At 38.2% G+C, this 212,500-nt stretch overlaps 6 protein-coding genes and 1 pseudogene across 17 annotated transcripts in view; 2 read left to right on the top strand and 5 right to left on the bottom strand.

Moving 5' to 3' along the window:
* Positions 1-20,390: 20,390 nt before the first annotated feature.
* ryr2b (ryanodine receptor 2b (cardiac)) lies at positions 20,391-108,842 on the bottom strand. Its single transcript, XM_066671888.1, has 103 exons — positions 108,747-108,842; positions 105,303-105,419; positions 104,974-105,078; positions 104,407-104,481; positions 104,230-104,308; positions 101,334-101,446; positions 100,930-101,047; positions 100,156-100,252; positions 99,793-99,867; positions 99,491-99,647; positions 96,086-96,256; positions 95,657-95,778; positions 95,135-95,309; positions 94,046-94,181; positions 91,873-91,968; positions 91,349-91,467; positions 91,128-91,261; positions 90,645-90,886; positions 89,279-89,471; positions 88,664-88,883; positions 88,090-88,194; positions 86,783-86,886; positions 86,587-86,670; positions 86,077-86,236; positions 85,350-85,497; positions 84,628-84,836; positions 84,358-84,532; positions 83,146-83,354; positions 82,121-82,449; positions 81,692-81,806; positions 80,621-80,781; positions 80,352-80,511; positions 79,491-79,577; positions 79,085-79,311; positions 77,865-78,660; positions 76,490-76,690; positions 76,047-76,152; positions 75,791-75,934; positions 75,383-75,659; positions 74,754-74,868; positions 74,479-74,611; positions 74,199-74,302; positions 73,715-73,850; positions 72,925-73,111; positions 72,734-72,842; positions 72,313-72,433; positions 71,696-71,865; positions 71,191-71,414; positions 70,184-70,274; positions 69,957-70,097; positions 69,649-69,812; positions 69,346-69,424; positions 68,993-69,082; positions 68,706-68,843; positions 68,216-68,293; positions 67,958-68,033; positions 64,119-64,242; positions 63,032-63,147; positions 62,439-62,515; positions 61,810-61,931; positions 61,612-61,661; positions 61,228-61,288; positions 60,058-60,296; positions 57,121-57,202; positions 56,486-56,589; positions 55,671-55,964; positions 53,496-53,736; positions 52,604-52,691; positions 52,276-52,368; positions 51,758-51,925; positions 51,016-51,066; positions 50,834-50,914; positions 49,313-49,425; positions 48,967-49,063; positions 48,298-48,419; positions 47,831-47,882; positions 47,616-47,669; positions 46,833-46,932; positions 43,734-43,813; positions 43,073-43,149; positions 42,630-42,703; positions 40,991-41,071; positions 40,495-40,583; positions 39,891-40,019; positions 39,608-39,712; positions 39,027-39,108; positions 38,051-38,580; positions 37,039-37,809; positions 35,845-35,906; positions 34,901-35,045; positions 34,513-34,599; positions 33,366-33,551; positions 32,646-32,776; positions 32,508-32,550; positions 31,840-31,976; positions 30,979-31,039; positions 30,121-30,267; positions 28,829-28,963; positions 26,708-26,864; positions 24,415-24,479; positions 23,315-23,415; positions 21,439-21,490; positions 20,391-20,768 (listed from the first exon to the last, which is right to left on the bottom strand). The coding sequence occupies exons 1-103, from the start codon at positions 108,786-108,788 to the stop codon at positions 20,646-20,648; spliced, it is 14,718 nt and encodes a 4,905-aa protein (XP_066527985.1). The 5' UTR covers positions 108,789-108,842; the 3' UTR covers positions 20,391-20,645.
* A 3,155-nt stretch (positions 108,843-111,997) lies between these two features.
* On the bottom strand, positions 111,998-135,471 carry actn2b (actinin, alpha 2b). 5 transcript variants are annotated; one of them, XM_066671811.1, is made up of 21 exons: positions 135,315-135,471; positions 128,149-128,263; positions 127,789-127,908; positions 127,545-127,631; positions 126,412-126,499; positions 126,159-126,237; positions 124,396-124,477; positions 123,150-123,235; positions 122,917-123,009; positions 122,197-122,427; positions 121,931-122,078; positions 121,668-121,851; positions 118,716-118,824; positions 118,398-118,538; positions 117,776-117,958; positions 116,874-117,008; positions 115,030-115,209; positions 114,789-114,935; positions 114,530-114,595; positions 114,236-114,394; positions 111,998-113,644 (listed from the first exon to the last, which is right to left on the bottom strand). In XM_066671811.1, the coding sequence occupies exons 1-21, from the start codon at positions 135,438-135,440 to the stop codon at positions 113,486-113,488; spliced, it is 2,718 nt and encodes a 905-aa protein (XP_066527908.1). In that variant the 5' UTR covers positions 135,441-135,471; the 3' UTR covers positions 111,998-113,485. The 5 variants fall into 5 exon arrangements, with proteins under 5 accessions (XP_066527908.1, XP_066527916.1, XP_066527926.1 ...); XM_066671819.1 differs by having other exon boundaries at positions 121,668-121,818; XM_066671829.1 differs by lacking the exon at positions 114,530-114,595 and having other exon boundaries at positions 121,668-121,818.
* LOC136702271 (uncharacterized) lies at positions 129,648-131,062 on the bottom strand (annotated as a pseudogene).
* A 1,038-nt stretch (positions 135,472-136,509) lies between the features above and the next one.
* Positions 136,510-151,466, bottom strand: p4ha1b (prolyl 4-hydroxylase, alpha polypeptide I b). Of its 3 annotated transcripts, XM_066671875.1 has the most exons (16): positions 151,360-151,466; positions 147,967-148,042; positions 147,534-147,630; positions 146,787-146,938; positions 146,001-146,138; positions 145,633-145,872; positions 145,135-145,349; positions 144,033-144,209; positions 143,078-143,148; positions 142,080-142,145; positions 139,062-139,161; positions 138,886-138,939; positions 138,516-138,581; positions 138,106-138,174; positions 137,895-137,991; positions 136,510-137,565 (listed from the first exon to the last, which is right to left on the bottom strand). In XM_066671875.1, the coding sequence occupies exons 2-16, from the start codon at positions 148,040-148,042 to the stop codon at positions 137,495-137,497; spliced, it is 1,689 nt and encodes a 562-aa protein (XP_066527972.1). In that variant the 5' UTR covers positions 151,360-151,466; the 3' UTR covers positions 136,510-137,494. The 3 variants fall into 3 exon arrangements, with proteins under 3 accessions (XP_066527972.1, XP_066527954.1, XP_066527963.1); XM_066671857.1 differs by lacking the exon at positions 142,080-142,145; XM_066671866.1 differs by lacking the exon at positions 143,078-143,148 and having other exon boundaries at positions 142,080-142,150.
* Positions 151,467-176,753: 25,287 nt separating this feature from the next.
* Positions 176,754-187,885, bottom strand: ecd (ecdysoneless homolog (Drosophila)). 2 transcript variants are annotated; one of them, XM_066671776.1, is made up of 13 exons: positions 187,783-187,885; positions 186,757-186,970; positions 186,098-186,303; positions 184,468-184,646; positions 184,103-184,295; positions 183,412-183,540; positions 182,722-182,844; positions 182,408-182,493; positions 181,709-181,815; positions 181,372-181,573; positions 181,075-181,142; positions 180,652-180,845; positions 176,754-177,741 (listed from the first exon to the last, which is right to left on the bottom strand). In XM_066671776.1, exons 2-13 carry the CDS (start codon positions 186,950-186,952, stop codon positions 177,550-177,552), a joined length of 1,875 nt encoding a protein of 624 aa, XP_066527873.1. In that variant the 5' UTR covers positions 186,953-186,970; positions 187,783-187,885; the 3' UTR covers positions 176,754-177,549. The 2 variants fall into 2 exon arrangements, with proteins under 2 accessions (XP_066527873.1, XP_066527883.1); XM_066671786.1 differs by lacking the exon at positions 187,783-187,885 and adding an exon at positions 187,670-187,775.
* Positions 187,886-188,429: 544 nt separating this feature from the next.
* thumpd2 (THUMP domain containing 2) lies at positions 188,430-195,551 on the top strand. Its single transcript, XM_066682263.1, has 10 exons — positions 188,430-188,682; positions 189,141-189,273; positions 189,515-189,786; positions 190,104-190,181; positions 190,301-190,353; positions 190,725-190,812; positions 190,994-191,065; positions 191,803-191,917; positions 193,974-194,094; positions 194,989-195,551. The coding sequence occupies exons 1-10, from the start codon at positions 188,581-188,583 to the stop codon at positions 195,308-195,310; spliced, it is 1,356 nt and encodes a 451-aa protein (XP_066538360.1). The 5' UTR covers positions 188,430-188,580; the 3' UTR covers positions 195,311-195,551.
* A 1,976-nt stretch (positions 195,552-197,527) lies between these two features.
* map4k3b (mitogen-activated protein kinase kinase kinase kinase 3b) overlaps positions 197,528-212,500 on the top strand; it is a 34,727-nt gene continuing 19,754 nt past the window's right edge. For all 5 annotated transcript variants that reach the window (XM_066671733.1, XM_066671725.1, XM_066671716.1 and 2 more), the window contains exons 1-13: positions 197,528-197,707; positions 206,908-206,965; positions 207,627-207,717; positions 209,220-209,284; positions 209,380-209,435; positions 209,517-209,564; positions 209,675-209,717; positions 209,831-209,903; positions 210,175-210,306; positions 210,521-210,583; positions 210,766-210,847; positions 210,951-211,067; positions 211,698-211,776. In XM_066671733.1, coding sequence (XP_066527830.1) covers positions 197,612-197,707; positions 206,908-206,965; positions 207,627-207,717; positions 209,220-209,284; positions 209,380-209,435; positions 209,517-209,564; positions 209,675-209,717; positions 209,831-209,903; positions 210,175-210,306; positions 210,521-210,583; positions 210,766-210,847; positions 210,951-211,067; positions 211,698-211,776 — 1,003 coding nt within the window. In that variant the 5' untranslated portion in view covers positions 197,528-197,611. The remainder of the gene's footprint in view (positions 197,708-206,907; positions 206,966-207,626; positions 207,718-209,219; positions 209,285-209,379; positions 209,436-209,516; positions 209,565-209,674; positions 209,718-209,830; positions 209,904-210,174; positions 210,307-210,520; positions 210,584-210,765; positions 210,848-210,950; positions 211,068-211,697; positions 211,777-212,500) is intronic.

The raw sequence follows: 212,500 nt of genomic DNA, 5'->3' as shown, positions 1-212,500 counted from the left end.
GTCTTTAGAAAATAAAAAAAAACATATTGAATATGGCTATGTCACATAATCACTCTTTAAATGGGGTTAACAATGGAAATCAGTGATGTTGGAGAAAGCTTTTCTGCGTTGGTCCCATAGAAGAGAGACTATACATTTGAATGACAATAATAATTGCAAAAGATGATTCTACAACCAGAATAACAGTCTATGGAAATTCCATAAACACTACATTGCCTGTTAATAACTTGGTAAAGAATTCATATCCTAAATTAAAAGGCTTTAGGGTGGGTTTTATACTTCTCTATCTGACACTGAGCTTAAACTCATGTCCCATTTTATGCTTTTCTGTGTAGTTCACTTATTATATTCTTTATTTTAATTATACTAATTGTGAGGTGTCCACCAATGCTTGGACCTATGTTTCACAAGAGCTTCAAACAAGGCTGTAATCTGATTTAGTGCCAGTTTTAAGTACATCTAGTGCCAGATGTTGGATAAATAATGGTGTATTTGAAGGGAAACACTGTTATCTACAACTGTTATCTTCCTTAGTTCTCTCACTCTCTCTTTTCCCAGAGCAGAAGCAAGGGCTTATCCCTGTGACATATGAGATACCATCATTCTCCATCGATCCACATTCGATTCCCTAATCCCTCTGATCTACTGACATCCCTCCTGTCATCTTGTCCAGAACCCATGTCTCTGCCATTATACGTGTCATTACTCCAGTGTGATCAGAGGATTTGAAGACCTTTTAATCCTTTCCATCAACTTATTTCAGGAACTCAAATCCTCCATTTCTCTTTCCTCATCTACACAAGTTCTGGGTGTACTCTTTTCAGAGGAATATCAGAGCACTCAGTAAATACAAGGACCTCTGAGTGAGAATATTGATGTACAGACAGGCGTCACTACCTTTTCATAGAGCTTCATTTATGTTCACTCTATTTCCCTTTTGAACAATTCCATTTACACTTCGGTTCTATTCATTATACTGAAATATAGTTACATTCCAACTGTGTTTAAAATACATAAACTTTGCCCTTACAGCAAAAAACCATATGATATTTTTGTAAAAACCTATTACACTTTAAATCACATTGCTTTATTTTATACAAAGAAGATCAAACAATCACCAAAGCGTTTCTTCTATGCATTGAACCGTATGTTCTTTTTTTCTTTCATTTAAACATATGCTCATACTGAAAAGTCTGGACAAGCTAACAGTGCTATGAAGAAGTGGAAATGGCTTTTATATATGTTATAATGGTGTTCACACTAAACTGTCTTTACTGTTCTTTTTTTCTTTGTATTTTAATTGTATTCTCTGTTTCAGATATCTTTAGTTCACATTCATTGTAATTGAACGGCATTCACTACACATCACTCTACTAAAGTATTCACTGCATTTCAATCATATTTACTGTACAAACAATTGCATTCTCTATATTTCTGAGGTATTAGCTCTATTTTGCCTCTACACAGTAAGTGTTAAATCAACATTGTTAGTGTTGATGAGAGTTACATTTTTGCACTCTCAGTGTTAATTTAACATTAATCGTGTTGATTTAACACTGGTGAATTTGATTTGTGTGCATATGCATAGTACTACTCATATTCACAGCATTTTAACAGTAGTTACAGTATTTATATTTTATTTACTGAGTTGTGCTTTGACTGTAGACATTATATATGACCTGCTTTCTTCACTATGTTTCAGGTGTATTAACTGCATTTCACTTGAATGTTCCACAATATGGAACAAATGCAAAACAGGTGTTTGCCACTGGCATCAGAAACACACATCAGTGTGTGGACAGTGAAGTGTATAGTTCTCATCTAATGATCCTTGCAATTGTGAAGAGGTTTTGAGAGGGAAGTACAGGCCCTGCCCCTATTACCTGCAGAAAAAATTTGTTTGAGGTACAGCAAATACAGATAAGACCTTAAAACAGGCCTCTGCATGTGTGTGTGTGTGTGTGTGCGCGCGCTTGCAGGCATCACCTTATGGTCTATTCCTGACATTCTGACTTAACAGGACTGACTTTGTAATCTAAATGTAAATACAAGAATTGATCTTGTTTTCTAGAAAATAAAAATCACACACACACACACACACAAAGAGAGAGAGAGAGGACTTTCCCCTGGTTACAATATGTTTTACAGAAATATTTTTTATAAGAATTTCTATATGAACAAACTCATATTTGAAAAAGAAGTCACTGTTAAGGAGATGATTGTGTATATACTCAGTGATGCCTATATACTCATGCCTATTGGACAAAGTTCCTCCAATTCAATACGATTCAATTTGAATTGATTCTGTTTGATTAAAGTCAATGCAACTCTGACCTTTTATTGAGTGTAATCATGGATGTATTGGTATTGAATGAGAAAAACAAATAAACACTGTTTGTAGACCTGTTAGAATTTGTAATTTTGATACCCCCACTCCCTCTCATTCATAATTTTTTATCTACAATTTTATTAATTCTCTTACTCAGTTTTCCCATTCCCATTCATTCATGCATTATTTCATTTACTCATTTTCATATTTAGTCATCCATTCATTCTCTCTCTTATATTCATTTACACAATATTCACACATTAGTCTCTTTACATTTCCATCCAGCTCTCATTTCTTTCTGCCATGATTCTCTGTCTCTACTCTCTCTTGCTCTCGCTCAACCTGTGTGTGTGTGTGTGTGTGTGTGTGTGTGTGTGTGTGTATAATCTAAATGGTAATAATGGCCTCTTGTTCACTCTTTTACAGAAGTGAAGGACTATTAACTGGACACTTCACAAATTTCTCTCATTTCAAAACTTGTGTGTGTTTCTGTCTGTGTGTGTGTCTGTGTGTACCTTTTTTCTCTTCCTCTGTTTCTAAAGTTTCAAAGAACAAAGTTATAATATTAGAAAAGGGACACTATCAACATTTCATTCACATTTACTAAAACAAAAAAGAGTATTTACCATTCTTAATAATAATAATAATAATAATAATAATAATAATAATAATTATGATGATGATGATGATGATGATAAGAAATAGAAAAAGAAACAGACGAAGAAGAAAAATCCCTGCTTGGACAGTGGAATGCTGTTAATGAATGATTTGTAATTCTATACCAAACCACATAAAATGATTTCATTTCCTGAATCTGATAACTGACGGGTGATTAGTGCCTGGTCACGGCTGTGCAATGAGTTTTAAATGGCTTCTTATTACTGCTTGATAGATCTGAACATTTTTCCCCCATCTCCACGAGTTTAACACAGTTTATCGAGTTTAAGACCAGTGCTGCCTTAATTTAGGCATTTACATTGCCTACTTGTTGTATGCTAATGTCTACTGCTGGCTGTTAAGGCTGACGCCAACTTTCATTGTCTGTAAATGTTTATTCAGTTCAGCATCGCAGTGGGTCCATAGCCAGTCCAGCTACCAATGTGTGTTTTTGGAGGAACAATCAGGGAAAACTGGAGAATGTAGAGGAAACCTATGCAGATAGTGGAGAAATTCCTCACAGACAGTCACCTGGAGCGGGACTTGAACCCACAACCTCCAGATCCCTTAAGCTGTGTGACAGCAACATACCTGTGTAGTATGTAGTATGTGAGGTCACATACTAACGTGGAATGATCTTGGCATTAAAATGTATCCCAAAGTTATTAGATGCTCCTTCTCTCCAGAGAATTCAGTTCAGTTCAATTTAGTTCAATCCACAGCTCAGGATTGGGGGCTATGCATTTTCTACGTATTGCACGGCTTTAGGCACTCTGACTTTGGGCCCATTCTATTGATCAATGCTTCTCTATGAAGATTATACAAGCAGTATAAGTGTACATTGGTTCACCCATGTCAGCAATGGCTGCCCCTTAAAGCAGCTGAATTTACTAATAATATGGGCCTTCTACAAGCTGTGATCAGAATCTGATCTTAGATGAAGGGCAAGAGTATGTGCATCAGCAAATTAACTAGAAATCAGCAAGAGGGGGTTTCCAATAAAGTGAAAATGCTTTGGGTTTTTTTTTTTGGGCAAAATTCCCTTGGGACTATAAAAAGAAATTCCATTAATTCTCCATCTCCACTGTTTACTTCCACCTCTCTGCACTTCCACCCTTCCAGAATGTGGCTAGCATCACTTCATTCCTGATGTGCTGCCCGGCAAGGGTGTTTTAGCGCCAATTTCACGCTCTAAACTCACCAGTCTGGAGCCAACTGCTCCTTTAGGAAGAGCCCCTTCAATCACACCTCTCTTCTTTTTTCGGTATCTGCTTTCTGGAATTTGTTCCATACAAGGTTGTCTGCTAAATGTGTTGATCTCAGTGTAAAGATTACAGCTCTACAGAAGACTCGGGTTATTAATGCCCGTTAATTTCACCTGCTCATCATCCAAAGCAAGAGCAGTAAAGCATGTTAAAGAGCAAAAAAGCATGAAAATTCAATTCTGCAGCGAATAAAACTGGAAGGGGTGTTTATACGCACACACAGGCCTGAGGTGGGGTACTGGCCGACACCAAATTGTGTGCTATTAACAATCTCCACTGCAGATAAAGCCTAACAAAAAAAATGCAGCATTAATGTCTGAGCATATTTAATGATACAATTTGGATTCGGTCACTGTTACAACTGGGATCTTTAACTGAAAATCTAGCTCAAAGTAAACTCAACATGAAATGTCATGGACTATTATTTATTCATTAAATATAGCCCTTTTATTATCTTCATTTTTTATCCTTGAGGTAAATATGACCCAATCGATTTAAAATACACTTTAAGTAAAACAGGTGAGAGCCCTATCTGATCCGCCTTCAGCTTTGAAAAATATTGCAAAATTTTCCTCTGGTTTTACTCAGTCTCGTACCGATATTTTAGAAGGATGCAGAGGCTTTGTATGTTTGGTAGAAACTTTATGTCTGTTCATTTGCTCATGTCCATGGTTAGAGTATACTGTGTTTGTCTGCTGTTGTCATCATTTGCAACCTGAGTAGTGGAGACTGTACATGGAATTGAGCAGTGGGTGGGATAAAATACCAAAACACATTGTTCTGCTCCAGAACAGACATATCTCAAAGTAGGACATACTGGCAGTAGCACTGCTGTTAAAGATGGATCCAATTTTAACATTTCCTTCATCTCTGATGACACACCCTGATTGTGTTATGATTTAGTAAATATATTACAAATCACTCCTTTACACTTTGAACTGACCTCAAAGATAATATGAATGTTAAGATGACAGCATAAAGTCTCTTTAATTTTATAAAAGAAACTGGCACAGTTAAAAGTGAGTGTAAATCCATGCTAAAACATGTACAAAAGCAACATTAACACGTTTACTTGACTCTTTGCAAAATTGTTGTTACTCATTGTTTTATGAGCTATGTCCACCAAAAATAGATATTATAGTGATATTAATATACGGGCGCTGATCATAAGATTAGAATGTCATAAAAAACATGACACTTGTATATTATACTCATTCATTACACACAGACTGATATATTTCAAGTGTTTATTTCTTTTAATCTGATGATTCCAGTATCTCAGAAAATTTGAATATTTCTTAATATTGTACTTAATAATGCTGGCCAACTGAAAAGTATGAACATGAAAAGTATGAGCACGGCACTCATTAACATTGCTGGGGCTCCTTTTGCCTGAATTACTGCAGCAATGTGGCGTGGCATGGAGTCGATCAGTAGGTGGCACTGCTCAGGTGTTATGAGAGCCCAGGTTGCTCTGATAGTGGCTTTCAGCTCTTCTGCATTGTTGGGTCTGGCGTATTGCATCTTCCACTTCACAATACCCAATAGATCTATGGGGTTAAGGTCAGGCGAGTTTGCTGGCCAAATAAGAACAGCGAGACCATGGTCCTTAAACCAGGTACTGGTAGCTTTGTCACTGTGTGCAGGTGCCAAGTCCTGTTGGAAAATGAAATCTTCATCTCCATAAAGTTAGTCAGCAGCAGGAAGCATGACGTGCTCTAAAACTTCCTGGTAAATGGCTGCTTTGACCTTGGACCTCAGAAAACACAGTGGATCAACACCAGCAGATGACATGGCACCCCAAACCATCACTGACTGTGGAAACTAAATCCAAAGAAATATATTTGCTGAATAAATCTAGGCTTTATACCTATGTGAGATCCAACCTCGAGAAGAGCAGTCACAGGTTTACCTCACTGCTGACTTGTGGAGTCTTTTTTTTTTCCTCTTTTCATATCCTGAAGTGTAGTTTCACTTCATTTTCTGATGATACACAAACACTCCCTAATTGAGACGAGGGGACCTTTGTTAATTTGCAGGGCCCAACGCAATGTGTGTAGTGAGCATATTGGGCAGTCCGGCTCTGAGCCTAGGCTTCTCATCTCTCGGTTCTGTTTGACTGCAGCACACACATTTTCAAACGTATACACACATACAGTAATATCTAGACCACTGCAAATCAGGGGGGGGGGGTCCCGTCCTTCAATATCTCTGATTGGTTTAGACCATGACATGAGCCTAATGCGTTGTTGAAACACAGGGCACTTTCAGAGTCACTGAGACTTTTTCTTTTTTCCCTCGAACGGCTGGTCGCACCGGTGCCCTGTGGGAGGACTCCCCCAGCCTTTACTACCTAGACACAACAGCAAAGACAGAATAACATCCCAGGAGCTGCATGTTATTTTTGAAGGCCCTATAAGAACCTGCAAATGTTAATAGCAGATCTCAGTGATGACTGAGGTGTGCAGGTGTGATTTTCTACCAACTCTAACTTTACTCTCTCAGACCTTTCTATATCTCTCCTCTGTCTTACTCTAACCTGTCCTTGTCCCTGCTCTCTCTTTTATCCACTCTCTATAAGCATGCCCTTCAGGTCTGCTGATTTAGCCATTTGGTCAAAAGACTTCTTGTCAATGTGGTGCCGAATGTGTCACAGCTATCCCCAGTGGTCAGCTCCACGGTCTGATGAAGATGTCCTCCTGAGATTGCAAAGAAATCCTGAGAAAAAATAAAATAATAATAATATAAAAAAAACCTTGAGAACTTGAGAGAAAGAGCCAGGAGGAGTGAACCCAAAAGAACAGCCTGGGGTAAAGGACTTTGTTCAAAAGAGAAAGGACATCACAATCTGGAGTCATCCATTTCTTTTTTTTCTTCAGTTGGCAGAAAGCAGGTAAAAAAACTGAACATGCTTAGACTGCTGTTTTTTTGTCCAGTGTGCAACTATTTTTGTAGCTCCAGTGCTAAAACCAACACTAAAAAAAATATTGGCTGATTGAGTATGTTCTGAATAAGGAGGATGCGGGTGGTGGTGGGGACTATAGTCATTTGACTGTACTTCTGCAAATGTGTTATATAAGTGTTGGGCAAATAATCCAAATTGACATTCAGAACTTTTAATCGACATAGTCTTGTCTATATCGATTATTTTTATTATGTCCCCACTGTGTGTTCATGTACTGTCCCTTTAAATCTACACTACCAAGTTGTAATCAAGTGATTGTGCCCCATCTGCCACATGAAAGCAACCTAAATGCAGAGGCCGACCAAGTAACTTGAGCAGCTAGTACCAAAGAAAATAAGAAAATCTGTCTGTGCGTCTGTGGAGCCGCATTCATTCCCACTTAATATTTTCTCGCTTAAAGTTACCGCTACCGTTGTTTTAGTTTCCAAGCCTTTGCTTCTTGGTTAAGATGGTGTTTTGCGACATAATCGGCTACATTTTGGAGCTGGGGGGCTTTATTGGGTGAAAGCCAACCAGGAACCACAAAGGTAGAGCAGAGTCCAGTAGAGCAGATGCAGTGCAGGGGCAAAGTGCATATTGTGACACAGAATTGTTTGATTATTTTTTGTTAACTTCAAAAACAAATTTGAATATTTATATCATCGACTACAATAAACCTTGTTCCTGTGTTCTCTAATGTGTGTATTGTTGCTGTCCAATGAAAACCATGTATCTCCAAAACAGTAACTTTACAGTAGAAGGAATGAAAACCTTCATAACTTTCAATGGAAGTCAGTGTAAAAAAATGTATTCCATGTATTTTTTCGTTTTAAGCTTTTGTAATGGTCCATTCATCATGATGTTTTACACAATGTAATAGAGATCTGCTGTGTTGAAATGAGGTGGTAAACTAAAAGACTGACAAAAACGGAAATGCATGTTTTTCACTGGATAGTGTCAGGACTGGGCGGACTGACGGAGGCGGACGCACACACTATAATACAGCAGACTTTGTTTAAAACAAAAGATAACAAAAACAGAGACAGACTTGGATGACTTGAACAGGAAACTTAAAAAGGTAAAGAAAGACCTATATAGAGAGACTTGGACAGGACGACCTGGACAGAGAGAGAAGCAGACTAAACCTAGACAGAGGGAACTAAACAGACAGAGAGAGCGAACTAACCTTGACAAAGAGAGCTAAACAGAGAAACCTAAACTAGAGAGACAGATACAGACCTAAACTAGAACACAGAACTAAACAGAGTAAACCTGGACATGGAGAGCTAAACAGAGTAAACATAAATGGAGTAAAGACACAGACAGACATTAGACGAGAGATACAAAGACTGACCTCAAGGGAATGAGTAACAGACGAGACGAGACAAACAGACCAGAGACGGCGAACGAATGTGGAATGTCAACAAACAGGCACAGACACAAAGGGACTTAAATGCACACTACAGAAAAGGAACACCTGGAACAGATAATGAGAGGGCAGGATTACAAATGAGACACAGATGAGGAGGTGGAGCTAAAGCGGGACTAGGGCGGAGACAGGAACAATAACAAACAGAACCATGTGCAAGAACACATAGCGGGGAAAAACATACACAGGACAGGACCAAGTCGTGACGGATAGTGACGATATATTGCCCCACACATATATTTTTACAGGTTTACCAGTGCTTGATCGTTGTTAATCCCAAACATCTCAACCTGAATTCTCCACCCTGAAATAAACACCACACTCTGACCGATCACAAGCACAGACAGCTCCGCTCCTGAAAACCTTGCGTGAGTTTCTCCCTAAATGCTACATCTTGAGAGCAGGAGGGAGTTTCTCACACACTAGGGCCAGGTCCTAAACTAAAAGCAGCAGATAATGTTGTGTTTTCTCTGCCTCACATGGACGGCATTTTGAAATGAAGATGTTTTTAACAGAGTAACGTTATGGTATACTATATTTCAGCACATTATCAGGGCACATGTACACTTACGTTCCCAGAACAATTACAACTTTAGAGCAAAAACAGGTAGCTTTTTAAATAAGCTTTGAAAACAGACACAACTGTGCACCTTCCTCCCTCAGTAAACTGCCTCAGTAATAGCATTCCGGTGTTTCAGACACAGCCTGGTGGATTGTGGTGAAATAATGCCAGCTTACTGGTTTATCATCTTACAGGCATGACGTTAACTTTCCATTTCACACCAGAGAAATTCGTTTTTTGCATGATTTAACTTTAGTTAATTAAAGGGCACTTGAGTTAAATAACACTACCCTCCTAGTTTCCATCACTCAGCCAGTACTGGTAACTGTTAGCTAACGTAACAGACCCTGGGGGTTACTGTTTAACTGTGAGTAAACCCCCAAGTTTATCTCAGCCACAGATGCTCAGCCCACAAGTTGATGGAGAATACTTTTAATGCACAAATCTGGCCTCATTGTCAGGATCCTGCCATTTGCATTCTGACTGGCTCTCTGTACATCACACAAATACTCACTAAGATCGTTTTTCCTGTCTTCTTTATCTTAAAACCTAACAATAAATGGGAATAATGAACTGTGGTATAATCGCAATAATACACTCGAGGTTCATGCTACAATAATGGTTTACTGATCTACAGGACACTGCCAGTGGACCAGTGACAATATTTTATGTTATAGCACAAACCGCAAGTGTATTTTTGCTTAAATAATGCACTTTTAAATGCAGATAAACACAGGGGCAAGCGCTTGCACTTGAAAGCACTTGAAGGCACATGACAGGCTTTTATGCCCAGAAAGTATTTATTTTTCAAAGAAGGCATATTTGCTTACACTGGACTGCGGTTTTACACACAGAATGAGCATTTAGACACAGAATCCGCCTCCATGCACAGAACGGGCGTTTACGCACGGAATACGCTTTTAGGCACAGACTGCACATTTAAGCACTGTTGTCTTTTACTTTTTTTTCCTACTTTCGTTGCTGGAAGCTGTTGGTTCCTGCTGGCAAGATGTTTCCTGAAAATAGGAGAGGAGACTCAAAAAAGGAGATATGGTTTTTATTGGGTGTGCATGTCTCTTGCTAAACAAGTCTAAAAACTCTCTGGACAAACCCTTTTAGGAATAACACAGATATCGTCCCACCCTTAGCCACACCTCTTCAATTACCATAGAAATTAGGCTGTCCAATCTCCAAGCAGACCCTAAAATGATATCATCCAAAGATACTTGATGGTATCAATGGTATCATCCATTGCATACTGAGAGTTGGTTAACTTGGAAGGCAATTAACCCTATGAATATCAGCATACAAATGTTAACATTACAAGGGATATTGGTGTGTTGGGGACAACCAGTCTGTCTTCAGCTTGCCCCAAATAGTTGGAACAAGGTAATTACATGGTAATTGCATTATACAAACGCTATTACATTATACAAAGGCTTTTACATGGTAATTACATTATACAAAGGCTATCTGGCTTCAGTGTTGTTAATGCAATGCACTCTGGGACCTGCAGTTTTTTTTTTTTTACCTATGTCCACCAGCAATATCCAATCTTGTGCTTCGCTCCCTCTTACAATATGAATAGCCTATGCACACTCTCAAATACGTTCACCTTCACACACAAACCTAATCACTTTATTACTACAACCACTCATTAATGCATTTACCTCTAAGTTTCTCTTCACTGGTCTCTCCAGTACTGTACGAAACATTTCTTCTTCCATCCAAAAATTGCAGATCAGAAACATTTTCTGGCCACTGTAAACGCCCATCGCCATAACTTGGCCCCTGATTGGTAGCATCTTACGATTGGGTGACAGTGGCACAAGCAAGGGGCATCGACATCTTACATACAAGCGGCGATATGGCAAAAATACGTTATCACAATTTTTTTTTTTTTTTGCAGGAACACGATCTCGAAAACTACTCTGACAAACTAATCTCATGCTCCTCTCCAAATGGCTTTTTTACCCTCATCAAACAGGAAAAACATTCTGACTTACCTCGATTTATTCTGATATTTAGTCTTGATTTTCCGCTGTAGACTGAGGCCACCTCCCTCACTCCCCTCCTGTGTTTAAATGGTCTCAGTAGGGAAAGGGCACACTGTAAAAAATGTCTGTGAATTTTACGGTGGAAAACTGTAAAACCATGACAGTAAATGACTGTAAACTCTAAAAAGGTTTTACATATTTTTACTGTAAAAAATACATTATTTCACTGTTAAACCCACAAACCATTGGGGACGGTACAACTGTCCAAGGACTGGGAGGAGCTGAGACTCATTAGGGAGCTCCCAGCATGCTTTGCTTCTCCATATTTTCTGTGATTTTCAGAGTTTCTTTGTTTTCTTCTGTCTTTGAGACTTATTGATTTTGGTGTGTGTGTTTGTGTTTCTGTGCATGTTATGACAAGATGTGTGTTGGTCAGGAAAGTTCACCATCAGCCTGTGTTCCGTGTGTGGCACCCAGATACCAAACATTTCTTTAGTCCTTTCAGCAATATCTCCTTTTAAGGGCTGAATACAGGATGCATTTTGGCTATATCTAAATATGGCTATATCTCAGTCTCCTTTCTCTAATTTGTCACACAATTTACACGTTAATTTTACTTTAATTTACTTTGTTATTTTTAGGTAAATACCATGTTTTTACAGTGTATATCTGTTGTTTTAACAGAAATATAGTGTAAACAAAACAGTCCGTAAAATTTATGATTGCCAAAAATGTGACCGTATATTTTACGGTGAAATTTTGGCAACCACAGCTGCCAGTATTTTACCGTAAATTTTACGGATTTCTTTTTACAGTGCAGACAGTAAAGGGATCTAAGCTTTGAATACTTATTTATTGTTTTAATTGTTGTTTATTTTGATTGCTGTAGCCATATGAAACTGTCTGCATCGTCTCTTGTGGTGCACGTCCGTTAGGTGCCATGTTTGCTTCTCTGCCTCCTTGGATGAGCAGTGCCCCTGATTGGTCTACAGACTTGATGGACGTGTCGTTAAAGCTGAGAGCCCAAGCTACACGGCCATAGCAGAGATACAAGGGGAACATATTTAAACTATTTTTTTATTTGTTGTACTTTATTTTGAACTTTTGCTTTTTATTCTTTTTGCAAGTCATCTTTACACATACATGATGATTACTAATGAGTGGATTGACTCAAATTTGGTCTTGCTTTTTATGTAGGAATGACCTACGTAAACACTGGTATCCTTTGTTTGTGTTTATGGGTTCTTCAGGATTCATGGCACCACTTATCTGTCCTGACAGTCGGCCCATTCGACTGATGTGTAATATCAATATGGTACGTGATCAACTTATAAAAACTGCAGCGGCTTGAATGTGCATTAGCACAATCCAACAATCTCCCTGTGATGGTGTATTGTGGACAAATTCTTATCGTTCACGATCTAATATAGTCATATTGCACACCCCTACTGTAGGTTCACACACTCCCAAACCTATGCTCATATGATAACCTATCAGTTTTAAGACAGTGCTCAGGATGTTACGAGAGGTCAAATTGTATCAGACCCTGTTTTCTGTTCTAGTAGATAATGATTAACAAGATTGCAAAATGGGGTATAAATGTGTGTTCCTCAGACCACACTAGACCATATTCTATGGAGTGAATTTTGTGTCAAAAGTTTTACAAAAGCAAAAATAAATCTGCAAGCAAATATTGTGAATGCAAAAGAGAAAAAATATATCAAAACTATATATTTTTAAATATATACTTGGTAACCTTTTCACCTTTTGATATTGATTTTTGTTTTCATTATGCCAGTCTTTGCTTTCATTGTTTCTGTTTTTTTCTTTTTTCTTTTGGTCAGGTCTTTTGCTTTTGGAATCTCTCTTTGTTTCTGCAAACATCATAAAATAACTGCTAATTTGATCTTTAGATTGGTAAGACTTCTTTATTTGGTGCTGATATAGGTAAATTAATGTATTGCTCAGGGACTTTTTTTTCGTAACAAGTAGTGCCCTGATTACAGTATGAAGTTACTGAAGCTGATAAGATGTATATTTCTTTGAAACGATAGACTGTATTTAAAACAAATCAAACCTAAAAGTGCAACTAGCGCACCTGTGTGTGTGTGTATATATACCTTTAATTAGTAATTCATCACTTCCTGTTTCTCTGGGGTTTAAATATGACGCTACACAGAGGCTTATTTCTCTTACTCACTCTTAAACATGGGAAAGACAAGAGAACACACTATTCAAGTAAGGCAGATGTGTGTCAATCTTCATAAATCAGGCAATGGCTACAAGAAAATAGTCACTCACCTGCAGATGCCCTTATCTACTGTCAGAGCAATCATCAGAAAGTTCAAAACATCTGGAACTGTGACAAACAAGCCTGGAAGAGGATGTAAGTGTATCTTGCACCACACACAGTGAGAAGGATGGTAAGAGAAGTAAAAAGTATTCCAAAGCTCACTGTAAGAGAATTGAATCAAATGGTAGCATCTTGGGGTTACGAGGTTCTCCCAAACAACCATCAGGTGCTACCTACATGACAAAAAGCTGTTCGGGGGCATGCACGGAGAAAGCCTTTTCTGAGTTATTCTCATGAGCGTAAACAGGTGGAATTTGCCAAGCGGTACTGGGATTTTAACTGGGACCACTTTTCTTTGGTCAGATGAGACCAAGATAGAGCTTTTTGGCAACAAATATTCTAAGTGCGTCTGGTAACACCAAGGATGAGTACGCAGAAAAACACCTCATGCCCACTGTTAAGTATGGGGGAGGATCAGTGATGCTGTGAGCCTGTTTCTACTCCAAAGGACCTGGGAACCTTGTAAGGACATGGGATCATGAACTGTTTGAAATATCAGGACATTTTGAATCAGAATCTGGTGACCTCTGCCCGAAAGCTGAAGATCACTGGGTCGTCACTGGGACTTTCAGCAAGATAATGACCCTAAACATGTGGCCAAATCTACTCAAAAATGGTTCACGATGCACAAAATCAAGCTACTCTCATGGCCATCCCAGTCCCCAGACCTCAACCAAACAGAAAACCTGTGGGGTGAGCTGAAGAGTAGAGTGCATAGGAGAAGACCCAGGACTCTGGAAGGAATGGTTGAATATCACACTTTCTGTATTCTCCATCTTGTGAAGAGTTATAGGAGAAGATTAAGTGCTGTCTTGTTTGCAAAAGGAGGCTGTACAATGTACTAACACCAGGGGCGCCAATAATTGTGGCACACATGATTTCATTCAAAAGATTTATTTCTCACAATGTGAGACTTTTTTCCCACCAAATAAAGGCACTTGAATTAAAGCTTAGATTTTTCTCTTTTTGGGCGGCACGGTGGCGCAGCAGGTAGTGTCGCAGTCACACAGCTCCAGGGGCTTGGAGGTTGTGGGTTCGATTCCAGCTCCGGGTGACTGTCTGTGAGGAGTTGGTGTGTTCTCCCCGTGTCCGCGTGGGTTTCCTCCAGGTGCTCCGGTTTCCTCCCACAGTCCAAAAACACACGTTGCAGGTGGATTGGCAACTCGAAAGTGTCCGTGAATGTGTGTGTGTCTGTGTTGCCCTGTGAAGGACTGGCGTCCCCTCCAGGGTGTATTCCCGCCTTGCGCCCGATGATTCCAGGTAGGCTCTGGAACCCCCGCAACCCTAAATTGGATAAGCGGTTACAGATAATGGATTTTTCACTTTTTTTGCATTGTTGTCCTATATTATTTTTTAAAAAACAGAATTTATTAGAAGCCAAAGAACACTTCTTAACCAGGAGTGCCAATAATTAGGGAGGGAACTGTATATAGTGTTTTTAAAAGCTCCAATCTACCTTCAGTGAGGTCATATCTATGCAAAGGTCTTTTACAGTAATATAGAATCCTAGTCAGCTGAAACAAACCGGTTAACTGGAACCTTATTAAAGTTGCAGAACCACACATCTCCCTGCTCTCAAATTCTAATAACCATCTTCGTTAATTCATATTTCGACCCGAGGAGTCCTCCACTCTCGCAATGCCACAGATTAATGGACGGGAAGTGAACGTTTATTTCAGATATATTTATTTATTTTATTTTTTTGCATAATATCTGTACTCATACAAAGGATCACATTCCTTTCTTTTCCCAATTCCCAACTATACACAGTTTGCTTTTTTCCGCATCCCATTGAGACAAAGACCACATTTTACTCATTTCACTGCAGTGGAATGAAAATGTGGAGTGACAGCTACAGTTATTAATTACAGTGTATTACATTGCAGATTAGGGGGCTGAATGTTGAGTCCTAATTATAATTCCCATTCATGCAAATAAACATATTCTTTGGACATGTGAGTGGCAGGATGAAACATTTACATACTTCCTGGCTGTCTGACTAGAGGGACTGATGTATATAATACTGCATGAATGGATAGATTGATGGAGAGATGCACTGCTAAATCACCCAGGTCAAAAGAACACCTACAGTGCTAAAAGCCCACCCCTGTGGAGTTAGCTTTACCCCGGTTTAACTCTGTGGGATTTTCACTCAGTGCCAGACACAAGCTGAGGTTTAGTGATTTGAAAGCTCCATGCAACCAGAGACCCCCTGCACACAGCCTAAAAACCTTGCCTGCTAACACAGTGCTGTTAGCCGTACACTTTGTGATGAATGAAGCAGCAGGCCAGCGGTGATAATAACCTCACACATTCAGGCTCGTCTTTGTGGGACTTTCAGCTGGACTGAGTGCATTGCATTGAACCATGAAACGATGAAATGAATACAGAATTATTAGCATTTATTGTTAACACGTGCAGTACTGTGCACTTTTGCTTCATTTCATGTCAAAATATCTGTCAAGTACTGCATGCTTTGTTCTATGGGTGAATTCAATGTAGCTTAATGCTATATGTCCCTTTGCTTCATAGCAAGCGTAACACAACGCTAGTACTTTTTTTTTTTTTTTTGATGTCTCTGAATTTCCAGTTTTACTTTAAATGGCTAAGCAATTACATTATAGCGTCTATGGCTTCTGCAGCATTTAAGTTGGATGGTGGAAATTACAAACTAAAACACGCAGAATAACTAGCTGATTTCACCTTCAGCTCACAGAGAGTTAGGAGTGAGTGATAATATATGATTGCGGAAGGCCTGTGGTCCTAAATTTGGCTACTTTAAAATTCAAACAGTCAGCAGAGTGCCACTGAAGCCTTGCAGTTTTGTGTTCTGATAAAGCACCAGGCTCTTGAAGGGTCATCCCATTTCGTAGGGGAAGCTTTTAAATGTTACAGCTTATAACACTTGAAAACTAGGGGTAGGGGTAAAAATTAAGAAATGAGATTTGCTTTTGCTTTTTTCTATAGGCTTAGAATTTGGCTGCAGCTCCCAATCCAATCAAAATACTCCCAAAAACCTTTCGTGATTCTGAAGTCTGGGCTTTGGGTTGGCCAGTCCGTTATGAGAACCACAGCAGCTTTATTTTTGATTTGCGAATTATCTTTTTTTCAGTAAAAGCTTCTTGACAGCTTCCTTCCCTTTTAGAGCTGTGTTGTCAAGTGCCATTCTAGTCAGATGATTGAGCTTCTTACTCTAACCCTCTCACTTATGCTCAATGGTTTTCAACTGTAAGATTGGTGTAAGCAGCAGCTGCCTCTCAAAAAACATATATGATGCTTAGCAGCACATCAATTTTGTATATGTGCTATTTTAAACCCATTATTTAGTATGTGGATTGTGACACATACTACAGGCCAAGCCATTCTGCTTTATGCTGGGCATTGAGAAAGAACATTAAGTGAACCCATTATTTCACTGTAACAGATGCTTTCAAAAAAGCAATTAAATATGCATCTTAATTTATTTATACATCATTCAGAAAACAGAAGTCACAGGGACAGGCTCCAGGACAGGGATCAAGACTGGTTCTGGACCACACAGCATTTTGAGTTCCATGTTGAAAAGGAAATATTGTCTGGAGTGGGATACACCCACGCCCTGGACACCAGCCCACAGTGAATAAACAATAGGTTGTTTTCTCAGGGGCAGAGCAAATAGTAGACACATGGTCTGTCTGATTTTCATGCAGCTAAAAGCTGCCAACCCTAGGCTACACTCAGGCCAGCAGGGTCAATACAAACCACAAACTGACTGCATTACCCAGCCTGCCACATTCCTGCCATCGATCACAGACCACTCTATTCTCTTCCACATACAGGTGGTCATTATTGCTCTAGAAGTGGTCACAGGAGATATCATCATCCTCCCAGACCCTCATTCATCTTACACTGGCCACAGAAACCACAGATAATACAAACAAAGAATTGTCAAAAATTGTGGAAAGGTCATATGTTCTAGACTGGGGTTTGGTTTTAAAGCAACTGTTATTGTAGTCATTAAAAATAAATCATAAACCATTTTTTTCTTACTATCACCATCCATATTCCTTTACTGGCTTTGAAATAGTCTCTAGGAGAATTCCACTATATTCACTATGGTTATGTTTACTTGCAGCCATTTTCAGCATCATCTGAACAATTGTCAGCCAGAATAGAAAACATTAATGTAGACATTCATGTATATACCTTGCTAGGAATAAACTGATTCAATGAATTTGATTCAAATTCAATCAAAATTAAATACCTATTTAATCAAAAACAGTGGATAATCATTTCAGTATTACTTTAGTCAGATTAATAAAAAAGACAAATACCCAGTGGAATTTGCCTACCGCCTAAGTAGTGCATTATGTCATTTATAAAATAATGGCTTATACACAGATTAACCATAGCATTATGACAACCTCGTTTCTACACTCACTATCCATTCTCTCAGCTCAACTGACCAACGCTGTTTAAAAACTCCAGCAGCACTTTTATGACTGAGAATGATCATACCTGTTCTGTGGGGGTTCTTTTGGGGTTCCTGACCTTTGAAGAGCAAGGTGAAAGTGAGCAAACTGAGTATACAGAGCATACTTCCATATTTCTCATTTGGAAATATTTACAGCCTGCTTATCCTTGATAATTTGAATGTGGTATTTGTAATGAACATTTAACCAGAAATTTTATCAGACCAGAATTGTACCAATTCTGGCTGGTACAAGTCTTTGAATGTAAACATAGACCATTCCCTCAAGTGGCAAATAAAAATGAGTAATTTATTCTACATGACCAAAATATGACCCGCCTCCCTGTCTATTACTGCTGCTCTCACTGTGAGGTTCCAGTTAATCTGCTCTGTCTCTGTACTTTGTTTTGTTGATAATGAATTTTATATCAGCAGAACACACTCTTGTCACACACACAGAGACCGAATGCTCCAGTGGTTTAGTCACTAACGCTGGACCCAAGAGGCTGCACATGACGTGGGTCTGCCTTTAATTTCACGGTCAGAATGCCTGAAGCACAGAGAGATAGAGAGAGAAAGGAGGAGAGAAGTATTGGAAGAAGTGGTGAAAAATGCTGGAATGTGGAAAAACTGAAAGCTGCAAAAAAAAGGCAGATTTGCCAAAAGGTGGCCACATCTGAAAACAAATGTTAGATCATATAATCTAGAATATGCTGAAGTCTTAAAACCTTTTTCATCTACATTCTATGGAAACAAATCTCTTTTGAATCATTAATGTTTGAAATGTCACAAACATGACATTTTTTGTATGACCACCCCTTCAGTTCACAGCAGTTTAGCTTTTCATTCCTTTCACCCCAATCTCACACACGTTGAAATGGAGAGTTGTTTCTGTAGCCTGTTGCAGAATAACTCGAGTGAACAAATGTTGAGACGACAATTAAATGATGCAGTCTTTCAAAGGTTCATACAAATGCTACATTATGTGGCCAATTTTTTTTTTTTCACAATGGATGCACCTGATATAGCTGAATTCTCTAATAGGAAGTGCTTACAAATGTTTGGACATATTCAACACTAAAACCCAGGGTAGGACAAGATCTTGGAGAAAGTGGAAAGGCAGGAGGGGCAGCCAGAAAAAAAATGAGAAGGTTGAGACAGAGAAACCCTTAAACAGACAAACCCTTTTCATTTTGAATACAAAAGGACCATCTCTCTATCTGCCTCTAAGAAAAGAACAGTCTAACACAGAGATACGTTTCATATGAGCATTCAACTGGAGCAGACTTCATTTCAGCCGGAGGTGGAAAAAGTCAACTGTGATCCGTTTTATTCCCTCTACCTGTACCGACGTTGAAAAAAGAGCCAGATATCAAAGTCTCGGGAATATAAAATAACTCTGTTTTTGCCAACCTCAACTTGCTGTCAACTTCACCCAAAATGGTGAAAGGATTACACACTGAGGGTGATTTAGCTGGATGTTCTGTAAATGAGGGTAGTTCATTTAGTAGAATGGCTAAAAAAAGGTTTGGAGACTTCGGTTCATCCATCGTTTCTGCTGTTACTAAGTGTATTAAAAAGTCATTATATAGGGCTTTATAACCTTTTGCCTTTGGAAATGGTGACCTGAATCTTATATATATATTCTGCTTTCCTGTGCAAATGGCATGCAATTTGAAATGAAGTAATTATAGGTATAAGTACTCTGCATATGTATGTAGTTAAACAAATATTGATTTTTAATTTAAAAATTATATTATGTAATCACACTTGGCCAGCCAACTCGCCGGACCTAAAGCCCTTTGGTGTTGGGTCTGGTGGCCCCTTATTTTCCTCTTGAGAATACCCCAAAGAAGAGCTGACAGCAAGCATCAAGGAAATCTGGGCTTCCATAACTCCCAGGCAATGCCACAGGCTGATTGCCTCAATGCCACATCGCATTGAGGCAGTGATTAAAGCAAAGGGATTCCCAACCAAGTACTGAAGATTGACAAATCGTTTTGAAAGTACCATATTTTAATTGATTTGATGTGATCCTAATTTATTTTTTTTCTGCCAAAACTGAGAAGTAGTTTGGGCTGATTTCTCCACAGTATTGAAATTTTTTGAAATCCAAATAGCAACTGCAACAATATTAATGATCAAAATGAGCTGATGATTTCCTTATAAATCTTCACAAAGTGTCATACTAAATGCCCCTCATAGTGAATCGCTGAGGGGCTTAACTGTGTATATCTCATTTGCAACTGATATTTAGCATAAATGAAAAATATAATTCAGATTTTTAAATTAGAACATAGATGGTAGAAGCCACTAGAACAAAGACCGGAACTCACAAACGAACGCATGCATTATAATCTTCATTTTCACCATAAAGATACGAAGAATAAAATGTTTGGTATTTTTCATATTCATTCGTTCAAAGTACAAAAGAGAACAATGTAAAAGCAAAACAAAACTCAGAGTGCATTTTACTAGTGAATCAACATAAGTAAACGATAAAATATACAGTAGTTTGGTTGGATGAAATACAGCATGCAAAAAATCCCAACTGAAGAAGTCTAGGGAGAGCTTTTCCAACTGTTCTATACAGTGTAAGATAATAAAAGGCGATGAAGGGTGTAGAATCAATCCAGAGTGCTAACATAAGGATACTCCTTCATTTTTGAATATTTATAGTAATGTCCTTACTGAGCTGATCCTCATACTGTTTACGGAAGCAGTCTCCAACAGGAAAAAATTCCCAGCAGCGCTCCTGGTACATCTTCCATACATAAGATTCCTGTTTGAGGAAAATAAAGAGCTATATCAATGTCATGTACAAAACCAGCTTAAATACAGTTTGTACCATTTGACATATAATCAGTGTACATTAAAACAAGCAAAACGTGCTTCATGTATTCATCTGAAAAGCTGAAGGTTTGAGCAAAATGGTTGGAGTTATTACATGTGATTACATTCTTCTTGATTTAAAGTCGGAGCACACTGGGGCAGTCATATTTGGGTCTAATGTACTCAGCCTTTTAAATCCAGTTGTAAATTGGTATTGATATATGTTAGGGGGGGGGGGGCTGTAAATGTTTACAATGAAAAAGTTAGTAAAACACATTTTATACAGAAAATATATGTACATTTATAAAGAAAGTGCCCCTCCCCCTCCCCAACTGTGCAACTGTTCTGCTCAGCCAGCTCGTTAAGCTGTGCCGGAAGTAAATGGCAGATCCAAAAAGGGGATCATCGCTAAATACTTAGATAAATATTTATTTGACACAAAGATCAATAGCCCTATTGTGTTTAGCAATAACAGAGGGGTTTCTCATAAACACACACTGATTGGCAGACCTCATTTGAGGCATTATTATTTGTTGTACGATTCATGGTGCAGTAGCTGAGAGGATTTCTCATGTGAAGTTTACACGCCTGGGAGGAATGGCTGAGAGCTGTGGATGTACCTGTCCCGTGTGCTCTGTCACATCTTTATTGATGAGGTACATCACAAAGAACCTGCAGGCAAGAAATCACAGGAAATGCAGACAAACTTACAAGGCACATTCATTAACTTACAAGTCCAAAACATTGCTGGGGGCTGTTTAATTTATTTATTTATTTTTTGGGGTGGAGTGTAATAATTTTCCTGGATAGTTTAATGATAGGTTTTTTCTTTTGTAATATTTTCACTTCTTGAATACACTCAAACACACTGTTTGTATTCTTTCTTCAACTACACACCTCATTCATTAATTCATTCATTCATTAATTCATTGTCTGAAACCGCTTATCCAGCTCAGGGTCGCGGTGGGTCCGGAGCCTACCCAGAAACACTGGGCGCAAGATGGGAACACACTCTGGAGGGGTGCCAGTCCTTCAACTACACACCTCAGCATGGCTTTAAGAATCAAGGATGAATTTGAAGTGTTACACGGGGGCATAATTTAAGGCATTTGGGGGGATATGCCCCTGCAGAGTTGGCTATTTCACCTCTCAGTATAAAAATATTAGATACAAAGAAAAAAAAATCTTTTTAAGATCTTAAGAAAGCAGTCTCTAACAAGTGCAATTATCTACATTAGAATTACCAAGTTCTAACCTTTATTTGAGCAACTGTTGTCCTGTTATCTATGGCAAACTGTGTCAGAAGTCTTGACCAACAACCGGTCTCACACCTACTCGTGATATAGTCACATATATACACGAGACTGCAATTCGTGACATAGTCGCATATTTTCTACATTTTTTGTGACATTATCACAATTATAAGTATATGGGAAATTCCCATACAAACACTCGTATCAGTGCTCCGTGTTATGCGACAGTAACACGAAAAATCTTCCTCATTTCAGGCGTCATTACCATTACAGAAAATATAACCTTACTAATTCATTATTTGCTAAAATATCAAAACAAATAATCACTACAGAAATGCCCTTTTCAGTATTAACCTTCTGAAAATTAGTCACAATAACGTTAAGTGAAAGAAATGTTCTTGTTAGAGTTAAAGCTAAAGTAGGACACCAATAATAAGCACTGTTTAGGAGAAATAGTATAATAAAACACTTTATGCCTTTGTTGGAATAACAACCTATGATATGTAATTCGCATTATGCCTTTTTCTATGTTATTTGAGTAATGACGAGAGTAATGAGGAAGAGTTTTCGTGTTACTGTCACATAGTGTTTGTATGGTAATTACCCATATACTAATGATTGTGGTATTGTCGCATAAAATGTTGAAAATATGTGACTATGTTACAAATTGCAGTCTCCTATATATGTGACAATACCATGAGTAAGTGTGAGACTGGGTTTTGGCCAAAGACTTATACTGGGGTGGTGCTCCTATCCAAGCCAACAATCAAACCCCGATGTGGAAGGCAGTGGTGTTACTCACTATGTTTGAACAGTTTGTCTTCACTGTTGTGTTTTGACATTCAAGTATAAACTTTAAGACATGCAGACACAGTTTAGTGTGTTATTTACCAATCTGGGTAAAGGCCAATCAGCAAGCAACATTACAATTTTTAAGTGGTATATTAGTACCTGCAGCTATCACTGTATTCAAGTGATCACATTGTAAATATTTCGTAAACATTAGGTAGCTAGGTCACTAATGCTAACACCACCAACAAGCATGCTAGCAGTGACCCAGAGTGATGTATGGTATGATGTAGTGGGTAACACAGCTTTCCCTGGCTTGTAAACAGAAGTCTGATTCTCTGCCTGGGAAAGCACGCCACACTTCACCCTTAAGAGTCCTTGTGCAAGATGTCTAACCCTAAATCTGTGGCTAAAACTGTAGTTAAATTAAAACAGAGTCTAAAGCTGTACTCACAGGTAGTTGGCCAGGTTGTGTTCTTGTTGAGTGTGAGACTCAAAGCCATGAGGCACCGAGTCAAAGTATTCACTCCCAATGCCACAGATAAAGCACTTTGTCTGCAGAGGTAAAAGATGAAGCTACTTCAGCAAACCGAGGAAATCCACTACCAGTTTCCCTAGCACAGATTAAGCCTAAAATAAAGTTTTCAGTGGAGGATAACCCCCTGGGCAGTGTTAATAAGACCAGGCTTAATCTATATCCAGATAACAAGACTTGTAGTGGGGAGAACGAGCAGAAATGAGACTGCCACGTGTCACAGAGAAATCCACTTAACCCTGAAAAGAGGTCACAAACAATAAAGACACTGAGTAAATGGGTGGTGGCAGCAGTGTGATGGCAGTCCCAGTGCTGGGAGCAGGCAGTAATTACTGCTGACATTGAAACAAGTAATCACAAGAGCAAGAAGCAATCTGAGTAAAAAATGTAGATACCTCTAATCATAAAAGTGGTTTTCCATATAATAATAATTATAATAATAATAATAATAATACATATTACACATTAAAATAACAAATACTTGATCTCCAAAAAAATAACTGTACAGGTGAGAAATAATCATTCTCGATGGTATAGAAGTCACACGCCAAGTGATATGTAGACATTTTAATTGTTCAATTTTCACACAATATAAAAGGCAGCTGACATTTTCAAAGCATGAACAGCTGACTGCAACAATATACAGAATATTGTAGACCTTATATAAAAAGTCATAAGAATCAGGATGCTATAATCAGTCTGGTTCAATTTTCCAACTCTATGTTACTCTGGGCAAGTGTGCTCACTGCCCCCTAGTGTTCACTAGTGTGTATGTAAATGTGTGTTTCACTGCATGGATTGGAGAATAAATTCCTCAGTGTGCAAGCACACTGGCCAATAAATTTATTCTAATTCTTATGTTAATGTGATTGTTGTGAGATTCTCTGAAAATAACATGTGATCTCATGGACATATTGGCATTATCAGAGTTTGCAATGAAAATGAGACTTCTGCATCTGATTGGAGGGTGATTTCTTGATGGTTTTTTAGGACATCCATGGTAAATGTCAGAATCTTACCTCCATGTCTTCTTTCACCTGCTCCTGTTGATCTCTCAGCTCCCCGAAGGCATCAATGATCAAACCTACCAATACACGTCAGTGAACACACGCACACGAGGAAAAAGATAAACATCCCATCATCAGGGAGGTGTATATATTTCTGACTGTAATATGGGCAAAAGGGAAAAGTCTCAAAGCCCTTAAATAATTCTTAAATATTGCACATTATTACCCATTTTAGAAAGGTGACCTTTCTGTTCGTCAGTAATGCATTCACAGTTAAATCTAATATTCTATATTTGAAGAAGGTAGTCTGAGGTAGTCAGTATTCTAATTCTAATTTGGTCTGCTTCCATGGTCAAGTGGGAAAACCACGCCCACATCTAAGTACATCTGTTAATGTGTTTATATAAATGGACGAAGGCAGGGTTAAACAGTGTAAAATGCACAATGAGAGATAAACAGATTGGAGCATTCACAGCAAAAAAAAATGAGAGTGTTGAAGGACGAGAGATGTCCAAAAATGAAATGAAATCACAGAATGAATATTTGTCATTGTAAAACGTACTATAAAATGTGTCATTTTCTGTGCCGTGCAACAACATTTGACTGATACCAGCATGCAGCCATGATAACAGCATTGCTGGAATAGCTAAAGCGTACATGCAGAATGTAAGGACATCTTATTTTTAATGCTTGTATTTTGTGACTGGACACTTAAACAGTAAACATTCAAGGCTATTCTTGATATTGACAAAAACGTTCTGGCCAGTGACTTACATGTAATATTTGTGTTGCCTTCATACGTCTACAGTTATAATATAAAGCAGCATTAGAGAGAATGGTTTTTATCCATTTTGAAGCATAGATGTTATCGCTTAGGGCTTTTCTTTTTTGGTCCAGTGATTTACACATCACTGTGAAAGAGGCCATGGCGATCTTGGTGACATCATCAAGCATTTGGGCTAATACATGATGCCAAGATGGATACATCAGAGTTCATATACATCAACAGGCAGGGGAATCCATAAAAAAAAATTCTCTGTGTATTTTTTCTGTCTAGATCCATATTTTAGTTTCAATTTGCTCTCAGTACTGGTTTTATGAAAGTGTTGTAGAATGTAATGTGTTATTTATGCATAGCCCCACATGCCTCCTTTGTACCCTGTCATGTTTTGCTTGTTTGTTATTTTATGAAAATGTCTATAAAGCAATGAAACATGGCATATTACAGTACCTTCATGAGCTTTTTAATATCTCCTTAATATTATGGAATAATGGTAGTTATCTAGTGTGCACTCATCCTGCTTTTCTTCTACATCTTCAAAGATATTTCATGGACCCTCAACACCTCACATCTGGTTAAGAAGGTGCAGCAGCATCTTCAGTTTCTGGGGAGACTAAAGGAGGATCATCTTTTTCCTCAGATCCTCACAAACCTGTATCAATACACCATCAAGAGCGTACTGACCAACTGTGACAGTGTGGTACAATAGTTCCACTGTGGCTGACAGGAGGGTTCTCCAAATATGAGGAATCATAGGCATTTCCTAAACAATGGAATCCATATTTGCTTACACGTATAACAATAGACTACAAACTTTACAGTATATTTTGTGTTCATTCATTCATTATCTGTATCCAGTTCAGGGTCATGCTGGGTCCGGAGCCTACCCGGGAATCATTGGGTGCAAGGCAAGTGCTGCCCACATGCCTTGTGTTTATATTATATATTGTCTATATGCCTATTATTTAACATTTCTAAGTGCATTTCATTGCTTTGTGCTTGGATTGACTAATGACAAAGTTGAATCTATCTATTTTTGATACTGATTTGGTTCTGGAATAAAATCTGTTTCTGCTATGAAATTTAGTTACAAAATAGTTTATAGTAGAAGCTATTGAAACAGACATTACTGAAATTTGTGATCCGGATGTTTCAGAGATGCAATACTAAGCCTTTAAACATGCAGCCCCCATATGGGGGACCCTCTGTATAGAGTATAAACATGTTTAAGCTAAGACTTTAACTGCATTTTATAGAAGAAAATACAAACATAATAAATCATTTTCATAAATGTTTCCTAATTTTTGGTGGCTAAAATAAATGGCTGATTGAACTTCAAAGGCAAACTGATAAACAGAATCTAAGTAGAAAATGATGAACCCCTGTATTTGCTGAAAGGGGCCATATCTAAATTTGCTCATTTATCTTGATTATGATTTGATCAGGGGTGTCCAAACCTTTGCACATGACACTATATCTTTACTGCGACACTACTAAAGTAGTGGCACCCTTCATTAGCCTCACCCTGAATGATGGCCAGGAGGATAACAATGACGAAGAAGAAGAAGGTGATGTCAAAAACCACTCGATAGAACTCAAACTCATCTCCAGCTGGGTCCTCGATTTCATCACCGATCCCTCCTCCAGCTCTCACTCCAACATACATGTGGAACATATAACACTGAACACACAAAACACACACTGTAAGCACCAGACCTGTTATTGAGTTCATCAGATAACTAAGCCCATGCCCTTTTCTTTGGCATTTGGCAGGATTTGAAAGTGTTTAACATGCACTTTATTAGCCAATCAATATGTACACGTGTATTATCCACCTGTCAACAGATGACCTGCAGACCATAGCTTGGGTCGTAGAGAGAATCCTTTAAGGAAAAATTCAACAAAAACAGATTTCCAACAAAATTCTGTCTAAAATTCTGTTTATTTCTTCAGTTTTGAACTGGTAGACATGTTAATATTACTTTACAAAATTAAGTAAAAACCCTTCTTTTGGGAAAGAAAATGGAATATTTTGCTTTAAATAAATAAATAAATAAAAGTAAATTAAAAAGATTAATTGTAAAACCTACAAAAAAATTTCAAGGTTTTTACTGACCAACTTGATTGTATTAAAAAAAAAAAATGGGGCAAAATAAGAGTGTAAAAAATATAGAACATTCATATTTTTCCATTTTTAAACAATCCACAATCCACAAATAAGCATGATATTATAAAATAAACACCAAACCAAAGGCTCAGTCACTGCAGCAAAGATGGTTCATGGCTCATTGCAAACAATTTAGGTCTTTCACCATCTACCCATAGAAATCTCAGTCTATAAAGTGCAAAACAACACTCCAAACTTGACTGACCTTCAACCTGTCAGACTAAATAAAATAAATATATACATATGGGCTGAGGAGTTTGAAAAACCCTTTCACTTAACAGTCTGTTGTTGCATAAGTAAATTCAGCCTGAATTTTAAGTATGCAAGGGCAAAGCCATCCATCGATTCTACGCAGAAGCACTGCTGTTTTGAGCACATGCTGGAAACGTGCTGTGGTCAGATAAGTCCAAGCTGACAAGCTTGTTTTCACGGAAAAAAATGTACATTTTGTGAAATTTTATATCTGTCACAGAATCAGGGATTTATTAGTGCTCGCAGCATGAGCTATCTGCATATTTGTAAAGACACCATTGAGGTGGAGGCATATATTTGGGTTTAAGAGAGATATATGCTGCCATTAAGGTGATGTTTTGTCTTTGGAAAACTATGGTTATTTCAGCATGATGATAGCAAGTTTAACTCTACATGCATGGCTTAAAAACATAATGCATGTGCTAGCACTGTTATTTTTAATGGTGTATTGTGAAGAGGGGATTCAGGCAGCAGAATATTTATTCTCAGTACCTAAAAGAGTTCCCAAAAGAGGAAAAAGGAAATGTGACTTAAGGATAAAAATACCTCTGTCCTAGAGTGCTGCAGGCATTAAAATTCTAAATTAGTTTTTATATACAAAATACTGAACCTTTTACTTTTTACTGTTGTCAATTAAATGTTAAAGGTTCAAGAGATTTAACCAATCAAACTTCAAACTTCCAAACTTTTCCAGAAACGGGGTCTGTAGTTTCCATGGTAACATAACTTATCCTTAAATTAGTATAAATAATTTAAAACTTTATATTATATTATATTTAAAGCATTTTTGTCCCTTTGTCAGTTAAATAATGCTCGTGTGAATTAACCAAGTACAGATTTCAGTTTTTGTGCCAATTTAGAATGTGTCACAGCTTTTCTGGAAATGGAGTTTGTGTAACAGTATAAACAATATTATCCTAAATATCCTTACAACTGCCAAGAGTCATTATGACCTCGATATTTATCCCCCTGTATAGAGAATATGACTTAAAATTTAATGTCATGTTCTTACTGGAAATTCAAATAATAGTAAAGATGCAGTGAGGCAGCTTTCACTGACAACTACTTCCTATCTGTGGATAGAGTTCAGAGCCAATTAGAAGTGCTCTCTGTTGGTTTACACTGAAAAAGAGAGAAACAGAGTAAGCGAGTGAGTGAGAGAGATAGAGAGAGAGAGAGAGAGAGAGAGAGAGAGAGAGAGAGAGAGAAGAGAAGAGAGATACTACCGTCAGCATGTCATCACACTTCATGTCCACAGATGCTGCATCCTCACTCTTGATGTAAAACTTGCGGAAGAAGTTGAAGGCCACTACAGTGTAGAGATACACCACCACGGCCAGGAGTCCCAGAGTCAACACCAACTAAAACACAACACCAAAAGCAACAAAGTTATACAACGCATATGCGTGTGCACACACATTATATATACATATTGGACAATGAAACTGAAACACCTGTCATTTTAGACTACAATAATTTATTAGTATGGTGTAGGGCCTCCTTTTGCGGCCAATACAGTGTCAATTCGTCTTGGGAATGACATATACAAGTCCTGCACAGTGGTCAGAGGGATTTTAAGCCATTCTTCATGCAGGATAGTGGCCAGGTCACTACATGATGCTGGTGGAGGAAAACATTTCCTGACAAAACACCCCAAAGTGACTCAATAATATTTAGATCTGGTGACTGTGCAGGCCATGGGAGATGTTCAACTTCACTGTCATGTTCATCAAACCAATCTTTCACCAGTCTTGCTGTGTGTATTGGTGCATTGTCATCCTGATACATGACACTGCTTTCAGGATACAATGTTTGAACCATTGGATGCACATGGTCTTTCTGGTGGAATGTGCAATTAATGAAGATTGGCCACCAGGCTGCTCCAATTTAGCCATGAAACCTCCCACACTAAAATGACAGGTTTCAGTTTCATTGTCCAACCCCTGTATATTGTCACTTTCCAAGTAAAAACATATCTGTAAACAGTAACTTTAGAAAAGGAGAAAAAATACATTCTGTCTTCATGTGAAGGACAATTTCTGTGTTCAAATGATATAATAAACCAAAAATTGACAAAAAGGAGATACACATTTTTCCAAATGGTCACTGTAACTTGTGTATGTTGTTTTAGAAATATAGGAGGTTTTGTCGTTCATGCTGTGGATATCACCACAAGTGTGGTAAAAAAAAAAAGCTGTGTGAATATGATGGCTGGTGTTTATTTGTTCTAGTGTGTACCAACTTCAGCATTCACAAGGCCAACTGGGTTTCAATGCCCTTTTCAGCGAGGAACACCATACTACAATGAGTACCCCTGACCAAGACTACGTCATCTGTGCTGTATTAAACTGTTCATCATTTTGCCAAATGCTATAAATGTGAATATAGACACAACATAGTGTGAAGGAGATGAACAGTGACCTGAACTGAATTGATTTGGGTTTGAAACACATTGATGAACAGTGATTGTGCACACACCAACACACACACAGTTAAAATAATACTTGAGGTAATGTACCTGTTTGCCATTGTGAGTGACAGATGACAGGATGGTGCGCAATGTTTTGAAGCCCATGGCAATGTCCAGCAGATGTGCAGCGAAGAAGAAATTATTATAATGGCCCAGGACTGACAGCAACATGTACCAGGCAAGGTACAGGAATGACTGAGAGAAGACAGAGTGAGACCAGAAGAGAGAGAGAAAGACAGAAAAAGAAACAATGACCAAAGTGAAAGGAACTATTTGACAACTATTATAAGCCATAAACCATCTTGCTAGTGCTGGGCAATATGACTGCAAATCAATATCGGTAAAAATTGAACATATTACTATCTGTCATGTTTAAAAAATGATTGTTTTTTTGCCTCATATTTCAATGACGAAGCTTGTACTGTAAATATTCTGAAGTATTAAAGCTGGGATTATTGCTTTTTTATGTTGTTGGGAGCTTGTCAGTCTCTTTGTTTGAGCCAGGTACTGTTGTGATGTGATTGTGCTTCAAGTGTTGAAACAGACTGCTGGTACTATTTTTGGTCGCTAAAAAGTCTTTATGTCTTTATGTTCACTGTCATCTTCACTTAAGTCTAAACGCACCTCCAAATGACAGACATTTTTCACTGGTACAAGCTGCTCAAGTTGCTCAGTAGGCCTCTGTGTTTAGGTTCTCCTCCATGTTACTTCCATGTGGCAAATTGAATTGGGAAAAAAATCCCAATTAAAAAATTGTATGGTTTTAAAGAGACAGCACATAAACACAGTGGGAGGCATATTAACAGATTTAACCAAAAAGGAACTATTAATGATTATGATTTCCATTAATTGCCCAGCCTTCAGTCTTACTATTATAAAAATTTCACGAGTAAACAAACAACTTACACTGTCAGTGAATACTACTCCTAGTTTCCATATCTGATATTTCACATCAATGGCACTCAACCTGAAATTACAAAAAAAAAAAATCATCATAGATGCACACTAAGCACTGATGCAAAAATGTATGGCATATTTATGAATGCTTCTTAGATTCTGGAAATTTTGCAATATTTTCCTCTTATGTTCCTTTGCACAATTCAGGTTTTATCTGGCCTTAAAAAAAGTCACAAAATGTTCCACAAATGGCGTTTTTGTCATTTATACGGTTTCCATCTTTTAAATCGCTCTGATTTCAGTAGTGATTCCAGATTACACGGAGTAAAAAAAATTTATTTGGTTCTTTTTACATATATGTCAATTTAAATAATGCAAATGTACATGAATATTTAAGTGAAATGCCTGCACTTGCATTGTAACAAAAAAAAAAAAAAGAAATTTTAATGGCCCTCTCCAGGGTGTATTCCTGCCTTGTGCCCAATGATTCCAGGTAGGCTTTGGACCCGCCGTGACCCTGAACTGGATAAGGGTTACAGATAATGAATGAATGAATGAATTAATTAATTAATTTTTAAAGATCAATTTAAAAAAACCCTGTTTCAAATTCCAGTTGCTCTTCACTTTAAAATTATATTTTAGGGAAATGTCTAAAAATATTCAAAAATTATCTGGATTAAATTAGATGAGTTAAGAACATTCACCATTCCTTGTTTATGCTTTGAATGATATTTTTGTACAATGTACAGCAGAATGACAATAAAAGCTCTAGATTACAATATTGTAACAAAATATTAAATTGTATTTTGTAAAAAAAAAAAAAAAAAAACATAGGATGGTTATCTTAATTAGTAAATTGCAGTAACTCACTTAGCGGGAATCAGACTCTCTGGGGCTGATCTCCTCTTGGTTTGACCCTCAGTGCTGAAGTCGAGCGACGTTTTGTCCAAACCCAGCAGCTCACTGACCTTTGCTGACCCGTACAACTCACTGTACTTAGCCATTACCTGACACATTAAAAAAAGCACACACAGACACACACACAATGTACAAAATCTATACTCAGTTAAAAGTATTGTGCACTTTTACTGACCACAGTAAAAGTCAAATTTCTTTCCCACAAAAAGAAACACTTGTAGAATCTGTTCTTGTGTTTGTTGATACCTTTAAGAAAAATGTAAACAATATCAATTTAATGAAAAAAAAAACATTTAAAATACATAAACATTTCAATAGTATCACAATTATTCAGAATTAATCCATAATATCAGAATATAGTATGCTATAACATACTGCATGCCGTATTCAAGAGGAACACCACCAATTATTTTCAAATTCTCACCACAATGCAATCATTGAGATGCAAAATCAGTCAGAACGTCCCTTAGCCCTTACTGAGTAAAAGATATTGAAACATAATAGTATCTGCAAATTAAAGAAATAGTAACTTTCACAGTGATCATATTCTAGTTGGCTCATGCAGGGTTAATTCAGTGTGACCATTTTAGTATAACACACAAATCAGCTTAAATCTGTACCTTCCTCTTCACAAATTTATCCCAGTAATTACTTGGATATGATCTGAGAATGGAAAAAACAGAGCAGGTTTATTTCTGCTGTTAGAAGATAAACAACAACACCTGTTACAGGTTTATAACAGAGTAACAGGTTCTTACGGAGTGTTAATGACCAGTCTGTCCCACTGGCCTTTGATATCCTCCTCAGAGGGCTGCTTTACAACATAGAGGCCATCAAACTCCAGCTTACGTGCCAGTTCCTTCTCCCTCTTAAAAATCGCTAATGGAACCTGTCAGAAATAACCAACAAAAAGACCACACTATGACTTCTTGTCAAAATTATTAATAAGTGCAATTGTGTAAACATTCCAGATTATTTGAGATATATTATTTTTTGCCTTCTTAAAGAACAAAAAAAAATTGGTACAGTGCCAAATACGGTAAGAAATGATGTACCTCACATGTTTTATAATGTTTAGTTATTTAATTAAATATGAATGAATATAAGTTTATAAATGGCTTTAAAAGAAGTTTTAGTTACAATGGAAACCATAGTAATGGTTACCATTCAGCAAAGTGAGTCATGATTCCAGGGAATAACAAAATTATGCAGTTATTTTTTTTTTTTTACAAATCCTCCACACCAGAGCTATTTAAGTAATTAGTGCTCAAGGACTGTCCCATTATTCTCTACACATGTCACACTCCAGCTCCAAACACCTGAGCTGGGTAATCAAGCTCTGTATAATACTGGATAACCTGCACAGGTGTGCTGGAACTACAGAAGCAAGCCTATTACAGGAAAGCTGCAATGAAAACAATTGTTTCATTTATTAGTAGACATGTGCAGCATGTGTGTATCTGCACAACCATACTTGCCTTCAGACAGTAGTAGCCGATGATAGAGCAGAAAGCAATAAGTGTGTGTAAGACTGCTAGAGAGCGGAGAACAGGCTCCATGTATCCTTTCTCCCCCAGGACAAAATATACACTCTCTGAATCTCTGTTTTCTTCGCTTAGATGAGTTACAGCATCCTCACTTCCATCTTTAGCTTCAGAGGAGACCTTAAACAAGTTATAAAAAGCCAGTTTATTAGAAACTTATGTCCACAGAAAATATATGAAAGCTCCAAAGCAGCTGAACATGAAACAGAAATGTAACGATGTATCGCATCGGCGTAGAGTATGACGACTACATAAGTAGTCTGACCGAAGAAGCATGAATTCCTCTCCTCCACACACAGACACCGCAGACAGCAGCAAATTCATAGCAAGAGATTTCCTCAGACATGGTATGGACATCAGGGATGAAAAAAATGTAAAAAAATAACTAAAAGTGAAGTGGAACTACGTGTGAAATACATGCTTTGTATTAATTTCTTAGAGCACCTCATGTAAACTCTGCTCTGTCCCAAACATTGACCAACTCCTTAAACAGTGCACTTTAAAGATCTATAAAACTAATACAACTACACCGCTGGGGTGGCGCAGCAGGTAGTGCCGCAGTCACACAGCTCCAGGGATCTGGAGGTTGTGGGTTCGATTCCTGCTCCGGGTGACTGTCTGTGAGGAGTTTGGTGTGTTCTCCCCGTGTCCGCGTGGGTTTCCTCCGGGTGCTCTGGTTTCCTCCCACAGTCCAAAACACACGTTGGTAGGTGGATCGGTGACTCAAAAGTGTCCATAGGTGTGAGTGAATGTGCGAGTGTGTATTGCCCTGTGAAGGACTGGCGCCCCCTCCAGGGTGTATTCCCACCTTGCGCCCAATGATTCCAGGTAGGCCCTGGACCCACCATGACCCTGAACTGGATAAGTGCTTACAGATAATGAATAAATAAATACTACACTGTGTACTACATAGTGTAGAGGAAGATGTTTTAGATTCAGCTCTAGTGGTGTGGCAGTGGAATTGAAGAGCATCATCAATCACTACAAAATCATTCTTGCTGTGTAATTAAAGTATAAAATGGAAATCTATATCCATGTTTATACAGTGTAATCAATGAGTCAATACAAATTGATGTTTCACCTTGTAGAAGAGAAGGATGAAATTGATGATGAAAGCCACACAGAGCGCAAGAACTCTCATGTTGTAGAAATTCCTGGCAAAACAATTCTGTGGAAAGCAGATGGAGATATTATTATTTATTCTATATTTACACATGTTAATCTAAAACTGCTTTTAGAGCATGAAACAAATGAAACACTGAAATGAATAGAATAGAAATGTCAGAGCAGATACATACAGTATACAGTATCTGTGTAAAGCACAGACTTGCTAGCAAGACCTTCATTTTCAGCAGCTTTACTCTTGTGTTTTTGATTATTGAGCAAGATATAATGCAGGTTTATAAGGATATAAGAGAAATAAAAATGGAAAAATAGAGGGGAAAAGTAGATAAAATGTACAGATTTACAAGCAGTTTAGTTTTCTGAGAGCAAATCGTTTTCCAAGCAGCTGATTCCTGAACATCTGTCTCTGCTGCTTTTTGTAATATAGATTTCCTGATTCTTCTTTTGGGTTTCAGCTCCTTCTTGTCTTTTTTTTCATTTTCCTCTCTTCTGTAAAAAAACAAATCTGATATTTAAAAGGAGCAACCAAGTAACCCCCCCCCCCCAAAAAAAAGGAAAAATGTTTAAAAGTTTCTACATTTTTACAACTCAGATAAAGAATGACATTGGTTGGTAATTCAGTGATTGAGCCAGTTCATGCTCGGTCCCTGAGTCGGTCCCTGACACTAGGTGGCCATGTTTAAAATAGGTTTACTACAGAGTCTGATAAACATCAACTTCACATTAAGAATAACTGTTAGAGGATATGCCTGATTGCTTCTTTAAAAGGGATGCAACTACTCTTTTACCATAAGTTAACAGCTCAATGGACAAAACACAACAAAGATCAAACAGCACAGCAGCATTCTTCCTGTCTAAACAGCCCTGTTTAGAATGACCAGTTCCAGCACCTGTTAGAATGAATCACAGCTCAGTTCAGCATGAGAGCCCAGGAGTGAGGAAAACCAGCTCTGGTTTTTAGCCATTTTCAGTTGGTTATCTTTCTTCTTCATTCTTGTTTTCTCCACATTTAATCAGTGCTCTTTTTTTCCATTGCATTATGTTATAATCCCATATTTTCTGATTTCAGCGAAAAAAAAAAAAAAGACTGGGTGGTCTTGTTTCAAAGTCTGGGGTTTGGTAGAATCCACTTCCCTAAGTTAATGTGAACATGAACCAAAAAGTAATTTTCATATCATCTCCCCTTTAATACTGAACTCCAGCCTAGACTCATTCTGATTTCACTTTCTGAATAACAATTGGTTGAGGCTACTTATCTTTTAAATATATATCTGTCAATTTCACTTACTCAGCTTTTTCAGTCTCTGACTGCTCCTCCTGAGCCTCCAGATCTTCCACCGACAGCATTCCCTATTGCCACACATCACAGAAAATAGCTGTAAAACTCACTTGAATTATTCAGCATGTTTCAAAAGTTTGTGAATACCTCTTACAATGACTAAATTCCCTTGAAGGTACACCTATTGTGGAGACATTCAATTATGGACACAGAGCTTATATATTCTTCATAGAAAATTCAGTGGGATGCAAAGAAGCCCAAGGTCAGCATCCTCAAGGCCAAATGGGGGCAAGATGAATATAATGTATTGTGATGCTAATAGGACAGATATATTAATTGAATTCATATTAAAACTGCAGTTTGAATGAGTGTAATTTTCAAACCACAAGAGCTGCAATTTTAATTATAGACTACATTATCAAGAACAGTGTCTCCAGCTTTAAATGAAGACATGTCACTTATGTAATACAGCTAGACCTGGGGTCCTGGACGAATCCAGAAATGTTACAACATCTAGTGTAAATTTCTTAAAAAGTAGATGGAGAGAAGCCCTTGTAAATACCCTACATTTTAGAGGGAATGTTGTAAGTGAGTGTAGGTGTCCATAAAAATTTGAGATTGTAAAACTTCTGTGGTTTGACAACTGCTGTTTTAACAAGATGTTGCTGTATGGTAGGGGTGGGAATCACAGGCCATCTCATGATACGGTATTATCACGTTATATTTCCCACGATAAAGATGATACCATGATACTGTGATTCTGCGATACTCAACATATTGCAAGACATCACACCATCTGTGTAAACGAAGAGGATAAAATACAAGCCAATCCCTGTACATCTTTACAAATAAGTGTATGTGTTTAAAGTACATACACTGTGTATGTTCAGGATGATGAAGAACAAGGTGGCTATGTCTGTGCCTGTGGTTGCCTATGCACTTCATTTAACAAGACAGTTCTTGCAACTAATCATTTGTTAAGTGCCACCACATGGAGTAATCAAGCAATGACTTTAGTAAGTCAAACAGGAGTTTAGGGCACCTAGGTTTCAATAAAATATCAATATTTGACAGCACTTGTCAATAAATATTGCAAACGGAAACGATACGATATATTATCACGTATCAATATTTTGTCCCATCCCTACAATATGGAGACTAGCATGCAACAGAACTATTGAGGTGGATTTTAGGGAAACAGACCAGGTCACTGAGGCTAGCGTCTGAGTCTCTGGTCAGCAGCGTATATTGTCCTCCTCGTTTTCTCAGCTGGAGGCCAAATATGTCCGTAAGAAGGTGAGGATTTCTGGACACGGCTGAGAGATCAAGGCTCACTGCCCTTAGGACATCCTGAGATGTGAGCATGTGTGTTTGACCTCTGACCTCACTGACCCCATCAAAGACCCCTGTGACCTCATCTAGTGTGGGGTCCCGTAAGTCACTGAAGAGTTCGGAGAGTTTCATATCTTTGGCCATTTCAATAATCCATCCATTTATGAAGATGAGATAGAGAAGATGGAGGAAGAAACGAATGGTGCCAAAAATTATATGAACAACACCTTGTAGAACAGACCGGAAAAAGAGGAAGAAGGCCAGAAGTATGCCCTTCACACTCATCTTTTTCATCCCCTTTTTCAAGTTCCTTATAGAGAGCAGAGAAATGATGATCAACAGGCAGTATAGAGGGACGAGGAGGAGGTGTTTCATCTTTGAGGAAAAAGATGAAATGAAACCTTTCGGCTCTTTCACATTACTATTCTCCGTGCAAATGTTTTCATCCCTCTGTCTTTTCTGCCCTCTTCCGTCCACCTCTTTCCCTCGGGCCTCCTCCCTGCAGCCAGAGCCAGAGATCTGAGCAGCCAGCTGCATCTCAAAGATAGTGTCTTCGCAGAAGTTGACGAACATCTCCATCTTTTCTTTCTCTCCTCCTTCGTTCACCATGTCAAAGATGAACTGACGCTTGCTCTCCTTCACCTGGGATATTAGAAATGTAAAAAAAAATAAAACAACAACACATTATTAAAAATGGTATAATGTATATTTATATTCGTACATGCAATTGTACTTTTAAAGTCTTTTTAAATTTAAGAAACACTATAAACGATGTAGTGATCACATTTAAGACAGGATTATACAGAATTTATGATATGTCTAGGGAACTAACTAGCTGTCAGTGTAATGTTGGTTTCATATTAAAAAAAAGGAATTTCTTTACCTGTGGTTTTTCCCACTGCGTGCGGCTCGACTCGCTGATCTCAAAGTACACCCTTTCAACACACTTCCCACTGCCCATTATCTCAATCCTCCCCAAGTGAGGCTGAAAATACCTTAGTACACTCTCAGCCAGCTCCAGAAAGTTCTGGAGTCGTGTGTCATGCGGCATGTGCTCAGATAAGTTGGTCAGCAGGACTGCCACGTTAAATCCAATGTCTTTGGCTGGTTCATGAAACCGGGAAACAAAGGCATCGTAATCCAGAAGCTTGCTCTCATTTGTTTCCATGCAGGAAAGAAGAAAATGAATCTCTGAGAGTGTGAAGCGCTTATAACCCTCCATAGCTCTCTGGAAGTCCTTCTTAGAGATGAGCCCCTGTCCATCTAGGTCATATTCTTTAAAGGTGTCAGAAGATACAAGGTCCTTCAGCTTCAAAAACATGTCAAAAAACTTGAGGATCATCGCCACATTGCCGGTTGACTCTACCAGCATGTCCACCATCTGCTTACCAATTGTCCCATTCACCACATTTCCTGGAAGAATTAAAATACAGTGCTCAAAGATGTATTTGAGATGATCTGTATTTCATTCAGAACACTACAATTTAAAAGTTTGTGCAAGCCCCTCACTTGATAGAAAAAATAAATATATATAATATGTTTTGATCAAATACTTGTAAAATATATATAATATTTTATGTAGACTTCCACTGAAGTTTATCAAGGTTTTTACATTCTCCTAAAGGATGACTATTTTGGAGATACAATCAATCAATTCAGTTTATACAAAGGGGGTATGGGAGCTAAAGATCGCCAGATGGGTTAAATTAAGGTCTGCAACTTTGTACCAAAGTGCAGTGATGATTAAATCCCATGTCAGCTGTAAAAAAACTGAACATAAGATTTGCTTTAACATTAATTGTGCATTAAAAAAGCAGAACTATTTAGAATTGACAATGTGTTAATAAAAGCATTTTCACCTTCCAGCAAAGACAGCAACATCACCACCATGTCTTTAAGAAGATCCATCAGTTCCTTCAGCAGCTCAATCTGACTGGAATTCTGCAAATACTTCACTTTTATTAAAACAATTTTTAAATTATATTCTCAGACATATGCTGTGTAGGGTGTAATATATATCACAGAACAACAAACCACACATCTTTAGTGCTTGAATCAAATGTATAAATTTGATTTGTAATTAGGTCTAAATGCTCTTTATTGTCCAAATGTTTGAAGATTGCCTTTCAAATTTTATTCATTAATTCATTCATTGTCTGTAACACCTTCAAAGATTTTATAATGCCTTAAAATGAATTAATAAATAAAATAAAAACCTTAGACCAACAGATTGTAGCAGATGCACATGAGCCTAATATCACCATGACATAAGGGAAATGCCATCTAGAGGGCTATAAATTCTCTACTAATGCCTTTATTTTCAGATGAGTTTTAAGTTGGTTCAGCAGGTGTCTACAAAGTTTAGGTCAAATCATGGATATTAAATCTTGTAATAATTATTTCAACTAAGGTTTTTTTGCAGGTTCTTCACTTGACAGACCTGAGACAGTTTCATCTGCATGTAGGCAAAGACATGAAGGAAGCCCACCACTGCGTCCCACAGACGACTATGTGCCAGACTCTGCTGGTTCCCAGTGCATGGACCCTGAAGAAAAAAAAAAACGTGAAGATTACTCAAAAATATTTAATATTTGTATTAGCATTCCTAGAGGTGAAGAATCTATGAGTTTGATGCAAGTGCAACTTTGCTTCATAAAAAATGCTTTCCAAAGAATTCAGTATAATTCCAAAGTATGTCTAAAAATATCCCAAAGTTTCCTCACCTGAATGTACTCTGTGAGGGTGTTGAATACTTGCTTGGCCACTCTAATGGCCTTAGAGAAGTTGCGTTGCCCCTGGTCATCAATCACATCTTTCCCAGAGTAATACCAGTAGAAGTCACTGATGGACTCCTAAATATGATCAAGTTTTATTGTCAGGCATTTTCTCAATACTCAATATTAATAAACAGTTAATCGACTTGTATCTGACCACATGCAGCATGTGCAATCTCAATAGAAATACAAAAACCTGGAGTGACTGGGAGTAGCTGCGTGTGATTGTATGGTCATCATGCTCATAGCCAAGCCTTAGCTATAGAGGCATAAACTCCCTAGCATCTGGTGGTGGAGTGGAGGAGTAATTGAATTTGCATGTGGTGGAATGCTATTAAATCTTCACAGAAATGTTCTACCATCTACTGTAAAAACATTTTGGAAGAGTAGAAGCTGTTAATGCTGCAAAAGGGGGCAAACACCCTACTAAAACCCTACTAAAAATAATGCATGAGTAGGTAAATATGACCAAAGCATCTGTCCATATAGTGTATTTAATAATTAACTTAATAAGCTTTATGGTTAAATTAACAGTCTGAAGGCACTAATATACCTGCACTCTGAGCAAATAATCCACAGTGGATATGACGATATTGACTGTAGTGTTGTTTCCTGTCTGAGTCCTCAAATAATTCTGGAATTCTGTGCCAAGAAAATAAGCAAAAATAAGCACATTTTTTATGTTTCATTTGATTGAAAAAGAGCCGCACCGGCACATTTACAAAGAAAGAAATGCTTTAAATAAGCTCAAAAAGAGTAGATAAGGCATAATGAAGGATTTAGTGTTCAGAAAAATTGAATCAAACAAGTAAAGCTGAAAAGTAAAGGGAAAGAAAACTAATCAGAGTAAATAAAAGAATGAAGGGGAAATTGAATGAGTGTGCAAAGTGTAATTGGACATAGTGTATTCACTGTAATAGTAAACAAGCATTGGACCAAAGCCAAATACTCATTAGAGTTTTATAAAAAGCACAGACAAATAATTAAGACAAGAAACAATACAGTAATCAGTAATAGGTAATTCTTCAGGTTTCTTGTGATTGCAACACCTGAATTGTGTCCTTCACAAAGTAGCTGCAGAAAACGGAAGAGGTCACAGGTCAGTTGCTCATTTGCCATAACCTTATCACCTGAGAGAGAGAGAAAGAGAGAGAGAGAGAGAGAGAGGGAGAGAGAGAGAGAGAGAGGAGAAACTATAGAAAGGATTTACACTCACCTGATGTGCATTGCTCTGCATACTACGTTAGCCCCCTTTCACCCTGTTCTTCAAATGTTCAGGAACAACACAAGACCACCACAGAACATATAGGGTTTGGGAAGTGGCACTGCAGTGACAATGGTGTTGTGGTTTAGTGCTAGTGTTTGTTGTGCTGGTATGAGTGCTTCAGACACCTCAGTGTTGCTGAAGTTTTTAAAATTCTCACGTCGGTGGACACATCTAGTTTGTTAGTCCACATTGTAGATGTAAAGTAAGAGACAGTAGTTTATCTGTTGCTGCATAATTTGGTCGTCCTCTAGTCCTTCATCTGTGGTCATAGTACACTACCTGTAGGACGCTGTTGCCTGGATGTTTTCTCAGTAGACTATACTATACAATACAGCTGTGACAGTGAACAGTTCAAAAATTTCAGCAGCACAGCTTTGTCTCATCCACTCATATCGGCATCAAACGCTAACATATCTCCAAGTTACTATCACTGCAGCGTAGAGAATGATACTCCCCAAAATCATCCCTACCCTGTGTTGCAAGAGCAGGGAGACAGGGGGCTAACAAACTATGCAGAGCAACAACACTAAAGTCTATAGAACAAAGCACACCTAATATGGAATGAGTGGAGAAAAACTGGTGGTTTTAATTTCATGGATTGAACAGTTTAGAGTTTAAAATTTAGAATAACTTGGGTTGTCAGTCAACAAAAAATAAACTAACGAATTTTCTGAGATAATCACATTGTCCATTCTTAAGACTGAATTACATTTTAATAATATATAATAAAAATATATTACAATAAGATAAGATATATACAATAAAAATGAATGTAATATCAATACATTCATTCATTCATTCATTCATTCATTCATTATCTGTAACCGCTTATCCAGTTCAGGGTCGCGGTGTGTCCAGAGCCTACCTGGAATCACTGGGCACAAGGCAGGAACACACCCTTGAAGGGGTGCCAGTCAAGATCAATACAGTGGAATTATATTTTATTATAGTGTCTACTGATGAAAGAAATGTAATCAAAACAATAAAATTAAATCTTCTGTGTATTTTTGGGAGGGAGATAAATGAAGGGAGTGTGAAAAACAGGTTAGAGTAAACTGTTCTTTTTTACTTTGTAATATCTCAGTGTGTTGTTTTTTTTTTTATTAAAATTTACAGAACTGAAGTTTAAGGAAGAGCTTAAGCATTGGATACTGGTGTTTTAATGGAGAAAATGAACGCTACAGTACAGCTGCATTAAATCATGTTTGAGACACATCAGGAGCGCTGTGTGAGAGAGTGTGAGAGTAAGTGTGTGTGTGTAGGAGGTACTGATGGCAATGTAGACAGTTCAACGGTAAAGATAAAAGAGAGTAAAGATCACTGAAGGCTTTTCTACTTTTTTTCAGTGGCTGTGTTTCACATTACATTTCAAAGCCTCGCTTCCAGAGTTTAGCAAATTGCTACTGATGTGTGAGATGTACCTGCATGGTCTTCAGCTGTCACTCCTAAACCCTCTGCTTTGATCTGCCTCTCAAAAGCATTCAGATCCAACACACTGCAGCAGACACATGTAATACACAGCAATGAAAACACACTACAGCACAGGGGAGCACTCAAGGCACCTCGACATACAAAGAAAACATATAATACAAATACAGATATCAAGTAAAAAACCTGCATCACATAAAAAACAAGGGCACATGGTGTCACTGATGCCAAGTATTGAATAGCACCCACTGTGGAGCACTTTGTTAAATGAGTGAGTGAGTAAAAATGAGCATACAAGCCAGTTACACGGAGTGCATACCTAACAAAACAGTGCCTCAAATTTTGAAACTATCAAAACTATCAATGTTTGTAAGACATATGACAGTTATAAAATAAAAATGGTTTCACATATTGTGCAGGACTGCATCAATGTCACCTGCAGGACTGCATTAGGCCAGCAAGGCTGTGAAAGAACCCCACATCTCTCTTCTCTCTCAGATAGGCCAGCATTTTCTGTCAGATATCAGAGAGACAAAAATCCAGAGAGATGAAAATAAACAGGTATATTTTAACTGCACATAATAAAAATATGTTTCTCATGTCTTTTTTAGGTTGATAAAAAAAACTAGAAATGAAAGATAGCAAATTAAATGCCAAAAATATCAAAGTTTTTAACTTGTAAATTATGTATAATACACTCACTGTCCAAACATGTTATATCTCACACTATATCAGCTGTCTAATGATCGACTGAGTTTCTATAGATGAGTAAAACTGAAGCTGCTCTGTTTACCACTGTTCAATGTACAAGCATAAGGCCAGATATTGGTGAAGTGGACCATTCTAAACACAGCAGGGACAGGGGAGTGAGTATTAAGACTGTATCAGACAGAGCAATTTTGCTGGGGTTTTACACACATCAGTGTCACTGCTAAGAGTGGTGCACCACCCACAGTACCAAGACAAGAGCAAGAAAGACTGTGGTTGGAGAACTATCAATAACAATCACAATCAATCAATCAGCAGAGGTTACTAAAAATGTAGCCTGCGTGTGTCTATATCTTGCGGTTATATTGAGACTTATTCCTCACACATACCTGCTGTACAGCAGTGTTTCCTCCATTCAGGACAGCTATACCAAGCTTAAGAGTTGAAGCCACCACTGGCCCCACCAAACCTGTGAACAAAAAATGAAAAGGGACATAAAATATGAGTCTGCATATAGTGACCTCTTTAACAGTCTACATTTATATTTAATATATGCAAACCAAAGCTTCATAACCCATCAATGATTAAAAGTATGGGCTTTCTAAGCCTTATGGCATTTGCTCTTGTGGACATTGAATTTTTCAAGGCTGGGTTACTTAAAAATATATTGCAGTATGGATTAACTGTTTTGTAAATGTCATTTGCTACCTAAAGGAGCTTGATTACTTTCCATTCCATTTGGACAGTTTTTTGTCTTTTCAAAATCTAATATTTAAATAAAGATAAGAGGAAAATTTTATATTGATGATTTTCTAAAACAAGGTAAACCAAACACAGTAACTGTATCGGTGATGTATCATTGTATGCAAGATCTATTTTAATGTGTTGGTCTCATCCAAGTATGTAAGTAAACAATAATAATAAAAAAAAAAAATAATAATATTAGTAATAATAATAATAAAAAAATAACTAATTAATTAATTGTCTGTAACCACTTATCCAGGGGCAACACACACACATTCACTCACACACTGACTTCTACAGACACTTTTGAATCACCAATCCACCTACCAACGTGTGTTTTTGGACCGTGGGAGGAAACCCATGCAGACACAGGGAGAACAGACCAAACTCCTCACGGACAGTCACCTGAAGCGGGATTTAAACCCACAACCTCCAGGTCCCTGGAGCTGTGTGACTGAGACACTACCTACTGCGCCATCATGCCTCCCTTAATAATAATAATAATAATAATAATAATAATAATAATAATAATAATTATTATTATTATTATTATTATCTATCCATCCATTATCTGTAACCGCTTATCCAATTTTAGGGTCGCGGGGGGTCCAGAGCCTACCTGGAATCATTGGGCGCAAGGCGGGAATACACCCTGGAGGGGGCGCCAGTCCTTCACAGGGCAACACAGACACACACACATTCACTCCTACGGACACTTTCGAGTCGCCAATCCACCTGCAATGTGTGTTTTTGGACTGTGGGAGGAAACCGGAGCACCCGGAGGAAACCCACGCGGACACGGGGAGAACACACCAACTCCTCACAGACAGTCACCCGGAGCGGAAATCGAACCCACAACCTCCAGGCCATTATTATTATTATTATTATTATTATGGCGGCATGGTGACACAGCAGGTAGTGTCACAGACACACAGCTCCAGGAACCTGGAGGTTGTGGGTTCGATTCCCGCTCTGGGTGACTGTCTGTGAGGAGTTGGTGTGTGATCCCCGTGTCCGCGTGGGTTTCCTCCGGGTGCTCTGGTTTCTTCCCACAGTCCAAAAACACACATTGGTAGGTGGATTGGCAACTCAAAATTGTCCGTAGGTGTGAATGTGTGTGTGTGTCTGTGTTGCCCTGTGAAGGACTGGCGCTCCCTCCAGGGTGTATTCCCGCCTTGCGCCCAATGATTCCAGGTAGGCTCTGGACCCACCGCGACCCTAAATTGGATAAGCGGTTACAGATAATGAATGAATGAATGCATTATTATTATTATTATTATTATTATTATTATTATTATTATTCATTCGTTCATCTGTAAGTGCTTATCCAGTTCAGGGTCACAGAGGGTCCAGAGCCTACCTGGAATCATTCGGCACAAGGTGGGAATACACCCTGGAATCGAACCCACAACCTCCAGGTCCCTGGAGCTGTTTGACTGCGACACTACCTGCTGCGCTAACCCTAACCCATATAATAATAATAATAATAATAATTATTATTATTATTATTATTATTATTATTATTATTATTATTATTATTATTCCTGGGTGGTGAAACTGTCCATGTGCTGAGACTCTCATTGGAAGATTGCCTTCCATGTGATTGTTCCAATAATTGCTGGTGATAACATAATCATGCATCTTTCCCTGGGTCTACAGGTAGGTATCCCATCCTCCCCCACCTCACTGCTTAAAGTGATTGTTAGGTGACTGTCTTAACTACTGCAACAGAATTGGTAGCTAGTGCTTCCCTCCAAGCGTGTTGAGCTGCCCAGTAATAATGTTATAGAAGCAGTTTGAAAATATCAGGTGGAAATTCACTTGACACAAAATGTTGTTTAGGGAAATTAAGGCATATATGGAATTTTTCAGTGTAGTGTAAGTATTACGTCACTCTTTAAAAACTGTAAGGCAACCCAAACTTTTTATATGTCCATATTCAAAGTAATAAGAGAAAAAAAAATTATCTAAATGCTTCAGAGCTCACAGAGGGAAGCTCATTTTTTATGGGCTGAACGTTAGCTTTTTTCCAGAACAAAATGCTAATTTATATTCTACTCCACTCTTCTCAGGTCTGACTGTGTATTTGCGTTGCATCACTTATCTCAGCAGATTGTTTTTTTTTGTTTTGATGAGAGGGTGTGTGTGACAGAGAGTGATAAGTATTCAGGAATAATGCATCTCTTCCCAGAATTTCCTGGAAATCAAACATCTTTAGTGCACCTGTCACTGTGTTCTGTTCTTTCACCTTGAGGAACAGTGTCATCAAAAGAAAGTGAAAGCTACATTCAGTGTCAGTTTAAAATACTCAGTATACACACAAAAACACACAAACTTATATACTATGTATCTATGTGTTACAGTGATTTAATCCCAATTAAAACACATTGTGTTAAAACCACATGAGAACAGGCTCCTTTGGCTTATTACCCTAGACTAAATCACTGATCAAATAAAACACATAAAAGCCCCAGTGTGGCTTTCAGATTTAAGTGGATAGCAACAATAATTGGGAAAAAATGTCAAATTCTGGGTAGTAATTTGAAGATTTTTTTCCTCCCATGTCATTTTCTGCTTGGTCTAGACCAAGAAAAAAAAACTACAAGTATAAACACAGCCCTAATAGAGCAAAGTGATCAAACTGAAGAAGAAAAGTGAATGAGGAACGAGACAGATCAGAACGTGAACAGCTTTCAGTTCAAAGTGACTGAAGTCAGAAGGGTGCGAAGAATGATAGTCTTAACCTCCGCTGCCACTGAGTCTCTGTAGGATCATCTCTGCTGCTCCCCGATCGTGCAGTCGGGCCTGCTGATACAACAGCCTCTGCTTCTCTAGCTCTTTCTCCTGCAATCATTCAATTAATCAATGTCATTTTATAGAATAAATTAGTAATTATAGCACACACAATATACACAATGTTTAGTAAATTTAGAAACCATAAGCTAACCGAAAATAGAAAAGGATACAGTGGAGCAGTAGTAAATAAGATTTCCATGCCACAAATTTACCATGCTCAATGCCAAGCATTAGTTAGAGGTGTATATAGCCCTTCAGAACTAGGCTTGGAGCAGTGGGACTGTGTTCTATGGAGTGATGGAGCACCCATCTGATAAGTTTGAGATTAATTGAAATGCTTTTTGTGATCCATAACTAATAATCTAACATCAGTACCTGACCTCATTTATTATTCATGCTCCCATATCTATTGCCAAGCTTTCCTAGAAGAGTAGAAGCTGTTAATGCAGCAAATGTAGACAGACTCTACATTGTTTGTGGATAGTAAATAAAATGTTTTGAAGACATCACAACACCTGATTCCTATCGCCACGACTGTAAAGATATCTTTCTGTAATCAGTGTCCTCGCAACAAACTCACAGCACTCTGAATGAAATAGGGTAATATATGGGTGAATATTAAGTAAATGTTGTATATGCTGTATATTTTCCAACTTAGTAATGTTTATCAAGAGTGAAGAAGAAAAACTGGATTCATTACAGGAATTATCTGAATACTCTTCGTGGCTCACCTCAAAGGATTTCATCTCTTCATTATCATCATCATCGCCATCAGTCTGGCAACTCTGTGATGCAATCAGTAAACAAGGCACTTTGGTTATAAGGGTCATATAAGGATGGGTCTAAGTTATAGTAACAGAGCAGAGACCCTATTACAACAAAACTTCCTGAAGAAATAGGAATAGGAAAATTATACAATTATATAATTCACTGTGGTAAGTCCTACTTTGGCCATGATGTCGGCATAGGTCACATAAAGAGAATCCTCCTCCAGTTTACTGCAGATAGAGAAAGAGTGGAAATATAAGAAAAAGGCTTTGTGCCCAATTCTGTTAGGTGAATTTCAGAAGAAGTTTGGTGAATGATCAGATTTAACATTTTTCTAAAAATCTTTAATTTTGCACTGAATCCAATAGAGCCATAAACTTATCGAGTCCTTACCACAAAGAACCAAATGTGTGTATTTTTTGTAAACACCTCCTAATACTGAACAGACACTCTTTGGTTCTTTCTATTTAAAATAATACAGTCAGCTTAGCACTTACCTTGAAGTTTATCTTCACTGCTAAGACTGGACAAGCAAGAAGTGCTTCTGGGAATTAGAAATGGCTGATATTTGGTGCTTTATTGCAAAGGCTCAGCCATGCATCACCAAATTGTACAAATATCAGACTGCTCCATATATATTCTCACCGTCTCTCTGTCAGGGCACTCTGACGGAACAAAGTGATGAGCTGATGAAGAGCGTCAATCTTTTCTTTCTTCATTGTTCCTGCTCTATTTCCTTCCTCCAGACTCCCTCCATCTGTTGCTTTCTGAAGCAAATCACAACTTTTAGTTTTAAAAGTTTAGCAAATGTATCTGTCCAGTGAATTAAACAAGAACAATTTAAATATCTCAACACAATATAATACGTTTTTTTCTCTAATCAACTGAAAATTCTGTTTCAATGACTACTACTGTCTCAGAATTATTCAACCCTTCATGACATTGTCTTTAATACTTAGTAGAGCACCTTTTGCGCTATGCCATGCTGTAAACATTATGCAAAGGCAGACAACAACTTCCTGTTCCTGAAGAATTTTAGGCCTCTTCTTCCTTTTTTTGTTATATTAGTTGTGTTGGGCTATTTAAAATGTTCATGTTTGATTGGTTTATTGCAAATGGTTGAACATTTATAAATTTCACTAATAAACCTAATTTGCAATGGGTGTGGAATAATAGTGATTGCAAATTTATGTACATTATGTTTTTGAAGAGATAAGTAGGAATTTAATTAAGGCAAAAAATTAGTGCAGTCTAATCCAGTTTCTAACAAAGAGCTGAATACAAACAAACACATGCAATATGATTTCAACTCACAGCCAAGTCTTCAATTAGTTTGTTCTCGTAGGAGTCCTCCTCTGCCTCTACCCAAATCTTTCTGTAAGCTTGCACAAACAAATTCACTGCTCTGTGCCTGTAAACATTTAAAATAAGCCCCTGTTAACCTTTTAACATAAATCATGACCAGATCAAACAAACAAAAAAAAACATTCAATTATTATAATCCAACATTTTGACCATTTTAACAAATATCAGTTAGTTATTATATTAACATTCATCAAATTTCACACACAGTTTTTAAAAGACATATACATTCATTATAAATATTTGTGGACCTTTATGTTTAGTCAGCAGTAGTGTAAATACTGTAGCAGTAAAGTACCTGGGAAGATTATAGAGGGGGGCCATCCTGAAACATGCCACTACTGCGCGCTTCCTCTGCTTTGACAGCAGCTTCTGCCACACAGCTCTTTTACTCCTCTGAGGATGCTCCACCTCAAAACACATACAGTCATGCAGAATGACTTAATGCCTTCATATGGAAATGATGTGTGTGTACAACTGAATGCCTATTTACAAACTGAGTGCACCTTAAAAAGAGGAATATGTAATAAACAAAATCATGACCAGGTTGTGTGATCAGAGGAAAAATGCTAGGTTGAAGCATCGGTATCTGTGACAGCAGTGCTACAGCCAGTATATTGTTCTTTGAGAAGTGTCTGTTCTGGAGCAGACCTCTATTGGTGTTTTAGCCTGTGATCCACATGCTGCCCAAACCCCAGTGTCATTTCTACACCCAGGTTGCCAGGTATGAAACACAATAGCAGACTAACACGGTGCAGCCATGGAAGTGAGCGAGTGAATAGAGATAATGTTAGGTCTTTCCAGACCTAAAATAGCATCTGCATTCTACTAAAATCTCCATGACTAGAAATGGAGTAAACGAGAGGAAATATATTTGAAAAGTTGAGACAACAGGACCAAGGTGGATACGGAGTTAGCTAATTTTCTCTTGAACAGATGAGCACGCCATTCCTGAAAAACTATATAAGTACATTCATTCGTTCATTCATTGTCTGTTACCGCTTATTCAGTTCAGGGTCACAGTGGGTCCAGAGCCTACCTGGAATCATTGGGCGCAAGGCAGGAATACACCCTGGAGGGGGCGGCAGACACACACACACATATTCACTCACACCTACAGACACTTTTGAGTCACCAATCCACCTACCAACGTGTGTTTTTGGACTGTGGGAGGAACCGGAGCACCCGGAGGAAACCCACGCGGACACAGGGAGAACACACCAACTCCTCACAGACAGTCACCCGGAGCGGGACTAGAACCCATAACCTCCAGGTCCCTGGAGCTGTGTGACTGTGACACTACCTACTGCTATATAAGTACAGACACATTCATTCATTCATTCATTCATTCATTCATTATCTGTAACCGCTTATTCAGTTCAGGGTCGCGGTGGGTCCAGAGCCTACCTGGAATCATTGGATGCAAGGCAGGAATACACCCTGGAGGGGGCGCCAGTCCTTCACAGGGCAACGCAGACATGCACACGCACATTCACTCACACCTACAGACACTTTTGAGTCGCCAATCCACCTACCAACGTGTGTTTTTGGACTGTGGGAGGAAACCGGAGCACCCGGAGGAAACCCACGCGGACACGGGGAGAACACACCAACTCCTCACAGACAGTCACCCGGAGCGGGAATCGAACATTTAAAGCAGTGGAATTCACTAATTATAATGCGTGTCTACAAATATTTGTGGGTTTTCAATCACCGTTTTTGGTTAAATGTTAAAAGAGGAAAAATATTAAAGAGAAAAATGTATTTATTATTTTTAAAAAACAGAAGTGCAGAAACAAACACGCAAAGCAAGCCTCACCTGATCGAGATAGAAAAGGACACGAGCAATGGTCAGGATCCTCTCAACACGCAGAGAATCCACAGACCCCTCAGAAACGTCCTTAGCAGAAATAGTGAAAGGATTTTACATTTACCAAACTAGCATTTTCTTTAATTAATACTATTTTTATTTATTAATCAAGAACAATGTACCGCATTTACCTCTTTGAGGCTGCTGTGTATGCAGGCTCTGACCTCATCCTCTGTGTCTTTCTACAGGAGACACACCACAGAGAAAAAAATAGAAACATTTATATAGTACATTTAAACGATAGCAAGTGTTTTCCAAATCAAAGAAAAGAAAGCTTGAAATAGTAAACAAGTCTTATGAATGTATGACATGGGACCGAAGGCGCAATTGGGCCCAGAAAGGGCGAAACGTCACGTGTGGCATCATACTTAAGCAGCAGATAACAGCGATTTTGCCAACCACCCTCAGCTTGTGGGGAACGTACATTACTTTTCCTGATGTTTTAGGTTTTTGCGATGGTATTGTTTCAGTATCGGTGTTGAGATATTTAGGCAGGTATTGTATTGAAAGTCATAATTTTGGTATCATGACAACACTGCAGGGGTGACAGCTTGGCGGCAAAATATAGCGAGTTTCAATAAGGACGAAAAGAAATGAAAGCATGAATGACAGTTTTCATGTCTTTTGTAGACAAAATGTGTATGAATAAATTACAGATACCAGAGAGGGGAAAATACCCTGTAAAATGCTATTAATTTACTTGTCAAATATAAGAGACAAATCAAAATAAATGCCAAGATGTTTTGGTGTGGGTATATACATTTGAGGAGGTTTTGTACATACAGCGATTTTTCTCTCATTTTTCTCTGCAGAAGTGTTATCTTTGCTTTGTTATAGTTTTAATTAGGACCTGATACAGCAGTGGACACCTACCTCTGAAAAATGGTCCTTTGCCACAGTTACCTGACTTCGATCACCATGGCAACATTGGTTCAGCCCAATGGAGAGGAGCTTCTTGAGGGTAGCCATGATCAGCGAGGTATGTGTGGAGTATCGCTCTTTACTCCCCTTCCTCCTCCTCTCACTATCACAAGCTCTGCCCTGTTTCATATGAATTCAGCTCAATACTTTATTCACCTGCTGGGATGCACTGACAACTGGAACAACTGGAAATGTTTTTCAAACAAATATGTTCTGTAGTAAAATAAACATTTTAATTGTAACAAGATTTTTTAGGATAAAATTATATTAACAATATTCCACTCTAAAATTCTATAAACACACAGCACTCTTTAAATCACAAGTATCATTAGCATAATAAAAGTTCAAGAGCAATTAATATGATTCAAGCACAGTAAAATGACTAGTCTTTTTTTATAACCAATAAACACTTCATAAAAAAACACTTGTCAAAATTAATTAATTTAAAAAAAACAGCCCTGTGAACATACCTTTGTCATTTGTCTGTAGCCTCTCCCTTCCAGAAAACTCATGTTATTAATATTATTCTGGACCACAAAGCTCTGCTCTTCCCATTTAAAGTTCTGAAACATTACATTAAACACAGCCTTTAAGTATGTTTATATAATGCACCGCCAACCAAAATATAGGTACATAGCAACGTATTGTGAATTCTGATAATCTGGGATAGTGTAATTACTGGAAGCATAAGTATTGGATCTAAAGAAAGGTGAAGCCATTTCAGTTAAACAACTGTAAGTAAAGAGTGCTGTAAGTGAAACCGACATGGAATGAAAAACGTGCATGAGAGCAACCCACGTGAGATTTAGCCCAGAAAATGAAAACCTCTGCCACCAGGAAGAAGAGTCTCTCGGCTTCTTCATTCATTTCCTTCAGCCATCTCATTCTGATAAGAGAAACACTGTTTATTATCTGCTGAGCTTGAAAAATCATGTTTATTACAGATCATTTTTTATTTATAAAATTTAATCTGATGTATATTCACAGGCCACTTTATTAGAAACTCCTGTTTTGTAGCTCCATCTTGTTGATGCAAGGTTTTAATTTGCCATCCTCTAGCTCTTTGTGGTCACTTTTGTCTGGTGAAGCACTTTCCGCCTAACAGAGGCACTGAAATATGTAAATCCCCATTGTCATATATTTTTAACATGCAATCCAGTACCAGAGCTTCTGCTGTACTGAGACTGGTCCACCACACATTAACATCTGGACAGCAGGAGTGAATACTCTGCAATTATATAACTATACTGTTGTATGCAAATATTTGGACAAATCTGGTTTGTCCAAACATGGCTTTCTAACTGAAAAAAAAAATCTTCAATTTTAAATTTCAATTAGAAAATATAAAATTCAAAAAGAAAGGTTAAATTTTTTGAACAGGCCATATTTAATTTTTATCCCCAAAATGTTCAATTAAAAAAACATATTGAAATGGAGCATTAAACCACACATAACTCTGTTTTCTATACAGCACGTGTTGACTTATTTTCACTTAGAAAATCAGGTTAACATTGTTTGCAAATTTGCATTGTTTCCAAACAATTGCATATATCTATGCAGAACTGGCATACAAGAGCACTGTGGGATAACTTAGGATTTTGCCAGTACATGTGTATAAACTTACACACAAGAGATACCTAATGGTTTATATAAGGAGTGAATGTGTGAATTTCAGTCAGTTGCAGCTTACCTGTGGCGGTCAACATAAGGGATGAGCAGGGGATAAAAAGCATAAAGATCCTGCACAATTACTGTAAATTTCCTCTGGAGAGCAAGCTCCGCCTCCGCCAAATCACCACACCCCTCTGTATTCATACTCTCCTCCTCCTGCATAACTGACTCCACCCTCTTCTTTAGTTTTCTCATCAGAGGCAGGAAGTGACTCTTCAGGAGGCAGGGCTCTGCTTTGTCAACAAGTGGCTGAACAAACACTGAAAATGGCCATGAATAGAAATATAGTTTTCAGAGTGTAGATTTCAACTTTCTAAAAAATGATTTTCTTCTGTAGGCAAAGCAGATTTTAGGTAGATTATCTGAACAATAGTTTACTGACACAAACTCATCTGACATTTCTTCATAAATACAGGCCATTAAAAAGGGAGTTTGTTCCCCTTTTTTGCCCCAAATAAACCATGTTCTAATCACTGAGTGCATTTACATGCACTTAATAATAACTCAATGCACTTCATCATATTCCTGCAGTTATCTGATTAGTTGGGTAGTTATGTAAACAGCATTCTCTGCATTCTGAGATTGAAATAATGTCTGGAAATTAGGGGTGGGCGATATGGCCCTACAATAATATCACTACGTTTGGCGATAATATTTCTGGTGATATGACAAAACACTGAAAAATAAACACTATTGCTACAAAATAAATGTTACAATTTTAATTCTATGAATAGTATTAAATATTTTTATTTATTAAAACTTGCATTTTACTACAAATGTAACAGTTTACAACATTCAGAAGAAGTGACAAAACATCAGTAAACATTTTCTAAGTTTTTAAACAGTAACAAAGATTCTGATATTGTTTAAAACAAACATGTACAATATAAATCTACCACAGAATCAACCACGGTTGTGTGTGCATATAAACCAAAGCACAAATTCAGTGTGTGCATATAAACAGCAAAGGTAAACAATTACTCAAAAAAAGTAACTTTAAAGCTTCACAGTAAAAAATAAAACAAATACAGAATAGTTTCTGTGCTGAGTCAGTGTAGTTTATCCAGTCACTGGCTGTTGAACTCTTACCAAGATTTTTGATTTTCCTCGTCCTCAACCAGGTGCTTCTGCTTGAGGTGGTGAAACACATTAGTTGGGTCTCCCCCTTCTGTTGTTACAGGCTTCTTTCATTTCTTATATAATACCATGGTTTATTATACATCTGATTTCTACCGTACCTCACTGAGCATAAATGACCCATGTAATGAACATATGCCATATTATGGGTAATAGCATGACGTCAATCAGTATCAGAATCATGATAATCATGATACTGATTATTTTTACCGTTTTAAAAGCCAACGATATTATTCTAAATGCACATGATACGATATGCACAGCCCTACTAGAAATCAGATTAGAAAATCTGTTATAGAGCTGGATTTTAGCTCTGTAATCTGATTTCACAGTGTATGTATACTCATACCCAAATTTCATTTGGGATAGTCTGTCTGTATGTGCACACATATATAACCAGACAGAGTGCATTGCTGCCTCCAACACAATGACTTTTCAGACACAGAAGGGTGAGAAACTTCAAAAAGCCACTCGATTCCACCAGTCCCTACCATGAACATGCATTCAGCAGCTTCGGTCTCTGTCTGTAACAGAGGGACAAACACTGTATCCAAGAACAAATGTTTGTTTAGAAAAGCTTGTCCTCATCTGAGCCACATTATAGAGAAACCTGTGAGAAGTGCTGACTGCGTAATATTATAAACCAAAAAATAGAGCCATGTTTTCAGGTAAAATGGGTTCATGTATACAAAAAGCCACAGCAGGAAATTTATGTCTCGCTATGATATGATTTGGGAGTTGCAAAGCAGAAATCAGATTATTGTCAGACTCATGTAGTTTTTCCATTCTTTCATTTCCCAAGTGCATGTAAACTAGCTGATCAGTTAATGATTATTAAGTGCATTTAAACTTACTCATTGTTGTCATTATTTTGTCTTTGACACAAATAATTTATTTCACCCTCTTATTGAACACATAGCAGTCAGATTCCTTTTGTACACACTGATAACATTAAGTAATATTAATATTTTGTTTATATTTCAAGATGAAATCCACAAATGTTAATGAATAAAAAATAACAGTTAATATTTAATAATAAGTAAATATTTCCACTTACTTGCAATCCGTCGCATCCAGTTGCAGTCCGGAGTGCCCAGATGTGCATGGATGATGGACAGGGCATGTCCCAGAACTACATTGGTGTCCCGTATTGTAATAGATGAGCAGAGTCCCTCCTGTAGGTGATCAGCGGCATCACTCCACCTGCACACGTAGCTGGACAACAAAGGTAGATTGACCTCCATGACCCTGGACAGAAGGGCATGTCGAGCAGCTGACCCTGTCTCTGCAAGGTCCTCAACTTCTGAGAAAATGTCCTGCAGGCAAGGGAGGAGTGGACACAGCTCCTCAGCTGTTTTGGCACAAAGAAAATAATTTAGTATCCAACTGAAGGAAAAAAGGTAATTTCTCCTGTAATGTAACATTTTTGTATATACAACATTTTGTATCAGCAATTACATGTTCACATACGCATGTGTGTAGGATTGTGTGTGGGTGTTGTGTTACACCTCTAAAGTCCTAAAGTATCAGCCAATAATGGAGACTCTTAATGTGAGTGGCCATTCATGTAAAGTAGTTGTCTGGTGTTTGGAAGTTTAGGGCATGTGCACAGCCTGTGTCTGCGTGGCCTACAGATTGTAGGACTGGGAAAGAGGAAGGCTAAGCACATAGTGAAGTACTGCTGTTTCTGCAGTTATAGGGAGTCTGTTTATCTGGAGAAGACGCTGTCATCTGTACCCATGAGAAATGCATACTGTGAATTTAATCATGAACTGTGTGATGACTCTGAACCATTATGTGGGTTTTATATGATATATTTTATATGTTAAATCCAAATAAAAGTATTATGTGTGTGTCTGTCTATGCATGTACCTTCTCTCTGTTCATTGCCTGCATGATTAAGTGATAGCTCAAGGAAACACACAGGAAAGGCAGCTGATAAAACAGAAAGGCATTCCCCCAATAACGGTCTTTGCCTGTGGAGAAAAATAAACAGCTAAGACATAGTCAGAACAACCTCATGGCTACTGACCCAATATCATAACCTAAGGGAAAATGAATACTAATACAGGTCTTATGCTGAATTTACATTTTGCAGCTAAAACAAATTTAAATATCCATGACAAACAGCAGAACAACAGCAGAACCTGATCTATGGCGCCATGCAGCCATATCCGAGAAATAGAAAACTGCCTAGAGATGCACTTACAGTGAGCAAATTATATCAAGTTTTATTGTTTATGACAAAACTGATTAATGTTTGTTACCCGTATTTAACATATGATTTATTCCAAAGCTGAAGATGTGCCTATAGCTTGACAAATTAAACCTGTCACAGCGTTTTTTTACTGACACTTTCTTTGTCATTAGCAAAGAAATAGAAAATAAATTTAGTTGCAAATCAATTGTAAGGCAAGGAATATTTGGTTTGTCATCATACCCAATTAAATACAATCTCAAAAATCTATTTACATGTAAGGTTATGATATTTAAAACCAGAGCAATACCTTTCCATAAAAGTGTTATTACAGGTGCCAAGAATGTACAGACTACAAAGCATGCGGTAACAGCAGGCCTTCACTTCATCCACTGAAAAACATGAGGTAAAGATTAGAAAGGAAATGTCAATATATTGCTCAAATCTATCATGTAGATAGTATTCAAATTCTGCAACGGGTTGACTGCATGTCTTGCACCTAAAACAAGTTCAATGAAGAGCAGATGTTTACATCCTAATTGATTTTTTTGCTCAATACTAGAGTTCAATACTATTTTTCAAGCAAAAGTACAAAAGGAAGAGCTTTTAAGTGTTCACTGACCAAGCTCATTGTATTATGCAAATAAGAATATTTCTTTAATATTGGATGCCTGCTACACACTCCAAAAAATGTCTGTCTGAGTCTGCTGTGGCACTTATGACTGCATATGTCACACTAAAACACCACATCTGTGCTACCACAAATATTCTAGCCACTCATACCATGACAGATGTTATCTTTTGCTCTTTTCACTGATAGCAGTCTGAATGGTTTCTTTGTCTTTGGCTCAGAGAATGGTTGTTTCTCATGCAGTGCTGTCTGAGGGCTCAAAGGTCACAAACTGAACAGCAGTTTCTAGTACTGCCTGACAAGGACTGCAAATTCTCCTTTTCATAACAATAAGTACAGCAGATAAGGTTCATTTATGCTCCCATTGCGTATGGAAATGTATGCATGCACTTCAAACAATATACCCGTCACTGCCCACATACTTCCTTGCATCAGCTCCATTTATATGGTTGCTGAGCAACACATCCAGTAGAGGGCAGCTCAGAGTAAATAACAAACATGGTGATGGCGAAGGAAATTGTAGTTCTATATTTAATTTCAAAATGTCGAGAATAGCAGCGTTCTACACAGTGGTGATTTGTGAGGCCATTAAGTACAACACTACATTTGGACGGAGAATTTTATTGACTTGTCTTACCAATGAGGGACACATAGACACATCAGACATGAGAACTTACATAAGGCGCCTTATGGAAGTGGTTGCATCTTGGACTGTCCCCACTGTCTCCAGTGGTATTGCTCTGTCCCGTCCGCATCCATAAGCAAAAATTCAAAATTATAATGAAATGAACGCAGATTATGGACAGAAGGCTCTGTCCATATTCATATCCGTATTTAACATTGTGCATAAATGAGCCTATAAACTAAATTATTTGCCAATCGCGTTGAGAAATGTGCTACAATGGTGGATTGTTGCTCATCACTTTGTGTCAAATTTATTTGAAAATTATCCAAGGCCTACTTTTTAGTCATTCCTGATTTAATTCACCTGTTTATAGTGGAATTTGTAAAACCGCTAACATTCATTCATTCAATGTCTGTAACCGCTTATCAAATTCAGGGTCGCGGTGGGTCCTGAGCCTACCTGGAATCACTGAGCACAACATGGAAACACACCCTAGAGGTGGCAAAAACCCTAACTTGATTTTCTACAAAAATTTCTCTCTTACTTCGTCCATGTCCCAGTTTTTGACTGTGTTGTAGGCATCAAATTCATAATTTGTTTATATTTACAAAACACAATCAGGCTGAATGAACAAATCATAGAAAAATGGGATTAGATTCACAAAAATGGCACAGTGTTTTTTCCTCCGTGAGCTGTGTTTATGAACTGGACAGTGCTTGGTGCAGTTTTAAGTGGCAATTGTAAGTGACATTCAAAATGAAGAAACACAAATGCATAATTTTCATATTCAACTCTCAAAATGAGAGCCTAAATGGTTTTTAAAACATGTAAACCAATATTATAAAATGTAATGTCATCTGCATTAAATATTAATGTTAAATAAGTATATATAAGCTGTAATGGTATAAATTGCTGAATGTAGGCAATACAAAACAAAGGCAATAGAAATTAAAATAGAGATGCAGTAGTAAGAACTATTGCATCATGGCAGCTTATCAAATCAAACAAAATCAAGAGATAAAGATTTCCACCTTGACCAAAATCACGTTCAATGTAGTACCATTTCCCTTTTGTACTCTCTGCTTTTGTAATGTTTCAGGGTACATTCATTCTAGAAATAATAATTGAATAAAATTGAACGAAGCCCATTCCACCCTCATCATGTCTGAGCGCATGATAAAAACTGAAATGGCAAATGAATACATTCTGACAGGATCCAGGGGAAATCTCTGAGCTTTATGCAGACTGTATTGGTGAAGAGCGCCTCAGTCCAGGAAAAAAGTGAGATTTATTCAGAGTCTGTGTGTTTGTGAATGAGATGGTAATGAGTGTGTACAGGAGGAGAAGGCAGGAAAAGAGATGAATGATTCAAAGGGGATGGGGTTTACAGCAGAGATGGGGCTTATCTCAATGAGGCCAGACACATTCTGGTTGTGTGACTCAAACAGATTTCCGATGCGATTTGCCCTGGGCTCTCGTGAGTCTGATTTTCAGAGACAAAGGGGTCACAATCAAGGAATGTGGAGGCTCCACACTGGAGGCTGTGAAACGTCTGAGATAGAATCTCTTCTGGCAAAGGACGATTGACAAATTTTCAGGATAAAACCCAGTTATTATTAAGGCATTTCCATTTGCTGCTCTTCTGAACATGTGGAGATTGTCCCTAACCAAGATTTAACAGGTCAAATATCGTAGGACAGGATTATTTTCACCAGCTGTCAATCTTTCCAGCCAGCAGTGATACTACCTATCATTTCCTTTGCCCTTCGAACAATCTACCTTCCCATTCTTTTATCTTAACCTCCATCAATCTACTCACAATCCATCCACCCTAACACATCCATACCTCCAACCCCCATTGAACAGAATAATAAATAATCGATAATAAATTGATTGGGTGGAGGAGGGTAAAGTTTAATCGAGTTATATATATGTATATACACTACAATTTATCACTTTTGGACATAAAATATAAAATGTGTATGGCTTACCGATCACTTCCTCTGAGCCTTGGCACTGGTTAATGTGCTGGAATAAAGCAGTCAGTACTGGAATGAGTGCAGTTGTAGCATAGGTCAGCAGTTCTCCATCTCCTCTGGTCTGGACCCTGCCTTGACCATACTGCCCTGCATTTATACACTCCACGGTCAACTTCAGATCCATCGCAGCATCCTCAAAGAATGAACAAAGGGCTGTTCGTACACACTCCCCCACCCTTTTCATCACACTCCTACACAATGAAAAAATACTTAGATATTAGTGCTTTCAAAACTAATGTCTTAACTTTCTTTTAATGGCAATTAAAATTTTACCAAATTTTACCACAACTTTCTGCTGTAATTCACTCTTTTTTACAGGGTCTAGTGAGGTATTAGCGGGTTTATCTAGTGATATAAATGCAGCATCGCTACCGTTGACTTCAGAATGTAGATTAGATTGTATTTATGCTGAAAAACTAATTAACTCTTATATGCCTTCCTCCTTTCTTCCTCTCACATACACAAACACATACACAAACACACACACACACAATAACAGATCTCCCGTTTCGTCTGCTACGAATAAATCAAGATAAGAAAGCAAATACTTAAATAAACTAAGAAGGATTTTAGCTAAGCCAAAGTTCAGGACTGTCCAATAGAAATGGCCCTCTGCTCTTTGTTTAATATAAATTTTTGACCATTGGCAGTATTTATGCTTAATTTACACAAATCATTTATGTAAAGCAAAAAATATAAATAAACATCCAACTTACATCAAAAAGAGAAATGTATTATTTTATTTTTGTGATATATCTAGCAAGTTGGAACAGGGAAATCAATACAATCCTTTCTCTCCAATGCATCATCTTCATATTATGAAAAAGCAAATGGTCTAGTTTCTGTACTAAGTCATTATCACACCTATATAATATATAATTACTAAAAAACAGTTTGCTATTTTTGTTGATATAAATTACATTTGGCTCATGTAAATATAGAGCTCTTAAGTACATTATTTGAGGAACCATGGATTGGAATTTTCTTAAAAAAAATTAAAAAATAAACAATTAACATGTCATTCCTCAAGGCCCTGTGTCTTCTTAAAGCATTGTGAGTTCAATCAAACCCTCACTAACCTCATGAGCATTATAAGATCATCATCATTTTCGTATCACCTACCTGGTGTCCAGAGATTGTGCCAGAATCTGTAGACAGCTCACAACAGACTGAGCATCTTCACCTGAATACATTATAAAGTGCATTGTAAGATTAAACAATGCAGGTATCTTAAAGCTGGCAAAAGAAACTCTAAGGCAAAGATTTCCTCATTTAAGCTCTTTGAACTTTACCACAAGAGGAAATGAGCAGGACATTATGGGAATGTACCAATAAAGCCAGTATTGTTTGTGAGAAATTATTTAACATCAATTGAAAATGGGTCCAAAAAATAAATATTGAGATATACTGTGTACTGTGAAAACATGTATGTTTATACGGTAAATGTAATATTTTTAATAAATGCCATATCTCCATTTTGTAATTGTCATTCAAATGAGCCCTTACCAAATAGAGAAATCCTACGTCTGGCTAGTGCTCCCAGTTTACAGAACAAGCTGGGGATTAAGAATGAAGAGAGAAACAGAAAGATATGAATGCAGTGTATGTTTTGCAAATGTAAAGAACAGTGAAGGTGGATGATTTCAATAGCCACAACTATTTAATTCAACTCATAAACAAATGAAGCATCTCAAAAATCATTACCTTGTAACCATCTCTTTCTCTTTACTAGAGGCATGTCCACTGTTACTAAGTGGGCACAGAAATCTGGACAAGAAGTAGACGTGATGATTTTTAAAATACTGATCAATCAGAGGCAATACCACCTGAGAGAGAGAGAGAGAGAGAGAGAGAGAGAGAGAGAGAGAGAGATGTGTGTATTGTAGAGCACCGGAAACAGATAATTAATAATTCATAATTCATAATTTTAATTAATTTAATAATTTAAATTAATAATTTGGCCAAATAATTCTGGCCAATAAGTTTGACAAATCAGATCAAATTCTTATATAAAAAACACACAGCTTATCAATAAGGATTGTGTATACAGTACATATAGACATTTTCTTCAGTGATACTTGTGTGATACCTGGCCACACAGATGTATCAGTGATTCTTACTAAAGCCATTTTAAAAAGGCTGCCCCTCTGTTAGGCCAATGGATCATTCTGGTTAATCTAAACATCAGTTTGATTCTCTATTATATTCTGCTGCACTTAATAGAAAATTTGAAAAAATAGTAAATAATCACTGTAATAAATATTGTTACCTTTTTATTATTGCTAAAAAGGACTGCTTGATTCTTGATCTTAAATATTAAAGCTTAAACTAACCTTGATAAAAAAATAGATATGCTGTTCATGAGGCACTCTCTCCGTCCTTCCCATTTGCCCTCGAGCATGCACAAGCTCTGAAGGAAATACAAAGTCAAAACGCACACATGAAACACACAGAGTGACACACAATTCAGAAAGCTACTGATTTTTAATTTGTCCAGTTTTTATCTATCACTGGCTATACTGCTGAATTGTCATGAATTTAAACTATCACACAAAATAATATGTCATAAAAATGACAGACAACGTGAGAATTCTGTACAGTAACTTCATATTCATCTTTATATACACTATATTGCCAAGTTTGTGGACACCATCTCATCTAGCATTTTCTTCCTTTGCTGCGTTATCAATCTCAGCTCTTTAATGCTCCACAGCCTAATGTTAAGGAGCTGCATATATCCCACTAGCCCAAACTTGGCAATGAGCATGGTGCCCTCCTCCTGAGTTTCCTATTTCATTTCATGTGAATATATGGAGATTATACAAGGTTTCTGTGCAAAACTGAGCATATGCGTGCACAATGAGCTCAACTAAAAATACTAATGGGGATTGTGAGTGGAAACTGTAGAGTGGTGGTGATTTCATACCCAGCTCCAGCATCTGCTCCTGAGTTTGTTCAGTGAAGGTAAGAGTTTTCTGCAGCAGACAGTAAGAAAAACGACTAGCAATGGAAGGAGAGTCCACATCTGCAGGGGTCCGCTCCCTTAATAATAACACAATCAGAGGTTCAAACATAGTACAAACTCACTTCCTGCAATATACAAATTCTCAAAGCTTCCTAGTAAGAATTGATTTACACCTTTTGACTTTCCAGTTAAATAATATATATATATATATATATATTTAGGCTTTGGTAATAAGTGGTAAAACTCCTTGGTCTCATTACCTTCAAAATTTTTGGTGTGGAGGTGTTTTCTTTTTATGGTTGTACATAAATTATTTTAGGTTGAAAGTAATTTGAATACTTAATGAGTGTGGAGGGAGTGGTATTATTCTAGAAGAGAACTTTAATCAGTTGGTACTCCAGTTTTACACTTTTTGTTAACAAATATGACCTAACAAATAAATATATCGTTACTTACCCATTAAAAACATGTATCGCCAATTTAATCAATGTTTTGTTTACTACAGCAGCTTTCTTTCACATCGTGTGAAAATTTCATGATGAATAAATCAATAAAAATGCTTGGGAATAATTACTTGGAATAAAATATTTTTACATTGACTACAATTGAAAGTTAAGAAGTTTGTTTTCTTTTCCTGCGACATTACTATTCTGAGATACATGTTAATGTCATGGATTTAATATTGATATGTATCCCCATGTAGCAAGGTGGTAGGGTGTTTTCCTGCTTAGCACAAATGATTCTGGGAAGACTCTGGACTCACCAAGACCCTGACCAAGATGGAGTGATTATGGAAAATAAACAAGCGAATGCATTGACCCCCTGACTTTTTCTACAACTCCAAAGCTGCACTCAAAACCTTCAGCATTAAGACAAATGTAAGTTCATAAGGAGTACTGAAGGCCTAAAATAGGTGCATTAAGAGAAAACAGAAATAAAACAAAGTTACACAATTGTGTTCAAAAATATCTAAAGCTTTCCATGAGAGTGGAATGCACACTGAATGTGAACTCCACTGCAGGCTTACCATTAGCTTCATGACCCTCACCTCCACACTGTGTATCCATTGATGTGGAAGAACTTCAGCACATCCTGCGCTCTTTCTCTGACTCTGTTTTTTTCTCTGCCACTCAGAGCATCATATGGAATGAGAAGAGGGTGACTGCCTCCTCCTGGACACAGACATTTAAAGCATTTCGGCTTACTGACCAGCTTTTGAGGTCCTTATGCAGTGAATATTTACTTACCTCCTGATACACACATATACATATCAAACTAATCTCGTAAGCATTTTTCAAACTGTTCATATAATTAACCCTGTAACATTTTCTTTAAATACAAATGTGGTTTGTTTAGTGTCTTACACATCATACACATGTACAAATAGTATTTGTGAAAATTTTGTAAATGAAAATCAGTTAATTTGCATAAACCATACACTGGTCTGGTATTCTTTTCAATCCCAAATTCGGATAAGCTGCATTAACCATTATTATTAGTAACATTAATAGTGTAATAGTCACATTACTCATATTAAAAAAACGGACTCTTAAAAAATGTAATTTAAAAATGTAATGCAGTGATGTGCAAATCATTTAAACCCTATATTTGAAAAGAGTACAAAATCATACATCAAATATTTAAACTGAAAATGTTAGTTCACGTTTTAAAATGAATGGCAGGTCTGGACCAGTTTAGCCTGCTGTCTTTTTCAGGGTAGGCATTATGACAGTGCCAAATCACATGCTGTGGCTCCATGCTGAAAGAGTCTTTGTCTAGATGACATCATGTTGCTCCTAAACTTATATACAGGTGCATATCAATAAATTATAATATTATCAAGAAGTTAATTTATTTCAGTAGTTCAATTCAAAAACTGAAACTCATATGTATTCATTACAAACAGAGTGATCTATTTCAAGCATTCCATTATCTTAGAAAACTAGAATATTATAGAAGATTTTCAATACAGAAATGTTGGCCTAATTAAAATTAGGTACAGTATATGTAACCAATATATGGTTGGGGCTCCTTTTGCATGAATTACTGCAACAATGCAGTGTGGCATGGAGGCGATCAGCCTGTGGCACTGCTGTGGTGTTATGGAAGCCCAGGTTGTTTTGATAGCAGCCTTAAGCTCATCTGCATTGTTGGGTCTGGTGTCTCTCATCTTCTTCTTGACAAAATCCCATCCATTGCTGGCCAATCAAGAACAGTGTTACTGTGGTTATTAAACCAGGTATTGGTAACTTTGGCAGTGTGGACAGGTACCAAGTCCTGCTGGAAAATGAAATCTGCATCTCCATAAAGTCAGCAGAGGGAAGCATGAAGTGCTCTAAAATTTCCTGGTAGAAGGCAAAATTACCTGGTAGATAACATGGCTCCCCAAACCATCACTGATTGTGGGAACTTAACACTAGACTCAAGCAGCTTGGACTCTGTCTCTCCACTTTTCCTCCAGACTCTGGGACCTTGATTTCCAAATTAAATGCAAAATTTACTTTCCTCTGAAAACAACACTTTGGACACTGAGCAACAGTCCAGTCCTTTTTCTCCTTGTCCCAGGTAAGACCCTCCTGCCGTTGTCTCTGTGTAATGAGGGGATTGACACAAGGAATGCGACAGTTGTGGCCCATGTCCTGGATACGTCTGTGTGTGGTGGCTCTTGAACCACTGACTCCAGCAACAGTCCACCTGTGAATCTCCTTTCAAGGCTTCAGCTATCCCTGTTGCTTGTGCACCTTTTTCTACCACACTTTCCTTCCATCTAAATTTCCATTAATATGCTTGGATACAGCAGGAGGGTGTCAATGACTGCTTTCTGGACATCTGTCAAGTAAGCACTCTTCCCTGTGATTGTGTAGCGGAACCAGACTAAGAGATCATTTTAAATGATTAGGAAACCTTTGTAGGTAATGACTATTGGGTTTTCATTATCAACATTAAAAAGATAGTAACAGTGTTTGAAAAAAATATAGTATCAAATGTTTGGACACACTCACTCAGGGAGGGTTTACATTGTTTTGGGACATTTTCCACATGTATTGAATGTACAGTACAAAGTCAATGTTTGAACATCTCATTCAATGGTTTTTCTTTGTTTTGTTTTTTTTTATTATTTTCTACATTGTAAATGAATATGGAAGACATTAAAACTATGAAGGAACACATATGGAATTATGTAGTTAAAAAAAGTGTAAAACAAACCAGAAAGTTTTATAATTTAGATTCTTCAAAGTAGCCACCTTTTGCTTTGATGAAAGCTTTACACACTGTCTGCGTTCTCGCAATCAGCTTCATGAGGCCGTCACCTGGATTGGTTTTCAGTGAACAGCTGTGGCCTTGTCAAAAGTTAAATTGTGGAACTGCTCACCTTCTTAATGTGTCTGAGACCATAACTTGTGTTGTGCAGAGGTAGGACTGGTACACAATTCTAAACAGTGAATAGCCCTATTCCACCAATGACCAATGAGATGATGTGTCCAAACCTTTGACTGGTACTGTAAACGATTGAAATAGATCACTCTGTTTGTAACGAATAAATATAATATATGAGTTTCACATTTTGAATTGAATTACTAATATAAACAAACCTTTTCATGATATTTTAATTCAAGGGTTTTCAACTGCCCCAGGGTCCACCATTTAGACTAAGCAGTAGTCTGCAGCCCATTGTGTGTCTGTGTGTGTGTGTGCATGCACTGGGGCAGGGGGATGTGTGTATAGTTATCTGCTTTTGCTAGCTAGTTAACTTGTGTGCAAGAGACTGTTTTATATGACGTTACTAACACTGCATTGGCAAAGTACAGTTGATCAACCTGATTAGTCCAAGGATAAGGTTCTCCCATCATGTTTTTTCAATATGCATTAAATTCATTATTCATTCGGATCCCCAAATCAAATGAAAATGTTCTGAAAAAAAAATAAGATGAAATAATTTTCAAAAAGTATTTTCAGTATTTTAACTGGATAGCATGTCACGGACTACCAGGGGGCTTCGGAACACTAGTTGAAAACCCCTGTTCTAATTTATTGAGATGCACCTGTATATTTCAGCATTAACAGTGCGCTGTCACAGATGTGCACTAATGCCCCACCAAAACGTCACAGATGATGGCTTTTCAACTGTGAGTAGATATTAGCTGGACAATCCCTCTTGTTTTTTTAGTCTAGAAGAAAAGGCATCCATGATTAACAAAAGAGATTTTATCAGGTCACAGCCTGTGTTCCTGGATCTACTTTATATTTTTTAGTGCATGATTCACTTTTAACTTGCATTTGTTGGTGCAACAATGTGCTCTGTGCTCACAATGTTTTTTTGGAAGAGCCCATGCAGTAATTTCCACTACAGAATTGTTTTTAATGCAGGAATGCAGGGCTGCCTGGGGGCCCGAAGGTCATGGCTATCCAATAATAGTTTTCTAACAGCTTCTCTCTTGCACTGATATTTAATGATATGATGTTTTTTGCTATTGTTCCCTTGAATTGTTGCAGTATGTGTCCCTTTAGTCTTTTACAAAATGGTGACAAATTCCCATCTTACTGAGCTGCTGACAGGTAACTTAATTAGCTGCGAGACATTCCACCAGAGATTTCTTTTGTCATTACACCATTTTTTGTCATTATTTTTGGCCATATTTTTTCAGTTTCTACAATTGATATAAAATCTTTGGACTATTTAAATTTAGTATGTAGTTTAATTGATTTGCATATCATTGCATTTTATTTACATTGTGCACAGCATCCCAACCACAGCATGGTTAAGTATTCTTAATGTTTTTGATTAAAAAAAAATAGAAACTATGGTAGTTTTAGCATGTGCCAGTCTTAATAATCTAAACCTCTGTGTCCCATAGTCTAGCGACTGTCACTGTTAGTAATAGAAACCTTTAGCTTGCAGCTCCTGTTGTTTCTTCTTGGCCCAGATGTTGTGGTAATTCTCTGCCAGCTGTTCTGCCATTGCCTGACATAGTAGCACACAACAAGGGTGAATAAGGGAATAAGGGTGAAGGGAGATAAACACATATTGCTTCATATTATAACATTTTTCAAAATTGCTGGATAGTATAAAGTCGTTATGATATAATAAACTATAAAGTTCAGCTTGCAATGATTGTGCTGCATTTACGTGGTGAATAGACTTACATACTGATCCCAGGCCAGCGTGATGCTGCTTGTATCTGCAGGTTTGGGGCTGAATGTGGAGGTTCCTTCAAATGACAGCTACAAGAAAGACACATTAGGTTTGTGTTAACAGTAGTTAGGAAGATTATGAGCTGTAAATCTACTTCTTATATGAAGCAATTGCTCCTCAAGAGTGGGTTAACAAAGGATTCTTCGGTAAGTGGGATAATATCACCTTAAGTTATTTTAAATTTATAAGAGCTCCATCATAAAAAAGAGAATCCAGTTCCACTGTTAACCAGCCTAGTATTAAAGGGCATTAAGCTTGGAGGCCTCAGGCTCATTTGCAGCTGCTTCAGATCATCTAGTTTTATCTAATTATTAAACCTAACTGTAAAATTTAACCCGAACCTAAAAACCCAGTCCTAAATCTAACACTAACTATGTTTAACAATGTCTCATTAAGAATTTCCATATTCAGTTGTTGGGGCAGTTATGGTTAGTGTGTTACCTGCCCAGATTGTGAAATTCTCCTGGCTGGGTTATGAAGACCCCTTGCCTCTCCGTCTTTTGTCCTCTCGATGTGCCAACCTAAGAGCAGCATGATCTTTACTGTCTCTTTAATGGCTGATCTGTAGCTTTCTTTATCCTAAAACAGATCCCAAGCAGGAGGAAAATCGCAAGAATCAAATACAGAACAGAAATTAAAAAGGCTTTCTAAGCATTAGTAAATCCATAAGTAAACTTGGTGTTTATTGTCTTTTAAGTTTTTATTTTTTATTTTAAATATGCACATACTCTCTCAGATAATGCTCTGTAGGGCTTCAGCAGTGGGTGGACCTTAGAACTTTCACACATCTGCTCCCCATGGACCCAACCATTAGCAAACTAGAAGCAAACATACAACATTCAACAACCTTGCTTCATTCAACACATACAACTGTCAAACTAAACATATAATAAAAAAAATGTGTCCAGCACACGCAACTAGCCAATAACAATGAATATATTCCAAAGGCAATTTTAAATAACAAGTATTAAATATATTAAAGTGGAAATGTATCATAAAAGGCACTTCTATAAAAGAAACAATACAAATGACATTGCCAGTCCTTGAAGCTTTAAGGCACCTGATAACCTTTGATTCATACCTTCTCCAATGACCACCTCTCATGAGTGTGTTGTGCATATTTATTCACCACATAATCCAGACTCTCTGGCACAGTGACACTGGAAAAGTTCAGGAAAGTCACATACTTCTTAATACAAAAAATTAATATTTACGTTATGTAATCCAGATATATTGGTAACTGTAATAGCCGCTAAATAAACATTTTAAGAAACAACTTAAGAATGTTTGTAAATATTTGTAAGAACATTTTTAGTGTTTTAGTGGACATTAGATTCCTTTAAACAATTATGTAACTGTAAATATAGACTTTAAATGTTCTCACTTGGAGGTGTCTAAGGGTTGAGGGCAGAATTGTCCACCTGAATCCAGTGAGGAGTGTCCCTCCAGTCCACCACTGCATCTGGAGTCAGTGTGGTCAGGCGGGATGGCTCCAGCCACAGCACTGAGGCAACTTAGACTCAGCTCAAAGAGCTCAGCTTCATAAGGCTAGAGAACAAAATAAAAGCAAATCATGATTGATGCATTGGGCATCCCAAAGATAGAGGTATACTAACAAACACAGTGAATTGACAAAGGGTTGCAATATCAGAAGGAAGGAAATCTTCACTGCTATGCTTCACTTGAACCCACCTTTTTGGATAGAGCCTGGAATATGCCCCAGAAGAGCTTCCTGCTTAGCAGAAGCTCCTCTTTTGATGCTGAACCAATGCCACCCTGAGCACCAATCATGCAGTAATACATCCAGCTCTGCTCATAATGATTGGTCAGTAGCTGCAAGTCAAAATGAGAGAATGTTTGCTGGATCAAACTATTAAAATTAATCTAAAACTTAGGAGGGAAAAATTTAAAAGAAAGACCTTAAGGGGCATCTTGGTATTTTCAGTCAGCTGGGGAACATCGAGTACAAGACTCCTTAGTAGAGGCTGTAACAGGGAAGGCTTCAGTTTCCTGTGGCATAAAGATCAGAGCCTGAAGAGTCCAATTATACATTATTTAATTTTCTTTGAAAAAATATGCCTCACAGCGATTTGATTTTTCTCATTCTCTGTAAAATAATAAGATGCAATAAGCACAACTCTTCTCCACATAATGAAATTTCTCTGACACCTCATAGACAGACAGCATCAGTATTCCTGAACTGAACATTTCTTAAACATAGCCAACCCCCCCCCCCCATGTGGGGGACCGAGTCTATGGAGCAGAAGTTGGTTTACACATAGACCACAAGGTAACTTTTTTTTTCATCTCATATAAGTTTGGGTTCAAGTCCTGCCTCGGGTGACTTGTCTGTGAGAAGTTTAGTGTGTTCTCCTTGTGTCCACGTGAGTTTTCTCCAGATGTGCCAGATTCCTCCCACAGTCCAAAAGGCATTGGTAGGTGGATTGATGACTCAAAATTGTCCTTAAGTGTGAGTGTGTGAGTGAATGTGTGTGTGTGTGTGTTGCGTTGCGAAGGCCTGGTGCCCCCACAGGGTGTGCTTATGTCTTGTGCCAAGTGATTCTAGGTGGGTTCCAGACCCACCGTGACTCTGAACTGGATAAATGGTTACAGATTTTGAATGAATAAATTAATTTTTGGTGTGAATTTTTGGCCTTAACAGATTGCTGGTTTATGGTGATAAAAGAGGACAGTGCTATAGCTTTTCTGATCATTTTCACCAAGGCTGCTGAGAATAACATTATTTACTATTTGGTTGCACAGCAAGATAATATAAGACAACTAGGACCTCTGAAGGTTTAGAGGCCAACGAAGGAGAAAAGCCCTAGATGCTGATGTCACAGATTGCACACACTCACAGAAATAAGTGGAGACTGACTTCCATCAGTTAGATGGTTAGTTATTGGATTCTCAGAATGATTCTCACCCGCACACAGAAAGTAAACAGTCCTGGATGGAGTCTCTCTGGGCCTTGGTGAGGCTGCTTGCCTTCGAGAGACTGTACAGAGACTGCAGGAGAGTATCCATTGCAGCAAAATGGACAGGAGAAGAGTCGCACAACAAAGATGAATATTTACTCAGCATTGGAAGAACAGACACACACATGTAACGATTCAGAGCCAGAGCCATGTCTGTGTCCCCCACACCAGTCTATACAGAGAGAGAGAGAGAGAGACAGAGAGAGGGGGGTCTAGATTATAATTTATAAGGTTAGTTTATAAAGCATTAATAATCTTTTACTCCATGAGTAATCATGAGCTGACTATTTAGAGCTATTATTGATTAAGTAATATATAATAAATAATGTAATATATAGGAGCTACCAGTGGAGATCAAATACAGACATCTCTATCAATTTGCTTAGCATATGAAGTTTTAAAAAACTATTTAAAAACAGATCTGTAGTCAGATGAAAATGATGAGACTCTCACAGTATCCATGGTAACAGCAGCCTGCAGGTCAGGGAGGAAGCCATTCTTGAGTAATGAAAGGAGGAATTGTTGGTCCTGGACCCCATAGACCCTGTCTAGAAACAACACCATGGCTGCCTTATGATCAGGACAGAAAATCTTGGACATGTCTGGCTCCATCACTGAACCCTCTGAAACAGAAATAAAAGATTTAATACTATATATACAATTTCACACTGCCAAAACTTTGTTGACACCTATGAAGTCAATATTTCTTCTGAAATAAAAGGAGTTAACACATAATGTGTCCCCTCTCTGCTGAAGTAACAGTCTCTACACTTCAGTCTCAGCCCAATAAAATACATGTATCTCCCAAAACAGATGGAAAGGAGAGCTGCTGTGTTCAAATGATGTAGTAAACAAATAATTAATACAAATGGAGATACATGTTTTTAATTGAACATAATCATAATAAAATTAATGCTACAAATGAATGGTCTGGTGTAGAAAAAGAATATTGAAATGTTTATTTCAATAATTATGGCTTCAGTTGTAGTTATTGGTATAATTTATTCAAAAGTTCCATAAATGTTTTTTCAGCTATTGACCAGAAATAATAACATATGAGTTGATTATACCTGTGTCCAGAAATGGGAGAGAAAAGGGGATGCTAATGACCCCTTCCAGGTCCTTCAGAGGAATCAAAGACTTCAAGATTTCTCTGATACGAACAGCTTCACCCTTACCAGCTTCTATAAGCTGAGCACAGCAAAACCACAAGCACATTGTCAATATTTTTCTCAAAAGTTATAAAATGGTGATCACTGATTTAAAAATGAGAGAAATTGAACCAGGATTTCATCAGAAGTATTTCCATGTGATTCCACCAATATCTTTGTGTGATCATGTGATATGTCACTACCCAATCAGACCCTTTTTCTGATGAACTGGAAATGAGCAAATATAACTAAGAAACAGATGCTAGTTGTGGGGTCCTATAACTATAGAAAATTATCAGGATGTCAGATTGGAAATGAGTTAATAAATCCCGATACTTACATGCATTTCTGGGGCACAACGGCCCAGCAGGTCAATAAGAGCTGAATAGAATGTCATTATGGCATGACCCATGTGGATGATGTCATCATCCTCATCATCGAGTGTGTTCCTGTGTGCGATAGAGACAAGATGATGTAGACCAAGTAAAATAACTTTCAGAAAAACAGAAGGAAAAGGGTTTATTAACTAACAGTGTGCTACTAGAGTGGTACACTCTGAAAGAACCATCTCCGTTCTGGTCCTCAGAGATCCTGGTGGCTTCTTCTATGGTTGCTAAGAGACCATTCCCACCATCCCCTCGCAAGGCGGGTCCAAAGCACTCAGGCCGACGAATTAGGAGCCTCAACACCACGTAAGCGTTCTCCTCTACGCTTTCACCTGCACAGTGAAAACACGCTAAATAGCTATCAGCAATATACTGTGAATATCTTTAATTGTCTTAAATGTTTATTTTTATTCATTATCTGTAACCGCTTATCCAGTTCAGGGTCACGGTGGGTCCAGAGCCTACCTGGAATCATTGGGCGCAAGGCGGGAAGACACCCTGGAGGGGGCGCCAGTCCTTCACAGGGCAACACAGACACACACACATTCACTCACACCTACGGACACTTTTGAGTCGCCAATACACCTACCAGTGTGTGTTTTTGGACTGTGGGAGGAAACCGGAGCACCCGGAGGAAACCCACGCAGACACGGGGAGAACACACCAACTCCTCACAGACAGCCACCCGGAGCAGGAATCGAACCCACAACCTCCAGGCCCTTGGAGCTGTGTGACTGCGACACTACCTGCTGCGCCACCATGCCGCCCATGTTTATTTTTAACTGTTTAAAATACATTTCCTTAAATATATTTCTTTCAATTTCCATACATGTTGGACAACAGTGCATGGTATGCATTGGATATTACATTTACATTCTCTAATCTCTAATTTTAGATTTAAAGCTTCCATTGGACTTTATTTTTTCAGTTCATACCATTACAAAAAACAGCAAAGCGTAGGAAGTCCAGGTATCTCTCTCCCTCCACAGGATTCCAGCCAATATCAGGGTATCCTTTAGAGACCAACAGAGAACAACTACGCAAACCACAACCTGCCAAATACTGCACCACCTGCAGTAATACAGAGAGACAGAGTTTAACCTGTCAAATATTGAGCCACCTGCAGAAATACAAAGAAAGAGTTTAACCTGCCAAATACTGCAATGCCTGCAGCAACGCGGAGTTTCACCTGCCAAGTACTAAAGAACCTGCAGCAGCAAACCAAGCTAAAGTGTATAAACTGTGAAATACTGCACCACTTGTAGTAATACAGAGAGATAAACAGTTTAACCTGCCAAATACTGCATTTCCTACAGCAATGTAAAGAGTTTGGCCTGCCAAAATATATGATTCACAGTAACTCAATGACAGAAATAGACAACAAATAGACAGCCTTCTCAAGATGGTAGCAGTTCTTACCTTCTCCAAGTCTGGTTCTGTAAGAATCAGGGCAAGTTCATTGTTGTCCATCAGAGAAGCTGCAGCTACGTCCAGAGGAGTACAGCCTCGCATAGACGGAGATGCTGAGGAGACACATGCTGGCCTTTATCAATCAAAGATTTTTGTGATGACACTACTTATTGCTTATCTGACTGTTAATTTGTAGGTTTTAACATAATAGGAAGAGGGAATTTAACAAAATGTGGAATGTTCCAGAACAGATTGACAGATTGAACTAGTTTAATAAAATGTGACACACCAAGTCCAACACTGCAGTGGTCCAGGAGATAACTGAGGTGATCAAACATGGCCTTCTGGTTGTGTCGGCTGATTCGACAGAAATAACACAGGAAGCGGCAGCAGTGGGCCACCACCTTTGGAAACATGATATCCTCACAAAGAAAAGAAGGACTTTTATTTTTCTTATAATCCAAGACCAGCATAAGTAAAATTAAAATGTTTTGTGAGAAAAATGTAACATTGACCAAACTAACAGCTGTAAATGTGTTTAATAAACAAAGAAAATTCAGTTACTTTAGACTCTCTAGCCCCAAGGACATTGACCATAACCTCCATGACAGTCTCATGCATGCCCAATGTCCTCATAAGGTTTGGGTGCTGGTAGAACACTTTATTTTTCATGATGTCACTGCAAAAGACACAAAACATTTTTTAAATCTGAGGGTGAGCAGATTTGAAGGTCCACAGCCATTTCAATATTAAGTTAGACAAAATCAGGGGCAGTACAAGACTTAGCTTCAAAGGGTTGTTTAAAATAATAAATAAAATTAAATAATATATTCCTTTCTACTATGGATGTTTATAGCACTAGAGCTAGAGTGAAATCCCGATCTCAATGCTGATGTTTGCTCAGTGTATAACATACAATCTGAGAAAAATTCAAATAACTCCATCTTAAATTTCCATTACAAAGCAATGTTTGGGGTATGTATGTATTCATTTATTTATATGAGATAATATGTTGAGGTCAAAATATAATAAATTGAGGCCTCAATATAACATATATTTAATATATTATATTGTGGTCACACAATTGTGTGTATATTGTGGCCTAAATAAATTATTCTACAACAATATATTACACCAACTTTGGGGCTCCATACATACAAATTAGGTTTTGGTGGATAAACTTCTCTTATTACCCAAGTCCTCTTATCATGAGTTCCTCTTCTTCTGTGCCCATCCTGGCCCTGAGCAGTGAGCGGATACGTCCCAGTGCCCCCTGCAGGCATATAGTGTCCTCCACTGAGCTCTGGCTGATGCAGTATGTTTTAAAGAGTGGGGCGGACATTTGGCTAGACAGTCCAGCGTACTGACACTGCAGCAGGGCAAAAGCAGCCCTGGCTAGGGCAGGATAATCTGACAGCCCTTCCTGAGTCCACTGCATCATGGTGTATGAGATCAGCTGCCGCAGAGAGACTACAGAGATCCAGAGTGAAAATCAGGATAGACGTGAGAAGAATAGAGGCAAACATTCCTGCATTTGGAAAACCTTTGGCAGAATTTGAAGAATCAGTAATGGTATCACAAAAATACATTGCATTTCATACCTGATTTAGGCACAAGGCTTTCTGGGGTTATTCCAGACATTCTCCTCTTTAGATAGGTCATTGTGTCCAGCAGACTTTTTAACTGACGCCTGATTGGCCTGTCCTGCTCATCTTCATTAACTAAGACTTTATCTATCTCAACTCCTGTAAAGATATAAAGATTTAAAAATGAGATAAAGATTTAAAATGCTCCTCAATGTTTCTGTATGTGATGAGACTGGCTGTAAAACTCTTTGGCCTATAATCGGTCATTTACCACAATGGCTCCTCAGGTCCAGGTGAAAGCCCCAGAGCAGATCTCTTATCTCCTCAGGACATGGACACTTCTTTTGCTCGTCTTGAAAACTCAGCAACATGTTCATCTGTTAGTGAAGGACAGGTCTCTTCAATATTGTACATATATAATACTGTTATTTTAGTACAATATTGGCACATTTACCAAACAAGGCTTGATGTATTAGAATTTGATCTAAACTAGCTAGGAAAATGCTGCACTGTTGTAATTAGGAATAAATGAGAAATATGCCATGTTTTTGCTGATATTTAAAGCTGCCATCTGACACTTGTCACTTTCCATTACTGTATACTATAAATGAGAATTAAGGTTAAAATGAAAATAAATGTCATTTTTATTCATGGTCGCACTTGGTGAAACCCTCTATTATCATTGACCTTGGGCCCTTGTTCAAGACTTCTGACCTGTTCTTGCGGTGGGGAACGGAACTCCTTGGTCTTGCGGGCAGTCAGAGCTGCTGACATGTTGAGTGCCTCCATGACCTCACTGTATCTGAAGCGCTGGTTGTCCTGGAGTTGACCCACAAAGTCATCGGAGAATGCCACTATGGCCTCAACTCTGTGACGCACCTGATAGTTGCACAGGAGCTGAAGCAGGTGGCATAGCTGAGCGAGAGCAAGAGCGACAGACAGAGGGAGACCATGTGAAATTATTTGAATAAAATGAAATTATTAAAATGGTTTAAAACTGTTCTGAGTGTGGTTTTATCTTATCCCCTTGTACACATTTATGTACATATGAAAAAACTGACTGAACACTAGGAAAGATTTGGTATTTTTCTTCCTTGTTTCCCATTGCAGTTTGCAGAGTGTAATTCACTTTTACAACACTGTCCTGAAATCAAGGGAGTGGGTTGTTTCCAATGTGCCTCCAAAACTTTTCATTCATTCATTCATTATCTGTAACCGCTTATCCAATTCAGGGTTGCGGGGGTCCAGAGCCTACCTGGAATCATTGGGCACAAGGCGGGAATACACCCTGGAGGGGGTGCCAGTCCTTCACAAGGCAACAAAGACACTCACACACAGTCACACCTACGGACACTTTGGAGTCACCAATCCACCTACCAATGTGTGTTTTTGGACTGTGGGAGGAAACCGGAGCACCTGGAGGAAACCCACGCGGACACGGGGAGAACAAACCAACTCCTCACAGACAGTCACCCGGAGCGGGAATTGAACCCATAACCTCCAGGTCCCTGGAGCTGTGTGACACTACCTGCTGCGCCACCGTGCCACCCCCTCCAAAACTTATGTAGTGATATTTCTGCAGACCAGAGTAGCAGGTCAGTGAACCATCACAATGAATATAAATCTGCAGTTTAACATAAAAAATACTACCTAATATTCCTTTAATTTTATGTGAATTACAATTTACAATGAATCAAGGAGGGTAATAAATAGCACAAGCTTGCTTTGAGCCACACCTGGAGAAGAACACTAATATATCGAAGATATATATCGCAATATAAAATGTTTCAACAACGATTTGATTTTTAAACACATTTTCAATATTTCAATAAACATTAGTTACATCATCTGTCACTGATTGATGTTTATTACAGGGCGCTGCCATCAGTTCAATATTTTTTAAACAAACCTTAAAATGTATATTGTCAATGTTTGATGGTGATGTCATCCCGGTAGGTTTTCTGTGGTTTTTATATTGTTCACATTGATATCGGAACTATATCGTACAGACCGAATTTAAGAAACATATCGTGATATAAATTTTGACTACATCGCCCAACCCTAATTAGGCTAAAGAAAAAAAACTTACCTGTAATTTAACTGTATCTGGAAGTTTTGTCTGTAACTCCAACAGAGGAACACTGAGCATTCTAACTCTGTCTTCATCTTCTCTACCTTCAAGAAGCTCTTCATCCCCACCCCCCAGTCTTCCTGTGCAGATTTCTCTCATGTAGACAGAAGGCAAGATTAAAGAAAGGACACGCCTCAGGCCTGAGCCCTGAAACACACCCAGGAGCAGCAGTGTGTGGAGCAATTGGAGGAGAGGAAACAGCAGGACCTCTAAACTGCCCCCTACAGGATCCCTCACACCCTGCCCCACTGCGTAAACTGCCTCCTCCAGCATAGCTGCGATAAGGGTCTTCAGTACATCCATGGGGAAATCTGAACTCTGGTGGGAACAGCTGTGCTGGACACTGTTGTTAATGGTGACAAAACATGGTGAAGCATATTGTGTTCTGGGCCTCAACGAGGTGCTAATGTCACTTCCTGGGAGGCTGTGGCGTTTGCTATCACTTTCAAAAAGTGTAATGGCCTGCGTGGCATCAGTCATGGGCACAATGAACTCATGGGTTGTCTCCTGAATAGCACTGGCATGGGCACTGAGATGGATACTGGTTAAAAGGGCATAGAAACCCATTCGCAAGGGCCCAGGCATTTGAGGACACTTCAAAGCAAAGAGGAGTTGTGGCTGGTCCACATGGCTGCACAGAGCTTGGCTAACACGAGCGTTTCCATGGACAGAAAGGGAGGAATAGAGACGGAGGGTGTGCTCATGGAAACTGAGCAGGTGCTCCATTTCTGAGAGTTCTAGTATGTCTATGCACCTGAGAGAGACAGACAGAGAGTGAGAGAAAGAGCAAGAATGAAATACTGAAAATGAATTAATTATACACTTTTATTTATATAATGCTAGTGCTACACACAACATCTAAAAAATAAATTTTAAAATGTATTTAAATGTCATGATCATTTAAAGCTTATCCTAAATCTGAAATCTGCTAAATCATTTTAAACAAATTGTTTAGAAACTCTCTGAACTTGACCACAGAGTTCTTAAAACATGTGATGCAGTAGTCAGGAGTAGCACAACCCTCAACCATTCAAACTCAAACTACTACATAGTTTGGCCTAAAAGATGCTGTTTTGCCTCAAAATGATTTCAATCAGGAAATTTACAATGTTCATCTTACACATTTACAAATCACGAGCAAACACTGTACACAGTTAAATGACCTCTGGTCCTCTGACCTGTCCTCCTCAGGGATGTGCAGAACCATGGCCTGTAGGCTCTCTGTCAACTGTGCTCTCCAACCGTGTCTTTCCTCCAGATGAGTCAGCTCCACCTGGGGACTGTGGTCAGGTAACCGTGTCCACCTTGCTCTGTTCAGGCACTGAATGCTCAGTCTTGGCGGACAATCAGGCTCTGAGTTATTCCTCTTGCTCCGAAAAGCACCAGCAGAAAATGGTAACACACCCTGAGGACAGAAAAATGAAGAAGAAGAATTCCACCTGATGCTGGAGAGGAGTTTTATACTTGTCAATACCAATAAAAATGCCTTTTTTCCACAAATAACAACTAATTTCAAAGTTTACACTTTATCCATTTTATATGGCATTTAAATTTTTCTTGAGGATTGACTCTTAATGTGTTCACCTTGATTCGTCCAAGCTCAAACTGGAAAATCTCAGGATTTGTGGCTTTGGCAAAAACAGCTGGGAACAGTTTAGTGCTAGGCTCCACCTAGATGAATAAAAAACATAATCCATATGAGAGAAAGCACAAACTCTGAAATTTTGAAAAACTACTGCTACAAAACTGCTTAACTGCCCTACATATACACCAGATCAAGAGTAACCTAGGGGAAAATCTCTCCAAATCTCTCGCAGTCACACAGCTCCAGGGATCTGGAGGTTGTGGGTTCGAGTCCCGCTCCGGGTGACTGTCTGTGAGGAGTTGGTGTGTTCTCCCCGTGTCCACGTGGGTTTCCTCCGGGTGCTTCGGTTTCCTCCCACAGTCCAAAAACACACGTTGGTAGGTGGATTGGCGACTCAAAAGTGTCTGTAGGTGTGAGTGAATGTGTGAGTGTTGCCCTGTGAAGGACTGGCGCCCCCTCCAGGTGTATTCCTGCCTTGCGCACAATGATTTCAGGTTGGCTCTGGACCCACTGCGACCCTGAACTGGATAAGCGCTTACAGATAATGAATGAATGAATAATAATAAAAATCTATTCTGCTACTTCACAGCCGAGTGCCTAGTGACTCTGTAGAGCTCTAGCCAACACTTGGCATTGAGTTTGGTTATGTTAGCCTCATGTGCTGTTGCTCCAGAGCATCCCATATCATATGCATTTTAAAGCTTGATATAAAAAGTGTGCGCACAACTGAGCATTTGTTTTCGGAGTGGGTGTCCAGTGAAAGCAGCTGAATCCAAGTCAAAGTGCTGAAGCTAATGAAAAAGGTTGCAAGATTGAGTTCGCTTGGTATACTCTCTCTGGAACGCTGTTCTTGTGGTTACCTGGTAGTAGGTTCCCATCTCTTTTCCATTAACTGTGAAGGTGAGCAATCCAGTAGCTGTGTCCACTAGACATCCGATCTCCAGCCCACTGCTACTGCGGCTGTGAGAGAGACTACTGCTCTCTGCTGCACAAACCATGTAACAGCAGCTGCGCTTCACACTGCATGGTACACGCACACATTAAAACAACCCAAAACATTGTCATACAGTTATACATAAAACCATCTTTGGAACCATAACACTATCAGAAGCCCAGTGATGTCACTAACCTCTCCAGAACTTTACCCCACTCATCTCCGAGTGTTACCGTTACAGTTTTTATTTTCTCCAGGTCAAAGATCTGCTCAGGACAGTGGAAATTTGTGGTCACCCACCCCACCCAAACGCAAGAAGGATCTTGACCATGTGGGATCTTCACGGAATAGTAGTACTGTAAAATGGTGAGATACATAGAGGAAAAAAAGAGAAGAGTGTAACAGAAAGAGAAGATATACAATATATGCCCAAAATTGTATAAACATCTTTTGTAATTAATGAACAGTCAGCAAGTTGAGATGTAAATGAGACTTGAGCCATATCCAGACGGGATGTATTTCCATGAGGTCCTGGGGCAATTCTCTCTTCATCCCCAGCCCATCCCGCCCCACCCCCTCGGAGAATATTACAGGCTGAATTACCCACTGTTTTTCACTGAACTAGCCAGTTGTCTGATAATTATAACCCTGTCTAGATGCAAATATCTGCATTTTAACCAGCAGATCTCAACTTGCTTTGGATAAAATACAAGACTGGGTACTGAGCAGGTGTTTCCATAGATACTCCCCCCGAAATCATTTTGAGAGCAGCGAAACAATATGGAAATGGAAGTTACTGAACTAGTTACTCGGTGTAGGTGTTAAATGTTCTCCAGACTTCACCTGGCAGGACTTCTGTTCTTCAAAAGAAGAAAATAAATACATAAATAAAATCAATGAGAAAGAGGTTTTTAAATTCCTTATTTCAGACGTCCCCCTGAAAAATGAATTAAATCCAAATGGGGCTTAAATGATGGGCTAGAGGGCTATTAAGCTTCCAAGTATCCCAACAGCAATATAAGGCAGTGGAACCGATCTCTGGAGTGTGATGTCTCAGGGCTGAACGCATTACTAAACTTCAAAAATTATGTATTATGTAAAGGACTTTGGTGCAACTTTGGCTGTTTTAAATGTGCTATAGAAAATAAATGTACTTACTGAACGTCTTACATGTTTAATTAAATGTTCCAACATCTAGTGTAAGTCATTATTTATAACATCAACTCTAAACAAATAAACTACTAACTACTGTCTTAAATCTCTCACCTTACTGCAATCAGCAAGATGGTTACAGTCATCTCTTTCGATTGCCAAGACCTCCTCCAGAAGCCGGGCTGAAGACCCACTTGTGTTCATCTCTGGCTTCTTCTTCAGAAGAAACCTAGATTAAAGTAGTTAAATAGCAGAACCAAGTCTCAAACAAAATCACATTGTTTATCTTTGAAAGGCCTGGTTTTAATTGGGTTTGAAATCTATGTTGATTTGAATGAATGTCTTTGATATATCAACTGTTTATTTCTTAGGGACCTCTAGCAAGTAACTGAAGCAGAAAAATGAACCATTTCTAGAAACATTTGGCTGGAAAACACCAGTGTTTCATGACGCTTGAACTAACCACTGCTAACATGCAGCTCTTCCATGGGCAAGTCTAGGGGCTACCTGCTTATACTCATGCATGTATCAGCATCAACTGACCGTTGTTTAAGTTTGGAAGGCTTCTCTTGGGTGTGGTCCTTGTGGTTGCTCAGTTCATCTCTGCTTCCCATGTGCCTGTGGGCTGACTTCATCAGCATTTCAAAATCAGAGTCTACTTCCCCATCTTCTGGCTCTCTGATGTGGCAGACAACACTGCTGCTGGGAGGAAGAGCACCCTCCGCAGGTTTACAGAACACTTGCACACACTCTATGGGCAGACTCAGACGAAAGAACTCAACACCGGTGCTGCTGCTGCTCGCTGCCCCCACTGACCTTTGCATCACTTTCAGACCTGGAGGGCGGTCCGCTGTTCCACCAATACGAGTGACCTGTGAATAGAAGGGCTTTTTAAATCACATGGTTTTCAGTACAATTTCAAATGTATGTAGGTTGAGAATGGTGCTGTGGCGTTTGATTCTTGAGGGATTTTTTTTTTGAGGGAAGCTGTTTCAGACTTCCCTGTCTCCTATAAGTCTCTGTATGATTACAAACGTGTATTAAAACATGCCTGGAATTGTTTGTACTGCTTGTGGGGGCTATTAACTCTAATTTAAAGTTTTTAATGAAGCAGGAAGTGCTAACATTGTTTTTATCTTTTAATTTAATCAATATCTATGTATGAAGTCACTGCGAAACAACATTTATTTATACCTCTGACCTATTGTGATTTATTCAAAACTATCCAATGAGGAATTGTTAGACTCAGCCCAAAATTCTTATAATAGTTTTGCTTCCTGAAAGTCAGGAAGAGCACAAAGGGATTTCCTCAGAACTTCCACTTCAGTTACCGTCAGACAACATTGTTAATTCAATTCAAACCGTTTGGAATAGTGTGCCTTAGGCAGACTGGAAGACCTTAACTTAATGTGCTCATGGCTGTGATGTCTAAAACATGATGAACTGAAAATGGGCTGCTTTTACAGTTTATTTTCCATATAAGAACTCTACGGACTACAGAGTGATTTTTCAGATTAAATAATTAGATTATTATTATAAGATCACAGTGATAAAAGTGTAGGTCTTACTTGTAGGTGGAGGTGGTCCTCCAGTATAGGAATAAACAGAGGTTCTTTCCAGCTCATCCACAAAGGCAGATCTCTGCTCATGTTAAAGCCAAAAGGCTGGTATCCTTCCTGGAGCCCACACACACCGAAATATCTCAGAGAGTCAACCTGTCGCCCTAAATTGAGCCGTCCCACCTGGTTCACCCCCAGACTACATACAGGCAAAAAACCTGGGGACAAAATATCAAATAAGGTCATGTTTAACCCACAGCATAATTTCAGCATTAAGCATGTTATTACTTAGTGACAGTAATTCATCTCTGCTTTTAGTCAGTTAATTAGCAGTTTATTACCCTTTGCTGCAGTAACAGTTTCTACTCCTCAAAGAAGGCTTTACGTGACATTTTGAAACACTTGAGAATCTGATTGCATTCAGACACTAGAAAATTAGTGAGGTCTGGAACTGTTGTTCTTATTCAGAAACACTACTCCAGTGTGTCTCATGTCAATTTGTCCCTTTAAATTTTATGTTTATTTGTGTACAAGACTGTATGTCTGTGTCCACAATAGGTACACCTTAAAATAGCAAAAAATCCAAGAGTAATGAACATATTTTGCACATAATGTGTATAGGACATTAGCCATAACATTAAACTGAATTACTTATTTCTAATTTGGTTGTTCATATTTTTTGTTTCACTTTACAGATTGCAGTCCCTCTGTTGCTCTACATACATTATTAGCCCCCTAGCATGTGTTATTTGGATGGTATATTAGCGAACAGTGTCTTAAGGGGAGCACCCTGTGACCACACACAAAGAATTAATACAATATTTCTCCGACTCTATATCTACAAGGTGAGTAATGTATGGGCTTTTCTAAAACATTGGCCAGTATAAAAACTCCAGTAGCACTACTGTGTCTGATCCACTTGTACCAGCGCAACTAACCCTAACCAGTAACTCACCACCAACATGTCAGCGTAACTGTAACACAGAAAATGATCAACCGGCCAAAAAAATACTTGCTCTGGCCCTGTTTGGGTCCTGACCACTGAAGAACAAGTAGAAAGGAGTCAAACAAAGTATTTAGAGTTACAGATTATTAAAGTTTTCAAACGGTAGGACATACTGTATATGGTAAGTGGAGTCAGTCAGTGTAGAAATATTTGAATATTATGGCTAATCCATGTAGAGTCCCAGCCCTCATGTTTCATTACTAACACATACTCACCTCCAGATACACTGAAATCTTTGGCAGCAATTTCATAGCCGCAGCTGTTCAGCTGTAGCTCTCCATTTAAACTGACCATTATGGTCTTCTTGGACAAGTCCAAAAAACATCCAATAACATCCCCCTTCTGCCAACAATGGCCTAATCGTGTGGCGCTGCCTTGCCACCACTGGCCCTAAAGAGAAAAAAGAGGAATAGGAGTAAAGAATAACATAATGATATTTTCATGCTAAAAATTAGCAAAAAATGACAATGTGTCAAAAAAGATACCTTAGAGCCATCAAAAACAAAGGCCTGGTCATCTGACCCCAGCTTCACATCTGGCTTAACTCCAGGGCGTGCCCAGCCCACTCTCATGTTCCCGTCAGTGACCACCTCAAACTCAAAGTACCATTTCCCATCACACACTGCAAAAGTCTGTTCCACACGGAAGATTTGAAACATCTCACTTGTAGCGCTCACTTCAGGGCCTTCAAGTGCTACAGTCAGATAATATCCATTAGTAACACTACAGAGTTGTACCTGTTTTAAAGATTTTAATGTGCTTTTGAGGTTGTAGTTCCAACATTCTGAGATTATACAGGGAGGATATAGGAGGTGAAGTCAAAGATATGCTATTTTATTACAACAAAGTGTAAAACAAACAATCATTGGGAATCATTTTTGGGGTTCCTTATAAAAAATAATAGAGTTATTAGAGGTGTTATCAGTCACTTTCAGTTATATATGTTCATGAAATAATATGCCTAAAACAAACTTTAAACCTTAACCTATTGAACAGCAGGGGCATTTATACAGTAGGATGGGGTGATCCCAGAGGAATCACCTGCCAATCCAAAGAAAACACCAAAAAAGTTCAATTACTCCCTTGTTTACATAAACTAATTAGAAAAAGCAACATTATTGTTGCCCATGCAAATAATTGAGATCCCCACCCACAGAGGACATCCTAGCAATGCCCCTGCTGAGCAATTTACTACGTCTAGACTCACAATGATGCTGTTCTGATGGTTCTATAGTGTATCCGAGACCAAGAAGAGTTCCCAAGGCATCCCTTGCAGCCACTAAATTGCAGCGCCTGTTTCTCTCCTCTAGCAGAGAAAATGGCACAAGCTGGGGACTCCTCTTACTCTTAATGTCCTGAAATACAAACACAGAGGGACGCCATGTTGTCATTCATGTGGAAAACATGACAGCGCGACCAATGATAAGTTAAACCTCTTGCTTTTCTTAAAGAAAAGTGGCTTAGTTTGTGTATTACCATGACGGTGCATAAATAGACTTTTGTAGGTTATACATAACAATATCCACATTGGAATAGAACCTCATATCTCCAGTGATTTCTCAACAAAATTAATGTATGTATGTGTTATTTTTGACAAGGGAAGGAGCCAACCTGATGACCTCTGTGAAGAGGTAGTGATGCAGTGGGTGGTTTGAGTACACATTGGCTGAGCCCAATGAGTCACTCTAGCTGTTAGATGTAGATGAATGCTAATTGGATCATTAATGGCTACAGCAATATGAGTGGTCAGGTGTAGGATACGTAAATGTTCAACGAACACAGAAAACAGGAAAAGCGGCGGATGCTGGTAGGAAGAGAGTGGTCTGGGCCCTAGCTAAAGCTCTAATGGACTGGCAAAACATTTTTGCACCTTATCCATTAAGTTCACCATGAAAAATTCAAGAAATTTATTACTTGTGTGGTTTTAACTCTACCTGCTGTGTGGCATAGGTCCAGCCCTGTTTGATGCGTTCTCTGGCCCAGATGTTGTGCTCGTTTTTAGCCAGCGCCTCGACCAGATGTTCCAGATCAGATGTCAGAGAGACACTGGACTGATCCACTGGAGCAGGTCTGTAACCATTACACAGCTCATATCTACAGAGGCAAGACCATTAAAAAAAGATTTATTTGAGACCTGTTGAGCACTGAATATATCACCTAAAGCAAGGTGTTTAAACCCTAAAGGAGCTTTAACCTTTTCTCCTTATGAAAGTCATTATTCACTTTTGTGGCCTTCTGAGATTCTGCAGTTAAACGATTTAAACATGGTCACCACATTTCAACAGAGCATAACTGGTTTAATCAGGCACTAGCCTTGACAGTGGGTGTGTGGTTATTGTAATAAATTCCTGCAGTGATTATCTTTAAAGAGAGAAAATACAAAAAATAAAAATAAACAAACAAACAAAACAAAAACAAAGGATATTTTCTTAAAAGACACATACTTGTTTGAAAGTTGAACATATTTGATATTCTTCTCAGCATAACCATCAGACAGTCTGATTGATGCACCTAGAGCCAGCAGGTTCCTTCAGGTGTGTGGCATATCGGAGAAATAACTATTAGTCCATAAGCTGAGCAGATGTCATATGACTAAAGAAAAAAAAAAATGTGCTTGAAAAAAGTTGAGATGAGTAGCACCTTATTGTGTTTTCAGCAGCTTGTAGATTGTTGTTTCTCTCCTGTTCCGGAAGTTTGGAAAACTCGACCAGTCCAGGGTGAACTCTTTTACTGTCCTCTCTCACCTGAAGACATTCACATTGTTTTCATATGGTCCAATCATTACAACTAAAAACAAGTGGACATGTATTCCATACAAAGTTTGCAATACATGATTGTTGCAGCTTTAGACTGTTTCAAATATTGGATTTTATTAAACTATCTGTTAATATTGTGATTATTTATTCTTAATATCAATGTCAGTACTGAATGCAGGAACAGCCACTTTAAATATCTGACAGATGACAGTCTCATTCATCTCAATAACCCTTCATTATCAAAACAACAGTTTCCAATACTTACTTATAGCTCTCTAAAACACAGGGTTTCTAAATTTCCATTTGAAATATATATATATATATATATATATATATATAGAAGGCATGCAGGTGAAGCATTTTTCATTATTTAAATATCTTTCTGTATTTGCTGCCATTAAAAATAATTATTAAAAAAGAAAACAAACTTAAAAATGAATTTTTCATGGTTACAGCTTTCAAAAAGTAATAAGAATTGTAAAGGCAATCACTGACATTATGGAGATGAGTTAGTGTGTGTTGTGCTTGTAGGAGTGGATCAGACACAGCAAGGCTGCTAGATGTTTTAAAGCCTGTAGTGTCACTATTGGACTGAGAATTGCCCAGCCCCCCAAAATATACAGCCTTCCTGTGTCCACTGATGAAGGACTAGAAGACGACCAACATAAAATGTGCAGCAACAGATGAGCTACTGTATTTGACTTTACATCTACAAGGTGGACAAATGAAGTAAGTGTGTCTAATAGAGTAGGCAGTGAGTGTAGACAATGTTAAATAAACTCATGCTGCACTGCTGTGTCTGATTTATTGGTACCAGCACAACACACACTTACACACCACCACCACGTCAGTGGCACTGCGGATGATCCACCACCCAAACCAAACCTGCTCTGTGTTGGTCATTGAAGAACAGGGTGAAATGGGGATAAGAATGTATGCAGAGAAACAGGTAGACTACAGTATGCAATTGCTACGAAGTGCTGCTGTATAGTAGGTGAGGCTGATAAAATGGACAATGAGTGTAGATTCAAGGTAGGTGTTCCTAACCCACTGATCATTCAGTGTATATATGATAAGTCTTGTAAGATAAAAACACAGAGATAAATACTAAACTGTGAGTTTCCAGAACTGCACCTGCCTTGGTCAGAGCTAAAGTATCTGAAAACTACTTGCTTATGTTGTTTAACTCACAGCTCCATGGTTCCACCCCTGCTCAATCCTATCAAGGAGCCAGAGCTCATGGAGGTTTTCAGCTAGCCTCTCTCTGATGAGCTCCAGCTGAGGAGGCATTTCCACCTGAGAGAGAAAGACAGAAAATGAGCAGGTAGTTAATGCTTTAGTTAATACGCAGAAGAAATTCCATCTCATAAACATCTATAAAAAAAAATTATAATATTTGTCATTTGAAAATCTCACATCAGATATATTGAGATATTTTTGATGACAATTACATGCATTTTTAATTTCTATAATATGGAATGTTTTTAATTAAATTATTCATTCATTCATTATCTGTAACCGCTTATCCAGTTCAGGGTCGCGGTGGGTCCAGAGCCTATATGGAATCATTGGGCGCAAGGCAGGAATACACCCTGGGGGGGGTGCCAGTCCTTCACAGTGCAACACACACACTCACACACTCACACCTACTGACACTTTTGAGTCACCAATCCACCTAATATCAACTTTAAAATGTAAAAAACTATTTAAGTTTCAGTCATCCCTGATCACCAGCACTAAAAATGATAACAAAGGCTTATTTTACTTGGCTGGTATCCACCGGTGTAGGGGTAAATATCACTGGACCAGTGGGTGCAGCAGGACCTAGTAGACAACACCGGCCACTGCCTTGACCCCTAGAGAACTCCTTACAAAGCTCCAACCTGCAGCGCACACTGGGGAGCAAGGCCTCATTTAAGGGGGAGAATCCAGCAGGGGGCAGAAACCTAAACTCCCCCTGACTGCCTCCCAACAGCACACATACCCTGTGAGGAAAAGAGGTGTCAGTTAAGAAACTTTGCAAAAATTGCAAAGTTTTAAGGTTAAAATATTTTTCCAATGTTCTCCCCAATTTTAATAATTCTCAGTTCCACTTGATAGTTAGGACTCTCACAAGATGCTGCCAAGCTGGGAGGGTTAATGCTCCCACTGAGACATGTGATTCCAGCCACCAATTCTTTGCAAAGTGCTGCTTACAAATTCTCACTGAGCAGTTCAAAACACTTGAGAAAAACACTAACTGCCCAGTTCTGTTAAATTAGCTAAAGGAATCCCATATTGGCTAGCCTCAGGAAGAGTGATGTTTGAGAGTGAGTGCCATCTTAACTATCAAGATCAAGAGGGTAAGGATTCCCAGCCTCAGAGTCTGACAATCTGGCACCTGACGCCTGCTGAGAAGCTGACCACAGGAAACAGCAGCCCATCAGCAGTGAAGTTTTCCAGCATTCCCTGAACTGGCTGCCCATTGACTCTGAAGGAAATACATGGAGCGCTGAGGTCAAGGCAACAGCTGATGACATCATCCTCTCTCAAAAGACGCTGACTGGGTGAGCTGACCCTTCGCCCAGTGCCTCCTGGGGACGGTAAAACAGATAAGAATCCAGCCATTGATTAATATCTATAGCTTTAAGACTATTTAAAACAAGACCAGGCAAACCTAATTTTGCCTGCATAGCATTTGTCATACAGGTGTCTTCTGGCATTTAATCTATGGGAAAGTAGTAAACAAAACACACCCTCCTTATTAGAGGACCTTAAGAGGATTTGGTGTTTCAAATTCTATATCTTTATTTACATATGGTTTTTATTCTGAGATACTGTGGTAAAGGAAAATGTAGAGCAGACATAATAAATGAAAAAATGAGGAAATAAAATGTAGCGTATGTGATTATTTTAATGTATGTAAAATTGGTAAGGCAATTCATTTAAAGGACAATGTGTAGTAATAACACCACCATAATGTGTAGTATCAATTGTGTCTTTGTTCATGTTATGTAAAACTTAAATCTAGATGTTTCTAGGTTTGAGAAGGCAGATTTAAAGGATCACAATTATTTATTCAATGTAGCAGCATAAAAACAAAATTGAGTTTGACATATATAGCTAAAGGGGTTATGTTTTAGTTGGACAAACAAACTCATGCCACTGTATATCTTCACACTACTTTTATTTTAAATAATATTTGAAGCAGAAAAAAGCCTACACAACACAACAATGACTTCAGCCAAACAGAGGTTTATCTTAGCTCTCCTGTCTGCAGCTATGGCACAAGAGCCAGGGCTTGTGATTGTGTGTTTCAAGAACATTCCATTTTTAATCTGTAAATCAGTAAGTGAAGGCAGTAATTTGTGTAATTTATGTGGTGCACCCTATGGTGTGATTCAATATATGAAAGGTTGTATACACTAAAAAATAAAAAAAAATGTAATACATTTTTTTACCATGAGGAAACAGGAATATTTCCAAATATAAAGCTAGGTTTGTAATATTATAAGAACATAAAACATATTTCCCTGCCTATCTAAGAGAACCATACCAGTTGTCGAGGGAAAACCCCATTCCCAATCAGTGATTTAAACCCTCAACATTCCAGTTGCTTTTTGATTATTGTACCACAACTTAAAAGCAAATATTTTGGCTTCTGTATACCATATATTCAGCTTTTAGATGTGAGTTAATATTAGCCATAGATAATTATGTAATCATTTTAGATTTGCATAAAAATCAGCATTTTAAGGTTGGCTCACCTGTCCATAGGTGCAATCCATCAAACCCATATGAGCAGAGGTCATCCCCTACTCCGTTAGAGCCCCAGCCGTGACCTCCTGTCAGAGAGGGGCAGTACCCATTGGTACAGGCCCAACCCACCCTCAGGTGAGTTGGCTCAGCTGTCACAAAAGGCTTCAATCTCTCTACCAACACCTCATAATACCACTTCCTGTACTGAGCAGAGTCATCACCCATGCAAAGGTAGATGTTTGGACGAACACTGAAAAAGGACGAATTTGAAAAAGAAATGCTACAATTTTTAAAATTGGTTTCAAAATATTATAAAAAATACAATCTTTTGTCATTTTTATAGATGACAGTATGTCATACATGTCAGAAATTAGGTATTAAGCTTCTATTACTTATCTACATTAACCTTGTAACTGCAGTGCAAGTAAAGATTAAAATTTATTTAAGCATCTAATCTAACTTTGGATTAAAGGGAACATTAAAGTGGTTACCTGGTGACCTGATTGACCAATCTTGTCTGTAGCAGTAAATCTCTCTCCGGGAGCAATGTCTCACTGATAAGTTGCTGGTTAGAGCGGACAGCAATTCCATGGCACACACAAAGAGAAGAAAGCACATCCAAGATCTGGAACACACAAAGCAATTAAACATTCAAATAGAGACTTCACTGTTAGAATTTTAATAAACCTAAACAAACACAGTCTCCCAGTACCTTATGATTGCGGCCATGTCTGTCTAACAGAGAGATAATAGATCTAATATGATCTTCTTTAATGAAATTCAAGGCCTCCGGGCTCTCTGTTAGGACACAGTGCAGTACTTCCAGGATTCCTGAAGAAAAATTAAAGTAAAAAAAATAAAAAATACTATGCATGTTAAGCAGTGCAAATCTGTGTTTATTCTATTGGAAAAGACCAGGTATGGTTTCACAGGTGTGGAGAATACACAAAAGCAAAAATACTTAATAATTATACTTATAATTATCTCTCTCTATCAATCAGTCTACATTACACAAGTTTAACAGCATTTTATCTCCCCAAATGAGCACATGCTTCACTGTATATAATTACAACATTCCAAAACATATAGAACTCAATCACCATCTTCATGTCAAAGATTGAATGCAATTTTACACCCCCAATTACCACACATCTATTCACTGTCATGAAGTCTAACAACAAAGTCAATAAAATTATTAAATTAAAGACCTAATCTTTCATATTCTAGAAGACTCACCAGTGGAGGCCTCCAATCTCTCCAGTCTGCTGACCAGCCAGTCCAGTGATGTGGAAAACTGGGAGCAGTTATTCCGATTGCCCCGAATGAGGGCAGCTGGAAAAGTGAGAAAGTTATAAAATAATTAATAATTTAAAAAAAAAAACAAGAAAAGCAAAGCAAGCAAAAAAAACTAGGCAGGCCTTTTTTTGGCAGATGTCGTTGGCCGTATAGTTTTTTTTTTTCCATAAATGTGTCTTTGGCATCTCAAAAGTAAAGGTTCAGCCCTAAATACATTTTTTACTTGTTAGATGTCATTGAGAAACCTTGGTGCTTTATATGTGTGTTTCTTTTTAGATGTGGTTATTGTGTTATATTGTGAAAATAACTTATAGCAGAGCTATTAAATGTAGAAATGAAAAAGAGGATCAGAAATTTGTATTTATAAGTGTTTTTGTTTGTTTGAGTGTTTGTGAAATTGGTAAAACAATTAATTGTATGTGTTTAGCAGGATTTGGACAGTTTGTCATCATGTCCTTCCTTTATTTTGCTTTAATTCTAGACATTTTTAAAGCCAAGAAACTTGTTGATTTAAACATAATTATTTACTTAGACTATTCAATGTAACAGCTTTTAAAAAACCAAATAGAGAACCACAGACAGAAATAGAAAATTCAAATATAGCTGTGAAAACAGTGAAACAACAGAGAGCAAAAATGGCAGCCTAGTAAAATTATTCTGTGAAGATGTAACAATAAATAAAGTTTTTGTTTTCTGGTTAAAACAGCATAATTAAATGCTATTGGACTCTAAAATTTAAGGTTTCCATAATGTAACTGCAGAGCCAATAAAGGTAGTACAGGGGTGTCCAAACATTTTTCAAACGGGGCCGAACTGGATCATATAAAAATCTCTCTTTCCAAATATATTAGTCATAAATTATTTATAACAATGTATTCAAAATATGAAAAACACAAAACACAACAGTTTGTATTTATTAAATGAATTTCATTTTAGAGCATTAACTGACGCTGATATAAAAAAAAAAGTGTCAAATCCAACATTTTACTGCAGATACTTCCCTTTCTCTTGAAATTGTTGGTTCTTACTGTCAACTGCATTTTTGTTTTGCTGCAGCCATCACCAAATGTCATTCTATGAATTACTTGGCTGGCCCAGAGAAACTTTAGCTTAGTTCATTAACTCAGGTGACCCATTGTCATTGATGTATTTTTAAAAGTGATGCTGCAGGCCAATTAAAATGTTACACCAGGCCACATTTGGCCCGGGGGCTGGACTTTGGACACCCCTGCACTAACAATACAAACGTTCAGCTTCATGCTCTTTTCCAAAAATAATTTTCAATTCAGGCCGTCAAATTCAATTTCTAGGTATCCGCACTGGCCTTCATTCTGGCAGCGTCTGAGCTTAGGGGGAGTTTATACTCAAAGGACACACATTCTGTCTGAACACTAAGCACTTTTGTGAAACACTTTGGATAAGATCATCTGCTCTTTCATTCATTCACTCATTCTCTGTAACCGCTTATTCAGTTCAGGGTCGCAGTGGGTCCGGAGCCTATGTAGAATCATTGGGCACAAGGCAGGAAAACACCCTGGAGGGGGCGCCAGTCCTTAACAGGGCAACACATACACACACACACATTCACTATGGACACTTTTGAGGTGCAAATCCACCTACCAACATGTGTTTTTAGACCATGAGAGGAAACCGGAGCACCCAGAGGAAACCCACGCGGACACAGAGAGAACACATACAGTAAATTCACCAGTGTTATATCAACACTATTAGTGTTAGATTAAAACGGTTAGTGTAATAATTTAACACTCTCAGTGTTAACACTAATAGTGTTGATTCAACACTGGTGAATTTACTGTACACCAATTCCTCACAGACGTTCACAAGGAGCGAGACTTGAACCCAGAGCCTCCAGGTCACTGGAGCTGTGTGACTGCGACACTACCTGCAGCAAAATCCGTGCCGCCCACTTTAACAGTAATACTTCAAGTAAAACACAAACCCACATGAGACAACACAACTTTAACCTATATAGTGTTACCTCTTGTTTTTGAAGATTTGTGGAAATCTTTACTCATGTGCATTTCAACAAAGCTTTTCATTCGGTGAGTAAGCCAAATGTTTATTCTAAAAACATCTAAAAATTTGTTTATACCAAGAAGTTCATAGAGGGAGTTCAGGATGGCCTCCCATGCACCTCCTGCCTCTTTCCCAGCAACCTTAGCAAAACTGGACGCACTGCTGTACAGTTGCAGGTGGTCAATGCAGTCAAGAATCAAGGTAATGATTCCCTGAGAAGAAGAAATAGAGGGAAAAAAGAGAGACAACTGAGTCCATTTCAAGTACACAAATTAAAAGAAATGATGGAGCCTAAATCATTACGTTATAAAAACATATAAAAATTAATATCAGAAAAAAAACAACAAAAAAAGTCTGCCCATTTGCAGAAAAGCTGAGATTTTAAAATGCAATAAAATATATTTTACTGGTTAAAGTAAAAGTAACACCAGCAAAATTTATGTCCATGCGAGAAGTTTGGTTAAAGTCACATGTACTGGGTCTTTGAGGCATAGCTAGAAATTGAAAACAGCAGTAAAACAGGATTTAAAGGCAACGTTCATAATTGTAATCAAAAAACACTTTCAAAAAAAATTCAGATGTTTCCTCACCATTTGCTAGCTGTACAGTCTGTTTGTGTGCTCAAAACAGGTCCAATATGTTTATGAAGCTGTAAATGATTAAAAAAAAAAAAAAAACAAAAAAAAAAAAAACGGTAGGATTTCTTTTACTCTCTCTGCTCATGGCAGAGGTATCTGGAGTTGTTTTAAACAACAGAGAGATCTGTAAACGCTGCAAAGCATGAACTGAAATAAAGATATTGTTGTATTGTTGACATTGTTCTATAGGTGGGTAATATTAATTTATTTTTGCTGTGTCAGATCACTTAAGGTGGATATGTCTCCAAACTGGGGAGATGGCTGCATTTCTGAAAGTGCTACAAAACTAAACAACTCAAGTTACAAATGAGTTTCTGTGGTAATTCAAACAGTGAATAAAACCCTACAGACAAGTCCAACTCAAAACTTGACAGCCTTTATTAATTTGAATAATTTTTTCTGTCAGTGAAGACCTATGGTTGAGTGAAAAATTCAACTGCAAATTAACATCAGAATTTGTGTAGCAAAGCTTGCATCACATTCTCTGTGGCATAGACAAAATTTAATAATATTGCTGCTGACATTACCTCCTCCTGAAACAAATGTTGTCTCTCCCGCAGTGCTCTGATGCTGCTCTGCTTTGCCTCGTGTCCCTGACTATCCATGGGTGAGCAAAAATAACCGATTAGATCTTTGAGCGTCTGATGCAGCATCCCTATTGGGAGATCTGAGGCAGAAATATTGGCTCTCTCATCCAGTCCCCTGGTCAAGCAAAACATTAGAGACATTCATTATATCAAAGATTGAGCATAGATTCTTAAAAGAGCAACCACTCTCAAATCATTATTTGCTTTATGAAACAGAGTTCATACTAACAAATATGATATATCAGGAATTTTGTATTAAACATATGTTAACATGGCTGCATCCAGTGGGGGTCCTGCTTTAAGGAGCATATCATGCTTCATTTAGTGACTCCAAAGCAATTTGATTTAATTCCATTTGAATTTTAGAGGGGAAAATTCATATTAATAAATACTGTTATGTTTCTTTCGCTCTAGAGCAAATTGTCAGTAGTAATGGCTGAATCTGAGATTTTCCAGAGTTACCTTATAAAGCATGAAAAGAGAAGTGTAGAGCTACGTATGAGACCAGCAGCTTGAGACTCCTCTTTCTGAGAGCGAGAGAGGGTGAGGCCATCATCCATGTGACCCTCCGAGTGGAGAATGGCCTAGAAAAATAAGTGTAGTTCTAACTCATACAAAGATTGAAGCATGAAAATTAAGCAACTGTGTAAATGTCATAAATATACATTGCTGCAAAATGTCTTCACTGCTACAATGTGTATTGAAAAATGTAAGTTGTTTAACTATGAAGTATACACCACTATTGGGCAGCAATTCGATACCACGTGGACCTATGAAACGAGCAGCCCTTGAATAGAAGCAAAATCTCCAAGGTTTCTAGTAAAGTGTTCCTGTGAGTGTAGATTTAGAGCATTCAGAGTTAGTTTCTCAGGCTTAAAGTATAATCTTTACCTGCTTATGAACTCCCTTCTCTTTCCTCCCTTTCAAGTCACTGGCCTGGTAAGTGAGCCACAAACCCGTGTCCACGTGCTGGATGAAACAAACAGAGTCTCCATATTTTACCTCCGGTGTCCCCATCCCCTCTTTCTTTTGAGTGATATCCATACACTCTTTGTCAGCATCCTAGATATTCAAGATCCAAGAATTTGTTATTGCACAAATACAACAAAGTAAAATAAAACAGAATCGTGATAAGTAACATGAAAGTTCAGCAACATTGTGTAGAGATTTATCACTGGAATGCCAAAAGCACTAGAGTGAGTTTGTATTATGTGTTTCAGCACACAGAAAATCCACTACGAGGGATACGGCAAGAACACTTCCAATGATTGTGCAAAAAAAAAAAAAAAAAAAAAAAAACATCAAAGTGATTATTCACACAGTGGGGAACTGTGAAAATGAATTAATAATACAAAAATAGTTATTAAAAACACAAAAAGAGTATAGTTCTGACTGACATTCCCATCAATGTTAAACAGTTAATTCACTAAAAAGCAACTTTAGTCTAGGGATTAGACCCACAATACAGATATGAACACCTCATACAACCCCAGGCACAGTCCTTTAAAATTCTCATGCTCTTTCCCTAATTAGCTTGGAATTGGAAGACTCAGGTGCAATGTGGGTGACACATGGGTGTTAAATGCAAGTGAGGATGGCAGCAAAAAAAGAAGAAAGTGGACATAAGAACCTACAGGTGCTGGTCATAAAATTAGAATATCATGAAAAAGTTGATTTATTTCAGTAATTCCATTCAAAAAATGAAACTTGTATATTATACTCATTCATTACACAAATACTGATATATTTCATGTGTTTATTTCTTTTAATTTGGTGATTATAACTGGCAACTATTGAAAACCCCAAATTCAGTATCTCAGAAAATTAGAATATTGTGAAAAGGTTCAATATTGAAGACACCTGGTGCCACACTGTAATCAGCTAATTAATTCAAAACACCTGCAAAGGCCTTTAAATGGTCTCTCAGTCTAGTTCTGTAGGCTACACAATCATGGGGAAGACTGCTAACTTGACAGTTGTCCAAAAGACGACCATTGACACCTTACACAAGCAGAGCAAGACACAAAAGGTCATTGATAAAGAGGCTGACTGTTCACAGAGCTCTGTGTCCAAGCTCATTAATAGAGAGGCGAAGGAAAGGAAAAGATGTGGTAGAAAACAGTGTACAACCAATAGGGATAACTGCACCCTGGAGAGGATTGTGAAACAAAACCCATTCAAAAATGTGGGGGAGATTCACAAAGACTGAACTGCAGCTGGAGTCAGTGCTTCAAGAACCACCACGCACAAACGTATGCAAGACATAGGTTTCAGCGTCGCATTCCTTGTGTCAAGCCACTCTTGAACAAGATACAGTGTCAGAAGCATCTCGCTTCCAAAAAGGACTGGACTGCTGCTGAGTGGTACAAAGTTATATTCTCTGATGAAAGTAAATTTTGCATTTCCTTTGGAAATCAAGGTCCCAGAGTCTAGAGGAAGAGAGGAGAGGCACAGAGTCCACATTTGCTTGAGGTCCAGTGTAAAGTTTCCACAGTCAGTGATGGTTTGGGGTGCCATGTCATCTGCTGGTGTTAGTCCACTGTGTTTTCTGAGGTCCAAGGTCAAAGCAGTTGTCTACCAGGAAGTTTTAGAGCACTTCACGCATTCTGCTGCTGACCAACTTCATGGAGATGCAGATTTAATTATCCAACAGGACTTGGCACCTGCACACAGTGCCAAAGTTACCAGTACCTGGTTTAAGGACCATGATCTCCCTGTTCTTAATTGGCCAGCAAACTCACCTGACCTTAACCCCATAGTGAATATGGGGTATTGTGAACAGGAAGATGCAATACGCCAGACTCAACAATGCAGAAGAGCTGAAGGCCACTATCAGAGCAACCTGTGCTCTCATAACACCTGAGCAGTGCCACCTACTGATCGACTCCATGCCACGCCACACTGCTGCAGTAATTCAGGCAAAAGGAGCCCCAACTAAGTATTGAGTGCTGTACGTTCTCATACTTTTCATGTTCATACTTTTCAGTTGGCCAGCATTTCTAAAAATCTCTAAAGCATTTTGAATGGAATTACTGAAATAAATCAACTTTTTCATGATATTCTAATTTTATAACCAGCACCTATATTTTTCAAAGAAACGTGTAAGTCACTTAAAGTTAAGTTCGCTAATTGAGTCCATCATAATAACTTTAATGGCAGTGCTAGGCTTTGGCGCACAGCATACAGCAGGCTAAAATTGCCTGTAGCTATAAATAACATGGTTTGGAAATTAACTGCACAACAAACTGCAGTTCTCTCAGTTCTCATACAGTCTCCCAGAGTAGCATGTCTAACTTCGGTTGAAACTTCAACCGAAACTGTCAGAGGAAACTGCAGCCTTTTGCAAGGATCTGGATGAAAATATTTTTTGTACTTTCATTCATTGACACAATGAGAGATATTTTTTCTGTGATTCTTACTTTGTTGGCTTTGTGGAGATTATTATTATTATTATTGCTGATGTATCATTTGCACTATGGCTTAAGTCTAAACTACTTATTTGTCAGTCATTATTTTAACATTAATTTAACATTATATAATTCATTGATTAAATTATGAATTGTTATTCATAATAGTTTCAAGGCATGTAGAATTGCACAGTATTGCATAGTATATCAGTCGTTTATTGTTTTACCGCAGAGCAAAGAGAGCAAAAAAAAAAAGGCAATGTGTTCATAGGTCCCCACTAATATCAATGTAACATGCTGTTTTGTGTTCTGTTCTGTTTTTGTTTCTTGTTTGTGCTCCCCTTGTCATGTAACTGTCCCCCTGTCTTGCGTCTGCTTCCTGCTTGTTCCCTGGTCATGTGATTCCCTTCCCTTGTGTTTCTAGTGTCATGTGTCTTAATTAGTACCCAGGTGTTTCTTGTCTTTATATAGTCCTTGTCAGTGGTTCCTGTTTGTGGGTCATTGTATGTATGTTTGGTTGTTGTTCATGGTCCTTAGCCTTGTTCAATGTTTAATGACCTGTATTTAGCCTTGCTTTGTGTTTTGGCGTTGTTTTATGTTTCGATTCCTTGTTTAATGCTTAGCTATGTTTAGTGTTTAGCTTTGTTTAATGGTTAGTGTTTAGCTGTGTTTAGCATTTAGCCCCTTATTTCTGTATAGTCCTTGTTTAGTGTTTAGCCCTTGTGTTTAGTGTCCCTCTATCTAGTTTCCTTTAAGTTATATTAATAAAGCCTCCTGCATCTACCTCCATCCTTGATCACTCCTATATGCACGCACCCACCCCCATAATTACAGTCAAGAGAAAATCTATGCCCTTGTTTTAAATGTACATGTAAATTACACAGTATACCTTTGCTGTGTGGAGACTGAAGGCAGTTGATTTGATGTCAGCCTGCTCTCTATCCACCAGCTGTAGTCGTCCTTCCTGAGATAATCCTAAATATCTCCCTGTGGTAACATGGCACAAACGGAAGGCCTGCCCCCAATGAGTGTAGCTTCCACTCCAGCTGTGGAAGAATGAACAAACACACACACTTGGTAATGTGTAGCACAAACAAGAAACTGTAAATTGTCTTAAAAACACAAATATGCCTGAATTATTGCCTTAAATTGCATTACCCCAGCAGCTTAATTTAGCTTGTTTGAACTTACGAGACACACAACAACTCAATCCTCCAAACAGAACGAGCTTGAGATGATACAAGACCACCTTCAAAATGAACAGATCTGAAAGCAGAGAAAGGAGATGTGTCAGAGCATATAAGAAATATAGCTAGGTAAACACAGGAATTTGTATTCATTAATTTATTTTATTTTAATTTATGGATTCTAAAAATACTGACACGTTTTTTCATAGTACTAGATCCATGCTGTCTAATCCAGAAATCTGTTTCTTCAGATGTGAATAAGTTTTTTGAGGCAATGAACTTTTGCCACTCTCATGTTTATCTTGCTCCTTAGAAGCTAGGACACAGATATCTGTAAAGCCAGAAAATAAAAGCCACTGTTACTGACCTGCGCTCCTCCTCTCCATGTCCAGCTGGTGGTATGGTCAGACACTCATTAGTGTGACCATGCAGCAATCGTAGTGTGTCCCCTCCTCTCAGGTGGCCTATAAGTTAAATATAGAGGTGTACCTCACTTCAACTATACAGATGTACCTATTAAAATAGATGTCTACTATTGTGGGGAAATGCAACTCTCTCTCTCTGGGCTGTTTATGTTCAGAATCTCTGCATCTTTTAAGGTGGAACAGTGTGTTTAGGAAGAAAAAAGACTCTTGTTTAAACATGACTAAAGTTGAACTTGCCTGTGAGATTTGTAGGTCAGTGTTTAAATTACCACAGAAAGATATTTGTAAATCGAGTTGTTTAGTTTTGTAGCACTTTCAGTAATGCAGTTAGCTGCCTCTCAAATTGGGAGAAATTTCCACATTAAGTAATCAGAAACATAAAAGAACAATATGCTCATCTTGGTTCATGATTTTGAATGTTTGGAGTTCTCTCCATTGTTTAAAAAAACAACAGATCCCTTTTCTCTCCCATGAGCAGAGAGAGAAAGCATACCAGAGCTAGACTTTTTTTTTTTTTACTAATTTACAGACACTGGGGCTACATAAACCACATTATACCAGTTTCCAGCACACAAACAGACTGGAGAGCTAGCAAATGGTGAGGAAACATTTTATAAAAAGTGTTTTTTATTACAATCGTGAACATCGCCTTTAAGCTTTCCAACTGGTGACTGCTCTGTCCTCATTTTCATGTGTGCTTTTTTACTATGAGGTACCCTGAGCTTCAGCAGTGCCCGAGGAGACTGGTGCTACACTCCACAGATTCTGCTGAAATGCTGCATCCACAGTAAAATGAACCCCAGGATCAGCACCACCTGCACTCCATGAGATGTGCTAAAAGAAAGAGGAAGATGTATGTTACTCTAAACAAGAGTGATAGCATGTTATATAGCAAACATTGCTTTGTTATTTAATCGGTGTGAACAAATTACAGGCAACTGATACTAGATATTAGAGTGATATTATTATATATAATATATTATTAGAACTGATATTAGAGAAGGCTCTGGACCCACCACGACCCTAAACTGGATATGCGGTTACTGATAATGAATGAATGAATGAATGAATGAATGGATGAATGATATTAGAGATAATAAGAAAGAGGGACACAACTCACAAGGAATCTTTCAGAAGAGACACTGACCAAAATTAGGTCATCACCCACTCTGACCTTCTCACCTTCAGACCTCTGCTTGGAGGCAGGGTGGACTGTCCACCAACATGCCTCACCTGAGACCAAACACACAGGGGCAGAAAGAACTTAATTCACTGACATAAATATAAAACAATCTATCTAATAACTGCTTTTTCTTCTGACAAGTGAAATTTAGATTTGATACTCTGCATTCTGTGCCATCACCATGAAATATCTAAAATCTAAAATTGATCAAGTTTCTGTCTTAAAATGATCTTCAGCAAATGAAAACAGTGAAAGAATAACTTAATAGAATCTTAACAAGAGCAAAAAGAAACTAGGCAAGCCTAGTTTTGCCGGACATCCATTAGCCATATAGCCATTTTCACAGAGGTGATTCTGGTATTTCAAAAACAAGAAAGCCCAAAATACATTGGAAGGTCTGGAGAAGCATCAGTGCTTCATATCAATGTTTTTGTTTACAACAATAACAAGTAAAAACAAACTATAAACATAGTTTATCTTGTTAGTTGCTGACAGTGTGTGTAGGATCATGGAAAGCCTGTTATTTTCTTTTCATACAAAGCTAGAAGACTGAAGCACCATGTTGAGATGATATTAAAGCCACTTATTTATCAGAAAACTAGAAGATTTTAACCTTCAGGTTTTTGAACAGGGCATCGCTGGGAACTTGATATTTATTACTGACTACATTTCTATAAGGGTCCGACTGATAAAACTGGGCTGTAACTCATTCACAGTCTGGTTTATTTTGAGTGACACCTCGCTCTGATCTTCTGACTTTAATGATCTGGAGATACTGCCTGTTTTCGTGTGAAGTTAAAAAAAAAAAACCTGTGCAGATGTAATGTACTCATCAGAAAGTCAGTAACAGTGAGATGTGTCCGTGTATCATGTCGTTATAGGGACACACAAGATGACTTTCTGTTTGTTAAATCAGCCAACACATTTCTGTTCGAGGCTCCAGCACTGAAGCGGTGTGAGTGTGTCCCAATTCAGCTCTCAACTCTCTGACACCTTGAACACTTCAACCCTCGCGACTTCAGCTTACCTTTCAACAGTGTCATTAAAGTGAACATTTTAATGAAGGATTTAGGGCTTATGGCAAGAAATGGGACAGGGGAAAGCCAGCAGGCAGAAGAATCCTGGAGATTTTTAGCAATATAGAAATCCCAGCTGGACACATTTTTTAGGTCCAAAAAAAAGAGCACTTGTCTAGGGAAAAGAGGTCATTTGTTCACCACCGAATGGTTCCGCTCCACAATTTAGTTCACGAACTTGAATGTGAAATATGGCTGAACTAACAACAGGTGGTGTAGTGGCACCTCCTTAAGTTTTCTCGGTGAAATATGGCTGAATTAACAGTTCTTACTTGCACATGCACGTTTCAACATTAGGTGTCAGTCAGTCAGTCACTCACTCAGTAAGGGCAAATGCCTCTTCTAGACTGACCCAGCAGGCGGTCAAAAAAAGTCAATAATCGTAAGCTGAATGCATTACATTTTCCTATGGGTTTCTTGCAAACATGAGCTCTTCAAAAAGAAGACATCAGAGTAAATATGCTTTTCATATTTCAGGTGATCCACAATTAAACAGCCTTCATATAGACATGAAAAAAATAAAAACAGTAAAGCAATACAGATAAGCTAATTTCATATATTTTTTATGCTTAATGTAAATTTTAAAAGTTTTCCTTTTCATAAATGAGTGACATCAAAGCAAATTAAGAAAGCTGAGAAGAAAGAAAAAAATGCTTTGATTTAAAAGATGATAAAATACATGGACCACTCATCATTTTTCTCTTATTCTATCACAGGCTAAGTGGTTACATGTTTGTGCTATGAATTCCATCAAGGCAAGTGGGCAACTTCCAGGGGTAATGTACTAAATTGCTTTTATGAACTATGTGATGAGGTTAGAACATTTTTAATGGAGAAAAGTAGAGAAATTTTCTGATGATAAATGGCTGACATGGCTCATCTCTCTTCTCCCTTTTCTTACAAAATTGAGGCTTGGATCAGAAAACTGCTTGTGGAAATCTCATCTTGAGATTTCCTGGTCCGGAGGAGCTTTTAAACAGCAGCATTGTTTCTAAGGCTGACGTGTGTTGTGCTTATTCGAACTCATCTTGAAGGAATGACAACACAGTTTCGAGAGAATTTTCCAGAAAACAGTGCAGTGTCTGCAAGAGATCAATGGATACAGGATCCTGTCTCTTAACATAGAAGAGTCATTGATTGTTCTGACCTGAAACAGGCGTTCACAGAATGCACTCTGCCAGAATTTTGGATTTCATTGCCAGCTGAGTTTTCAGCATTGAGTTAAAAAAAAGCTTATCCCTTTTGCATCACCATTTCTTTGTGAATCAGGATTTTCATCACCTGCATATCTGAAAAACAAATACAGAGCCCATCTCATAGTAGATGGTTTGCAACTGTTCTTGCAGCCCTACTAAGCCACGCATGGAATGTCTTTGTGCCTCAGTGCAGGCCCAGCCATCACATCAATGAGTAAACGTAATCATATAATTATTATTCGAAAGCAGTACCTTTTAGTCATGTGTGTGTTGGAGAGCAGGGGGTTGAATGGGCTGTGGGTCGTGAAATATTTTTAACCCTAAAAAGGGGTTGCACTGTAAAAAAGGTTGAGCTACTACTCTAGATACTTGTCCTCAAAATTAACTCAATTTGCATGTTATGATTTTCACTTCCTTGGGTCCTTTCAGACCATCGTCCAAAGCCACCTGCCTGCTATTTTGGTTTGTACCCATCTAAAAAAAAGTGTGAATTCCCAGAACAACCAAGGTAGCACCCTCAGTCACATTTAGGATTTGTGAAATGCTTAGGGACGAATTTACCTGCTGCATCTTCCTGAAGACCGACATCAAATGCAAGCTTATCAGCAGAGAGTCCAGAGGAGGACAAGCAGCTCAAATACTAGAATAGTGGAAGATATCAGCAGCTTCATAACTGTGCCAGTCACTATGCAATAACCATTCAAAAGGAAGGAAAGCCATTGGGGCGTTAAACCTCACCATGTCACTGTAGGCATGTCTCAGCAGCAGTGCCTGACCATAGAGAAGAGTGCGGCAGCCAGCAGCTTCTGAAGGCTGAAGCAAAAGCACAGTACATAAGATGACTGACCTTAAAGGTGTCTACTGTTGTGGAGAAACTATCGTCTTATAAGGTGTTAAGTCTTCACATCAAATACATCTATTTTTTTTTCAATTCCTTGCCTGGTACTTTAGTTGTAATATAATGCCAGCCATATGTTTAGATTTGTGATGGTGTACTCTTGGTATAACTTTAGCTCATTTCCTAATGCCCCACTTTGTTATCCATCTGCCTTTGTCAGTATTATTTATTAACATCGATTCACCCATTTTCAAAATATTTGTTAACAGCAGCCCTAGGGTCAGAAATCAATAAAAATGACATAAATCTTTATGACAGATGAGCTATGGTCCGTAACTGTACACCTATATAGTGGATTTATAAAGCAGGTGGACATAAAAAATTGGCCCCTGTGTGGAAGAGCATGAAAGGTAAATAAGTGGATGGTTAGTGAAAAAATAGATAATAAGAAATGCTCTCGTTTTCACCCCAGTTTGTAGATCCTCATGGTTGGCAAGCATTTCCTGCAGAGCTCGGACTGATACACACCGATCCAGCACAAAGACACACAGTGATAGGTCTGCTGGAACATTCTTAAAAATAACACAAATTATAATATACCTGGAGTTTCCTCTCAGCATAGATATGTATTGTGTAAATCAGGAACATAGACACCTTAAATATGCTTTGTGTTAGTATGGAACTATGCATCTCTATCCCAGTCTTGTAAACTGTTGCATGTGTGTTAATTATACAGCTTTAGTAAGACTCCATTGTGCAGTCATTTTCAGGCCTGGTTCAGGTGTGAATCTCTCACCTTTGAGTTGGAGGTGGACTCCAAGTAACAGAGGCGGCAACCAAACCCATCAGCTGCCAAACACAGCTTTTGCTGAACTGGAACAGCCAAGCAGCATCGCAACACCAGCTTATCTGACTGCACACATGCACATACACATGCACAAACACACACAGCAGAGTTACATCTAGTGACTTGGATAAAATAAATTTTGTTTTCCATACCACATGTACATCAATGACATGTTTTGTTTCAGAAGTTTTTGAAATGTGCTTTTTCTCATCACTGCAAAATATCACAGTTCAAATCTGTACATGTTTTTAGACAAGCTTGATGAGTATCTATAGGTTTTAGGCAAAATTTATTTGTAATCACATACTATATGACATAAATATTTAAACATTAAGTGTGTACTTTAAATTAAACATAAAAAAATACATGTTTTTCAGAGTTTGCTCGCTACTGGCCATGATCTTAAGTTAACTAGTTAAAGTGACAGTAATTGATGGTTGCATCTAAATCAATGGTAAATTCACACATACACAAATAACCATTTTTTTCGTCAGTTACATAAAGTTTGAAGAGTTAACAACTCATAGATTCTTGCTTTCCATGTGCCGTTGGGCCAATGATATGCTGACCTTTCCTTGTCCTATTGCAGTGAATGCTTTTCAATTTGGCACTAATTCCTCTACCTAGATTAGTGTAATATTAAGCTTAAGTGATTTAGTAATAAATGAAGGATATGGTGAAACTCTAGTTGCACTGCTGACTGGCAAAAAATGCCATTCCAAAGGCCAGTCCAAATTACAACCGGATTCCAAAAAAGTTGGGACACTAAACAAATTATGAATAAAAACTGAATGCAATAATGTGGAGATGGAAAATGTCAATATTTTATTCAGAATAGAACATAGATGACAGATCAAAAGTTTAATCTGAGTAAATGTTACATTTTAAAGAAAAAAATGTTGTTTCAAAATTTCACAGTGTCAACAAATCCCAAAAAATTTGGGACAAGTAGCAATAAGTGACTGGAAAAAGGAAATTGAGCATATAACGAACAGCTGGAAGACCAATTAACACTAATTAGGTCAATTGACAACATGATTGGGTATAAAAAGAACTTCTCAGAGTGTCAGTGTCTCTCTGAAGCCAAGATGGGAAGAGGATCACCAATTCCACCATTGTTGCGCAGAAAGATGCAGCAATACCAGAATGGTGATACCCAGCGTAAAATGTCATCCAGACCAGAGAGGACAAGGATAACCCAAGTTGTTATCAACGCTCCGTTCAGAAGCCTGAATCACTGATGGTATGGGGTCGCATGAGTGCTTGTGGCATGGGTAGCTTGCATGTCTGGAAAGGCACCATTAATGCAGAGAACTATGTTCAGGTTCTAGAACAACATATACTCCCATCTAGACGTCATCTCTTTCAGGGAAGACCCTGCATTTTTCAACAAGATAATGCCAGACCACATTCTGCAGCAATCACAACATCATGGCTACGTAGGAGAAGGATCCGGGTACTGAAATGTCCAGCCTGCATTCCAGATCTTTCACCTATAGAGAACATTTGGCGCATCATAAAGAGGAAGGTGCGACAAAGAAGGCCCAAGACGATTGAACAGTTAGAGGCCTGTATTAAACATGAATGGGAGAGCATTCCTATTTCTAAACTTGAGAAACTGGTCTCCTCTGTCCTCAGACGTCTGTTGAGTGTTGAAAGAAGGGGGGATGCCACACAGTGGTAAAAAATGGCCTTGTCCCAACTTTTTTGGAATTTGTTGACGCCATGAAATTTTGAATCAACACATTTTTCCTTTAAAATGTTACATTTACTCAGATTAAACTTTTGATCTGTCATCTATGTTCTATTCTGAAAAAATATTGACATTTGCCATCTCCACATCATTGCATTCAGTTTTTATTCACAATTTGTTTGGTGTCCCAACTTTTTTGGAATCCAGTTTGTACAAGCAGTTCACAGATGTTAACATAAATGTTAGTCAGTTGTGAGCTTGCTAAAATAATACATGAAAACATGATCTATGATTTATTGTGCCATATTCATTGACATTTAAATTGGACTGAAACAAAATGCTGACTTTGAATATTCAGATGTACACAGATACGTTTTGAACCAATTTTAACAAAAAAAAATTCAGCTTGACAACGTTTAGCAGACAATTTTAGAAAATGTCACTTCCGATGAAACCAGTTGGTCTAAAAGTGTCTTATTATACTTTAACCTCTATGGACATATATGGGATGGGATGAAAGCTAGGATATTATTAGACCGTCAAACAAGGAGAATTCCAACACCTCTCCTTTGTCACTTGTTGCCTTACGCTGGTCATTACTGGAGGATTACTGATAAACGCGCACACACACATTCAAATGCATTAGCCACTTGACGGTTAAAACAGCATCATTAGGGACATTCTTCCTATCTCCATTTATCAAATGCGCTTCCTTATCTCAGACGGAACCCAATTTCCAAACCAATTCATTCATAGTTTTTGGAAAACAACAGTCAATTACCAGAAATACTGAATCACAGGTGCTGATGAAAATGTAGCAAAAAATGTGCATATATAAATTTTACTACTGAAACCTGCAACCTGCATTAAGCATAGAAAAAAAAACCAAAGCTTGTCTTTGCTGCTGAGGCTAAGGTTAGGTTTGGGTCAGTTGTATGTGGACGACTAACACACATTTTTCCCTCTCCTGATAAGACAGATTAAAATAGACAGCCATCAGGGCCATGCTGTAGCTTGTAATGCAACACTGTACTTCACTAGATAAGGAACATCTGTGTAGACCACAGTCTTTGGCTGCAAGCCAGGACAGTTTTTTCAACAAGGACATTTTTAACAAGCAGAAAACAAAGAATTTTCTAAAAGTATTAACTAAATAATTAATTTTCCTCTGTTCCAGTTCAACACTCATCTAGCACCTACATGTATGCTGGGTTTAATGTTATTCTGTTCTGCTTTAATTTAAATAAATTCAATTCCACTTTGGTGCCATATGTTTACCAGTGTTACAGTATAATGGAACATTTTCTGGCTACTTCTTTTTGTACAAATACATAGAGACAAATACATGAGTGCAATAAACTATACACAATAAACCAACAATAGACAATAAGTACCAAAAAAAAGAAAACAAAAAAATGTGAAGATGTGTATAACGGTGCATTGAAGTGAGTATACGTGTGTGCAAAATGTGCAAAACCTGAAACGGTCTTAGAGGTAGTTTCCATGGCTCATAACTCTGTTTTTGTAGTTTTTGTACTGAAATGTGGCTTAGATCATAGACTAAAAAACATAGGTTTGTTAATAGATGCTGGATATGCAACAAAGTGTCTCTGCAGGTTAATAATTTAGATGAGCAACAAATAAATATTTTAGGCTATTCTGATTTTGGCAGCTTTGAATCAGCCCTGATTAATACTCACTGTGCGGAGGAACTGGAAATCTTCTTCTACTTCTGTCCTCATGATATCTCATTAATTAACAAGGTTTAGAGAATCTAATGAAGAATGGCATTCAAGCAGCATGGGAGAGAGTGATGGAGGACCCTCAGTGTGTCCCACAAGAATACAAATCACACCCACTATGAGACACACCCACAACAAGATAAGGTCTCTACACAAGCTGACAAGGGCACTAGAAAAGTCCATCCACCATGCTCCTCTTCTTAAAGCCACTTGAGACATGTACAGTATAACATTCTATTGACCTGGGACTAAAGCCGTTGATGTTTTAGGCCAATGGTTCTCAAACTTTAAGGCCAAATACCACCTATTATCCAATCAAAAACCTCCAAGTACCATCTAACAGTCCTATCAATTACTTTTTTGTTATTTGCATGCATTACACTAATCTGAGGTCATTTGAGGTCATCTGGTTTATCACCACTTGCTGCTTCTCGTACCACAGTTAGACACCACTGTTTTAGGCTAATGTTTGTACAGACAGTGGCGCTAATTTTATATACATTGTTTTCTGACTGTTTGTATTTCCTTCTTTTAGACCCTCTGCCATGTTTCAACATAGTTTTCTTTAAAGGAAGGTGTGTGTGTGTCCCTCTTTATTTTTTAAAAACATTTTCCCTTACTAACAATTTACAGGCATTAGGCAGCATTCATTTAAGGACAATAGCATGTTTACATGTATTTTAACAAGAATTAAGCAACTTTTTATTTGAATAATTTTATTTGAAAGTGTTTATGTAATATTTAAAGGAGTTGTATATGATTCTGGAGCCATAATGTCCTATAGCCCCACATATGATGCCATGCTCTCCAGCCATCCTTGTCCTGAGCCATTTGTTCCAGCTGTGCCCAAGTGTGGCCTGTTCTTTTCATGTCTGCCTCCAGGTCACAGCAGCATGTACTTCCTTTTCCCCTGTGGGTTCCAGGTGTGGGCTTGCTTTGTGTTGCTGCATGAAACCTTGCTGATCTCTCTCCAGCATCTTTGGAAGCTCTTTTTCTTCCTGTTGATGTATTGTTTGCTGTCACGATTGTTCATTACAAATTGGCTTGCAAATTGGGAGCAAATTTGAAGAATTCTTCTGAGGCATGTGTTAATATTGGTCTTAGTTCTCTTCATGATAATGGTCCTCTAGGTCTCTGCTCCATAAAATAAGGCCAGGTTCATAATGCTATTGGAAATCCTGATTTTGATGTTGATTGTCAAGTGTGTGAATCCCCAGATATTTCTAATATCTGCATCTGTGCCACCTGATTATCAGCGATGCTGCCCATGTAGGTGAAGCGATCTGTCTTCTAGTTCCTCATCCTCCACACCTGTGTGCAAAATCACTACTCAAAATGGTACTGAAGGCATCTCTGCTTTAGTGGAAGATGGAATGTTATTGGTTACCAGCCAACAAGCGGGGATGAACGTGATTGTCCCACACTGATCAGGTGGGGTCACTTTAGGAGGTGCTGAATATAGAAGGGTGATGTTCTTCAGCATGTTTGGAAGGAGTTGTTAACAAATATAGGCTGCTGATCTCCACTTAGACTCAAATACCTTGTGGACAGAGCATGGTCCTGTTGTAAAACCCCTGGTTTTGTCCTGTTTTGAGGATCTACAGTGGAAACAGTAAGAATGTTCATTCATTCATTCATTGTCTGTAACCGCTTATCCAGTTCAGGGTCGCAGTGGGTCCAGAGCCTACCTGGAATCATTGGGCACAAGGCGGGAACACACCCTGGAGGAGGCACAGCAGGAATGTGACTTTTTTAATTGACATCACAAAGCTAATCAAATTAAGTTTCACTGCCTAAAGAGAGAGATTTTCCTGATGTAGAAAAGCAGATAGGCTGGTTGGTTAAATGCTGAATCTTTTCAAATGCCATTATGTATTAGCGGCCTTGAAAAGATCGGGAATATGTGTGTGTGTGTGTGTGTTAGTGAAAACTTTCCCAAACTGCAGTCACTACCCGTTATCCAGGGCTGCATACTGTGCAAAGACTTCTGTCACTCTGTTGACTCTCACAAGAATGGTCTCATGGCAGGTCTGAAAACAGCTCATTTATCAGGTCTGTTTCATAGTTTTCATATAGTTACTGAAAACATCAACAAACACTCTGAAACACTGTACTGCAGTTTTATATACATATGAACACTATATTGCTAAAAGTAGCCTATTTGCTTGTCTGCGTTCACACACATATGAACTTGAGCAATATCCCATTCTTAATCCATAAGGTCTAATATGATGTCAGCCCAGACTTTGCAGCTGTAACATCTTCAACTCTTCTGGGAAGGTTTTCCACAAGGTTTAGGTGTGTTTATGGGAATTTTTTACCTTTTTTTTCCAGAAGGGCATTTGGGAGATCAGACACTGATGTTGGATGAAAAGGCCTGGCTTAGAGTTTTCACTCTAATTCATCCCAATGGTGTTTGCTTTTGGGATGAGGTATGTTCTTCCACAACAAACTTAATCATCCATGTTTTGGGTTGTGCACTATATATATATATATATATATATATATATATATATATATACATATATATATCGATCGTAATTATATTATAAATATTTGATGTGTTAAGAAATTTACTATTTCAATGTGTTTTCAATGTGTTCACTTTCCCATTTTCATTTCATTTTTCTGGTGGAGAAATAGTATTACTACATTTCTCATGCATTCAGCAGTGGTTCTCTTCTCCTGGTCCTGTGCCTGTCCTGCATGTTGTATTTTTTCCTCATTCCATCACACACATGTCAACATAGAGATTCCTCAACATACCAGTTTCAACTAATGAGCTGATTAACAACCCCTTCCTAAGGACTGCATGAAGTTCAATATCACATCTCACCACCGATAGCAAACATGTGCAAAATACACTACTATTTATTGAACTATTTATTTATTTGAAGGAGAGGCCCTCTAGGTCACAAACTGCAAAATATGAAAAACTGAATGCTATGTAAATTAATTGGAAGATGTTTATAACTGATGGTATCTTTCAGAGGCAGTGTCTTAAAAACCAGGAGGTGGTATTTGTGCTCTTCTTCATTTTGTTCACTGGGATTCTCCAGTCCACCTGTGATATCCAGCTCTAATGAAGTCATCAGCAGGGCTCCAACAGAGCAGAGTCAGACAATAAAAACGTATGCAGCATCAGCTCAGAGCAAACTGTTTATTTGATGACAAAAGCTGTTTTTTATTTCAAATATCACTGACCTGGCCTACAGTATTTCTGCAAAACATGTATGCATATGGTAAAGCTGTGCTAGTGGAGTCACTGAGGAAAACAAAAAGAATGTTTATTGACTTATTTTGTAAAGGTAGCATTTTTAAAGATAGGTTTTAATCCAAAACTGATGTAAATAAAATTACCTATGTGCACACTGATGCCAAAGAAAATCTTGTCATTCAAGAAACAAAAGCTCTGTTGATTCTCTTTATTTAATTTTGATATGCTTGTTGATATTTGATATGCTAGTTTATAAGCACTTAAAAACAACTTTCATTTGTCTCGTTTCTTTTTCTAAGGTTCTGATTTTCTTGTAGACAAAGATATTTTCCAGTGCAATTTCACTGAAATAAGAATGGAGTAGGTTTCTGTAAAACTGACAATAAAATAAAATCATATCTAGGTGAATTTATGGACTTCTGAACACGACTGTAGTCTTTCATGTTTTATTTCACACTGTCAAATGGTGTCCAGCTGTAAATGTTTTCCATATACACCACAGTGAACTAGTGAAACTAACAGCTGCCTAAATAATGTATTTTATTGAGTTATTATAAACAAAATCATGATCAAATTCTCTTTCAAAAATTCATGAGATTTGTTTTTGTCAGCACATGTAAACCATGTATGAGTTTGGGCTGAGTGGGAAAGCAAACCTTAATCTTAAAACAGATGGAAAACTGGACAGTATGGAAAATGAAAAATTCATTCGTTCATATATTGTCTGTATTCACTTATCCAGCTCAGGGTCGCGGTGGGTCCAGAATCACTGAGCGCACAGAAGGAACACACCCTGGAGGGGGCGCCAGTCCTTCACAGAGCAACACACACTCACACTTATGAACACATTTGAGTAGCCAATCCACCTACCAACGTGTGGGAGGAAACCCACGCGGACACGGGGAGAACACGAAATGACATTTTTTTAAAATATATTTCACACTCTACATACTGTCATTAGAATTTATGCATTCTGGAATTTAGAATTGACATTCAATGTTAATAATCATGGATCTCTGTTTTCATTATTTCACATACTGTCCCAACATTTTTTTTACAAGCATACACACACACATTCTGCTCTGGTATCTATGTGAATCTACTAAAACTGTTGAAATATAGTAATCCGTATGTGGAAATTGAGCAGTATATTTTTCATTGACTCATGTTAAATTTGCTGTGGTACTAAGTAAATTAATTTTTGGTGTCTATCTGTTGAAAACACCTAATCTAACCTCATCTATTAGAATTAATTCAGTGTCTCTATGTGTGACATCTTTGGACATTTTATTCCAAATGTATCTGAAGATAAATCCTCCTTAAACCCTTACAGTTTCATTTCTTCAATTCAATAAGCTACGATGACGTTTTGCAATCTGCAAAATATATTTTTTATAATTTTTTTACATGATTTAATTTCTTGTGTGCATTAGATGCTTTTGTAGTGTCATTCATGTGTCAGTTTCAAGCAGTGGACATTTTAAAGGTCACTCTCTCCATAGAGGGCAGTGGAGAAGGCAGTGTAGTCCAGGGCCCCTGGGACAGATCCTGGGCCACTGTACGGAGGCATTCTGGAGATACAGTACTCAGCCTGGTCACGAGGCAACTCTCTCCTCAGTTCATCAATCAAGATATATGGCTGGAGAAAGGAAGAAAAAAACAATCAGTCAGAAATTCAAACTTCAACCTTTTAAATTTCAGCCAAGATCTACAGATCTGACTGCAGTACATGACTCAGTCATGCTTTTTACATGCAGTATAGTGTCAAGACCTACAGAGACCTCCCTGATGTTATAGATCTAAATATGATTTCATATTAATTTTAAACATTTAATGTTTTACTTTATTTCTCCAATAATTCTAGTTTAACAGTTGCAGTTTTTCAGTTCAGTTCTCTATTGCTGTGATATATCCATCCCATGTCTATAAGAGTGGTGGCGTGGCTATTATTTTGTCATTCAGACATATCAATGTCTAATGTTTTGCTAATTTAATTAAAAGACATGTGTCCAGTTATCTGAAAATCTTAAATCACTAATGGTGATTTGTCTCTGGCTAAAATTGTTGAGCTGTGGTTGTACAATATCGCTTCACTCAGCTGGGCCCTAAATTGGCATATGATTTTGGAGTCCTGCTGTATTAAAAATTATTATTTATAAAATAGATTCCAACTTTTTGAGAGTTTGTGTACATGGAAGTAAGTAATTTCAGCAATTTTAATGACACGCACCTTGTCTGCAGCAAGAATCCTGAAGGAAGCAATGACCTGCTCAGCTGTGTCTGTGTCTGCAGTTTCTCTAGTCATGAAGTCAATGAAAGACTGGAAGGTTACAACTCCTGATCCATTCGGGTCAACCAGCAGCATGATCCGGGCAAACTCCACCTCACCCTGACACACACAAAATTATTTCCCGTTAAGGCTACCTCAAAGAACTCCATTAACTAATGCATATAAGATAAAGGCCGACTTGAATTATACAGACATAGAAGGGTTTTGTGCTGAGACAAATTGTTAACGCCTTACCAGGTCGTAGCCCATAGAAATAAGACAGGCTCTAAAATCATCAGTGTCCATTGCTCCGTTCTTCTTCTGCAACATCCAGGTCAAAAGGCAAAAGGGTGGAGGGAATCCAGAAATGGGTAAAGACACAACAACACATGCAGCCAAACAGGGGAAACAAAAAAGAAATGAATTATTAAACATCTACATAAACATAAGGCTAGCCTGATAACAGTTATTTCAGGTTATATGCAATGCCTAAAGTCTGATCTGAGACCAGTACCCGATCAAAGTGGTTGAAAGAGGAGCGGAACTCATTCATTTGCTGCTGACTGATGCCTTTAGCGTCGCGGGTAAGAATTTGAGTCTCAATGTCGTTTATGGTGCGAGCGATGGTCGTAAGGAGCAACTCCCAACCAACACGGATGTGCTGGAAAGATGTAGGGATGAAAGAGAGAGGAACAAGTTATAATATAATATAATTTGAATGTGTGATGAATGTGTAAGTGTCTAGCTGTGTCTACCTCCATGGTGTAGTTTGTGTGTTTGTTGTCAAATATGAGAGACTCCTGAATGAGCTGGTGGTCTCCCTCCAGCTTGTCAATATTGGGTTTGTAACTGACAATCACATGCTCATACTGCTTCAGCTGGGTCATCTGATCCTCTAAAGTCCCACCAATCTCCAGAGAGCAGCGCCCAATCTCCTGTCACATCAAACAAACACCAGTCATTGTCCATTATACTTTTTTTAATCTCAAACCTATTTTACAATTTTTCTGCCTGTTATCACAGGATTGTTGTGTTCTGGTGTATTTTGTAGCATATTTGTCAGGAAAGGGCAGCTTCTATCAGAAAACTTTAATGGCAGAAAACTTAATAACACACCAACAGGAAATGCATTTGAAAATACATATTATGCAATATGTCAACATTCTTCAAATAACTGAATTGGCATATTTAAAGCCACTTTAAGGCCATGTGATTCGGTGAACTTTACAGAAATTCTTCAGCCCGATGGTTATTTCTCACTCATGAATCGACTTGTGTGATAAGGAATATCCAATTGTCTTTGCAGGATCTTGCACTGTCACAGTATCCATCCATCCATCCATCCATTATCTGTAACCGCTTATCCAATTTAGGGTCGCGGGGGTCCAGAGCCTACCTGGAATCATCTGGCGCAAGGCGGGAATACACCCTGGAGGGGGCGCCAGTCCTTCACAGGGCAACACAGACACACACACATTCACTCACACACTCACACCTACGGACACTTTTCGAGTCGCCAATCCACCTGCAACGTGTGTTTTTGGACTGTGGGAGGAAACCGGAGCACCCGGAGGAAACCCACGCGGACACGGGGAGAACATCACAGTATCCAGTGATGACTCAATATTATCTTATCGTATGTTTAGAGCATGTTCCCACCTGTCACCCACTGATTCTGGATAGGCTCCTGACCCACCACAACACTGAATTGGATAAGCAATTGCAGACAATTAATAAATGAATGTTCAGAACATGTTTTGGGAATCTTAGCTTCGACTTGTGTGTTCTCAGTGTTGTATTGTACCGGTTCACTAACTGGTCTGTTTGGGTGGGTGCAAGGAACCAAGCTCACTCTCACACGCACTGTATATATGGTCTTGTGTGTGTGTGTGTGTGTGTGTGTGTGTGTGTGTGTGTGTGTGTGTGTAAGTAACACTGGATAACCGGTATGAATTTCCAGGCCACAGAAACTTTACTCTAGCTTAATCTACATGCATTTTCATGTTTTTTCTCCCATTAAAATTAATAAATACACACCAACTGTAGTATTTCAAAAACATTAAAATGACTAAAGGAGGTCTGAGTTGTTTATGAACCAGAGGAAATGCAACAGCATTTTGTAGGTTTTTTTTGTGTTATTTTCTTTTTAAATCTGTTCTCAGCAATTATTCATTCATTCATTGTCTGTAACCGCTTATCTAGTTCAGGGTCACAGAGCCTACACGGAATCACTGGAGGGGGCGCCAGTCCTTCGCAGGGTGACACACACTCACACTCACACCTAAGGACACTTTTGAGTAGCCGATCCTACCAACGTGTGTTTTTGGACTGTGGGAGGAAACCAGAGTACCTGGAGGTAACCCACGCGGACACAAGGAGAACAAAACAATCTCCTCACTCTCAGCAAATAAATAATATTAAATTAATTTAATAATAAATTGTTATCAGGATTATATTATTGTTTTATAAATACTCTCAGAAAGCTTTTCACAACATGCAACACGTATAGCACATCAGCAACAATTTCAGAGGGTTCATATTGAAATATTCAGAAAGGAGGTAAATCCCACACCCACCCCACCCACCACTCCCTGCACACCTCCATTCTGGTCTGGATCCAGGGTCCAATGATATTTGCCTGAGCAGCAAATTGTCGCCGCAGCCTCTCATTACCATGCTGCCGAGCTAACTCCTCCTGCAGTGCGCTATCTCTCTGAGGGACCAGTTTCTTCACCTTAACACACACAGATAATCAAAACAATATTTAGAAATGACCTAATGAAATAAAGCTATATTAAATAAATAAATATAGTAATGAGGAAAACACTATATTATAGTATTATCAATCTATCTCTTTCAACTGAATTTATAAAGTCTAATGGTTTGAATTTATATCGACAAAAAAACATTATATGCACTGTTCACTGGGTGGCCATTTTGCAACCCCTACAGGCAGTTAATAACAGACACAAGACAAGGCTGCTCTATCTTTGAATTGACAAAGAGCAAAACTGGAGGCCATCATTTAAATTTCTTATAAAATGTGACAAAAGTTTGAAAAGTCTTTAGCTTTTGGCTCAACAATGCACACAAAACATCATTTTTTTCTTTGCAGATCACAACATCGAGGGGGCCTTTACCCACTGGCACTTCAAACCCCTTAGCTCATCAAGGCATGACCAGCAAACTGATTTTCTCTTTTTGTTGAAGGGCATAATTTTATCCATACCAAGGATCCATGCCATTTTGAGTGTTATGAAAGGTCCCATTTATATTTCAACCAGTGACCAATCTCCCTATTTATAATGTCTCTGGTACAGATAAATATTGTACAGTTTTTTTTATATATGTATTAAAATATGATAAAATACTTATAATTCAGTAATAAATCAGAGTCAGAGACCATGACTTATGACAAAGCTGTTATATGATATTACATCCCGGAAGAATCTCTACTTTTCTAGCATGAACTGTGTGATTATAACAGTGTGTTTATCCCACCTTGTCCCACTTGTTTAGAATCTCCTCCGTGCTGATGGTGCTGTAGGGGTTGGTAAGGTTGCCATGGATACCATAACTATGGAAGATTTTTTGCACTTCCTGCTGGATGCCCAGAATGGCCTGCCTTTCTGCATCCGCCTCTGGCAGAGTAGACTTAAACTGCTCATGAGCTGCCATCAGACTCTATTCACAGAGTGAGACAAAGAAGAGAAGAGAAACAAACTTATAATCACTTGTAATATAAGTAACATTTAAAAATTCCTCATACGTTTTGGGGAATAAAAAAGGGCCACATTTATCTACTGTTCCCAAAAACAAATTTCTTCTTAAAACTCACAGTGTTCACAAGGATTCTGACAATAGCCAATTTTATCTTAGCTCAGATTTGTCCTTAGGTATGAAGAGAACCCTGGCAAATACAATTACACATATTTCTGGCATAGAAAATAAATAAATGTGTTTTCTTCTTTCTTCAGTTAATATTACTGTATTTATATTACACAAATATATTACATTTAATATTATATAATTCAAATTACAACAATTATTGCATAATTTATCATTTTGACTATGTGCTTATATGTGTGTGTGTGTGTGTGTGTGTGACTGTGTGCATGCATACCTGGACCTCCTCAATGGTGTGTACTATGAACATGTCCTGCAGGTCCTCCATGGCTCCCTCCAGCCAGCTGTTGAAGGGAGCTGATCTCTTGGCATATTCCAGGAAAAGCTGTTCCACTGTCTCCAGTAACTTTTCTGTCCTCTAGCAACACACACACAAACTTCCATTTTAGTGGGTGAGGATAACACAACAGATTCACCCGACACATTCGTGTTGAATTTAAAAGTAGTGTTTCAGTCTGTTAATCAGACCTCAGGCAAAAAAAGAAATAAAAAAAATAAGGTTTTAGTTTGATATATATCACGCACACAAACATACCTCCAGTGTCTCTCTGCGTTTCTGGGTGAGTGTGCCGAGCTGATCCCAAACATCACAGATACTCTGACATCTCTGATTCACTGCTGCCACATCATGATAATCTAACTCACTGGCAAACAAACACATACATAAAACATTCCAAATAAAACCCACAATTTTCACTCAACTTTTCTTCTACAAACAATTATATTAACTCATAGTTTGTCCTTTTCTTATACACTTCAGCTTATACTTTTAGGTGAAAGCTTTACAGTAGATGTTGAAACATGTCTGTCGAGACATTAAGCCACATTTGACATCAAATTCAACACATCCTGTAGATAAGGTTTGGTGCTCCGTCAATAAAGAGAATAGACCTCCTGCTCAAGGCAAAATAGCTAGATGCCTAAATACTGCTGTAGACAATAGTAGGTGTTGGACATAATGACCTCATTTGCAGGTGCTCCATTTTTTCTTTTGTTCCATTTGTCCTACTGCATGAATGTGTCACCCGCATTAAAAAATTTAGGTGACACTGAGTGCAAAACAGATAAGACAGAGCACAGGAAAGACAACAGATAAGAAACTCACTAGACTTTTAATCAAATTATAAATTAAGTCTATACATTTACTTAATTTGGATACTTGTTTGACCAATACACTAGCCAAGAGATGAGTGAAATGCTTTGAAAACATAATTTGGAATAATTTAATCTTCTCATTATATTTAAAGCATTAAGAAAAATCTAATTACAATTTTGTGAGTAGAGGTCACTCTCTGGCCTGGTGTGCCTAGTCAAATTGTGGGTGTGTCTACAGAAGTCATGTGATACTGCTGAGAGTTTTAGGGCGGCACGGTGGCGCAGCAGGTGTGTCGGAGTCACACAGGTCCAGGGACCTGGAGGTTGTGGGTTCGATTCCCGCTCCGGGTGACTGTCTGTGAGGAGTTGGTGTGTTCTCCCCGTGTCCACATGGGTTTCCTCCGGGTGCTCCGGTTTCCTCCCACAGTCCAAAAACACACGTTGGTAGGTGGATTGGCAACTCAAAAGTGTGAAAAAAAGTAGGTGTGAATGAATGTGTGTGTGTGCTGCCCTGTGAAGGACTGGCGCCCCCTCCAGGGTGTATTCCCGCCTTGCACTCAATGATTCCAGGTAGGCTCTGGACCCACCGCAACCCTGAATTGAATAAGCGGTTACAGATAATGAATGAATTAATGAATTCTGAGAGTATGGTTGGATGACATGGCTATTACTTTTCAGTCTGTCTCAGTCATACAATACTTCAGCATCAAGCTCCACTGAGAACTGCTCTAAAGATCTGTTGCTCCACATACTTTGTTTGTCCCATTTCACCTTGTTCTTTAATGGTCAAGGCTCCCACAGAGCAGGTATAACTTGAGTGGTGGATCATTCTCAGTACTGCAGTGACACTGACATAGTGGTGGTGTTATTGTGTGTTGTGCTGGTACAAGTGGATCAGGCACATTAGTGCAGCTGGGGTGTTTAAACAGTGTTCACTCACTCTCCACTCTGTTAGACACCAACCTCATAGGTCCACCTTTTAGATGTAAAGTCAGAGAGAGTAGCTCATCTGTTGCTGCATATTTTGTGTTAACCGTCCTCTAGTCCATTATGAGTGGTCACTGGACGATGTTCACAGGAAGCTGCTGGCTGGATATTTTTGGTTGGTGGACTACCCTAAGTCCAGAAGTGACACTAAAACTCCAGTGGCACTGCTGGGTCTAATCCACCAGCACAAAACACATTAACAGGCCACCATCACATCAGTGTCATTGCAGCGCTGAGAATAATCCACTACTCGAATCATACCAGCTCTGTGGAGGACCTGACCGCTGTAGGACAAAATGAAAGGAGGCAAACAAAGTATGCAGAGGAACAGATGGACTACAGTCTGTAATTATAAAACAACAAAGTGCTTCTGTATGGTCAGTGGATTATCATTTTACATAATGTATATATTTTTATATCTCATTGACGATGGTCCTCTGTTTTCTATGTTGCCCTGCACAATCTCAGCTTTTCATTTGGCTTGAGCAGTGAGAGAGATTAGCCTCTGACTGAGAGATAGGACAAGTGCTGAACCCTGCAGCAACGGAATGGAGAGTCAGAAAGGTTACAGCTTATCTTTCACTTATGTGTCTATCACTCACTCCAAAACACACACATACATACACAGACACACTCATGCTCACCCATTTATAACCCCACTGCCAAATACACATACATACACAGGCTTACAGGAGATAATGTTAGTTAAAATAGAATACTGGTGACACAGACCACTGAGAATGCATGTAAGCACAGTGTGTGTGTGTGTGTGTGTTAGAGAGGGAAATATGAAATTATTAAGCAAGTTAAGCAGAAGGGCAGAGAATTAGATACAAATCTACAATACATATGCACAAAGTCTTTTTTTGTTATGGCTAACAATGTCAGTCCAGGACAGGTGTTGGGACTTTTTTCCTGGCAAAATATTGAGTCAGTAGTTGCTGTGTTGTAAGCAGAAAACGTTTCATTTCAAATGTAAACAGAGTCTGCCTTCCACCTTAAGTCGTCTGATTTGAAATATGAGATGGCTGTTTGGTCTTTTTTGACCAGCATTCGCTAAGATCATACAGGCCACAAGATCCCTTGTGCAGGAGTAGTTAAAATGTTTTAATTCTGTCTGTATTAAGGCAATATAATACATATTTGTGGCATAACATGATTAACAGCCACGCTACAGAATTTTAAATAGCATGGTAACTCTAAGCTAAATTTTGTGTATATGGATTTTGATTTTGACTTAACACAATTATTTAAAGTTTGTAAAAGACATCCTATACATTGTAACACAAGTTTACAGCAGAAAACGACTTTTATTTGACCTAGTATTTTGTGATGCTTTCAATAAAACAACAAACTCTGAAGAAACTCTTGGTCAGCAGATGAAATATAGAAATAAATGTCATACTTAAGTTCCTGTGCGATGGCGGCAATTTGCTCTACTCTGTCCTGATGAGCTGACAGGTCACTCTCAAACGCTTCATGTTTCCGCAGCAATGCTCGGACCTCCATCAGTGAGGCTGATTCATAGTCTTTTCGGATCAAAATCTCCTCTTTACCTATTACCACATACACATGGGAATGCATGACCACTGAAGCATCGTCCCCAAAAATTGTATGAACACCTATGCACATACAAACAAGAACACCAGGAGGAAGTGTTTTACACACCTGAGGCCCAAGTGTCATGGCTGGTGGCTTTTTGGCGGAATTTTTCAGCAAGATGGTCAAGTCTCTGAAGCCTGCGGATCTCTGTCAGAAGCCACTCCTCAAAACCCTTCTCAGCCTGCTCCAGACCCTGCCATGCACTAGCTATATCCTACACAAACACACACACAAACACACTTCATCCCCTGTACACTTTTGTATACTGCAACTGTAGTTTGCTTACACACTTTGTGTGTTTGTGTGTGTGTGTGTGTGTGTGTGTGTCTCACCGAGACCATCTTCCCTTCAGAGGGCATGAATGCAGGCCTGTTGCTGATGCGGAGTTTGGTTTGCAAAGTGTTGAAGTTAATCTCCAGCTGACATTTCTCCTGCACCTTTGGAGGTTTGTGCATACGACGGTACTCGCGAAAGTCCTCCAGCTTACGCTGCATCTGTGCCATGGTCTTCTCTGACACACGGTTCTCTAGCCATGGGGTAGTACGCCGGATCCACTCCAACAGCTGGAGAAGAAAAGAATATAGAAGAAGTATGTCATGATTGTTAAGTTACTGATGGATCATTAAGCAGTTTTTCCTCACTAGGGAAGGGAGACTAAATCAAGTCATTCACCAGTAGCAGCACTGACCTGCAGGACGGTTAGCTATATATATCAATACTATTTTTAGTGTCTGGAGTAAAAACAGCACTGAATTTGGGGAAAACCTTTTAAAACAAGGGAAGATTTGGTGAAAAAACAAGTTTGGCAGTTTTGTTCAGCTTCCTGTTTCAGCTCATTCAACAGAGATCTGTCAAAATACATAAATGTATATATGTTTTTCCTCATTATTTGAAATAATATTTAAACAACACCGAGAAAAACATTTAATATTAAGTGATAAGCCATAACTAATGATATGGAAAGATATGTGGATAGAAGTCATATCATGAAATGTGCATTGGGAATGTAATCATAAAATGGCTAGATAAAAATGAAGTAGTAAAAATTGTACCTCACTGGCTAGTCTCTCATACTCCTCCATTAGTTTTTCATTCTCTTGATTTACCCCCAAAACTTTAGAGATCCTGTTGGCAGCTGTCTCAGCCTGGTGGGTGAGAGAGAGAGAGAGAGAGAGAGAGAGAGAGAGAGAGAGAATGAGAGAGAGAGATATCACTGCACAAGAAGGTTTTGGCTGTATATACTATACACACACTTTGTACACACTGTTCACACACTGTATTATACCTGCTCTGCTCCAGCAAAAGCATGATAGAAGCAAGACACATAGGTCATTATGGCTCTTTCATCAGGTTTAGGAGTGTTTATAATGTCTTAAAAAGAGAAGAGACATGAGATCAGTTCAATGTTTAACAAAGTAAAATTATTTCATAAAAGAAATACTACATAATATTTTTAATTTAAAATTACAGCTTCAAAATCACTGTGAGGTTTCACACATCTGTAATAGGGAGAACAGAGCCTCTGTCATTGCTACTGTGGGCTGAACACAGCAGAAACTGCACTAATGTTATCTAACGTACCCTCCTAAATTTCACTACATATATAAACTTCACTGCTGTAAAATTTAATTACACTAGGGAGAGCCCCAGAAGCAGATAACAAATCTTCCCTAGTGTTCCTTTAAAGGAGTGAGTATCTTACCCTACATTATTAGGAATGAGCAAGGCTATTAAAAATACATATATATTAATTGCTTTAAGATTTGTTTTGATTGTTCAAATATTTGTAAATATTTGTGATCCTGCCTCAAGTGGAGGAGTTCAAGTATCACGGGATCTTGTTCACGAGTAAGGGAAAGATGGAGCGGGAGATTGACAGGCGGATTGGTGTGGTGTCTGCAGTAATGCGGACTCTGGTCCGTTGTGGTGAAGTGGTGAACTCAATATACAGTTCAATCTACATCCCAACCTTAGCTATGGTCATGGGCTTTGGGTAGTGACCTAAAGAATGAGATTCCGAGAACAAGGGGCTAAGATATTTCCTCCACAGTGTCTGGACTCTCCCTTAGAGATAGAGTTAGGAGTGCGGACATCCAGGAGAGTCTTGGAGTGGAGCCGCTGCTCCTCCACGTCCATAGGAACCAGTTGAGGTGGTTCGGGCATCTGGTTCGGATGCCTGCACCACTTCTTGGTGAGGTGTTTTGGGAATGTCCAATGGGGAGGAGGCCCCGGGGAAGACCCAGAACACGCTAGAGAGATTATATGTCTCAACTGGACTGGGAATTCCCTCCAGAAGAAAGAAGTGGCTAAGGAGAGGGAGGTCTCGGTTTCTTTACTCGGAATGCTTACCCCGTGACCCAGACCTGGATAAGTGGTGGACAATGGATAGATGGATTGAAAATATATAAATATGAAAAAACTAAGAACGTGGGGATACGATCACCTTGTCCTTGCTTTTACCTGTAGCAAATAAGAAACATTAATTAAATGTACAATGGTGATATTTGATTTTAGATGTAGTCAAATCTCACCTTCTGCATCCAGCATTTTCGGGATGTCGAGATGCTTTTCAGCAATGTCAAATGCCAGATTCAGATTACCAAGAGCATCATCCTGCAGGGTAAAAAAAAATCAAATACAAATACAAAATATATTGTTTTTTGATTTTCCTTGATGTTTTTTATTTAGTTGTTCCACTTACTAGCTAGGCCTTGTTCCTATATTGAGTGACTGCACCTGTGTCCATGTTGATGAGTGAGAGGGCACTGGGGTCAGTATGTATTGTTCTCTGTGTGACAGTAAATAGCAAAGCGGGAAGTGGTCAGCTGTAGCAGATCCAGAGTGCCCAGGGGCTTCCTGATCCCAAGAGCACCAAGCCAGAACTAAAGAATGCAGGATTACCCTATTCCAGCTTTACCTGGAGCCAAGAACAACAGCTGCCTAGGGATAAGGGATCTGTGTGTGTGTGTGTTTGTGTGTGTACATGGCACGCCATGCCATTCCGTCCACTCCTATAAACCGACTGACCCGGTCATTCTAAATAAACTTTAAACAGTCTAATTAAATCCCTAACCAATGTCCACACTTTCACTTACATCCAGTCTGAATTCACCACAATTCACACTCTGTTCTTCAGTGGTCAGGACCCCCACAGGATCACCACAGAGCAGGCATTATCTGGTTGGTGGAACATTCTCAGCAATGCAGTGACACAGACGTGGTGGTGGCCAGTTCTTTACTGTGTGCTGTGCTGATAAGTGACGATCAGACACAGCAGTGCTGCTGGAGTATTTAAACGCCTCAGTGAGACCCCTCAGTGTAATTGTTGGGCTAAGAATAGACTATGCCAGCAGCCAAACAACCAAAAATATCCAGCCAACTGCGTCCTGTGGGCAGTGTCCTGTGACCACTGATCAAAGAATAGAGGGTGATTAGCACAACTGTGCAACAAAAGATGAGATCTCTGAGTTTACATCTTCAAAGTGGACCAATAAAGTGGGTCTAGTAGATTGGACAGTAAGTTGGAACAGTGTTTAAAAAGTTCAGCAGTACATCTATATCATATGAAAGGGGGCAGAGTACGCAGAGAAAAAAATGGACTACAGTCTAATTGTCAAACTACAAAGTCCACCAATATGGCTTTAATTTTATGGCTGATGTAGCTCTGCTACTAGGAAATATATTACATTAACTAACTGTAACTGTACTACACTAACTGAGTATGTATAGCCATTGCTATAGATCAGTCAATGTTAATAATGACCTTAAAATATTAGGGATTAATAGTCATTCCCAATATGAGAGTGCATATGCCCCACTTTTTACATAAAACCTGTTGGGCAATCCAGTGCATTTAAAATTGCCATGGAACTTGCCATCATGTAACCCCAAATAATCTATATCTATATACACATACACACATACATATGTAGGTGGTGTCTTCTAAAATTTTGTAAACCCTGCTAAAAGTGCAACAGGATTGCCCATCCTCACAGCTGTCTTCAGAACACAAATGACTAACACCAGCAAATGCTTGCAAAGAAAACAAAGGGTGAGCACAAACATACAGATTAGAGTTCATTAAATTCAGCATAACGTACTGTTACATAGGCTAGGTAGAAGTGATAGGTGAATGAGCATCAGTGGTTAGTGTATATAAACTTAAAACAGGAAGAATGTATGACACAACAAGCCACGTTAACCTCTTACTACAAAGGTTGTGAGGTGATGATGCAATACTACAAATTATGAAATTTTTCAGTGATGTTAATAAAATGGGAGTCACACGAGAGACCTTGTTGAGCTTGGCGTAGTCGATGAGGTCAGGCCTGTGTCTGTGTATGAGGGCGCAGAACGCTAGGCCATCCTTCCAGCTTCACCACACAAGGAACATTAAGTTCATGGTCAAATTCAAATGAAGTAATAAAGTACCAAAATGGTAGAGATATCTTCTAATCTATTTTTTTATGCAGGAGTAATATATTAGCTACAGCTTTAAAATTATCAAGATATATTACAGGTGAAAACATTTGCTAAATTAGCCTCACCTGACATGGAAGTTTTGTACATTGACGTTCCTGTATGGGGCGGTCTTTCTCTGGCACCACAACAGAAGGCCTTCTTTAGCCGAGGTTTCTAAAATCATATAAGTTCATAAAATCATACAAATTGCATTTTTCCTCTAGATATTAGATACAAAACACCTCAATGGCCTTTGGTCTTGTAACTCATCTTTGTTTCCTATTAATTCCCTTTACGAATATTCTGATCACTAATATTTACTTCAGATTGACTGGCTTTGTGGCCATAAAGGTTAATACATATTTCTATATCTGTCTACCACTGTGACCAGGTACCAAACATTACAGAGGTTAAAGAAAAGATTTTCCTATTTGCTATATGCAGGCTCACATATACAATTACAGATACAGATACAATTACAATTACAAATACAGATGAACACTAATCCAAGAATCAGTTTAGAAAATCTTTTTTATTAATTCCAAGTTAAAGAGCCAAAGAAATGCTCTCTTTTCCAAGATAATTCCTTATAAATCCTCTCACCCCAACAAGCCTCGCACACACATTCATTAAATGGCTGAACAACATTAGACAGACAACAATGTAGCATATGCATTTTCATTAGTGTAAAATACATCCGCCTAAAATCACCTCGCTAATGAAGTGCACTGATGTGGTTTCACAAGTTGAACAACATTACATATGAAGATTACATTCTTACCTCTGGCACCACCAAACTCTGTGAGTCAGGTCACACTTCAAGACAGCTTTAAGTTAATCTAGTTTTTTATTTTTTCCCCCACAGGAGAGCAAAATTCTTTACTGTAATTCTGCTAAATTTATGTAAGAGACAATACTTAACAAACTAACATTTATTGCAGTATTTCAATAAAATTTATGGAATAAGGCTTTTATTAGTTAATTAATGAAAAATTATAAACATAAAATACAAAATGGTGCATGGACATATATTTCTTAACACTTTCTGTTTAAAACAACAAAAAAAATTGTAAATGTAAAATGTTTAATGATGCGTGATATGTCATAGAAACGTAAGCAAAATTAAGCAATATGCCTCACACTACCGCTCTCGGTCTGTAGAATAATAGATCATCATATAGGATAATTATCACTGGTTTACATATTATTAGTTTTGTACCTTCCACAGAGATGTCTTGAATTGCAAATCGGAGGATGATAGTCCAGATCATTCCAAGAGTCATCTTAACATTCCCATCCACAATTTCTACAGATAAGACAAAGGCAAATAAAATACCTGAATGATTCCAACACTCAAAATAATATTATAATAATAAATAAATAAATAATCTGTTCTTCTTTGACATATATATTTCTTTTTTTCTTTTTTTTTACAAAAAACCAGTGATAATCTGAACTCATACCTTCAGCTCCAATGGAAACTAACTTAACTCCTTTGCTGGTGATAAAGTCAAGAGCTTTGTTGACGTTGGCTATTTTGTGGAATCGCATTTTACCTCTGTCTGGCTTAGGTAACCTCTCTCCTGTTTGAGAGGAAAAAAAATCAGAAAGAAAATAATAATTCAGAAAAAAATATGGCAACCACAAATTTCAGTGAAAACACCTAAACACTTGAGCCCTATCCAGAAATAACTGTTGAAACTGAAAGGGAAAAACTGTTGCAGGGTGAATGGGCTGTATTTTCCACAAATCCCGATGATGTAAAACACATGGTTAGTCATCATTCAGAACATGTCAGGTCTAAGGTTTGTGTGTTTCTGTACCTGAGATAACCTCGAGCAATAGCATGAGTTTGAGGCCATTTCTGAAGTCATCCTCGATGTTCTCAATCTGAGTGCCAGCTTTTCGCAGATGGGAGTTACACCAAGCAGTAAACGTCTGGGAAGTGGGAGAAAAGGTCATTTAAAAACCCACAGTTATGGAAACATTAGTGAGATCACAGAATGACGTTGTTTGATTGGCTTTGCATCAAAAATGCCACTTGAACTTATTCCAAATGTATTTTATGGTGCTCGATTCCTCAAGAGAACACAGTGAGACTGTTCTACAGTCCAGAGTTGTTGGGCTTTATGCTCTTCTATGTATAATTATTTAGCAGAGGGGACATGTTAATGCCTTTCTTTTGTAGTTGACAGATAGTGTTAGCTGTTTGAAATGTATGAGGGTATGGAAACCTCTCAAACCATCCAGCCGCTGATGTCATTTCTCCACAGCAAATCCTAGTCCTGGTCATACTCTAATAAAAACATAAAGGTAAGAGGAGATCGCACTGGCTGTCAATCACTAGTAGTCTCTTTTGACTGATGACTAAGATATTGTTGACAAAATCTAGGAACATGCAAGTTTACATTGTCTGTTAGCCAGCAATTATTTACTTTATTTAGGCTTACATTATATAATTTTAAAGGTTTTTAAAAATTGAATATGTAGATTAACTGTATTATAATAAATAGATGTTTTGTTGTTGTTTTTTGCAGGGCTGTTGTGGAAAAAAAATCTTTATAATCAAGGAAAACCTGAAAAATAATGAAAATCTCTTGGCTAGTACATTACTACTAGCGTTAACATTTCTCATTGCAAAACTGCAAGAAAATGGAATGATGTTCTGAGTGGTGTTAGACATGTGGACATATTGGAGCCTGTTCTTAAAACCACTGAAGCAGTTCTGGACCCAGTGAAGTCATTGCTGGATGAATCAAATCACCATGCTCCAATCCCGAGTGCATTCCTTTGGAGGTAAGGGGGTAAATTTAGCCCACTCCACTGGATCTGCTTGATAAGAAAACCGGGGAATGAAAGCTTCAGGTGGTGGGGGTTGGAGGGATATGTAAAAGTTAGCTGTGGCTGATCTGATGGGAAAGAATTTCTTTCATGCCTGGAGAGTGTGCTGGTTTAGAGATGTGGGGGTAGTTTGGCTGCTGTTAGTTGACAGGCAACTAGAGGGATATACTGAGATAAGGACAGAAGAGCTGGCAAAAATAGCTTAAGCCTAACAGCATGCCATGTACAAAATGTTCTATGTAAAAACAGTTATCATAAAATACTATAAAAATGTTCATAATGACTTATTTCACAGTTGGTGTGTGAAGAAGGTATGGACTGCACTGGATCTTCGATTATAATATAATTATAAATTAAGCAAATTATTTGTTTATCTAAACTTCTGCAATTTGAAATTTCCAAACCCACACAAGCAAAATTTAAAGAAATCACGTCTCAACTGAGAATTTGTTCTCTAAAGAGCTCAGTTTTTAGGAGTTTCTTAAAAATGGCAAGGGACTCTGGTGGAGGTAGGCAGCTTGTTCCACCATCTGGGAACTATGGAAGAGAACAGTCTGGATTGCTTAGTGTGGATGTTGGGTAAAGCAAGGCGATGTTCAGTGAAAGAGCGCAGTGGCCGAGGTGGGATATAGGCCTTTAGGAGCAAATGCAGGTAGTAGGGTGCCTGCTCTGTCATCACCTTGTAAGCGATTGTGCAGGCTTTATATTTGATGAGAGCAGCAACCGGAAGCCAGTGGAGCTCAATGAGCAGTGGGGTGACATGTGCCCTTTTTGGATTGTTGAAGACCAAAAGTGCTGATGCATTCTGGATCATCTTTAATGGTTTTATAGCACAGGCTGGAAGGCCCGTTAGCACTGCATTGCAGTAGTCAAGACGCGAGATGACCACAGCCTGCACCAGGAGTTGAGTGGCATGTTGCGTTAGAAACGGTCTAATTTGTCTGATGTAAAGCGCAAAAGCGACAGGAGCGGGCAACAGAGGCCACTTGATGTGTAAATGATAGCTGGTCAACGAACATAACTCCCAGTTTCCTAGCAACCCTCGCCAGAAAAAGTGTGAGCGAGTCGATTGTTAAGGTGAAGTTATGTTGAACCGACTGTTTTGCGGGAACCACCAGTAGTTCAGTCTTAGAAAGATTAAGTTGAAGATGGTCATCCATTTGGATATATCTGAGAGGCAATGAGATATCCGTGCTGAGATCGAAGAGTCATCCGGCGGGAATGACAGGTAGAGCTGAGCATCATCTGCAAAGCAATAGTAGGAGAAACCATGAGAACAAATAACTGGGCCCAAAAAGGTGGTATAGATGAAAAAAAGGAGGGGTCCTAGTTCACTATACTTTGATATTTTGCAAGTACGGACCACGCCTGTAGAGGCTGAAACAGGGAGGTGAAATCAGAAGTCTTTGGGGAGGAGTTCAGGGTGGCTTATGAATGTGTATGAAGCCGGACCCCCAGTGGATAAAGGAATATGAGAAAAGGGTGGAGACGGGGTGAAGGTGGGAGCAAGTTTTAAAACAGGAGGCTCAGTGGGTTGGATAATGGCCGAAAACGGCTCTGAATATGGGGATCAGCAGGAATGACCCAGCACGGAGGGGCGAGCTGACGTAGTGAAGCAGTCGAGTCGAGATCCGTCTGAACTAAATGAAGCAAGTTTGTTCGACAAGGAAATGACGTGAATTTGCGGGGTAAATATAGAGCTGAGAGGAGGAGTTTGGGCATTATGTTATTACATAACTTCAATTCTTAGTTACCTATTATATACCTAACAGGAAGATAAAATGTGTGTCAAATAAACGCCACCGTTCTGCTGTGGTTTCGCAAAAGTTACTTAGATTTATGTTATGCTATACTTAGAGCTATGTTAGATTTAGAACACCCTCTCCGGACACCCATGTCCCCAATGTGCATAGAAATCTCAGCATATCTTGCCCAATTCTTGCCCAGTATTTTTTAATCAAATCACGATATGGGTCAAGTATGCTCATCTTTAATCTACCAGCTGATTAGTTCCTCCGTTTCAAAATATATGGCACTATTAGTATTAAAAACATCCAGTTCTGGTTAAATCTGCAGCCCATTCTATATCTAGTCACAAGCAGGAATGAAAAAAACCTTTTTTTAATTTATATTTGTTCATATTCATTTTTCGTATTTTGTTGTATTTAGTTTCATTATGTTGTAGAACAACTCTTGTTTTCCTTAAATCAATGGGATTTATTTTGAAATTGGAATTTAATAGGGAAATGGGTCATTCTCTGTTTTTCTATTGCAGGATTAGAAATGGAAAACCAATTAACGAAAGGTACACAGACCCAAATGTGCAGAAGTTGACTTCATACTTTAAAATTAAATTGAACATTGTACTCTACCTGTTAGCCTGACGTAAACAAAATCTTCACACTTCTGCCACATACCACCACAAAATATCTCAAATGAACTTGCCACTGTACGAACATAATTTAGTCCTAGATACTCAATAAGCTTAGACCTAAGTGAATTTTTTGTATGATATGAAAGGGTTCTGGCTGAATCGTGATCGGAATGCCCCACTGCTGGTGGTGATGGTCTGCTCTTAACTAATCTTAAATTCTTAGCAGGCATGTTAGCATGAGTAAGGAGTCAGATCCGAATGCCAAGAATAGTCCTCCCTCAATTGAGTTGCACCCTACTCAAATGAGTCCTTTCAAGCCGTCTGAAATACTGATATTTATAAACACTTCTAAACCTTTAGACCTTTAAATATAAAGTCGTTTTTGGACCTAAAACAATTAGACCAGCCCAGGTACTTAGAAGTTAAATGATAATAAATTAGCAACATGTCACTTCCTAACTATGGAACAGCTTGTCTATGCGATAATTAAATGTATATGAAATTATTTCTGCTAATGGTTATTACCACTGTACATCTAAAGAAGCCTTTTAAAATATGGCTCCTGACTGATTGGTCACCGTAATCTGGCAAAAGCCAAAAAGTTTTATGGAGAGCCTAAATTTGTGTTTTCAGGCAAGAAATGGGGTGCGGAGTGATTAATATCAAAACAGATAATCAGAATGAAGCCACTTCTATACATTTCTCAGACAGGCTTGAGTTTTCTGGCTGGAATTGTGTAATTATGAGACGTGTGTAGTATACAATGGAGTTTTAGTGCCATGGCATTGAAAAACAAAAATAAGAACCAGAGAATAAAGTCAGAATTCTGAGAAAAATCTTGAAATAATTCTGAGAAAAAACTCAGTATAATCTCTGAATAATTCTGAGAATAATCTTGGAATAATTCGCTGCACGTATAATGGGGCAGACACACCGTGTAATTGCGGAATGCAGTGTGTTGCTTAAGTCACACTATGGTGTAGATTTCAGGAATAAGCATTTCTCTTCCACATCAGGACTAGATTGTGATTAGTTTTTAAACCCTGAATCATGCAAGTACCAGTTTATTCAGAAGATGACATGTAGCTTCACAGGATACAATTAATGATCACGAAAATGATGGATCCAGAGCGAGTGGAACTCTGGCGTGTCCACGAGGCTCCATCGCATTATGGCTCGGACTGCACTGACGGGGGTTAGTCCTCATGCTGTGTGGATGCATTTAATAAATAAATCTGTTCACTTCTCTTACTCCTTCTTTCACAACTCACTCACAGCTCACAGACTGTGAGTCTGTCTGTCTTCATATTATAATAAATAATAACCCACACAGTGTTTCTCTAAATATTCTGACTACATTCTCAGAATTATACAGACTTGTTTTACTCAGTTATTCCGAGATTTTTCTCAGACTTTATTCTCAGAAACTTTTTATTTGTTTTTTTTTTTCAATGCCGTGGCCCTAAAACTCGTGGTCATATTAGTATGATACAAATTTAGCTTATTAAAAATATGATTTGGATTTCTGCAAGAAAAATTACATTATTCAAGGTCAGTGTGCAAATAGGAGAGTGCTTTTGGCATGAGCATTCCTGAAAAATAAAACTATGCTTTTCCATACAAGCAAGGATGAAGGATTTTTTTTAATAATACAGTGAATACCACAGCACTAATTAAATAGCCTTTACTTTCTATAAATTAAGTTCCTGGCTTCTTTTATACAAAAAGGATATATGTATGTAGAGTGGCAGAATGGCATTTAATTGTGAATGTTGTTATGTAGATAGTACAGGGTTTTGCTGTCTCTGATTGGTCTAAATCTGTTATAGTGAATATCATTTTTCCCAATTTAATACTTGTCAAAGGTAACGTTAAAAGGAACTGCATTTCTCTTTGGTCTGATTACGTTCAGCAGCTCCTTGTCTTTTAAGGTGGAACAGTGTGTTTGAGGAGAAAAATGTTTGTTGTTTGTATATGACTCAAGTTTGACTTGTCTAAGTTTTTATTCACTGTTTGGATTAGTACTGAAACTTTTGTAACTCAAGATTTTTACAATTAAACAATCTGAAAAAGCAAACATAAGTCAATATTACCCAACTCTAGTGCAAAAATAAAGCAATATCTTCATCTCTTGTCATGATTTTTAATGTTGGGATGTCTTTTTTTATGTCTTTTTTCATACTGAGAGCTGAGAAAGAGAGAGTAAGCCTAGCCTTTCTGATCAAGCAACTTTGTTTTTCACTTGTTTACTGACATTAGACTGTTTTCCAGCACAAAAACAAATAGTGAGGAAACATCTTCTGAATTTTATAAAATGTGATTTTTCATTACAATTGTGCATTTTTTTTTTCAATTACATTTGAATTATCGCTTAGCAATACAAATATATATATATAACCTTGTATTATTATTCATATGTCTGTGAAAGAGAACACACAGACATTACAATATTATATAATCATAGATATCAATTTGATGTTAAAAATAGCAATGCCTATTTATTGTAATTTTGTAATTTCAAAAGTAAATTTCCAACATACTCCAGCTTGAGGCTATTGAGGGTTTACTCTGCAATTCACAACTGCAATTTCATGACACTTTTAGCTTCTTTCTTTTTCAGCAAACAAAAGAATTCCTCACCAAGGACGTAGGATTAACCCACCAATATGCTTTTGGTCTGTGCAGTTAAAATTAGCTGCAGCATCCATTCTAATCCCAAGACTGTCGTCATGCGTTAGCAGCATCTGTTGACAGTCCCGCATTCCAGACGTATCAGTCTCACAGAGCCATCAGGCTATTGTTAGCCTTTAGCCTCAAATCCAGACACTCCTATGTTAACTAACTGAGAATAAAAGTTCTGATATTTCTCCTCAGGCTAAATTCATGTTACCAAAATCTCAGTAGTATTCTGTAACTGAGTTAACCAAATGAAAAAGTGTGTTTTGTTACTCTGTTTACGTTCCGAACATAAAATATTATATATATATATATATATATATATATATATATATATTCACACACATACAAGGAATTTGGTTTAGCCTACAGTAGCTCACAGTCCACATAGATTGACAAAATTTCACAGCAGTACAAAAAAAAAAAAAGAAAAAATTAAAAATGCTATCACATACACACACACACCTACACTCACTCAAACAGTCATACCTGTAAACTTTCCATCGTGCATGTTTTTTATTAAAGTGCTGTGTGCAGCCTTTATGTAGTGGCAAAGTGACAAGGGCAGGTGAGAGAAGATCCTGAAGACGCATTAGTTGGAGAGTTTAAGTTATAGAGGATGGAGTAGTTTGTGTTTTAAAACACACCAAGAGTTTTAAAGTGCAGAAAAAAGACAGAAGAGACCAGATTATATAAGAAATTAATGGAGATACACAAGTTAAAGGTGTTGGAAAAACTTAATGAATGGGACAAGTTTGAATGTGAAAGTTGGAGAATCAAAATTTTAAAGGAAGAATATAAACTTTTTAAAATGTTGGAGAACCTAGAAGAGTGAGAGAAGCAGAGAATCGACATTGTTGGAGTTGAAGTTAAATATATTGGAGAATGTGGAGAAGTTTGAAGGCGTAGAGATTTTGTAGAATTTGAGTACATGAAACAAACACACAGGAAAGAATAGGAATGTAAGGGGATTTATATTTAGTTATATTATATAGCTATTTGGAGGAAATTATCAGGGCCACTCTGCGCAGCGGCTAAGTTTAAGACTCCAGTGTCTCCGTGTGTAGAATAATATTCATGGCTTGGTGCAGTTGTTACCTTGCGTTGTTGTTTTTCCCACGCCGGGTCCAGCAGCAGGTCTCTGTCCCACTCATCCTCCTGCATCATATACTCATCCTCCTCATAACCGTTACCGTACACCGCCATCTTTTCCAGCTCGCTCATCACCGCTCACTCTCACTGAACTGTACGGCTCCAATGTACAACTTTAACTCCGCTCTCAGAGCACTGCGGACTGCAGGACCTACACTTTCACCCGGGAATACTACTCTCAGTCCTCCTGTCTGTCTTTATTTTCTTTCTTTCTCTTTTTCTTTCTTTTTCTTTCTTTTTTCTTTCTCTAACTCTCCACCGCTACCGCAGCGAGGTAAACGCGCGCTGTCAATTTGTACCTGTGGGTCACGTGATGAACCCAGGCAAACACCGCCCCTCTCTGTCTCTCCGCCTTGCATGTCTCCCTCTCTGCCAGTCTCTCCCTCTTTCTTTATACCTGTCTCTCACCCTTTCTCTCTTTAACTCTCTTCTCTTTCTCTTTCCCTTTCCCTGCCTGTTTCTCACCCTCACTCTGTCTCTCCGTCCAACAGCCCCCCCCCTTTCTGCTGGTCTCACTATCTTTCTACCTCTCCCCCTTTCTCTACCTGCTTGTTTCTTACAACCTCTCTGCCTGTCTCTCCCCCTCTCCCTGCTTGTCTCTCACTGTCTTCCTGTGTCACTACCACTCTATGCCTGTCTTTCACTTTTTCTGCAGGTTTTACCCCTCTTTCTTTCTCCAGCTGTCTGCCTTTCACCCAGTTTTCTGCCTGTTTTTCACACTAAATTTGTCTCACCCTCTTTTCCTCATCACAATTCTTTGCCGGTCTGTCACTTTGTCTGCCTCCCTCTATCACTCTCCATTTTTGTCCCTGTCTTCTTCTCTCTTCCTGCCTTTCTCTTCCCCTCCTTCTATTTTTGTCTCTCTCTTTGTATCTCTCACCTGCTGTCTCTCTCCTCTCTGTCTCTCTCTTCCTAGTGTTGATCATTAGAGGTTTTTTCAACCCCTTATTAAATATGAATTTCACTAATTATTCAATAGTTCTGCACTAACTGTCCGAAATATCACAAACGCGAAGAATGGTTCTCCTCACATTATAATTTAGGCTTTCTCTGCCTCCATAGAATGTGAACCTTTAAAAAATAATAATAATAAAAAACGTCAGAATAAGGACTAGGAAAAAGATAAAGACTGAATGGCACATTATTTTTATTTCCGTAGAAAACATCACACACTCAAAAACATAATTCCATACACACAAAAGCACAAAAACGTTTTTTTGACCTCGGTTGATAAATAAAAAAATGTGTTGCATTTGTTCCAAAGCTCATAACAATATTCCTTGGGTGAGAGTTACTTTATGCAGAATGATTCCTTTGGTCAGACGAATGGTAACAGTAAAGACTTTATTCTCTTCTCTCATGCCTCTTGCTCATGTTTCTCTCTCTTTCTCTCCTCCATTATGCTTAATATGGAGTGTCGGGGTGTTTCAGTGGTTATATTATACTTGAATAGATTTAAACTAAAAGGTTCAGGCATTTTTTGGCATGTAGACATGTGTTTGTATGTGTTGCTCAACACTGAACATTGTGCTTAGGACCGACTGATGGCAACTTCCTTGTTGTAAAGCCCACAGTGGATCTGAAATCACCTGAAATTACTTAAAGCGATTCTTCAGCTAAAAATCAAATGTATATTATTTCCATTAACAGCCAGCAGAGATTTGGTGAAGGGAGTGTATTTCTCTCATTTGTACAAGAATTCCTAGGTTAATGTAGATACAAATAATCGAGGTTTATATCTACCAAAAAACAAAAATAATAAAAGCACATTGGAGGCTTAAACCGCTTAAGTAATCTCAGTTTCAATTGATTATGTCTGACATAAATTTATCTATTAAAAAAAGACAAAAGTACAGACAAAATCCAGGCCTTAGCATAGCTGCTACACACTTTTATCCATTTGAATTTTTTTTTAAACTATCACTTTTAAGTCAGTTGACTGGATTGCCACATATCCATGATCAGTCTCAGAACAGTGAGAGAGCCCAGACTTCACGTCCAGCAGAGACACAGAATGTGGGGGAGATGGTCAACGGCAAGTGTCCAGCTAAGCGGCACCCAAAGGGGCTTTGAAGGAAAAGGGATGAAGGAAGAGGGACAGAGGACGAGGGAGTGATTTCCGTTCATCATTCCTTCTCGCTGAGGCCGCAAGGTCGTCTGAACTCCTGACCCCTCTCATGGACCCATTTATTTGATACTGAAAGGAGAGGCAGAGAAACATTATGAATTAAAGAAAACAGTTGCAAACCCAAGTTCCTCTCGATAGAAAGGTTTAATTAGATCACATTTGATTAATTAGTTTACATTGTGTCCTATTTAAGGCTAAAGAGTGATATGCACCACTTTTATGATAAACAGAATCAGTCCAGCTTAATTGCATGTTTTGCAGTGTAATAAAATTGTAGGGTTAGATTCATGATTTAAAATGTGGAACTACTGGTGTCCATTTGTATGTTTTTAATTTGTGATCTTTTCATTGTTATAGGTAACATAGGTATGTCCTATACAGTCAGAAACCATGCTCACCCCATTTGTTGCCCACGAGTACCGGACAGGCCGCGTGTCTCGTGCTGTAGTCACCCTCTCCACTAGCAAACATATTGTACCAGAATACTGCTGTTCCCTGCAAAATAACACAAACACACACATACAATATTATGTCCGAAAGAAATCTTACATTATCTTGGCCTTATAGCTACGTCCAGATTTATGGATGTCTTCCAAAGTTGACTCTTACCTTTTTGGGCCACACTGCCGCTCCAACATCTGTGAACACTGTAGCGCCCCCTGCTGCTACGTCACTCATCTGCAGTGCAGATATTGTTCAGTTAAATTTAGATCATGTGGTTTATAACAAACAAAAACGTATTTTACTCAAGAACGCCATTATCTCAGTTGGTATACACCAGCTTCGTTTCTGGTGAAGTTCACATTTACATTGTGCATAAATTTAAAGACCACTTCAGACGTAATATTCAAATACATAGGCCAAATCTGTTAAAGTATAAAGATAAAATGTCCCCTGAGAAAAATGACCATGCCATGTAACCAAAAGCTGGCCCATAATCACACACTTCACATGAGATGAGAGATGGAATAAAAGAATAAAGATGGACAGATAGGGAACAGACGTGTGAAATAACTCACATAGAAGAGCCAGGTGGCAATTCTGTTTCCTGTGCCCAACTCTTTAAAAGCATCCGGCTCATCTTTCTACAGACAGGAGCAATCAATCACACACAGAGACAAATAAATAAACACATATCCCACACAGACACACAAAGAACTATATAAACACTTTATAATTTCTAATAATAAACTACAGAGTAATTTAGTGTAATGTATTCTCATTTGTTTTTACTGAAAACTAAACATTTTATTCACTATTATCATTGTACACAGCTGGGGGGGTTTCATATTATTATTTTTAGATTTTTAAAAGGTTATCTTTTATAAATGGTCAAAATGAGCGAACATGAGATTCTCCGTATACATAAACAAGCAGATGTGCACTCACCCTTCCAAAATCAAAATGAGGCTCATATTGTCCTCCAACGCCATAATTTGCGACCTTAAAAGAAACAAATGCACCTTTTCAGCAATTTTTCATACCTACATTAAGCAAGAAACTCTTAACACCCCTATCCTTAAATTATGCCATATCCAACTGTGTGCATCAGCTCTGCCCCTCACCTGCAGCTCCTCTGCTGTGTCCATCTCCAAGCCTGTGACATCCTCGATCCTCTGATTTATCCGAGCAACCACTGGGTCTTCATAAGCCGTCAGCCAAGCACTAAGAGAAAGAGAGAGGGGTCAAGTCAGGACTTAAAACAAAGCATGCAGTAAAATGAAAATATACTCGATTTAGAAATGCTATTATGCTACTATTAGACTGTAATAAGTTCCATCATGTTGTTAGTCACTCTGGAATATTTCAGTGTAATATTCACAGTGTTATAAATCACACCACATGCAAGAGATCTTGTTTCAGACCTTTACACCTTGATTCCTAAATCTCCCGACTTGATTTCAAAGAAGAATTTCAAAGTCATTACTACAGTTTCTGTAAATTTTCATATATTTCTTTTATAGATTTAAATAATAAGAATATTGTCTGGTGTTGGTGCTACAAACAATCAGTAATAGCCAGGGAGGTGAGAAAGTGTTTTAATTTGGGAGTAGCTGATGTTTTAATCATCAGTATATAGACACACCACTGACACACACGTAATTATTACTAATGAACTAAAGAGCAACCAATCAGATCATTGAGATTTGCCACTGTAACTGACTGAGCCACACATATATCCAAGTTATATCTTGGATTCAGTAGCAAGCAGACAATATAAATGTTAGACACATTATCCTGTGCAAAATCTAGAAGCATAATAGTTTAATAGTAAAAAAATAAACAAACAAATTGACTCACTGTAATAACAATTCAGTCTGACTTAAACAATGTTTGCCACTGTTTTATCACACGTATGTTTTTGATACACTCTATTTTTAATTCAAGGCTAACTAAGAAGAATTTTAAAAGGTGAATCATATTGCCCATCTTTACTATGGGAGATTTACTGCAAACCAAGGTGATAAAAGCCGGACTGTGGAAAAGTGTGAGAATGCATCTAAAGAGAGGAGTTAAAAGAAGAAAGGACAGAAAGAATCGAAGAAAAAGAGAAGAAAGTACATGTAGTTAGCTCTGTCTTTTCCCTTTAATTTTCTCTCTAATGTGCTCAACAGAGACAGACTTATTTTATGAAAAGGGGGTAATTTGAGTACACAAAAGGTCATGTTGTAAGAAACAAAACATGCGTCTCAAGCTTAAATATGAAATGAATGTTAATATCTGAAAACTGTAGTAAGACATTTTGGGAGAGTGTCTGGCAAAAAAAATCCATTTGCCACTTTATCATTCATAGAAATGAAAAAACTCGTCTAGTAAATGTCAATAGTACATACAGCCAGTTTTTTGGCGCATAACACTCAAACGCAGCAGTAAACACTCAAGCCTCTGCTATATAAAGGCTGCTTATGATGCTGGAATGTCAGCTATGCTGGAGTCGAGAGGCCAGATCTGCCCTGATGAAGCACAAGTTTTTATTGGATGTGTTCCCGAATTCATATCTCTGGCCGACCAATCAGATCCCTTCATCTGTACTATCCCCACAAACTTCATGATCTGAACCTTCTGTTATTTCTCTGTCTGTATCTGCACTCTGTCCTGTGTCATTCACTCCCTAAAATTTCTCTCTTATTCACTCTATCTTCACTGCTTCTCTCCACACTCTTCATTTTCTCCATGCAGGCCATGTGTAAACATTTGGGCACCCACCCCTCAAATAACATTGTTTCATTGTTTTCAAACTTGAGTCAAAGTAAGGGGTCGTTTTGAACAACATGTAATAATTAACGTGTGCCTTAATTTTGGAAGGCCTACATTTTATATTTGATTATTCTCTCAATGTGTAACACTCATCATGTGTAACACTGTTTTTTACACAGGGGTGCCCAGTACTTTACCAGCGATTAGAATTTAAGTGTTGGACCTAAATCATTGTTTTTTACATGTGCGGGTGCTCACATATTCCGTATGAAAAAAAATAATTAAACAAGTATAAAACCTTACAAAAAAAAAAAACCACATGAAAGAATGCCACAATGGTAGAATACATGGCTAAAATGACCCCACCCAGTTTTCCAATTTCCACACACAAACACACACACACACACAAGTAATGACCATGGTGAGTTAAACCACTCTAGCGTGGGCGGCAGTATGACTGGGCCTTCTATGTATATTTTCATTAAAGGATATTTTGGTGTGTAGACAGAGACAGCATTTGGACAATTTCGACAATGTGATTTATTGTCCTTGGGGACATTACTGTAGGCTGAGACCAAATCTTAGGATTCATGTATTTACTGTTCAATTATAAACAACTATTTCCCAAAAAATTAACTTTACAGGAGAAGGAAATAAACCTACTTAAATTTTAATGGAAGTTAATTGTAAAAAATTATAATCCCAAGTAAATTTGGAGCATTTCTATTGGTTCATTGATTATTTTCACACAACGTGAAGGACAGCTGCTTTGTTCCATAAAAATAGAAGTGCATGTTTTCAACTGGACAGTGACAATGTATGAGTCAGAGGGAAATAATTGGAAAAAAACAGAACGGCAAAGAGTAGCCAGGAAGAATTTTCCCCCCTGACAAACCTATCAGAGAGTGTTAACATCTGGTGTAAATCTACGATAGTGGTGATTCGTACAGTGCAACTAAAGGGCTTGGTTTTTAATACCATATAGAATGTGATATTTCAGCACATTAACCTGGACTTCACAAACCATGCTGAATCTGGATGAACTTTCAAAATATATGTTAAAAAAATCCCCGTAGGTTTCCTTAACTATATCACACTAATATTTTGTGAAAATAAGAACAATTAGTTGATCCATAACAAACAAACAAACAAACAATAAATAATTGTTGACCCACAAAACATCCAGCATAAATATAAAATGTCCACATAGGAACTTAAAACATTTTCAGGCAGTTTGATACATCCAGCTATAAAAATAAAAAGATCTTGACTACAGTTGCGAATGGTTTGAACATTTACAACTTAAAACCACCTTGTGGAACCTATTCTCAATCCTCTGTGGATCCTCTGATGTATCTAAGCTCTGACAGTGTTTGACCCCTTACCTCTTGGAGACTCTGTATTGAGCAGTGGTGAGTTTTCCTGTAATGGGGTCATGCACTGTGGCGCGCCTTAGCTATACCCAGAGAGAGAAAAACAAGGAGAGAGAGACAGAGAGAGAAAGAGAGAGAGACAGAGAGACAGGGAGACAGAGAGAAAGAAAGAGGATGACATGAGAAGAAAAACAGTAGAGACACACATACAAAGAGGGACAGGGGAAGAAGAGAAAGAGACAGACAGAGAAAGAGAAGGTCAGTAAAAGTTATAATGCTAAATGGTGACTAGTAGTTAAACAGGGACACAGATTTTGAATGTAATTTCATTCAGATATTTAAGCATTTCCTTAACTTAAAGGGCCCATATTATGTACATTCAGTAGATTCACCTATATCAGTTTAGCCTCAATCAATACATTTATTAACGTATTAAACATGCTTCTGGAAACAGAGTTGACTTATTTATTTCAGTCTCAAAAAATAAAAAGGTTTTGGAAGTTAGCCACGTGAAATTTCTGCTATGTAATTAGCACCATTTTGGTTTCTGGAGCCACAGAAAAATATATAAAAATATAATATATGGGCCTTTTAATGCAGTCTAGAGCATTTGCTAAGCGTAATCTGACCATTTGCCCGCTGCTCCCTGTAAAGCCACAGTCAAAGCTAAAACTGCTGAAGAAGAAAGTAAAGAACACCATGTTCTTTCATTTTTCCTTCAATTCTTATCCACCACTGTCGGATAAAACTTCCAAGCTGCCAAGCCAGGGCCCATTACTCCTCAGCAATATCACATTTTCTTAGCAATGTTTTTCACTATTTAAAGACGTTTGGAATATGGCATCTTCGAGGATGCTGTACTCTCATGTTCCATTTATTTATTATTATTATCTTAGGCCACTTTATTAGAAAGTGCTGTGATATGTGTTTATGCTGTGGAGTTTAGTAGCTCCTGTATGGGTTTAAGGCTCTATGGCTCCTCTGCAGCTGCTCTGGCTCTGAGTTCTTACCTCTTGCTGATCCTGTAGGAGGCTGTCTCCAACACACCTGTGATGGGGTTAGAGATGGTGGCCCTCCGCAGCTACGGAGCCAGAAAGGAGTTAACACTCTACACTGTGTGCCACTCACAGATAACTCAGTGATGTGTGACTACTGTTAAATAAATCTAAATTGTTTTACACAACATTTTTTCTTTTGTTTTTTTGTGGTGTGACAGATACTTTATATCTGAGTGTTTGGAAGTTGTTTTTGAAAAAAAAATTAAATTAAATTAAATTAAAAATAAATCTTACAAGCCGTATCAGGTTTTTATTGTATTATTTTTGCATCTGGGTCAAATATGTTTTAAAAACCATGAAAGCAATGATGGAGTAAATGCTCTTCAGCTCTAACCACACTTCAGAACAGAGTTTAGCTTTGATTCCTGATTCAGCTTTGCTAATAATAAAATCCCCTTTTTAAAGTGGCACTCCAGCTATTAATGACATCAAACACATTCTGTGAAGAAGGCTGTCGGTGATTGTTAACCAGTTACATTTTTATCTCAACAAACAGAGTAAACTGGACTCCTAACTATGTCTTAAAGTAATTATATGCATTGTATTCTGTTCCTGAAGTTCTAATTGTGGTAGCAGAAAATCCCTAATATGACACCTGAAAATTACTGACTAGCAGGAAAGTTAATCCAAATATTATAGGTCTTGCATTGCAGATGAGGTAATCTGGAAATCAGAGCTCTGGTTACATTTAGCGATGGGAGCATGTTTCAGACAGGTTTACTTACACAAATGAAATGAAAATAGATATGTGACCAGTCAGGTATTTCCCACAATAAGGTTGTCCCAAAACAAAAGCTATAAAAATGAAATTATATTGAAAACACCAAAACACACCCACACTAAATCCCCAATGAGCCAAAAAAAGCATCATGTTACAACCAGAGACCAAATACAGAGCAGCACTCACCCTGGGCTTAGCGAGCTCTTTCACTTTGCTAATCTCGAGGTCAGAGATGATGTCGTGGTAACGGACAATACGGGGGCGGTCCCACTCGTCCTCCTCCTTTATAGGAGCCAATAACAAGCGAGGGTTGCTCCTGTTGTTATGATAACGGCAGAACAGACGACTCTGTCTGCGACGGGTCTACAGGCGAAGGCAGAGAAAAGACAAAATGCCAGGAGTGAGGCAATATTTCAAGTGATAAAAGATAAAATAAAAAAAAACAGTAAAAGAGAATAATAGAAAAGAATTACAGATGGCCACCGCTATTCAAAATATTATTTATAATATATACAGTACTGTGCAGAAGTCTCAGGCACCTAAGATAATGATATATATTTAAACTAATGCATTCTCAGTCAGTGTGGTGCTTGTATAAAGTTCTATATTATCACAGTAAATGCAAAAAAATATTATATAAAACAAATAAGAAAAATAAGATAATTTTTTTTCTATAAAGTAGTGGGTGTGAGTGAGTTTGAAGAGCAATGTTTTGTTCAGATTCTCCTTGATCGCATGAATTTGTTAAATCAACAGCACACATTATTTAAAATCATTATTTTAAAACTAAATAACTAAAACTAGGTATTGGATGATAACTTCAAATAATACGGACTCGACGAGGAAAGATTTGGAAAAAACTTAAACCAACACATTCACACACAGAGTATCACACTCGCTGGAATAATGTTATTTGGTTTTATTCAAATGTTGGGTGTTATTTGTTGTTTGTTTTTTAGCAAATAAACATTTACTGCTCAGATAAAAAGCTTTTTAAGTCTCATAATCTCTGGTGCCTAAAACGTTTGCACAGTACTATGTGAGAGAGTTTTATTTTTTAATGAACCAGTTTGATTCTGCTCGAGGACAGATACTTTCACGTCAATAATTTTCTCATTCTGTAACTAAACGTAAAGTAATTTTTAAGACGCTCTGGTTAAGAGCATCTGCTAAATGCCATAAATGTTCAAATTCAAACAGCAAAATTGGCTACCATGACCCAAGAGATGTCCCAGAATGAGAGAATGACCAAGAGAAACACAGACGCAGAGACAGCGTGCTTCCTCACCATTTTGATTCCCTCTCCACGGCACAGCTGCTCATATCTCTTCCTCTCAGGCAGTGGGTCTTTAGAACGCTTCATCTGTACATCTCGTTTGTCCACCTTTTTCTTCTCTCCCTCTTTCCCTTCCTCCTTTCCTGCTTCTTCCTCTGCTTTTCTCTGCTTCTCCAGTTGGAACTCAAAATACTTCAGGTTGCTGTTGGCCCGCTGATGAGTAGGATCTGAAAAGCACACAATAACAATCACAGTACAATTCCGTGTGCAGGTTGGAATAATGAAAACAATCTCAGTACATGGTTAAATGCGTTTCTTTACTCACTAAACTCTTTGAACTTCCGCTCACTAATAAGTCCACTATAGGTTTATGAACACAGACGGTAACCAGATGCTCCCTCTACCCAAATCTGTTGTCCAGATATTATTAAGTAGTGTACAAGTAACACTGGCATTTAGGTGAATGTTAAGAGTCAACTGGTTCATCTAAGAAATAAGCAGTTCTCTTACCCAGTTTCAGCATCCTCTTTGTGAGTTCCAGGGCTCGGTCAATCTCTCCCTGCTGGTAGATGGCATAACTGAGGTAGTCCATAACGGTAACTTTGTCTGTGGAGGATTCCTCTCCATCATCCAGCTGTTTCAGAGCCTGTGTCATCCAGAGTTCTGTGTGGTAATAATCCGCTTCAGAGTAGGCTATTTTCCCCAACTCAAAACAGTCTTCCACCGTCATGGGGCTCTTATGGACAACACCTGAGCAAGGTCACACACAGAGTGATATTTCACAACCAACGTTTAAACACAGCACTGCGTATTCAAAGTTTTGATTTGAATATGTCTTAAAATACTGCTTACTGTCCTTAACTGTACAATACACTCACCAGGAAGATCTCCTACAGAGATTGTGTTAGTTGCCAGATTGTATGTGTCCTGAAGTCTGAGCAGAGCTTTAGCTGCTCCAGTCTGATCCTCCTCTGTGGGGAAGAACTGCCTCTGCACTGTCAGATTAGAGATAAATCCTGTGCAGAGATAAAGATAGCGATAAAGTTCCTGTTTTCATTAAACATTGTGAACATAACTTACAAACCAAATTTAGAACTAAATGACTGCAAGAAACTCAAAAATGTTGAGACAAATGTTGAGACTGTGTTACAGTACCCTTTACCTTTTAATTATACTTTTTAAGCATCTGGGAAATGAGGATACAAATTGTTGCAGTTTTGCAAGTGGATTTTTTGCCCTTTCTTTCTTGATACAAGATTTTGCTGCTCAGCATTTTGCGTTCTCTGTTGTCTGATTCTCATTGTCACTATGTGCAATAGGAGACAGGTCTGGACTGTGTGTTTATTTTTCTGGCACACCTAACTTGCCTTCTATTGTTCTCAAAAACAATGCAGAAAAGAGGAAGCATCTGACAACACCACTACCTATTGGGCTCAAAGAACACGGTACAGAGGTTCTGCATAAAACCGACATATTGATTTCTCTGCAATAAAGCGTCAGGTTGCATGAATTGATGCAGTGATGAACCATGTTAACAACAGTCTTTAAAATATTCCCAAGCCCAAGACATTTAGAAGATGTCCCAATATTTGTAAGTGTTTTTGGTAAAATTAAAAGAAGCAACACATGCACACACATACACACACACACACACACACACTTACCATCAGTGGTATCTTTGAGCACCAGATTCTCAAGGTCTGCCCACTCTGTGTTGAGTCTCTTCATCAGTTTGAAGGCATTGACCGGGTGCCCCAGGAAGCCCTCAGGATCCTGCACTGCTGTTGAGGTCAAAGAATCCAACTTCTCTGCCCATCTTACAAACACACACACACACACACACACACAGTGTAAGATACAATACAAGAAAATAAAATGTAGCAATTAATATTTTTATTTGAATAAAACACTTGTAAGTGCATCGATATTTATTCTGCCTGTATCTGATTTGGCAAATCATTTAAAGTGCAGACAGTGTACAGAAAGAATAAGAGAGCACAATATTTGGATGTATGACTGTGAAAGAAAAACAGAGATGTATGGGGCCTGGAGGTTGTGGGTTCGATTCCCACTCCGGGTGACTGTCTGTGAGGAGTTGGTGTGTTCTCCCCGTGTCTGCGTGGGTTTCCTCCGGGTGCTCCGGTTTCCTCCCACAGTCCAAAAACACACGTTGCAGGTGGATTGGCGACTCGAAAGTGTCCGTAGGTGTGAGTGAATGTGTGTGTGTGTGTGTGTGTTGCCCTGTGAAGGACTGGCGTCCCCTCCAGGGTGTATTCCCGCCTTGCGCCCAATGATTCCAGGTAGGCTCTGGACCCCCCGCGACCCTACAATTGGATAAGCGGTTACAGATAATGGATGGATGGATATATATATATATATGTGTGTGTGTGTGTGTGTGTGTCTATACATACTGTTTAACCTGCTGCAGTTTGTTCTCTTCTGCTCTGATGTAATCTTTCAAAGATGTCACCAGGTCTTTCTCAGTGTACAGCAGGTCAGTCATTTGGCCTAAAGGGTTATAGAGGTCAGAGGTCAAATAACAGTCCAATTACACCATCTTCTCCCTCCAGTAACAAGTTAAATAGAGTTTTGTGATTAAAAAACACAAATTAAACAAAAGAATGCATTCATTTTTCCACAGTGCTTAAAGAAATTTCAAATAATCAAGTAAAAATTGTCATAGTGTGGAAGGGAAAAATGTGTTGTGTTTTAAATATTCATGTTGACATTAAGTAAAAATCAAAGACTAAAAACTACATTGTCGTGTAACACACTGAGTGTAATACATAGTTTCCAATATTATACAATGGGGAAAAAAACTTAAAACAATAAAGAGAGACTCACCAATAGAAGTGAAGAAATCAACATGTGCATAAAGAGTTTGGACAAACAAACTCAACACCAACCAACCCAGCGCCATCTTGAGAGTGAAAGAAAGAGAGAGAAAAGAGAGAAAAAGAGAGAAAAAATTTGAGAGAAAGATGAGTGAGACATTGTCAAATTTGCCAATCCAGAAAATTTCAGTCGTTTGCAAAAAGTACAGAACTGTATTATAAAGTTTTAGTGAATTCCTCCAAATTATACAGATTCAAATAGAAACAGTCTCTCTCTCACACACACACAAACAAAGACGCATCAATGGAGCAAAGCCATGTCTAAATTGTATGTGTGTGTGGTGTGTGTGTGTGTGTGTGTGTGTGTGTTTGACTAGTATAATGAATATCCGAGTATTTATGCAAAAGTGTGTGAATTTGCCTGGAAACGAGATTTCAATATGTGTGGGAGAACAAACACAGTGTTTGTGTGTGTGTGAAAGAGAGGGGGACAGAGAGAGAGAGAGAGAGAGAGAGAGAGAGAGAAGCCTGACTGTATAAACACAACACCTATAAAACCCCTCAGGCAGAGTGGGGGCAGGAAAGAAAGAATGCTTTAGCAAATGTCTTAATACACACACACACACACACAGAGGTACTAGAGGGGTCACACCAGATGTATTCACCATCTGTGTTTTCATTATTAGGTGTTTTGAACATTTGTAGGGAACAAATGTTAAATTTAGTTTTATATTTTAATTTTGCAGCTTTACAACTTATTACATCTTGGTCACAACAAGAATAATAACATCCACACTCAGTTGACCGCTGCAGTCCCTGGACAGCCATGGTGAACATGCAGCCAGTTAGCTGGACGTAAATGTCTTTGTGAGTGTGTCCAGCTCACAGATATGAAACCCTACTTTTATGAAGTTCCTAAATTTACTAATATCAAAAGTCAAATGGCACCCCCTGGTGGAGAATCTTCAGACTATGTAACATGACTGGGTGAGTAGGTAATTCATAAATCAGGTTCATAGAAGTCTACAGGTCTAATATATCCAGGATATACAAATAGCATCTGTAATGTCACATTTAAAAATAACTCAAAAATTATGAGTACTGTTATTGGACATTCCGTATTGCACTAAAAAGCCAAACATCATTGACTTGCCAGTGTTCACCCATAACCAAATTCCTACCCTCTTTCAAAAACTGAATAGTTCAGTTTCTGCAGTGCTGTGCCCAGACATTTTCCTATTACAGATCAGTGGAGCATCAGAAAATTATTTTAAAGCTGTACTTTTAAGGCAAGGGAAGCACGATGGTGCAGCAGGTAGTGTCCCTTTCACACAGCTCCAGGTTTGAATCCCACTCCAGGTGACTGCCAGTGTGTGTCACCCTGCGAAAGATTGGCGCCCCCTCTAGGGTATGTTCCCGCCTTGCGCCCAGTGATTTCGGGTAGGCTCCGGACACACCATGACCATGAACTGGATAAGCGGTTACTGACAATGAATGATTGTAAGGCAAAAATAGTACCTATTGTTCCTTTAACACCAAAATACATATCATATTTCAAACAAAAATACACTTCTCTCAAACACTCAACCTCTGCACATTTTGTTGTTGTATTTAAAGGAATAACTTTTACGGTGTTTACTTTAGAACTGGAGCTAGAACTGGAGCTGAAGGCTAATGTCCCTTACATGAACGTTTTGCCTAACCTTGCCTCTTCAGCCAGTCTGCTACTGCTGTTTTTAGCTAGGCAAATATTTTTGTTTCTACCACTTGCTAGGTTTAGTTCTGTAGCTCAATTAAACATGTAAAGAAAACAAATTTGTTACTAAACATCTACTACACTTGAGATAATGGCTAAAAATGTACACATTTCACTTTTTTGCCAAACAATTCCTTCCATTAGCTACGTACTGAGTACTCAGAACCCTGACGTCAGCAGGTATGTGTTTGGTGGGTAGCAACAGCAAAACTTCAGATAAACATTTCTTTAGTAACAGCCTTAATAACTCACAGACTTAACACTTTACTATATTCACAATAATTCAGAAACTAAATCATTTGCAATGTTTACTGAATATACCTCAGTGAAACTGAATAATGGTCCTGAATTTAAGTCAAAAAGAGTTAAAATATGTTAGAGTTTTTTTATTCATTTTTTATTCCATTTTTTACACCTTAGGCTACGTGTTACACTGCACCGCGTACATTTTTATAAAGTCATTTCTTATTTTTTAAATACTTTTCTTATTGGTGTTCTTATCATTCTAAAGCAATTAGCTTTTCATAGAATATATCTTTTATTTATATTATTTGTACATTATCAGTAGCATTATTATCATTCCTTCTTCAGAGGTTACTCCAACATTCTGCCAGAATCTTGGACTTCTAGATTTTTTCTTGTGAAAATTGCCAGACTTCCTATGTGGGACGTGAGGGGCTGCATCTGGCCAGCTGTGCGCTCGTGAGGATGTGAAGCTGGAGCATGGAGGCAGAGGACGTGAAGAGGAGGAGCAGAGGAGCACTGCCACGTGTTCGAACACCCCCCCACACCCTCCTCACACTCACACACACACACACACACACACACACATACACACCATGCATAGTTTACACGTTAAAGCACCAATGCAGAATTCCCATTTCCAATTACTCCATATTCCTAAGGGGAACGCTAATGGCATTAAAATTTCTTAATAAGTTCATACTTTAATATTATTACATCTTTGTTATTAAAGCTCCTAATCTGAGAGACACTGGATGTACATTCAGATGAAACTGTACTGCTATAGAAACAGTACTTAGTTATAGGAGGCACTGGACTTTTCTAGAGTTACTTTGATGTAACAATATTTTATTACAATTCATCATTCATAACAGTTACTATTTATATCACAGTAGGTACTAGATCATCTATAATAGATACACAATGTTTAATAGTAATTACTAAAAAAATTACATATACGTAACTGAACACGTGATAATAGTTCTACTGAGGTACTACTCTTTACATACAGAAGCAGAATAAGCCACTCTCACTGTTCTATGAGGTGTTCAGCACTAGAGAAAAATAAACGGTAGGTGCTAACATAGAGATTCAAACAGCAGAATATTTCTGGAGGAGTTTTCTTCCAGCAATGAATACTGACAACAGTCTTCAACAATGTGTCCAACAACAATTATCCTCACTTACGGCTTCTGTAAAAACCGTTATTTTCAAGCAAACATAAGAAAAAAACAATTCTTTGCGTGCTTCATTGATGTTCCTTATTTGATATGTCAACAGCGGCAGTTGCATTCTGGAAAAATCGGCGGAGAGGAAACCCACTGGGATTCAGGATGCCGCACCAATGCAGCGGGACCCCCGTGTGTCTGAAACATTGTTTCTGTTTGATGAATAAATGCTCACCTTTTGTAGACAGTTTTGTTCCCAGTGTCTTCTGAGAGTCTGTGTCCAGCTGATGTTCCTCCTGCTGAGCTTTCTGGTGAACTGATGCGTGGCTTGTTTGGCTTGTGTCTGAGTTTGCAGCCTTTATCTGCCTCAGGAACTTCTTCGGCTCCCACAACTCTGCGATGGTTGCCAGATTGCACGGATTAAATCCGCCAAAACTCTCTTGAAGGGGAATTTCCACACATTTGTGTCGTTTAAAACGCTAAGATGTCAACAAAGTCATTCAGAAAGTCTTGATATGTAAATGTTGTAATTCATATTGGTTTACAGTGCTGCCACAATGTTTATAATAATGGCACAATGCATTTTCCAAGAACGTTGAGGCTGTGCACAATGTAAATAAAAAACATAATGCAACTATGCGCAAATTATGTAAACTCTGTATTTACTGACTGAAATCAACATATTAAATGTTAAAACTGAAAATTTGTTTTCAAAACATATTTGCCTTTTTTTAATTTGTTCCCAGCAACATGTATCACACAAACTGGGAAAGGGCATGTTTACTATGCCTCATTACCTTTTCTTTTAACAATACTGTAAGAGTTTGAGAACTGAGGACACCAACTATTTAGTTTTGAAAGTTAAATGTTTTCCTTATCTTGCTTGATTTGGATTTCAGGTGCTCAATAATTCAATGTCTCTTTTGTCAATTTTTTTATTAAATAATACCTCAAATGTTTTCAATGGATGGCAGGTTTGGATATCAGGGCCTGACATGTATGGCCAAGCAGTACTAGTTTTGACCTTAAACCTTAAATACTGATATTCCTCAAGATAATCTGTAACATTTCATGATATTATGTTCCGTAAAGTATGAGTTCTTTTGTACACTGAAAAAATGGAGAAGTCCTGAGAAGTCTATGGTTATTTCAGCAAAACAATGCTAGGCCTCATTCTGTAGGTGTTGCAAAAACATGGCAGTCGAAATTGTCTTAGTATTTTTCATTTCCTAAAATTTAGATTCCTGTCATCACCATTTTAACAACACATAGAGACGCATTTGGATTCTCATATAAAACGTATTTAAGAAATGATCTAAATTTATATAGATTTACTTTAAAAGCATTTATGAAGATACATTTCATATCTTATCTTCAAGATTATTGGCGCTAATGCATGTTAATTAAACATCCCACCTTGGCAAAATGCATTTTTCTAAACAAAAGTAAATATAATTTGCCAGAATGACGCTTTTCCTAACAAAAGACTGAAATAAAGTATGGAGGTACCCAAACTGGCAACCCAGACCCGGCCTTAATACGTGCCTAGGCTCACACACTCTGAAGCTGGGGCTTTAATACATAGCCGGGCAGCTCACACAGCGCATGCGTCATATTCACACAATTTTCTGCTGCAATTCACTAGCGGTCTTTCATACTTAGCAGGAAAACTGTAAGAGCTATGGGGGAAAAAATAATAATAATGCAGAACTATGTAGCGAAGCAGTATGTGGTAAAACCCTGGAGCTAGACGTAAATAAATAACTTAGACACTGGGTGGCTGCAAAACCTAAAGATGTTAACTAAATGGATCTGCTTGTTCTAAATGATCTCAATCAGTTTCAGAGCAGTTTGCTTTTTTGTGGCAATAATTATGCAGGACTTTTCATCCTGAGGAAAGCCTAAACGCTGGCTCATGAGTTTCTTTGTATAGAATACACCTCAGACCCACTGTTTCATTTACAAAAACACGTTAAAAGTACTAAAGTGTGTTGGGGGGGGGGATGTGCTATTCACACTTTTGTAAATGGCTTCAATAAACTTTTCGTATATTTTATTGCGTTTGGTCTGTGTTGTGTTTCAATAGTGATTTAGAATGACATCAGGTTTCACAGGTCATTTTATTTTAAAAATGTACAGGCTAAAAAGATATTGCAGTTATGTGCATTGGCTCAATTTGTGGATCATTTGGCAAAGTGGTCAGGATCAGAAAAGAAAACCAGTGGCATGCTGCAGCTTGCGTCAAGCTGTGAAAGATTTCTCTCTGGCATGTCTATCAAGGATGAACTCTTCTGATATGTATGTAGTGTTCATGCAGCTTTCTCAGTTCCAGAGAATTTTCTCACTCCTCGCGATGGCCATCTCTCTCTATCTCTCTTTTTCACTGAGGGAATATTGGCTGGATTTAACTGATAGTTTCTTCCCTCAGTAGCTTGTCTGTAATTAAGTAACTAAATCTCTGAAGCAGAGCTGGTTTCAGATCACGTTTACTTTCATCCTTGAAGAGCCCAGACAAGCCCACTCAGCCAAGGGGGGGGGGGGGTGTCAGTGAGGAGGCTGAGGAATTTACGAATGGGTGTTTGTTTGTAAGTTAAATGCTCTTCACAGATTGAATTTGGAGCAGATGCTTTAAACAATAGGGGGACAGGGGGAAAAGAAAATGAACACAAAAAGTGCCTGTTCTAACCTAGAGTTGATTTAAAAATAAAAATTCTAGATCATTATAATTATTATATTAATTAGTTACCTTTAGTTTATCATTGTGAGAACGGGATATAATGTTTAGAAAGTGTATTCATTGTTGCTTCAACATCAAATATTATATTTAATCATTTGTATCATTGCCTGATAGCACGAATCTAGATGGAATTAACATAACAGATTTCATAGTTACACTGTAAACCACAACTTTTGCTGCATTGAGAAATATACTGAAACAAAACACCACTGTATTTTATTGACGCAAACCCTTACACCCATGCAGCAGTAGTTTTTCATTGTCTCAAACCTGAAATGTATACATGTACATTCCTTGGGCCTTTTTCATTATCTTTCCTCTTTGATGTTTGTTACTGAGCAATATATATATAATATATACAACCTACAAACAAACACCAACCTATATTTTTGTTTTTTTGTTTTTTTCTCTGTGCAAAATTCAACAGTTTTAAGTTTAGGTGGAGATTTCTGAACAGCTAAATAAACCAAAGAGCTCTTTGCAGACTCCATGTTATTTGCTGCTGTCATTTAGCAAGTGGTCTAGGTACATAGTATATACTATAAGTAAACATGGGTGCAGTATAGTTTGAGAATGATAACAGCAACTATAACAACATTTGATTTTTGTAGGATGTTCCAGGCCATTAACCATGGCCCCCACTCCCTCTCCTTCTATCTCTCCCTCGTCATCTCCCTCTTTGGACATTAGCACACTAGCAAAGTATGGACAGAAATGACACTGCTTTATTTTCTCAACCTCAGACTCCTTTGGCGTGGTTCACAGTGGCTTTGTGCACTCACTTGCCCTTTTTAAAGATAGACTGTGCAAATAAGAAAAACAACAACTGCCACTAAGAAACGACAATAAACAAGGCAACGGAGAAAAGAGGATGAAGAAGGGGAAAAGAACAAGACAATGCTTAAGAAAAGAAAAGAAAAGAAAAGAAAAGCTATATCATTGATTTTACATTGGATCACCAAATGATTTCTCTGGATGGGGAATGCCTACCCCAGCCTACACAGACATTTATTCAGAGAGACTGAAAAAACAAACAAAACAAAACAAATAAGTAAACAAAGGCCCTGAACAAAACCAAATAACAGTAATCAAATACTAGAAGGTGAAAACAGGTCACAAACACTTTTTAAAAAAATGTAGCAGGAAAGAACATCCACGATGATAATGAAATCTATCCAGACATATTTCCAAATCTTTTTCTTTCACAAAAAATAAATAAATAAATAAATACAATATTTCCAGCAGTACAAAATTAGTCTTTAAAATGTGATTTGTGCTTGATCTATTAAGGCTAAAGCTTTGGTAGGCAAGATTTAGATCAAAATTGGTCATATATTGAGAGACCACTACTCTTGTCATTTGAAGACATGTCCAGATTTGCTCTACCTTACCCAATATTAGAATCTGATGTAAGTAAGTCTGAAGATGTTTATTACAAGGAGGAGATACAGCACAGTAACTGACATTGGATCTATCTTCTGAAGTAAGCTAGCTCTCAGGAATGATTATTATAGCTGTTGACCACAGTAATAACAAATGTTTAAAAGTGATGTGAACACATTTATTTATTAATTCATACATACATAAATACATACATACATATATACATACCAGTGGCGGATGCTGGTCTTTCAAAGAGGGGAAGCTCAATATATATACCTACATCATAAAATGTGTCGGTTTATTTATACGTAAATTCTACCCTCCGTTCCTTTTCAAGAAAATGATCTGTGACCCTGTCGTACCAACAAGGCGTCTTTTCCAGGGACTTGACTAGTGTCCTCTCAATGGCCTGCAGAGCTAGGCTGCTTAAACGGCCTTGGCCCATGTGAAGTGTCCGCCTGTGAGTGCTTTGTGACGGTGGAGGGGCTCAGCAGCACCCGCTGGACAGAAACTGCGATAGAAGTCAGAAAGAGTGATAGAAGTCAGTCTCCAAACACAAGCAGCTACAAAAAACCCACCAGAAATAAATGCTCGATTTGTCACTAGTCGTTTTTAACAAAGAAAATGCCGCTAAGAGGTTTAAGAAAGTCTGGTTCAACTCAGAACAGAATGAAAAATGTAATGCTCCCACGGATCTTTACACCAAAGGATCGCTGATTCGCTCATTTCGCTGTCAATCAAAAAGGGATTCAGCCTCAGACAGATCATCCAATCATCATGCAGAAGCTGAGCGTCCGGGCCAGCCGAGGCCAGCCCACTGCCCCATAGACCCCCAGAGACGCTAAGCGTCCGATGGGCGGGACAAAAGCCAGCATTTATCCAATGACTCGTCTCGTTTCGCCGCCCTTCCCCGCTTCTCCATTGAACTCTGTGGACGCTCAGCGTCCGCACTGTTTAAATCACTGTGAATCTGCGCGAATGATTGAGAGGAAAGCCGCGTGATAAGAAGCTGATTCTGAACAAAGGTTGAGCGCGTTGTAGTGCACATTTATTCAATGACATGTACACACAACAGTATATATTTGATCACTTATTTTTTGACATTTTAGGGGAAGCTGGAGAGGCAGTATTAACATGGAAAGGCATCGGCATCTTACGTTCGCGTGACGCTGGCACATGCCAGTAACATCGGCACCTTACGTACGGGTGACAGTGGCATCTATTTTTTTTTTTTTTTTTTTGTGACAGTGGCATATGCCTCTGTTTTGCGCAAATGCCGATGACATTGACATCCGTTTTATGACACTGGCATATACTCCACTTCATTGTTGAACATCTGCCAGTAAGTTTAGCTAGCATTTGGATGTTTAAACTAGCTATATATTTAACTACTCAGTAAACAAGGAACGTCCCTGGACGTTCAAAATAGGTTTAAAAGTAGTCTGTCCGTCAAACACATATTTTAAACGTCAATGGACGTCCAAAATCCATCTTAATAAGTTAGTTAAGTGGTGACCAATCGATAACGTCAGTGGACGTCCAAAACGCGTTTTATACAAGTAATTTATTTCGGGACCAATTAATAACGTCAATGGACGTCCAAAATACATCTAATAGTCGTCTTTTCAATGTCTGTGTTTGGTCGTCTTTTCAACGTTCATTTTCAACCTTAAGAGAACGTTGATGGCAGTCATTACTTTATTTCAACGTCGAATCAACGGCTAATTGTTTACTGGGTAGCACACGTATGCTACTAGCATGTAAACGGACCAAACAAGTGACATGCTACAAACATAGTCATGTCACTGTGTTCATGGACAAGTGAACTACAAGTTCTTCCCAGTAAGGGGTATACGACACTCCTCAAACTCACCACTTTCAAGATGTCCACATACCACAATGCTGCCAAGCAACATTACTACTGGACTACTAGATTAATTAAAATGTCTTTATGGCACGTGAAGCTCTAATAGCCTTGTACAACACTGCATGTCAGATTCTTGAAAGCTGACGTTTCAACCAAGACAATGTATGACTTTCTGATGAAGGCTCATAATATGTGCTGACATCCAATTCTACTGACATATAATCCAGATTTCCCCTAAATTTCTCCTTTACAATAAAGCCCATTTGTTTATTTAATGACTTCTTTTTAAGTCTTTAACTTGTGCACAAAAACATGGCACTGAGAAAAGATCTGACAGAAAAAAGAATTCAACATTATGTAATTACTACTGAACAGTTAGTTTAGCTGAACAAGTCATCAAAAGTCTACAAAAACAACAGATCATAAACAGCACATCATTTTTTAAGTTTTTAATCTCAATAATAAGACAATCACACTGATCGCAAAGGAACATTTTGGCCATTAGTATTTCCTCAGCATTTACCAAAATAAATATACCATTATTAACATAGAAATTCAGATTAGAAACAGACTGCTTACTATTGCTAGCATCTTTAAAAAAAACAGAATACTTGAGATGTTTTTTAGAGATGTGGTCCTGGGTGCACTCATCACACTTTCTACAGAATGGAAAAGTACTGTGAGCCTGAATGTCATGAAACAGACCATCAAGTGTTTTAAATGTGTGTCCTAAAAAGTAAAATAAATACAGGATAGCATTAAGGTATCAATGTTAACATGTCAGAGACTTGCAGCACCAGAACTCAGGCACACTAAACCTTATAGTATAGCCCTCTGCCACTTTTAATAGCATTCCTATACAGCATTCTATTGTATATTAGCAGTATAAAATGTATTTCCCATATATTACTGATAACCAGTGAACATGATACTACACGGCATTTAACATTACCTGTATAAAATAATATAAATAATAATGGTAGCTACACCACTATTTGTACTCATTTAATACGTAATAGTACAACACACCTACCATGCAATGTCCCCATATTGTTTTCTCATTCTTCTTGAGAAAGACCTTAGGCCCCTAGATAATGCCAGTGTTCAATTTTCTGATTAGGCCTAGCAGGGTTGCTACCTCAATTTAAATTAGAAAATTTAAAAAAGTAATGTTTCATTTAATACACTGTCATATTAGATTTTCACTCTATACACACACACACATACACACACACACACACACATATATATATATATATATATCACTGCCTCTCATGTTATCGCACGGCAGCATTGTGGTATGTCGACGTCTTAAAAGTGGTGGTTTTGAGGAGCGTCGTATACCCCTAACTGTGAAGAACTTTTAGTTCAATTGTCCATGAACACAGTGACAGTGGACTGTGTGCGAATAAGGGATGCTATGTTTGTAGCATGTCACGTTTGGTCCGTTTACATGCTAGTAGCATACGTGTGCTAGTTAAATATATATATAGCTAGTTTAAACATCCAAATGCTAGCTAAACTTACTGGCAGATGTTCAACAATGAAGTGGAGTATATGCCAGTGTCATAAAACGGATGTCAATGTCATCGGCATTTGCGCAAACAGGCATATGCCACTGTCAAAAAATAAATAAATAAATAAATAAAATTCGATGCCATTGGCACATGCCACTGTCACCAAAAAAAAAAATCGATGCCATTGGCACATGCCACTGTCACCAAAAAAAAAAAAAAAAATAGATGCCACTGTCACCCGTACGTAAGGTGCCGATGTTACTGGCATGTGCCAGCGTCACGCGAACGTAAGATGCCGATGCCTTTCCATGTTAATACCGCTACTGGGAAGCTGAGCTTCCCTTGCAGTCTTAGAGCAATCGCCACTGATACATACATACATCAAACAGAAAAGCAGGTGTTCTGACCAGTTGTCCTACCTTGTCTCACTGTGCTGCCATAGTGTACTTTTATACACACCGTTGCTTAAATAAAACAGTAGGTAAGATGAATGTAGTTTATCAGAAAATGCTGCCTACAAACTGTTAAGCACAATCACTTTATTTGAGTCTTTTTTCTATAAGTAGTTGCAGTTTTGTATGAATGTATAAATAAATTCCAGTGGAGCTTGGAAGTAAAAGACATGTACATGTGTCAATATTGTTGGGGTTGAGGGTCATCATCATCCTACGTTTGGGTGACAGTGGTATATGCCACTGTTATTGGCATTTGTTTTTGTGAAATTCGCATATATTCCATTGTGGAACATCTGCCAATAGCCTACGTTTAACTAGCACTTAAATGTTTAGGCACCTAGCTAAACAAAGTGTGCCTAAACATCCATGTGCTAGCTAAACGTAGGTGTCTTACATGGTAGTAAACGGACCTTAAAGCCAAACAAGTGGCATATTACAAACATATTATCATATAGCCCAATGTAACTGTTTTCACAGACCATTGAACTACAAGTTGTTCCCTTACTAATGTTATGAGAAATGTCAGTGTCAGCACTGTGTCTTTATAGGTGCCAGTACCTACTGGCAAAGTAGGTTGTGCATCACAATGGCACAATTTACAACTCTGCATGTCAGGTAATTGATAGCTGACATTTCAACAAAGATAATTATGACTTTCTTGATTAGGCTCATAACATATCATCTGCAATTCTAACCATGCATAATCCAGATTTCCCCTAAATGTTTTTATTTGTCAGTCTTATGCAAAGTTTGGACACCCCAGAATATGTTCTTATTGATTTTCTAAATAACAATAAATTAATAGCCTCTAGAGTTAACAAACATCTGCTCATTTTAATTCATTTAACTTGCAGGGGAAAAAAAGAGAACAAGGCCTGGAACATTGTATATTTTTTATTCTCAAAGAAATAAATAAATGAAAATAAATAAATAAATAAATAATAAATAGATAGATCATTCATTATATGTAACCGCTTATCCAGTTCAGGGTCGCAGTGGGTCCAGAGCCTACCTGGAATCATTGGGCACAAGGCGGGAATACACCCTGGAGGGGGCACCAGTCCTTCACAGGGCAACACACACTCACTCATACATTCACTCACACCTACGGACACTTTTGAGTTGCCAATTCACCTACCAACGTGTGTTTTTGGACTGTGGGAAGAAACCGGAGCATCTGGAGGAAACCCATTCAGACATGTGGAGAACACACCAACTCCTCACAGACAGTCACCCGGAGCTAGCAGCAGGAGCTATGTGACCTGCTGCGCAACCATGCCGCCCATAAATAGATCACTAAAAGTTAAAAAAGAATATATTTAAAGTTTTTACCCTGTATAGGTGGTGTTGTTTTTCATTGTTCTTAAAAATCATCCTTTTTATTATATACCTTTGAAATAAAAGTTAAACAAAAATGTGATAACACTAAGGGCCTTTATTTTAAAATGACATACAAGAATGCCTTGATATTAAATGATTGACACATTCAGGTGGTGTACTATCATTTGTACATGAAATTGTTGAAGCATTCCTTGTTAATAAATTTATAAAATCAATAGAAATGTCATCATTTAAGATAATCTATTTTGAAATGACACAATGTCTTTATGACTTGTGACTTTTCTTTTGAAATCTGTTCACCAACAGGCTCTTACCCTAATGTTTAGGTACGTAAGATGTTGATGTAACGGTCACCCAAACGTAAGGTGCTGATGCCATTACATGTTGTTACTGCGACTAAAAAAATTTGGAAAGCTCTGGTGTAATACACTGGGGGAAAAATATTTATCACGTAAAACACATGAAACATTAAAAATGTTGAGTGTGAGCATGTGCAGAGCTGCAAATTAGCACATTTTGACATGGTACTGATGTATACTTTACACATATGGTATTAAGAGCAGCATTAAGAAATGTGTATCTTCTCTGAATTTATAAGACAGGAAACTATACTTTTTTCTCTCTCAGTCCCCTGAATGTGCAAATGTAAACCAAACTTCACATTCACCATATTTGGAAGGGGAAAGAACCATATAGATTGGAGTAGGAGCCGAGAGAGGGGAAAGATGACCAGAGATAGAGAGAGGACTAGAGATATTAGAGAGATGGTTAGAGATTAATGGATTTGGCTGATTCTCTCCCAGCCCTTAAGGCTGGTCAGATGCTGTTCTTTGAAGAAATAAAAATGTTTTTAAACTCTAGACAGTGTCTGGCAGAGATTCTTCTTCATCACCCACAACACCCCAGGTAAAGGCACAATAGTAGCACATCTCCTGTCATGCACTCTGATTGGATTTCAGTGAAAAAAATATAAGGAACCAAGTATTACCTTTAATCTGAGAACTAAAAACTAAAACAAAACTAAATGACTATTAAGAATACAAAACAAACAATAAGAGTGGAGGGAAAGGCCATTGGAGATTCAGTTGCTGTAACACTCCCTTCCTTGCATGAAGTGTTTTGAGCTGAACATGCAGGGAGTGTCTCAAATCACTCCTCATTCCCTAAATAGTGCACTAACATTAGGGCATAACTGTAGGTTTAAATCCAAGCATAAAATCTATAAAATTAAATCTTGCTGCTATGGTTCTATATGGACAGTACTATATTAGAAATATAATGCACTGTTTGGCTGGTGAGGAGGCACGGTGGCACAGCAGGTAATGTCGTAGTCACACAGCTCCATGGTCCTGGGGCCATGTGTTCGAGCCCCTCTCCGAGTGACTGTCTATGACGAGTTTGGTGTTTTCTCCCTGTGTCCGCATGGGTTTCCTCGGGGTGGTCCGGTGTTCTCCCACAATCCAAAAACACAGGTTGGTTAGTGGTTTGATGACTCAAAAGTGTCCATAGGTGTGTGTGTGTATGTGTGTGTGTGTTGCCCTGTGAAGGACTGACACCCCTTCCAGGGTACGTTCCTGTCTTGCGCCCAGTGATTCCGGGTATGTTCCGGACCCTCTGTGACCCTGAACTAGATAAGCGGTTACAGACAATGAATGAATGAACGAATGATGTTGAATAACACTTTGACACCTTGATCCTGTCTGTGCTGGAAATCATCCAGCGATGTGAGGCACAGCCCAAACAGCTGCTCCTCATACTCCAAAAGTTGTCAAAGGAACCCAGCATTGGGTGCAGCGCATATGCATCTCTCTTTGAGCCTTTGGAATGCATGAAGTTGGGATTAGCCGCGCTGTGTCATCAGAAAACCTAGGGTCAACACCGAGCTATGCAGTGCACTAGCACATGCCCACCAGGTGCAGAGATCTACCGCAGAGTACTACCGGTACCGCTGATCTACTGGAGAACTACCGAAATAAAGCAGGAAGCTCACACAAGTGCTTGTTGAAGGTCCTGCTTGGCATCATCACTGAGCTGCATCCACAGGTATTGCAGGACGGTGTCAGAGATCTACCCCATAGCACTGACCACATGCGTGATGTGGAGGTTCTGGTAAAGCACACCTTCCAGGATCTCAAAGGGATAGGTAGTGAGCCAACTGCACTCAGACTCAAGAAGGACCATGCGTAGTGTGCACAATAAGGGGTAGACAAAGTTGAAGGATGTAAGTAAGATCGCAGGCTCCATACCGAGAGCACTCAGCTGTAAGTAGCAGTGCTGTAATGTGGGGCAGTTAGCATGAGCTTTCGACTGTTTACTAAAACACACACAAAGAGGACAAGGAAATGTCAAGAGCAAAGGAAATATAAGTAAGTAACCAATTATTTACAGATTCACATAGATCATTTTTATTTCTTGGGCAAATGTGGCTTTCCATTTGAACACAGACAACAGAATTTCCTGGCTCCAAGTAGGAAATTTCAACTGGAACAGCTTCACAACTTGGATTTGAAAAACTGGTATAGCTAACAATGCTAATTGGGACTAAACAAAACTGAACTAACCTGGGGCATAAGGTTTTCTGAATGTATAATTGGAATGCAGTCAACTCAGGTGTGACACCATTCCCAGCTCTGACATCCGATTTTGAGGTAATAAGTCTAAAAGACCCTGTAATATTGTGGTACTGGCAGCTTTAGTCCAGTAGATGGCACTAGATATATTCTGGTTACTAAATTGGTTACATTTAGCATTTTTGGTTACAAGTACATATGCTTATCATTTTTCTAGGACTCTAGTTTCAAAATGTATTCATCTTTATTTTAAGGTACTGATGAATTCACCAAATAATTTAGAGTATCAAAAAATTATTTCATTTTTTAACCAGTGGACAACAAATAACTCTGTGCAAACTGAAATATGCTGATTGTGAATTTCACACCTGCATGTGCTGTCACCAGGTGACTCTGCTTATATACGTGTACAAACAAACTTTAGAGGTTTGTTTTAATGAAACATGTATTGTAAAGTACCAGACACTGTGGTTGGTAGGGATTCACTTTTCAATGATGAAATAAACTTTCTTATTCTGAGAGAAAATTACGCACAATTCAAGTACAGGGTAGGACAAAAGTCGCAAGACACGCTTTTATCTCAATACCCAAGCAAGTAATGGGTGAGGGGACCTATCTTTTAGGCTTTTCATTGTCGCCATCTTGGATCCAATGGGAAGGAGGTCATGTAGCATATCAAAGAAATTAAAGATTCAGCTTCAGCATTTAGCAGGTTATACACCTGTTGAGGGGTCACACAGTCCCTCTCAATGTCAGTCTTTACTGGAAGAGCAGCAACCAGTATATTCCGATACATATAAAGGCATGCTGACTAAGAGATAAGAGCATTCAAACTCAGGTCACTTCGCTGTTAGTCTCAGGTTCTAATGGGTGGAGAGTGTGACTGTACCATTCATCTCAATGCAGGGGGAGCTGTGTTCTCTGGAAATTGAGTTCCAGTGTATGGGAATAAACAGCATTTATAAGCCCTGGACAGTGAGGTGGGATAAGCAACAAATATTAAAAAAAAAAAAAAAAACCCCAGCAGTCTTGGGTATGGTGGTTTATCTTGGTCTGGTCTGGTGCTGGTTTAGCTGGTGAGTCAACGTAAATAGAACATATGCAGCTTTTCTTGCTAGTATCTAGTCATTGTATGCTTAACCTTGCCTAATGGTTAGCGGACTGGGCTTGGTACTGGAAGGTTGTTGGTTCTATCCCCAGGACCAGCGGGAACAACCATGAGCAACTTTGAGCTGAGGCACCTAATCCCCAAAGGCTTCCCAGATTGCTGCTCTGGGTGTGTGTGTTCACTGCCCCTAATCACTAGTGTGAGTGTGTGTTCAGCACCACCAATGGGTTAATTGCACGGGTTAAAAAAATCATAAATCCTTTCACAGTTACTAATTCATTAACATAGCCTACATAAAGAACATTGTTCTTGCTAGTGGCAGCCTATCATACATAAAAAAATAATTTGAAATAAAGTGATTGATATTTAATCATTCAAGTCATTAGTTTCTATGAGAGTTTGCTAGCTCAGCTGGCAAGGCAATTTAGCACATGTAGCTGTTCAGTGTTATAACATTATGAAAAAACGGTGATCTCACATATCTCATAAGAAGCACATGCTCATCCCACACCCTATGGGGGTCACACAACTCCTGGGGTTGTGGATTCGAGTCACGCTTGGGGTGACTGTCGGTAGGTGGATTGACTACTCGAAAGTGTCCCTAGGTATGAGCATGTGAGTAAATATGGGTGTGTTGCCCTGCAAAGTGCTGGTGCACCTTCCAGGGTGTGTTCCCCCTTATGCCCAGTGATTCGGGATAGGCCCCATCACACTGTGACCCTGAACTGGAAACATAATTACAGGTAATGGATCTTCTAGCTGAGAAGAGTGTTTTCAATTGAAAAGTGTATTACATGGTACAGCACATGTCCTAATTGTACAAAATGTCATAGTACCTTTATTTTTTGCGGATTAACCTGTCAAATTATTCATTCATTCATTCATTCATTGTCTGTAACCGCTTATCCAATTCAGGCTCGTGGTGGGTCCAGAGCCTACCTGGAATCATTGGGCGCAAGGCAGGAATACACCCTGGAGGGGCGGCCAATCCTTCACAGGGCAACACAGACACACATTCACTCACACCTACAGACATTTTTGAGTCACCAATTCGCCTACCAACGTGTGTTTTTGGACTGTGGGAGGAAACCGGAGCACCCGGAGGAAACCCACGTGGACACAGGGAGAACACACCAACTCCTCACAGACAGTCACCCGGAGCAGGAATCAAACTCACAACCTCCAGGCCCCTGGAGCTGTGTGACTGCAACACTACCTGCTGCGCCACCGTGCCGCCCCTGTCAAATTATCATTCTATAATGAGCCATTATAAAGAGTATTTAATGTATTGGTGTTTAACATACAACTGGAAGACAGCAATTATCCAACATTTAACAAATATTTACTATCGCTCTAAATGTACTTCTATGTATTTGCCTGGACCGCACAGTGCCCCTGGTTTTGGGCGGGAGGCATTTAGGATAGCTTTATTATCGCTGCTACGAACTCACAGAAAAGTCATACAATGCCGTCATGACATACACACACGCACACAAATTATTTTCTGGCAAATTGTTAACAGAAAGATCTCTCTCAGAAATGCCCACAGGTTAAAACTAGTTTCTGTTTTTGGTGTTCATTCATTCCCTAGGTGTTTAATCCACTTTCTTTCTTTCTCTCTGCTCATTTGACCCTTCCTCTCATTCCTGGATAATGGGTTGACTTGGATATGGTGCAGAGTGAAGTGCTCTACAGAAGCAGAGGGAACTGTACCTGACAGATCAGTATCACACACACACACACACACACACACACCAAAACTGACACATATATGTCTTAATAATTTGTGCATAAATGCAGCATCCAATTTTTTTTATTTTTGAAAATATAAAGTTAGTAAAATTACAAAATCTGAAGGTATATCATTACAGACTAAGGTCTTGGCTGTTCAGCAATGTACTGGTGCAACCTCTGCATTTTATATTTTTGCATTTTTTTTCATAAAATAGGCATTTTTCCAGTTATTACTTTGTTTTTGTCAACACCGTCATACACAATAAAAAGCAAATAATTTTTTATTTATTGGGTCTAATATGTATTTAGAATTTTTAAATCCTTATCTGGCATCATTGTCATCATTGGAGGCAATCTCAATGCAGAGAGATATTGAGATGAAATTATGCAACCAGTGGCAATCCCATATCTCCACAATCTGGGATTGAACTCTATCCTCCAAGATGACAATGCTAGTCCCCACAGAGTGTGGTTTATCAGAGACTACCTCCAGAAATTGGGAGAGGAGAGGATGGAATGGCCTGCCAGCTCCTGACCTCAACCCCATTGAACACTTGTAGGATCAGCTTGAGTGTGCTGTTGGTGCCAGAGTGACCAGCACAAACACGTTGACTGACTTGCAACAAATGCTGATTGAAGAAGGATGCCGTACCACAGCAGTGTGTGACCAGGCTGGTGACCAGCAAGAGGAGGTGGTGCCAGGCTGTTGTGGGTGTGTATGGTTCTTCCACACGCTACTGAGTTTGTTAAATGTTTGTTAAAGGTTTCTTGAAACAACAAGTCAATGGCAGAATAAGCTGTTTGGGATTGGCAGAGAGGGTATGGTCAAATTTTTCATGGGTGCAACCCACATACTGAACCCTACTGCTCATCCCACAAAAGCATGTTGGTTACAAATGGGGCACCATTTAAAAGGGAAATTAACAGGCTTTCCAACAGTATAAGATTTATTGCCAAGAAGCATTGTTACAACAAAAAAAAATCTACCAAACACAAAATTCCTTACTTTTACTGTTATATTTATATAAAATTCTGAGATTGAATTGTTTTAATTGTTAGACAGGCCTATTTAAAACAAATAAAACTCCCTCTGACAGTGGTGACTTTAGAACTGATGGTGTTGACTCTAATCTCATGGTGGTGACAGAGGCCTCATAACAACATACAATTCCTAAATTCATACCACTCTAGTCAATGGCTTCTTGCTTAACAAATTTATTTAACCTTTTGGTCCAAAAAATAACAATCCTGAGCACTGTATAAGGTACAATTAAGCAATATCATTATTAAAAATACCCCATCCCCATAATCATCAAGTAGGAATAATGTACAATGCATCACTGACATCATTTTAAACTGTCATCTAGTGACCCCTACTCCACATTATGTTCTTCTTTAAACTGTATATTGGACATGAAGAGCAAATAACAATTGTGAGCACTGTGGCAAACATTCAGTAAGAAACATATAGGTTCAGTTAGCATTAGGCTATCATTAATAGAAGTACCCCTTATCATAAGTAGAAATAAGTAATCATTACAAGTAACAGTAAGATAACTTATAAGATTGGATAAGATAAATTAACTCTGCTTCTGCTGTTTCTTCTCTTTCTCTCCTCCACAGATAGCTGCTGCCAACATTACAGGTCATATTGGTATATATTGTGATCAACAATTATATTCTAGCCTCTGTTGAGGACCATTTGGAGGTTCATGTCACCACAGTGATGGTGGTGACAAAAAACAACTCTTTCATATGATATGCATGAGTTGTTCACATTAGCCATCTTGTTTCCACTCTGTTGCTAGCTACTTCAGACGTCTTCTTAAAAAGTATACATTTATGTCATAATCTAATCTAATATTTTTTATACAAAGAGACGGTGTTGACATGTTATGGTTGTGAACGTAACAGTGTCCAAAAATATGAACACATTTAAGAGAAAATAGCAAACCTATGGGAGCTTGAGTGATCTTAAAACAAGCAGCTTGTTTTAAGCTTAAGCTTTGAAAATGGGGTCCTCAGTGATTTAGTTGCCAGATTTTATTGCTTTTTATAAATATCTGATGGTGGTGATGAATATATGGGACACATTGTGAGCAACCACTGTATAATAGTAAATAGTGTTCAGTACTCACTTTGTAGTTTTTAATACATATTACAATGTGTTCTTTCATGTTGTAAAGATATTATTCAATTCAATTATTACTTTTTATTTTTTGAATTAAGTTGAAATGATAATCTCCTATCTGAGGACAACTGATGTTTTAGGCAACTGGCCAGCATATAATTATTAAATTAATAAAAATGTAAAATAAACATATAAAAGAACCTTAAATATTTGCAAAGGACCCCTGATTATCACCTTGATTTATCACTTATTTATCTAAGATTTCCAAAGTTTCAAAGTTTCACTGATATGCCTATATATATATATATATATATATATATATATATATATATATATATATATACAAATTTGAGACAGTGGTTTACTTTATTTTATGTAGATTTCATTTTTCACTTGCTTTCAGTTTTTCAAAGAAACCTGCAAAGACATTTTCCATACCTCCAAGTTTTAGTCTTTGGTTGCATTTTCTGCATCTTATAACCCAAGCAATCCCAGGTCTGGGTTCTGAGGGTGCCAGCACATTGTTCATGGTTATGCAAATGCAAGAATGAAAGGTTATTATATCCGTCTGTATAACCTTTAATTTGAGTATGCTAAATCAGTATGCTAAAATGTTCCTGGATCCTCAACTGCAATGGTGAGGAAGAGGCCTGCTCACAAACATCTTTTAATACACAGCCTTCACATTCGTCTTAAGGAGGAAAACCAATACACCCCCCCCACACACACACATACATGACAAGTCATTGGTCTTTGAATAATTAAGAGTGTTTTAGTGGGTATTTGGTAAAAGATAAGAGCTCCAGAAACCACTCTTTGTCTTAACACCTGCATAAATATAAATTCTGCAAAAAATATGCATAAGTATGTAAAATTTATTATAATAAAAATAGAAATGTGTGCAAAAGCCTATGAAATATCTAAATATATTCCAATAAAATAGGAATATCTTTATTATAATATTAATAATATATAATATTATAATAGTTGTATTAAAACGAGTTTTCTCGTTTTATTATTTTAACTGAAGTTGCTACAAAAATATGTTTAAAGTCGAAGTCTTGAATTTAAAATTTATTTGTAAATTGTTGAATCTGCGTTTGTGACTCATGCGTTTTCCATGACATGCATTTGTTCATTTCCTCTTGCGGGTTTTTGGATTTTGAGGATTTCCTTTCGCATTTCACCCGATCCAAATACAAATGCAGCCTGATCCACAAATGTGGACAGCAGGCGAACAAATATTTGCAATGTAAATTTAAACAAATGTATTTATTTTCGCATTAAAGTATGATATATCTATGAAAAACTAAACATGTATTTATGAATGTAACTGTATTTGTACAAATTGCAGACTGTGAGACAGATTGGGATGTATGTATTGGTGAATAGTGAAAAAATTTTGTGACTTGTGTTTAATTTGTGGATTAACATTTACGCATTTGTAAAGTAGTTTGAGACTAATCTTTCTCCATAGTTTTTCCAATTTCCAACAGACTATGTGTGTGTGTGTGTGATTCATAGGTCCCCACAGCTCACTGCTATGGAATGTGAGATTTTTAAAGAAAAAAACAAAGGCTGAATCTTAAAATTTCACCATTTCTTGATTTAGATCCAGTCTGAAAAAGGTTCAGCATACCTGGGCCTCCACTACACTATATATGTAGGTCCTTGAGGATTAAGATAGATGTGTGTATGTGTGTGTGTGTGAGAGAGAGAGAGAGAGAGAGAGAGAGAGAGAGAGAGAGAGAGAGAGAGAGAGAGGGAGAGAGTAAGGGATACTATAAAGCACATCATGTCAGTTGCAGAGGCTCAAAGTCCATACAGAGCGGTCAGTGGCTCAGTGCAGGCGGTGTACACAGGCAAATCAAAGAGACAGAACATTTGTATCATTTAGATGACTTTAGATCTGAAAGAAATTACCCAGTGGACAATAGAGGGATTATTATTAATGAATGTATTTGTTGGTTCTAGTCCTAAATGACATTGTCTTAAGAAGCATGTTAAGAAATGAACATGACTTGCCAGCAAAGTGAGTATGTTAAAAGTTCATCATGCTTTTTTTACAGTGTTTATCTATGTTTGATTGTGCCGTTCTTTCTGTTATTGCTTTTGTCTTGCTCTCAGTATCATAACTTCACTAACTATCTGAGGAGAATAGACTTAAAATATTCTTACATAAAATATGTTTGTATTCAGTTGTGAGAACATGTGATTTCAAGTACTGATGATAGATGGTTAACTGTGGACCACAAATAACATTCCAGCTAATTTCAGAGATGTTGGATAGTGCTATGACTTCAGAGAATGCAGTTGTACAGCTCCACAGCTCAGTGCTGGTATACATTGTAGCAGCACACTGACAGACTTCATGAGAGTGTAAAACAACCTCAGTTGATTCATCGTAGGCATGTGTGCAGTAGCTTTGTGACTGATCAGCCAGGGGTCCATACAAACCCACCTAACCTAACTCTGCTGGAACCCTAGTAAGGCCTTACTGGACTGACTTAGTGGTCAGTGTACATACTAATACATGACCTTGCACTCTTTTTTCCGCAACTATGCTATACTAAACACAACCATACTAAACTATAATCTAGAGTTTCAGGGTCTTTTGGCTAGTTCACTGCATAAACATTATAGAAATTCTCATTTTTCATTAGGCGAAATTTCTGTGCATCTCTAGTTAGACAGGAAACGTGTATCATGAAAACATACACTAGCTGATAATATTTCTTACTGCAATCTGACACTCTTGTATTCCTCTCTCTCTCTCTCTCTCTCTCTCTCTCTCTCTCTCTCTCTCAGTCTCGTGTGGTTGTGGGTTTGTGGCCCTGTTTCCCTGAGGGCATGTGTGGGTAAAGTTTTTAAAAGCCTGACCCCACTCCTGCCCTGCGGTGCTGCTCTGGTGGTGGTGGTGTTGTACTCGTTTGCAGATCAGCTCCACAGCTTTTTATGTGGAATCTTCATGCCTCAGTATCACTATCCATATGCTGTTCCCCTTGCCCTCATACAGGTACTCCTACTAGAGCTTTTATACATGGTGTCTCTTTACATTTAATGTGAATCCAGAATGCGTTTGGACAGTGAAGAATCCTCTAAATGTTGAAAAGCATGATATGAGATGCCTGATAGCTTCATAGGTGGGTAATATTGATTAATGTTTGCTGTTGTAGATTACTAAAGGTGGAACTGACTCCAAATTCAGGACATCGCTAACTTAAGTTGGTTTCTTACTCAAACACACTGTTCCACATTAAAAGAAGAAGAAGAAACACCTTTATCGATCCCCTTAGGAAAATTGCTTCTCTCCATTTGACCCATCCAACACAACAAACACGCAGTAGTGAGCAATTCTTCACACGCACTAGGGCCAATGAACACACACAGAGCCGAAGCAGGGGGCTGCCAAACCTTCTTGTCGCCCGGGGAGCAGTTTTTGTGAATGACACGTTAGGTGAATTGCTGAAGTGCCTGTGAATGACATTTCTCTTGTTCTTCCTGGGAATTGAACTGGCAACATTTGGCCTCAAACTCGCTTCTCTAACCTTAAAGCCATGGCTGCCCCCAGAAGCAAGAGTTTCTGACTAAACAAAATTGTAGCCCCCATAATGTTGCAATTTAATGTACTGCTTTATCATATTTTTTCAACAATTCTTTACTCCACTTTAACCTAAACAGGGCTGCTGTTGCCTGGATATGATTGTGCTCACAGCAGTGATAGCAGCTTAGATTGTGGATTACTGATCTAATAAAATAAGTAGCATATACGTAGCATATAAGTAGCATTAATGACGTCTTCTCAACTGAACTGTATCACTGAGAATGATGAATGCAATCCTAAGAATCTGTCCATCTGTATTTTCCAGATGATGCTGAACCTACTGGCAATGGTTGGTCTGAATGCTGCTGGTCTGGTCAAATTAAAGCCATTCTCCCTGAGACTGGCAGAACAGTTGATGGTGCCAGCTGTATGTGGCAGTGTCCATTCTGTCCTGGCCCTGTGGGCAGAGGCCAGTGCCCACTCGGGTCTATACCCCCTTACTGCCCGCCTCCTACCTCTTGTCAGCTTGGCCTGGAGTCACCTGCTTTCTTTGACCACATCCAGCCACGTCCATTTCACCTGCCTGCTGACCACTGTCACATTCATCTCGGTCACTATCACAGGTAAAACTGGGGTTTCCAGTGATTTCCAGTGAAGAAATATAATGACTAAGCAGGACTTGGGTTGTATTAGTTATATCCAACACATTAAATATGGATAAATCGTACTGTTGCTGTTGGGTTGGACTAAAACCATATCTAAAAATATACATTTTTACCTTTTTTCACTTGCCTGCAATTTTAGTACAATGCACTTTTTGTACATTTTAGACAATGTTTCCTCACTATTTACTAGCTCTCCAGTCTGTTGGGCACTGGAAAAAATCCAGGTGTTTGAACGTAGCCCTAGAACCATAAATGGGAGGCAAACAAACAAAGTGGCTCGGACCAAACACCAAAACACCACTTTAGCTGTTCAGCAACAGGGGGCTTTCTTTGTGCCTAGGACGCTGGAAAAGGGAGGTGCAGGCCCTGGTGCTCTCCCCTCTCTGTCACTGGTTCTGGTGGTCCCTCTCTCTCTGCTGCTGGCACTGGGGTTATTGTCCTCTGTCTGTGACTTCAGGGCTCCCGCTCTCTGTCGCTGGCTCTGGTGCTGTCCTCCTCTGTCGCCGGCTCCAGTGCCACTTTATTCTTTCTGTGGCTCCAGGGCTCCTTCTCTATGCCACTGGCTCTGGTGCTGTCCTCTTCTGTCGCTGGGTCCAGTGCCCCCTCTCTCTGTTGCTGGCTCCAGTGCTGCTTTATTCTTTCTGTGGTTTCAGGGCCCCCTCTCTCTGTCACTGGCTCCATTGATCTTTTCCACCAAATGGTGAAAGGCACAAAAGAGATGAGGATGTTGTTTTAGTCCTTCTCCATATATGGGTAACAATGACTTATTTTTGCAGTTTCACATAAAAAATCTGGTTCCTAAATTTGTGTGAACTAAATTTGGGGGCAGAGCTTCTAAAGTAGCACACACAGGAGAAGTGAGTTTGTTTGCCTGTAAAAGCAGTTACTCTCCTGAATAGACAGCAGCTTTAATATGAAAATAACAGATGACCTTCACAATGTGTACACTGTATCCCCAAAATGGTATCTTTTTGAACAGAAGATGTAAGATTGTATCATACAGCTTACTTAACAGGTACTTACACTGTACCTAGCCAGTAATTAGCGGGCTGTAATTTAAAGTGTTACCACTCGTTTTTCCAGAGGTGTAAGATTATACAGACTTTACCGAATTGTTTCTGAATGAATCTAAACATAGTACAGAAAGTAAGGAAATTTGTGGCAGAGAGGATTTGGCAAACTTTGCATGGCCACAATCCACATACTTAGCTCTACTACTCACCCCACAAATGTATGTTCCTTACAAATGTGGCACCATTTAAAAAGGAAATTAACAGGCTTTCCAGTGGTATAAGAATTTTTCTCAAGAAGCATTGTTTTAACAAAGAAATAATCTACCAAACACAAATTTCCTTATTTTTTTGTGCTATGTTTGTTATATCAAAAACAGAAATGTACAAGGTCCTGACTTCTATTTTCAGATACGAAATGTGCAGTTAATGATATTTTAGAATTGTACATAAGAATATACAATGATATTCTGACTTACAGTAAGTGTAAGTCAAGAAGTGTGTACAATTTGAAAGAGTTCCAGCTGCTAAAGACATCACTTCTTAGTTAAGTCCAGTGCAAAACTAAAGGAGTACTTGGCTATTTAGCTATATTTGTTTCAAAGAGATTTTTTTTTTTTGCCAGACCATAATTAAGGTGTGTGTGTGTGTTTTTCAGTGTATGAGGGTCTGTATACCATCGAGCCACTGGAGTATTTCTACTCCCCTCTCAGCCTCTTCCTCCACAGTCTCTCTCTGGCCTGGTTAGCCAAGGTTGCGCAGTCTGAAAAAGGCCACACCTCCATATTTGACCTTTACTACAATTTAGCAGTGACCCGCAGTGTGTTGCTGGGCCTTTTGTGTGTGCTGCACCCAGACAGCCCCCGAGCCATCACAGACGGCAGCTGGCACAGTCTGGTCTTCCTGGGTTACATGCTGGGCATGCTGCTCCTGGGCTTGGTGCAGATCATCATGATAGACTTCACTGCCCTCCAGCTCTCCGCTCTGGCTGCGGCTCTGTTGTACTCGGCCAGAGGTCTCACCCTACCGCTTTACAACCTGCTGTAGTGTACGTTAACAACTCAGCAGTTTGAAGAAGAACTCATAAAATGATGGTTTAGCACACAATCAAATATACACAGTTGGCTACATGAACTTAAATGTAGTTGATCCTGCAAGACATTCTGGGTGAGTGAAGTTTGCTTCTTTATTTTTGGTAAAGGAAAGTGAATACATTGAAATAATATATAAAAATTAATCTTCAGCTCTGGCAGAACAAATTACTCTGTCACAATTTCATGAAAACCGACCAATAGCAATAATCCAAGCAATATAAAATATTCTTAGATTAGCTTATGTTGAAACTTGAGAAAAGTTTGTATGATTCAGCTGCCACACAGCTCCAGTGTCCTGTGGTTTGGGGGTTAGTTCCTGTTTTTGTCACTGCCTATGAGGAATTTGGTGTATTCTCAGTGTGTCTGTCTGAGATTTATCTGGTGTGGCCCAGTTTAATACAATTATCATAAAACATGTTGGTAGGTGGACTGGGTGCGCTAAGTGTCTCTGGGTGGACTCTGGACCCACTACAACGCTGAACAGGATGAAGATGTTACAGATAATGCCTTAATGAAATGTAAAAAAAAATGTTGCTTTTGTATCTCTGGAAAACTAACATAACAGGAGAAGAAACAAAAACGTTCTTGTCTTTACCCATGCCCAGTTAAATAAGTAAGTAATGTCAATTAGACGATTCTGAGATGGCAACTGGCAGATTGTTGACAGTATAAATTACATTGTGTAAGTGTTAAAATGAGAATGTTCAAATATAAAAGAATTGCTAGCCAGGAGATGTTTGGGTCAGAAATTGACCACTGATTAAGTGCTAAAGCATGGTTAACTCAAATTATATTAAGAGTTGAACTACCAATGAAGGCTGTCTAATAATTGCCTCCACCTCACAGCAATAAAAACAAATTAGGTATTAGTGTAACACAGTGGTAAATCAACTAATGACTGTGTATTTATACTATTATGTGTGCTCAAGAAACTCAAGGCCATAGGGTTTTTTCTGCTGGTGCTAGTTTATGTTTATAAGGCTAGCCCAACATCTGAGTTTACTATCTGCAGAAAGGTTTGACAGTCACATCTGTTCCTGGTTTGCCAATGACAAGCAAATACTGAAACTATAACTGTAGTCTGTCATAAAGCCTGCTGTAAAATTTAATAGCTGTCTTATTCTCTAGGTACCCTAAGTAGATAAATGTTGGTTGCCTCAAATAGTTTTGTATTTTTACTTTAGCAGTGTAGTCAACTATACAGGGTGGGCCATTTATATGAATACACCTTAATAAAATGGGAATGGTTGGTGATATTAACTTCCTGTTTGTGGCACATTAGTATATGGGAGGGGGGAAACTTTTCAAGATGGGTGGTCACCATGGTGGCCATTTTGAAGTCAAAGATCCAACTTTTGTTTTTTCAATGGGAAGAGGGTCATGTGACACATCAAACTTATTGGGAATTTCACAAGAAAAACAATGGTGTGCTTTTAACGTAACTTTATTCTTTCATGAGTTATTTACAAGATTCTGACCACTTATAAAATGTGTTCAAAGTGCTGCCCATTGTGTTGGATTGTCAATGCAACCCTCTTCTCCCACTCTTCACACACTGATAGCAACACCGCAGAAGAAATGCTAGCACAGGCTTCCAGTATCCGCAGTTTCAGGTGCTGCACATCTTGTATCTTCACAGCATAGACTATTGCCTTCAGATGACCCCAAAGATAAAAGTCTAAGGGGGTCAGATCGGGAGACCTTGGGGGCCATTCAACTGGCCCACAATGACCAATCCCCTTTCCAGGAAACTGTTCATCTAGGAATGCTCGGACCTGAAACCCATAATGTGGTGGTGCACCGTCTTGCTGGAAAAACTCAGGGAACGTGCCAGCTTCAGTGCATAAAAAGGGAAAACAAATCATCATGTAGCAATTTCGCATATCCATTGGTCTTGAGGTTTCCATTGATGAAGAATGGCCACACTATCTTTGTACCCCATATACCACACCATACCATCAAGATGTGCAGCACCTGAAACTATGGATACTGGAAGCCTGTGCTACCATTTCTCCTATGGTGTAGCTATCAGTGTGTGAAGAGTGGGAGAAGAGGGTTGCATTGACAATCCAGCACAACGGGCAGCACTTTGAACACATTTTATAACTGGTCAGAAACTTGTAAATAACTCATGAAAGAATAAAGTTACGTTAAAACCAAAGCACACCATTGTTTTCTTGTGAAATTCCCAATAGGTTTGATGTGTCACATGACCCTCTCACCATTGAAAAAACCATTTGATCCAAAATTGGCTGACTTCAAAATGGCCACCATGGTCTCCACCCATCTTGAAGTCCCCCCCCCTCCTCCTCCCATATACTAATGTGCCACAAACAGGAAGTTAATATCACCAACCATTCCCATTTTATTAAGGTGTATCCATATAAATGGCCCACCCTATAGAATTACTTTATAAATACATAACCAATTAATGCAATCTATTGTGTTGTTTTTCCTGTTTTCTGTTGCTTATTAACACAAAAAAAATCTAGCTATCTAGATCATTTCAATAAGTTGTTTGCATTCAGGTATAATGGCCCTCTTCTCACTGTATCTCCAACTCTTTCCCATTACCAATATGGTTGTTTTGAACGTCATGATTTTGTGTAATAAGCAGTTTACAAAAGGTGTGGTAGTGTTTTGATGGAAAAAAATGCTATTTTGTAACCTTGGGGGGTTGAATTGGCCACAGCTGAACTAGGATCAATTAGTGATGGTATTGATTTCTGTAGAGAAATGTGTCAGATACATTGAATTTCAGATCAATTCATCTACAACTTAACATTGCTTGAAGCAAGTGTTTGATGCCCTTTGATAATGATGATGTTGTTCTACAATTTGTTGCATTTAACACATGCAAATAAATGTAAGTAGGCCTAAAATCCTAGAGACTTGACTCATAGGCCTTGTCAGAGATAAACAGGATAGCATCAGTAATGATTCACTCTATGTGAGTAATTCCTGTGGATTTGGTTAATGAAACACTACTGGCAACCCACTTTATCAGAGAAACAAGGACAGTTAAATCACAGCAGCTCTGCTGAATAATTTACCTCTAACCAGTTACATGTCATTTTAGGAAACTTTGTATTAAATATATTTTATTTGTATTGTAGACAGGTTGTTACATGATCCCACATTCATAAACATGTTACACAATTCTGTACAAAATACATCTGCATAACTAACTACTGTAGAAAACTGTAATAACAGTTGGAAAACTGCAATAAAGAAAATACAGACTGTATCAAAATTCATTGTCTGATTGCTCAGGACTGGTCAGAGTTAGGGGGCAAGTGGATGCCAAGGCTCTGCAGCAGGTTTGAGGCAGGTCCAGCGAGGCCGGCCTGTGAAGCCAAGGACTCCATCAGGTTAGTGACCAGATTCAAGTCCACGTCCAAGGGCTGGAACTCCTCTTCTGTGTTCACTGAACATTTAGCTGCATCTGCTCTATAGCTACCCTACAAAAGATATTAGACAATGTGCAATTTAAAAAATAAATAAATCAAATAAATTAAGAAATAAAACAAAACATTTAAAACTTTTGTGAATCATTCAAAATACTACAGAATTTATACAGTAACACCACTACTTATAACGTCACTGTAACTGAGCAGACTACTATGATCTCACAACCATGATGAATTCAAAATGAGATCATTTTACATGGTTGGTTTTATTTCAGACACAGAAACATATTAGCTTAGGTTTAACATGACTAAAAGTAAGTTACCTAGCAGCTATAAAGTGTTATTTATAGCCCTCCCCAATTATGTCAAAAATATTTCTCTGTCTTTAGATAGCCATTGGTTTGTATTGCTTTATTGGCAGAATACGCACACAAGAACGTGTAGTGATATTCCTGACAGTGATGATCATTTCAAGACAAAAATAAAGAATAAACCTTAATTGAATGTCTGTTACAATCTTTAATTAACCAAACTGAAAAGCCACTGATGCACTAGTTGAAATAGCATTACGCTAGCAGAGGAAACCTGATTATTGATTAAAGTAAAGTAAGCCTCCTGTATTTAGGGCAGACTGAATTGATATTCTTTCCAGACGTTATGACTATATGACTATATTTCAAACCTCCCTTTTATTGCTAAGATTCTAGAAAAAGTCGTGTCACAGCAGTTGTGCTCTTATCTACAAAACAATGACATTCATGACATTTTTCAGTCTGGATTTAGACCAAATCACAGCACAGAAACGGCTCTAACAAGAGTAACTAATGACTTACTCCTTTCACATGATAAGGGCTATATATCTATTCTGGTGCTGCTTGACCTTAGTGCAGCATTTGATACCATAGATCATGTGATGCTTCTTGATAGGCTGGAAAATCTGGTAGGAATAAAAGGATCTGCCCTCTCTTGGTTCAGATCTTATTTATCCGATCGTTACCAATTTGTTTATCTGAATAATAAATCCTCTAATCATACTTTAGTTAAATATGGTGTTCCACAAGGATCAGTGCTCGGCCCTGTATTGTTCACACTCTACATGCTGCCACTGGGTCGACTAATCCGTAAGCATGGGATTCAATTCCACTGTTATGCTGATGACACACAACTGTATATATCAGCCAAACCCAATGATGTTGCTTGTCTACGTAAAATAACAGAATGTCTAACTGATATTAAAGACTGGATGATGCAAAACTTTCTCATGTTAAATTCTGATAAAACTGAGGTCTTGTTACTAGGTAAAGATACTCAGATACATTCACTCAGAAATGCTGCTATTGATAATTCAACAGTAAAACACAATGACATCATTAAAAACTTAGGGGTAGCCTTTGATTCGACTCTCACATTTGATACCCACATATCCAATACAGTCAAAACCGCCTTCTTCCACCTACGCAATATTGCCAAAATTCGGCATATTTTATCATTAAAAGATGCAGAGAAACTAGTGCATGCTTTTATAACTTCACGTCTAGACTACTGCAATGCGCTCCTGGCAGGGAGCTCGTGCAAAGCGTTACACAAGCTTCAGTTAGTTCAAAATGCAGCAGCCAGGGTGCTCACTAGAGCTAGAAAATTCGAACATATCACCCCAGTTCTCTCGTCCCTACACTGGCTACCTGTAAAATTTCGCATTGACTATAAAATACTCCTCTTAGCTTATAAATCTCTAAATGGTTTAGGCCCGCAGTATCTTACTGAACTTCTCATACCTTATCGCCCGTCACGTACACTTCGTTCACAGGATGCCCATCTACTCTTTGTTCCTCGCATTAAGAAAAACACAGCAGGAGGAAGAGCCTTTTCTCACAAAGCTCCTCAACTCTGGAATAGCCTTCCGGTTACTGTTCGGGGCTCAGACACACTCTCAATCTTTAAATCTAGATTAAAAACCTACCTTTTTAAACAAGCTTTTGGTTAATCACTCACCTTCAGGTTACTCCTTCTATATTGGTGTTCGGGCTGGTTTTCATATTATCACTGTTCTGTGTTAACCCTGTCATATCACCATAGCTACAGCATTCTTAGTTAGCTGTGTAGTAACCGCCAACACGCTGTCTGTCGCTGGGTTCTCTTGCCTGACCAGTGGAAGCTTTTTTCGCAGGACAAATTTCCCCGTTCTTTACCATGACCCTACTAACCTCTGTGTTTTTATTTGTTCCCTTTGTCTGGCTTTCTTTCTCCTGTCTCTCTCTCATGCTTTGAGATGTCCTGCTGCTCTCCAGGTGTTGCCCTGATCCAGCCCCTGTGTCCTGTACAAGATCCTGTCCTTGTCTCATCTACACTATCATGCTTGGCCATGCTGTTTTATTTCAGATTAACTCTGCACCTAATTTTAACTCACACTGAATCCCTGATCACCTCCTCCTTCATCAGACTCATACATCACTAATATCATCATCCTCACCATTTTCATTTCTGCTTCTCCATCATCACCAATATACTACATTTATATTACTATAACCCCTTCATCGGTCATTTCACTTTTACTTCTGTTCTCTGTTGTGTCTCCGGTGTCGACCCGAGGAGGATGGGTTCCCCGTATGAGTCTTGGTTCCTTCCAAGGTTTCTTCCTCGTGTGCTGAGGGAGTTTTTCCTTGCCACTGTTGCCCCTGGCTTGCTCATAGGAGGCTTGGACCCGGATCTCTGTAAAGCTGCTTTGTGACGACTTTTTGTTGTGAAAAGCGCTATATAAATAAAATTTGATTGATTGATTGACTATATGTTACAGATACCTGTATATAATGAGTTAATAATGGTTCACATCTCAGTTTGGTTTTTCTACATGTAGATGAATATTTTTAATTTTTAAAATTGCTGCTATGAGGCAATTATCCCCTTGGTTAAAGTTTAGCCCCACTAATCATTAATCTCTATTGACGGCCCTGGCCAACTCACTTTGCCACTGTTGCGGAAACTCTTGCCGACATTTGTGGTTTGCAGCTCATGGTCCATTTCATCCATGTATGCCCTCAAACTCCCCAAAGCCTCTGCTCCTGCCTGCTCCTGAGCCCCTGCTTCTTCATCTTCACCATCCTCGTCTTCATCGTCATCCTCAAAATCATCAGAATCCAGCTCCTCTACTTTTCCACCTAAAAAGCAATGTGACCATCGTATAACGATTTTAAGTGTTAGTGAATGCAAATAGGAGACCAGCTAATATCAAAGAAATGTATTAAAATGCCATACACTATATAATAAAAAAAATCATACATTAAATGTATATAAAATCTTTATACTATAAGTATTATTATAATATCATGAAAGGTCAATCTAGCTTATGAGCAAATCATTTTCAAAAGGAACAGAGGACTAACATACCCAGCAATCTGTCCATTGCATTGGTCACTGCATCAGGGTCAAAACTGAAGGGCTCTGCCAAACAAGACCTGGAACCCAAAGAATAGTAATTTATTGCTTATTTAAAATATTACTACAATATTTGCAAAGTTCTGTCATGATGTAAATACTATAAAGTGATGGTTTTTAACTATAGCCCTGCAGTGCCAATGTCAAGCACAGTAAGCACAGTTTGGTCAAGAGGAGTTGAATCAGTTGTGCTTGACAAGGACTAGAGTTAAGACTCCTAATTTAAAGGGTTAATTATAATGCAGACACCGTGGAAATTCAGCCCCTTCGTGTGATGACATGGCCTTGATGAAGTCCTTCATCCCCTGTGTCACAGCAACAAGACTGTAACCAGCTTCTTCTTCCTTCTCCTTTTCCTCAAATGCTTCTGTTCTTTGTGAGACCCTGTGGCCCCTTCTTTCCTCCAGCAACACTTCCAGCTCCTGAGGAGTGATGTTCAGCCAATCATCACCTGCAAGCGCACCCCAAGATTAAATCAAACACTTCCTTATATATACACAAACATTAAGGCAAGAGTTCCCAAGGCTAGGGGTTGAGATCTAAATGGTAATGTTGTCTTCATTAAAGTGACAATGGGAAAACTTACTGTCCTCTGGTGGCAAAAGTGTCTCTTGTTTCTGTAGTTCCTCCAGACTATAAGGGGTACTATTTAATACCTGCAAAATCTCCTCACCTGGACCATGGACACTAGAACTGGAGAGATGATTAAAAAAGATTAACTACAAATATTAAGTGAAAAAAATATACAACATATGGTCAAAAGTACGGTTGGGGGATTAGTTCTGGATCACAAACATCACTAAAACTCCTCAAAAAGATCTTGGAAGAAGGTAATTAAATACAGGTCTACTGATCCTCAACAGAGAGCTACTTCTAAACACTGGTCCTGGAGGCACCATGCCCTGCATATCTTAAGGTTTCCCCTGCTTTTACACACCCACAGCAACACTGAAAATACTTGTTCATTAACAGCTTGGTTGAATCGAGTGTGTTTGGAGAAAGGAAATCAATAACTGTGCAGGGCAGGGTGCCTCCAGGACTAGGGTTGAGAAACACTACACTATGCCACACTTGGAACATGGTGACTTTAGACTCATGCGTTTGGCCCATTCTTCTGGTCCACACCTTGGAGATTATAAAAATTGTATCTGCACAACTGAACATTTGTGTTCACAATGGATGCTCCTTAAAGTAGCTGAAATGATTATAAGAGGATTTGGATGTGTGTTTGCTTGTAAGTATGCTTAAGAAAAGTGGAAAAAGTAGATAAACAGTTTCTATTTACCGGTTTGTGCTGGTGACTGACTGCTTGAAGAAGTTCTCTGCAGAGGTCATTAACTGTTTGTATAGCACAGAGCCTTCTAGTTCCCCCTAGACACACACACACACACGATTAGATGTTAATGCCAGAAGAACTTGAACAGTGAGGGACTGGCACCCTCTCCAGGGCGTGTTCCTGCCTTGCGCCCAGTGATTCCGGGTGGGCTCCAGACCCACCGCAACCCTGAACTGGATAAGCCGTTACACAAACTGAATGAATGAATGAACTTGAACAGTGTTTGTGTACATAAGTTCCAAACATTGTCCTTGTCTGTTCACCTTGAAGTAGCCATTCCTCTGCAGACTGTACAAAAAGCCTCTCCATCGAGGGTCACTGCTGACTGGCGCTTCTTGAAATGCTCCACATCTAATCTTACTACAAAGGATCTCAAAGCCATGGGCCTGAATGACAGAAAAATACGCATGCATGTAAACAAGGGCACAAAACAAAACCAGCAAAACCGAAGAGGCCAATAAAGCACATTTACCAATGGGATACTACCCCTTGTATATGAAACATTTATCAATGTTTATCAGTGATAATTTACACAAAATTGACTTGAATTTATATTCATTTGTGGAGTATTTATATTAGTTTATATGTCATTGCTGTCCAATCAAAAGCATGTATCTTCATTTTGTTTGGTACATCATTTGAACACTGCAGCTGTCCTTCACACCGTCAAATGTTCATGACGACTGGACCAATAGAAATGCTCCAGAAATCTTTTTACATTGACTTCCATTGAAATTTAAGGTTTTTCCTTCACCTGTAAAGCTGCTATTTTGGAGATCCATGTTTTTGATTGAACACCGACAATATGCATCTAAATATGGTTATCCTTTCAAATGATAATTCTAAACTTCTGAACACAAGCTTGTACATTGCCTATTGAAACAACAGTTTTAGTAAACTGAAAATGGATCATTGTGCTATTAAATGATCAGGGTCAAGGCCCAGAAACTCACCAGCTTCATGCCCAGCTCATGAGCTTTGTACTGGGGATGAGAGCGAGGGGGCAGGGTGTATCCACTTCTCCGATCAGGCACAAAACTTTGCTGCATCAACTGAGCATACAGACAATGAGTGAACATTACCTAGAGAGAGAGAGAGAGAGAGAGAGAGAGAGAGAGAGAGAGAGAATGGTTATCTATGGTTAGAGACATGCTTACTCACTATGTGTGAGAAAACTGTTCAGCTTTAAAATTTTACTGGGAAACAAAATATTTTAAATTGGCAGTTTTGGAACCAGTTTGGAACCAACATCCTACTGAAATTAAATGTAGCCCCTCTGAAATAACATTAAACATATGTAAGCAGGTTATAGATTTACATATTAGATCTATTATTTATATATACATTTATTGAGTTTCTAGTCCCTAACAAATTAACTAATTATGAAAGCTATTTATTTTCTCTTATTTTGGTGTGTTCCAAAAATACATTGGAATGCAGAGATCAAACCCGATATACTGAGCAGGTTTTGACCATTAACAGAATATAATTAACAGTTTGGTAAAATTATTTTAAACTATTTAAGAAATAAATATGAAGCTATTTAAAAATAAATTCCTGTACATAAGGACTAATATAAGTTGATAAAAAACACAAATCCTACACCCAATATTTCAGTGAACATAGAACATAGAACAGACATACTGATGTGAGGACCCTTGTATCAGGGGGGAAGTTCTGGAAAGTTCTGCAGGCCTGCAGGTCTATTGGGTCTCGCAGATAGAATGCAGATACGGCAGGCGCGACAAGATCAGGTCGCCGTGACAGCACTACAGCAATAGATGCAGGAACGTAACAGTGAGCATGATGAAGACCGGCCTGGATCTTATCTGGGTACCTACACACACACACACGCAAAGAAGGCTTTAACCCAAGTTCATTAACCCTGTTAGTAGTGTCTGCCAAAAAAAGTAATAAAATAAATAAACTAACGAGTTATGAATATTGTTTTATGGCTTAGGCCTGGAACCAAGATGAGCAGATTAATAGCCCGGTTTCTGGTTTCTCACCCTTGAATTCTGTGGTCGATTGCTGACCGAATGCGCTGGTCCGCCAGGCAGTAGTCAGCATGTTTGTGCAACATGTCGAGAGCATCCTGCAATTGTGGGATTGACTCCCGGGGCCAGCCCACCTCCCCTGAATGCACACGATTGGGTAGTATGTGCAGTTCTCCCTGGTACAAAAATACCTACAGAGTGATGGCGAAAAGAGCAGCAAATCAGGACATAGCAAGATAGAATCCATATAGTTTGTACAGTTATGTACAAACATGTGCAAGTTTACACACTTGGTCAAAACAGGATTTGTTGACGTGAGAGCACACTTTTAGGGCTTAATTTCTATTTGTTTGTTGAAATTAATTTCAGTGTAACACAAAGTGTTCTTGCTACAGTAGTTCCAGATTCCTTCTTTTTTCCACTAAGAAGATGACACTATAACCACAAATGAAATGTTTTCAATGTATTGTTCACTATTTAATTTTGCTAAATTTCCCCAGTTAGACATGAAATATTACTAGAAATTCAGCTCGTTGAAAATCACTCTTTAACATTGTTATTCCAAATTAAATGCGCTACTAAATGTTTACTGGTGTCATTATCAGCCAATAAAAAGACACTCAGGATCAGGCAGCAGCCAATGAATGATTTCAATCACTGTAGCAGATAATCAAAATTCATTGTCTGTAACCGTTCGTCCAGTTCAGAGTCGCAGTGGGTGGCAGTCGCAGAGCCTACCACACACAACCTGGAAGGGTGACTGACACACACACACACACTTACACACTTTTGAGTCGCCAATCCACCAACGTGTGTTTTTGGACTGTGGGAGGAAACCCACACCGATACGGGGAGAACACACCAAACTCCTCACAGACAGTCACTCAACCCAGAACCCTGGAGTTGTGTGACTGTGAAACTACCTGCTAATAATATACTGGTATCATTATCAGTCAATAAGAAGGCACTCAGGATCACGCAGCAGCCAGTGAATGATTATAATCCTTTTAGTCTACACTGCACAGCAGCAAGTATAGCGAGCAAACACAAAAACATTTGTGAGAGAACGCAAGTGCTCCAGTCCTTAACCTTGAGTACAGATCGTAGGCTGTGTAGACTACAGTGTGTGTGTGTGTGATCCTTTGCTGGCTTCTGCCATGTAATGCTTGTGTGTGTACATATTTATTATTATAACTTAAGATCCTAAGGATTAAGGTAAACAACCAACATTTTGTTGTTGTGGGGACATTCTCTCCCATAATCACCATTATCACCAATCTTTTTATCACATTTTCAAACATTGTAGTTTTTAAAATAAGAGCAACCACTTTTTTCCCAGAGTGGGATTTTGACTCAAAAGTGCACAAGCCAATGGAAATGGCAAAACCCACAAAGTCAACAATACAAAATGGTGTGTGTGTGTGTGAGATAGTGTATAGCTATGTTCATACGCCTGTATCTGTTGACATGTACATCTTTTTTGCGCTTTCTATGGACCAGGATGACAGGAGAACATGAGCACTGTGACAGTGTAGGTAATTTTGCTAGCTGTATGTTGCACAGTACATGAAATTACAATGTTCTCACAACAGCAGCAAGCATTTTTGCAAGAATAAAACAATAACATAATTACTGGCCTTACCCTGTTCTCGCTGCTCTCAGGATCCAGCCATTTGGGCAGATACTCTGCTGCCTCGATCAACATAAATTGGCCATCGTTGTCATGGACACTGGCAGCCAGGTGGCTGAAGGTGTGGGTGAGGTGTTTAAGCAGGAAAACAATGAACCACTCATCTTCCACATTATCGCCAAACTCTGTGCTGCCCCCCAGGTGAGCTGGCATGCCCCCTAAAGGTAAATATTTACACTGCTTAACAAGAACACACAGCTTTATTTTTAACCCATTTTACAGCGCTGGATTTCTTTTATATAATCATATAGATTGTTTACCTTTTCAGAATGTGCCATTTATAAGGTCTATACATTGAAAATAATCATATAAACACCCACTTTGAAATTTACATGATTCCCTCACAAATTTAAACAATTAAATCGCTCAAGTTTCAGTGAGAAGCTGAAAGCCAGCACAAAAAATAAAAGTCTAAAGGGACTAATCCATCAAATGACAGTTGTGATAATAGTTGCTGAAGATAAAATCACCCTATATTTTCTTTTTCCAAATGATGCTTGTTGGAATGCATATTTTTATTACGTAAATGTGTTTCAGTTGTCATTAATGGCATAAGTAGATTGCATGTAGCATGTAGTAAAGTATAAAAAGTGTATAAACACGGGTTGTACCTTTCTCTGGACAGTAGCTGAGGTTAAATGGCTGCTGCTGCCAAATATATTTAACCAAGAGAGGGGTAAGCTCAGCAAGGATGTCTTCCAACAGCCGGAGTAGAGTTTCCTTACTGTCCTGAAGGTCTGGAGTGACCAGAAAAAGCCTGTAGTGGACCACATCTTCAGGCACAGGCACCTTCTTCAAGAGATCCATGACAGCAGTGTCTATCTCCTGTTGATTTAAAATATAAGTTGTGTGTTTTAACTCTGTTTAAACATTATACGCCTAATGCACACATAATTCTGATTTTTAGAAATGAAGATAAAATAGAATAGTGGATAGTTTTCAGAATTCTGATTCTATTAAATGTTCGAATATTTAAAGCTTTAAGCAGAAGTAGATATAAGAACATCAACAACAAGAAAAACTGCATATTAAAACGTAGAATTATTTAAAGACAACCTATGATCGTCAAACCCCTAAACTCAGACTGCAGTTCATTCATTCATTCATTGTCTGAAACCACTTATACAATTCAGTGTCGCGGTCAGACTGCAGTTTCAAAGCTGAAATGGTCAACCGTGGTGCTTACTGCTGATTTCACAAAGAAAACACAGAGACCTGTTAACTAGATCAATCACTTGAATTTCTCTGAAGGAATGCTTAATACGTTCACCACGTATCACCGAATTAACGTTTGTTAAGAACAATGTTATTGAATTAAGTTGTTGTACGCAACAATAACGCAGGAACTGAACAAAAAAAAAATACTCGATGTAATTAAAGACTTAATAGGAATTAGGGCAAAATTCGAAGGACTGACATGAAAGTGAGGAAGCAAGACAGCTTAGTTTTTAAACAAATATGACGACACTTATGACTACAAACCAACTGTTCTGCCTCAAAGACAGTGCCAATACGAACACTTACACATTTACAACGTCCTCATGACCTGTGCCCTGCAGTATCTGGGCAGGTTTCCGCATGACTGAGGCAGTTAGAATAAAATCATCAAATTTTTTATTTAAAATTTTTTTACTTACTTTCTTATTTCACTCCATCAGAACAACAACCGCACCAGACGCAAGCGTGATGTTTTGCACATGCGTACAACGCACTCCGGCCCATCTAAGGCAGCTGAAAAATCACGTGTCAAAATAAAAGACTCCCTTTTTACCGTCTTGGAATTTCGTTGAATGAAATGGGAATAATCAGTTTAGTATCTCTTCGCATGTTACATACAGAAACGTACAAATTTCAATAAAAAAACGGGCGTCGAAGGACAAGGCCAGGCCCCAACCGATTTATGAACCAAGCACCACGCTATATGTCCGAATACCCAAAAGAGTTTCAAAAACATATTTATGTTATCGTATAACAATTAACATATACTAGATCACTGGTACTATCTAACAAAAATATGAATGCTTTGTAGTGTATGGTTCAATAATTCACAGAAAATGTGATTTTTCTGCTTTGTCTTGCAACTTCACATCGAGGGAGGCGTTCCCCACTAGCGCCTCGGCCTCTTCGCCCTGCCTCCGCTTGGAGTTTTAGTAAGCTGATTGGCTCTTTGTGCTAAAGGGCGGGACTTTATCACCAAACAGTCGCCATGTTGAGAGTTATGAAAACTCCCATTCATATTTAAACCAGTGGCCGCTTTCCTTAATTATATAGTCTCTGAAAATACGCGTGCGTCACGTTGAACTTTTATTTTGACAGGACCACAGTTTTGATTTGGAAGTTGCATGTGTGATGCAGGTTTGGGTCGTGTTTTTTTTTTTACATCCCTTAAGCCTTCATATTGTCGTGATGTTTACTGTTAGTGTCCTGAGCTGAGAATGGGAGAGGCTGAAGGCGCTGTGCGTTTTTATTGCACCGCAGGCGGCGGAATGGAAGCGTTTTTACTGAAGGAAGTTAAACACAAACTGGGGGCCACCGAGGTGCATTTCCCTTTTGCCGTTTATTGACAAGCATGGGAACAATTTGAACACGTCTTTCATCGCCTTTATTTATGTTAGATAAATGGGTACCACAAGTAGGGCTGTGTCCTTACACATTCAGAAGATTTTTAACTGTAGTGAATGAATAAGAGTTTTTTTAATATCAGTGGTAATGAAGAAATTAATTCAATTCAGCATTGAAATAACTGAAATCTATCTACTTTATTCTTTCCACACACTGTCCACCCTCCATCTACTTTATAGCTCCATTTTATATGTGTACACTGCGGCTTGTTAGTTTATCTACCTCGTTTATCAGTTTCTGCCCCAGGATCTCTCTTGTTCAAATGAGTTTTGGGGAGTGAAGACGTGTTCTCTGTCTAGCTCAGAAGCTATGTTTATTTATTCTGAATATCTGGAAAAACTGGCCCCTGATTACAGGAATGTGTGTGTATCAGGTGGAAGACATTCCTGGAAGAGTGTTTTTTCGCACCAGGTCTTCTCTACATGAAATAATGCAGCTTAAATCTGCTGAGAGGCTTTTCCTTCTTCTCAGGAAAGCACCGCCCCTTTCTCTCCCCAAAAATCCAGGTGTGTGACTCACATCACACAGGTGTGCACCAAATTTAAAGGCATAGTTGAGAGAATTTTAGACTTTTATTTTGTAAAATGACATTAAATTACGTTGAAACATTTCTGTATATATATCCATTCATGTTTTTTAAAAAAAATAAACATTTGCTCAGACTTGCTGTCTCAAAATACCATTTTTTGAGCCATTTTTCACACTCAGGAAAAAGCCTAATTTCTATACTTTGTGTTCCTCTTTTAGCAAAAGCAGTCAGTATAATACAGCAAAGCATTGTGGGATCTCCAGATGTTTGGAGTCATGCACTCTGCACCTGGTCTGCGTTTCAGGCAGAGCTCAAAGTCTCTGAGGGACGAGGTCAGAAGAGGAAGAGAGATGAGGAAGAGAAGGAGGAGGAGAACAGAAGAAACGAGATTGTGGAGAGCGGACAACTCGGAGGTCTCTGTCAGGATCATCCGACATTCAGGGTCAGCTGCCGCTGCAGTGGAGCTATTGCTCGCTACTATAACTCTCAGGTGCTTATGTTTGTGGGTATTTTTGTGCAATAATAAAGTTAACATTACAGTCTGAAGTAATAATAAATTTTTAATATCCTATATGACCTTAGTAAATGTAAAATGTTAAATGATATAAATGAAAAACTTAATATGGAGTATAAGTAAAAAGAGTAAATAATGAAAATACTGAAGTTCTTAAAGAAAAATATTAACTATATAATTCAATTAATATTTAGGAAAATGCCATGTATGTACTTTATGATCAATTGTCAGCTTTCCAAAATGTTTGTGTATGAATGAGATTTTTACTCTGTGCTTTTATTCGGTCATCGTAGAACTTGAGTCGTATCATTGGAGCTGCCATCAGCCGAGAGCTTGGATGGAAAGCTGACTTAAGACAGCCAACTGTCGAGGTACAAACATTTTACCATTAATACATATATCTCACCAATATTATGAAATCAAGTCTTGTTTTGCTGCATTTGAGTGTATATGAATCTTATGTTTTTCATTTAATCTCTTGGTATACCAGGTGAATGTGCATTTAAATGATGATCACTGTGTTTTCGGGATTCCTCTGTTAAGGTATATCTACTAATACAGTTAATTTCTCTGTGAAAGGACCATGGGTTTGTATATCTGTTCAATAGATGTTATTTTCTAAGCATAAATTCATAGAACCTAAATGTACGTGTGTAAGTTTTAATGCTCCATTACCATTTATGTGCTAAATGTTTTGGTGAGAATAAGAAAAATCTGTCAAAAAAATAAATAGTTCATTTTTCTCCAATATTCCAAACTCAGTAGTTATTATTTACAAAAAATTGCAGAAATTCACTGTATTGTGTGTTCGGTCAATTTCACTTAGAAAATCAACAAAACAATTGATTTGACCAGATGTAAAGATTCTGCAAATAATGGAGTTTGGTGTGTGTGTGTGTGTGTGTGTCTTTTAGGCATCCTCTGGCCAGCCGCAGCTATATAAAGCATACTGGGCTTAGGTCCACTATTGCCTGGGCTATGACATCATTGTGTCCTTTACAAGTATTTTCCAGTGATCTATATTGAAATAAAAACAGTTTTTTATATATAAATTCACACTAATATTATGCACGGAAGAAAAAATATGTAGGGTACAATAAAATACCTAGCAATTTTAAGTACAGAGAGCCACTCTGTTTTTTGCTGTCTCTGACTGTCTTTCTCTGTTTCTCCTTCCTTGCAGGAGACCTCTGTGATTTTAGACCCCATGTGTGGAGTTGGCACAATATTATTAGAGGCAGCCCAAGAGTGTCCGGTGCGTGTAGACACTCCCTCACATTTTTACACTGATTTTGGCATGTACAGTACTATATACAGCACATAAAAGAATTCAGAGACTTTTATTTTCACTAGCCACCAGAATGACATTCACAAAATATGTGAAAAGACATGGGTTTCCAAAAGTGTAGTTCATAAAATAATTTAAAGATATAGAACATGGGACCCTTAGCCACATGCAGGAAATCATTTTACTGTCCATTCTTTCACTACAAAATGCTATTGGTTTGAATGGTGTAAAGCTGTTAAAATGGCCTTGCAAAAGGAAATGGACACAAAATATCTTAAAGAATTAAAAATCACACACAGAACACAGAGGTTGCAGGTGTTCTTAGATAAAATGGACTGGGAACCCATTGCCAAAACCTCATAATCACACTATGTGTTTTGGATTACCTAGATCCCATGGAGCATTAAATGCTGCCAACATCTACTACGGAGCTTTGAATGTGTTGAAATATATCTCTGCAAATTTTAACTACTAAAAAGAATGTAAGCTGTAATAAATGCTGCCCATGGATACAGTAACAGTCCAAATGTGTTAGTTGTTGAGGCTTCAGTGTAATTGTCTGAAAAACATGTTTCTGCTTCTATGTCTTTCTTAGTTTTCTGGACCTTTTGACTGGAAATTAAATAAATGAAGGGTGGTCTTCCACAGTACTTTTATATACAGCAATGACAGTACACATATCTTATGTAAACCTGTGTGTGTAGAATGCTGTGTTTATAGGAATGGACAGTGAAGTGGATCAGTTGCAGAAAGCTGCAGAAAATGTAGACTGTGCTTGTCTGGGAAGTAGAATACTGCTAGTGAAATCGTCCTGCATGGGTACGTTTTTCTTGTTTTGTTTTGACTTTTTGTCTTGTTATTTTTCTCTTAACATCCCTAATTTATTCATTTGTTGTAATATAGTAGGTGAATTATGACTGCACAATCATTGTAGGCCTCACACTCCATTCATCAATTTGTTGCAAGTACAATCTCCATTTACAGAAAAGTTGGGATGCTGTGCAACATGTGAATAAAACAAAATGCAATGCTGTGCAGATCATTTAAACCTTATATTTAATTGAAATAACAACTTATCGCTGCATCCACAAATGAAAGTTAAAGCTCACAGATGCAAAGAAGAAACAAATGCCTACTTTGGCCACAAGCTCATTTCAGATGCGCTGATGTGAAGTAGGTGCTGCACGGTGGCACAACAGGCAGTATCACTGTCACACAACTCCAGGGTTCTGGGGTTGTGGGTTCTTCCCTATGTCTGTTCAGGGTTCCTCTGGGTGCTCAGTTTTCTCCTGCAGTCTAAAAACAAACATTGTTTGGTGAACTGGCTATTCAAACGTTTTCATGGTTGTGAGTGTGTGTGAGATTCCCCTTGATGTACTGTCCCGGGTGCATTTCTGCCTTGTACTTGTGTATGTGATAAAGCAGTTACAGAAAAATAACTGATTTAATAATATTTGCACAATGTAAAGTTAATATATAAATAGAGTTTCCAAAAACTTGGGATGCTGTGCAAAATGTAAATACAAATAAAATATAAATGTGCTATGATGTTAAATATTACAAAAAAGTTAGGATGTGGGCGTTTACCAGTGTATTGAACCCCGCATTCTTTTAAAAACACTGTAAATATTTGGGAACTGAGGAGACCAATTGCTGTTGTTCTGAAAGTGAAATGTTTTTCCATTATTTTCCCATTTATTTGTTTCAAAATGCACCAGTTTTATTCAATTGTTGACAGATCTGTATAAGTTTATCACCCTGAATGTTGTTTATCAACCCAGGAATGTTGTTGTAATCCATGCAGAACGTGGACTGGCCTTGTCTTACTGAAATAAACAATGCCATATGATGTTGTCTGGATGGAAGCATGTTGCTCCAAAACCTGTATGTATTGTTCAGCATTAATGGTGCCTTCTCAGATGTGTGTTGTACACTTATAATAAGCCAGACATTCCCTCTGACCTGCTGCCCAGAGGATGCAAAGGACTTGATTTCCATATGGTCAGGCCATATGTCATTTTACCACTTCACCTCATTCGTTCTGTACGTTACGGTCTGTAACTGTTCATCCAGTTCAGGGTTGCAGTGGGTCCGGAGTCTATGCAGAATCACTGAGCCCAAGGCAAAAACGCACCCTGGAAGGGCTGCGTGTCCATCACAGCACACCAGTCACTCACGTTCATTCACAGCTGTTGACACTTTTGTATGGCCAATCCCTCTACAAAAGGTTTTTTTTTACTGGGAGGAAACCAGAGCACCTAGTGAAAACCCATTAGGACACAGGGAGAATACACCCTCACAGATATTCACCAAAGGTGGGCTTTAAACCCACATCGTCAGGACACTAAATTTTGTACATCTGTGATGCTGAGTGGAAAAATAATCAGATTCAAAATCATAATAGAATATATGTTCTTCTACTACGAAACATAAATGTGTTATATATAGATGGTGTAAAGTGTGCAATTGTTACATAGATCCTCTGTTTGTTTTAATGTGCAATGAGCAAGAAATCAAAATTTAAAGGAACACTATGTAACATTTTTACCATAATATTACAGCTTCAAAATCACTATGTTGCACCACTGACCTGTAATAGGGAAAATATAGCCCTTTATAATACACCCCATAATATTTACTTCAGGCTGAACTGTGAAAACATTTTACCTTTCAGAGGAAGATAGGAAACCACCTCTCCCTCACCCCTCCCTTAACCCTAGCCTTCACCATTGATTTCAGTTCAGTGCACTAAAAAAATGAATTGCATTATGGGGGAGACCTAGGAGTAGCAAACCCAAATCTTATGTAGTGTTCCTTTAAGGATGCTTTTGGTTTCTGAAAATTAAACAAAAAAATGTTTCCTCTATTTCTGTAGCTATCCCATTGCAGGCAGGATCTGTGGACACAGTTCTGTGTGATGTTCCATTTGGCCGAAAGTTTAGCTGCAGTACAGACATGACCACTGCCCTGCCACAAATACTGACTGAAATGGAGAGGTAAATCAGTAGACTGTTAATGCTGGAGTAAGTGATTTTGTAGAAACCAGTAAGCAGTAGCTAGTTTTTGAAAGAAATACAACCCAAAAAAATTCAACCCTCCTACCCCTAAATCACAGGAATGCTACAGCTTCATAAGTGACACAGAATGCGGTGTAGAACACCTCCACTTTAACAGAATTTACATTCCTCATGTCTCATTCACATTTAAAAATAAATAAATAAATAAATCAACAATTATACAGATGTTCACTCTGGTTTGTCCTCTGGCTTCACCCAGCCTCTTTTTGTTGGAATCCTTCTCTAAACCTGTCCTTGTTTGTATGTGTTTGTATATATATATTTGTATTTTTTTTTTTAAATCTGTTCTGCACCACTCTCTTTCATTGCTCCAACCTTCAGTGGTATTTGTTTCTGTGTATGTGCATGGGGGCAGGGTGATTTAATAAACAGGCATGAAAGCCATCCAATAATTTCATTGGGTCTGAGTTAAATGATTGGACAGGGATTTTACACTTCTGTGTCCTGCGTAAAAGATTCGTCCTTTTTTTTAATTTCATTTTTATTTCTTATTTTATTTTTCATTTGATTTATTGGTTGCTTTCAGAATATAAAGAAGTATAACAAAAACAAATCACCTACTCCAGCTTTAAAAGAAACAAACTTATTTTTGGTAGTAGGATATTAAAGAAGTATTTTGGCATACAAATCGAGTTTTCATATTATCCTTCCTTACCAAAATATAACTGATCACCCAAAATATATTTGACTTTTGTGAACTGCCTAAATTATCACATAATTTCATAAACTAGTCAAATAAAAATTATTTCTACTACTGTAAATTATTTGATATTATTATCACAATCTGACATCTAATGTTGTTTGATTTTACAGAGTTCTCCGTGAGGGTGGATCATTGATTCTTCTGTTAAGTCTCCAACTGTCTGCCCAAATTAATAAAATAATCAAATCAAACAAACTCAACTCACACTCAGGTGCAGCCAACCATGATGTGGGGTCACATGACAGCGCACACACCATGAAAACTCAAATCTCAGAGACAAGTCAACACAACCAGACAAAAATACTAAAGTTTAGTTCATTGCATTTGCAGAACAAACATAAAGTAAGCCTTGGCACCACTGATGCAATCATACACACCTACATCAAGGCACACATACAGACTGAAACACACATTACTATGCTGAATTTATAAATAGTAAAAAGTTAATTTAATAAAAAGTTAATTTAGGTACAGGCAACAATAAAAGGAACCTCAACCACTAAAAGCAATCTCTCAAACATTCTTAGTCATTATTACAGTTTCCATTATTTCTGAGAGATATTTTAAGAAATCTGCTGGAACTTATTAAAATTGTAATAAATGAAGAGTTGTTTCTGACTTTATTGTAGTACTGTACACACAGACACAGAGAAAGTCCAATGCAGAATCGACTGATCACAAATAAAATAAAATTATATTATGAAGTGTGTTGCTCTGTTATGATTATGGCGGATTTAGATGGATTTATGTACTCATTCAAAAGCAGGTGTATATGTGTATTTGTATGTCTCTGCTAGGTGAAGGATGATTTTAGAGTATGTTAAAAAGCCTGCAGCAACCACATTCTTCACTTTATTGTCTAAACTAAACCACAGATGAGTCACTGAAAAAAAAACTGTGGGTTGGTGTGGTGTTTTGTGGAGAGATTCAGGATTTGGAAAGTACTTGAGTAATTGTACTTTGTTACTACTTAATTGCTACTTAATTAGTACTTTATTCAAAAACTGTTGTGTTTATATTCTTACTTGATTGCTACTTACATTACATAAATAGCGTACTTCTTAATTTGTACTTAAAGTACCTGAAGCAAAGAAATAACCCACGGTTATTCTAATTTGTCATTTACAATGAAAATGACCAATGGATTAACTGCTGCATTTTTACCACAAATTACAGTATTGTAATAGCCTTGGAAGATGGGTATTGAGACACAGCCATACGGCCAGAAAGCAATAATTATTTATGACCCCAAAAAGGCACAAGTGCAAAAGGAAGTAAGGGAAAAGCATTATTTGAGCTTGGTATATGGTGATATCTAATACCAGGTCTTGCTGAACAGGGATGTGTGTGCCCACAACAATACACCAGACACACAAACAAGCACCCCAAAAGAAATGAAAGACCTCATTTTATACGTATAAAACACAGACTGATACACCTTTCATCCACACTGTCCTATCGTGAATTGAAAATGTAAGATTTTGTACAACTTGTTAAAGTAGTATTTTAGTGAGTAGTATTAGTATTTTTATTTAATTTTTGCGTGTGTTGCTGTCTCATTTACTCTTCTTAATTAGATCTTAAATAAGAGGTTAATCGTTTCAGCATATTAATCGATGGGTTGTGCGCACGCGTACTGCACGACGGAGGCCATGTTGCGGTTCGTCCAGTCGCTATACAATTTACCGAACCGACTCTTTCAAGCTGATTCAATATTCATTTTTCCCCCAGGCTTTTCGGCATTTTAAGTCATCTTTATAATCATGTATTTAACATCTCCTAATTCGCTGATTGAATGATATTCGGCACTGGGTCAGATGCATTTAAGAAAAGTGTATTTAAGCATGAAAGGAATATGTTCTCCAGGACCAGGAACTTGTGTTATAAAATGTAAATTAAAACGTCATCCCTAATCTCAGTCTATCGATGCTGTAGAACCTCAAAAAATATTAGTAAAATAATAATAGGGAAGAAACGTTGCATAACTGGTTCTCAGTCTAATACAGTGTGCAGATTTATGCAAAATTTAGGGGTGCCTCTGGTCACATTTCATCTGAGTGAATGAGTATTCTTGTTCCATATGTGAAGGAGGGACACTTTAATTTTTAATTTTTGTGTATTAATGATTCTACTGTTTTTGCAACAAATATATAAATTGCTACTATAGCTTCTACGTGTAAAAGTTACGTTTTAAATAATATTCATATTTAAAAAGAGCTCTTCAAAAATCTTTATACATAGAAATAACCATTTGAGAGCAAAACAAAAATCAGTTGTAAATAAAACAGGTACCTGGCATATTCATTTAACCAAGATTGTTCAAACTTTACTTGTGACTTAAAGACAGCTACCTTAAGGAATAAATGAGTGGGAATAAAATGTTTAGGTACACTATAGAATTGTTGTTAGTGTTACGACGCAAACGTCATAGAAACGCCAGGAAAAAAGAAAATGAATATAGGAATAAAATAGGATATGGGTCCTTTAATAATTCGTGTCTCGTCGAAGAGTTGGAGTGAGTGACAACAATTCAAAGTATATAAACATTTTATGCCCGCTCAATCATTCCTTACAATAGCTGTTTTTTAAATCACAAGTAAAGTGTGAACAACCATCGGAACCGACTCCCTAATCGAGTCGGCTCAGAGGCTCGGTTGAGTTCTGACTGGCAGAGAGGCTCTCAGTGTTTGTGTCGGTGCTCGGTGTGTTTCTCCGACGCGGCGCCGAGCCGACATGAACAGCAGCGTGGATCTGTCGAGGAGAAACCCGCAGGAAGACTTCGAACTCATACAGCGCATCGGCAGCGGCACTTACGGAGATGTTTATAAGGTGCCTTAACTTGGCTTGTCTTGTCTTAGCCTAGCGTAGCTTAGCTTAGCCGTTAGCTGTGTGATGAAAACAAACGGGAGCGGCCCGCTCGGTGTCGGGTGCTGAAATGTTGCCCGGGGCTCTGGGGGGCTGTTGGTGACGCCGTGGTTTTAATGTTACAGTTTTGCGCACTTCAGTAACTGTAGGACACAGTAGAACGACGAGGATGTGTGCTGTAGCTGTGGACTCCAAAACGCTTCTTCACGATGTCCTTTAATAAAGCCAGTGGTTGTGATTAGCACCATAAACACTCAAAAATATTTATAGTTAAATGACTGGTTAAATGGTTCTTCTCTGATGGCAAACCTGCTGGTTCTGTGTTCTGTATACTCTGGTCTTTGTCTGTCTAATAGTTATTCTCTAAAGAAAAAAGCTGTGATACATGCTAATGGTTCTGTTTGTTCTTTATAGTTGGTTCTATGTCTGCAGATGTTGAACTTCTCTGATATTTAGAACCTACTGAACATGGTTCTCTTATAAAACGGTTTAAATGCCTACGTGTTGCTTTACCCGCTTAAATAGTTGTCCTCTCTGTTGGATAAACCTGTTATAGATGGCAGAACCAAATACACTCACATAAATTTAAATCCAGTAATTCTATGCCCAGTTAAATGTTTGTGCTCTGCGATAGAAAACCTATCTGTCTGTGGTTCTAAACAATTCCATGGGTACTCAAAATACTTTGCAAACCAAATGCAGGTAACATTTTAACAAATCATTTTTATTGGCTCAACTATGTTCCAGTATTATTAAGAGCAAAATAAAATTTTCAACCTATACTTCATGACACCACTGCCATAAGAGAGAGAAATGATATAGATATAGTGATAGATATATTTTGAGGATTTTAGGACTAGTCTACATCATGGGCTTCAGTGTGCATTAATTCTCTGGCGTCTACTGTACGGCGTGACCAAAATAAACATGATACTTGGGAGACATTTTCACAGTACACAACAAATATCACAGTATTCAACTATTTTATAGAGAGATTTGGTAGACTGCAGAAAAGAACCTGTAGTGCCATATTATAAACAAATACAGGGATAAGAAATAAGTGGTTCAGTGTTTTACATTGCACTCATTCCTGTTCAACGGGACTTACTGTGCTCTCTATATAAAGTTCTTGTGATATTCCTGATAACCTGTAAAACGAATATTATTTATCATCTTAACAAAAATATCATCTATTTCAATCTATCCATCCAGCTGTGTGGAATCTGGGTCAAATTAAATCTTCAAACGTTCCTTTTTAGTGGCATTACTCTCCTCTTGTTGCTCACTCTGTATTGGTGGTAATGGATAGCGCTGAATGTTTTGAGGAAAATGTCTAATTGTCATTTTTTGGCCAAAATTGGGAATGCAGTTATTTCATAGAAATGAAGTAGTGTTTTTTTTTAAACCAAGATGATCTGGCTTTAATCATGAACACACATTTTAGTTAAAATTGTTTTTATCATTTTGTTCTTAGTGCACAGTACAGTGTTTGGCGGCCTCTGAATGGTGTAACTCTGTTAAACACTTTGAATGTCCAAATTAAATCTGTTTTTTATAATTGTACTTGATAATGTAGGCCGTAATTAAAATGGTAGTTCTTGGATATTTTAAACTGTGATTTTGATAGAACTACGATTGCTCCTTCAGCCCTATTGATGTGATTCAGTCGTGTAGTGTGTGTCACAACTGCTACACAGTTTGGGGCCTGGGTTCAAGCCTTGCCTTGGGTCTCTGGCTGTGTGAAGTTATGTGTGGACTCTCCCTGTCTGTTACTCAGCCTCAAGGGTTGCATTTGTGTGTCCCTGGTTTGAAGCCCAGGTGTAATAGGAGGGTTGCATGAAGAAGGCCTTCTGGTGTACAAAATATGGAAGATTGTATGTACATGTTATCTGATGTGCGGCCCCATATGGGAGCAACCAAAAATTAATTAACATCTACAGTTGACCTTCGAGTGTGTATTCGAGTATAGATTTTATGACACTGAGACATAGGGCTGGACAATAATTCAATATTAATATGTATCACAATATAAAATGTTGATATGATTTTAAACATATTTTCAATATTTCAGTATATATCATTTACAGTGGGCAGCACGGTGGTGCAGCAGGTAGCCCCGCTGCAGGTGACTGTCTGTGAGGAGTTTGGTTTGTTCCCCCTGTGTCCACGTGGGTTTCTTCCCATAATCCAAAAACACACGTTCATAGGTGAATGTGCTACTCAAGTGTCCATAGGTGTGAATGAATGTGTGAGTGTGTGTTGCCCTGTGAAGTACTGGCATCCCCTCAAGGGTGAATCCCTGCTTTGTGCCAAGTGATTATGGGTAGGCTCTGGACCCTGAAATGGATAAGTGGTTATAGACAATGGATGATTAAATGAATTATTTACAGAATCTGTCACTGACTGATGGTCATTGCAGGGCACTGCCATCAGTTCATTGCACTCAGTTTGTTTTTTTTGAAACCCATGTTTTTATTGAGGTTTTATAACACACAATTATAGAAAAACGTAAATATGTATTCATTAAGTAAAATACCCATATGTATATAATATATGGAGAATGCGTTACATAAGAATCTGACACATGTGATAAACAAAAATCAAACCCAAAAACAGAACAGATATGGTTACAGGGATCTATTATCTGAGTGCAGAATATATAGTAGTAAAACAGTCAATTCTTAAATAACATTTGCTATGTCAAAATGTGTCCATTTCTCCCACTTTGTTACAAAGGTAACTGAGCCAATATGTCATTCTCTCCGTGGTGTAGACCTGTCTTATGATATTTAGCCACTGGGTTATAGTGGGTGGTTCAGTCTTGTACCAATTTCTTGTTATGGCTTTTTTACCTGTGATCAATAATATATTGGTTAAGTATCTATCCTTCTCCAAAACATAATCAGTTAAACATCCGAGATAAATAGCTTTACATTCCCTAGGTATTCCATATCCTACAATATTTATCATGTCACTTACATTTCTGCAGAATGAATTAGGTTTAGTACACTCCCAAATAATGTATGCATGGTTTGCCTCCATCTCTCCACAAAAACGGCAACATGTAAATTAGGAACCAGTTTGTTTACTCTTTAGGTGTAAGAAAGTAATGAGTCAAAATTTTCCCTCCAAATTCTCTCCAGGTTCTCAAATTTGTTGTTGTGTGCAGAGTCTCACATGTCATGCCATTCATCCAGAGAAATGTTAATGTTCAGTTCCCTCTCCCACTTCTCCTTATATACAGACTGAAAGCAGCTTCTGAGTGTCTGAGAGACTTTGATACAGTACTGAGACTGCCTTGGGTTTAATCCCACTGTATGTCCTGGTCATTATTTCAGTGACATAATTCGAGGTTTTCAACAATTGTATTTCCTTTGTAATCCCTTAACTGCAGGTATTTAAAATGGTCCATAATGTGTTTTCAATCCTGAAAGTTCATTACATTCCCATTCTTTAATAATGTGCACATAGCTGTAAGCCCTTTCCTACCCCAGTTTTTGAAACTGTAGTCACTTAAACCTGGCTTAAATCTGTCATCATACACAAACCAACTTAATAATGTTAAATCCCTTACTAATTTGTGGTTTTTGACCAGATTAAACCAAATATACAATGTGTAAATTATTCAGTGTGTAAATTATACGATCAATTTGAGTCTTGCAGAGACATTGTAAGTTTAGCATTGCCAATCAGTGCCTGAGTTGGAATACCTATCACTGTGTTCTCACTGTCTTTCCACTTTGCACTATAATCTCCATCGCACCACTTAACTATTGGTCTGAGTTGCACTGCACTCAATTTTAAAGTTAATTTAAAATATTAATATTGACAAATCCAGGACGTTTTAGTTTGATGGTGATGTCATGTAGCTTTTAAGAAATTAAGAAATATATTGTGATATACATTTTGGTCATATCATCCAGCTCTGTGTGAGGATGCGTTCTCGATACAAAACCCTAACACAAGTGTAATGAGTCAGTGTGGTCAATGACAGTGTTGTTATTGTAATCCATATGATGGATTAATAATATTCAATCACATGAAAGACTAGTTCCCTGGTACGTATTGTATTGCATGTTTGTGGTTGAAATTCTGAGTCATAGGGTTCTTCTAAATGATCTGTGACACTGATGGCGATGGCAGGACATTCGTGTATTGATTATAAACTATTCCTGACATTCTTGCAGTTAAATATTGTGGTGTGCATGGGTGTGGTAGGCAACAGTGTTGTTGTGATGACCCATTTTAGCACAAAACAGCCACTGAGAACTACTCTCAGTGAGCATCACTAGAAGCAGTTCACACCAGATCACTTTGAATAACTTCTGTTTACTTTGCAGTGATTTAACTGTGAGGACATTGGTAAGAATGGTTGGTGATCTCTTTTAAATAGCATCCAAAAGAGGTTACTATTTCTTGGCATAAGTTATTATTACTTAATCTGAAGATGTAAGCAGTTAGGCAAAACGTTGTCTTTACTTCTGTTCAACTTTTTATAGATGGAAGTATTTCATAATGTCAGAAATCACATTAGCAGTTCTGTTTGAGATTACTTAAGAGTTCACATGGTTTTGGGCTGCTGTGATGAGTTAGTCATTGCTTAGTTTTAATTAGTATGGTATTAGCTTCATTATACTCATAGCCCAAGTGAAAAACCAAACATGCCTTCACTACATTATAAGAAAGGGGGAAATTTTATGAAAGTTTTGTTCATTGCTGAACTTCTCCTTTGAAACCAACTGTGATATTCATGCATGTCTGTTTATGTTCTGGGGTACAATAAGGCGCTATGGAGTGACTGCTGTGACCCTGAGGGGGTCACAATACTCTCAGAGTGTGCGGTGCCAGATGGTAACTACCAATGGTTGTGTGTGTGTGTGTGAGAAAGAGAAGAAGAGAGAGCCGTGTGCTAGGCTGTTAATGGGTAGCCATAGTAAGTTCTGTGATCATGCTCTTATGTCTTTGGGAAACTGAGCGTGTTGGACTTCGCGTGTGGACGGGAAATAGTGACACTTGAGGATGCAAGCCTGCGTGTGTGTTTGCCTGCAGATGTGTGTTTAAAGTTGGAGCTATATCCATCCTGTTTGTTCCTGATTGTTCCCTCTTCCTGAAGGGGTGTGTGTGTGTGTGTGTGTGTTTGCAAAGTGGTTTAGCAGTCAGCCACTGGTAAAATGCAATCAGCTTTTTGAGCAAACTTTAAATACCACCACATTTGGGCAGTAATGCTGAACAAGCTCAGTGGCAGTGTTTTCATCCAACTCTCTGTCAGTAGAGGGTTTTCCATCCACTGAGTTTTTGAGAATTATGAAAATGCGCATAAAAAAACTTATTGGGAAAAGGCCAAAATAATAATAATAATAAAAACCCAAATATTGCAAAAACAGTTTTACGCTTGGAAAAGTTAGACTTTCACTAAAGCTCAAACATGCAAAGGGTGATGTAAAAGAGTTTTTATTGAATAAACAATGACATTTCAGCTGGTTTATACATGCTGTACGTGTGGCACAGCGCCACCCAGAGCCCTGGACTGATCCTGGAACTGTGGGCTTTTAACGGACCCACACCCCTTCCTCTTCTCTCCACACTTTACCACTCTATTTTCACACTAGCACCCGAGCTTCTTCTTAAAGTGCATGTGTGGAATATTGTAGACATGTTCGGCACAAAATTCAGAGACCACACAGCATTTTACTTTCCTCTCAAAACATCAGAACAAACTCTATACCATAGAAACGACATTGAAACCCAACAAATGAATATTAAATCAAGGTTTTTGATTAGAAAATACAACCCTCTCAGACCGGTCTTTTTGTGTTGGGGTAGTAACACAAAATATACTGATCTGCCTTGGTATTAAAGTCTATTCATTCTGACTCATTGTCTATTTTATGAGCTCCACATACCCTATAAGTTGACTTACCCAATGTTCACACTATCAGGTGCCAAGTTGCTTATGTCTCTTCAAATTTGTCTGTTTGAGGTTGCTCGCATTCTCATTTGTGCACGTGTGCAATGTTTAAACATGATGGTTCATGAGAGACACAGATTTGCAAATTGTGCCTGTATATGTGCAAATATGTATTATATAAAATAAGAAAAGAATAACCAGTTAAGAGCTTCTCTTCCATGTTTACAGTCATACAGTTGAGAACAGGAACAAGAGCGAAGGTGGTAGAGAATTCGGACCACCCCATTTGTTGGAGGCAATTGTAAAAATGCTTCACTGCATTTTAATTTATTTGCATAAAGTTTAGAAAATCTTAGCTTGATATGTCGCTAGTCACTCTGCCACCGTTTTGCTTGTTGCTTGTAACTTAATCGCGGCTCCAAATCACCTTTTGCATTAGGAAATGACTGAAAGCAGAGTTAGTAGTTTTACAATAATAGTGTGTTGCCTGTTTTTTGCACCGCATACTTTGTTTGCCCCCTTCAACACTTCTGTAATGGTCAAAAGTCCCACAAAGCCAAAACGGAGCCTGTGTGTTACTCAGCACTATAGCGAAGCTGACATAATGGTGTCAGTGTGTGTTGAGCTGGTATGAGTGGATCAGACACAGGACTGCTGCTGGAGTTGATAAACCACTCAAGCCGTTTTCACATATGAACTAGGGTGCTGGCAGGATAAAGCCTGGGTAATGTCTGGTATAAATATTATGGACGTTTGCATTCACACATGGAGTTCTTTCAGGTAATGTCTGGAAAATAGTATCAGCTATGTCCTGTGTGCAGTGATATGTGTCCGGTCTGGGTAATGGACTGGACTAGGGCTGGACAATAATTCAATATCAATATATATCGCAATATAAAATGTTTCAATAACAATAATATCATTTTTAAACACGTTTTCAATATTTCAATATACATTAATTATTAACATCTCTCACTGACGGTCGTTCAATACAGGACACTCTTGTCAGGTCAGCATATGTAATTTAAAATTTATTTTTAAAATATGAATATTTACAAAGCCAATAGGTTTATGCTTGATGGTTATGTCATTTTTCTTGTTTGTTCTTGGAAGCTTTTCAGTGGCTTTTCTACTGTTCATATCAATATTGGAATTGTATCAACCAAAATTCTGAAATATATCGTGATATAAATTTTGGCTATATCCTTTAGCTTTACCACTGACAAAGGACAAAGACATGACTTACAAACTGTAACACAGTTCCCTGGCTTTGTTTTAAAACATCTTTGGTCAAAATGCTAAAAGTATCAAATAACACACCACTTTTCCTATCTTGTTTAAAAAGGTTGTGGTTTTGTTTTTTCCCCTCCTCTTAATTTTACCTTGTGTTGGTGCCCTCTCATTAACACAGGTGATTGGAAGGACACAAATATTTTATTACATGTATTCAGTCTTAGGAAGATCACAAAAAAAACCTGACTGGGGTGTTTTACTCCAAAGTTTGTATGTCGGTAGGTTCCAGATCCCCAAATGAATCTACTAATGCACTGAACAAGTGATTTTGTTTTTCATAATGTGTCCCTCCATTTTTTGTAAATTAACACATTACTCTTATTGCTTTCGAATTATTTAATATTGTGCTTGTGTCCATGACGTTGTTGTAAATTTTAGAACATGATGGTGCAAGTGCTGAGTTTGTTTACCCAGGAGAGGACAGAAATGTGTGTGTGTGTGAGAGTGTGACTGAGTGAGATAGAATGTTGGAGTTCTGTGTGTATGCATGTGTGAGCATGCTCACAATTCTCTTATATTCTCGCGTTTGTGTTTTGACATCATTATCAATTTAATGTTCCAGAGAAGTACATCTTACGAATAAATATGGCGCAACCATCATAAATATTAGAGCTCCAAATGTTAACATATACATTAATACACACCAAAAGTGTGGAGAAATCATACAGAAGCAAACTAACAAAACAGCAGTAAAAGAGGAAATTTTCAGCTCCCCTGCAGAGCATCCCCTGTAACGAGATAAAAGCTACCATCACAGAGGGTTTAGAACTATGCACTGTATTTTATTTTGACCATATGAGAGAACACATAAAGCCATCAGAATGCATTTATTACTTTCAGTAATTGAATACATTTATTTTCATATTGTGAAATGTGCATTTCTTGAAAATACAGTTTCTTTACTCTGTACGCTAGACTTTGCTAATTGTGTAAATAGTGATTTTCCAGTTCATTTGAACCCTGCATTCACATGATGACAATAAGTTCTTGAATTACAGAAAGTAATATTGTGACATATAGTGTCTAAGTCGGGTGTACTCTGATGGCTCAAATATAATTTAATAAAGCTTTCTTTTTGGTCAAAATTGATCAAGTAAGATTCATTTTAACCACATTAAAATTGTGGTGTACTGCACAGAATAACCTGGTTAATTGTGACTTAAGAGCCCTCATAATTGCACAGTATAGCTGCCTTTTACTTTAAGAAAAAATGTTGAAATTGTGTGGAAAAAAGAACAGAAAGTATTTGTAGCTTAATTTTATGCTCTTCCAGAATTGATTGCATTTTTATTTTTCCCTAGCTATGTCTTATTCTGTCTCTTTCTCCCGTTTCTCTCTGATGATCTCATCAGATCTGCTGTTCTGTTAGACAGATGTCTCTCAGTGAAGCCTCACAGAAGATGTCTTTGTGTCTGTGAGTTTGTATATGTGTGACAGAAAGTGAGCATCTCCCAGTGTATGTCTGAGAAATGTCACAAAATTTTACTGAGAATATGTCAGTGATCATGGATGGTAGATGAAAAAAGCCAGAGGAATGTAGGGAAATAAACCTGTTAAAGTAAGATGAAGAACATTTTTTTTAATTATTTCTCACCCCAGATAAAGGTTGGTCTGTATGACAAAAATATAATATTTCCATACTACACATTTATCACTGTATTTTATTTGTTTTGTAGTGTTACTATGTAATAAAAAGCATTCTTTATTGTATTATAAAGGACTTTTTGCATCTATATAGGACATCATAAAAGGTTTAAAAAAAAAACAAATTAATTTCATTCTAAAAACGTTGTATGTTTTTAAAGTTCTATATAAAACTACTGCCTTTACTACAAGAGATGTTTTTCAGGCGTATTTGTTTTTCTGGAAGACCTATTAGTCCTATGTCCTATTGAGGCAAATGGATCCTTAAGATTTCTAGTCATTAATCAGCTTTTTTTTCATCTTTATCTTTCACCCTCAGGCGCGCAATGTCAACACAGGGGAGCTGGCTGCCATCAAAGTCATTAAACTGGAGCCAGGTAAATGTCATCATCTGTGTATCTGTCCATATGTTCCTGCCCCAGTTTGTCTGACCATTCATCTGTCCCTTCATTCATCAAAGTTTTGTCACTGAGTTTCAGTATTTAATTACAAGTGTGTATGTGCATCAGTGATCCAGGGTGATGTCACGGGCAGTTAAATAGGTGTGTGTACGTGCTTTATTTGTGCCTCTAAAGGCCTTTGGTTAATGCTGACTGAAATGTGTTATCGCGCCCAATCACTACCTCAGTGTTCTTTCCAGTGGGCTCCACACATTTTCCATAAGGGTAGGGGTGTGTACGTGTGTGCACAAGTACATAAATGTTTGTATTCCTGCATGTGTACTTAGGCTGCATAATATGGACAAAATAATTAATTTCTTACCATAGTGCTACACAATACAACAACAATATTTAAAAAACATTAATGAATGAATAATGTTACAAGTAACATTGTGGTAAGTTGTGATAAGTCTGGATGTTCACAGCCCACAGTTTAAAAAGCTGTATTTGGTTAGAGGGTTCATTTAGATATTGCAGACTACAAATAATACCCAAATATATGTTATTTTGCCCTAGTCCCTTGAATTATAAAACATTATTTGCAATTTTATGAAATGTCTCTAATGGTTGATAAATTGGTTGACTGATTATTTTGCAGGAGAAGACTTTGCAGTGGTACAGCAGGAGATTATTATGATGAAAGACTGTAAACACTCCAACATTGTTGCTTACTTTGGCAGCTATCTCAGGTAGAACCTGTTGCACACAAGAAAACCTAAATCAGGCATACAGCACCAATCAGTCATTTGCGCAATATAAATGTCTTGATGACCTTGATCTGAAAGCTTGAGCAAGGAAACGCCAAAATCTGATATCTTAATCAACTACTGGGTGGGATATTGGCACAACAGGTATAGTGCTTTCCACCAATGAACCAGAACGGTTCACATTTGTGAACTTAATTTGGAACCATTAGGGGTGTTTCCACAAATATAAATCGTTTTGTGAACCAGAAAACATAAACTGTGATGATGTAAGTGGCCATGTAAAGTAGCTCAAAAAGGATCACAGAGCCTTAAATAAAAAGTTTAACAAAATAATAGAAAATTACCCTGTTTTGACCAAGTCAGTTTATCTATGGCTCTGGTGTTGGTGCTTTATTTAATCACAGCAATGCTGGAACCTAGCACTGCTGCAATGCCCCCCGCTGATTAAGTATCCTTGGTTCCCATTAAAACGGGTGGAAATGCAGGCCGGTTCGCTCGAGAGCACCAAGGTTCCAAGAATCAGGAATAGAACTGGTTCAAGATCCAGAGCTCTTTTCTAGCATGTTTCCACCAGTTTAGATGGGAACCACAGATATTTTATCAGCAGGTGTCTCTCAGATCACACGGTCTGCAAGGAGTTTGATTCTACCCGTGTGTGTATGTTGGGAGGCTTCCTCCGGGTGCTCCCACTCTCTCACAGTTCAAAGATACGTATGTTTGTAGATGAATTGGCTGTTTAAAAGGTGGCCCCCAGATGTGAATGTGTGATGCAGTGTGGTGAACTTGCATCCATTGATTAACAGGTAAGGTCCAGACCTACCAGGACCCTGAAAGTGGACATTTTCCCTCAGATTATTTTAAATGTACTTAATTGTTAAACCCAGATGCATTTGGAGAAATCTAGGGAAAGCAGATAAATTGGATATCAGATTTTGGCATTAAGCTTTTGTCTGAAATTGTACTGGAGCTACAAGGCAAACATAATAAAAGTCTGTTTGGACAGGATTTTGAGTGACATAGAATTCCATTATGTGTTGGCTGCATTAGCTTTAGAGGTTCAGTGCAAAATTAAAGAAATAAATATGTTGTGGCTTATAGTCAATATTTAGCATTTAGTTAATATTTAGTCAGCATTTAGGGTAAGGGGGAAAAGAGAAAAAAATCTAATTCTTTGAAATTCTTAAATTTCTAAATTAAAGACCCCCTCCATTGAACCTTAAGTTATGTACATTTTAACATATTAATGTTGTTTATTTAAAAAAGACATATCTAGTGTCTTTTTTATAATAAGAAGTGCAGTGAACCAATAAGAAGTGCAGTGTTTCAAAATTATACTAAATACTTAAAATACCTTATTATTTTCCAGATGCATGTATATTTGGCTCCTGTCTCGGAAGATTGTGGGTTAAGTTAAATGAGGCCATATTTTGATTGGTTGATATGTGCTCAGATTGATTATTGACTGATTAATATTTGTGTTTCAGGAGGGATAAATTATGGATCAGTATGGAATACTGTGGAGGAGGTTCATTGCAAGACATATATCATGGTAAGAATTGTCCTATGGCCAAAGCATTTCCTTTGTGTGTGTGTGTGTTTTTTTCCCTCCTATGTATTCTCCATATTTTTCCTTCTTTGTAACAGTCACTGGGCCTCTGCTGGAGTCCCAGATTGCATATGTGTCACGGGAGACATTGCAGGTATGTATACACACTCGCAGAACCTCACTGAATCAACCCAAGCATAAGCAAACGTGACATTCCCCTGCTTCTGTATTGCAGGGTTTGTACTACCTCCATAATAAGGGCAAGATGCACAGAGATATTAAGGTAGGCTTCCACGTATCCTTCTCCTTATCCCTCGACTTTAAAACTTTACTTTCCCAAACTTGGCCTTGAATACAATTTAACACATTTTTGTTTATTATGCTGTTTTGTAGGGAGCTAATATCCTACTAACAGACAATGGCTATGTGAAGCTGGGTAAGGTTTTACACAGTAAACCATAGACTGGGTAAAAATAAAAAGCCTGTTTATTAATTTCTGTATTCAGTTTTTCATGAATTTTCTCTTTTCTTATCTCTACTGCTCTGCAGCGGATTTTGGAGTATCTGCTCAGATCTCGGCTACTCTGGCCAAAAGGAAGTCCTTCATTGGAACGCCATATTGGTAAAATACTGCTGTGCTTCAGATTGGAGCTTTGATTTGCTGATGATTTTGATGTGCTTAGCTTGGTTCTCTTTTCAGAGGGCCAAATCAAGGAGAAATATTTCATTTATCTTTTAAATCAGGCGCACACAGTCTATTTTAAGCCTGATTCCGAATCCACATAGTAATTCTCAGAGTAAAAATGCTGTTTGTTTTTTTTCTGTACCAGACAATAGGAATGCATAGATATTAGACCAGAATTTTAACTGTCTGTCTCTCTCGCTACCTGCAGGATGGCTCCAGAGGTGGCAGCAGTAGAAAGAAAAGGAGGTTATAATCAGCTGTGTGACATCTGGGCTGTGGGCATTACTGCTATAGAACTGGCTGAACTACAACCTCCCATGTTTGACCTGCACCCCATGAGGTGTGCAAGTGTTAGTCTTATTTAAATAATTTTCTGAAGGTCAAAACATGCTTTAAAACATGGGTGAAATACATGCTAACCTTTTAACCTCTCAGTTTGGAAGTATTGTGTGAAAGTTGCCCTAGCTTGTAGGCAGAGCTGTTCATTGACTAAACTATAATTTTACATTTTTACAATTATTTGTTTATTGACAATTCTATTTCTTTTCCTCTAGAGCGCTGTTCCTCATGACCAAGAGCAATTTCCAGCCCCCTAAACTGAAAGATAAAGTGAAATGGTAAGTGTTTCTGTGTGTGTATAAAAAGCTTTGAAATATTTTGAATAGTGTAATGAAAATATGCTAAATTAGTCATCAGTCAGAGCTTAAGCTTGTTTTGAAGCATTCGGTTTTAGAAACCTTTGATATATTAAATGATTTGGAAAAGTTGTACGAATAAATAATCTCCTATCTTACTGAAGGACAAATAACTTCCATCACTTTGTGAAAATGGCACTGACGAAAAACCCCAAGAAGAGACCAACAGCTGAAAAACTTCTCCAGGTAAGAACAGCGCCACTCACATTTTCAGTGCCTTAAATTATCACGTCATATTTGCATTAATGTCATCACTGAGTATAATTATATCACTTTGGGTTTCCCTTAGCACCCATTTGTAACACAGCCCCTGAGTCGGACCCTTGCCATTGAGCTGCTGGACAAGGCCAGCAACCCTGACCATGCCCACTACAGTGATATTGATGATGAGGACCCTGATCCTGAGGTACGAACTCACTCTTTGACATAAAATCACAGAGAACATGGGGAGTGCACTGAGAGGGAATATTAAAATCTCCCTGGTTGTTTCTTTAGCAATGGCCTCAGTGAAGGTGAGCCATTTGCTCTGCTAGCGGTCTCTCAGGTATTCATATGACATGAGGAGTCGGTGTGTGTGTGTGTGTAGAATATGGGCAAAACCCACATCTAATCACTTGGTTAGTTTTTGGGTGATTTATCCTGGCATTTTAACAGTTTCTCACTTAACAAATTACCAGGGAACCTATAGAATGATAAGTGCACATTACAAATGTTGTAGATGTATTTTTATATTACATTCTTTTTTCTATTTGTATGTGTCTGTTTAACTTAATGTGAGGTGTGATCAATTCCTTCTGCACTGCATGCTGAATTTAACCCTATAAATGTAGTTACGGTCTTCAAATTGTCTTTACTATGAAAAAAATTGTTTACACAAAATAACCAAAATGCAGTGTCAAATGAGAAGATGACAGAAATCCACTTTAAGTTAATAAATTCAGTGATGGGTTTGGGTATCTTCATATTTTAATGACTCTTTTGCACATGTAAATGTAAATTCTAAACATTGTAGGGTGTTTCATATGTGTCGTTGCAGTCTCCTGTGTCTGTTCCTCATCGGATTCGCTCAACAAGTCGAAGTTCTCGAGATGGAAAAACCTTGTCGGAGATCAATTGTAAGTGTCTGTATCTGTAGTAAGCTCAGTCTCAACTTGTGTTCTGGTGTCACGCTATGTGAGCCAATGTCCTGGTGGATCTCACATAATTTAAGGACATTTCTTCCTACTGTACAAGCAGGAATGAACAGAACTCACCTTGCTTAGAGGGTATTCATAACCTAAATTTGATTAATATATTACATTGCTTGCTATTTAGATATTTGGTTTTTATAAAACCACTTACCTCACTGTTCAGCAATATGTGTAAAAAAATGTGTACAATAACACAGACGTGCGCTTAATTGTTTTTGTCTCTTGAGAAGAGTCTTAAGACTTAGAAGTGTTCATATTAATATTGTGTACTTGTCTGTGCTTATGGCTACCGTCCATGAAAAACAAATTAGTTGAAACTATATGAGCTGATATACACCAGTCAGTCATAATATTACTACTACTTCTTTGTATACTGCCAACTGACAGTATACATGCACTTTTTCAGTCATGCTTCCATTTTGAGGAAGGATAATGTTCGTTAGATCTGTGCTTTGTTTTCAGTAAGGCAAAAGCAGAAAAGCCCATCTCACAGAGATAGGATGTGGCAAAGGGAAACAGAATGCCCACACCCTCTGCCCTGAGTGGATGCTCCCTCTCCACACCAAACCAGAATTCCCTTAGTGTTTTAGCTGTAAACTTCAGCCTCAGGGTAGTGTCAGATGTCATCTTGAGAAACTGCAAGCTGAAA

Source organism: Hoplias malabaricus, chromosome 1 (genome assembly GCF_029633855.1).
Source record: "Hoplias malabaricus isolate fHopMal1 chromosome 1, fHopMal1.hap1, whole genome shotgun sequence".
NCBI lineage: Eukaryota > Metazoa > Chordata > Actinopteri > Characiformes > Erythrinidae > Hoplias > Hoplias malabaricus.
The sequence above is the reverse complement of the archived record's forward strand: the minus strand, read 5'-3'. Positions and strand labels throughout refer to the sequence as shown.

Coding starts and splice junctions, on each gene's coding strand:
- actn2b (XM_066671811.1), bottom strand. CDS start 135,440: ATGAGCGAGCTGGAAAAGATGGCGGTGTACGGTAACGGTTATGAGGAG. Junction 123,010..123,149: donor CTTTTGCTGGAGCAGAGCAG/GTATAATACAGT, acceptor CTCACCCACCAG/GCTGAGACAGCTGCCAACAG. Junction 117,009..117,775: donor TTCTAAACAAGTGGGACAAG/GTGGGATAAACA, acceptor GTGTGTGTTAAG/GTGAAGAAACTGGTCCCTCA.
- thumpd2 (XM_066682263.1), top strand. CDS start 188,581: ATGGGAGAGGCTGAAGGCGCTGTGCGTTTTTATTGCACCGCAGGCGGC. Junction 190,182..190,300: donor TAAGACAGCCAACTGTCGAG/GTACAAACATTT, acceptor TTGGTATACCAG/GTGAATGTGCATTTAAATGA. Junction 190,813..190,993: donor CATCATTGTGTCCTTTACAA/GTATTTTCCAGT, acceptor CCTTCCTTGCAG/GAGACCTCTGTGATTTTAGA.
- ryr2b (XM_066671888.1), bottom strand. CDS start 108,788: ATGAGGACAGAAGTAGAAGAAGATTTCCAGTTCCTCCGCACA. Junction 91,969..94,045: donor CTCCCTCTATGAACTTCTTG/GTATAAACAAAT, acceptor TCACTTTTCCAG/CTGCCCTCATTCGGGGCAAT. Junction 33,552..34,512: donor TCATCCTTCTCTTCTACAAG/GTGAAACATCAA, acceptor AACTTGTTTAAG/GTCTCCTCTGAAGCTAAAGA.
- ecd (XM_066671776.1), bottom strand. CDS start 186,952: ATGGATCTCTTGAAGAAGGTGCCTGTGCCTGAAGATGTGGTCCACTAC. Junction 181,574..181,708: donor ACTTTTGCCACCAGAGGACA/GTAAGTTTTCCC, acceptor GTGCGCTTGCAG/GTGATGATTGGCTGAACATC. Junction 181,143..181,371: donor GAAGGGGCTGAATTTCCACG/GTGTCTGCATTA, acceptor TTTGGGTTCCAG/GTCTTGTTTGGCAGAGCCCT.
- p4ha1b (XM_066671875.1), bottom strand. CDS start 148,042: ATGGCGCTGGGTTGGTTGGTGTTGAGTTTGTTTGTCCAAACTCTTTAT. Junction 138,940..139,061: donor ACACAGCAGAGGAGCTGCAG/GTGAGGGGCAGA, acceptor GTTTCTTTTAAG/GTCGCAAATTATGGCGTTGG. Junction 138,175..138,515: donor TTGCCACCTGGCTCTTCTAT/GTGAGTTATTTC, acceptor TCTGCACTGCAG/ATGAGTGACGTAGCAGCAGG.